The sequence below is a fragment of the Vulpes vulpes genome, chromosome 4, assembly GCF_048418805.1.
Source record: "Vulpes vulpes isolate BD-2025 chromosome 4, VulVul3, whole genome shotgun sequence".
Classification (NCBI taxonomy): domain Eukaryota; kingdom Metazoa; phylum Chordata; class Mammalia; order Carnivora; family Canidae; genus Vulpes; species Vulpes vulpes.
The window spans coordinates 97557209-97845566 of NC_132783.1; the positions used below are offsets into that span (position 1 = coordinate 97557209).

General features: G+C 45.8%; 1 protein-coding gene and 2 long non-coding RNA genes across 6 annotated transcripts; 1 reads left to right on the top strand and 2 right to left on the bottom strand.

Moving 5' to 3' along the window:
• Window positions 1-408: 408 nt before the first annotated feature.
• On the bottom strand, window positions 409-132778 carry LOC112926062 (uncharacterized). 3 transcript variants are annotated; one of them, XR_012001173.1, is made up of 5 exons: window positions 132610-132778; window positions 131678-131822; window positions 6776-6859; window positions 5343-5434; window positions 409-2656 (listed from the first exon to the last, which is right to left on the bottom strand). It is a non-coding gene; the product is annotated as an uncharacterized lncRNA (long non-coding RNA). The 3 variants fall into 3 exon arrangements; XR_003236246.2 differs by lacking the exons at window positions 131678-131822; window positions 132610-132778 and adding an exon at window positions 15563-16744; XR_003236247.2 differs by lacking the exons at window positions 409-2656; window positions 5343-5434; window positions 6776-6859 and adding an exon at window positions 111049-113816.
• A 188-nt stretch (window positions 132779-132966) lies between these two features.
• On the top strand, window positions 132967-140214 carry BOD1 (biorientation of chromosomes in cell division 1). Of its 2 annotated transcripts, none has more exons than XR_012001172.1 (4): window positions 132967-133406; window positions 137081-137205; window positions 138295-138563; window positions 139450-140214. XR_012001172.1 is itself a non-coding variant. In XM_026006941.2 (4 exons), the coding sequence occupies exons 1-3, from the start codon at window positions 133170-133172 to the stop codon at window positions 138488-138490; spliced, it is 558 nt and encodes a 185-aa protein (XP_025862726.2). In that variant the 5' UTR covers window positions 132967-133169; the 3' UTR covers window position 138491; window positions 139450-140214. The 2 variants fall into 2 exon arrangements, 1 of the variants encoding a protein (XP_025862726.2); XM_026006941.2 differs by having other exon boundaries at window positions 138295-138491.
• A 38401-nt stretch (window positions 140215-178615) lies between these two features.
• On the bottom strand, window positions 178616-261554 carry LOC140598643 (uncharacterized). The gene is made up of 4 exons (XR_012001174.1): window positions 261486-261554; window positions 215151-215705; window positions 214571-214609; window positions 178616-181774 (listed from the first exon to the last, which is right to left on the bottom strand). It is a non-coding gene; the product is annotated as an uncharacterized lncRNA (long non-coding RNA).
• Between the last annotated feature and the right edge of the window lie 26804 nt (window positions 261555-288358).

A 288358-nucleotide genomic window follows, 5' to 3' on the forward strand; every position in this document is an offset into this window, starting at 1 on the left:
CAGATCTTTGAGGATCTCGGGCAGAATGTGGACCAAATAACCTAGCCCTTGGGCCCTAGTCACTGGGCACTTGATTTGGTCATTGACTGGGGGAAATTCTGTGGAGAGGTGGTAACACTGTTCAAAAAACTTGAGGGCATGACTATCATCTCCTTAACAAGGATGGGAGGTTGACTGCCTTCAGAAAATTTCCTTTCTAATAGATTATGAATGTATTTATATATCTTTAATATAGCCAGCTAAACTGATTTTAGGTAATCAAATAGTCTACCTTTCCTGGACGAGGCACTAAGTATTAGCAGGGAACAAAACAGACAAAAATCCATTCCCTCACAGAACTCTGAGAGGAGAAGACACTCAAAACCCCAAATAAACAAGTAGTCTATAGAGAATAAACTAGTTGTGTCCTTTTTTTTTTTTTTAAGATTTTTTATTTATTTATTCATGAGAATACATAGAGAAGAGAGAGAGAGAGGCAGAGACACAGGCAGAGGGAGAAAGAAGCAGGCCCCATGCTGGGAGCCCGACGTGGGACTTGATCCCGGGTCACTAAACCGCTGAGCCACCCGGGCTGCCCTAGTTGTGTCCTTTTATTTCTCTATGTTGAGCAGCGCTCTGCAAACATCTTGGAGCTAAATACATCCTTCATTACATAAGTCACTTATAAGCCATGCTGTTTTCTTCTTCAACTATGTAGTCAAGACATGGGTCAGTCAATCAGCAATAGGCAAAGTTCTGGGTACCTATTGCTTCCGTGTCTTTCATTCTAGCATTTGGGAGAATTAAAGCTGGAAGCATTGAAGTCCCAGAGGTACAATGTGCAAAGATCAATCAGTTGACAAACAAGACCCAGGTATCCTTCACAGGCCGAGATGGTACACATTTTCCGTCACCTGACCAGAAGACTGTTCTCTGCCCCAGGCCACGCTGGTGGCCCATGAGTAGATATGCATATGTGTCATGGAAAGATATTATTAAGTGTACAGCTCTGGATACGTGATAAAGCATCTTCACATTTTTTATCTCTCTCTCTCTAGTCTACATAGAGCTGTAGATTTAGCAAGTGAAGTTACAGGATATCCAGTTAAATTTGAATGCAGTATTTGGGGCACAATTATATTAAGAAAAAAAATCATTTATCTGAAATTCAAATTTAACTGGGTGTTAAATTTAGTTTAGTTGGGTGCATTTGGGCTGCTACAGCGAATTACCGTAGACTAGATGGCTTAAAAACAAAGTTTATTTCTCATCGTTCTGGAGGCTGGGAAGTCCCAGATCAAGGCGCTGGCAGATTTAGTGCCTGGTGAGAACCCTCTCTCTGTTCACAGATGGCTGTCTTTTATCTGTGTCCTCACTTGGTGGAAGGGATGAGAGGGCTCCCTGGAGTCACGACCTAAGGCCTCCCAAAGGCCCCACCTTCTATTGCCATCACATTGGGGCATTAGGATTGAACACATGAATTTTGGTTGGACACAGTCCTTAGCACTGGACATTCTGTACCTCATCTGGCAACCCTAACAATAACCCTCAGAAGCAGGCATAACCTTCCATTTGATCACAGAGGCTCAGAAAGTAAAGGGCTTAAGGTCAGCAGACCAAAAGGATGTCAGAACTGGGCCCTTCCCCTTTGCTGGTCCCTGCCTCACCCCTGGGTGGCATCTTCAAGGCATCAAAGACATACTGGGGTGAAGCATGAAGACGTCGGGGCTCGAAAGGAGGGACTGTGTCAAGGGGAGGCCGTGGAGGGAGCCACCGCCATGAGGAGCAGACCCCAGTCTTCAATGGTCAGAGGAGGGAGGGTTTCCACTCTTAGTCGCAACATGTTTTTGGTTTTAGTTTACTGTACCCGGGCCCCCAGCACCCCAGCCAACAAGACTGGAAAGGCAGGAAGCCATCTGGAGCTGCATGCTGAGTCATAGGGCCTGGAGAAAAACAAGAACATCATGCCAGCAGAGCAGGGGGTGGGAAACAAACAACCCTCTTCAAGATGGAGATTGAGGTGGGCCCCGGAAATAGAAACTGCTCCCTCTGAAGCATCTGTTAAAAGCCCCAAGATCACCATGCGTTCGCAATTCCGTTCCTAGTAAGCACCTACTGAATGCAGAGGTCTGTGAAAATGTCAATAAATCAGGTGGGTGGTGTAACGGAAGTCTCTGGGGTTTGTTGTTGTTTTTCAAATCCTGGCCTCTCCTCTTCTCTGACTACCCATCAGCCCTTGGGCAGTTTACTTAAACTTTCTGACCTTGTATCCTCTTCAGTAATAATCATCCTTATCTCATTGAAATAGTGTGAGGTTTTCAATGAAATCACATTTTTAAAAAGTGTCTTGCAAAGGGCTGACACACACCAGGTGGTCAGCAAATGGTAGGTGTTATTATCAGAGACACATAAAAATATCTTCCTGTCAGGGTGGTGTGGGGATTAAATCAGATAACACGTCTTCACTCTTAGAGGGCTCTGGATGTACATCTGAGTAGTGTTTCAGTTACTGGTAGAGATTCTCTTCTCCAGCCCCTAGATCCTGAGATGACCGGCTCTGGCTGCCCTGAGTGCTCGTGAGTAAAGCTAAATACACACACGATGAATGCCCACATGATGTCCGTTCATTCCATTCCACAAATACTTCCTTTATCATTGTGTGTGTTGCTGGCTCAGCCTGTGCAGAGGTACAGAAGAACAAAATGAAGATAAATACTATTTTTCTATTGTGTTGAGCAATTGTTCTGTGCCAGGCCTGAAGCTAAGGGCTTTATAGGAATTCCCAGAACGACTCGTTCAGGTCAGTACTATTACAATCTCCGTTTTACGGATGGGGAAGGTGAGGTTCGGAAGGTTTAAATACACTCTCTGAATGCACAGTGCAAATAGGTACCAAAGACCAAGTTCCCTCCTGGGCTTGATTCACCCAAGGTTCTGACTCTCGTACTGTGGACCAGCTCCCAGAGAGAGAAAAACCCTCACTTGGGGACTGAAATTTATTCAGGCACAAGGGTGGAGAAACAGTATCAGGCAGTGAGCCGATTAAATGCCAAAGGGGAGGTTAGTGGTCAGAGCTGTAGCAGTTCTTGGCTGGAGGGGGTGATCCCTCAGGGGCTTCCTTGAAGGTCGGTAGTGGAGTGGGGAGTAGCACTAGATGCTGGGACAGGAGATGGAGCATGGTATGGGAATGGCAGACGAGTAAAGGCACAGAGGACTTGGCCAGGTATGGGCAAGTTTCAGCGAGAGGCCAGCTGGCCAATCCCAGGTGTGTTCTGGAGAGCAAAAGATGGCATATCCAGTTCGCAAAGTCTGCTGGGCCAGGCTATTTACTAATTTCCAGAACGAGAAATGCCTCGGCCTGTCTAAAGTGACTTCTAGCCTTGATGCCTCACCACCTTAGAGAATCCCTATGCATCATGTGTCAGGCCTGGTCAGTAGGACTCAAAGGTGTCGCTGTTGTCAGGAAGGAAGCAGGTTTCTGCAGATTAAGTGAGCATGACCTGTCTTGCCCAATGGCCTCAACCTTAGGTCTCCTGGGTAAGGAGATAATGACATTCCCTTTGCCTTCAGAGGATTCTACTAAGAAGAGCACACACAATGGATCATTAAAGCAAATTTGGAGACAATACGGCTTTTCCTCAAGTCAGTGTGGCAAGACATATCAAAAGGATTAAAACTATGCCCCCTTTGATCCCAGGGTTTCACCAGCAGGAATTAATCCTAGGGAAAAGAGCAGGGAGGTGTGCAAAGCCTCCCTGTGCGTGTATAAGGATGGTTGCTATAATATTACTTACAGACACACCAATGAGAAATGCCCCAACTAATCAATAACAGGGGCTTGGTTAAAACTGATGATATGTCCATAGAATCGCGTACCACGTCGCCATTAAAGTCATTGTGGTCACATCATATTAAGTGAAAAACTCAAGTTGCAAAGTATCGACCTAGTACAATCCCAGCCTGGAAATGCATTAATCCCATCCATTCACTTATTGAAGAGTTAATGTGCTGTGTGCCACAATATTCTGGGCACGGAGATGCAGAAGGGAACAAGTTCAGTGAACCATGTGGGGGAGGGGGAGGTGAGGGAACAAAAAGGACGATTTCCAGGAGTAGTGTGATGCCATGAAGAGGACATAAAATGGGCTGGTTTAATCTAGATTTTATTTATTTATTCATGAGAGACACACGGAGAGAGCAAGAGGCAGAGACACAGGCAGAGGCAAAAGCAGGCTCCCCGGGGAGAGCTCAATGTGGGACTCAATCCCACAACCTTAGCCAAAGGCTCAACCACTGAGCCACCTAGGTGCCCCAAGATGGGCTGGTTTAGACTGAGTGACGAGGAGGGAACTATCTGAGGAGGTAACATTCCGATCTTGACCTGCATGTTGAAAAACACCATTCATGAGGATCAGGGAAGAGCATTTCAGGCAAAGGGGCAAAGGCCTTGAGGGATGATGCAATCTTAGCCTTAGGAAAAAATAAATAAATAAAGGCAGAGACCTTGTGTGCAAGTGGGGAGAGAAGAGGTGGGAGAGAGAGGCGGATATAGGCCACACGACACAGGGATGAACGCCAAGGTGAGGTGTTTATAAGGAGTCTGGATTTTACTGCAGCTGTAGTGAGTGGGAAGCTACTGGATCTTAAGTCTGGCAATGATCATATTTATGTTTATTTTATATTTATGAACCAGAGGGAAATACACCAATGGAAATACACCAATAGAGATCACTGATGGGGGGGGGGGATCATGAACAATTTTTGTTTCTTTCTGTGTGCTTATCTGTGATTCCCAAACTTTTGTAATTAGAAAAAAACCAAACAATCATTTTTATATTAAAATAACTGTCCAGAGAGCATCAAGAACTGATGGAGACCGCTCACTAACATGGAGCTCCAGAGTGAAAAGTCTTTTCACCTACAACACTCACATTGGGTTTTCCCAATAACCCTGTGAGTTGAGTCAGATCATTTTAATAAGCTCCATTTTGTAGGTGAGGGAGCTGGGTCTGGGAGGGGGAGAGGCTGGGTCTGAGAAGGTGAAAGGCTGAGCCTGGGAAGGGGAGAGGCTGCGGCCGAGAACCGCACAGCTGAAGCCAAGATAGAGGTTCCAGAGGCCTTTGGCCGGACTTCCTGATTTTGCCACAGAGCCGGGCCTGTGGGCTGGTCCGGCTTAGATTTAGCTAGAAATCCAGAGGCCCCAGGAAGAAGTCCACGGGATGACTACCTGCTTGGCGGAGGGCAGGGATGGACCTACAGCCCCCCCAGATCACAGGTGTGCAGGAAGTAGGGCCTACCCCACGTGACAGGTGCTCAGTAAACATTTGTTGAATTAACGAAAGAACTTGCTTTGTGGAAAATACCTTTTTGGGAGGTGGTTTAGCGGACTTCCCAATTCGGTAGCTGTGTGATCCAGGGTTTATTATTCTCTCTGGCGAGCCCGAACAGTCCTCCTCTGTAAAATGGCAATAAAGTTAGGGTCGCCCACCTCCACGGAGTGTAACAGGGGCACGCTCGGAGCCAGACGGCCTGGGCTGGAATCTGTCTCCACCTCGTTCTGGCTGTGACCCTGCAGAGCTCCTTAGGCTCTTACACCTCAGTTTTCTCATCGATAAAGTGGGGGGTGATAATACTTGCCTCCGAAGGATGTTGTTAGGACTACACGGAGGGATACGGCACTCTGAAGAGGTCTTGGCACATGCAAGGTTCGCCAGTGGCGTGAGCATCACAGGGCCGGCGAAGGGACGGAGGGGTTTGGGGAAGCCCATGGAGAGCGTAGCTGCTCCCCCTGCCCTGCTGCCACTGCCTGCCTTTATTACTCCTTCAATAGTTCTTCATAGGAAACAGGTACAAATTCTGTCTTTTCCTTTACGGGGGAGACACCTGACCCACAAGGACCCACACCTGATCCTCTGCCAAGTTAAACGTTAGACTTGCTCTCTCTCATCTCAGGTTTCTGTCTGTTCAAGGTCAAATGAAGAATCATCAATGTCTCTCTAATTGAGTTACATCTCAGGCTTGACATTCACTCCGGTGAGCGCTCCTGGAGTCTCTGTACCTCTGATCTCTACCCCAGTTTCCAAACTTCAGTCGAGGTGCGAGGACCACCGATACTTGTGCAACAGCTGCCTGTCACTTGGCCCAGTCTTTCCCTCATTATTTTTCTTTAACTTGTCTCACATTGAAAACTTAAATACGTTTGTTCAAAAGGGAAATGTATTCATTACCATAAATGGAAAGCTAATACCACCTGCCACAAAATGGAGCTATCCATAAAAAGAAATACCATGAAAATAGAGCAATATTATTGAATTCTGGGGGGATAAGGCTACCCATTGAAGACTCTGGGCTTGAGGCCTGTTTGATTTCCATTTAAAAGGGAGATCTGGAGAGGTGTTAAAGTTTCAGAGAAGTGCTAAAGACCTGTTAGTACCGAAGTGAGATTGCCTTCTTTATGTGATAAGGACAGAAAGAGAATTCAGAGAGGAAAAATTCTCTAACCTTGTGATTTAATGTTTTTATTTCCTTGCCTGTTCACCTTCTAGAACTTTCTCCTGCCTGCCAGGAGCAAGGGGCTCCCATTTACATGATTCAGTTCTTTATTGAGAAAAGCTAAGGAGGGAGCTGCCTACCCTCTGCTTCTCACTTACTAGGTCATTTTTAGGAACATTCTTTCCCCTCTCTGAATTGAGGGAGGTGAATTGGAAAAATGTTCTTCTCAGAGGATTTCCAGGTCCTAAAAGTCTGGGAGGCCTCATCCAAAAGTGCGCCCGGCTGTGCATGGATGTTTTCTTACCTGCTGGTGGGGCAGGAGTGACATCCACCCAGAGGACAGCCTTGTGGCATGGTTCAGGTTACTGGATCTCCACAAGAAGCAAAGCTGTGGGATTCATCACATATCCACAAATAAATTCACGTTTCCTGGGGGTGGATTTTCTGCTTGTTGAGTCGAGCAGATGGCTGTGCCTGAGTTGAGAAAGGAGGTAGCCAAAACCCCTCTGTGCCTAGCCTAGACCCTAGGAAGCAAACGAGCAAACAATTCACTGACTTCAGGCTACATCCCCCTGCTCTGCAGCCCCTGCAGATGCTTCCTTTATCAGAGAGCCTGGTGGGGAGCCGCTGAGGCGTCACCTCAAAATGATTCTTGTTTTTGTGTCTCCTCCCTGCTTCTCAGTCAGCAGGGTTCTGCTGCACCTGCGCAGCATCCAGATTTCTGAGCCCAGCATTCCAGACCCCCTCTACAGTCTAATTCCAATTTACATTTCCAGTCCTGGCTGCTGGGACACCCTTCCCTGAATCCCCCACTTCTGACAAGCTGGTTACCCGGCACACAGTTGGTGTGAAGAAATGCGGAATGAAAGAACATGCCTTCTGCTGGGCTGCCTCTACGGTTCCCTTGAACATGTATTTCTTGAATGTCAGGGACAAATGGTGCTTGAAGGCGTCTTCCATGTCAAGCCCCAGTAGGGTGGCCACTGTCTTGATTTGCTGGGGATTTTCCTGGTGTTAGCACTGGAAGTCCCATGTCCCAGGAAACCCCCGGGACAAAGGCAAATCAGGAAGGTTGGCCACCTTACCGGGGTAGGCTCCATATGCTCTGTCTTCATGGGGCTTTGGCATGGTGGGGGAGGATGGCACTAAGCAAATGATCCCACAAAGAAATGAGTAGTTATAAACCATGGCGAGTGCAAAGCCAGAAGCCAGCTCTGAGCTGAGCGCCGCAAGGAAAAGCCTTCTCCCGGTCCTGGAGAAGCTCCTGGTTGCTAGGAGAGAGAGGGACATACAGCTTATTTAATATAAAGTGGTGAGTGCAGTGAATCAGAAATCGACAGTCTTTTTCCCTGTCCACATTGCACTGTTTCTATTTTAATTGGGGTTTCAAGCACCGGAAATCCACTGTGGTGAACTAAATGGATATAGATTGAAAGGGCATTAGAAGGAAAAGCTAAGAAACCAGGCTCTGGAAGAGAGAGAGAAACAATTGCTTCTTAGGTTGTTGAGAGTAGAAAATAATGCCAGAACAAAAGAACTTGCCTTCTTCCGTTTTCATTAGAAAAATGGACTCTAGCCATTCTCTGCCCTTGGGTTTCTCTGCCCAGTATTCTAATTCCTGGAAGAAAGAATCTGATAGCCAGGCTTGGGTCTCGTGCCAGCCCCTTGGCTAGGCTGGGGCAGGGGGTTACCATGATTGGAAATTCCACGAAAATGGTGTGCTGTGCAACTGGGGAGCGGGATGGTTGCTGATGCAAGATGGAAGGGCTGAGATGCTGGCAAGGTGAAGGTTTCACTTGTCCCAATCTCCTCTTTAAGAGGGGGCCCGGGCCTCCTGTGCTGAGGTCACTGCCTTTAGGGCCCCTCTCTGCTTGCTGTCTGGACTGGAATTTTCTGTTACCATGGATAGGCCTGTGCTGACAGCTGTCTGCCTGGACACAAGGGTCTCATCCAGCCACCCCAACTGTGATCACCTTGGGGCACGCACCGTGTCCTTGGACACAGCTGGATCAATGCCTGGCACAGACGAGAAACTCTGGAAGTGTGCTGAGTGCTTTCTAGACAGTTTTCAAGAGCTGCAACGATCCTGCCACCTGTGTCTTGGCCCCTTGCCCTCCAGACAAACCAGTCTTCTTCCTGCTTCTTAAACTTTCAGCCTGCCTTGCTGTCCCTTCCACCCACACCTCTTGCTTTGCTGATCTCATGACTCAGGGATTCTCAACTGGGGGTGATTTTACCCTGCAGGGACATTTGGCAATGTCACACTAGAGAGAGGCTATTGCTGGCATCTCGTGGGTGGAGGCCAGAGATGCTACTAACAGCCTATGGTGTACGGGACAGGCCGCGTAACAATCACCGGCCCACGATGTCCGTGGTGCTGAGGCTGAGATACCCCATGGCACGGCTGAATGCCCACATCTCTGCTCAGAGGCCCTCTGCTCCAGGAGGCCTGCCCTGACCATCACCCATTTCTTCCTCTCGTGCCCCCTATTGTATTTTCTTTGTGGTATTTTATCACCGCCTACCATGATCACGTCTGTTGGTGCCCGTACTAGACTTCAGTCCTATGAGATAGGACCGCCGTGGGCCTGGTTCTCTGTGGCTGCCCAGCATGGACAGCAGTGCTCAGTAAAATGTGTCAAATGAATGTTTAATAAAGTAGAAGTGCCCTCAACACCTCAAACATCAGAGGTCAGAAAGCTCAGCTGGGAAGCCTGGCTCCTCTCAGTCTGGCCATCTTAGCGTATTGGTGACTATTTCCCTAGCCAGTTCCATTCAGCCTCTGCTCTTGGTGGGCTGCATGGTCTTTGGCAAATTTCTTAAGCTTCCTGGGCCTCCGTTTCTGCATCTGCAAAGTGGGGCTATTTGCCACAAAAACAAAAAACTTAAGTGCCTGACTCAGAAGAGCCTCGGGAAATGTCATCTGCCATCATTATCTTCACCATGATTTGGCTGGGGTAGGCGGTGAGGACAACAGAGTGGGCTCTGGGGCCCTACCAGAAGATTAGAGGATTAATACAGCTTGCAAGGCCGAAGCGATCCCCATTTGGTTGTGCCAGCTCTTGCTCCATCCGTGAAATAAACCGGATGAAGCCTTTATCCATCTCTTGTTTTGAGGAGGAGGCTAGCGGGGAACGTGGATTTAACGTGGCAGATGGTGCTGTCCTTGGATTATGAAACCAAAGGAGGAAATTAAAGTGCTCCATTGCAACAGCTACAGGCCAGCGAGGGTAGAGGGCAGGGGGTGGGGCACAGAGGAGGACAGAGGAGGTGTTTTATCAGTCGGGCAACAGCTCTTCTTCAGGGCAGCTGGAGTCCTAGAATAATATAATCTTACGGCCTAAAATAATTCCAGGCCACCCCCTTCATTGTACATAGGCAAACAAGGCCCAGAGAGTGAAAGTAGCCCCCAAGATCCCAAAGCGAATGGCAGAGCAACGCACACTTCGAATCCTTGAACATTCAGGGCTATTTTACTGCTCCAGGCCAAAGCCAGTGGCAAACTCTGTCCCAGGCATCCTGACTTTGGGCACCTCTGCTCCATATCAGTGTCTCTTCTCAGTTCTCAGGCTGAGTATGAGCCAGAGCCCCGGAGCCATTCTGTCTGGGTCTGAATTCTCACAAACAGGCACAAGTTTCTTACCTCCTGGAACTTCAGTCTCCTTGTCTGTCAAATGGGAATAATAACAAGCCCCACCTCACAGGGACACCATGAAAATCTGATGGATTACCATCACATAAAATATTTAGCCTGGGGTTTGGTGCAAAGTAAATGCTCAATAAAATGTTAGTCCCTGTGGTGGGGCCAGAAAGGACTTCAGGTTTCACCTGTTGCCCTAGGCAATGAGCCCCTCGAAGGCAGTGCCTATCTATGGGACATCTTTTGTTCATGACGCCTTCCAGAGCAACTGACACCTGCTAGGGGTGCTACGTAAATGGTAGTGGCCAGCAACTGGTCCCCTTGGGGACACCCATGGCTCAGTCCACACCATGAAGCAGCAGGGAATGCCGCCAGCAGTGCAAGCGACTCTTTGTCTCTCGTTTAGACTTTAATCCTAAATGGATAAAGCAGCCTTCTCGTCCAACGGTGAACAGGCCTCGTGATGAGGGCTATGTTTGTTTTCCCAGCCTTTTTCTGCAGCACAACGCCTTTCCCCAACTATGCTTTGGGCTATTTGCATTTAAATTGGTTTTCTCTCATTATAGAAATCTCTTAGGTCAGCTGGAGTTTCCATTTTCCTCTGAATCAGTTTGGAAGCTCCATTTCTTGCTCGAGGGTCCCTTATGCCCACCTCCCTCTCACTGATAGTTGAGATGTGGTCACGTATTCTCATCTCATCTTGGAGAACAGATAGCCTGAGAAAGTCGCTCAAATCCCAAACAAACTTGGCATGTTTCTCACAGGAGAAGGTGGGGATTGAGGAGATGGGGAGTGAGGGGCAGGAGGATTCTGGCCCCTGTAATTATAGGAAGAAGACCCCAGGGTGGTTCAGCTTCGAGATCTAGACCTCCTTTTCTCATTTATTTAAAAAAAAAAAAATCAACTAAGCACAATGCTGGGTGCTTGAAATGCAGATAATAAGACATACTTGCTGCCCTCCAGAAGCTCCCTGTCTAGTAAAGGAGAGAGAAAAGCAAAATCATGTTTTAAAATCATAATATAGTCAAATAATTGCTTTAATAAGGATCAGAATAGATTCCAGCCTGAGAAGTGGCTTTCGGCAAGTGCTCATCAAAACCTCAGTCACACACACACACACATGGGCGAGCACACATACGTCCTCAAGCACACATGCCCCCAAGCACACATCCACCAGGTAAAAAATGTTGACAGCACTTGCCATGTTGCCAGGTAGCTTTCTAAGCTACGTATACAATTTATACATATATATTAATATATTTATTTAATCTTCATGACAAGCCATGAAAAAAAGTGCTGTCATTATCGTTGTTTTCCAGGTGAGGAAACTGAGGCACAGTGATTAAGTCACTTGCCCAAGGTCATCTCTAATAAAATGTAGAGCCAGCCTTGACCCAGGGACATGTGGTTATTCGTCCTATGCTATGACAGCACCTGACCAAGGGCAGTGCACTCTTATATTTTTCTAGTGTGTCTTTCAAACTGGTCAAGATCCACTACCCTGATTTTCTGACCTGTGCATACACCATGAACCATGGTATGTGAAGATGTTTGAGATGCTTGCGGTGGGCCTGAAGGAAGATGGGGAATTTTTCAGATGGCTAAAAGGAAGAATGAAGTATTTCATGAAGGACAAGACTGTGCCAGTTGCCAGAGTCTGAATAGCATGGAGGTCCAGGTCAAGGGTACTCCAAGTTGTATGACAGGGCTCAGGTGTGAGATAGGCTGAGCAGGTGGTGAGGCATGAGGCTGGGAGACTGGGAAAGACCAGATCACAACAGGCCTTGAATATCATGCACATGGGCTCTGTCAGGAGGATGGGAGGAGCTATGGAGGGGCTGAGCAGGAGAGGGACATAGCCTGTTAGATTACTCTAGCTCTAGTGTGAAGAGCTACCTGGTAGGGAGGTGGGGACAATACACAATCAATAGATATAACTAGTCGGCATAAAAGCTATAACTGATTAGGTATAATCCATAGGGTTAGGTAGCTTCCCACCGCCTCTCCTGCACAGAGGCACTCCTGCTCTTCGCCATGTGTGTCATGGAGGTGTAGCTACCCAGAGAAGACATCTTTATCTAATTCACCCAGACATCTTACAGGCTAGTGGTGGCCCTGGTGTGTGATAGTCAAGAAGGGTGGAGACACAGCTAAGCTAAGACAGTAGAATTTGAGAAAGAGATGAGGGGAAAACATATGAGATATAGTGGAGCAAAGTAATCTGGTCTTGGTGATCAACCTGATGTCAGGGCTGAGGGAAAGTGAGGAGATGAGATGATGCTCAAGGTACTAGTTTAGCTCAACCAGATTGTTCTTTAAACCCTGTTTCAATTGACAACAGGTGTTGCTGAATTTTTCCCATAAAGGTCCAGATAGAAAATATTTTAGATTTTGAAAGCCTTATGGTCTCTGTTATAATTACTCAGTTCTGCCATTATAGTTCAAAAGCAGCCACAGACAAGATGTAAAGGAATGGGCATGGCTGTTGTCCAATAAAACTTTATTTACAAAAACAAGTTGTGGGCCAGATTTGGCTTGAGGGATGTTATTTGTTGATCCCTACTCTACACCATGAGGTGGCCCAAATGCCAAGTAGACTGCCAACTAGGTGGGCCAGGTGGCTGTTAAGTGAAAGGCTCACACTGACAGGCTCATGCTTCATCAGGCAGATAGACTGTATCTCTCCTTGAATGATGCCTACCTGACCAAAAAAACACTCATCGGAAATTGCAGAGTAATTCCAACACCTAGTCCTGGGAGTCCAACTCTAGAAGAATGGAGGCAGATGTTTGACTCCAAATGCTCAGTTTCTGTTCCAGGCACAGTGGAGGTCCTGGTCTGATACTTCCATTGGTTATAAGTGCAACACAACAAGCACACTAGCTTACCTTCATTGGACACTCACTCTATACCAGGCCCTGGGCTAAGGGCTTCACCTGAGTGATCTCATTTCATGCTGACAAAACTCTTGTGTGGCACCTATGTATTATTATGTATCTCCATTTTACAGATGAAGAGACTGAGGTATAAAGAGGTTCAATACCTCTGGGGCTTGGACTCAGGCAATCCAGTCTCAGACCCTGGGCCTCCAACCAATCCTCAATCAAAATGGATGCTGCAGACCGAGGTGGACACCCATGATCACTGCATCCACATGTTAGCCCGAAAACACAGGCTGAAACAGGTCAAACACTTGGGAATCTTTTGTCCTCTGGCCTGAGTAGCACTGTTATTGGAGACAAGCAGTCCAGAGGAGATAAGCCCATCTGTTTCAAAAGCAAACCAAAACAAAATCAACAGGCACATCTTTCCCGATCTCTGTTATTGAACAAAACCCAGAAGTGGGTCCAGATGAAATGAATATATTGCTATCTGAAGGTACTGCATCTGAGGAAGGTGGGGACAGAAAATGAGAGGAGACAGCTAATCTCTATGTGTTCACTCTGTAAACATCCACTTAGGGCACTGTGGACCCTGTCCCTGACCTCCTGAAGGGCACTGGTTGGGAGGAAGCCAGGTACAGAGAAAGCTTTCGAATGCCCTGGACATCATGCACGCTCAGGTGAATGCATGGTGCGCTGGGGTCACAGAACAGGGACTGAGCCGGGGCAGAGGCACCTGGAGCCCAGCTCAGGTGATCTGGGGTTAAAGTGGTGGTGAGGAATATTCCAGGGGAGGGAAGAACATCTTCCAAGGCAAAGGGGATAGAGGCTAGAGTGAGGAGATGGTATAGGAGGGATGCAGTTGGAGACACAGGGGACAGGTCCTGGGGAAGTCAGCTCCCAGCAGTCAGCCCAGACCACTCCGGGCTGGAGGCTGTCCTGTTCTCAGCCTTCTGTGCAACCAGAACGATCTCTGAGTTCTAGATGAAATGCAAAGCACTTGCCAAGAATATGGTGATGCCAAGAACACTCTGCTGATGCTGCATCTTGAAATAGTAAAAATAAATAAGAGTAAATCACTTCTATCATGCTGCCCATTTCACCCTGCATTTCTAATGGCTTTATCTTGCTTATGCTCACTGAAAGTTTGAAAGTGGGCAAATATTAATACTGCTATCACCCTTGTTGTATTATTAAAGATATTAACAGCTCTCATCTTGGGGGCCCATGGTGGCCAGCAGTGACCTAAGTACTTTATATATAATATCTTATCTAACAGAGAAGTGATCTGAGGCTCAGTGAGGTATAATGATTTGCTCTAGGTCAAATATTGGGAAAAGAATGGAGCCAGAACCCAAACCCAGAGTTTGCCTGATGTCTGCATCCAGAGTCCTCCTGCTGGGCCTTTCTGCCTTGACATCATGCCATCTAAGGACTTTGTGGATTTCTGAGAACATTTTCATCTGTTATATTTGTCCCTCCAATGAACTTTGTGAATTTAGCATAAAAAGAACTAGGGCTCAGAGAGGTAAAGTATCCTCTCCAAGGTCACACACACAGATTTTGAAAGGGCCAACTGAAGACTTGAGCCAAGGTCTTACCATTTCAAAGCCAAAGTTCTATCTCTTTACCGTGGCTCCCACGGCCACAGCAAAGAAACGGAAAGCTAACGTCCCACCCCTTGAAATGATTCTTTAAACAACAACAACAACAACAACAAAAAACCCCAAAACTCATGTTCTCTTAATCTCTGCATTGGCGGGTGTTCATCAGGCAATCAAAAGACAAATACTTAGGAGAGCAGGACATGCAGATCACAGCCAAAATGACATCATAAGGAGCAGGCTGTGCCAAGCAAATCTAATTTCCTCTGACAGAGTGGCAGGCTGCGAGATAAGGCGAAAGTCACTGCCGCCGTTGTCGTGTCCCCAATTCTGAAGGACAAGTTAGATCGGCTCCAGAGAAACTACTGGGGAGAGAGAGGGAGGACAGGTCACACTGCACCCCCCCACAGAGGCACGCACACACACAGACACTCATGAATGCTGACGCACACATACGCAGGCACACAGAGACACAAAGACAGATACGCACACACCCAGAAAAATTGGCACCCAAAAACACACACACACAGGCGTGTGCAAATACACCCACATGCCTCCAAAGACACACATGCCGGTCAAGAGATACAGAGAAATAAATACACATACATACATACACAAGTCTACCCACACACCCCCAACTCAGACACATACACATACACGTAGACATATGGAGACACACATATAAATACAGAGATACACAGACACACAGAGCAACACACACATACGCAGATGCACATACAGACGCAGGCAGAAGACACACAAACTGATAGGGACAGAGATAACGTACACATTCACACATTCACAGAAGTATGCAGAGACACACGCATCCGCTCACAGACACACATACAGACACCAAGACACACCCAGCACCCCTCGGTGGCAGGAGGTGCTGACTCTTCTCAAATCCTCTCCCTCGTATCCCTGAAATTACACCTTTCCCAAATTGGAGACTGAAAAATGAATACCTCTGTGTCTGTGCATTTTCTCAACTCTGCCTGGCCTGATGTCTTCATCCAGAACCTTGGAACACACCTGCCAACTGGTGTTGTTGAGAAAGGACAGGGACTTTGGAGTCAGGCTGGTCTGGGTTCCAAGTGAGGCTCTCCCACTCACTAGGTGCAGGGACCTGGGCAAGTATCACATCTCAGTTTTCCCACCTGCAGAGGGGCTGATAATCCTTGTGATGAGCCTGCTGGACTGGAATCCCTTGGAATTCTGGCATTCGGCAAGAATCTATCCATGCTAAGTACTTGAGTTATTTGAACGTCTGTCTCCCTCACCAGGCTAGAAGGCGCCTTGTGGGCAGGGGTCTTGTCTGTGTCCCCCTCAGTCCCTCCTCCAGGACTCAGCAGGTGCCTGCCAGACACATAGTAGGCGCTCAGAGAATATTTGAAAAAAAGAATCAAATGAAGTCTACATCCTTAGCGTCCAGCACGGTCCTGGCACAAAGTAAATGCTCCCTCACAGCTAGAGTGTGTTGAAAAAGGTAATACATGAAAGCATAACCCTCTTCCATTCTCTCCACGAAACAGACATTCACTTGCAGATGAGGAAACGGAGATCCAGAGAAGTTAAAGAATTCGCCCAAGGTTACTTCCTGGGGTGGAGATTGAAAACCAGGAGGAAGATTGCTAAATGCACGCTCAGAGCCTAACCACAGTAGATTTCGTGCATAAATACTTTCCACTAGTGACACAGCTCCATGGATGACTTCTACAGCCAACTCCACCTTATCTACGAATGGAGTAATTCTTTAGATTGAATCGACATTTTATCTTCAATCCTGGGTTGCCTTGTCTGCCTCCAGCATCTGTCTAGAACACCTTCCATATGCCCACGGTGTTGCATTTTACACATGCATAATCCGAAAGCTCCTGATGTCTGTGTTTCCCCTTGCTCCCTCTAGAGTAACATCTTCCCATCTCTCTATCTGTCTTATCGCCTGACCATTTGAGGCCATTCTGTCCCCAGATGTTTTTCTTCTGTGTTTGTGTAGACCACACAGCCCCATCCTGAATTTGTCAAATCTGTTTTTCCCCTCTCTTGCATTGGTACAATCCCCGTGTTTAAAAACCAACCTGGGGCACTTGGGTGGCTCGGTCGGTTAAGCGAGTCCGACTCTTGATATCAGCTCGGGTCTTGATCTCAAGTTCAAAGCCCAGTGTGGAGCTTACTTAAAAAAAAAAAAAAAGCCCAACCCAACTCAACCGACCTGTATGCCAGTTAAGCTACTTTACATAACAACTGCATTTGGCAGTAACTGATGGTGCACAGTTCAGCATTTTGCAAATCCTGAAAGGTTCTTACACTTATACCACCCGTGCTGCTGCACACCTCCAACATGTTCAAACCCCCTCCCCCGCCACTGCCAGTTTCCCTAAAAAAGAGGATTTTGTGAAAGATCTCTGCCTCTGTCTGGGCAGGCAGAATGGTTACAGCCACAGGGCATGGAGGCCATAATTATCCTTCCCCACAAAGGAAAATAAAAATGTCCAAAGATAGTGGCCACCTGGCAGGCAGGGGACCAGGGCAGGCGGCAGTGACTCATCGAGCACGCCAGGCAGCCACTCTTCCCCTGCAAGCAGGCTCCGAGCTTACTCACAGCTTTGCCAGGCTAACGAGCAGGAGAACGGAGGCATCTGAGGGCGAGGGAGGCTCTATTTCTGCTAGCTTGAACTCTAACATGACACAGGTGGCTTTCAAGACTTTTTTTTTTTTTAATCACCCTCTTGCTTCCCAGCTATGATTCTATTCACGGGGATAGCCCCATGTGAACAGAGTGAATCTAAGCTGTGTATATATTAACTAAACAACCCAGATTTTCCCTACCCTTGTCATCTCAAACCCCTGTCCCCCTCAGCACCTGTGTGAAATTATACCACTAGCTGTTCATTTCATGGGTTTGGACTGGGTCTTCTCCTGGGGTTGTTCTTTAAAACAGTGATGTCCCCTCATGTGGAGTAAGGTGAGTGGGGAGGGAGAGGTGCTAAAGTAGTTAAGGAGAGGCTACTGTGTGCCAGGAATTGTGTCAGGCACTTTACAAGAGTCATCTCCCTGAACATTCATAGGCCTGGGCTGCCTCCATTTCAGAGACACTAAAAGGAACATTCAGAGAGGGGAAGTGACCCACGAGACATTCACAGAAAGGCCAGGATTCAAGTCTGTTAGGCTCCAAGGGCTCCACTCTTCCCTCAGATCCCTTTTACTTTCCAGACATTTTACAGTCCTACTAAAATGCTGCTAGACACACCACTGGGATGACGAATAAATGTCATCTCAAGTGCCAATGCCAACACACTGGCTGAACTGGGGAAAATGGCCTGTTTCCTGGAAAACTGGTCTATTTCTTTGAAACACTGAAATTTAGGATACAGCATGCATCTGCTAGTGACAGGAATCAGCATGAAGACCAAAAGTCCAGAGCACGGTGGGGCAGAAAGCAAGTGACATTAGAGTCCCTGATGGGATAGCTGAGCCCTTGAAAGCAGCCGCTGACTTCTCGTCCTCAATGAGCCCTAATGTCTGTATGTATCTGGGTCACAGTCATCTGTATTTTATGGTCATCTGCTATTGAAACCTCCTAGTTGACCACAGTCCTTAGTAACTATTAGAAAGTCCTGAGTCCTGAGGCTGCCTCTTTCATACACTTCTGATGTGGGCTTTTCTGCTCCAAAGTCTTCTGCTGAGGTTCAGAACCAGACACCAAAATGTTACTTATCCACAGAATCCTGGACTTTAGACCAAACTAACCCTTTCTCCTCTCCAACCTTTTTCTCTTGGGGTTGCCATTTTTCTAGTTCAGTAAATAGCAACCATCAGAGGCCATGGGGTCATCCTAGACTCTTAGCTCTCTATGCCTCTACATCACCTAGGATACCAAGCCCGGATGGCCCTGCCCTCTGGTCTCTTGGGAGACCATCTCCATCTTCCTACTGCAGCCCTATCTTTCCATGTCCAGGTGGCTGCAACAGGCTCCCTACTAGCGCGCTGAATCCAGCCTGCCCTCCACCTTAGCCCAGAGAGAACATTCTAATGTACAAAGCCACATCACTGCAAGCTTAAAAATACTCCCATGGATCTACATTTCCTAAAGATAAAATCCAAATACCTGGGCCTGACATCAAAGAACTTTTGTTATCGGATCCCTGCTTATTTCTCCTACCTTATCTGTAGCTACACCGGAGACGTAACCTGCCTTCCCTTCACAGACACACAGCAGCCACTCGGAGGCCCGCCTCCAGACTTCCCACCTTTGAGCAGGCTCTTCTCTCAACTGTGCTGCCCTTTCCTTGCTTATGTAACTCCACTCATGCCTCAGCTCAGCTCTGGCCTCCCAGGCCCACCCCTCCTGGACGGTCAGCTCAGATGGGGTGCTTCCTCTGGGCTTCCACTCCCTCCAATGTCCTGTATCACACTGGCTCAGGAGTCTTCTTTGGCTTTTGAGCTTCCAAGACCAGATTCTCAGAAGAATAGAAAGAACTCATGGCTTAACCAAAAACATGTGGAGGAAGGCAATCACAAGCAAAGCAAGGTGTTCCCCTCTCCCCAGCAGACGAGAGAATGTTCCCAGCAGTGATACAGAAAGAGATGGGAAAGGGGCATGAGCATGCCCACACTCCTGTGGGAGGCCCTCATGCTTGATTCTCAGGGCTAAGTGTGGGGCAGAGGCAACGTCCCAGAGTCTGTGGGGGTCTGTGGGGTCTCCAAGCAGAAGGGAAGAGGCAGTCCCAGGGAGGCAGAAAGGCCTAGAAGAGCAGAAGAGGCCACGTGGCATCTGGGAGATGGGGGCTCAGATATTTCTTAGTTTCCTACAATCCTGTGAGGCACCAAAAATAATACAATGTTCCTGTGAACCCCAGAATGTCACAGAGGTAACAGTCACCTGACCTGAGACAGGCTGCAGACAGGAAATGGAGACAGCTCCATGGAGACCTGCATTGACCAGTGACTCAGAGTGATAAATGCCACTGACAGATGACATCAAAGAGCAGGTGGCCCTCCTTCCATCACGTTTGCACACACCAAGCATAGATACGGTCTCTAGGGAAAGGAAGGGGGTGGATGGACTGCAATCGAGTTGCTACCTATCCCAACCAAATGGAGGCTCAAAATATAAATTGAATTCAGTTAGGTATAACAGAGAAATTTGTATTTGCCCCACACCTGAGTTCATGGACTCATGATCATACCTATTCCAAGTGAATAAATGAACACAGATGGTAAAAGCAACTTGACCAGAAAAACAAATGTATTCAGAGATGATATAGGGTCTACCTCTTTCTTCTGTTTTGACTGCTAAGGCAGCCCAGCATGATCCACCAAGAATCCATGAACCAGATCCAAAGTCTGTCTGTTTGAGGATTAGAGCTACCACTGGAGAGTCCCAACACAGTACGCCATACAAGAATGAGAGTTGGACAATCAGTGACCAGGCTTGAAGGTATTGGGGTTACACAATGCTGAGTCATGTTTCGAGCACCTCTCCTTCCTGTGTCTCAAGACAAGGGTGGTCAGGAAAGGCTTCTCTGCCAAAATGAGGCCAGAGATGAAATCTGAAAATAAGTAGAAGGAGGCAGCGGGGGGGGGGGGGGAGGGTTACCAGGCAGACAGAACTGCTTTGCCAATGTCCTGTGGTAGGAAAGTATGGACATGTTCATAGAAGAAAATAGGCCCCTATGTCTAGAACAGAGAGTGAAAGGTGGATAAAGCAGGGCATTGATTGGTGCTTCCCTCCTTTCCCTTGAGGTTGGGTTGCACCTAGTGACTTGCTTCTAGAATAGACTCAAATAGCACTAGTATGCCTCTTCTGAGAGTACGTTATAAAAGACTTCCTTCTTGCTCACACATCTCTTGCTTCTCACTTGTCTCTTCTGATGAAGTGAGCTGCCATGTTGTGAGCTACCCTACAGAGAAGCCCATGTGGCAAGAAACTGAGGGAGCCTCCAGCCAACAGCCAGTGAGGAGCTGAATCCTGCCAATAACTGGATGATTAAGCTCAGAAGCCAAGTCACCCTGAGAGGAACCTCGAGATGACTGCACCCCAGATGACTGCAGTCTCGTGAGAGACACCGGGCCAGGGGATGCAGCCACGCCACACCCAGATTCCCAACCCACAGAAACTGTGACATAATAAACTTGTGCTGTTTTCTAAGCCATTAAGTTTTGGGGCGATTTGTCACTAGCTGCACTAGTTATCTGCAGCTGATAAGGTAGGCAGGTATGAGATAATGCAGAATATTTTAGATTTTGGTGGTTATCCTTAGGGTAACCACAGGCTGCTCCCTGTAAGGGTTAACCTGGGATCTACATGTCATTCAGCTAAGTTTCTGATTCTGAACCTTTCTGACTAATACAACCTATGTACCACTTGAAGTTGGGTGTAAGAGGATGTCTGATTTATTGACATCGGCATGGTAGGTGGGCAATGGGAGGCTGAAAGGGACAGGAATTAATCTTCGCTGACAACCTGTTGAGCACCAGGCCCTTGCTGGATGCTCTGCCTCAAGTATCTCATTTGATCCTTATGGGAATCAGCGCACCTTGAGGAGTGCAGTTAAGTAACTCGCCCGAAGACAGCTGGCCAGTAAGAGGTGTGGCCAGGAATCTCTGCTTTTGAGGTCAGCTGCCTACCACAGCCCACTGACATCTCCTGCCAGTGAGTGGCCTTTCCAGAAATAGCTGGTCTGCTGGGTGAGAACCAGTAGTACAGGCAGAGAACCGAGATGCTTTCTTGTTCCCAGGGAAAATACTCCCGACGCTGGTCCAGGCAGACCCGTCCGGTGAAATCAAAGAAGCTGCGGTATTGGCTATGGATGGCAGAGACAACATTCTCCTATTTCTCCTTGCCAGTAGAACTCCTCTATTACTGGGGGTGTCTACTCGCCCAATACATTTCCCAGCCTCCCTTGCTTTAGGGGGTGACCAATAAGCTAAAAGTCACCAATTGGACCTTCTGATTGTGTTTTTAGAGTGCTGACTCATCTGAGAGGTGCATGCTCTTGCACTTCTCCTTTCCTTTTCATGTCTGGAATGGAGGCATAATGGCTGGAGCTGCAGCAGCATTCTATGGCCACGCAATGACCTCGATGATGAAAACTACATTCTAAGATAGTGGAATACAGATAGAAGGAGCCTTGGCTCCTTGGAGGCCATGACCAGGGAGCCAGCCCTTGGCTATTTGCATCAGAATTGCTTTCACACAAGAGAAAAGTAAATCCTTATCTTCTTTAAGCCAATATAATCCGGGTTTTCTGTTACAGGTAGCTGATACTCATGTGATACACTCACATTCTCAGTCAGATATTTAATAAGCAGGATCTGGGGATTTCACTTTTAAATTGCCAAGACTCCAGGCTCTCAGATTTTCCCTTACATCCTTCTTATTAAGCAGTTATTAGTATGCTCTCCAGAGGAGGAGGGGGACTAAGATTCCATGAGCACCTCCTTTCCCTCACGCATTACACTCAACCCATATTACCTGGACTCACCTGACAATGCATCTGTGCAATGGGATTTGCATCCCATTTTATAGATGCAGAAATGGAAGTCCAGACAGATTACATCACTGTCTGGGGAACACGGCTAGGCTTTGAACCTAGACCTATCTGGCCTCATAGCCCATACTTCTGTTGCTTCCCCATTGCCTCCCGGGTCTAGAACTCTGAGGAGGTGAGGCCAATTGGACCATTTGGAGGGCCCTGGATCAGGGTGCCCGGCTGTCACCAAATCTCCCAACTGCAGCCACTTCCCGAAGTCTTCTCCACTGCAAGGTGACTAAAGCAGACGGCCCAGCTGGTCATCTCCCTAACTCACTGTCATCCTGTTTACTGGCCATCTGGCCTTCATCTCTGTGATTCTCTGACTGTCTGCCTTTAAGGACTCTCTTAAAGGGACAGAGGCCCTCCTTGATTTCAGTAAAGGACCCTCATTCCTAAACTAATATGTTCCCAACCTGTCCAGCAAGACTGACAAAGGACAGGGCAGAACAGAAGGGACTTCTGGTTGCAACACAAGTCTGTTTCTAACCTGAGATTACAGTGCCCAAAAGGATTATGTGTTTCGAGCAAACACAGTCCCACAGTCCCACCCTGCTGGCACAAATGCCATCAGAGCAGCCAGACTCCTCAGCAAGCTCCAAATATTCTCCACCAAAACTTGCTTTACCCTGTTTGAAACTCCTCTGATTGTCCCAGGAGAGATTGGAAATGTACTCTTTCTAGGAGCTGGTGGAAAATTAACCCACATTAGGAGAGAGCTAGGTGATGCTGAATTGGGGACAGGAAGGTCCATTTAAAAGAAAAAAAATGTTCTTTGTAACCAGGACAAGGCTAAGCATGCCTTCTCTCTATTGGTCCAAATCTATGCCAGCCTCCCACTGGCATCCGTAGGTGTGCTCAGAACAAGCTATGGATTTCTATAGAGACTGTCACCATGGCACTAGGGGCCTTATTCTGCTATTTCAAGAGGGAAAATAAGCAAAAGGTCAAAGGAAGAAAATCTACCATAGGGGTTTTCAAACTACAAATATTTATTCATGCTTTCGTGTGTGCCTGGAACTACACAGCAAGACGGGCTGGGAGAATGAACCTGTGTTGCAACCCGCATGGGTTGAGTGCAAGGCGAGGCAGTGACAGTCCATGATCGGATTTCTCTCTCACAACAGTATAATCCCTGTTCTGTCAATTGGGGAAAAAAGAACGTCTAAGTAATTTGCCCAAGAGCATCTAGGAGCATGGCACTGGATCAGGCCAAATCCCAGCTGGAAGCAGAGGGTAGGCGCAGGGGGGATTCTGAGTATAAAGGACTGTAAGTTCTGTTTGCAGGGGTGTGGAGTGAGCCTGGGAGCTGACAGAGGCACTGAGTACCGGTACTGGCATGGGGTAGAGTCTCTAACCTCCTGTTGGCCCGGGGAGCAAGGAAAGGAAATAGTGTTACCAGGCCAGCAGGGACCACAAATGAGGAAGGGGGGGCCTGGGCTTGGAGCACACAGGAGTTGGGCTGAGAGTGGATGGTGGGGGAGTTGGCAAATTCAGAGTCACCAGGTTCGCCTACTGACCGCACCTGGGTCTTGGTCTCCTCCTGGGGTGGTGCCAAGCCCCATCAAACAACTAAGAGTAGAAGGGGGATGCTTCTGTGTAGAAATTGGCAATTACTGCACTAATTCTGTGTAACAACCACCCAACCCAGTGGCTTACACTAACAAGCATTTTTTTTTTCTTGTTCATGAATCTGTGGATAAATCGTGCTCCTGCTGGGGCTGCCTGGGCTTGGCTCCAGGCTGCGGGTCGAGTTGGGTCTCTGCCATGTGCTCCTCATCCCTTGTGGACCAGGAGATGTGCTTTCCTCATCTCAGATAACAGGAGTACACGAGGCTGAACCACACAAGCACATTTAGAGCCTCTGCTCACTTCTTGCCCACCCACATCCCACTGGTCAGTGCAAGTCTCTCTTGACCAGGTTCAACAATAGCGCCATAGGGAGACAGTCTCCAGCCACTCTACTGAGAAGCACTGCAAACCCAAGAGGTAATGGTTATGATATATAACCCTGTTATGTGGGAATGAAGAAGCAGAAGCAGTTTTCCAATCTACTATATTCCTCAAGGGAAAATAAATATACTAATATCAAAAGGGAAACAGATATAACAAGTTAAAACAACCAACGTCCACCCTAGCGATCTCAAACAATTTCGTTTGGACAAGCTGTGGAAGTTTGAGGGGGACAAGGGCATGTTTGCTGAATTCCTTACTGTCCTTGGGTTAAGACTCAAAGAATGCTGGTCCAAATTCTGGGGAATTACAGAGGTAGGGCTCATAGCCCAACTCTGGGTCCTGAAAAATTTGGAACACCAAAATATTGTGAATGGCATGTATGAGAGACTGAATACAATCACATGACATTCACAGGAATAGTCATAGGTCTTACTCACTGGGGGCTTAAAACTTGACTGCATGGGCACAAGATCAGGGGATCTTACTTAGTTCTCTGCTTCTAGGTAAAGACCCTCTCTGAGCCTCAGCTGCAAAATGGGGCTAATAAAGCCTGCCTTGGAGCAGTGTGGTGAAGGTTCAAAGCACAATCATATGTGAACTGAGCCTGGAATCTAGGAGGTGCTCAGTGCACATTGGTGTCTGCGCATCCTTGGCTGAGTAGCAGCACATGATCCTGTCACCTAGGGATTCCAGTTGACCCCAAGATCATGCTGTGTTGAGTGTGCCCAACAGAAAGGCAGACAGAGCAAGCACTCAGTATGGAAGGCAAGAAGGCTGCTCCTCCCTGCTCTACAGTGGCCCAACCGACTGCAGGCATCCTGCTTAAAAGAGGACTTTTAAGTCCAGGCATCCCATGAGCTACTTTGATAAAGGGTAGCACATCCAGTAAGAGCCACAGGAAAGGGAAGAGAACTCAACATTCTTTCTAATGAGAAGGTTGAAGGAATAGGGGATCTTGAAGGAAGAGAGAGTCATGATGCCAAACATTTCCCAGAGTGGTGAGGAAAAGAGTGACTGCTATTTTGGGAATGCCGTACACAATGCTGGATCCAACATTGGAGACTGTTGGATGCAAATGGCAGGCTGGAGATTTGGGCTTAGAGTAGGGACTTTGAACCCATCACAACTGCCTGAGTTTGGAATGCGCTGTCTTACTGTGGAGTTTGGGTCAGACACACCTTATTCAAATCCTGGCTTAGCTACTTGTTCCTTGTGTGACCTTGGGCAAATATTTCTACTTCTCTGGGCCCCTGCCTGGGTCAGAGTTTTGAGCACATAGAATGCTAAGGAAGGGGAGACTCTCTGATTCTGCCTGCCAGTAAGAATCACTGCTCCCTCCAGAAGCAGGGTGGAGGCAGAAGCCATATGAGAGGAAATAATAACCCTCCCCTGGCACCCAAGGAGAATGAGACAATCCTAGGGTCATTGTTTTTGCCCATCTCCCTATAAAATGGCAGACTTCAGGGAGAGAGAAAGGGTGAGGACATTCTTTGCCTGTTCAAGCTGTCCCTCCAAGACCTATCACTAGACTCGACACAATGGCAGCCTTTGATTCATATTAAAAAGAAAGAAGGAGGGAGGGAGGGAGGGACAGCAGTGAATATTCTATGTGCTAAGTACTCCTCCCTTACAGAATCTAATCTTCCCAAGTACTGATAAATCGAGAATTATCATCCTTTATTTTGGAGATGATAATTAAGGGGAACTGAGCTTAGCAAATGGCCTTTTGCAATTATGAGATTTTGGGCAAGTTACTTAAGTTCTCTGTGCCTCAGTTTTCTTATCTGAAAAATGGAAGTGGCAGTAATAGCATCTAGCTCAAAGATTTGTCATGAGTCCTTTGTCTGGCATGTGATAAACCCTGACTAATTTTAAGCTATTATAATCATACTGCTGCAAAGGGGAGCTTTGGGACTCAAAGCCAGGTCTCTTATTTTAGTGGTTCCATTCCATCCCTATTATCAGTGCCTGATATATCAATTAATTTTCAGCTATCTTCCTCCTCCCAAGTGAGGCCTCAGCACAGTTTTCATAAGCCACAGATGTGTAAGTTGCTGTAAGCTGGATTATCTTGGAGGGTGTTGAAAAATGCAACACAGAGCAGAGGGGGGAAATAACTCTCATAAAATAGTGCCAAAGCAATAAATGCAGATTGTGGGATTCATGCTGATGACAATCCATCGGTGTCCATGAATATTTGATCAGAGCAGCTCCTGGGAGTATGGCCTGGAATTTTCAAGCAGCCTGTGGTTTAGGCTTGCAAGTAATATACATGCAGGAATGAAACAAACTCTGCACCTGGGCATTCCTCCTACCTGAAATTTCTGCTATCCCAACCTGAAGTGGGTAGTGGGTTAACCAAAGGGACCAGGGGTGAAGATGAGGAGGAGTGAGGGAAGCTGCTCACCCTCCCACCACCACCCCACTAGAGTGCCCCAGATGACCAGTGGTTTCCCTGGCACTGATGGGAGATGATGCCATCAACACAGGCCAAAAGCCACTTCGCCTACTAGGGAAGAGCTGGAATAGTGTGAACCAATCCCCAAGCCCCAAGGTATCCTCGAGCAACCTCAGGGCAGGTCTGGGAGCAGCTCAGGTTTTCTGGTTGAGTGGCCAGCACTACCTGGGGCCTCTCTAAGCAGATCAGGCTACACTCCAGCAATGCCTGCTTAAGCCAGGGACACTCAGTTGAGGGAGGTCAGGCTTTGGCTTTCTGGAGACCCCAGGGTGAGGGACTATTGTTGCTACTTGAAACTTCACTTAAAAGGAAGTGCCTGGTTTGATCTAGGCCTGCCACTTGCTGGCTCTGGGGTGTAAGCAAATCACTTAGCCTCTCTGAGCCACACTCTCCTCATCTTTAGTGTGAGGATACAAAGAAGTACCCAGTTCTCTCATTTGTTATGAGACACAGGTGGAGACAAGTTGTGCAAAATATTTTGCACAGTGCTTGGCCCACACCAAGTGCTTAACAAGCATGAACTACTTTTTTTTTTTTTTTAAAGATTTTATTTATTTATTCATGAGAGACACAGAGAGAGGCAGAGACACAGGCAGAGGGAGAAGCAGGCTCCCTGCAGGGAGCCTGACGTGGGACTTGATCCCAGGACCCTGTGATCATGACCTAAGCCAAAGGCAGACGCTCAACCACTGAGCCACCCAGGCATCCCATGAGCTACTTTGGTCATTATTATCACTGCTGCTGTTCAAGGTGCATTCCTAGGAAACAGAATGATGTGTTGCATTGGCCACATCTTTGCTAGATTCCAATGGAACAACAAGGGAGTCTAGTGTTCAACCATTTCTTTGTGACTGAGACTTTGGGACCCAGGTAAGCAACTTCCTCCAGGTCACAAAGGTAGCTGGCAGTGGAACTGAGCCTGAATCCAGGCCTTCTGGTCTCCTCCTCACTGCACAACCTAGTATACAAAGTGTTCTCGCATGTATCTGTTCCCATCATGCCAGGCTGCCACAACCCCCAATTTGAAGCCACATGCAGAACAAAGATAATTGGGTCCAGGCCACCTTGTGTATGTGGCTTCTGCCCTTCTCTCTTGCAGTGCATTCTGGGAAGCTCCTCTGAGCTCTGGGAAGCATGAATGTTAGCATCTTTCTGACTGGTTTTTTAATGTGTTGAGGAAATCAGCTCAGGTAACCTCTCCAAGTTTTCTGTTTGCCCTTACATTTCAGACCCCAGCCTCAATAATATCTCTGTTCCTCGCGCCCCCCCCCCCCCCCGGCCCCCCGCATTTCAAAGGACAGCTGGAGAAATGTAGCTGCCTCCAGGCTCTTCTTGTGGAAATTAAAGCAAATGCTCATGGCACAGGAGCTTTCCCCGCATAAGGAAGAGGAAAGGAAGAGTAGGGTTGGTAAAACTCATGCCCCAGGCACTGAGTTTGATGCTAAAACATGAAGGTCACCTGTGTTGTTATGAATGTTATTTTTTCCATAAACCTGAATTGCATTGTAGGACAGACAAAACAACATTTTGCCTAAAAATAAAACAAAACACCTAATACACAAGCCATGAGGTGCATGACTAGGGGCAAGGGAGGGGTGCCAGAGGTATAGGCTTTGAACCCACATAGACCTGAGTTCAAGTTCCAGCTCTGGGGGCACCGGGGTGGCTCAGTAGGTTAAGCATCTGCCTTCAGCTCAAGTCTTGATCTCAGGGTCCTGGGATTGAGCCCCGTGTCGTCATGCTTCCTGCTCAACAGGGAGTCTGCTTCTCTGTCTCTCTCCCTCTGCCTCACCACACTGCTTATTCTCAATCTCTCTCTCTCTCTCTCTCTCTCAAGTAAATAAATAAAAGCTTTAAAAACAAACAAATCAAATTCCAGCTGTGCCATGCACGGGCCCAGAGACCCTCAACTTGTCATGGTACATCCCTAGACCTCAGTCCTCTCTTCTGTAAAATAGGGACAATAGTGCCCACCAAAAAGTTGGCTGTAAAAGGAGACAACATTTGAAAAGTACCCAACACAGGAGATGCACAATACCAGCTTCCGCCAAGTGTGACCGCCACTATGGGATAACATCCTCCAGTGGCATTTAAAGGCAGAATCCCAGGATGGTGCTGCTGCTGGAGAGAAGCTGTGGAAAATCAGTGAATCTCTAAACTTCATTTTCCAGAGGAATGGACCAAGGTAACTTAAAATGGAAGTAGAAAAAAAGCTGGAAATGCCATAGAAAATCTGTTTTTGAGCTTTTCCAGGGCTAGTACTCTGACTCAAGGGGCTAGTCATGGATAGGCAGTATGATTGGATTTTTAAGACTTATTTACAATACCAGGATCTGCAACCTCAACCCCAGTGATGTCAGTGCCACAGCCAACTGTGCCAGTTGTCTCACTGAAGGATTTTTGGCCAGACCAACAAGGAGCTGATTGGTCCTGTCTTCAAGGCTGTGGATGGACCAGCTGATCAGCATTGGGTGTCCTCAGGACAGTTTACTTGTCACGAAATGAGAATAATTCCTCTGTCTGGGGCTTGCTGTACGATGACTACGACATGGAACAAAAAAGCTGTGAGCCTCATCCATGTGGCAGGCACTGCACCAAGTGCTTCACAAACATTTGTTCATCTGAACCCCAATAGCCACAGGAGGCAGGAACCATCATTTCCCCACATTCAATGTCCACGGACACTGAAGCTTGTGGAGATCAAATCACCCACTCAAGGGCATGCAGCTGCAAAGTGGAAGAAAGAGTGGGGGGTTGACCCCCATGTATCTGTCAGACTCCAGATCTCTGGGCTCTTAATCACAGTGCTGTTCTGGGCATGCCTGGTGCCCGCTGGGTCCTCACTAAGTGGCCACCACAACCAGCAGCAACGAGTTGACTAGAACAGAGAGGACAGCCCTGCTACCCTCAGAAGGATAGGGAGGTCCCTGCAACACCGACTTTTGTACCCAAGTTATTTAGGTCATGGGAGACCGCTCATTACCACCTCTGAGTTCTGAGCCAGATGGGAGAGCCTGTGAGTGGAAGGGCAGGTTTCCCTGCCTCCTGCCTTAGTTACCAGGGCTACGGTGACAAAGGAACACAGACTGGGTGGTCTGAACAACAGACACTTAGTTCCTCACAGCTCTGGAGACTACAGGTCCAAGACCAAGGTGCTGGCAGGGTGGGTTGCCTCTGAGAGCCCTCTCCTTGGCCTGTGGATGGCCGTCTTCCTCCTGTGTCCTGTGTGTGTGCCTGTGTATTTCGTTCCTCTCTTTGTGAGGACGTCTGTCATGTGGGATGAGGAATACCCAATATGACCTCATTTTAACTGAGCTGCCTCTTTCTCCAAATACAGTCCCGTCCTGAAGTACCAGGGGTTAGGACTTCCACATACAAATTGAGGGGGATTATTATTCAGCTCATAGCCCTCGAACGACTGTGAGGGGTCAGGGTGCCTTTCTGGGTCTCATACTCTGGCCTGCCTCTCGGTGACAGAGGCCTCTGGGCTCAGGGCTCCCAGTAGCATCTGTGGCTGTTCACATACAGGCAGGGCCTGATCCAGCACTGTCTCCTCAAAGAGCCTTTTTCTGGCCACTCTATGTAAAGAAGAAGCCCGGGATGCCTGGGTGGCTCTGCGGTTGAGCATCTGCCTTCGGCTCAGGGTGTTATTCTCAGGTCCCAGGATTGAGTCCCGCCTGTGTATCTGCTTCTCTCTCTGTGTCTCTCATGAATAAATAAATAAAATCTTTTTTTTAAAAAAATAAAAAATAAAAAAGAATAAAGAAGCCCTATTCCACCCCCTTCCCCCTAAACATGCTCTTATCACCTGAATGTATGTGTTATTTGCTTGTTTACTGTCCATCTCTCCCACTAGAATGTCAGGTCCACGAAGGCAGAAACTTCAGTTTGTCCCAGCTGGATTCCTAGCACTTAAAAAGCCCCCAGGCCAGGAGATGGGGGAGGGGGAACACAGGGATTTTTAGGGCAGTGAAACTGTTCTGTGTGACACTACAAGTGGAGACATTCATTATGCACCTATTCGAATGCACAGAACGTACAACACAAAAAGTGGATAAACCATGAAGTTTAGTTAATAATAATATACTAATGTTAGCTCGTCAATTGTAGCAAATGTGCCTCACTATGCAGGATGTTAATAATAGGAGAAACAGTGGGCGGCGGGAATTGGGGATATATGAGAATTCTCTGGTACCTTCCACTCCTTTTTTTGGCAAACCTAAAACTGCTCAAGAAATAAAGTCTATTAATTAAAACAAAACAAAACACGTAGCACATAGTAGGTGCCCAGTACCTCTCTGCTGATGACTGAAGGAATCAATTGGTGAGCTTCAATTTATGGAGGCTTTCTCCATACAGAGCATGGTGATATAAAAAGCCTAGATGAGGTAACAAGCCAGAGATCTACAGAAAGGGTTACAGAAAGGATGCTTGGGTGGCTCAGTGGTTGAGCATCTGCCTTTGGCTCAGGGCATGATCCCGGGGTCCTGGAATTGAGTCCTGCATCGGCCTCCCTGTAGGGAGTCTGCTTCTCCTCCCTCTGCCTGTGTCTCTGCTTCTCTGTGTGTCTCTAATGAATAAAAAAAAATTAAAAAAAAAAAAAAGAAGAAGAAAGAAAGGGTGACAGAGCAAGCAGGAAGAAACACAAGGTAAGTGGTAATTAAATGTTCATTCTAAAGCTCCTGCCAATTGCCTGCAGGGAGGCTGTGCTGCCAGTCACCTGCAGACAGTTCCTTGGCCCACCTGAGGCTGCAGGGATGCCTTGCGGTCAATAAAGCAGAGCAACTTCCAACCGGTGAGGGACAGGAATAGTGGGTTCCCTCAAGAGTGAGAGCCACATGATTTCTCAGAGGTCCCCAGCGGGTCAGAGCCCAGCTGCCCACGGCAGGAGGCTGTTCATCATACACCATCCAATGGTTTCCCTCCCTTCCCCACTCCCTCACCAAGCCTCCTGGGGCTGCCTCTCCAGTAAATACTTGCCCCAACTCCTTGTCTCAGCGTTTGCTTCTCGGGGACCCAAACTAAGACACTGTCCACTGCGATATGCAGTACAGAGAAGGTATGCTGTAAGTGGTAACTGCTGTTACTGCAAGTATTTTTCATGACAGCAATAACAAGAGTCATGATGATGAATAAGTAACGCCCCAAGTGGGGAAATCTCTTGTCCAAGTTCACTCGCAGTGGGTAGAGCACAGGGAGGAGATGCTAATCTCAGTCTGTGTGACACCGATGCCAGTGGGGCCACACAACCGGTACACCTCCGCACTCCGTAGTAAAGTGCCTGCCGCAGGTTTCCAGGGCTCCCAAGGCGCTGCTGTTGGAGGTCAGATGATAAGAACATGAGGGTAATCCCAGGGAGCTTCCTGGAAAAGCTACCACTGGCCTCCAGTGGAAGAGCACAGATTCTGGAGTCAAGGTCAGATTTGCGATTGGATTCTGTGGCTCCAGGCAAGTGACTTTAATGACTGGGTCTCAGTAGTCTCATTAGAAAATGGGAATAATAAGGCCCCTCTCACAAGATTGTTACAAAGATTTAGAGAACAGGTGTTAGTGTGGAGACAGCTCTGGCTTGGGGTTCCAGTACTGTCAGATGCAAAGCTAAGAATGCCCTTACCTCTGACTCAGCAATTCTACTTCAGGATCTATCAAGATTTATCCCATAGATCTATCCTATGGATTTATCCCATTTATCCCATGGGTCTATCGAGATTTATGTGAGAAGATGCTGATTGAAGCATCACTTCTAACACCAAAACACTGGGAAGTACTCAAATGCCCAATGTTGGGGAACTGGTCCTATCGATTGTGGCAGGACCCACAAAGAAACAGCATGCCGCTGTTGGAAGGCGACATGCAAGTCTGTGTGCATACAGAAAGCTTTCCACAATATATTAAGTAAAAAAGCAAGTGGTAGAAGAGTTGTATACATTCATCCATCTTTGTTAAAAAATAAATAAATAAGGGTCTCCTGGGTGGCTCAGCAGCCTTCGGTCAGGGCGTGATCCCAGGATTCCAGGATCGAGTGCCACATTGGGCTCCCTCTGGGGAGCGTGCTTCTCCCTCTGCCTGTGTCTCTGCCTCTTTCTCTGTGTCTCTCATGAATAAATAAATAAATCTTTGGAAAAAAAATAAGGCACACACACGTGTTTAGAAATATTCTAAAAAGGTTTACAAGAAACTATTAACAGTGATTACTCTATAGGGATGGTTCTCAGCAGGGGTGATTTTGTCCCCCACTCCAGGGACATCTGCTAAAACCTGGAGACATTTTTGGTTGTCACAGCTGGGAAGGTGGGGGCTGGCACCAGCATCTCGTGGTCAGTGGCCAAAGATGCTGCCCAACATCCTACAATGCACAGGAGAGCTCCGCACCAGAACACCATCTGGTCCCAAATGGCCATGGTGCTGACGCGGAGAAAAACCCACTGTAGAGAGAGAGGGTGGCTCTACAACATGAGGGAGGAGACTTATTTTTCATACTATGGTACTTCTCTAAGGTTTGAACGTATTACATTAATGGCATAAAACAACGCCTGTCTGCTCTAATTTGGGAGATGATGTCAGCATGGGGTAGCTGTTCTCTACCCAAGTTGCACCTTCCACGTCCACAGAAATGGATGTGCTGATGCCTGAGCAGGTGGCTGCTGGGCTCCCTGGAGACATCCTGCACCATGTCAAGGCGACCCACGTTTCAGTAAGCTGTGGTCACTTGCGCAGGGGCAAGTGGAAGCAGCCTCTGGAACGCGCCTGCTGTGTCTGAGGGCAGGGCTGGCCAGCACAGGCAGGGGATGGGCATCAGCAGCTTACGCAGTGAGGCTACGGACCCCGCAGCTGTCAGAGGCCAGGCCAGGGTGGGGCACCACAGCTCCCTGGGAAAACAGCCCGGAAGGCCACCTGCCAGCACCCTACCAGAGCAACGAAGATGATAGGAATGCTCAGCACAGAACAGAGGTTTCCACGTGGAGGGGTGCTCAGCTGGTGACCAGGGATGTGCACCTGAGATCCTCTGGCTGCCAGTTTCAGCAGCACAGGTCCAACAGTTTGGGGAAATGTTTTTTTTTGTTTTTTTGTTTTTTTTCCTAAATGGCTGACAGTAAAAACCTAAGATAGGGATAGTCACCACTGACTTCTTTGCATACGTTTTCTACCTATGTGTTCATATTTAATGCTCACACCACCCAAGGACATGGGAACTATCATTTTACAGGTGGAGAAAGAGTGTCAGAGAAGGAGAGAAGAGAGTCTCACAATTATTCACGGCCCTGGGGTCTGACTCCAAATCACTGACTGCTTGGGGGGCAGCTGCCCCACGTTCCTTCTGTCACAGGGTACTCTTCAGCCACTTCTCAAATCAAGGACACATCTGAAAAACACACCCTCAGTTTGAATAGTCACATCTTTGCCTTGGAAAGGAGAGTCAGGAGTTCCACAGCTAAAATCAATTTAGTTTCCCGTGGCAGTGAACCTGACTTTGCCAAGTCCCTATCAGACAGGGTTGCCAGGGGGAATACGGGACACCTGAGTAAATGTCCCAAGCAAAATGTTCCATACTTATACTAACCAATTATGTGTTGTTTATCTGAAATTTAAATTTAATTAGGCATCCAATATTTTTATTTGCTAAATCTGACAGCCCTCCCGTCAGAGCAAGTAGATTAACTGTTCTCTCCATCCTAAGGAGCTGATCTCATCTGAGAGAGATTTGGCGCTTGTGCTATCCATCTTGCTCCCTTACCAAGGGAGCCTGGATATTGCTAAAGGCTGAGGCAGTCACTGCCCTTGACAGTTACCCAAGCTGGGTGTGAGGTGCTTTTCGGGAAGCTGTTTGGTACAGGCATCATGGAGGAGAAAGGATTGAGAGCAGAGAACCATGCAGTGTGTAGCCTTTTCAGGCTGGCTTCTTTCACTTAAGAGTATGCATTTAGGTCCCTCCATGGTTCTTCATGGCTTCAGAGCTCATTTATTTTTAGGGCTGAATCATATTCCATTGTCTGCATATACTACAGTTTATGTGTTCGTTTACCTGCTGCAGGACATCTGGATTGCTTCCAAGTTTGGGCAGTGATGAATAAAGCTGCAGTAAATATCTCCGTGTAGGTTTTCGTGTAGACACAAGTTTTCAACTCTTCTGCGTAAATATCAAGGAGCTCAATTGCTGGATCCTCTGGTAAGAACATGTTTAGTTTTCTAAGAAGCCACCAAACTGTTTACCAAAATGGCAGTACCATTTTGCGTTCCCACCAGCAATGAATGAGAGTTCCTGCTGTTCTCCACATCCTTGTCAGCATTTGGTGTTGTCAGTGTTCTGGATTTTGGCCATTCTAATAGATGTGTAGTGATATCTCATTCTTGCTGGGTTTTTTTTCGTGGGGGAGTTGCAGAGGGAGAGAGAGAATCTTAAGCAGACTTCTTGCTGAGCACAGAGCCCGACTTGGGGCTGGATCTTACAACTCTGGGATCACAACCTGAGCTGAAATCAAGGGCCAGATGCTTAACTGACTGAGCCCCTCATTCTTGTTTTAACTTTCATTTCCTCGATGACATTTGATATTGGAGTATCTTTTTAAATGCTTATTTGCAATATGTATATTTTCTTTGGTAAGTGTCTGTTAAAGTCCTTGTCCCACTGTTTAACTGGGCCATTTCCTTATTGTTGAATTTTAAGAGTGCTTTGTAGATTTTGAATAACAACCTTTTATCAGATGTGCCTTTTGCAAATATTTTCTCCCTGTCTATAACTTGTCTTCTCATTTTCTTGATAACTGTCTTCTGCAGAGCTGAAGTTTTTAATTTTCATGAAGCCCAGCTTAGCAATTATTTTCTTTCATGTCCTGTGTTTGGCGTTGTATCTGAAAAGGCATCACCATATCCAAGGTCGTACAGATTTTCTTCTTTGTTGTCTTCTTGGAGTTTTATAGCTTTGAGTTTTATATTTAGGTCTGTGATTCATTCTGAGTTAATTTTTGTGAAAGGTATAAGGTCTGTGCCTAAGTTATTATTATTTTTTTGCATGTGGATGTCCAGTTTTTAGCACCATTTTTTGAAAACTATCTTTTCTCCACTGTATTGTCTTTGGTCCTTTGTCAAAGATCAGTTGAGTATATTTATGGGGGTCTATTTCTGGCCTCTCTATTCTGTTTCATTGATCTATTTGTCTGTTCTTTTGCCAACACAACACTGCCTTGATGACTGTAGCTCTTTTTAGCTTTCCAGTAAGTCTTGAGGTCAGGTAGTGTCAATCCTCCAACTTTTTTTCCCTTCACTATTATGTTGGTTATTCTGGATCTTTCACCTCTTCATATAAACCTTAAAATCATTTTGTCAACACCCACAAAATAAGTTTCTAGGATTTTGACTGGGGTTGCATTGAATCTATAGTTCTAACATTTTGACAATATCAAGTCTTCCTACCCTTGAACATATATTTAGTTCTTTGATTTCATTCATCAGAATTTTGTAGTTATCCTCATGTGAATCTTACACATATTTTGTTAGATTTATACCCAAGTATTTCATTTTGATGAGTGTCAATGTAAATGGTATTGTGTTTAACTTCAAAATCCATGTTTATTTTTAGTATATAGGAAAGCAATTGACTTTTATATGTTAACCTTGTGTCCTGCAACCTGCTAAGTGCCTATGAATTCCAAGGTGGATGCTCTTTTGTAAAGAGACGGCCCCTATTGTGTATGGGCTCCAGGATCCACTGAGTCTGGTTTTGGTCCTGGCTGAAAAGGAAGCACCACTTCTGTTTGGAACATCTGTGGTTGAGCATCATCTACATGCTCAGCCACGAACACACTTAACCCTCACACCAACATCCTGGGCCTGGCTTCATTGTGAGCATTCCACAAATGAGTAAACTGAGCCTCAGCCTGGTAAAGTAACTCCACCAACATCACCCAGCTGGGAAATCACAGTGAAAGGATGCAAACCCAGGTTGAGTTTCCTTTTGGCAGTAAGCACAGTGCTTGGGCCCTTGTTTGCTCCCAGGGATTGTGGGAAGGACAGAGTGGGCTCCCTGAGGGGCCTGCAGGTCTAAGCACTGCCAGAAGGGCTGGCCCCTCAGGGAGAGCTGGGACCCTTACCTGAGCCAGAGGAGGAGGGGATTCTAGGAGCACAAGTCAAAGTTTCAGAATTATCTCCAACAACTAAAAATATCATCAAGCACCAGTTTTGTGCCAGGCATGGTTGCTAAGAGACGTCACAAGTGTCATTTCACTGAACTCTCACAGCCAGCCTGGGAGGCCAGTTTGATAATGAGCTACATTTTGAAGACGACAGAACCAAGGCTCAAAGAAATGATGTGGGTGCCCAGGAACACCCCATGGGACTTAAAGCCAGGTCTGAGAGCAAGGAGGAGGCTGGAGACTCAGAGGGGCAGTACCTGGCCAGTGCGTGGGTAGGTCAGGGACTAGGTTGTGTTAGTGTCCAATGGTGGATGTAATGAATTACCATGGATATAGTGGTTTAAATCAAGCCAAATGTATTATCCTACATTTCTGGAGGTCAAAAGTCCAAACTGGGTCTCACTGGGCTAAAATCAAGGTAAGTGGCTAGGTTGTGTTCCTTCTGGAGGCTTTGGAGAATATGTTCCCTCACCCTATCTAGTTTTTAGAAGTCTCCTCTATCCCTTGGCTCATGGCCCTTTCCTTCATTTCCAAATCCAGCAGCATAGCATCTACTGATCTCTCTCTGACTCTCACTTTCTGGCCCTTCTTCAGCCTTTAAAAGGACTCTTGTAGTTAATTGGGCCCACCTGGATAATGTTGGATTACCTCCCCACCTCAAGATCCCTAACTCTGTCACATCTGTAAAGTTCCATTTATCATGTAAAAATTACATATTTACAAATTTCATGAATGAGGAACATGGACATCTTTGGAGAGGGCATTGTCTGGCTACCACAACTTCCCCAGCCTGCTGTGGACTTTGCCTCTGTTCTGGGGGCCAGGGGTAAAGTCACTGGGCTGGAGTTAGGGGTAAGAGAGAGATTGGGCTGATGGGCAAAGAGAGGCCATGAGGACAAGTGTCCCTGAGGTGGGACCACAGAAGAGTCTTTCCTGAGAGGTGTCTGGCCAAGAGTCTGAGGAGGGCACTCTGGGTGCTCCCATCCTCTGAGGAAGGGGTGGTTTCTTCCCATGGAGCCATGCTAGGGGCCACATGTCTGGGCAAAGCCAATCACAAGAGTGTCATCTAGGTCTGCATCATTGGGCAGGAGAAGGGAGGAGTTCAGACAGGACAGGTGGTGTGGCCTGAGGGTTCATTTCTGGTCATGTTAGAATAGTATGACTTTTTGATCTAGCAGTTTCATTCATATGAATTTATGTTGTCAATAGGGCCACTCAGATTTGAAATGATGTGTTCAAACTAAATTATTGCAAGATTATTTGTAAATTGTAAACAGCCTGTATGTCCATCAGCTGGGGACTATCTCTGTGGTACAGCCATACAATATAGAATACGATGCTGTCATGAAAAAGATGAAGATACTTTACATACTGTCATGAAAAATCTCTCTCTGACAAAAGTAAGGTTGTTGTATGCAACAATTAGTGGGAAAGGGAAAAATATATATGTTACTTATATATGTATAAAATATTGCTGGAAGAATACACAAGAAACTGATAGCATTTGGTTGCTATCAGGAAGAAGTGGATACTGCCTACAGGGAGAAATAGAGACAATATGGGAGATTTTATGATTTACTCTTTTATACTTTAACAATTTTGAGCTATATGAGGGTGCTACATGATTTTAAAAGTCATATGAAATATGCTCACAGAAATACTCAACTGAGCTAGAAGGAACTTCAGTCATTTCATTCAGCTTACATCAAGCTAAGCCTGATTGATAATCTTGAGCAGGAACTTCTGTCCATGGCCCACCTTTAAAGTCCAGAGTGAGTTTGATGACCAACCTGTTACTTCTCTGTCACCATTTTCTCCTACATTCGTGACAGGCTAACCATGTGACAGTTTCCCAGTGTGCTTTGCTAGCTTTCTTCCAGACCTTTGCATATAATAGTCTTTGTCTAGAGTACCCTTCCTCTCCCTTCTTGCATACAATATCCATGTTCTTCTTCCTGAGCACACGGCTGGACTACATTTCCCAGAATTCCCTGTAGTCAGGTGTGGCCAAAAGACTGAGTTCAGGCCAATGGGATGTGAGGGAGGTGATGTTGCTATATCCTGATTCAGCCCATTAACGACCTCCCTTGCACAGCCCTGCTCTTCTATGATGAGGAGACTCCAAAGACCTAGCAGAAGGTCCAGACAGAAGGACCTGGAGACTCTGAATGACTGCATGAAGCAGCCCCACCTAACTTGGGTGGACTGTGACATGAGCCAGAAACAGACCTGTATTAGTCTAAGTCACTAAGATTTTGGGTTGTTAAATGGCCTATCTTGAATAATACTCTGAATAACTCCAATTCATACTTCAGGCATCGGCTTAAATGTCACTTTGTCTTTTGGACTGAATTCCTGGTTGTCCTATATGCCTGGAGGTGGTCCAGAAAGGTAGCTGGAAACAACCACAGGAGGTGTCGGGGGCTTGGCCTGGATTAAAACCAGATAAGGGCAGACAGGCATTCACACTGAATATTGCATTTGGCTATCATAGCTTGGAGTCTAGCGCCAAGTTCCTTGAACAGTTTAGTAGTTGTAGCAGGAGAGATTTAGTGTTGCCCAAAGAAAGCCCATGAGTTCAATAACAGTCCAATAAAATGGCTGAGCCACTTTACCAGATTCTTTTCTTAAGAGAGAGGCAACGTCCTTTCTGGTGTGATGATAAAGGCCACGGCTATCCTGCAAAAACTGGCTTTTTTGAGGCTTGTTTTATGTTGACTGCTAGAATTAATCAATCATTAATTTATTTGTCCACCTAACTTTTACTGAGCTCCTTCTCTGCCAAAGACCCTGGGCTGGGCACTGAGAATAAGAGTCATACCCAGCTTCTGCCCTCATGTAGCTTATAGTCTAAATGGGGAATCAGGTACAATTATAATCCAGTGTGCTGAATGCTAGGGTGGGAAGGGTGGGTTCTTTTTACATGGGGCTGTGGAGCTCAGAGGAGGGACCCTGAAGCTTACCTGGGGGGTATGATCTACAATCGTCATATGAGTTCGGCCCACTCATTCATTCATCCATTCGTTCATTCATTCACCTAACCCCTATGCCCTATGCTGTGCCAGGTCCTGTACTAAGACCTGGGCATACAACCTTGAGCAGGAGAAACCCAGTTATGGCCTCATGGGGCTGAGGTCTATAAGGAGAGGTAGACAATAAACACAGAAGTGGATGATATGCTTCAGTGGGAATGAGTGCTGTGTAGACAGTACAATAAGTGGCTGAAGGGGGGGGGCTGGAATTTTTAGATAGGGTAGCAGGGAAGATCTCTGAGGAGACAAATTTACAACGTAGTCAGAGAAACAAGGAAGGGCAAAGTCTGAAGAGCTGGAAAGAACAGAATTGTGTGGCAGTTATATGGGGGGCCATGTGGACTAGGACATGAGGGGCTCCTATCTGGCTGGGGGCACAGTCAAGCCTAATGAAGGGATCAGAGGTCACTCCAGCCCAGCTAGTGTCATCTCCCTACCCAGAAGGCTCTTGGAAACATTCCAGCTCACAGGTGTGACTCCTTGCTCTGTGTAGGGATAGGCACATGTCACCAGTTCCCGCTGTCATTCATCAAGGAGCATGGCCTTCCCCAGAGAACAGCAGCCATGACCTGCTCCCCACACTCTGTCCTCTGCCTGGGGAATGGCGTCCTTAGTAGGGCCTCCAACACATCTTTAGATGATGTGTTTCTTCTCCCAGACCCAGGGCTGGGGCCTTATGAAACCTTCGGTGCTATAGCAGAGAAAGGCTAAGAGATTGGCGTGACATCACTCAGCAGGTCCTCACGGCAGATGGCTCCCGAATTCAGGCTTCTTCCATTTCTGGCTATGGTCCATCCTTGGTTGTCTTTCTCCAGGCAGAGTATTCCTGAGCTCTTAGCTCAGCTTGGGCATAAGTAAGGCAAAATGTGGCTAAATAAATAAATAAATAAATAAATAAATAAATAAATAAATATTTTTTTTTAAAAGAAAAGTCAAGGTTTTCTTTGCCCTCTCTGTATTTCTTCTTTTATTAATGTCTAATGTTTCCTTTTTTGCAATCATCCATCCATCATTTCTTTGTTCCATACAGTTATTCAGTCTCTTGACCAAAGAATTACAAAGTACCCACTCGTGATTACCAGGAAGAACACATCGAGACCTTGTCTTCTGTGAGCTCACAGCCTAGCCAAGGGGTCAGGGCATAGCTGGGGCAGGGAAGGGGCGGTAAGGACAGTTACTGTACAATGTGATGGGATTGAATCAAAAGCATAACACATTACCCTGGGAGTACAATGAGGAAAGTGACTAGCTGCTTGGAATCAGGGAGGGCTTCACAGAGGAAGTAACATTTGAGTTGAGCTCAGAAAGTTAATTAGTTTGCTAAGTAAGTCATGTGGGGGATCAGTGTTGTGAGTACAGGCAAGGCCTATTTAGGGAGGAAACAGGATGAAAGCAAGCTCAAAAATACAATAATAGGGGATCCCTGGGTGGCGCAGCGGTTTGGCACCTGCCTTTGGCCCAGGGCGTGATCCTGGAGGCCGGGGATCAAATACCACATCGGGCTCCTGGTGCATGGAGCCTGCTTCTCCCTCTGCCTATGTCTCTGCCTCTCTCTCTCTCTCTCTGTGTGACTATCATAAATAAATAAAAATTTAAAAAAATACAATAATAGCTATGATTTACTGTTCAGAGTGATGTAAATCCATATAGTTACATCCATTTGATCTTCACGATGAACTACAAGAGTATCATTTTCCCCCTTTTATGGATGGAGAATGTGAGACTCAGAACAGTGAAGTCACTTGCCATAGGTCCCATAGCTGGTTACAGGCAGAGTCAGTGTTGAGATCAGGTCTGCCTGACTCCTGTACACTCCTCTGCTCCTCTGTCTGAGGCTGAGATGTCAGGATAAGGACAGTCACATCAACGAACCCCAAGGAACCCTAATTTGTTCCAGCATCTGCAAGGAGGTGGCCTGGCAGCTTGATGGAGGACCTTTTAGAGTTTTCTTCGACTACCTATTTCCTTGTCCTCCCTGTCAGGACTGGTGTCTTGGGTCCTGGCATACAGGAGCCTCCTCCACGATCCCCTCTTCCTCCACCCATGTCACACAGGACATGTGTCAGCTGCCCTCGTGTTCAGAAGGGCCATGGGAAGTACTGCCATTGCCTCACCTCCAAGGATGTCCCCGTGCACATCCATGAATTATCGTCAACAAGCAAAGGAGCCTCACAGAGGCACAGGAGCCAGGGTGCTGACAGGCACATTCTCCGAAGCCGGGCATTCTCCGAAGCCGGGCAGCAACCTAATTACAGGCTGACTCGGTAATGAGAAGTGTGCTGGCTGGGACAAGGAGAGGCCCTAGGGTGGAGAGGGGGCTGCAGAAGGGCTCTGGAGGGGCCACCAGCTCAGCGTCTAGCTGGCTTCAGACCACACACATTGGCCCTCGAGTGGGGGAAGGGAAGATGGAAAAGAGAACTGTGCCAAATACTGGCCCTGGGCCAGGTGAAGCTGGGACCTTTTCCTCCATTCTTGCCTGTAATCCCCCCAACTGCCTAGAGAAACAGGTATAATTCACTCTGTTTTACAGAGGAGAAAATGAGAGCTTCCAGAAGCGAAGCAGACTGCTCTAAGTTCATACACCTAAGGATAGTGGAATGGGGATTCAAACTTAGGTCGAGGTGAATCCAAAAGCCTATTTCGTCCCAGTGGGAAATGAAGGAAGGAAGGGATGGGTCATCGTTCTGGAGCTAGAAGAAACTGAGAGGAACAGGAGGGAGACAGTGAAGAATGGAGACGAGGCTTGGCCCCAAGTGATGTATCTGGACAGGGGCCCGGGGTATCATTTCAGATGTGACAGCACCAGGTGACAGCAGAAGGCCAACTGTCTTGAGGACATCAGGCTGATAAATTTGGAACTCTTCTATCTTGCTTCTTTCTTTGTTTTCTTCCTTGCTTCTATTTGGGGGTACTAATCCTTAGGAAAGCAAACCACCTCCCTGAACCAGGTTGTCTGAGGCCACCTCTTTCTGACAGTCCTCAGAAAAGCTCTCCTGAGGGACTATCCTCCTTTGAAGGTCCTGGTTGTTCCTAAGGAAGAGAGACAGGCTGTTTCCCCAGGGGGATTTGGGTCTGTGAAGGAGAGATTTCATAGTCAGGACTTGGCTGCATCTGTGTGGGCTGAGGAGCTATAGCTAACCTCTGGGAGGAAGTGCTGGGCCCCTGTGGCACACAGAAGTGGCCACTGTGGCAAGCCCAGCATTCTCAGCCCTTCTCGGCAGCATCACCTGCTCCTGATTCAGCACAGGCCCCTAGCTGCAGCTGCTCGCCCGTGCTCCCACTGTGGGCCCCAGGTCTGGGCCTCCAACCCGGCAAGACTCTTCACAGTATGCTCTGGGCCTGTCCGAAGGCTCACAAGGGATCTTTCTGCTTGAGAAGTGCCCCCTCATGGCCCGACGGCAACATCCTTATGTCTGAGATGCTCTTCTGCATATTTTTGTGACCCAGGAGGGTGGGCAAAGTTTGGAACCAATAGACTAAGTTTCAAATACCTGGCTTTGCAACTTAGCTGTGTGACCTTGGGCATATGATCTCCAGGAAGCTTCAGTTTCCTTGCACGTAAATTGAGGGTGATAACTGCCACCCCCCAATTTGTCCATAATAGTGCTGTAAAGTTGTGCAAAGCCTGGGCTCTGGAAGATGATGTCCTGATTGAAGTCCTAGCCCTGCCAGCAATGTCACCTTGGGTGTCTCACTTGCCCCACTGGGCCTGAGTCTTCTATAAAATGGGAATGATGGTAATATCTGCTTCACAAGGTTGTGGTGAATGTCAGGTAAGGTGAGCCAAGTGCCTCCAACTGAAGCACTCTGTTGACCATTAGTAGCTCCTCAATGAGCATGCTCTCAGGGCCCTTCCAGATGCAAGGGCCCTGAACATACCCGAGCAGGTGACCTTTCACTCTTTTAGGAACACCAAGTCAGTCAAGTAATTTTCTTTCATCATCCATAAATCAGAAAAGATGTCATGATGCTAGCTGCAAAAGAGCTCTCTTCCCCAAACGGGACACAGTCTATGACAGTAGCTAGGGAAACAGGCCGACGGGGTGGGGCTCTGTGTCAGTATCACAAATGTTGGCCCAGAAGCTGAACTCACTTGACTCTATCCATGTTGTCTAAGTAGGTCTTCACCCCCCCTCTGCGGTGGCTGGCAAGGCAATGGCAAGCCTCCACTTCCACCCAGAGGGGCTTGTCTCATTGTACCAGAAGATTAGCTGTAGGATGGCCCCCGGCCCCCAGAAAAACAGGAGGTGGCTTTGGAGGGCCTGGGAGAAGTTTGGTGTTAGAAGAGGCTGGAAGGGTCTTGTGTGTTTTGTTCCCAGAGGCTCAAATCATATCTTGCCAGCCCTGTGGCCGATTTGCCTTGCTGCAAAGGCAGAGCAGCTGGCATTGCCATGACAACCAGGCAGCATCAACATCCAAATCACCCCTGATTTTTCTATAACAATGGCAGAGCCGCTGAAAACATGTTTGGGAAATGAGAGCCACAATCAGAAAATTATACCCAGGAACTGCAGGGAGCTGAAAAGGAAGACAGTTATGTTTCCCACCATTTTGGTTAACCAAGAAGGCAGCAAAAAGACAAGGGATCAACCCAAATTCAGGCCAAGGGAAAGCAATATTACTAAGGGTTACCTGAGTTGGGATATGAAGACCAGGGATTACTATCCTGTTGAAATCACATGCACTGTTAACTGTCATGCTCTGGGACAGATGCTGGAAATGAGAAGCTAAGGAGATGAGAAGAAAGATGGGGCCTAGTTATCAGTGGGATGGAAGCACCTGGAACCCAGATTAGAGAAGACTTCATGGAAGGGAGATCTTAGATTTTTCAAGATCCTCAGAAGGTTCATCAGCTCTAGGTACCTAGCATTAGGAAGATGGCTCCATGTCTGTCATCTTATCCACCTCATAAAGGTCCTAGTCTCCTCCTTGCCATTTTATACTCAGCCACATGATTATTTTTAATGTTTCTAGTAGCCACATTAATAAACATAAAAAGAAACAGGTGAAATTAATTTTAATCATAGAGTCTATTGACTCCAATACCAACAGGTGTAAAATGTTATCAGTTCAACATGTAATCAATATACATACTGATTATAATGGCATATTTTATATTCTTTTTTCTTACTAGGTCTTGGAAATTCAGTATCTTTTATCCTTACAGCACATCTCAGTTTGGATGAGCATATTCCAAGCACTTGGTAGGTACATGGCTAACATGCTGGACGTCTCAGTTCTAATACTGGAAGTGGAGGCTTGGCTATGTGATGTGTTTTCCCTCAGGTCAATCAGCTCACGCATTTCAGAGCTTGGAATCTAATCCAAGAATATGATCATGGGAAGTGGTCTGAATGGTAAGGATGGTCTTGGTAGGGAGGTCTGCACCAGCAGGGTTTCCTGATGTCTCTGACCTGTTGGTCAGGATGATTGTTGTGGGAGACTATCCTATGTATTGTAGGATGCTTACAACATCCCTGGTCTCTGCCCACTAGATGCCATTAATGTCCCATGAATGTGACATTCAAAAACATCTCCAGACATTGCCAAGATGTCCCTTGGGGGGCAAATTCATCCCCATTTGAGAACCACTGTGCTAGCATAAAACAGAGATGGGTGGGTGAAGGTGTAGTATCAGCTTATGTAACCAAAATATGGCAATAGTAGGGGTAAGGCTGAGTCTCAGGAAAAAGTAGAATCAGCTACTGAAGTATCACCAGAACATTCTGCCCTTACCTCTCACTGTTGCTTCTCTAGCTTCACCAACTCTATGAGATAGCAGCCAGGGCAGCTATCAGCCCCCAAGCTCCCATGTCTTAAGGCTTTACCACAGAGGACCCTTGCCCCTTACTGTAGAATTTATTTCTAAACTCCCAGGGCAGGTCTCTGATGGGCCCAACCTGGGTCACATGGTCACTCCTGGTCTGGAGGAGGGCAGGATTCCTAGATCAGGGAGTAGGAGCAGAGGAGCAGTAGTAGAATGCTGGGAAGATAGAAATGGTTGTCCCCTTCAGGATAGCATGATGTTCAGGAGCCAGGACTGACAGGATTGTGTGGGGAGCCACTAGGATCACCTTCCTCCTCAGAAAACACAAGTGCGGTGGGTGACATGGAGCAGGCCTGAAGCCTAGGATGAGAGTGGTAACAGAATCTGGATCTTCTCTTCACTAAACTTTGAACTGTTGGATGTCAGGAATCCTTTTTTTTTTTTTTTTTTTTTTTAATATTCTCCTTAGCCTAGAGCAGAGCACTGGGCAGATAATAGATGTCATTGCTAATTTTATGTGTCAACTTTTAGGGTGTTTTTGGATGAGAATAACATTTAAGTCAGTGAACTCTGGGTAAAGCAGATGGCCCTTTATAATGCAGGTGATCCTCACTGAATCAGTCAAAGGCTGCCCTCCATGCAAGAGGGAATTCTCCAGAAGACAGCCTTTGGAATTTATCTGCACCACTGGTCTTCCTAGGTCTTTAGTCTAATAGCCCACACTGCAGAGTTTGGATTTGTCAGCCAATTCCTTATAATAAATTTCTCTCTCTCTCTCTCTCTCTCTCTCTCTCTCCACACACACGCACACACACACACAGAGAGAGAGAGAGAGAGAGAGAGAGAGAGATACATACACATCCTATTGGTTTTGTTTCTCTGGAGAACCCTGACTAATACAATAGGTTTTCATTTTCATTAGCTGTCTCTTGAATAAAGAGGAGAAAAATGGATTTGTTTTCTGCAAGAGTCAGGAATAAATGCAGGGTTTAAAGAAGGAAGGTGGCATCTGATGAGGGTCTTTCTTGCCATTGATATCGGAGACACTGGAATGCTGAACAGAGAAGGAGATGGCTTTAAATAAGACCTCAGCTGAGTCTGGGTTGGGCCAGGCTAGGTCCCAGCTGGGCTGGTAACAGGGGAGTTCTCGGAGAAGTGCTGACTCTTACAGTGATAATAGATAGGACCAATTGCACTTGGCTGCAAATGGTACGGAGAACAGGAGATGGAAGCCAAGTTGGTCAGCTAAACTGCTAGGCTGAGGCCCTGGGGAACATGAATGGAAGTGTCCGTGGATGGTGACAGGAAAAACAAGAATGTTCTGGTTCACAATGATGAGTTCTTAACAGGACCCTGCTCGACTCTACTTAGATATTTGGCATCTAGGGGGAAATGGGCTGGATATCCTGAGGAACATGGAACCCAAAATAAGAGGGGTCCCCTCGGGAGCTCTGAGAGTAGACAAGCTCCCCAATGAGATGAGCAGAGCCTGCAAAGGATCCCTGGGGACTAGGCCTACGGCGTGAGAGACAAGCAGCCAACAAGGGAAAGAAAAGAGGCTTGGCTGGCAACACCTCACAAGTCCAGGCAAAGAGCAAAGGCTCATTCCCAGAGCAGCCCTTCTTCTGAGGGGACACGGGTGCAGCAAGATGAGCCTGAGCTCCCTCACATCTCTCTGTGATCTTGGGTAAGAATTCACTTCTCTAAGCCAGGCTTCCTTAGGTGTCAATTGTAGATAAGTGCGACTGCACAGAGTTACTGTGAAGATCAGATGGGATTATAATTGTTAAGTACGGGGCATTTAATAGGTGTTTAATAAACCTCCTGGCCTGTCTGTTTGCAGGGGCCTACTCTTTGAGCACAGGCGCCATTCTGCCCTGTGTCCAGAGAAGAGCAGACTGGCCTTTTGCTATACTCCCTGTGGACCAAGTGCTTTTCTAAGTGTTTTCCACATAGTTGCTCACTCTTCAAACAACCCTCTGGGTAGCACTTTTTGCAGATATGGAAACTGAAGCTCAGAGACTTACCCAAAGGCACACAGCTCTGAGGTGCCAGAGCCAAGTATCAGAGTCTGCTCGGCTCTGCTCAGCCACCCTGGGATGTTCTGCCCCCAGACCATGAGCTCCTTGAGGGCAAGGAGGGCCTCCTGGAGAATCTAGCACCATGCCCTACACGGTACCAGTCACGACACCCTGCAGAGCATTCAAACAGCATACTGGGCTACAGCAGTCTGATAGGTCCTCAAAGCAGCTTCTCAGAGTGCATGGGTGCCATGCCCAGAACAACCACGATCAGACTGATGTGATGTACAAGAGGCAGAGAGGACTGTGGGGATCAGTGGACAGATATGCCTGGAGCCAGGGGCTGGGCTCTGAATGTTGAACCCATCACTTACTAACTAGGCAAGTTATATAGCACCTTTGGGCTCAGTTACCTCAAGCATAAGGCAGATAATGAAAATACAAACCATAAGGGGTCTGATAATATAGGTAAAGCCTACTAATGGCAAGCTCTGGATAAATGTTCCTCATTTTAAGATGAAGCGCTGAGGCCTGGAAATGAAAGACAGCATCTGCCACTTGTCAGGCATCTGAGATGTTCCAGGCCCTGTCTCTGTATTATATTCACTTACCACACCACCTGCCTGGGAGGCGGGACTTATTATCCTTCATGACTGGCCAATGAGGAAGTTACGGGACATAGAGGATGAGGGAGTGCCCCAGTTCACACAGCTGAATGACAAAGCCAACACAGACTTTGTTTTCTGACTCAAAACGCCACACCCTCTCCTGTCCTCAATATATCATGGAATGTTGAAGGGGAACACAGACCTGTTTGCCAGACGGTAGAGAGCACAAACTAGGGCAGGGGAGGAGGTGGGAGGGAGGATGAAGGGGGGGCAGAGACTCTCACTGGCTGGACCCCAGGGAGAGGAGCTTTAGAGATGCTCTATCACGCTGTGCCATCACTGTCCCTATGCCCAGGTGAGGAATGTGAGGCGTGGCTAAGTAAAGGGCCCTGCCTGAGGTCGTGCGGCCAGTAGGCACAGAGCCAGATTAGAACCGGCCTAACTCTAAACTCACGGAATGCCCAGGGCTCCCTGGAGGAGGAGAACTGGCAGGTGAATGGGAGGTAGGAGAGGGAAACGATGACCCACAGGTGTCCCAAGAACCGCCTAGTGTATTCAGGGGACCACAAGGCTGCTAAGTGGATCTCTGAAGCCCACACAGATCATGAGAAGGGTTAGCTCCCTCCCAAGAGAAAAGGGGTGCTGGGGACAGAGCCAGGGTTCACCAAGCACACAGGTCTGTAGTGAACATCACTCTGCCAGTCCAAACACACCGTTGGCCTTCTATCTGTCTCACCACGGCGATACCAGGTCCTAGAAGGAAGGCACTGAGTGTCGGTCCTCGTTCTCCTGGCAATTCAATCAGCTGGCACATAGTATTTGAACTCCTGTCACATCCTCTGCTCCACCCACCCCATTGCTTGCTATCCTCATACCCTTTGTTTCTCCTCAAAGAACATATCTGTTCTTTGTCCCTTACCTGACATCAGATATTTACATATGCATTGATTTACTGTCTATCTCCATCCCACATGCCAGACGGTGATGATGAGAGACAGTCTGTTATGTACATGACTACGAGCACTTGGTGGAATTCCCGGCACGTGGGAGGCCATTCATAAACACCTGCCAGATAACTGAACGAATAGTAGGTGCTCAATATAGTTTTGTAAAAGCAGTGACTGGGTGGTGGCACTGGCACCGTACGCTGGGCAGGTACACGTGTTAATGTGTTGGGTCCTCACACAGGGCTACGGAAGGAAGAATTCCACATCAGACGAGAGAGGAGTGACCTGCCCATGGTCAGGTGTCTAGTTGATGGCAGGGGTGGGCTTTAGGCCCACTTATGTTTGTCTGCACAGCCTGGGCCTGTCCTGCTTCTCCTTGCTGTCCCCAACCTAATGGGGGAATCAGGAAACAAGGTACTTGCTTCCCCCAGGAAAAGTGGCCTCATTTTATGGTTAGCCCACAAGATTTTTAATCTAGTCATTAGAGGATAACGACCAACCAGGCTGACTTAAAGAACTCATCCCCACTGCACCTGTTTCGTGAGCATCTATAAAGCAGTGGATGAGGTAACTGACCTCATCCGGAAGCTTCCTAACAGCTCCGTTGCTTTAATTTCCTGATTTTCCAGGGGCACAGAGAGGTGAGATAAGTTGCCCTTGGCCACAGAACCAGCTCTTGGGAGAGCTGGGCAGAGATTTGACCTCAGCTCTGCTGGACTCCAAAGCCTGCATTTTTCCCAAGTCGTTTTTCTTTATCTTGTAAGCATGCATTGGTTCTGGAGCCAAACTGTGCAAAGCCATCCCAGTCAGGCATCAGGTCTTATCCTATTCCCATAGGATTTCAGACCCTTGGTAGCAGATTTCACCTTCAGTGTGAGTTTAGTAGTTTTAACAGGAGCCTCTGGAGACTGAAACACTTCATAAGAGTCCAACGAAAACAAATCTCTGAAGGAAATGCAAGCATTTGGGCTGAAGATTGGGTGTAATTGATAACCATCATCCTACTACCCAGCGCCATGCCCATTTTCTGGGAACTACTCTGTCCCCACTCCAGCCATGGACCTCTAGCTGGAGAGGCCAGCAACTTATAGAGGCCCACTCCCCAACCTCTGTTGATTGGCCCAAATTGAGCCAACCATGGTCCATGCCTACCTCCAGCCCAAGTTTTGACTGGCCCAATGCAGAGCAATCAGAGACCTTCGCTAGGATTTTCTGAATGGGAACTGAGGGAGGATGTTAGTTAGTCCCTCTCTGCTGATAGGATGTGCAAGAACTCAAGAATCAAGAGACAGCAAATTCTCAGAAAGATACTTGGAGGTTGAGACAACCTGCTGTTGTCCCTGAGGACACATGAGGCTGAGATGGGGGCCTCCTCTGTGGATGCACTTGTTCAGCACCATAGCCTGCCTCTCCAGGGGATTTCTCCATGGAAATGCCACCCACATAAGGGCCACCCTCACTCTGGTCCCACAACCTCTCATTAGCTTTACTTTCTGCCCCTTCCCTAGCCCGAATTTCACCCAGCTGGGGCTGGAATGGCAAAACCCAGAATTTGTGGCTGCCCCCAGAGCCCTTCCCTTTTCATCTGAAATCCACCCACAGAAAAGCACCCCCACCCCACCTATGTCTGCTCCCTTGGCTTCAGGAGGCTGGGTATAGTGTGTGAGAGGCACACACCCACGCTATGCACACAGGCACACACGCAGATCCATGCCTACTCTCCCTTTCAAATAGCTCCCCATTTATAGACGATCCAGCCATCACAGAGTATATTTGTGTCCTTGAATCCAGACCTCACACTTCCATTCACATGCACACATACTCTTCCACGCTGGCCACATAGGCACAGTAGCATCTACAGATGCCCGCAATGTCACACACACACACACTCACATTTCACACATGCCTCTTCTATGGGACAGCTAACTTCCCCTGGGAAGGACTTGTACCCCAGAATGTGCAAAGTCAAGAGAACGAGAGGAAGTTAGAAATGGACAGGGGGCTAGAGTAGAGGAGGAGCACGTGGCAGAAACAGAAATGTGCTTTATACCCATAATGATGCAAAGAGGAGGTGGATCTGCTTCTTTAGTGACACTAATAGCTCCCTTTGCTGAACACTCTCTGTGCCAGCCCTGTGCTAAAAGAGCTTTACTCCAAAGACCTTCTCCAGAAGGCCTTCTCCAGCCTGACCTCGCAAACCCCACCCTTTTTATATGTGCACGTGTGCACATGCACATGTGCATACATGCGTGCATGCAGATGTGTGCACACCTGCTCCCTAGCTTGAGTAGACATCTCCACACACCTGTGTATGTGACAGTCATTTTACATTTCACAACAGTGTATGTTTTTATATTTTTAACTCTTTATCCTTGGATGTACAGAGTGAACTTTTTGGCATCTGTAAGGATGCTCATGCACCTCTCCTGTTTTATCATGTATTTATATCTTGTACACAATACTGGCCAATTTTGTAAATGGATGTGTCATACAGAGAAAAAGTATCACTGAATACTCAAGATTTTAATTTTTAAAAACATCTTACCATTGTTTATTCTTATACTCTAGAATATATGCCTCCTGCAGGCAGAGCTTTTTTTCTGTTCTGTTGACTGTTAAATTTCCAGTACTACAGTGCCTGGCACATCGTAGGCGATCAATAAAAATGTGGTCTTGTGAATATCTCATCTCATACTCCAGACCACACCATGAGGTCTCTAATCTTACAAGCCAGAGAGTGGGGGGCTTAGGAGGTAAGTGACTGCTTCGGGCACACAGCGTGAGTTACAAGCCGTGTTCTGGCCTGGGCTGTTTGGTTCCAGAACTTGGGCTATCAGTGCTCTGCAAGACTGAGGGAAAGCAAGTTCACTGTCCTCCTCTGGACTGAGCTTGCTCATCTGCAAAATGAAGATAAAGGAAATATTCTCTCATGTTTCATTTAGCTCAGGGACTGTGTGATTTCACAGTGAACACTTGGCACGTGTGGAAAACTCGATGCTTATCAAAGCATTTCCAAATAGCTTACCTGATTTGATTCGCATGACCCAGACATCGGCCCAGGCAGGTGAATCTGTGGCCTCAGTTCCAACCCCTGTTAGTGGTGAGGCCAGCTGTGAGCGCCTGAGTGTCACCAGGGTGGGGGGTTGCTAGAGTGGCACAGATTTCCAGCCTGAATCTTTAAAAGCAGGCTTGATGTGCTGTGCTAGAAAAGTGACAACCCTATTACCTCCAGTTTCCCTATCTTTGTTTCATTCAACTAATGTCCAGGAACACCTACTATGTGCCAAGTACCGCACCAGCCACAGGGGAAGAAGAGCAGACAAATCACTCCTGGGTATGGTCAGTGGGCTGAAGGCGACCCTTAGGAACACATGGGTGGGGCTCCTCGGGGTCCAGGAAGACTTCCCTAAAGAGGAATCAGTGCTTTTGCTGAGACCAGTGGATGTGTAGGAATAAATGGAGCATGGAGAGGGTGTTGCGGTGCTGAGACTCAGAGGTCAGAAAGCCAGACCACTGGGAGAGCCCACTCTGCCCATGATCGCCGCTGGGGACATAATGCTGCACAGCCAGCGCCTCCGACGCCACTGGCTTGCCAGGAAGGAGTTCCTCCCAACTCCTTCACCCGAAGGCTGGCTGCTGCCAGGCTCAAAGGTCCCTCCCAGACTTCCTCTCCCTGGCCTGCCTCCCCCCATCTCCAGGGAAGCAGGATTCATCCTAGGCCTGATTTATTAGCCTCATCCTGGAATCATCCCAGATGCTGTCACTGGTCTCATTTACTGACCTGCCTGAGGGCCGGAGAAGGAAATTCATTAGGCCGGGCAGAGCTGGCGGCCAGGCCCATCTGTCTGGGCATCTGTCCCCCATTTCCCCCACTTCTCCTCCCTTTCTATCCTCTCCACCTGCAAAGGGAATTTTGTGCCTGCAACCCTGCTCAGGATCACCAAGGCAATGACACCGCTGAGCTGCTGTCCCCTGGGGAGGATCCAGACCGAGGAGGAGGGGAGGCAGAGCGCCCCCCCAGAAGCTCCTTTGCAGCCAGCCTCCTGCACCACCCAGCATCCCCAGGCTGCCCTGACTCAGGAAACAAAGCATTTTCCATTGAGGATATGGAAACCTCCCTCTCCCAGTAACTGCTGGCAGGTACACCAGACCTGTCTGTTTGTATGCAAATGGTGTCTTCCCTGAGCAAGTTGTATGGAAATGAGAACCTCCAACACAGCCTGCTACCTTTAAAGCAGAAGACAAGGGGGCACTTCAGAAGCATCCTCATCCCAACATGGGGCAAGCAAGATGATGTTAGGTAGGGAGCAGAAGAATCAAAGCTTATTATTTTAGTATGTACTAAATAAATTTTTAATTCAAATTTATAATTAGCATATCTAACCCTTTGATTACATTAGTTGTAGCTGCTTTGACTAAAGCTTAAATAGGTATTTACATTTTTAAAAGCAGGTCAAATTTTTAATGTTAAGTAAATTAACAGTTATAGGAGAGCTACAGATTTTGCAAAAATACTAGAGCTTAGGATACAATGTTTTAAAAGAACTGGGTAGTGAATGCATTGCCAAGGTTACATTCTTCTTGAGGTGGAGCAAACCTTGATTAAGCCAGCCTATTTCATGGAGGGAAATAGCAACCCCAGGTAACTTGCTAAGCTAGCACCTGCTCTCCACAGCCTGCAGAGGGGAAAGCACTTGAACCAGAAATTGCATGTGTGCAGTGACCCTAGAGTTTAAGTAAACACGGCTTCAGGCCTCACTAAATGTTTAGCCTCAGTGACTGGCTGTCAGGGGGGCAAGGCCTGAGGACCTCTGTCCCCAACAGCTGGCACCTTGGGAGCCAGCTGGGGCAATGCGGGAGGGGAGGGAAAGCCTGGGTCCCCTCTCCTCCCCCTGGTGACCTCTTCTAATATATGGAGAGAGGTAAGGTGCTGAGACCCTTGGAGGCTGCAAGGAACAAATGCAGGGCAGTGTTTACAGCTTCTTCTGTGTTGGTAATATCCTGGAGTCAAGGGCGCGCACACACACAGAGCAATCACTGAGTACAGTCACCTCCATCTCTATGCATAGACACGTGGCCTACATTGTTGCAAGTGTACATTTACACGCAGTCACACTGACTCACACGCAGAGCTGTAGATATAGGCACACACACACCCCACAAAGAATGTACACACAAAAACAGCAACACACCTTCATGTCATTTTATACACGAGTTCACATTTCATGTGACTCATTTCCTACACAGAGACAATAACCATGCCCACAGTCACCTACATAGACGTGTACACATGTTCACGCAGCATCAACACAGAGCTAAACATGCATGCAGACATGCTGGCCTAGATATTCAAACACAGGCAGATACGTAGAGAAAGAAAGACACCACATATACAAAGAAAGACACTTAGGCACAAAGATGCACGGCCACTTCCACACTTATATGCACATCCACAGATCCATTACGACACACACAGATAAGTACCCACATAGGTGATCTCAAACACACACACACACATACACACACACACACACGATGCAAATATATATTCCTGGCTGTAGTACAGAACAGCCCACTTTTGGCTTGGAAATGTCACATGAGACATAACAGGATCCACCTCTCACGTGTCCCTTCTGTTGCCAGCATCTCAGCTCATCCAAGCACAGAAGCTGAGCCTGAGCCAGGTGTCTGGGTGCAGAGAGGAAGACACTCTCGCCTCCTTGTCATTCCCCTTCCCCAGCCTCACCAATGAGGTCACGGGCTGAGGGCATCAAAAGGAGACCTCCCCTCCACTGTCCCAAAGGTTTCTGGGGGGACCACAGTCACACACCCACCCCACACAAGTCTTTGGCACATGGTTTGTATTAGACACCCCATCTGCTGCTATAGCATGAAGCCAGTCGACCCACTGGCACTCAGTCACAGAGATGGGGAGAGAAGGGGGAACCAGAGACCATTTAGGGTAGCAGAATCAAGAGGACCAGAGTTCAAATGCTCTAAGATTCCACAGCTGTGGATCTTGAGCAGGTCACTTCACCCCTCTAAGCCTCAGAGTCCTCATCTGTAAAGTGAGTGTGATAATAATACCTAGCTCAAAGAATCGCACTGAGAACTAAATTAGATAATGCTCATAGAACTCCTAGCCCAGCTCTCATCACACAGTAGGCACACTACACACCAGGATTTCTCAACTTTGATGCTGTGGACATTTGGGGCCAGAGAATTCTCAGCTGTGTGTGTGTACGGTTGGCGGCTGCCCTGGGCAGTGTAGGATATTTAGCGGCATCCCCTAGCCTCTGCCAGCTAGACGCCAACAGCACCCCTATCCGAGTTGTGACAACAAAAAAATGTCTCCAGACATTGCCAAAGGTCTCCTGGGGGGGGGGGGGGGCAAAATCTCCCCATGTTGAGAATCGCTGCTTTAAAAGTTGACTCTTATTTTGTTGTTGTTGTTGCTATGACTGCTACCATCATTAGTACCACATTAGCTATGAGGCTATCAGAACAGAAAGGGGACCTGGAGGGGACCGAGAAGGCACTTTCGTTGCAATAGTCACTTCCTTCCTCTCTCTACCTTCCCTTGCCCTTTCTCTGCTTTTGCTCCTGAGGCCACCTCCTGGGACCAGACCTGGCCTGGCCAAGCAGCAGGAGGAAGGCAGTGAGGTACGTGCAGGGGAGTGGGGAGTGAAGTTGGAATTGCTTCCTGAGAATAAGCAGACTGCCCAGGAGCAGCTACACACCCGGGAACGGGGCTTCCTGGGAAAATTGCAGGATGTATCTTACTTCTGGGTGAACTTGGGTGGGGCAGAGGTGGGGGGCAGTGAGCTGACAGGATTGGGGAAGTCAGGAGCAAAGAAAGCCACATGGAAAAGCATAGGGGCACCACCATAAGTGACTTCTTGAAAAATAACCTCATTGTATCTATTAAAACACAACATATTTATCTCTGTTGAGCAAGTAATTAATACAATTAAAGGTAATGTGGCACAGACTTTGTAATTAAAAACAAAGGTGAGGGGCACCTGGGTGGCTCAGTTGGTTAAGCATTTGCCTTTGGCTCAGGTCATGATCCCAGGGTCCCAGGATCGAGTCCCACATCAGGCTCCCTGCTCAGTGGGGAGCCTGTTTCTCCCTCTCCCTTTGCCTGCTGCTCCCACTGCTTGTGCTCTCTCTGTATCTGTCAAATAAATAAAATCTTTTAAAAAATTAAAACTTAAAAAAAATAAAAACAAGGTGAAAGTAGCTGATATTTGATTGTATAACCCACTTAAAAAGAAGCCAAAATTTATGAATGTCTCCGAGTTATTTTATTGTTAAAGCAGAGAATTCAAGGAAAATTGTCAGCAGGCTACATTAATCCCTTTCTCCTCCCCTTTCCGAGGGAAACCTATAGGTTTCAAGCAAAAGAAGGTCCCACGTATATGGTATTGTTTAAGTCCTGACATACGCTGCACAAGTATACCCATTTCAGAGATAAGAAGAATGGGACTCTGAGAGGTGCAGCCACTTGCCCAAGGTTACCTGGGACTCAAATCCAGGTCTGTGTGACTCCAGAGCCAGAGAGAACTCCAAGTATTTGAAGAACTGAAAATAGGCCAGAGTGGCTGGAACATAGCGTGTGAGGGCCAGATAACAGAGGGATTTGTAGGTCACAGATAGAAGCCTGGGTTTTATTAACGGTGCCCTAGGGACCCACAAGCAGGTTTTTGAGCAAAGGAGTGACAAGGCCAGATCTGCATTTTATCAAAATTCCTCCGGCCACCGTCATCATGGGAAAGGAGCCAGGGTGAACAGGAGAGCTGAGGGGACTGCAGGAGGGCCCGTGCAGAGTGGGAACTGCATATATTCCGGACACGTGTAGGACAGCCACAAAGGTTGGCAGCAGATCGAATGCAGAGCTTGAGGGAAAGGAAGAGAAGGAGGATCCCACGTTTCTGACTTCAACAACCTAGGAGAAACAGGTGACATTTGAAATCACTGAAGAAATAGCAATTTGGGGGGAAGCATTTTAATTAAATAGGACTTCTGGCTTCCATCCCTGGTGCCCACCTTCGAATAAAGGAACAAGCAAAAGCTGCATTAAGAGTCACCCCCTCGGGCATCTGGGTGGCTCAGTGGTTGAGCTTCTGCCTTCGGCTCAGGGCGTGATGCTGGAGTCCTGGGATCAAGTCCCACACCAGGTTCCCCGTGGGGAGCCTGCTTCTCCCTCTGTCTGTGTCTCTGCCTCTCTCTCTGTGCCTCTCATGAATAAATAAATAAAATCTTTTAAAAAACAGAGTCACCCCCTCGCGCAGACTGACACCCCATGGGCCTGCCCAGGCCTGTGTGAGCCCCGTGAGGCTGCCAAGCTGAGTCCCCTCGTGCACCTGGTATTTCTTGTTCATTGCTCTTGCCTCTGTTTAAGGCCCTCCAGTCCCCTGCCTTTTGGAAGGCTGGAAAGAATCCTCAAAAATCTATACTGGCCCATGAGGTACCAAAAATAGCAGTTTCAGTCTGCTAAAAATTGGGTAGCAGCCTTAAAAGCAACTGAATATGTTTCCCTGTCCCCTGAGCATGACCTAAATTATTTAATGATTTGCTTTCACTGCAAAGAGTAGACTAGAGTGCTTCAGCCCACGGCCTTTGGAGTCAGACAGATCTGGTTTAGCAGCCAGCCTCTGCCACATTAATAGCCATGTGATCTTGGGAGAGGAAGCAGAGGGCCTGGCACATAGTAGGGTCTCACTTGATGGAACATAGTCATGATTGGGGGAAACTAAGAAAAGAGAAGAGAATTTCAGCCGAATGGGGCCCTTAGAGATCTTCCTGCCATTATATCAGTGGGGTAAACTGAGGCTGGGAGGGATTGAAGGATCCCCATTAGAGGTAAATGCCCCACCCGGACCCCCACCCAATTCTCCCTTCAGACCTCCTCTAGGAAAAGGCATGGACACTGTTGGAGGTGGCAGGCCCCATACAACGTGCAGTTGCAGTTGATTGCACACTTGGCCGACAGCAGAGGGGCACACAGGTACACCACAGGTTGGATGGGTTTTGCTCATTTGTACAGAGTAGATAGCACAATGTTCTGAAAAACATCTAAACTTATTGCTAAAAAATAAATAAATAAATAAATAAATAAATAAATAAATAAACAAACTCATTGCTGTAACTTGCAAATTAGGTAGTTTCACATAAAAATCCCAATTTCTAAATTTAAGGGTGGGGGGGGGGAATCAGAAAATGTGGCCACCCTGGACCTGTGTTCTTACATGGCAACAAGCAGCTGGGGCTGACCTGGTGCTGCTCCCTGGGCTGGCCCTGCAGTCTTAAGTTTGCCACAGTCCCTACTCCTCTCTGTTGTCTCCTGAACATGACAGTCTGGTGTCACCTGCTGTCACCTGCAGTTTCCCCTCAGGCTGGAGCTACCATGTTCTGAACACACGGCCCATGGCCCTCGATTATATATGACCTGCTCTGTCCTGGAGGCACATGTTTATGATCCTGGCCCTAGAATGTCTCCTTTTAAAACAAAAATGTTTTAGGAGATAAAGCTGTATACATGCTCCAACCCCTCAGTACCAGGTTACCTGTTGTTATGTAATCCTGAGTCATCTCTCTCCAACTCTCCTGGCAACTGTGTTCCCTCTGAAATCTTCCTCCCCACAACCATTTGGAAATAGAAAATCCTGCCTGTCATCCTAGCTAGGCCTTTTCTCTGCATCCCCCCTACCCCGCCCTCCCCTCTTCTTTTTCTTTTGGATCTTGCCAAGTGTTATGGTCCTCATTCTTCCCCATTCTTTCCCTTCCCCACCCCTAGCCCCACCCCTGCCTCGCCTCCCCTCCTGCTGAAGAAGCCCTGGCCCCAGTGCTCTGCCAGCCCCCTCCACAGTTCTGTGTGGCACGCCCCTGCTTTCTGTATCTGGGGGGCCAGGGGATCCAGGGACACACTCAGCATTGTTAAGTGCCATATTCACTGGAGGGCAAACTGATGGGATTTTCTGAGTTCTTTGGAGCAAGAAAGCTGATCACCAACCACACACTCCCATGGGCTGGTCTGGATAGTGGATAAAAGATCTTTACCTGCCTCCCCTCCACTTTTAGAGATGAATAAATGAGGATGTCCTGTCTGAGATATTTTAGGCATCCCGCTTTGATCCCCTCTTTGACAGGCTATATTTAGATTTTCACTACTTTCAAACTTGCCACGTCTTCCCAACCAGACTCCCCACCTTCATTTCATTTACTTCTGCCCCTTTTCCACCCTGCCTTATGCTTGACCAGGTCTCCTGTCTGCCTAAACATTTTCAAGAGTTCCCTAACACCTTCAGAATAAAGCTTAAGGCCCTGGCCAACCAGGTGGGGCCCACCAGACTCCCCAGCCTCATCTCTCACCTTCTCCATGAGCAGTGGGCAATCAGGCCAAGAAGCCACAAGCTCTCACCTGGTCCTTCCACTTTGCCTGTGCTTCTTCCTCCACCAAGAGAACCTCCACTGATCCTCTGGGAATCAGCCTCATCCCTGATCCTTTCCCACCAAAGTGGCTCAATTGTTTTGCACCCTGTCTGTGCTCACATCCCTCTTCTGTGGCCTGCCTGGCTGTACTGTATTTGTCTGTGTCCTCAGAACCTGGCACAGGGCCTGGCATGAGAAAGAGCTAATAAAGACTGGAATAATTGAAAATGATATAGCACTGAGTTTCAACAGAGGCACAGGCCATTCACAATTGGAAGTGTCTCCTGTTTCACACATATGAGGGCAGTCCTTCAATAGATGGATGATCACTGGCCTTCTTTTACCCTAGCCAGCCACAGGCCCTTACCCTGCCCATTCTTCTCACAGGACTAAGTCCTCCCACCACTGGGTACAAGACACCTGACTACAAGTGCCTTGACTCACTACTGACCATTTTCTGGGTCTAGATGTTGTGACTCTAAATGTACAGTAAGTTCTTCAAGGGCAAGTCTGTGGTACCCTTCCATCCATCCTTCCACCCATCCAATTAAGCATCTCTACCATACCCTTCCACCTGGGTACTGGGTGTAAAAGCAAAATCAGATGGCACCCCTGACCTCTCTTCAACTAACAGGAAGAGACACATAAATAGACAATTACAAATAACTGTAAAATACCAACCATGACAGGTGCCTTGAAGGAGAAATCAGTAGTGCTATGAAGGCCAATCCCGGGGAGATTGGTCCTGATGTGAGGGACAGGGAAAGCCCAGTGTGGCAGCAGCAGCAAGAACACCGGAGAGTGTGGTGCAGATGAGCAGGCACCTCGGAGCTGAGAGGCCATGACCAGGAACCCTTTCTTTGGGTATTAGCAACAGGAATACACTGGCCTATGTTTAGGCGGCATTGTGCCACAGAGCTGGCATCCTAAATGTTTCTTTGTTCACTCCTTTAATACAAATACGCTGGATAAAATATGTGTATTTTTCCTGTGATGTCACTTTTTCTTATATAGTACAAAGTGTGTATTTATATACCATACATGTCTGTCGAGATATAAATACTCAGACACACTCCCACATGCACAAGCACTCGTGCACAGAGCTCTTTTTTCTCCTTGACACTCTCAGTTCTACATAAGTTAGTTGGTCCACTGAAATGCAGCCATCAACATCGTCACCTTCATGATTATATAACTATCACATCTTGTATTTTTATATTATGTCATACACTTGATATTTATATAACTCTTTAGGGAGTACAACCACACCAGGAAACTTCTATGCATCGTCCCTACTCCTGTCAACAGCCCCACTGGTTATTTCTGCCTCCCCATTTTGCAGATGTGGAGACTAAGACTCAGAGATGTGAAGCCGTTTGCCCAGGGTCACACAGCCAGAAGTGGGGGCAGGCAGCACAGGATCCCAGCTCTGCATGATTCCACATCCATGCTTTCTCCTTCCTAGCATTTCAGGACCCAAAGGGACCTGAGAGAATGGCTAGACAGCTGGCTGAGTTAGGAGCCGCCTGTGGCTGTGCTAGTTTGCCTCTATTTTAAGAAAAAGCCATTCATGGAATGGGGACCATGACCGTGGCTGCACAGACCAGCTGGGCTCTGAGGACTCGACTGAGCTGCCCAGCCACTGACAGCCCCAGCACAATAGATCTGCTGACCCAGCAGTCAGAGGTGAGCCCCAGAGGTCACTGGCCCTTGGCCGAGGAGAAGCGGCACAGATCTGTGATCCCTTTTCCCGTGGACCACACAGGGAGGTGAGAGGAGACTCTGAACTCAGATGGCCAACCTCAAAGCCCACTGGGCATTTGTCCCAGACCTTTGGGGTCAGACTTGAATTCATATGCAACCAGCTTGGGTTGTGTGTCTGACATTTGCTAGGCTCTTTGACATGTGTCTTTCTACCAATCTCCACAGTGACCCCTCGAGAATAGTACTATTAATATTCCCATTTAAAGAGGAAGAAGGGGAGGCTCAGAGAAGTTCAGTGTCTGCCCCACATTCAAATAGCTACTAGGTGGTGGAATTCCACTCAGTAGACTTCAACATCCATTCACTCAATAAACATTTATACATGTCTACATGTTCCAGGTACTGTTCTAGGCCTTTGGGATACACAGCCAAACAGAACAGACAAAATCCCTGCCCTTGGGGAGCTCACATCCCATGACACTGTGCCAGAGTCCGTGCAGTCACTGCTGAAACAAAAAATGAAACTAAGACCCAGTTCTTGTCTTGAGGGAGCTTGAGGTAGTAGAGGAGACACACATACAGAGCATTTCAAAGCACTGTGGCAAGTTCAGGGTACCCTGACGGCTGTTAGCAGAGGGACTATGAGAACAGAGGGTAGGCATCAGGGCAGGATTCCTGCAGGAAGAAGCACCTGAGAAAAAGGCCCCAGTCCAGATCAGCCAGCCTGGACAAGAACATCAATCCAGGTTGAATTCCCAGCTGGGGAAGTGGCCCAAACCTGGTCTCTCTGGGCTGCTGTGCTCTGAGATTCAACAGAGGGGCCCAGACCTGACTTCTCCAAATACAGCTTGAGCAAAGGCCCAGAAGCAAGAGGCACATCTTTGGTTCAGAGAACTCTACGTCTGGCTACAGTCAGAGACTGACATGGTTGAAGAAGAGAACAGGGGCCCAGAGGACCTCAAGCTTACAGGAAGCACATGTTTGATGGTTTCAAAGGTGGCTCTGGGGCTGAGGAGAGGCCAAAGTGGAGAGGACAGGGATGGAGACAATGGGGAGGCCTGTGGGTGTCAGGCCATGATGGGACTGGGAGGGACTACTCCAAACCCAGTGCTCTGAAACTGTTTATTTTTTCAGAAGCAAAATTACCCTCGTTTACTAAAAACAACAACAAAAAAAATAAAAAAATAAAGAAGAAAAGAAGGAAGAGGAGGAGAAAAGGAGGGAGGGAAGGAAGGAAGGAAGGAAGGAAGGAAGGAAGGAAGGAAGGAAGGAAAGAAGGAAGGAAAGAAGGAAGGAGCAAAGAATGAAGGTAGGTGGGGAGAAACATCTCCAATAGCAAAGTCAAGACCAATGTTCTCTTTTTAAAACGTTTTATTATGAAATACTCCATACCAAGGAATATATGCAGTTAATATTAGGTTATAAAAGCATGATCATAAAACCCCTGTGACCCCACCATTCAATGATGTAAGACCCAGAACCTATTGAGGTGGATCCATGCTGATTGTTCCCTCCAGGCCCCCAACCCACCTCCCTACCCACCAAGACTGAACTGTTTCCTAAATTTTATTTTGGTCTCTTTATCTTCCTTTGTCTTTTCTGTTTACAACTTATAAATATGTCCCTAAACAATATAATGCTTGATTTGCTTGTTTTCAAGCTTTATTAAAAATGCACCTTAGGCCTTTCTACCACTGGCAGGGTTTTTTTTTTTTTTTTTTTTTTAATTTACAAGATTTTATTTATTTATTTGAGAGAGAAAGATAAAGAGACGAAGCACAAGTGGAGGGTGAGGTGGGAGGAGAGGGAGAAGCAGGCTCTCCACTGTGCAAGGAGACGGATGTGGGACTCCGGGGCTTGATCTCAGGACCCCAGGATCCTGACCCAAACCAAAGGCAGAAGTTCAACCAACTGAGCCACCAGGTGCCCCTGCCACTTGCAGTTTTAAATCCCATGTTACATGTCTCCAATCCACCATGTTGATGCACAAAGCTATGACTTATTCACTCTCACAAGTATATGGTATGTTCAACTGTGTGCATACACACCACCTGATTTATCTCTTCTCTGGCTGGTGAGCCTCCGGGTGTTGCCAGCTGTGAGCCATCACCAACAGCGCACACTCTTATGTGTGCCTTCCAGAGCAAATGTGCACAGGTTTCCCTAGGAAATCCTGGAGCATGGACTTGCTGGGCAGTAGGGCCCAGTGCTCTTTCCACTTATCTGCCCCCAGCAGGGCCCAGCACCCCCAGATCAGCCTCAGTGTACCAGCATGCTGGAGCTCAGAGTGGGGCAGCCCCGTGCAGGAATGCCCAGGCCGGCCCCTCCGCCATTTCCCAGGGCTCAGCAGGCACACGGGGATGGCCCTCTTCTGCCAACAAGACCAGCACTCCTCCAGCTGGCTCCTAATTAGGTCACGAGAGAGTGTCATTCTCTCACTCTGGGTCTGCTCCACTTCCTCCAGCGCTTGAGCTGAGGCAGGGTCTGTTCACAAGCTGCTGGGTTCCAGGTAGACAGAATCCGACCAGCTATTGAGCTAGCTCATCTCCTACAAGAGGGAGAGAACTGCATCCTTGCACATTCCTGAATCCCAAAGCATTCTTTTACATTCAGAAAAGAAACAGAACCTGAATGAATGTAAGCAAAAAGGGAGACTTACTGGCTGACAGGCCTAAACCAGAAGCCACATAGGAAGCTGACCTCAGGGCCCACTGGGTCCTGGAGAAGGGTGGGGGCAAATGCTATCAGAAACTTCTCCATCCTCACCTTGATGTCCCTGTAGGTGTGGCCTTCTTTCTCTTAGCTCAAGAGGGGCAGGAACGTGTCCGCCTGGGGCTCTCACTTCACCTTTCAACAGATCCACCAATTCCCATTAAAAGACAAAACACAAACAGACAAACAAAATAACCAGCAGGGAAGGATCCTGATAGACCCAGGCAAGGATGCTGATCAGCTCAGTCCAGGCCACCTATCTTTTCCTGAGCAATACCAGTGGCCAGGGGAGGTTGGCACAGGGAAGGCTCAGGGGCCCAGCCTGTAGCTACTAAGGCTGCATCTTCTCCCAGGAGGGGAACCAGGGACCACAGAGACACCTCTTGCCCATTACAGCCAGAGTGGGGAACTATGAGCAGGCCAACCCACCTGCAATGAAACTATCATTTTCATTTCTAGTTTCATGTGCTACCAGGGTCCTGTCTGTGCCAGGGAATGGAATAAACCTTGGGGGTCTGCCCCTCTCTGGAAATTCATCATGGCATGGGCAGCTCTTCCTTTTTGAGCAAGGCCAGGGCCATTACTCAGGATCCAACTAGGCTGCAAAGAATCCTTCTCTTAATAGCTCTCTATTTGGTATTCAGGGAAAAGAGGTTTCCACTTGGTATTTTTAATCAACAAGACCTTCTGTACACCTAACCCATAGAGAGCCCTGGGACCAGCTGAAGGAGTGTGGACATTATGCCCGGACTACTCAGGGGAGCCACAGACCCTTGGGAGAGGGGCAACTAGGCCAACAAAAAAGTCCAAGGAAGGGCATTTCCTTACCCTTCAAGGGGAATGGGACTCGGGGGATAGAAAAGGGAAGCAGAAAGCAGGGCAGGGGACACATGGCTTGACATAAGAAAATGCTGCATGGTTTGGCCTGGGTCTTCCCTGCCTTCCCTTCCCCTAAGGTCTACCCAACCCTCACCTACCCCTGGGTTCTCATCACCCCTGTGCACCCTGGCAAAGGCCTGATGTGTCCTCAGTGAAACCAGGTCAGAGAGCATTCGAGAAACAACTCAGGGAGTCAAGTAGACGCAAATCTGGACAGCAAAACAAAGCCAACCTGTCGGCCACGGAAACTCAATCCGATTATGCCCTGGAGCGCCTGCGGCTGGAGCAGCCTCGTGACAGAGAAGAAAGGGCGCTTTCATGGACCTGGCCCTGCCTGTTGGCAAAACGGGCCCTGCAAGTGTCCTGCCCTCCCTCTACACGGCCCCATGGGACCCACTGGCCCCTTACCCAGCCTGGGGGGAGGGTGTTGGGAAGAGACCCTCATCGAGCCTCAGAGGAGATGGGTGGTGGGAAAAGGATCTCAGGAAAAGCCACGGGCAATGAATGGCTTCAAGGTTAAGGCTTGGGAGATAAAAAAAGACAGTGTGTGTTTGTCCTGGAAATTGGCTCATGGACAGATTAAATTTAGGAGTAACTGGGGCAGATACACAGGGAAGCATGTTTCCTTAATGAGCCTGTCTTTATTTAACTGCTTAATCATTTACTGGGCCAAAAAATCTGGAGGTGACTCCAAAAGTCACGATGATGAAGACAGTGACAGATTGAGCCCTGTCCAGCCATTTCGAAGGCTGGGCTCCTATGACATCAGGTCCTTGCACCCATTGTCCTTGTCATCCAATGGAACAGGGATGGGCTGCACTGATGGCCCTGGTAGCCCCCATGTGGCACAGCTGCTCTGCTCCAGAGCAGTGTTTCTTTGTCATCTCATTGTCCTAATGGGGAGATGCCTGGGATGGGCAGTTAGTTTGGGCACGGGGTCCTCCTCCTGCCCTGATACTACCTCCCTCCAGCTTGTTTCAGGAGCCCTCCAGCATCCTGTGCTCCCTGCACTTCACCTCTCCTCCATCTATGCATTCATTCATTCAACAAAGTTTTCAAGCACCCAACATACAGTGTTCATGGTGCTAAAATGTGGTGTAGAAAAATTCCAGTGAAGTGGCTGCTGCCATCCCAGTGAGGGCAGGTGGAGGCAGACTGCAATCCATTAACCCTACAATTTTATCATTATAAATTGCAACAGGGGCATTGAAGAAAAAGGGAAGAAACTAGATTCGGGGTGGGGGGAAAGGAATGACTGGGTGGAACACAGGGCATTTTTAGGGTAGGGAAGCTATTCTATACACTACTGTATTGGTGGATATAGACACCATGCATTTGTCAAAACCTATAGAATATACAACACAAAGAGTAAGCCCTTGTGTAACCAGGGATCTTAGTTAATAATTATGTATTGGTATCGGCTCAGCAATTACAACAAATACGCCACCCTAATGGAAGATGTTCATGACAGAAATCTGGGAGAGTGGGGAGAGGGGGACAAGGGAACTCTATACTTTCTATGCAATTTTTCCACAAACCTGAGGCTGCTCTGAAAAATAGTCTGTTAAAAAAAAATGAAGACAACTATAAAAGACTCTGATAGAGAGCCTGATCTACTACACTTGGGCATCTGCTGGGATGCTGCTTGAAACCACACTGGTTGACTGTTACTTCTCCTGGGTCACATTTCCCCTGTGGGTGGGGGAGGCAGGGAACTACTGCTTAGTGAGTTCCCGTAATGTGCAGCTCATCGCCATGTACCGCTCAACTATTATGCTTGTTATCGATGTGGGGGAAGGGGTCCTGATCTTCTAGGGGATGTACCAGAAACAAGATGGGGAGAGGAGAGGAGGGGAGACATGTATAGATTAAAACAACAGAGCTGGCATAATAATTTGTATTTTTGGGGAAAATCTTTCATGTCAGAATATAAAATGTGGGAAAGCTGAACCAAGTATTCTTGGTTGGATGTGCATAAAATATTTATCAGTGGGCCATGGAGAGGTGGAGCCTTTGATAGGGGACATTTTTGTGTTTAGCAGAAGAGGACATAGACCTAGAAAAGGCTATACTATCACATGTAAACTCACCATCACACGTGAGCAAGATGACATGACTCCCACTTTCCAGAAGCAGCACTGAGGTTTTATAAGGGTAAGTCACATGCCCATGTCACACTGCTATGAAGTCACAGAGGTAGAATTTGAACCCCAACTAGACCAACAAATGCAGTCGCTATCGCTGCTAATAGAGTGGTGCTGGGAGCTCTACTGGACACCAGTGGTGCTCCTGGAGAGACTGGAAGTCATGCACTGTGAGTCAGAAGGTCAGCGGGTCATCCTCTGCCTGCAAGGTGTGCATGGGATGTTGGCAGTGGGGCCTGCATGGGGCTGTGCTCCAGGAGAGAGAGGGACCTACAATTTTGATGCTGTCCAGAAGCCAGAGGTGTCAGCTCAGGATACAGAGTAAATGCTTCATTCATCTGGATGTCGCTAATGTGGGCACTGTTTACCTGGCTTGGACTGCACCTGGTTCAGGCCATCTGAGGTGTCAAATAGGTTTGCAGAGCTAAGATGGGGGGAGGGGCGAGGGGATACTTTACTTCATTCAGCTGACTCTTCATGTGTTTCCATTATCTGGTACTTTTTAAAAAGTGGGAGCTAGTTAAGTCATGTAGTTGGTGATTTCAAATGCATGTTTCCCTCTTCCTGCTAAAAGCAGGTCCCAGAGGACTTCCAAAAGGCTGTGTCACATTAGGATGGGAAAAACAACAGGCATCTTTGAGATCTTCGAGATGCAGCATGACCACCTGAGTGCCGTCCAGTTGGACCCTCCACCATGGCAGACATGTCTCCCACCTCTGCTGCCCACCATGGCAGCTACTGATCACATATGACTATCACACACTCTAAAGGCAGCTGCTGCACTGGAGGGACTGCATGCTGAATTGAGTTTCCTTTAAACTAGATGATGCCTATTGACGGGATTTCATGTCTGTCTAGACTCCCCATATATATGAAATTAAATTTTATTTTCCATTAAAAAATGAATAAAAATTAATTAATTGACCAGCTTACATTGAAGAGCCACACATGATAAGAGGCTGCCCCTTCGGATGGTGCCCACTTCTCCCTCCTTTAGTCCAAATCTTACTCCCACCAATGCAGTGTGGCCACAACTCAACTCCCTAGCATGATCCACTGCCACACAAGCCTTTCACTTCGTACCTGCTGAACTGGCAGACAGCCTGGGAGGAAGGCTTGGCAGGAGAATACCTGTGGCTCAGAGAGGAGAGGTGACTTTCCCAAGGTCTCTCAGCACTGAGGGGCAGAACTGAGAGGCCCCCAAGGCTAGAGTCCCATATGGTTTCCAAGGAGGTCTTGCTTCCCACTTCTGCTTTTGTGCCCCAAGCCTGTGGTAGGAGAGGCATTTATTTCCCCAGGTCAGCCAGTGCAATGAGGCTGGCTGGCAGACGGAGGCCCTGCTGAGTACTTTGAGCTGTAAGATATAAATATTTGTACCAACAAACAAGCATATATATCAAGCACCAGCCATGTGCCAGATGCATGCTGGCCTTGGGGATACAGCCTTAGACGTGGCAGACAGGACCCCTCCTGACTCCTTCTGCAGCTCTAAGCCAGGCAAGCACATCACAGGTACTAGCTGTCTAAGCAGGAAGGGTGGTGCTTTGGAGTCAAGGGGATGAGTCAAGAAACCTCAATTCCCTAGTATCTGATTTTCACAAGGTGCTCTGCACTTAAAAGGAAAAAAAAAAGGAACACAAGAAAAAAGTTTCAACCAACAAATATGCTTGGGAATCACTGAAAGCAATACTTGTCCTACAGGAGACTGACAAATGTTCACCAGTGTTTTAAGGAAAGGGACAGGAAGGAAGGCAATAGTCAGGGAAGTGGACAGAGATCTGGGTTTGGGGTTGGCATGCCTCACTTCTAAATCCTTGCTCTGTCCTACTGACTGGCTGGGTGGCTTTTGGTGAGAGCCTCTCCGAGATTCAGTGTGTGCATCTGTAAAATGGTAATGGTTGGGAACACTGCATCTTACATATGACAGTGTGTGGGTCTGTGCCTGACCTGGGGTGATACTCCATGGTCAGTTTCCTTTTCCTTCATTTGGTGGGAATATGGAGGGCAGGGAGTAGAGGAGAAGGAGGGGAGATTGATTAGGGATCATCTGGCTGGACAGCCTGGGCAGACCTTGATCACCAGGTCAGAAAGGAAGAGCTTTTAATTTACTGCCGAGCACGCAACACCATGGACAGTGCAACTGAGCAATGCACACACTCTCTGCCCTGAGCCTCCCAGCTCCTTGTCTGTCCGTCCCAGTCTGGGGTCCCTAGTGCAAGCACAGGTTGGTTTCAAGGGGAGACCCAAGCAGCCCTCAGAAAGGACAGGCTGGCTTGTACACACATCCTCTCATCAGGGGCCCACTGGGGCCCAGGCCAAGCCTGCAAGGGAACACGACCAGGCTCCTGGGGCCCTGCCAGACACAAGGTGTTAGGAGCAAGCATAGATACCATTTTCTGTGCTCCTTCTGGTACAGGCAAAAGCAAAGTGTGACATCTGCCTCCCTGAGGCCATATCTTCGGAAGGCAAGTCGGAGACCAGGGCTGAGTCCCAGCTCTGTGAGCTTCCTGCTGTGGACAAGTCACCTCCTTCAAATCCCACACACTAGTTAAGAGACTTTCAGAAAGCAAACCCAGCTATCCAAGTCTATTTCCCTTTCAGAAAAATGGGAATGGGAACACCCCCTGTACTTGGATGGTAGAAAGTGCACAGTACATATTCCCTTGGTCAGGGGTTTCTCCAACTTGGGGGCTCTGGGCCAGCAGCCTCAGCATCACCTGGGAACATTAGAAATGCCAATTCTTGGGTTCTGCCCCGGGTCTACTGCATTATAACTCTGGGGTGGGGCTTGGCAAACTGTTAGTTTTAACAAGACCTTCAGGGGTTCCTGACACTTGCTCAATTTTGCAAAGCACTACATTAAGTATAGCTGTATGGGAGTCACTGATATTCTCAAAACACCTTCCAGCTTCCAGTCTGACTCCTGGCAGAGGGCAGAGCTGGGGGTTAGACCTGGGAGAAGTCTCTGTGCCTCCACTTCCAGCCAGTGGACTTGGGCAAGCTGGCTGCTGTCTGGGCCTCAGCTTCTCGTCTGTGAAATGGGAATGATGTCTGACTTCGCAGTAAGTGATGATTTCAATGTCTGGAAGGCTGGAAGAGCTTGGTAACTGCTGTTGGTTTTATTAAACAATCAGGTACCAGGGATTTGTGTTCTTAAAAAAAGGGTCAAGTTTCTCTGGCATGAATCCCCACATCATCCCCCCAAATAATGTTCCCATAAGGACTGGTGAGTAAATTGCTAAAGGGCCCTCTGCTACCCATCAGATGGGAAGCTTTCCGCGTTTGAATGAGGCCGAATATTTCAATTACCCAGGATTACAAAGGAAGGCCTCGGATGCACCATATGGCCTGGGCCTGGTCGCCCTGTCTTTCTGTGTGATCAGAGGCCCTCGTGTGAGATATTAACATAATATCCCTTCCAAAAGCGATTACAGGGTTGCAGGCAGCAGAATGTCATTTGGTGGCCACAGCCCGCTCTCATCAGCAACGATGACTAAACAAGCTAATCAAATAAGCACAAATTTGCACATGGGCCTGGCAGCTGGCCTTCGAAATCGCCATGGCAAAGGCATAATCCTGCTGTAGGATGACTTGACTAATGTTCTCTTGGTGGGCAGCAGGGACCTGGTGGGCTGCCTGGCAAGTCTTTGTGGCAAGGGTGGCTGCACCCACAGGTCACCACAGCACTGGCCAGGGAAGGGACAGAGGCCACCTCAGCAAAGTAACCCCAGGGGAGCAGGAAGGGGCAGGCACGTGTGCACCAGTCTCCAGCCCTGCAGTATCACCGTGTGTGTGTGTGTGTGTGTGTGTGTGTGTGTGTGTGTGTAAGAGAGAGAGAGACTGGCTGTCACATGCACTTTCCTATCACTGCCTGAGAATATGGACTCTGGGTGCTGCCTTGGTTCAAGTTCCAGTTCTGACATTTGCTGTGTGTCCCTGAGCAAGATACTTAACGTCTCTGAGTTCAGGGTTCTTACTCAGAAAATGGGCACAGTGAAGGCTCCAATTTCTTGAGGTTGTTGTGAGGATTAAATGAAATATTGTAAAGTTCATCACACAATGTTACATACAATGTGCACCATAGTGTTCAATATAAACAGCAGTTTATTATTATTTTCATCATCATCATTGTCATCATCATCATATTGTGCAACAAACTTCATCGGGGGCCTTCAAGGTGCCAGGCCCCCAGGCTCTGAGAATGCCAAGTGAAGGATGATGCTATCCATGCCCTCAAGGGGCATATAACACAAGGGGGGTGCAAATGGGTAACTAAGAATGGCAATATCCCAGGATGATTGCTTGGGTGGTAGAAAGTGCACAGTACGTATTCCCTTGGTCAGGGAATGACCCTTTTCCATGAGGAAAGAGAGGAAAGAGGGGTGAGGGCTGGGAGGGCAGGTGCTGAGTGCACAGAGCCGGTCACCCTGGTCATGGGGACTCGGGAGGTCGTCCAAGAGGAGATAACACTACAGCTGATATGGGAGTGCGAGATGGAAGGATGTAGCCGAGTAACAGCAGAGCAGAGCCGAGCCCGGAAGTCAGAAACAGGCACCTGGCTGGGCTTCAGGAGGCACCCGAGAGGCAGCGGGCACCTGCTGCCTAGACAGTGGACAATCTGCACAAAGGCTGCGCTTCTCAAGTCTGAGACAAGATCAGAAGGTACAGCCATGTCTAAGGAAGCTGGGATAAAGGAACACTCTGCTGGGGAGCTGCATCCACCAAATCTTGACTCACAGGTGGAGAGAAAGGGGTGTGGAAGGTGCCTGGCTGCATGCCTCATGCCTCTGGGCTGAGGCCCTTCCCAGCTGCTGCTCCCTCCACAGAAGAATAGGGCACCAGTCAGTGCCCCCACTTCAGTCACCCCCTTTCTACTTTGCAGGCTGTCAAAGCCGCAGAAGGCTACACAATTCCTGACTTAATCGCTATCTCTAAAACTGACCTCTTTTCAAAACTGAATTCACTAATTCAAACAAAAACTTTACAACACTACCATAACCGAAGAGCCAGTACCATTTGCCCCCGATGGAACACAGCGCTACAAATAAAATAAAAACAAAACAAGGTTATACGTCTCTAGTTAGATGCTGTTGGTTCCTGAAGACTGGGTCTGGGCCTAGGGGTGAGGGTGTCAGGAGGAGACTAGCGAATGTTCCAAGAGGTGATAAAGATATCCCAGCACCCAGGTGGGTCTCTCCCAGTGTAATCACAAGGATGGAAGGAAAGTTGAAAAGGGAATAAATCCTCACTGGTGAATTCAATGTTATCTAGCATCAGGTGCAGACCACAGGCACTCATCCCAGCTACTAGCCCTGCACCATGGGAAATGCTGGCCCAAATAATCTCAAAAGCTGCTTCCAGCTATAAAACTCTCAAATGCCCTAAATTTATTAACTCTTTAGCATAGGTACACATGACCAGACATGACCCACAGGCTTCTCCACCTGTCCTATCTGAGCTACTCCTGCCCAGTGGTGTAGACCAGGAGGACACTGCTGAGAGGGCCATGGTCCCTGGTGTGGCTCGGTGGGCAGGAAGGCCCTCCCGCCAGAATTGGGTGTGCCCAGAGTGCTTTCCTCTGACTCTTGGCCAGACATCTCTCAGGAAGGACCATCCTCTGATCCTTCCCTTGGCCCTACCTTAGGGACACCTGTTTCCATGGCCCCCCTTAGCCCACCAGCCCAGCCCCACCCACACCTCCAACCCCAGCCCAGTGACTTCACCCCTGACTCCCAGGACAGAGGCAAAGCCCATAGAGGGGCAAGGCAGCCCCTGGTCTACCCCTGCTACAGCCCCAAGCTTGCCTCCTTTCTGACTCCCCAGCTACTTACCTTTCTCAGAAGACCTGGCTTCAAATCCTAGCTCTTCCACTTGTCTGCTGGGGCCCTGGCCAGCTCACTTCACCTCTCTTGAACTCAGTGTCCTCATCTGTAGTAAGGATTATCATATAACTGACCTCACATGGTTGTTTTGAGAATAAAATGAAATAATATCGGCAAATGAATTTGCAAATGCAGCAAAATGCTGCTCACCCACCTGGACAAATGAATCTGTGATTCACTGAAAGAATAAATGAATGAACCTGGTAGGCTTGAAGTGGACAGAGAACCAGACGTAAAACCTAGGGACTGGAGTTCCAGTCCCAGCCCAGAGCTGACTGGCTGCATTACCTCATGGGCCTCAGTTCCCCAATGGTCAAGCAAGTCATCTGCTGATTAGGGCAGAGGCTGTTTCTGACTTTCCAAGGTAAGCTATGACTTGGGGTAGGAACCCAGCAAGTGTGCTTCTGTAAGCCCTTGGTTTACCTGCAGCACAGTCGACACCCATAAATTCTCCAGCACTGGGCAGCATAACCAGGTGGGCAGTTAGCAGGACGGAAAAGAAAAAGCAATGTCTTGTTTGCAGCAGAGGAGGCATAGCATTGGATGGTGTGGGTAAAAAGACCGACCTGGCCATTTCCTAAATGTGTAGCAATCTGAAGAAAGTAATGTGAGTTATGAGCCTCCACTTTCCTCATCAGTAAAATGGGGTTAACTTTACCATTCTCTCTGGAACAGTAGAAGTCAATCAGAGCTGATTCTTACTGTTTCTGGTTCTTGCTGCATACAGGTATCAAACTTTCAACAAAGACAATATCCTTACTTTTTTACATTTTCAGTTGTTACTCTCCTGTCACACAGTCTTCCCATTGAAGGGGAGGGGTCCAAAGGTAGAAAGAACTTCAAGTGAAGCCACAGGGTATGAGGGTGCTCTGTTCTTCAGCCCCTTCTCCCACCACACCTGGGGCGGCCAAATCTGATGGGCGCAGAGGGAGAACAGAGGTGAGAGAGGAGGCCAGGCCTCCAGGTGGTGATGGCCCTGGGCATCTCCCGCTCTTTCTCAGCCCTGCCCTGGAGGCCAGTGTGGAGTCCCTCACCCCCTACCCAGGATTCCTGACTCCTCTGAGGCCCACACCACAATCTTAATGAGCAGAAACAGAGACTGTAGGCAGACAAGTGTGTCTGTGAGCACACAGCACAGCAGTCACCAGTGCTGGATGGGAAAGGGGACCCTGAGTCTGAATCCCAGTCCTGCCGCCCTCCAACTCTGTGACCTATGCAAACGACCCTACCTTTCTGTGCCACCTTGGTTTCCCCCTCTGTAAAATGAGGACAGTGTCATGAAGATGACATTACATCACGCAGGGATCCTGATTAGCAGTGTCTGATTCTGGTTCATGGTCCATGCTCCCTCCATCAATCCCAGCTGTTGTGTTGTGTTTTTAAAAGGTTGAAGTATATTTCCCTTTCCGCCGCTCTCGTTGGGTAGCAATTTGGGATTACTAGCAGCACAATCAAGAAGGGAATGTTTGCCCTTGAAGTAGGTCTGCTTGGCTTTCTGAAGTGGGAGAAAGTACCACAACGTGTGAAAGGGGTTCAAACCAGGGTTCTCCACCCTGGCCGCACATTCGAATCTTCTGGAGAGGTCTGAAAAATCCAGTGCAGGGCCATATCCCAGACCAACTGGTTCAGACTGACTGGGGCATAGCAACCTGGGGGGAGGGAGGGAGGATTATTTAAAGCCCCCCAGGGGCTTCCAGTGTGCAGCCAGGGTTGAGAACCAGAGGCTTAAATCAAAAGCACAAGCTCTGGGATCAGACAGGTTTGGGCTGAAGTCCCAGTGCAGCCCTGTGCAAGGTACAAGACTTTCCACTTGCAAAAGTGGGCAGTAATACCATATCCTCACGAGGTCGATACACAATACAGAGACTACCTAAGAAGGCAGGTGAATGCACAGGGCCCAGGGCTTACTAATAAGTCCTCCCCCATAAATGAGAGCTGGTTACCGTAGAAGTCCTTCCTTCTGATACATTTATATTCACAATACATTAGATGAAGGCAACGTCAACTACAAACATTCAGGACCAGAACATCTACTTATGTGTTGCTGTCTTTTTATTTGCTTATTGGGTGTTTGTTAAACCCCACCTTGTTTTAGGAAAAATGAGGATGGGCCAGGTCTATCTGCATTACAAATATTGTTAAGTTATTCAAAGTAGCACCTTTCACCAGCAAACAGGAGTGGTTTACTGGCTTGATTCTTCAGTGCTATGTTTCTAGAAGGGTATCTCTCTCTGTGAGCTCCTCTGTGGGGCTCCCTGTGATTGAGGTCACACAGGGCAGACACCCTTTGACAGCTAGCTGCTCCTTCCCACATTCTTCGAAGGGCCCTCAGCCTCACAGGCTGTATCCCTGGTCTTTGGACCAGGTGCTTTTGGACCTCTGACAATTTGCCCCAGGTTAGAGTGAACTACAGTTCAGAATCCATGGTGGAAGGAAGGAAGAGAGGAAGGAAGGAAAGAAGGAAGGAAGGAAGGAAGGAAGGAAGGAAGGAAGGAAGGAAGGAAGGAAGGAAGGAAAGAAGGAAGGAGGGAGGGAGGGAAGGAGGGAGGGAGGGAAGGAGGGAAGGAAGGAAGGGACAGATGGACAATGGACAAGGGAGGGAGGGGGAATGTTCCAGAAAGGCCAGTGGGTGGTGGAGGACTCAGGAGAACTGGATTCCAGGCTTACCACTCATGAAACTCACTGGTTGTGTGGCTATAAGCAGCTCCTTCTGCCCCTGCCCCCAGCCTTAGTATCCCACCCTATAGAATGGGGGTGGCCTGTGTTGCCTGCTTACTTCACCTACTTCTCATGTGGTTTCAAGGTGAGAAGCTGGGCAAGTGGCACTGTATGCGTTTCCTGTGGCAGCTGTAACAAATAATCACAAGCTGGATGGCTGGAAACAACTATTTTTATTCTTTCAGTTTGGAATCAAGGTGTTTGCAGTGCCATGCTTTCTTGGAAAGGATCTAGGTGAGAACACATCTTTCCTCTTCAAGCTGCTGGTGGCTGTGGCATCCCTTGGCTCATGTCTGCACCACTCCAACCTCTACCTATAGTTATTGCCTCCTCTGGTCTTCTCTGGGTATCTCTTATAGGGATACCTGTCATTGAATGAAGGGGTCACACAAGTAATCCAGGATGATCTCCTCATCTCAAAACCCTTCACTGAATTACAACTGCAAAGATCTTTTTTCCATATAAGGTCATATTCACAGGTTCTAGGGATTAGGATGTGAGCCTATCATTGGGGATGGGCCACCATCTAGCCTGTTGCACATACCCCATTAGGCATTTTAGAGTATTGTGAATTATGATCTATTGCTGGGAGAGTAATAGATTTCATAGTGCATGTCAACCTGGCAGGTCAGTGATAGTGGACTAGAGGATAAGAGCATGACAGCACTAAGCACCTACTCTGTGTCAGGCAACGCACTGCTTGCTTTCCACAATCTCTCTCATTTTATCCCCACAGCAACTGAGCCAAGCACTCTGACCCCCTCCCCCAGATGAGAAAGCTGAGGCTCAGAAGGTTAATACATTTGGCCCAGGTCTCTCACAGCATAAGGGGTGGAGCTGAGATTTCAACTCAGGCATATTCTGAGTCTACCAATGATGACAATCTGTGTCCACCAAGCATGTAGGCCAGAAACACCAGCTCCTTTCTCTATGGTTCTCATCAAGTTAGCATTGTTCTGCTGATTTTAATCCTGCAGAGTCCTCAAGTCTGTGCCCACCTCTCTACCCCAGCACAATGCCCCAGTTCAGGACTTTACCACTTCACTCCTGGACCACAGCCAGAGTACCCCTGATGGCTCTTTGGAGTTCTAGTATTTTCCCGGCTCCCAGCTCATTAAACCTGTCCACCCCTCAACAGCTAATGTGAATTTAGGAAAACTGAAATCCAGCCATGTCATTTCCCTATACTTATGACCCTTCAGGACCCATGGGTCCAAGTTCAATCTCCTTCATTGTATTTACAGTACAGATCCCTGTCATGTGGCACCTTCTTTTCTGGCCTCACCTTATACCCCTCCCTCAATCATACACCAAGTTCCCCTAGCACTGATCTGAGTGTAGCTCCCCACCTACAACATGTTGTTTGCACCTAGGGCCTTTGCAGATGCAAATCTCCCTGCCTGGAACACCATCCCCATCTTCTAGCTTCCCTGTCTTACTTTCCAACCTGCATACTCTTGGAGGGCAGGGACTGTGTCTGTCTAGTTCACTGTTTTCTCCCTAGTCTCAGCATAAAGCCTGGCTCATAATAAGCAATCATTAAACACTTCTGAATAATAAAAAGACAATTTGAGGTAGCTCTTAGGTTGAACTCAGTACCCCTTTTCTGGGCTCCAGTAGCATCTGTTCCCTTGTAGTATTATATTGAAATTCTCCATCTCCCCCACTAGCCTGTGAGCTCATCCAGGATGCAGAGGCTCAATCTAAGATTACAGACCCAGGACCCCACCATGCTCCATGACATGCTTGGTTAGGTTTACACCACATTTTCTTTTTTCTTTCTTTCTTTTTTTTTTTAAGTTTTAATTCATCGCTAATATTTCAATATCAGGTGACTTCAAAAAAATTCAAATTCAGGCTTCTCTTGAAAAAATATCATGATCTGGCCATACTGGACTAGGTGCCTACATGACAAAGACGGGCCAGGGTTGAGCAGCTGCACCTTCAGGTAGGACCCAGGCTATCCAGTCCCCATAGGCCCACCCAGCCTGCATCTTTGTCACCTGCCTAGCCCCTCTGGCATTTGAATTTTCTGGTCTTGGGACACATCAAATTCATCTAAGAAACTCTCCTCTCACATATGTACTTAGGTCTCTGATATGTGGCATGCATTATACACAAGGCCAAATAAGCCAATACTTCAGTTAAATTAAAAATGCTTTTCTTAGCAAAGAGAGAAACAAGACCAATCACACAAGAGTCAAAGTGCCCATAAGATTTTTAAAAGCACGGGTTGTCCAAAGTCAGCACTGGCCTCCTCATAACAAGGCCACAGGGCTGGATCCTCTAGGGCAGTGTTTGTCTAGTTTTAATGTGTACAGGAATCCTCTGGGATGGTTGGGGGAAGGGGCCTGTTAAAATGCAGATTCAGATCAGAGGGTCCAGGCAGGGCCCAAAATCTGCATTCTAACAGGCCCCCAGGGGAAGACAACGCTGCTCATACCCTGTACACTCTTCCTATAGTAGCCTCTGACATCCCCACAGCAGGCAAGAGAGACCCTACAGCTCATGTACCACCACCCCCGCTGCCTGGCTACCTGGAAAGAATGTCTTCAGGCCATTCAGGTGTTTCTTGGGAGAACCACTTGCCAGTATCACCACGATAAAGGTAGGCAATCCTTCCAGAATGCCTATTTCCCTTTAGTCCAGGAAAGAAAAGCATGGCAAGCAAGGGACACACAGGGGTGGGGGTGGGGGTGGGGTGTTGGCAGCTGCCTCTGTGCCTGCCTTCCCCCCACCCCCAAGGCTGAACCTCTTAAGCCCCCAAGTGGGTTAACTCCTAGGATCTCAGATGGTGAGCCCATGTAGTACCAGGATGCTCCCAGGGAGATCAAAACACGGAAGCCAAGTCAACCTTAGGCCCAAACCCCAACTTGCAAGTCTGTTGTTACTTTGTTTTGTTTTGTTTTTTGAACAGCCTTCACATTCAAGCGCCTGTTCCCAGCATATTATTTTTCCTGTCAGCAGAAGGCAAGGCCTTTGCCCTAGCACATCAGGGATCTCAGAGGAAACAGAAAGACAAGTGACACATGCAGAGCCGGTCCCAGGGGCTTCTCACACTGAGCTTGTAAACAGGAAGTTGCAGGTACACTGCAGGACACCCTGGAGTTGGCTGGTTTGTTTTGCAGCCATTCGGCCCATTTAGATAAACTGCAGAGAGGATTATCAGAAAGCCACTGAGCCCATTCACAGCACCCCCTCCCCACACATATACACCAGCAATGCTGGGCGATAGCAAAGCTGTTGGGCAAAGATTTGCACCCAGGGAGAGGGCAGGCAGCTGGGCGGTGCCACAGGCTGCAGGGATGTGCCCCCTCTGATTACCTCCTTTTCTCAAAAATCCCCTCATGTCACCCCCACCTCCTAAAAAGAAGCATTTCTAGAAGCCAACCCCTGGATGGTGGCTGCAGCTGGCGTAGCTTTCAGCAGCGGGCCAGAGGAGGAAGGGGAGATTCTGGGGTGTCCGCTCTTGGCTTTCATTATTGTCCCGTGTTTTCAAAGTGCCAGCTCCGGAGGGGGCTGGGGAGAGAAGGGTTTGGGGATTTGTTCCGCCTAGGTATACATAAATAGCAGCAGACAAACTGTCCTTTATCAGCTATTTCCCAGGAAACTGGGAGAAAATTCTTCTCATGGCCAGATTATAAAAGAAGAGCCTCACCGTTCTGGGAGACAGCCCCCTCTTCTCCCCTCTCCCCTATACTGAACACTAAGTCACTGTTCCTGACACCCACCGGGAGGGACCCAGTTGGAGAGCGGGGTGGGGAGGGCTGGGTGAGCTGGGCAGCTGCTAAGAAGCCAGGTTCCCTGCCAGCCAGAGCACAGAAATTCTTTCCCAGGAAAGGGGAGGTTACATAGCCTGCTGGGTAAACTGGAAATTATTAACCACAGAGTAAGTAGAATCAAAAAGAGTAGAAAACTGGTTGTTGGCTTTACCGGGAGTTGTAAGTATGTTAGGGTGAAAAAAATGACAAATGTACTTGAAATATTTTTTTCCCTGAACCAGGAAGAGGCATTTCCAATAATTCTGTCAAGTAAAGCACTCCAGTGTTCTCTCCTGCTGGTATTTCAAGGCTGGTTTTGTTATTTCTTCACACAGATGGCCTAGGAAACACACTCAATATATTTTTCTTTTCTTTCTCCCCTCACCCTGCCTTTTTTTTTTTTTTTTTTTTTTTTGCTTCAAAGAATTTTCATCTCTCTCATTTGCTCATTTCTTATTTTTTTTTTCTTACTTTTGATTTAGATAACACAGTGACTTTAAAGGGCCTTGAAGACTATTTACATCACAGGAGAATTTGAGATTCTTTCTTCATAAGAGTAATAGGTTCAACCTCCAGCAATAATTAACTAATGTTTCATCGAGCACTTGCAGTGTGCCTGGATCTGTGCCAGTGACTTACACTAGGGCTGCTCCGAGACTGACGTGTGGTAGTCCTGTTGGTAATCCTATTTTTAATCAATTTTTTTTTGTCTGTTATTGGGCTGTATGAGTTCTTTATATATTCTGGATAATAAACCCTTATCAAATAGATGGTTTGCATTATTTTCTCTCATTCTGCCTTTTCATTTTGTTGACTGCTTCTTCTGCTGTGCAGAAGCTTTTTAGTTTCATGTAGTTCTACTTGTTGATTTTTGTTGTCTAGCTATCTAGTCTCTGGGTATTTATCCAAAAAGTAAAAACAGGATCTCTAACAGATATTGGCACCCCCAGGTCCATTGCAGCATTATTCATAATGGCCAAGATACAGGAACAGCCCGAGTGTCCATCAACAGATGAGTGGATAAAGGTGTGAGATCTCTCTCTCTCTCTCTCTCTCTCTCACACACACACACACACACACACACTGGAATACTATTCAGCCATGAGAAAGAAGGAAATCCTGCCATTTGTGACATGAATGGACCTTGAGGGTATTAGTAATGCTAAGTGAGATCAGTTAGAAAGAAAGACAAATACTGTATGATATCCCTTACATGTGGTATATAGACAAGTTAAATTCATAGAAAGAGATTGAGAATAGTGGTAACCAGGGACTGGGGACGGGGGAACCAGGAAATGCTGGTCGAATGGCACAAACTTGTAGTCAGAAGATGAGTAAGTTCTGGAGATCTAATGTACCATATTGTGATTAGAGTCAATGCTACTCTATTGTATAAAGTGGCTAAGAAGCTAGATCATAAGTGTTCTTGCTACAAAAAAGAAATGATAATTATGTGATGAGATGGACGAGTTAGCTAATACACTGTGGTGGTAATCAGATTGTAATCAATATAATAAATGTATCAAATCAACAGGTAGTACACTTTAAACTTACACAATGTTAAGTGACAATTATATCAAAATTAAAAAAAAAAAAAAAGACTTATATGCAAACAAACCACCTGGAGAAACTGTCGAAACAGCCTGACTCAGTAGCTCTGAAGCCCTGGGAATCTTCATTCCTAAACTCTCTGGACCACACATTGAGTAGCACAGCTTTTACCCCCAATCCCATCTAATTCTCATGTCAGGTTGGCAGAACTTGTAGTAAAAGAAGCTAAGGGTTTTTCCGTACGAAAGGGAGGAAGATGGTCTTTAAGCAATCCTTAGTTTTGGAGCAGGAAGTACTAATATGGAAAGGTGAGCAGACGCAGGTAAGACACCATGGGCAGGGATCTGGCCAGGTTTGAGACACAACAGCTGAGCTGTGAAACATGGGGGTAGAGGCTTCAGACTTTGGAGACAGAAAGACAGTGCATGACAAGTACACTTTTAAACCACTGATATATCGTGGTTTTAAAAAGTTTATCCTGCCACAGAGGTTCGGAGGAATGTCTTGTGTCCTCAAGCTTGGACTTGGATCAGGTCAGATATGGTATGGCTCCATTAAAGGTAGGCTGAGTCTTCCCTGACCTTCACATCTGTTAGCATTTTGAAGCTTGGCTTAGTGATAATACTGTAACTTTTAGATTTTTTTCCCCCAAATACGCATTACTGAATCCACCCTGGTTGGTGCTGAGAGAAGCTATGCCCTGGCTTGCTGAGCCCAGTTACCTGGAGACGGAATGCTCTCTGACTGACTAATGTTGCCAAATCCATGGTGAAATCTAACTCTTCATGAGAATTTAGATCTACTTTATCACAAAGTGCTTTTCATGATTCATCTACTTAGCAAGTACCTTGCTATCAGCTATTCACCTCTTGCTCGAAGGATATCAGATGCCATTCAATATAAAAACCCATGACAAAAAAGAAAAAGACACATGTCACATGGTTGGAACAAAATGATGAAATTCACCAGAATTGCATTCAGGGAAATATAGAGGCGTCGGAACAAATGTTTGAGGGACAGTGGGTGATGGGTGTAGATGATCAGAGCTGCTATTACAGAATTCCAGAGGCCATTTCCTGGAGCACAACTCCAGAATACACCATGAGTACTGCTCCCTGGAGTCATGCTCAATAGAGGTGCTGAGAAGCCCCTCCAAATGGGGAACATTCTGATAATAAATATGGTTTTTAAACTACCTCCTGGCAAAGGTGAGTTTCCTGGAGACACTTTGTTTATGGAACCCCAAGAATTTACTCATTCTGATACAGTGAAGGGTACAACATTCTTTTGCATGTCAGAAGGGAGACAGGGCAGAAAGGAGAAAACTAGTAGTCAAAATCTTCAAGGTTTTGCTGTGAACTATATGGGATGAGACTCTGCCCCCCATCACACAAATCATCAGTAAAATCTATTCAAATGGATTTTTAGGTGTGTGAGTAGCAGCAAGAGGGCTGGATTCTAAGTCCAGGCTGAGCCTGAATCAGCACATAGGAAAAAGGAATCATCATCAGACATGTAGTTTACATCAGTGACAGCACTTATTCATTCACTGAACACCTACCGCATACACGCAGTGAGGCAGAACAGGGAACATGCATATTCTAAACAGATATGTTTGAATTTTTTGTGTGTAGTAACATATGCATAAAAATATCTGCCATCTCCCCTGTTCTTAAGTGTATAGTTCAGTGCATTAAGCACATTTCTACTGCTGTGCAACCATCATTACCATCCATCTCTAATCTCTAGAGCTCTTTCATCTTGTAAAACTGAAATTCTGTCCCCATTAAACAGGAACTCCCTAGCCCCTTCCCCCAGCCCCTGGAAACCACATTCTACTTCCTGCCTCTATGAATTTGTCTATTCCACAAACATCACATGGCTGACTGAATGAATTGGTATGCATTAGGTATGCTTTCAAGACATACAAGGATGTGTATGTGTATATGTTAAATGTAGGTGTATTTACACACACACTTTTCATACCTCTGTCTGTATCCATATCTATATTTATATTTATCTCTAAAACACAAAGCAAGACATACTAATTTGTAAAGGGACACAGACCAAGATTTTCTTTCTGGCTCTGTATCTATAGAGGAACCCTAGTGGCAAAGCAATATTGGGTCTGAGGAAACATAGGCCTAAGCTCACACAGCTACCCAGGTCCATCAGAGGCCAATTTCCTAACTGTACTAGATTACTTTTTGAAAATCTCAGCATAAATTAATGAGGAAGGAGAAAATAAGAGCCAGAGAACATTAGAGCTAGAAGGCTCTTCAAGATCTTCTAGCCCAGAGTCAACAGAAAGTATCCTACTACTACCCCCTTGGCAGATACTACTCCCTTGGCAGATATCACTGAATCCCAGTTGTCCAAGCCAAACATGCAGTCCCACTCTGACAATGATGAACACAAAATTGCATGTGACAGACACAGTTCCAATCTCAGTCTTGCTGCAGGACTCTGGGGAAAGTCTGATCACTCTTAAAATGAGAAACTTAGATAAAGCCAGTCTCTTTCTGCCTTTTGCAAAAAGTTGTATCTAGTATGACGACTGAGCAGTGGCAGCCACCTTGGCACCATGAGGGAAGACGCCTGGGGCAGGACTGACAGGCTAGGATGCCAGAGTGGTGGAATAGAAGGAAACCAGATGTGTGGTAACATGGAGAACCATGGAGATGCCCAGCCCTGGAGATATCCTCCCTAGATCATAGATCTTCCTTACTGTTTAGGCCATTTTGAGTTGGGGTTTCTGTTACCTGTTACCCAAAGCATCCTAACTGGTATACGAGATCAGTTCCCATTTGCTCCTAGAGATTAAAACAGATATAGTCAAAGTTCTAGGCCTTTCCCAACCCCTAGACATGGCACATCCACTCTCCCAGCTGTGTAAAGACAGAGCAAACTCTTATATGCAAGGGCAGCTGGGAGGGCTCCACCAATACTACAAGGTATTCCTGGTGCCTGAAATACTCCTCTTAGGGAGGCATTGTTCTCTTAAGATATGCAAATGGTCCTGGGATGGAATAAATCCCCTAAGTGTGAAGGAACTAATCATATCTCTTTCTGCTTCCAAGAAATGTAGGCAGTGTATTATTACCAGAGAAGCAGATGCCAAGACAAAAACGAACATACAGGGGTTTTAAGGGAAATGTCATGGTTCAAAGAGCAGTCAGACCATGATGCAATGGAATTTTGAGAGAAGATTGGGTGGGAAGGTCCTGGGCTGCTGTGCCACCTCAGAGGTTTAGTAGTGCCATCCGTGAACCAAAGTCTACTGCCAGAGGAGTTCTATGGGTGCAGGTCTGCCTTAGTATCCCTGCCTCGTGCAGTCACAGAGTAGGGGGCATCGCCTCCACATAGATGCAGCTGGGTCCCTTGGTCCCTTAGGCACCCTGAAAGCAGAGGACTGTAGAGGCATTGGGTGGCTTTCACAGAGAAACTGGAAAAACTGGGCTCCTGGGGTGGGGGGAGAATTAGATATGGGGGTTCAGCAGGGGGGTCAAAGTGTGTGTGATGGTCCTGTGCCCTGCTCCACCCAGGCACTCAGTCACCTCTTTCAGGTAAACCAACTCAGCCCACTCAAGCTTCCCAGAGGTACCTGGCTGTTGCACTGATGTGGGAACTCCAGGGAACAATGTGGCGCAGGACAGGGTGGCACAAACTAGACTCATGACTTCCAGGAGTCACAGGTGACTGGGTATTAACATCCCTCCAGAGGTTTTTTTTTTTTTTTTTTTTTTTTAAAGATTTTACTTATTTATTTGATACACAGAGAGAGAAAGCATGAGCAGGGAACGGGTGAGGGGGAGGGGGGAGGGAGAAGCAAGCTCCCATCTGAGCAGGGAGCCCAATGCAGGGCTTGATCCTGGGACCCTGGGATCATCACCTGAGCCAAAGGCAGACACTTAACTGCCTGAGCCACCCAGGTGCCCCTGTACCTCCAGATTTGAGGTAATTTCACCCAGTTCTCACAGGCCAGAAGAACCCCAGCTGATCTCTGAGTTACTTACCATATTTGAAGGATATAAGTTTGGCTGCTGCATCAGAGGCACTGGACACGGTGGCATAAATGAGAGAGCAGTCAACTTGTCTTTGTGTATTAGTGCAGGTGGAGGGCTGGGGCTCCCAACTCTCTCTTGGTTCTGCCCTGCCTTGAGCACCGCACAATCATATAGTCAGCAGAACCATATTGATGGAATAGCGCCCTGGCAGCACATGTACACGCCAGGCACTGTTCTAAATACTTTGTAGATGGTAATCCTTCAACCTATCTCCCTGTGGGGTAGACAATATTATCTAAATTTTACAGAAACCAAAGCCAAAGAGGTTTAATCACAAGCTCCACGATCTGTGCTCTTGATGGCCATGGCTGTCAGCAAGATGGAAGCAGGGAGGGGGGGAGGAGTGCAGGCTGCCCCCTAACCCCCTCCATGCTTTAAGGTCATGAGACAGACACCGTTTGTCAGATGGTCACCCCTCATTGCAAGGAAGGCTAAGAAATAGCCCTTAGCTGGCCAGTGCACGGTATCCAGCGCAATTTATGCTCCTCTGCCTGGGATGGCTCCCTCAAACTTTGTGCCATGATTTATGCCATCATTACCACCATACAGGACTCCGTTCCCTTTCATTGGGACAACCCACCCACCCCCACCCTGGATGGGTCAAATGCCCCACTTCATAAGTTTGTGGGATTCCTTCTATTTCAACTCTTATCATTTGTTATTATAAGATCTTGCCTGGGCCCAACAAGCCTGCAGATGTGATTTCTCTGGCCCACACAATATTTTTTAAAACCAGGGAAAAAAATCACACAAAATTCCAAATACATGTCTTCCCTTGAAAAATTATAAGGCATAGCAATACTGGGCAGGTATCCCTGCAAAATAACAATTTTGGGGGCTGAGTAGCTCCCCAGTGCCTGTACAGAAGACACAGCTGTGCCTTTCACACAGGCCCCACCAGTCCCTATTGCTTTACACCCTGTCTGTCTCATTCACCTGTGCTGTTTGCCTGACCGCCCTGTAGGAAATAGGAATTGCCACCTGCTGGGCCATGCGGGCCAGGTGTGCTTCCTCTGAGTGTACCTTGCGCTTGGCACACCGCACATGCTCAAATGTGTCTGTGGAGCGTGTGAATGGATCCACTGAAATAGGCAGGATTAAATTGCAGTGCAGCACAGGCTCACATTCCACCCACACCCTTCCCAACCCTCACCCCAAAGAATCTATATTTAATTGTCTTTGCAGAATTGGAGCCTGCAAGCCACTTCACACTGGAGATTTAAACATCAGAAATGCGGCAGCTTGGCCCCCCGCGTGCCGCAGCCTATTAATAGCCGGGCTGCCTCTGTGCTTCCTGGGCAGCTGCATTGTTCTTAGCAGCAGAGACAGCGAGACAGGGGAAGGCGACCTTCTCAGGGAGACCTCCCCCTCTGCCTGGCCCCCACCGTCCTGGTGCCCTTCCTCGCCTGGCTCGCTCTGCCCAGCGCGCCTGCTGTCTGTTCCGCAGGACGGTTATTTATTTATTTTTTTGTCAGCACTAAACGGGAGTGGTGGCGGTGGGAAAGAAGAGCCCCGACCCGTGTGAAAGCGCTTAACCAGGGACTCCAGGGAGAATCCTGTGCGGCTGGCAGCGCCAGAGGTCACCGTCACCTTGGCCTTGAGGTGGCCTGTTTACCGAAGTGAAATGAAGAGATCAGTCAGATGTCAGGGAGATGCTAGTGGCGGGCGCCTGGGCAGAGAGCCGGGTGCACGATTGGCCGGGCTGGGCCATTCCTTCCTTCCCAATGCCTCAGCACAAAGGCCCCAATGACTTAGCAACTCCGATAAGAGGGCAGGAGGCAAATGTCAGGTCCCTGATTGAATGCTCCTCTTGGCCTGGTTGCAGGGCCTTCGAGGCGGCCTCTCCCTCTTTCCACATCCCTCCCCACATCCATTCAGCTGGAAGAACGGTATTTGTTTGAAACACTGGCCCGTCCTTTCCCTATCTCTGGCAGGAAAGAAAGCCTTGTCCCTCGGGTCCCAAGGTCTAGAAGCACAATGAGAACCGACATCATTATCCTCAAGCCGTAAATGGGAAAAACGGGGTGTTGACCACGGCTCGTCACTTAGGACGATGGATGGCACTGGATTCTGTAGCAGAAAAAGACAGGAAACAGAGGAGCCCTGTTTCTCCCTGAGTGATAGATAGCTCAGCCATACAGCCTCTCCACGCTGGGCCTCATTAAGGAGTCACTACCTGTAACAGGACCCCAGCCTCATAAGGCCTGAGGTGAAATGGGCCTATTAGGTCTGTCTCCCAGGAGAGAAGCCACTGTTCGAATTCCTTCTATTGCTTTTTCAATGTGGGAGCTAACATCGGAGATGAGGCTCCCGTCCCTCCCAGAGTCAGGCTGATAGAGGTGGCTCTGTTTCTGCCCCATAGTCTTCAGGCAGCCTCCCGTCTACACTCCATTCTGCTGGTCCTCTTTTGAGCTCTTCTGTGAGAAGCTAAAGAGTTGCTTTGGCTTTATTTGTCTTCCAGGTTTTTCTGCAAACTCTCCCACTCCTCTATCAGTCCACCTGCTTGGAATACTTCAGGCTTTTTCCTGCAGCCTGCATTGGTCTGGATAAACCTACCCCAGCCCTGCCAGGAGCCAGGCAACTCTCTCATCTGCTGACATCATTACAGAGTAAAACAACAAGAACATAATGATCTCTTACACATTTCCAGAATGAAGTTTAAATTAGCACCACCTCACAGACTGACTGGGAAAGGGCAGTGTTGAAAATGGGGTTTCATTTTTCCTGCTGCCAGGATGCACACTGAAAGAAAGGCTTTCCTGGTTCCACCAGAACCCCAGAGCAGAACTTTGGTGTCCATCAACGACGCCGAGATCCCTTTGTTCCCGCAGGTCACTGATCTTGTGATCCTTTGGCGACCCCACCAGTGGGACTGTGCAGAGTGCAGAGTCCTGGAGGCTTTGGGAGAGTGGTGTGCACTGGTAACGGAGACCCAGGAGTTCTTTCAAACTTTGAAGGATGACTGCAGAGCTCTCCCGCGAGAAACGTGGTCAGGGAGGCAAGGGTGATAGATGACATCCCTGGTTGGGCTGGAGAACACTGTATTCTCATTTCTCATATTTCAGGAGCAATGGGTGGGGGTGGGGGGTGGGGGCAGGGTCATCCAGCTGTGGTCCACATAGCATGGATCGTGGAGAATATCACCTATGTAAAGCTCGAGAAAAACATTAACAGAGTGGTCTCAAATTGTTTTCCCTTCTTCAAGAAATCCAGTAATGTCTGGAAAAATGAGTCCTGTGTATGTTTGGGTTTTCTGAGGATTGAGGGTTCCACAGGACCACAGGAGCTGTGGACTCATAAGAAAGAAGTGTGAGGACTCAACGTTCATCCCTCAATGCTGGCTACTTTCCATGTGTGACTTCTACCCATCCCCAGATGGATTCCCAGCCCTGGAAGGTTGATCCCTTGGGATTGCATCAGCCGTCTCTCTCAACCTCGGGTTTCTGGTTGAGTTTGCCCAATGGGAGGCTTTGAAAAGAAACAGGGAGGGAGGAGGAGAGAGGCTGGGGTGTTTCTCCCCTGCTCTCACCTTCCTAAAGCACATATGTCCAGCAATTGTGCATCCCTTCGGATCTGGGGATGGTAATGCTTTCTGCTACTGTTAGTTGTATCAGTTATCTATTGCTGTGTAACAACCACCCCAAACTTAGTGATTTAAACAGTCCTCATTTACTTGCAGATAATTCTATAGTTTGAGTTCAACTGGTCTGGAAAGTTCTTCTGCTGGTCAGATCACGGCTGCTACGTGAATGACTCCCTAAGTTACAAATAATTAAAGAAGTCTGAATGGTATACAACATCACACACAATAAAATGGGCCTGACTTGTTTCTTTTTGTGTGATATAATCAATAACCACTTTGGAATGCTATGAATAGGTAGGGCATAAGTACATAGAATGTGTTATACATATCCCTGTTTGTGCTGATTGCCATAGACAGCTAGGCATCGGGCCTGGGGCCTGGAATGCATCCCTGAAAATCAGACATAGAGTATATTATGCTGCCTTGCTCACATTATAGAACACATACCAACTCAAGTGCCCCGTGTGATGTGTGAATGCCTTTTTTGGCATTCCAATGGGGGTTGGCTTTGACTGTATACTGTGCTGAAGTCCTTCTCAATTGCAGGGCTGATGGTGTTCATGAAAGCAGACCTGTGGGCACAGGGGAGTTTCTGGGGCCCGGTTAGTAAAACATCCTCCAGAGAGTACTCATAACCTCTCTACTGATTGAGGCTCTCAACATCCAGAATAAGGAAAACTCGAAAAACATTTTGATGAAGAGTAGCCTATTTGTTTTGTGGAAGGTGCCTTCTGTTGCTGGAAGACAAACCTGTTCCACTCTCACACGTGGAGCACTACAGTAGCTTTTGGACCTGCAGCCCTGCTTCCTGCCTTGTGCCCTTCCAATCCATTCTCCATCCAGAAAGCAGACTGATGCTCTTAAAACACAAATCAGATCATGTCTCTCCCCTGCCTCCAAAACTACCACAAAATATTCAGAATCTCTCCCAAACTCCTTCCTATCATTGTGCCTACCTCTCTGATTTCATCTCCAGCCATCTCATTGTCACTCACCAGTCTCTGGACACACCTGCTTCTCATTGCTTCATAGACGTACCAAAATCACTCCCTGCTCAGGTGCTTTGTACTTGCCATTCCTGTACTGCTGTTCCCCCAGATGTCTGTACAGCTGGCTCCTTCTCATCAGGTCTCCCCTTGAATGTCACCTCCAAAGAGAAGCCCTCCAGTCTTGTTCTTTCACATCGCTTATTTTCACTTTAATCACAGCACTTAACTACTAGCCAGTAATATCTTTCTGGTTATTTAGTTGTGTACTTTCCTTCCCCCATGAAAAGATAAGCTCCATGAGAGCAGCAGCACTATCTGGGGTCACAGACATGACCCACCAATTCTGAGTCTGTCTCCAGGTGGCTTCTGATCCAGAGTTCCAGCCACAGCACCAGTCTGCTTCTTGAACAAGTGTTGGCATTTTCTCAGCAAGCTTTAGAAATCGGATCTCATTCCTAAACCCCGTGACTCAACCAACAGCAAGAGAGAGAGCTGGGTTGGGGACACAAGGGCACCCTCAGTCTTCAGGGATATAGCAACCCTCCAAGTAATGGAACCATGAAGGAAGGCTGAAGATCAAACCCAGGGGCTGACCTGCTCACTGGAAGCTGACCTTCTCCCAGACCGTGCCAACTCTCAGCATTTCACAAACTAGACAATCTCCCAGCCTTTTGAGCGCCAGTGTCGCCTAGCTACGGAATTACCACGCAGATAGGGCTCTGGGGATGAAATTAGATTTCCCATTGCAGAACAAAGACAAACACACTCCTCTAGCCCATCCTGGGAGCACTGCGTCAGGACAGCCTGCTTCCGGGCCAGGCATTCAAAACCCATGGGCTGTCTTGCTTGCTTCAGCAGTTCCTGGCAAAGGGCAACAGAGTTTTCTAGCTTTGAAATCTAATTGCCTACCATGGCTGTGAATCCCATCTCCAAAGGCAAAAAAAAAAAAAAAAAAAAATTAGATGGTAGTGGGGGGTAGGAGGGGGTACAGTTCTCATGGAAGTGGCCGAGATGAGCCCTTTAATTTAAGCTTTGGCATTATACCTTTTGGGGAGGCCAATTTTTTAAAAAGATTAGTCTGAGAAGCTCCTGTTTCAAAGAGAAAGATCCATAAGTGCAGCTTCTGTCAATAATGAGAAAATGGAAATCACAAGCAAGACCAGAAAACTCATTCTACCAGAATCTTAATGATTTCCAGAATAATTGTGCTGGTCTCTCAAATCAAGGAGTGGACAGTGACAGCTCCAGATTTTCAAATGAGGGTCAGATGGGTTCATGTTTTTTTAATTGGGCTCATTTCTAAACCATGTGCTTGTCATGATGCCTTAATCCCTTCCCTGTCCCACAGCAAAACTGCTCTCTCTCCCCTTGTCTCCCTCAAACAAATGCAGCTTCTCAAAGGGGGAAATGAGCTTCCCTCTCTCACAAACAGATTTCTTATCATATGACTGCTCTGCTGTGGGTGAACTTGCATTTCTCTTGCATAAGAGAACAATTTCCTGAAGGAAAAAAAAGGCGGAAAAAATCAAACTGCTTGCTGCTCCTTGTTTTCCATATAAACATCTTTAGCCTCAGCTCCTGAAGAGAATGGGAAAGAAACAGCTTTATTTCAGAAGGATGAGTACCAATCTTTCAGATGGCAGAGGGATATTTTCCTGCATTTGCTTTATTCAGTGGGACTCGGGAGAAGGAACAAATTTGTAGACAATTTTAAGGGCTCTCCAAGCAACAGGACTCCTTCTGGTAACATCTCACAACAGGTGAAAGTTTAACAATGATTAACAAATTAGAAAATTCACCATATGGCTGAATATAAATCACGGTCTGCACTTAGGATGCTTAAAACAGGGAATGAGGGCAGCCCGGGTGGCTCAGCGGTTTGGCGCCGCCTTTGGTCCAGGGTGGGATCCTGGAGACCCAGGATCGAGTCCTGAGTCAGGCTCCCTGCATGGAGCCTGCTTCTCCCTCTGCCTGTGTCTCTGCCTCTCTCTCTCTCTGTATCTCTAATAAATAAATAAAATTAAAAAAAAAAAACAGGGAATGAGATCTTTAAAAGTAATAAAAATAATAACAAGCCTTGGGATTAAAAAAAAAAAAAAAGAAAGTATAATCTCTCAAGTGTGCTCAGAGGCGTGAAAGGTGACAGCAGCCAGCAGTTAAATAAAGATGTGTCAGCTCTTGGATAGACATTCACCACACCATGCAGTGTCAGATCTGTTTTGGCCATTTCACTTCCCTTCTAGGTTCTGGCTACCAGCTTTTTGCCACCCAGAGAGGGCCTGAGGCTCGGCTCTATCTGTAGGGGTGGGGGTGGGGCTCAAAGAAACAGGAAAGAGGGAGGGAAGAAGAGAGGGAAGAAGGAGACTACCATTCTACATTCATCCATTGATTTGATAAATGCTTGCTGCACTCCATGATGTTCTAGCTCACCCTAGGTACCAGGGAGACAATGGCAAGGAGGCAAGACACCACTCTCTATCTCCTGGAGCTCATAGAGAACCACATAAACACACAAATAAATGCAAGGCTGTCGCTTTGTTGAGTGCCACCAGGAGTGCATGAGTACATGCTCCTGTGTGCAGGAATACCAGGAGGTAAGACCTGTGTGGTGGGTCAAGGCATCATCCTTGGGGCAAGGGGAAGGTTGGGGTGAACATTCATCATGTTTGAGTGCCTTTCATATTCCAGGTCCCAGCTAAGTATTTTTACAGGCATCATTTTATTCATTCCTCACACCAGCCCAGTGGGGCAGATACTGTTAGAATCCTAGTATAGATGAGTATTCTTAGGCTGAGAGTAGTGTTTGCCCAAGGCCACAGAGCTTATTATATGGAAGAGGCCAGACTCAAATCCAGCTGGATGTGGCTCCAGAGCCCAAGATGCCGAGCACCAGAGCACCACAGTACATCCAGTCTTCTCAGATGTGGGGGAGACAGGTGAGGCTGGCCTTCCCCTCCGCCTCCCTCAGGCCAGTGTGCACAGAGCACACAGTCTCTCTCCCATGCACACATGCTGTCCATATGCACTCTCACACACACTCCCTCCTTTGTCTAGATATTCACACACACACACACACACACACACACACACACACACACACACCCTGCCCTCCTATTCCCAGAAGCTGAGGTGGTCAGCTTCACCACGTCCCTCCTACCCAGCCAAAATGTTCCTTCAGGTCCTGTGTGTGAGGTGAGGTGTGAGCTCCCACAAGGGCAGCAGCTGAGTGGCACAGAGAAGGGGGCAGTTGACCCAGACCATTGAGCACAAACAGGTGTTTGGCCCAGAAAACAGAAAGAAATAACTTTCCAGGCAGAGAAAGCTGCATGTGGAAAAGCATGGTGCTGTGAGAAGCAGGGCACGTTTGGGAAAAGCCAGTGACATCCCTGGGCTGGCTCAGATGTCCTCTGCTCTTCACAGTGCCCCTCCCCACAGCCTGATCTCCTCTAGGGTTCCCCATCCCAGCCGAGGCACTGCCAGCCCCCCCAGGTGCACAAGCCACAAATACAGGCAGCACCCTGGCACCTGCCCACTCACTCGTCCAAACTGTCACCAAATCCTCCTAAATATAGCCCGGATCTGCCCACTTCTCCGCCCCATCTCTGCCGCCGCCACCCTCCTTCCAGCACCCACCATCTCCTCCTGGACTACTGTCACAGCCTCCTGACAGTATCCCCGCACCCACGAGGGTGCACCCACCACCCACCATCCTGTTCTCAAGGAGCAGCCTGAGTGACCTTCATTTCTGCACATTGGACTCCCTGCTTAAAACTGCTCTTTGGGACTCAGCTCAAACACTCTCCCCTGACAAAGATGCCCACCCCCAGCCTAAGTCAGATGCCCCGTCTAATGCTTCATGACACACTGTTCTTTCCCTCCCTGACACTCAGCAAAGTCTGCGCTGCCACATGGATGTCTAAGACTACGTGATCTGACACCTGGAGCTATAGGAGGGTAGGTACTGTCACCACCCCAGCGCCCGCATGAAGCAGGATTGCAGTGAATCTTTGCAGAATGGACGGGGAAATGCTAAAGTACTCGGAGGTGTGGCAGAGATGGGTTACATGAGGGGGTAGGAGGGACAGATCCTGGAAGGGTCCCGGTCACCATGCTGAGACATGCAGGGGGTGGCATCTCCCTAGGATGGATGCAGGGTGCCATGGCTCGCTTCTTCCCTGGTGTGGAAAATGCTCACTGCTGGGTCCCTCTCTCTACTACCACATTTGAGCTGCTGATGGAGTAAGCAGGCTGAGGGACAGTTGCTTTGTTTGGGGGTTGCTGACACCTGCCACCAAAAGCCTGCTACCCATCAGGTGGCACCTCCGTCTCTCACATGTCTTTGCTGCCCAAAGCTGTCCAGGGCTCAGTTAGGGCCCCAGAATATGGCATCGTGGGCCTGCACCTTTCTTGGGTTGCAGAAATCCCAGCAAGGCAGCTAGGGAAGACATGGGGGGACGGTGCTCCTTCTTGATGGAGGAAGTCAGGGGAGAGTAAGCAGAGCTGTGCGATGCTCATAGCACTTCTGCTGCTGCCTGAGAGGCAAAGGGATAGATGTTCTTACTCATGATGGCTCCAGGCCACTAGGCGAACCAGAGACTCCTGGCAGTTTTGGCAGTGCAGCCAAGAAAGGAGGATCCTTTGGATCCTCACACACAGAAACATACCAAGAAAAACACCTGTCCACTCCTTCATTCATTCAGCAAATACTCATACCATTCCTTCCATATCCAGGCCTAGTGTTGGTCCTGTCTTTACGGCACTCAGAGCTGGTGCAGGGCATATAGGCAGAGTGCTAGCAGCACCTGGTCCCTAGGTGTGTTTTATTTTATCTTAAAATAAAATGGCTTCCAACATTTATAGTCAGGCAATTTTATATCCAAGTGTAGGTTTCTGGCTTCTTCTTTAAAAAGAGAAGATTTCATTACTTGGCATCATTGTCTAGCACAGGCGCTGCTGCCCTCTTTGGATGGGAATGAACTCCACAGCCCATCACAGTGTCCATCATTCTGTATGGACTAATACCCATTTCATTAAGCTCCTGGTCCCTGAAGTTCCCCTGAAGCATCTGAGAGGGACAGAAAGTCATCAGATAATCCTCCAGCTGGGTGATCACGCCTGTGATGGGGAGTGCAGAAGAAAAGCACAGAGAGCTCTGGAACCAGAAGAGGGTTCCAGACCTCCTGGCCTGATGGGATTGGGCTCCTTCCCTCTACAGAATGCAGGGGAGCCTCCTGATGGCCCTGGTTTATCTGGATCACCCAACCCTGTCCTCTGAGGCAGAGAACCTTTAGACTCTGTGATGTTCTGGAACCTGAGCCAGTCAGGGGAGGAATGAGTCATGAGGGCTGCTTTCCCATGGTTCCAGGAAAAGTCCTTCAATGGCTGAGCTGGGCCACATTCTCAACCCAGAACCACTCACTGTGGCCAAGAGGGGTCAGCCCAGACCAGACCACATGTGATGAGACTAGAGAAGACATCTTTCCCCAAAGGAACAAGTTTCAAGTAGAACAAGACTTGAGTGCTGGCCATGCACATGTCAGTCTGTGTGGATGTGTTTATGTGCACATCTATAATCACTTAGCCCACTCAGCCAGCATCCATGCCCACCACCTTTGCAGGCCCTCCAGACCATGGCATTCTGTCTTACACAAAAGCTTATAGAACTAAACAATAGTGATTGACATGACCTCTGCTAGGAAAGACCCTAACATGTCTGTTCATATTTTGTGTCTAAAAGCTCCCTGAGAGCAAGTTTGGCTTTTTGTGTGTGTGTGTGTCATCCATGGTCTACTATAGTACTAGGCACTTGGGTGCCCAGTAACTATTTCTCAGCATCTTAGAGGATGTCATGGAAAGAATTACAGACTTCCCAGATGGAGGTGGGTCTAAATTGAGGTTCCTTCCAACTCTTAGTAGCTGTGCCTTTGTCAAGGTATTAATCAAGGTTCAAGTGGAGAGAAGACTACTAAGGGGCATGGAATAAGAGCTTTATTATTGGAGTTTGGTCTTATACACCATGGGTGAAGGAAGGTCTGGATGGGGCAGTGGGAGGATTGGAGGGCTCACTGGCCACTTGATCTGAAGCTGAGTGGGGCTGGCAATGGGAGCTGTTGCCTCCGGGGGTCTGCTGCAAGGGTCTTGGGGAGGAGTTGAACATGGAGCCCCAAAGAGTAAAGGCCCATGGGCACCTCTGCATCTCATTCACTGCCACCACATCCAAAGAGGTCACACACCTCCACCTCTGGATTTGTATGCATGTGCCAGCTCATGGCCAGCTCACACCCAGAATCATGCAGGGAAGGGGATTCTGGACAACACAGTTCCAGCCTGACCACGTCAACACAGTACAAACCACCACAGTCAGGTACTGGACTCCTCTGAGCAATGGTTTCTTCATCAGTGAAATGGGGACCCAACAGGCACACAATTATTTATTATAATTCTCATTATATAACAATTATTATTGTTATTTATTAACCTTTGCCAGAATCTTTGTAACTTATGGAAACTTTGGCCCTTCCCTCTTCCCATGGCAATGCCTTTAAGGATTTCCATCCCTAGTAAAGTCAAATAAAAGAAAGACACTGCATGATCTCACTTATATGTGGAATCTAAAAACACTGAACTCACAGAAACAGAGGGTAGACTGATGTTTATCAGGGTCTAGGAGGTTGAGGAAATGGGGAGATGCTGGTCTAAGGGCACAAACTGCCAGTTAGAAGTTGAATAAGTTTCAGGGAATCTAATGTACCGCATGGTAACTATAGTTAGTAATACTGTACCGTATACTTGAAAGTTGTTATGAGAGTAAATCTTCACTGTGCTCACCATAACAACAACATGCTAATTATGTGAGGTGAGGAATGTATTAATGTCCTAACTAATGTTATTACAGCCAACATTTTGCAATATATGTACATATCAAACCATCACATTGTACATTTTAAACTTACACAGTGCTACATGTCAATTATATCTCAGTGAAGCTGGGGGAAAAGAAAGAATTTTCATTTTCTAAGCAATGGCAGTGGGCTCTGCGGGCAACCATGACGAAATTTCAGTCTCACATTTTAAACATTAATTACTGTCCCACGAGTGGCTTAATGTCTGCAGTGCTCTGGCCTGTGGCTGAACCAGGTTCTTCCGTTCCATGAGCCTGACTGGAGATCACTCCCATTTCTGCCTCAGTGTGTTTCTGGGCTGTACCAGGATGAGAATCAGGTGGGCAGCATGAGGTTCTCACCTTTCAGACCCAGTCACCACTTGCAGTCTGGGGAGAGCCTCCCCTTCCTTGGGGAGCCTTGACTCTACAGCTCCTAGCTACAATTTGCCTCCCCAAAGGATTGAATCAAATGAATGCCCTGCCAGGAAGAACAATTTCCTGTGACTTCAGAAAGCATCTTTCTCTGGGGACTGCAGAGCTGGCCCTTTAAGGCCCTTGGGATGTCTGCTGGGGTGGGGTGGGGTGGGGTGGGAGGGGCAGGGAAGAGGATGGGAGAGAGGAAAAGCGAGAGAGAGAGAGAGAGAGAGAGAGAGAGAGAGAGAGAGAGAGAGAGAGAGAGAGAGAGAGAGAACAGTTGTGATACCATGGCAATGCTGAATACTCCAAAATGGATTTAATTTGAAAATTAATGTTCAGGGAAACAGAAGGACAACTTTCCTGGGCTGCTCACAGGCTGCTGAAGGCTGGTTCAGATGAGAAGTGGACAGGGTGGGTGGAGACCTGGAGGAAGGGACCCACCTCCTCACAGATGAGGAAACTGAGGCTAGGAGATAGGAAGGGACCAATCTAAAGTCACCTGGTTTGTCAGCAGCAGCTCTGGCAAACGGGTCAAGGGTTTGTTTGTTCATTTAGGCCATAAATGTCTATTAAATGCCTCTGATGTACCAGACGCCATTCCAGGTGCTGGGGGTCCAGTGTGGAATGAGTGAAAGGTCTACAAGCAGTGCAGTAAATTGGTAAAACTTATTGACACCACACTTGGTGCAAGTACGTGCCTCTCTTTTTTTTTTTTTTTTTTTTTTAAGATTTTATTTATTTATTTGTGAGAGACACAGAGAGAGGCAGAGACACAGGCAGAGGGAGAAGCAGGTTCCTTGCAGGGGAACCCAGGACCCTGGAATCACCCCTGAGCTGAAGGCAGATGCTCAACCCCTGAGCCACCCATGTGCCCTGAGTACATGCCTCTTTGTAGACAAGACCCAAGCAGTTATGTTCCTGCAGCACAGGTGGGGAAACTGAAGCTTGATGGAACTCAGGCACTTGTCAGGGTCACACACCCAGTCTGCCTGAACTTAGGGACCATGAGATGCCTTTACCTCTTTGCCACATCTCTGCCCATGCATTTGGCTGGAGTGACTCTGAGCTCAAGGCTAAGAAAACCCAGCCTCCTGAGAGCTGAGATTGCTGGCTCTAAGGCCCAGGACAAGCGTTGGATCCTCTGCAGCACCCCGGAATTGAGCCTTGTGTTGCCACAGCTGCCCCCTGAATGCACGCCAGGCTCTCACCAAGAGGTAATGATCAGCAGTCAAGCGGCCACAGAGCTTGGCTGATCCCAACCTATCCCAACTTAATATAATTTTATTACTTTCAATACCTACAAAAAGGTGATTAAGAGCAGCTGTCTGTGAAGACTGGGAGTGTGAGAATCAGGGAAAGAAAGGGGACTTTTCAATTATTACCATAGGAATTATTTTTAAAATCTGCTGAGTGAAAAATGGAAACAACCATAAAAGTATACATAACCACAGAACATCCAGGCCTACTATGTCCACCAGCCATGTGATCTTAAACAAGTCCCGGCTTCTCTGAGCCCTGGTCAGGCACCATTACAAGACTGAGGGCTTGCAGTAATTGGTAAATGAGTTCATGGATGTGAAACCCTTGATGTAGCTGTGAAAAGCTACCCAAGCAGCATCACAAGTCATCCTGACACAGAGAGAGGCAGGGAAGGTTTTCACCATTCTGATAAAGGGCAAAAGAAAAAGGAGAGGCAAAGGCTGTGAGCTTGTAAGACAGAGTCAGGGATGAGGCAACATGCCTAGCTGGCCTCTCTCAGGGCCTTTGCGGCCACCATAGGCCTGGCTCAGCCTCCCTGGGGAAGGCTCACCTTCAGGTCCTGGACCCAGGGAGTGAGGTCACTCAGTGCAATGCTTTCTGCCTGATGGCACCACGGGGCCACAGAGGCAGAGAGTGTGACATCTTGCCAGACCTCTGGGGACCCTGCACCTGCAAGGGGCCAAGCTCCATATGGACCCATGGCTGATCATGACTAAGAAATCAGGAGCTGCCTTCCTTTCAGCATGGAATTTCCCTGGCTGGCCTCCCCTAAGAAGCAGCAGCATTTCACAGGATGACAACAGCTCGGAGAAGCAAAAGCCAGTTGGGAGGTGGAAGATGGGCCAGGAGTCCCCAGTGAATTCTTAACTATGAAAAAAAAAAACCTGCAACATTTTGAAACCCTTTATGGAGCTTATAATGGAAAAGAAGGGGCTTTTTTTTTTTTTCCCTGCTGGAACAGAGACAGTGGGTATCTTTCCCTTTCTAGAGCTTAAACTGGGATGATTCTTTTGAAAAAAAAAAAAAAAAGTCAAAATCTGGAGTTCTACAGGTCAGATCTGTCCAGCACTCAAATGTCTTCTCCATCCCCCTTCCTCCCAACTCAACAAAACTAAGGTATCTGAATATTTGGTGCTTTTGATGTACTGAAGGATCCGGTGGTCCTGGGCCAAGCTACACACCTAGCAGCAATAGGCGGCACTGTCTTTTTTGTTGGGCATGTGCCCTTCTGGCCACCACAGCCCACACCACTCCCTCCCTGTAAATCACAGCAGCCTACATCCCTGGCCCTGTGGCCATGTGTCCTCACACCTAGCTCCTATGCCAAAGCCCTCAAAGGGAGTCTAACCAAATCCACTGCCTGGCTCTGAAATGCATTTCTGTGATTTTGCCAAATAGTTTGCCTTCCTATTACTGGTTTCCATATTCTGTGCTGGCTCAGTTTCCCTGAGCACATCCTGGCTGCAGGTCTGATGCTCTACTGTCTAAGGACCAGGTGACTTTAGGGAAGCTATTTATTTAAGGGCTCTGAGCCTTTAAGCCTCTATTTCCATGAGAATGATGTGAGGATTAAAATTTTATTTTTATTATTATTGTTGTTGTTGTTATTATTACTGTTAATGTTTCCCAATTAGGTTGACAAGGTGGTTCTTTTGCTTAACATGGTACCACCCGAGGCCCAGAGATGGCTCGAAGGTCCAAAGTGGCCCTGCTTGCAATGACTGGCAATTAGCTCTGACCACCAGCTAGGAACTCTGTGGGGTTGCTGGGTGGGAATTCTGGTTCCTCCTCCATGTGCCTCTCCCCAGGGCTGCCTGTGCTTCCTCATAGCATGGCAGCGAGGGGTGTTCCAAAAGCCGAAGACAGAAGCTACAGCTCTCTAAAGGTCCAGAAGTTAAACAGTGTCACCTCCCTCTCATCCTAGTGACCATAACAGGTGCCAGCCCGAAGGATTGAAGGGGAAGGCAAAGACACTATCTCTTGATGTGGACATTGAAGGCCTCCTCACAAAAAAAGGATGGGAGGCAGGGAATATTTTTGAATGTCTAACAGATGGATTTCCACAGAGCCTAATACACTGAAGCCCTTTAACAATGTCAGTTTCATTCATTCACTCATTTATTCATCCTAAACACATTCAGGAAGCACTTATTGTGAGCCAGGCCTTACACTAGGCACAGGAAAGGTGAAGTTGGTTCCACCTACCAAGGAATTCATAGTTCTGGACGGCAATCAAATAAAGCACAAATGACATCACAACACAGTAACCGCTTTGCTAGAAGAATGCCCTGGGATTGGCAAGTAGACCCACAGTGCACCAGTGGGAATTGGCCTGGGAGACTGGCTGGTTCTCCTGGGAAAGAAAGGCTGTTTGCCATGGGGCTGTTGAGTTGGCAGCAAGATGTCTGGAGCTGCCGGATGCAGGCTTGCCATCGCATAGAATCTGCCAGTGGACTTCCTGCCACATATGGAAAGGACTTGTGACAGGTGTGTCAACCAAATTTCCTTTTTTGCTAAAGCAATTTGGGTTCAGGTTTTACCTCACCTCCTATCAAAGGGAATCCCTACAAACACTGTTCTTGAGGTGCTCATGATCTAGTAGAAGGGACCCACATGCAGCAAACTATGTTTCAGTGGTATAAGGGATAAAACAGAGATGAGCACAGGGTATTAAGTAGGGAGGGACTGGGGTCATTTTCTTGGAACCTGGAAAAGAGGTTCTGGAATGTTTCCTGGAGCAGGCCCCCACCCACATACCAACAGCAGGGCTGGTCAAATTAGCAGATGCTCTGTATGGACCAGTGTGGAAGAAATGACAGGGTCTTAAGACAAAACTAAGAGAGACTTGGTTATCCCGTTTAAAATCTGCCCCCTTCCTAACTTCCAAAACTCAGGGGTTTGTCAAATTGGCTACCTTGGCATCTGTGTGACAGAAACAGAATCTCCTTAGCGAAATCAGTCTTTTAATAGACCTCCAGAGGTTAATGGGCCTGACAGATCTTTGACATTTATTGGATTTTACGAGCTAGTGGATCTGACTCAGAAAGCTGATCAGATGTTCCAAAACGATGTCCCCTTTGGGGTGATGTCTTCACACAGGGCCATAATGAGGTGACCTTGTATGCCTGAGTCCAGGAAGAACAGAGAATGTCAGAATCGCAGGAATTCTCAACTGATCAAGGCCTACACGGTGCCCCCAGGGTCCCTCTGGCCCCAGGATGCTTTGCCCACTGATTCTGTAATTGCACATTCCTTCTAGCTCACCCTGCCTGGAAAGCTACAAGCACCAGTCTCCTTTCACCAACTCTTTGCCTTATTGTACAAACATTTGTGGAAAAGCTTTGTTATAATGGCATTTAATAAATGAACATTCCCTGGGCTACTGCTCTGGACCAGGCACAGTTCTGGCAGAGGGGCCCCAGAGAAGATTGTGACATGTTCCTCCCCTTCTAGCAGCATACAGTCCTATGGTAAAGACTTCCAGAGACCCAAATCCTGTTTGTGCCTCGTGATGGGGCTGGCAGGGGGACTACAGAGAGAGAGACAGAGACAGAGACAGAGAGAGAGAGAGAGAGAGCACGCGGTAGGGAGGAAGGCAAGCTTACTCTGGAGGATTAGGGAAACCTCCAAGTACAGGACCTTGTGGCTGGGTTCTGAAAGCCAAGTAGGAGCTCACCAGGCTGGAAAGAAGAAAAAGGACATTCAGGTGGGGAATTGAGGTATATAACAAATACAAAAGTGCAGAGACACAGATGCTGTCACTGGAATGAATATGCAGAATACAGCAAGCATACATCACTTTTCTCAGCTTGGCAAAAAGAAAACCTTAAGGGCTGGGAAGAACAGGAAAAAGACACTCTCATGCATTACTGGAAGGGATGAGAAGCTATGAAGCTTTCTGGAAATATTGGCAATGTCTGTTCAAATTTAAAATACACATGATCTCTGACCTAGAAATTCCACTTTGGGGACTTACTTAGGTTTCTATATATTAAAATAAAATTAAGTGTAAATTAATTAGATAAAATCCTCTGCAATTCCCAGCTGTGGTGAGCATGAGTTGTTTTTCCCACCTAGAATCCCCTTTTTTGGAAGAAGTGTCCTGATTGCCTTTGGGGAATAGCTCTTCCTACTTGGGTCCATGTGGGTTTATGGTCATCTTGGAGCAGGCTTCTTTATTCTGTGGCTCATCTTAGTTATAGAAATGCCAGGCAAGCAGACACCCATTGTCTTGGGGGAAAGGGGAGGAAGGATTCATTTGGGGGCCAATGGCTGTCCCTCTCTAAATCCCATGGTACAGAGGTACAGGGTAGAGATGGGAAAATTTGCCTAGAATCCACTGGTAACTCGTTATTTGTTTGGGTTGCTCGTTTTGGGGAGAATTCTCCATTTCATGAGTCTACGTGGTGGGCAGAGCCCACCTCCCACTATAGAATTCAAAATTCACTTTCCAGCCTCTTTTGTAGTTAGACAGCATGTAAGCTTCTCCTATCACCATGCCCTTTCAGGTTGGGAACGGGGCCACTATTGGGAAGCAGGGATTGTGTGGAATCCATTCCAGCCAGGATGGTGGCCATGAGCTGAATCAGGTTTCCAGATGTAGCATCAGCTCCCATTTCCAGGGTCCAGCCTCACTAGTGTGGGTGGTGCTGGAGGCAGTGTCTATGCCCAGCAGAAGAACAGTTGTATAGTTTGGGAAGTTGTTCTAGCTGACTGATATCCAAGCCCGAGTGTCTGGCCTGCCAAACAACTCTCAAAGCTACCCAACAAACAACCTTTAAGAAATATATTTCTGTCGGGTGCCTGGATGGCTCAGGTGGTCAAGTGTCTGCCTTTGGCTCAGGTCATGATCCCGGGGTCCTGAGGTAGGGACCCTGCTCAGCAGGGAGCTTGCTTCTTCTTCCTCTCGCTCTGCCGGCTGCTTCCCCTGCTTGTGCACATGTTCTCTCTCTGTCAAATAAATAAATAAAATCTTAAAAAAAATAAGAAGGAAATATTCTTCTGCTCCAACTGGCCAAGTTTGGTTCCTATCTCTGAGTGTGGACAGATGCAGAGCTGGCCATGAGCAAGAGAATGCAAGAACTAATGAGGTTCTCCAGAGCATACTTTACCTATCTAGGACTGTGGCCTGACCTCTAGAGACTGATGAAAAATGGGAGTTCTGAGGGAGGGATGGGGCCAGGAGAGAGATTCTGAACACTCTGCTAAACTGGGTGACTGAGGCTTTGATGGGGGTGGTGAAAAGACAAGTGACCTCTTTTGTGTACCAGGTTGGGGTAAAAGTTATAACCATTCCCCTTCAGTACTTTCATAACTACATCTGCAGAGGTGAAATTCAGGCACTCGTGGTTAGCTAAAGGGCTGGTGTGAGAAGGATGTGAAAATGTGGGATAATGGAACCCTTCCCACTGGGAAAAGGATAAATGGATCACCTACTCCACTCACTGGTTCTGGGGCTAAGTGAACTGGATATATAGGCTAAACTGAACACTATGGGCTCCTCAGGAAGGACAGGGCAGAGAGCGGTCCCAGGGTTCAGAGTCCCCAGTTCCCCCTGGCTGAAGCCCCTTCTATGCCAGCACATGCCACAAAGTCAGGCTTCCAGAAAGTCTTGGGCTTTAAAAACTCAGGGCCTGGTGAATTCCAGACATTCTGAGTGGCTGCATGGACCACATGCCCCGTGTTTCAGCTAGGAAAGCCCTCCGGAGGCCCTTCTGGAATTCGACTTATTTGTCTGTAGGTTGTTTTGAGATTTCCAGTGGAGAATCGGGGTCTTAATTCAGAGAGGCCGAGCGTATACATTGAAAATGCCAATAAGCAAAAACTCATTATTGATATGCCAAGAGAAAGGCAGCCAGCCCACACAGAACTCCTCAGCTCGAAATTGTTAACGGCGGCCAACTTCTGAACTTCTACGAGGCTGAGGTTCCGGGCCTTGCCTGGAGGAGTTCAGTTGTGTTCTGGGCTAATGTTCTAACCTCAGCTGTTCTGATGTTTGCACAACTCTGTGAATAAACTAAAAACCATTAACTGGTATGCTTTCAAAAGGCAGATTGTATGGCATGTGAATTACAGCTCCGTAAAGTTTACCATGTTGCACAAAAGGAGCATGCGGTGGCAGACCAGCTTTGTTTTTTTTTTTTTTTTTTTAATTTTTATTTATTTATGATAGTCACAGAGAGAGAGAGAGGCAGAGACACAGGCAGAGGGAGAAGCAGGCTCCATACACCGGGAGCCTGACGTGGGATTCGATCCCGGGTCTCCAGGATCGCGCCCTGGGCCAAAGGCAGGCGCCAAACCGCTGCGCCACCCAGGGATCCCGGCAGACCAGCTTTGAATCTCAGCCCTACTATGCCCTAGCTGGTGGCCGTGAAGCTGATTACTAAACCTGGCTGAGCTCGGTTCCTGAATCTCTACAGTGATTAAATGTGATCAAATCGCACTCATGTCATGGAATCAATATAAAGGGGACGCGAGAGCTCTCTGTGACATTGTCCAACCCATGGTCACATACTCCATACTCAGTAACTGTGTGTGCCTTATCAAGTCCCTGCTATGTACCAGACACTGGGGACACAGAGACAAACGAGACTTTGCTCCTGCCTTCAAGGAAAAGGCACTTTTGCAAGTGGGAGACAGGCAGGGACACTGTATCAGTGCTGTGATTCAGGGGCCAGATTAGGCAGGTGAGGAGAACCAGAGGGTTCAGGGAGGACAAATACTAATCCCTATTCATCTTCCCTGGCTTCCAATCCCCATAAGCCAGTACCATCCGACTGCCTCATCACCCTTCCTTGCTCTCTCCCTAGCACCATCTGAACATCACCAAATGAACATCTTGTTCATTTACTTGCATGCTTCCTGCATGCCTGTGTCTCTCTACCTAGACTGGCAGCAGGGCCTTTGCCTGCCTCACTCCTCAGTGGCCAGAACAGTGTCCTGTACTTAGCAGACACTCAATAAATATTTGTAGAACAAAAGAAAGCATCAATATGAGGCCTGGAGGGTAAGTAGGAATTTGCCAAGTGAGGAAGCCAGAATGGGTGTTCCAGGTGGAGAAAACAGCAACCTGAGCCACCGCAACTATAGACTTCATGGCAGAAGGAGAGGAGATGAGAGAGAAGTGGCAAGAGAGGAAGATGGAGACACAGGTGAGGCAGCCCCAAGACAAGACTTGGCCCTTGCTCTGCAGTGTGTGTAGGGAGGTCTCTAACCACCTCCCAGATGCCCCTCTCCGCTGGCGTCAGTCTATGAAAACCCTTCACAGATCCCTGTAGTCCTGCTGAGTGCAGCCTTTGTGTTTCTATAGTAACTGTTACTATGGCACCAGAGGCCTGGATCCAACTTCCGGCACCAGTGAGGCCTTGAGCTTCTGTCCCCCTTCCCCAGCAGCCTCCATCCCACTACACAGAAAGGAGACGTGGCTGGGTACCACACTGGGGATGTGCAAGGAGGCCTGTGGCCAGATGCAGAGCACCGGGTGACAGGATTAAACACCAGGTATGTCACAACAGGCATGCCTGCCAAGGGCAGACACAGATGGAACATTTACTCGCAATTTCAGTTTCATTGCTTTGCTCAGACGGGATGGGGAGTTGGATTTCAACACACAGCAAGCGCTAGAGCAGCCAGGCCTCTGTGTGGGTTGGCGGGGTGCCGCCTGGGAAACCCCAGCTCCGTGGGGCTCCTAGACCCGTGGTCTCTGCGAGCCTCTCTCTCCCATTTGCAAAATGGGAAAGCTAAACAGTGATCCTATCGGCTCACTGCAGGTATCAGAGAAACAAGCACAGTGCCCTGCACCTGGTAGGTACTTGACAGATAACTGAAGAGTGAGTCTGCACGTAATATAAAAAATGAATGTCACCTCTGTCAGTCAACAAAACTATGACTCCCTTTTCTCTCCCCTTCCTGATCCATATTCTGTTCAGACCCAATTCTGTCGCATGAGCTTCAGATCATCTGTTCTCTGCCATCCCCCAGGCTCTCAGAGGGGTAATCACAGGTTTCTGAGTCACAGATCTGTGTTCTAATCCAGATGCTCACTGGCTGGCTGGCCTTGTGACCCTGGGCAAGTTGAGTCACTTCTCAACTGACTGCTCTCATTGAGGTTCCTTTAGTTGCAACCCTCAGAAATCCAACCAGGCTGGCTTAAGGCCAAAGGATGGCTGAGGTTAGGGTTGCAGGTTTAGTCAATAAAAATAAAGGATGCCTGGTTAAATGTAAGTTTTAGATAAACAACCACTAATTTTCTGTGCAGGTAGTTCTCAAATACTGCATGGGACATACTTAGCTAAAAAAAAAAAAAAAAAAACCAAAATATTCAGTGCATCAGAAACTCAAATGTGTCCTCTCTGGCAGCCCTAGGTGGGGTGGGTATTTACTAACTTGTGAAACAAGCTGGATCTGGGAGCTCAAGTAACACCATAAGGATTCTCTCTGTGTCCTCCTGCTCCATCTCTGGGCTTTGCTTTCTGCGGCCTCAGGGAGGATTGGTTATGCTCCCCTTTCTTCCTTCCTCTCTCCTTCCCTCCCATCCTATGCTCACGCTGACCCCGTACTTCTCATCTACCACACTGTAGTTAGCTCTTCCCTGATCTAGACTGACCTAGACCCATCAGGGCTCAGCAGCTTCATATCTGCTCCCCACGTCTCACGGCCCCCCTCAGCCTCTTGGGGCCCCACCAACAGGCTGGGCCCTCGGTCCTGGAGGTCTTCACACATGCTTTTCCCCTCTCAGGAGCACCCTACCTTGACTTTACTCTCTCTTATGTGCTGCTTCTGTTTACCTACTCTGATCACAGTGGACACAGCTCTTCCCAGGTCACCTCTGACCTGGGCATCCAAAGCTGGCTCTCCTCATACAAGCCATTTTGGCTCTGGGCTTCAGTTTCCCAATCAGTTGGGTGAGGGGACTGGCCCAGCCAGTGGCCACAAACTCCAATGAGAGTTTGAGCCAGGATTTAAATAAAGGCTATTGCCTTGTTTGAAGGCAGCAAGAGCAACTGAGCTCTACCTTGTCAGGCAGAAAAGCAGACCCAGTATTGCCAATGCTTCTTTGAAAAAGAAATCGCGATATGAATGGAAAACTCTCAATTTGAATAGTGGGCCCTGTTTGTGACCTCCCAACTAGACTGCCCAGGCCTGCAATCGAGGAACAACCCAGATTCTGGGCACCACATGCATGAGATACCCGAGGTTATTTAAAATGCATTTTCTGGCCACATCCAGAATCTCTGGAGCCAGCACCCAGGAATCTGCATCTCTTAGCAAGATCCTTAGGTGCTTATTATGCTTACTAAAATTTGAGAACTACAAATCCTGAGTTTTCCATTTTAATGGGATCTCATCTTTCATCTACATCCATTACAATGGAGGCAGGGCAGGAGCACCTTCCCGTTCACATTTTCTCTCCAGACATGTCAACCCCTCACCCCACGGCAACCCTGGAACAGAGCAGGTGGCTGTGCCAGAGCTTTAGAGCAGGAGCTCCTGCCACCTGCCCATCACTGTGCCAGCTCCACTGGAGGCAGGGATCACAATGAGAAACCTGAGGCTCTCAGAGGGGTGGTCACTTGCCCGAGGTCACAAAGCCATCAGTGAAGGACCTAGGGGTTCAAATCGCAGTCTATACATCAAAGCACCCTGGAGAGCCTTCCACCAGGCCAAACTCTCTCCCCCGCCAGGTGGAAACGGACATAAGGTCATCTTCTTGTTGAAAGGAGACTGTTGGTTCAGAGTCCCTCTTTCTTCCTGATCAGCGGCTAACTCAACAAGCATAAAGGGCTGATCACCTTATGATGCGGAGAAGGATACAACAGGGTCATAAGGAGGGGAGGAGGAGAGTGTGTGGCTTTGATGCAAGTGGATGGCTCCTGGGGACAAAACAAGAGCCACCACAGATATCAGCTGTGATGGACTCCTCACAGAAACGGGGATGGTGGCTGCCCGCTTCTCCCCTTCACCGCCCAGCCCTCACACCCTCCTCACGTCAGAATGAGCTTGAGCTAAGTATGATCAGGGCAAAGTCCTAAATCACAGGCCCATGCAACTGGCAGCTAAGGGGCCCTTGGCTGCAGTTTCCTTCTCTGGGTACACGGGTCTGGATCAGCGTATGTGCTTCTCATTTGGCCCCTGCTTCGGGGACGTGCAGGCTCACGGTGAGCATTTGAGTCCCCGCCACATGCTTGCTCTGTGCTGTGCTAGGCACACACACCTGCAATTTGGTCTGTACTGCTCTAACGGAACGGAACGTCTTATTGTCCCCTGAAGTGCTCTGGGAACAGGGCAGAGAGAGAGGCGACTATCTGGGGGGTATGTCTCTGAAGGAAGTGGCCCTGAAATGAGGCTGAAGGGGTGTCAGATCAGAGCCATACAGAGAGAAGGCAAGGGCATTCTCTGTGTGCAGAGGAATGCAGGTGGGTTCCAATCCAGCCCTGCTGATTCTGCCTCCCTAACACTTCCTGCCTGTTTCCTTAAATCCAGTGCACCTCGAACTAGTCATTCATATAGCCCCTTCTGTAAATAAAATAAATTTAAAAAATATTTATTTCACATTTTTCTTTAAGTCAGCATAACTCATTTTTATAAAACTTACATTAGGAACAATCTTTCACAACAGTAATTTAAAAATAGATTTCACTTGTAAATAGATGGTCGCTAGAAAAATAAGACTGAAAGCAAGATAATACTACTGAAATCCAGCCAAGGTTCTGCTGCCAGGGAAGGTGCAGAGTCTGCAGCCTGCGCTTTTGTCATTAAAAACAGAGAACAGGCAAGTGTGAGAGATGCATTGGGGACACCCCAGCACCAGCCTGAGACTTTCCCCTGGAGATAATCAGGATTGAGACAGGACAGACACAAGAAAGATACTTGCTTTAATGCTTTATATGTTTCCCGTTAAGGAAACCCTAGATACCGGGGTCCCCACGCTTTGAGAAACTCTGTCTGGGCCAAATCCTGAGCCAGCCCCAAGCCACAGGTGTGCCTCCATGGTTTCCTGCACATTGCTAAATTTGCAACTGTGCTCTTGGGAGATGGTGGACTCCAAGGCGGTACCCAGGGGCTATCCCAGTGGGAGAGCACCCTGCATGACAGTAACCGCCACAACCCCCACAAGAGCAATGATCACCTTCATAGCAAACATTTACATAGTTCTTATTGTATACAAGGCCCTTTTCTAAGAATTTAAACATATTAAATGACTTCATCCTCCCAAAGACATCAAGGATGATGGGACCATTATTATTCCCATTTTATGGATGAGAAAACTGAGACACAGAAAGCTTAAACACCTGCCCAAGAGCAGATTTATCCTCTTTATATATTAGATTCCCATACACAATCTCATTATTTTCATCGGGTCATTCAGCAGACATGCACTGAGTATCTTTTATGTTTCTTTCCTTTTCACTTGAAGCAGTACTTATTTGTATTGAAGCACTATGTTTCCGGCTCTGCCCACCCTTTGACTTATATCTTTTGCTCCCAGCATCCTCAAATGGCTTTCTGTTGCCTCTGAGGGCTGTGCCACGATGCACAGCCCAGAACACCCATGAGGACCCAGGCACCTGTTCTTCTGGCTTCCAGGCTGGTGGTCGCTCTCACTGAGCCCTTCTCTGAGAACCACATAGCCTGAGGGGAACCATGTGTCCTTAAGGTCCATTCCCTTCACTCTGGTTGGGGCGAGGCACAGCTGGCAACTAGGGACAGACCATGGTGGGGGAATGAAATGAAGACTTCTTGATTCACTTCAGGACCACTGTTGGGGTTGCCCCCACTCTGAGTTCCACACAGGGTGGCTGAGGCCTCTGTTGTGGCTGCACCACAGACCATCTTCCCCTGCCAGGCCTGCTTCTCACGTTCTCTCACAGGTGAGGTTCCTGAGCCTTATCCCCAAAATGCCACCTTTCTGAGTCTATCGCCTGAGAAACTCCACCTAAGATACTGTACAGAGGTATCTGCCCCCATCCAAAGCTGCAAACAGCCCGTCTTCCCAGCGGTCTCTCCTCAACTGAGACCCAAGCAAAAGGAATCCCAGTGCATCGGATCTTTCTGAAGGCTCTTGGTGGCACTAAGTCCCCAGGGTCACCTCCACCTCCACAAGCCCTGAAAGCCTTGGAGGTGGTTGAGTTTCATTACTTATGTTTTCGTACATTAGATAATTATCTTTGTTCCCAGGCTCCATTACTGTTTTCTCAAGTGTATCATGGCCTCGGCTCTAATGACAGGCAGCCATACAAGGCTGGCCTAGGAAGATGCTCTTTCAGGCCCACAGGGATCATCTGAGGCAGGAGAGAGGAAGGCGAAGGGGGTATTGGATTATGGGGTATCAGGGAAGGGTCACTGCTCCCTTACCTGTGTCTGCCTTTGAGCAAGGGGAGAGCAATCAGCATTTCCCCTCCTTATGGAGGCACCTTTCTGAGCCAGGCAGAGGAGGGCCTGAGTGGTTAAATGACCCACCCCTGTCTTTAAAAATAGCCTATATATCTGCCCTAGGTTTGATCCCTAACATTTCTTAAATTTAATTCCAAATTACTGTCTCAGCAATTCCATAGGCTCCCTACTGTAGCCTAAACCCAGCAATAAAGACAGAAAAGAAATGGAATTAGAACCTGTCTTCTACAGAGGTGCTTTTAGAATGTGGATGTGAGGGCTTACAAGTAATCCTACTTAGCATAAACCAGGCAGTGGGACTCAGTCTGAAGGCGCTCCAAGGTCAACACATCCAGCCCTGCTTTGAGTCACAGGAGTAAGGGCCAGGTAGTCCAGATACTGTCCTTCGAAGAAAAGAGCAGAGAAATATCAGAACCAGGTAGCCTGCCCTCTCATCACCTCCAAAGGCCTGGATGTCACACCTACTCAGTGAGTACCTACTAAGTGCCAGGCCATGAGTCAGTGGCTCTCAACGTCTATGGTCTTCAGATGCCTCTACATGCTTAAAAATTTTTGAGGAAAGGCCCTAAAGTGCTTTGGCTGCTATTTATCATATAAGGAGCTAAAACTGAAGAACTATATGAATATTCAGTCATTTATTCATTTAAAAACAATAACAAACCCATTACATGTTAATATGTCACATATTTTCATATTTTACAAAAACTATTTTACAGAACGAAGATGTTTAGTGAGAAGAGTGACACTGTTTTACATATCTTCAAATCTCGTTAAGGTCCAGCTTAAAAAGACAGCTGGATTCTCAGATCTACTTCTGTACTCAGTCTGGTACCATAGCTTGTTCTGGTTAAAATGCAGAGAGAAAACCTAGCATCACACAGATACATAGTTGGAAAAGGGAGCAGTATTTTAATAGCCTTTTCAGATAATGATGGATATTCTTTGGTACTACAGCCACACTTGACAAGTTTTGTTGTTGTTTTTCAAAGACCCTATTTATTCATTCATGAGAGACAGAGAGAGAGGCAGAGACACAGGCAGAGGGAGAAGCAGGCTCCATGCAGGGAGCGTGATGTGGGGCTCGATCCCAGGACCCTGGGGTCACAACCTAAGTCAAAGGCAGATGCTCAACCACTGAGCCATCCTGGTGCCCCTGCACTTGACAAGTTTTGGTTAAGGGTTGTTGTGAGGTAAAATCTGAAACCGTGTAGCTGAACTTTTCTACTCTGCAACATTAAAATCCACTGGTCTGTCTTGTACTTTTTTTTTTTTAAAGATTTATTTATTTGAGAGAGAGAAAGAGTGCACACATGCATGCATGGGGGGCAGGGAGCAGAAGGAGAGGGAGAGAGAGTCTTAAGCAGATTCTGTGCTGAGCACGGAGCCTGAGCTGGGGCCGGATCTCATGACCCGGAGACCACAACCTGAGCCAACATCAAGAGTTGGACATTCAAATGACTGTGCCACCCAGGTGCCCATCTTGCACTCTCGATAGGTCTTTTACCCATGTGTGATTTTAAAACATCTTGATTGTTTATTTGAAACAACTGCTTCACTGACTCATACAGATCTTCCAAACATGTGCACATTTCATTATATAGCATCAAAAATTCCAATTCTCCAGTTATCACTTCAATTCTCTTCCAGGACATTCAATGAGAAGATGTCAAGTTCAGAATGGCAGATAAAGTTTTCCAAACTTCTGATTTTCACTTAGCTTGAACCTTCTCATTGGTAACAGATACCGCCAGTTGCTTTCCTTAAAGTGACAGACTCACTTAACTCATTTTTGAGAGAATATCTGCCAAATACCCAAATCAGAATAACCAGTGTTTGTCATTTGTTCTTTCAAGTAAAAAGCACCTGTCATGAAAAAGCAATGACTAATTCTGCTCACAATTCAATCACATACATGCTTTTTCTCGACATTACCTTGAACCATGGTGCTTTTGTACGCAGCTGATGTGCTTTAAATGTACTTCCCACTTTTCTTTATATAGATTATTAAAAAGACAAGGGTCGACATTTCATTAAGTTAATCATTTTACTGCCTCATTAAGGACAGTCTTAAGTGAAGAAATTGGCATGTGTTTTAATGCAACTGTGTGATGGTGATGAATACAACGATTCCTTATACATTTTGATGCCATATCCTTGATTCAAAGCAATGCCAGCAGTTTTACCCACCACTGCTACAAATGTCAATAGAATGAAAAATGCAAATAATATCTGAGAGTTATGAAAACAGTTTTGACCTCAAGGACCCCCTGAAAGTGTTTTGCAGATGCCCAGGAGTCTGTATACTACACCTGGAGAACTGCTAAACTAGGAGAGTGCAGTAGATATTGCATCTCTGGAAAGTTCCAAGCTGTCCAAGAAGATAGACTATAAACAGGCCCAATTACCATATGATGTAAGGAGGGCCAGGATGGAGGCATGGCAGAGAGAGCAATTTGTTTTGCACTGTGGAAACTGGTTTTGCAAAGGTTTACCAGTGTAGAAAACTTTTGAAATGGGTCTTGAGGGTTAAATAGGAGTTTGTCCAGAAAGAGAAGGTGGATCTCTATATTCCCAGTTTCAGAAGAACAGGTCGTAGAAAGGCAAGACCTTTGGAAACAGGTATAAAAAAGAAAATAAACAGGAGAGTTCACATTATTAATAAAAATAATATTAGTCACCATCACGGAGCAACTTACTATATACCTCACACTTCATCGTATTTAATTCTCTCCCCAAACCTATGTAATTATCTCTTTGTTTGGAGAAGGTGGGTAACTTCCTCAAGGACACAGAGGAAAAAAATTCATAAGGAAAGTCCAGATTAAAACCAGAACTGCCTGCATTCACATATGTCAAGTGCTCTGAAAACTGCCTGGCACTCAATAGTAAGTGATAGTAAGCACTCAATCTGTGTGAGCTGCTTTTGTCTTCACTATCATCATCATAATTACTATTGTTAAATATCGTGAAGGGTAAAGGAGTAAGCAAGCATATTCCTGCCTGGTATCAGTTGCACGGCCCACTTTCCAATAGTAAGGGCAGGCTCCGTTAGCAGCATCCATTTTAAGCAGGTCTAGAAGCACGGAAATAGGTTCAGATATTACTTTGGTTTTTCCGCAAGCAGTTCTATTCCTGAGGGTTAATTCAGTTGGGTCCCTCTGTTCTGTGCCTCCTGCATGCCAAACCTGTGTGGACCTGAGCAGTCTGAAGGTAATGGAAGCAGGCCTGACAGCCAAGTCCTGGGGAGGGCCCCGGGCACTCAGAGCCCTGATTAAAAATGTGGTAGGGTTGGCCATGTCTCAGCTGAGTCTCCTTCCTTTTTTGGTTCTGCCCAGCCACCCTCCACGGGCTCCTTGGATGAGGCAGCCCGTTCAATCCTGCTGGGCACCTGAAAACAGAAAGATAACAGTGCATTACACTTTGATCTCAGTTGCTGTCACTCTAATAAGCAGGCAAGGAGAGCTTCCTGTCCCTGGGCTCTGTGCTGCCTGCAGCAGGCCGGCGGGTTGTTGTCTGTGCGTGGTTTGTTTGTCAGGTCAGCAAACAGAGTGCCACAGAATGCCGGCTGCCCTGGGTTTGGTTACTCTGTTATTGATACGTGATGAGCTCTCGGCATCGTTGTGAGTTCTGAGGATGGAATGTTGTGTGGGAGCTCCAGAGGGCAACTCAAGAAAATCAGTCACATTGGGGCTCCCAGGTCCAATTTCCAAATGGTTCTGGCATGTGGGGACCTCTACTAGAGATGGGGAACAGTTCTGTATGAAGACTTCATGGAGATGATCCATCCTTTCCAACATGCTTCATCATCTTTCTAAGATTGGTATAAATGTTCTGATACTTCCAAGGGGTTCAGTTTCTGTGGCCTGGGCTCAGCCACGATGGTGATGCTAATACTTTCTACATGTCAGCCCCTGGGTGCAACATTTCACATACATTATCCAGTTTCATGCTGAGCACAGCAATTGGGAAGACTCCAGATAAGTCACTTGCCCAAAAGCCACCTCTCCTAGAATCGGGAACCAGGACCAAGGCCAGAGTGAATAGCTGCCTCAGAGTGAGTGCTTTCACTCCTGTCTCCCCTACCAGTCCTCTTTGCCATCAAGCTTGGCTGAAATAAACTGGGGCAAAGCTGGAACCAGTATTTTGAGGGTGTCTCTACTTGCACCAGAACTTTTACCCATGCATTATCCCACTTCATCCAGAAAATAGCCCTGACATAGGGATCATCACCCCCACGTACAAGAGATGATGCAGAGGCCCAACCTGTGGATCATTTTGCCCAGGTCCACAAGTCTCAAACAGAAGAGGATCCAGACTCAGATCACTATGAACTCTAAGTCCATGCCAGATCTGTCACCCACACTGCTTCCACTGGGAGCACCAAAGGAAACATCTGTGCTATAAGCATGAGTGACAGGGCTGGTTGCTTCGAGAGGGAAGTGGGAAGGAAAGGTCCAATTCAAGAAAGGTCCCATGGTAGGGGGCTGCCATGAGGAGGAAAAGGTTAAAATACTGGTCAAGAAGGCAGGTCTACACAGTACAGGAATTGGAATCTGGGGAGGGACAGGTGCCCACCTCTCCAATTTCAGATCATTCCTAACTCCAAAGCTCAGTTTAAGCACCACACTATTTACAGAGCCTTCCTCCAGCCCACTCTGACCCTGCTGTCTACTAGCATTTGCAGCCTGAGCCATTCTCTCTGCCTGAGAACTGCATGCAGACAATTGCATCCTGGGTCTGTCTCCAGTGTATCTAGATAAAAAGTTCCCATCACACAGGAGGTTCCCACTGAGATAGGAAGTTGCTAAAGGGGAGGATGCTGTCCTCTTTATTCCTCTTTTCTTCTTCACAGAACCCAGAAGACTAGCAAAAACAAACATATGCTCAAATCAATACATGGGGTGTTGAACTGTTCCTATGTTATAAAGAAAACAGAGGAACTTCTATAAATTAGGTCAGCAGTGCCAGGGTTATCTGATTTCTCTCTAACAGTAAGTCTCCTCATCACTACTGTTCCTCAAATCAAAGGCAAATAAATGTGGACTGAAATACAAAGGAAAGGAAGGAGAAGTGGGGAGAAAGGAAGAAAGGGGCAAGAAAGAGGAGGCGGGAAGAAGAGGAGAAAGATGAGGGGGAGGAGAGAGGAGAGATGAGGAGGGGAGGAGGGGAGGAAGGGAGAAGAGGAGCAGGGGAGGAAAGAGGAGAAGATAATGAGAGGGAGGAGGGGAAAGGAAATGAGGAGGGGGAGGAAGAAGAAGGAAGAAGGGGAGAAGGAGGATGGGAAAGATGGAATCAGGGAAGGAGGAGGTGGGGGGAGGAGGAGAAGTAAGGGGGAGGAGGATTTTGCTCTGGAATGGGACATAGAGCTTAAAACTGAAATGGGTACAAAATCAGATTGGTGACAGAAATAGCACTCTTTTCTCAAGCATGAATTCTATTTTGCTTAATCTAAAAAGAGCTTTTTCTGCGATACAAACCTCCCCTTCTGTGCCTGCTTCACCAAGATGTAGGTATAATTGACTTCATCGAGTATGAAAACCTAACCCACCATGGAAGGAACTATATTCGGGGCTTTGTCAGGTTAATCTCCACAGAAATCTGGTGACAAAGCCAAATGTTGAAGGAAAACAGAACAGACAACCAGAATTTGCAGCCCAGCCTTCTCTGGAGTGGCCCAGCCCAGGCCTGGGAGGGTGCTCCAAACAGTTGGGTGGGCAGGCTCCCAGTCGACAGTTAACACCTTGGGGATTTCCGGTGCCCACTGCAATGTTCGACTTGGGAGATGCTACACATATGTGTCACCTGTTCACATCTCTTGAGTTTACAAATGCAGTCGATGACCATCAAACTTAACCACTTTCATTAACATCAGGATTCACCAGCTGATCTCAAAACTGGAAAGATTTCAGACTTTCCCTATAACATAGTTTTCATTTTCATTTTTTCTGGCATGTATTATGAATAATGTTGAAACTCACAGATGCTTCGAGCATTCTGAATATTTTTGTGTGGCTTGAACCTTATCTGAGCATTCATACCTGTACTGTGAGGTCAGGTTTGAGCACACAGGTTTGAGTCTGTGACATATGTGGCAGGTCTTGTTCTTGTCTTTTTTTCTCACTTATCATGGCTCAGAATTACATATCTTTGGCTTGCCTATATTGTGTCTGTTCATCCTCCTAAAAATACTGATATCCATAAAGACCAGAACCATTTCTATTTTGTTCACCACATAGTTCCCCATGTATAGCATACGACCTGACATTTATATAATACACAGCACATGACAGGTGCTGCACAATTATTTTCTAAGTGAATGAATGAATGAATGAGTGAATGGGACTGGATTAAATGTCTCTTAGCTTCTTAGCTCCTTGAAACACAAAGAGTCTCAGGCTCCATATCACCAAAGGGCCCTTGGCTGCTTGAGCTCAAGTGGGCAGCCCTTTGTGTGTTGGCTAGTCATGTCAGTACGGTGTTGGGACCCCGGATCTGACCTCCAGGGTGGCTGCAGGTCCTTGTTTGGCACAGATCAGACCAGGGGAGGCTTGGTCATAAGGGTGAGCTCAGGCTGGGACCCCGGAGGACAGGCCCACCATGGAGTTTACTTGACCACTGTCCCAATCAGGACACAGCTTGGAAAGAGCATCTCTGACTTTAGCAGCCTCGATCCTTGGCAGCCAGCACCAGTATGTGCTCCACACAGGGTGGGTAGCAGGAGAGCCTGGTGGCAGACAGGAAAGTACATCCTCCAGAGCCAGGCATGACCTCAAGGTCAGGGAGACATGTGCTTTTGAAAAGGTGGGCCATACATAATAATGTGGTGTCTGGTGGTGCCACATCTCTATTTTGTAAGACCTGTCACAGCAGGTGTAGGACACATAGGGGTCTGGAACAAGCCTCAGGGAAGACCCTAGAGACAGTATTCCACCTGCAGCACATGTCCTGGACTGCAGGCCCAGCACAAACCCTCCAGGTAGGCCTCCTGTGAAATGATCTCTCCAATGAACCTATCCGCTACCCCTGTCCCTCCACCCCACCACTCCATCAACCATGGACACACTACGCCTCTCACTTCTAAGTCTTGATTTGCTCCCTCCCTGGCTTCTGTCCTCAGGTCTGAACACGGCCAGCTCCTTCTTATTATTGGGTCTCAGTTCAAACAACGCCTCTCAAAAAGAAGCCTTCCCTGACCCCCTCCCGACCTAAACCCAAAATGGTTTTGATTTTGATTTAGCTTGTTTATTTCTTGCTTGCTTGTCAGCTCCAAGCCCATGCCACCTTTCACTTACTCCCTTAGCGCAAACCCCAGCACAGGGCAGTACACAGAAGGCATCTGATAAACATGGTACAGATAAATGAAGCAGCAACTGAGTGACTGAGTGAATGCATGTGGTCAGTTCAACAGTGAGGACCAACACAGCTTCCCAGGGGCCATTCGATGCCAGGCCTGTCCAGTAACAACACTAATAATCTCAAGTCCCCCAGGGATAGTGAAAACAAAGCTCTCAAGAAGAATCTCCTGGTCAGGATGGGCTCTGGTTCCAGGTCCTGGGAAGTTTTTATTATGATTCAATAATGACTATACAGCCAGCTTTTGGACCTGTAAGCCTTTAATTCACAGCTTCCCTCTGAGTGGCCACCATGGTGACTCCCATTTCACAGACAAGGAGCCATATTTGGGGAGATTGAGCAACTTGTTCAAGGTCTCTCGGCTATGAAGTCAAAGACCTTATTCAGCCTCCCTGGTGACCCAGAGCTCAAACACCTCTTTCCCCCTTCCCTGTATATCCATGTGTCAGGCTGTAAGCCTGGGGCCTAGAGGGGGCAATACAGGAAAGAGAGCTATTCTGACTCCTCTGCCCACGGAGTATCTACCAGGCCCTTGTTCTGTGTGGGCATCAAGGCCAAGAGACTGAGCCCCACCCACCTGCAGCTCAGTGACACCCACGCTGCAGTGAGCCACTCCACAGTGGTCTTCTAAAATATTTTTCTTAATTAGAGGTAATTAAAATTCTTCAGGTTTTGATAGTTCTTAAAATTCCTTGGGAGTGGGGGTTGGTGGTGACAGTATGTGGAGTGAGCACTAGTGTCTACATTCAGGGGAAAGACTTGAGGTGGTGATGGGTGGGGCCTTGGCCACAGGCAGGCTGGCTAGGTGGAGCTGGCCTCCCAGGGTTCGTCCCAGTTTGGAGCCATTTCCTCCCCAAATTCTGACTTCCCAGCTCTCTAGCTATGAGCTCTGGGCCCTGGCGGAGGACCAGAGGGCACTGGTGTGGGGAAATGTGCCTTGCTCAGCATCTTGTAGCAGGTCCTAGAGTAAAGGCCCATCAAGACCTCTGCTGAGACACTGGAATCTTTCAATCGGAAGCCCAAAGTTCCTCTTTCTTTCATGCATTCATTCCTGGCAAACTGTGCATTCTCTCCCCCTCCCCTGGTGAAGCCCATTGTCATTCCAGTGGCATTTCAGCCTACTGCAGGCATAGTGGAGGCTCCCTCTTCCAGATTTCTCTGTGGAATCACTGGCAAGGACAAAGCTGTTAGGAGCAAGATTCGGTAACTAGCTTTTTAATTTCATGGCCCGAGGTTGTCAGGACAGTGCAGAGAAAATTGCCAACGATTCGGAGAGCTGCCCATGAATCTGGGACAGAGCAGGCAAGAACAAGGGACACTTCGGCTGGGGGATTGGGGGTGGGGCTGGGTGCTGGCAGCCACTTGGATGAGAAAGTTCTCTTCTTCCAAATTTCTTTCATTTGGATCCCATGTTAATTTAAAAAGATCAATTCAGCAATTTTTCACCCTTCCGCAATAAAGTGTTTTAGATGGCTGAGAAAGCAAAAAAGATGTGGATCCTTCTCCAGGGGGCATAATGATCGGGTGATCATAGGTTGCTATGAAATGAGGCTTGTAAATTTGAGGAAGAGTTGCTATATTTTCAGATCATTTTTGCAAATGTGTATGACAGCACAAGTATACCTCCGGATTACGATGCACTGTCAGAGTGAAATGATCTGCAACCCAACCCCCAGCTCAACCACAAGAGTTGCCGTGTGGTTGTGGGTCAGGAGGCCTTCCTCTCTGAGCTCTAGAAATTGCAAGGATTGAAGAAAATAATCCCTAATATCCTTTCCCACCTTTACATTCCTCTGCTTTTTTGCCAAGTTCATCAGGAATCTTCTCATTACCTTAAATATGAGGTCTCTGGGCACTTGGGCAGAACCTCAGACGGGTCAAAATTAAGAGGACTGAGCTGTGACCACCCAGGAGGTGAGTGACAGAACTGCATCATGAGGGGCAGTCCCCATTTTACAGTCATGCCACCTAAGAGTCCCCAGCTGGATATACTCAGGCAAGTTAATGCTTAAAAGGATAAAGTGGTAAACTTGCAGCAGGGTTTTGACTTAGGGTTCCCAGAACTCTCCCAAATGTATTCTCTTTCAAATACATTCCTCGCAAACACCTCCTACTATTTACCCCATTTTACAGATAAGGAATGTATGATTCACATGCCTAAAGGTGCCCCAAGTCTGACTAGAACCCCCTAGCCCAGTACCTCTTGCCTGGCTCTAGGCTAAGATAGACAAGGATTGCTCCTACGGAAGCAGCTCATGAAGGGGAAGAGAAGCTAGCAGTATCCTGCCAATTCCTTCCCTCCTGCCTCCCTGCAGCCTCATAACTGCCCCCTAATTGGCTGTATTGGTCCAAGGCTCCTGGTCTCCAATAGCATGAATGCACACCGGGTGATTTAAGCTGAAAGGCAATTTATAGAAAGGATACTGGGTGCTCACAGAACAGATGGGAAGGCTGGAAAACGAGGCTAGGAAGCAGGCAAGAAAAAAGGGAGGTCACACAGCCAGAAGCATAACCCAAACTCTAGCTACAGAACCAGCCCAGGACTGTCATCACTGCAGCTGCTACAAACACACAGTCCCTGGCACCTCAGCTTAGCACAATCTCTGCTGGCGTTGGCCACGTGCCTCCACCTGAGCTGCAAGGGAGGCTGGGAAGGTGGGTGGGTAGCTGGCATTTTCACCTTCCACAGGAAGGCTCTGCCTCTCAATATTACTCAGCCATCACAAAGGGCAAATACCCACCATTTGCTTCGATGTGAATGGAACTGGAGGGTATTATGCTGAGTGAAGTAAGTCAATTAGAGAAGGACAAACATTATATGGTCTCATTCATTTGGGGAATATAAAAAATAGTGAAAAGGAATAAAGGGGAAAGGAGAGAAAATGAGTGGGAAAAATCAGAGAGGGTGACAGAAACTGAGAGACTCCAACTCTGGGAAATGAAAAAGGGGTGGTGGAAAGGGAGGTGGGCGGGGGGTTGGGGTGACTGGGTGATGGGCACTGAGGGGGGCACTGGATGGGATGAGCACTGGGTGTTATACTATATGTTGGCAAATAGAACTCCAATAAAAAATATACTAAAATAAAAATAAAAATAAAAATCCTTCACATGGGAAAAAAAAGAAAAAACAAGTCTCAGAGGATATAGCAAAGTTCCAAACAGGAAGGGCACTGGGATGCCAGACAACCACATAAATGGTAAATGGGCACCATTGGTCAGGTAGGCTAGGTAATCCTGTGATAACAAAAAAGTTCCAAATCTGAATGACTTCAAACACTAAAGATTTATTTATTACTCATCCTATATAGCCATCAGGGGCCAGTTGGGGGCTCTGCTCCAGGTCATCCTTAACCTAGATCTCAAGCTGACAGAGCATCCACCATTTCAAACACTGCCCACTGTCACCCTGACAGAATGGAAGATTTGAAGCAGCAATTTTTAAAGGCTCAAGTCGAGAAGTGATACATGTCTTTTCTACTCATGGCTCGTTGGCTGGACTACTCACATGGCCCTGCTTTGGGGCCAGCAGGCACAATCCTGTCTTGGGTGGATCCTGTCTTTGAATATCTGGTGAATAGCATTAATGATGCCCACAGTTCCACTACAAAAAGCCTGCCAACCACAACCCACTGAGGGCAAGAACAGAAGAAAAGGCACTGAAATGGACCAGAGTTTCATTCCAAGTGGAGCTACCAAGATCTGTGTATTCCTCTAGCATCCTCAGAGGCTCGAGGAATCCCCCACTTTCAGGTGTGGTCACAGCAGGCAATCCACTCAAACTGCAAGGGCAGTGGCAAACGTACAGGGCACAGTCTACCATGAAGCACCAGAAGGGCCAGGAGTAATCAGAGCAGAAAGCCAAGAGCAGACTCTTGGAGCTCACTCAGGTGGGCAGGCAGCCTCATCCTTGCTCAGAGGCCCTTTAGCCATGGCACCATCTCCCTAGAAAGATGGGCACTTCTCCATAGCTCTATGTTCTCACTGGAAACAAACGCTCTGCTTGCAACTGGCTGACAGGCAGCAGGGGCTGGGACATCTATAGGCTGCTGGGCCCTAACCCACTTCAGCCACAGAGAGACAATAGGCAAGCAGAGCCTCAGAGAAATGCAGAGAAGCCAGGCACTTGGAGCAATGAGTCCGCCTGCACCTCTGAAGGGCCTCACACACCCAGGTCCGACTGGACCAACAGCCCTTCCTAAAGCTATAATGTTGACACTTCTAAAAAAGGAGTGAGAACAATTATTGGTACCATCTTGGCCAATGATGAATAGAGTAAACACCAAAGCTCCGGTCAATACCCAGTCCAGGGAAGAGTGTAGTTGTAGCTTCTGAGGTAAGTGGGGGATACACAGATACAGCACAGACCACTGGTTTCCTCCCAATGTACATGTGCCACTTCTTCCTTAATAATATGGACCCCAATTTTTAACTGGAGGCCATACGAGAAAGCTCCAAGCCTATGGCTAGAAGACTGGGGCAGCCATTTTGTATCATGAGGCAGCACTTTCAAGATGGTGGAGCTTAGGAGTCGGAAGGTCATGGAGCCTCCCTATCTGCCAGGACTGCCTTCCTCCAGACTCTTACATGAGACACACAAGCTCTTGTCTTGCATAAGCCACTGTTACTTTGTGGTTTACAGTTATTAACAGCAAAACACAACTGTGAACAGCTACAGCAGAAACAGAAAAGTCATGTTAACTGCTCTTGTCTTCAAAGGAGTGTGGAGCTTGTTAAAAGGATCACCATCCTGTTTGGATGACCTCCGTGATGGGCCAGGAGATGCAAAAGTGGGCCTGGGGCTCAGTTTGGATAGAGGAGCTGAAGAGAGCTGACTTGTAGTGCATCCCATCATGAGAAGTTGGCATTCCACTGGCAACCCATGAGGGTGGGAGTGAAGAGGAGATGGGGCACGGGGAGAGGACCAGGAAATAATAAGTTGGCCAGAGGCTAGTGCACTCATTAGAAAAAAAGCTGACCACGAATCCCTCAGGATATGGAAAGTCCTCTAAGAACAAGAAGGTTGAAAGCACAATTTGCACTTGTTTTTAATGTTGCTGAAATGTCAGTGCCTCCTCGGATATCTCTGGAATTTCAGTCAGTACTAAAGGATCAAGATGCGGAGTTTCACACAAAAACCACAAGCTACAATGAATATGGTAGAGGCAAGAGCTCCAAGGCAGAGGTGACTGTGGAGAATCTAGAAGGGGTCAAGCTTGGCTTTCTGCAGGGCCAGGATGGCCATGGCAGGGGCAGCAGGGATGAGCAAAGCTGAGCTAGATCTCAAGGGGCAGGGGCCCTAGGTGACATCTTCCATGTGAGAGGAGTTTTGCAGCCTCCTCACTGGTCTCCCTGCCTCCAGCTTCACCCAGTCCAATCACATTCTGTGCTGTCCTAGAGAAATATTTGCAAACTGCACATCTGATGCTGGTCCTGCCCTATTTAAAACTCACTGTCCCCAACCCAAGGTCAAATTCAACCTCTAAAATGGCAGCATTTGAGGCTCCACCCAACTCCACCAACCTCATCTATCACTGGTCCCCACCAGAGCCCACATGGAATACACTCTCTGCAGTCCCACAGAACTTTCGGGCTTCCAACTCCTTTCAGAATATATCCATGCTCTTCTGAGCAAAAGCCCAGAAAGCCTCTGGGCCTTTGCTCAAGCTGTACCTTCTGCCTGGGACTCCAAGCCTCTCCCTTCTCTAAGTACTTATCTGGGAAATATTCTTAATTCCAACAAAAATGAATTCTGGCTGATTAATGGAGTAAAGGTATATAGTAAATGACACAGTGTGGCTCCCAGAATCTCTGAGAGGGCCAGAGATCCAGACTGGAAGATGACATAGACAGGAGCCACACGTGAAATCACACTACTGGATGTTCCATGGTGACATTATTACCCCAGTGCTGGGATAGACAAGGGAGCAGGTGCCTCTGATGCAGCCTGCACTGGTACTGGATCCATGCGGGAACTCCACCATGGCCCCCCCAAAAGGGACACCACTTCCCTGTTGCCTCCTCACATGCTCCCCTGCTGCATCAGAGTGCCACGGTGGCCTCTGACAGCTGGGGTTGAGGCCACATGTTTGGGAAGCTAAGAAATCAAGTATCTGGGCTCTACATTTCCTGCCAAGATTTACAAACTGGAGGTCTTCAAGAGAACTTCTTCTAAAAGGAAGGGCAAAAAGCCCACTGCAGGGATCCCTGGGTGGCGCAGTGGTTTGGCGCCTGCCTTTGGCCCAGGGTGCGATCCTGGAGACCCGGGATCGAATCCCACGTCAGGCTCCCGGTGCATGGAGCTTGCTTCTCCCTCTGCCTATGTCTCTGCCTCTCTCTCTGACTATCATAAATAAATAAATAAATAAATAAATAAATAAATAAATAAATAAATAAATAAATAAATAAATTAAAAAAAAAAAAAAAAGCCCACTGCAGTCAGTAGGAACTTGCTCGAATAGCGCCTCCTCTGTGATGTTCCCCCAAGGCTACCTCAAACCATTACCTGCAGCCTCTGTTCCCGCTGTACCCACTTCCCTCTTCAGGCACTCTATTAATCATCTCCCTCCAGGTTTTGAACTCCTCTGGGATGAGGACCAAGGCCGAGTTCACGTGTGTATCTCCCCTCTCTCCCCTCCACCTCTCTGTACCTGGAACAGAATGCAGATACCATGACTTCTGAGTGAACAAAGAAGTGGTTCAGCTCCACTATCAAGGATATGTACTGCAAGGACAAGGGGTTAAGAAGAACCATGAGGTATTGAGCACCTGCTGTACACCAATTTCCATGCTACATACTTCATGTACCATATTTTATTAATTCACAAAAATGATGGCAAGTAGGGATGATTTTCACCCTGTTTTGCAGGTAGAGAAAGTGAGGCCTGTTAGGGAAGGTAAGTTAACTTGCCAAAGACACTCAGCCTGCTGCCAACTTGGGCCCGAAACCAGATGGCTACCTCATAGGATTGGCTAGAGAAGGCAATGGAAGGAAGTCAGTGGGCTCAGAGCACTCACTTCCTCTGTAAGCCCACAGGCACCTTCTAGAGCCTTCTTGGCTATGTTGTCTTGGGAGGAAGGTAAGGACATAGGGTGTTGGAGCTCCCAGGGGCTCCCAATGCACTTCTGTCCTTGAGCTCAGAAGGATATGAATGTCCAAGTGTAGCCTGGAATGCCCAGCAGAGCGGCCACCAGGGCAGGGGTCGGGGGGAACAGCAGACAGCGGATAGAGGCATGGGGAGGGGTGAATGCAGCATGTTTGTCATCACCAGGGCAGCTCAAGCACCCAAAGGCCACATTAAACAACAGCCCCCCTGCCCTGAGAAAGCTTCCTGAGTTCAGGAACAATAAAATCTACATGCATATACCTCTTCACCCATGCGCAGGCCCTTCCCTATTCAACAAACTGCCACCGGTCTTCTCTTTGGAACGATCACAGGTAGCATGGATCTAGAGCTTAGCACCTGTCAGGAGCTCTCGCATAATTCTCATAACATCCCTATGAAATAGTTCTGTCACTACCATCATGTCACACGTGAGAAAACTGAGCTCCAACAAGAGACATGACCCATAATCTATAGCTACAATGTGGTGGGCCAGAATTCCTTCTCAGGCTTGCCTCCAGAAGTCACAGTCCCCCTAAAAGGGGGACCATTATAGAAGGTGGAATGCTAGCTTTAGAATTAGGCAGACCTTGTCTGAACTTTGATTCCGACTTCTCCTCTCTGTACCTCAATGTCCTCATCTGTAAAACGAGAAGAACGTCTGTCTGCCTTGTGAGGCCATTGGCGCAACTACAGGGAGTAGGGGTAAGGGGCTTCCACCAGGGCCAGGTGTAGAGTAGGCGCTCAACAAATATTACTTCCCTTCCTCTGGCTGGGGCAACCTGCTATATGGCCTCTCCCCATCATATATCTTTGGGATCTCAGTGTGTTTCCATGAAGATCTAGCACACTCTAAAGCCAGCTCTGCTCTCAGAAATGGAAGGGACTCCTCTCAGTTCAGAGACCTCTGCTGGCCTGACAGAGCCTGGCTGCAGAAAGTGGCTCAGGACACCCAACACCAGGCCTCTTTCTGCCTCTCCTAGACCCATGATGGTATTGTGGGATGAGGGGATGTCAGGAGGGCCATTACCCTGGGCCTTGGGATCCAATCTTCAAATTTATATATTCTCTTCAAATAAGGCTAAATATATAGTCACAGAGAAACACCAAAGGAATAAAGAAGACAACTGTCACACAGCTTTAAACTTTGTCTGATGGTTACACCACAGGGCATACGGCTCACTTAGGAATTTATACCTATAACATATGTGTTAAGCCTGCATTATCTTAGAAGCAGCACAATCACGCTATGTGATGTGTGTGTGAAAGATGTGAGACTGTTAAGTGCTGACACCTCTCACAGAAGGCTCTTCTGGCCACCCAGGTTCAACTCCCTCCTTCTGACAGATTAGAGATACAAGGGTCAGGGAGGAGATGTCATTGACATATTCAAGGGAACCTGCACCAAAGGTAACTGCTTTTAGGTCAAAGTGGCCACCTGGGAACAGGGATGGGGGGTTGGGAGCAGGAGCTGGGAAGGGAATGACTGCGAGAAGCTGAAAACTCACATGCCGAAGATAATCACCCTTTCTGGCCTGTTGGTAGAGTTGGAAATTTCTACCCAGAGAGATGACAGTCCCCAGCCCTGCCTGGCCCACTGTCAGAACCAAAGAAACTTGTTTAAAAATGCAGCTGGCCTTGACTCACCTCTAGGGACTGCTTCTGTAGGTTTGGGTGGATCTATTATAATTTTTTTAATTTTCAATTTTAATAATTTTAATAAGCATCTATATTTTTAATAAGGTCCTCAGGGAATTTGAATGGCCACCAAAGTTGAAGAAGGACTTGACTAAAGCTGTCTCAAAGAAGGTACATATCAAACCAGGCCAATGTACAATCATTTCTAGACATGAGCAGAAGGGATGGGGCCTGGCAATCAGTCAGCCATTCACTCAGGTGTTTTTAGCATTCAGTTACTTCACAGACGATGGATTTAGTGGAGGAATGTGGTCAGGGTTGTATCACTCAGAATAGACTAGGGTATGCCACATTAACAAACAACTCCAAAAAAAAAAAAAAAACAAACAACTCCAAAAGCTCAATGGTTTAAAACAATCAAAGCTTATTTCTCACTCTTGCAACATGTTCGTCAGGGGCCAATGGGGCCTCTGCTCCACATCTGACTTTGGGGCCCAGGATGACAGATCAGCCACTGTCTGAAATCATGCTGCTGATCACACTAGATGGAAAGAGGGTTCTTGGAAGGTCTCATGTTGGTATGTAAATGGTCTGGCCCAGAAATGACACAAGTCACTGCTGCTCAAAATCACTGACTGGAACTAATTACATGGCCCCAACTGACCCTCAGGGCATTTATTGGTTCATGACTGCTGTGCCTTCTTGCTATATAGCAGGAGGGGGTGGTGCTTCTATCAGCAAGGCAAGGGTTTTCCAGGAACCTCAGATGATATCTCTTTGGTCAGAAGCAGGACCTATGGTCACCCCTAGCAACAAAGGAACCTAGGGTAGTACATTTTAAAGGGGCATCTGCAGCTTCAAACAAAATTGGGTTCTGTTGATAAAGAAGGAGAATGGATACCTCATAAGCAACTAGAAACAAATAGGTAGATAGAAGTGTCACTGGAGAATGAGAGATGGTGTTAGAAGTAATATGACAAACATAGATGATGGGTCCAGACTCCGGTGCAATAGCAGAGGGCTGGACTATGAACTTGGTTTTACTGAGCTCACTAATTTAAAGGATGGCTGAGTGGTTCCCTATGTTATCAAATGCTTAAAACTCCTAAAGTAACATACATGGTAATTCTGGATACATATTAATCAAGATTTCTGTCCCACTAATAGAATACAACCGAGTATCAAGACCATATTATTAGCTATTAAGGGCCTACTATGTACCAGGTTCTGCATATACATAACTGCTAATTTTCAGGGCAACAAAAGGTGGGTATTAATATCATCTCCATTTTACAGATGACCAAACCAAGGCTCTTACTGGTTAATGGATGACCCTAAGTCACACAGACAATAAGCAGAGGTGCTGTGTCCAAACCCAACCCAGATCCCAAACTTCTCACTCTCTTCTCATTATTATCTCAGGTTACCTCTTTCACTAGAAATCCTTTAGTAATAATTCCAAATGACAATGCATTAAAAACAGCAAAGCCTGAAATGTTATCTAAGATACATATTTGGTTGGTAGGAAAGGCAGTGATAGTACGGATTGGTGCTGAGAACTCCTGCTTATTAAAGACCTGTTTTTTAGTGTGTATTTGGATCCATTTTGTCATTCAGAAACATCAGAGAGAAACAAAATGAAGCAGCCGAGATCACATGGCATAGATGTAGCCAACACACTACAGACAGGCAATCTTGAGAAACTCTGGATGCTGTTAATTAGGAAATGAACAGCTGTCCAGCCTAAGAATTGGCAGAGCTCTCTGGTTGACGACACAGAAACAAGAAGAAAAAGGGCCACACCATTGAAGTGAATAAGAATCAACAACGTGTCTACCCCAAGTGGCTGTGGTGTCTAAATGCAGCCTGGATCCAGTTCTTAGGGCTCCGGAATATTTGCTTAGGGACCAGGATCTTGGATGATATGGACGGTTACCAAGGCAACCAGAGATTGACTCCTAACCTTGGGGCTGGCTCCCTGGCCCAGTCTCCTAGTCCATGTAGTCATATATTATAGGACATTTAGACCTATATTATGGACAGCTTTCTAGGTTGTACCTAACTCCTCTGAATATTGGCTGTATTCTAACATTTGATTGAAGGCAGTATCAAAAATCTTTTAAGATTTTTTGATTTATTAATTCATGAGAGACACACAGAGGCAGAGACATCGGCAGAGGGAGAGCAGGCCCCCTGCAAGGAGCCTGATGTGGGACTCGATCCCAGAACCCCGGGATCACAGCCTGAGCCAAAGGCAGACACTCAACCACTGAGCCACCCAGGCATTCCCAGTATCAAAAATCTTAAACAGCCTTATTCTATATGTAGAAGAGCAAATTTCCCACTCATTCGTTATTTTTTTCATGTATAGATCACATATTTTCCAAGAGCCTGTCTAGGTGAAACAGACAATCCATTCATGGACTTTAGAGGTCAGTGGGGGAGACAGAATTAAATTAAATAACCCACCAACCCAAAGATAAATCTGCAACTGAAATATGTTATTAAACATTTGCTAAGAACCAGGAATTATACTAAATGTATTGCCAAAATGGCACTTAATCTTCTCCAAGGTCTGGAGGAGTGGAGGCTTGAAGAGGTGATTCAGCTTTCCCAAAGTCGCACTGCCCCAAAGTGACAGCTGGAATTCCAATCCTGCACTACCTGATGCAAAAAACCCATGCATGCACTTGGCTGCTTTCTCATATCTCTCCTGGCAACCTATAGATCTTAATTCTTTCCAGCTCCTGCCCTTTCTCCTTTGAGACCTGGGTTTGGGCTTAATGGAGTTTCCACTCTTTTATGCAGTCTTTGATATAAAATATTCCAGAAGCTGGTATGTGCAATTCACTGGGATTGGGAATCTTGTTAAAGAAAGATTTTAAAACTTATTTTCAACACTTATTAAGATTCCACACAGAGCCCCCATATAACGACACAATACATTACAGGGAAACATTCAGGTGTTCAAACTCGATTCTCCAGATCCAAATGTGATGAGAGACTCTGATGAGAGTATGATCATCATTGCTGTAGAGCATTATACAACCAAATGTCACATATGGCTCCTGTTTCACAGGGACATGGGACAATTTACACACTCCACCTCTGCCCTGGTCATATTCACCTCTCTCCTGTCACTGCCTGGGATCAGCACCCGCTCAGAATATGGCTTCTAATGTTACATATCCACTAAAACCAGAGGGCTTCTGTCTCTGACCTGCTTAAGTTTTCAAGGTCAATGGAAACATCTTCCTTTGGAGTATTGGTCTCCCAAGGCAAAAATAGTCACTTTGTTTCCAGAAACAAAATTACCCTCACATGTACTGGGTTGGAATGACAAGAAGGGCAATAGTGCAGGATGCATCCATCACAAGGCAGAACCAGTGGCCCTCTGCCTAGCCCTCTACATGTGCCCAGGTGCCATTCTCGGCTTTATTGAGAAATCCCTGACCTCTGAAATCTTAGAAATATGTACCTTCTCTTCTTCTCCTGAGATCAGAGCTTTGCTCAACTCCTGAATATCCAGAGTCTGGGAGGTGAACAGATATGAACAATCACTTACCAAGGATGGTATATTAGGTCATTGTGATAGAAATTAAAACAATGACGGACCACCAGATTTCTATTAACGTGCATAAAATTTGATATGATGACAGCATCAGATGCTGCTATGGATGTGGGTCAGCAGGACACTCCATTACTGGTGGTAACGCCAAATGTCTCTGCCAATTTGGAAGATGCCTTGGCAGTTTCTTACAAAGATAAGATTGTGCATGATACAATAAAGAAAACACATCCCCATGTATTTCCCGAAATGAGTTACTTTCATCCACACAAGAATATACACATATGTTTATTGCTCATTTATTTGATGGTCGAGACTTGAAAGCAACCATCAGGTCCTTCCATAGGGGAATGGATCAACAAGCTCTAGTACAAAAAAAAAAAAAAAAAAAAAAGCTCTAGTATATCCATACTCTGAATATGATTCAGTGATGAAAAGTCTTGTGTTATCAGAAAAAAAAAAAAAAGATTTGTGTTATCGGGATGCCTGGATGGCTCAGCGGTTGACGGTCTGCCTTTGGCCCAGGCCATGATCCCAGAATCTTGGGATCGCATCCTACATAATGCTCTCTGCATGGAGCCTGCTTCTCCCTCTGCCTGTGTGTCTGCCTTTCTCTCTCTGTGTCTCTCTGGAATAAATAAATAAAATCTTTAAAAAATATATTCAACACTTATTTTTTCCTAAAGAATATCTGAAAATGAGACTACCTGGGTCAAAGTTAAAGCAATAACCTGCATAGAATGTCTAAAGGTCTTGGATTATTAACAGAGCAATGGTGCCCTCTAGTGTATCATGTATTACACATTCCTTGGTTGGGGATGAGAGCAGTCTGGATTTAAGTAGGTGGCTTCCTACCGAAAATCTGGATGAACAATAAGCCTCCCCTAGGCTTAATCACCTTAGCTCCTCAAACCCCCACCCATTGATACCAATTCCAGAGGCAAGGTCACAGATACATGGTGCAGCAACTTATCACAGTTTGGAGTGCCACTGACCAAGACACAAGGTCCCAATAACCCACAGTGAGATTGCCAAGATTGAACCACCTACTGCCAATCTCCAGGATCACTTTCTTATTAGATCAATAGGCGAATCCATCATTTCCTGCTATAACACCTCTCTCTTTTCTGGAGGTTGCTTAAATGATACCCACCCTTTCCACACACGCACATGCACTGGGTCATCTCAAGGATGGTAAGGTATTAAGAAAATGTCATTAACATTAATGTTTGTCATTAATTGAGAAAGACTGAGCTGATGTTCAAGGATAAGTATAAACTAACACCTGAATATTTATTTTGAGGATTAATTCAAACTCTCTTGGGTAGGAAATGTCAACCAAGAGGGCATCCCAGATCGGTCCATTCTGCCTCTTCCCAGTAACCAAGGATATGGCAGAGATTATTATTTACATCCACCCCCATCCCACTGCCTGTGCAAGATGAGGAAATAAGAGCCAATCTAATTGCCCCAAGTGGGCAGGAGTTGAGCTAATAAAAGTCAAGGGCTAAAAGGAGAGGACAGTGGTGGCAGCCCTGAAGTTCCCATGGTGAATTGCGGCTAAAAACAAATCAGGATAAAACGCCTTACCTGGTGTGTGATGCCCACAAGATCTCAGGAGTGACATAGCTTGGGTTAAATGCTGCAAAATTTGGATTCAGAAAACCTGGGTTCAAAGCCTCCTCTTCAGCCTCTAGCTATGTGATCAGGCGACATACGGTCTCCATTTCTGCATCTGTAAAACAGCAGTGACATTACCTGCTTTTTAGTTTCTTGCCAAGTGTAAAGTGTTTAGTATCGTGCCTGACATATCCCATTTACTTGATATTAATTTATTATCATCACCACTATTATTGGCAGTGTCTATTATCTGGGAGGAAACCCACACACGCAGGAAAAGAATTCACGGAAACTTTTGTCTTCTTTTCACAATGTTGTCATTTTCCAATTTCCTAAAAGTGTGCACTGATATTAAAATCTGAAGGGAGGGGATCCCGGGGCGGCTCAGCGGTTTAGCGCCGCTGTCTGCCCAGGGCGTGATCCTGGAGACCCCAGATCAAGTCCCACGTCGGGCTCCCTGCATGGAGCCTGCTGTGTCTCTCATGAATAAATTTTAAAAATCTTTTTTTTTTTTTTTTAAATATGAAGGGAGAGGGACGCCTGGGTGCCTCAGCGGTTGAGCGTCTGCCTTCGGCCCAGGGCGTGATCCTGGGGTCTCGGGATCGAGTCCCTCCTCGGGCTCCCTGCATGGAGCCTGCTCCTCCCTCTGCCTGTATCTCTGCCTCTCTCTGTGTGTCTTTCAGGATTAACAAATAAAATCTTAAAAAAAAAAAAAAAGAATAAAATCTGAAGGGAGAGAAAGTACCTTTCTCTTTTTGGCATAATATAAATTTGACTAGTCTACTGTTGCCCAAATTGCCCGGGCTCCTATTGCTCAAGGAGGGCGTTGGGTGTCGTGTTAAAAGCACAGACTCCTAGAGCCCGACCGAAAAATACTGAATCCGAACACGTCACGAACAAACCTGTTTATACTTTTAACGAGTCCCACAGATGATTCTTATCATTAGGCAGTTGGGTGGGACCTGCTGGTTTAAAACCAGCGGGGCAGTGACTGCGCGAGAAACGCCAGCGCAGGTTGCGGCAATCACGAGGGCCCGGGCCTCCAATTCGCGTTCTGTCCCGCACACTGGCGCCGAGCGAGCAGGAGCCTGGGGGTTGTAGTTTCCATCAGCCAGACCTCTGCCTATAAGAAAGGCGAGGATGACTGCCGAAAACTTCCCGCCCCACAATGCAAAGGCCAGCGGTGACGTCATCCGCGGAGCGCCGGAGATGGAGCGGGCAGTTGCTACCGCTCCTACCACTACCCCCGTTGCCTCGGAGCCGGCTTCCTCTGCCACCGCCGCCGCCGCCCCCCCCGCCCCCGCCCTCGCCCCCTCCCTGCCCTCCCCTCCCCCCTCCGCCTCCCCTTTCTCCACCTCCCCCGCCGCCTCCTTCTTGGGCGCTTCTGCCATCTCTGCACGACTCAGTCTCTCTGTCCCTGAGCAGCCGTGTTCGGTCTCCTTTGTGGTCCCGGGGCGCAGCCATGGCGGACGGCGGCGGCGGCGGGGGCCCCGGCTCGGTGGGCGGCGGCGGAGCGGGCCAGGCCTCAGCGGGGTCGGCCACGGGCGCGACGGGGGCTGGTGGGAGCGGCGGCCCCATCAACCCGGCCTCGCTGCCTCCCGGCGACCCGCAGCTCATCGCTCTCATCGTGGAGCAGCTCAAGAGCAGGGGCCTGTTTGACAGCTTCCGCCGGGACTGCCTGGCCGACGTGGACACCAAGGTAGCCGGGGCCGGGCGTGAGGACGGCAGGGTTGCAGCTTGGCTTTTCTAAAGCAGAGAGAAAACCAGAAGATACTTTAAACCGCTTGAGGCAGTGCAGAAAGCTTCCTGAGTCGTGTACACGTGGGTTGGGCTCCCAGCCCCATCACTGCTGGCTGGGCGGCAGTCCAGTCCTTCCTGTGATCGTAGGGGAGAGAGCCTACATCCTCTTTCCCAAGCTGAGACGTCTTTGAGCCCCTCAGTAACAAACCTCTGTGTGTTAAGAACGTTGGAGAAGACCAGTAAGGAAGCGAGAATGGCGTGAGTGCGCCGTCATCACAGTGTGGTAGCTAGCTATTCCTTCTTTCCGCTAGCTTAGTGATTTGCACTTTGGGTATCCAGTCGAATTAAGGTACACCCTTAATTGCCCTTTTACTCCAGAACCGACACCCTTTTACTCCACCGTGGCTTAAAGGGGATTTGGTGCCAATTTTAGATCCGAATGCCTCCTAGTAAAATGCTATTTCATGTTACTTGCCACAGTGCTGGGAATTCCATGAAGCCACGTGTTATCAGACATAACAGTAGTTGCTGGAATGTTCCATTTTCTCCCTTTTCAGAAGCTTTTCTAAGAAGATTAGGTTTGTCGGTTTGGGAGGCCCTGCTAACTCCTCTAGGGAAGTGATTTCTCCTCTCTGAGAAAATCTGCCTATCTAACAGGAGGACTGTGAACTTAAAATTGCAACTCAGAGATAGGAAAAGACATCCTCCATTTAGTCATTGAAATTTACTGGCCTATAGCATGTGGGCTGTGTGGATACAGGAACAAGTAAGTCATTACCTGTCCTCAAAGCTTGTACTGTAGGGTAGAAAACTGACATGTGGACCTGATAGTATAAACAGTAAGTGGTGCTAGAAGTGGTTAATGCTTAATTTTCCTTATGTGAGGCGTCTCAGATACATCACAACTGAGTTTCCACCATTCCCGGGACTCTGGGTATTCTTAACTTCCCATCACAAGTTCTCCACTCATATCTCTTATGTTCAGTTTTATGCGGCTAAATCAATGTAGTATGCATGTTATTTTAAAAAGAAAACAGGGATGCCTGGGTGGCTCAGTGGTTGAGCGTCTGCCTTTGGCTCAGGACCTGATCCTGGGGTCCTGGGATCAAGTCCCACGTCGGGCTCCCTGCATGGAGCCTGCTTCTCCCTCTGCCTGTGTCTCTGCCTCTCTGTGTATGTGTCTCATGAATAGATAAATAACATCTTTAAAAAAAGGAAATCAGTATTGTAAAGCTGTCGGGCAAAGGAGAGTTGGAGCCTCCCCCCACATAACACCTTATATGTTCCTTCCATTAGCTACTGGGTGGTTTTAATTCTGGAAGACAGTGTGTTTTCAGACACTGTTGCTTTAGCTCCATGGTCTCAGTGTGACTCTTGGATCAGCAACACCAACCTCACCTGAGAATTTGTTAGAAATGTATATTCTTAGGCTTAGGCACTTTCCCAGACTGCCAAAATATTTAGGGGAAAATGTACTGATGATGTTTGTAATTTACTTTGCAATGCACCCAAAATACAAATAGAACAAACTGATAAGTGAATCAAGTGAGGGATAGATAGTGCAATAAAATGTTAATGGCAGATACATACTGTCCTTTCACTTGAAGAACTGAAGGGATTGTTCTATATTGTCAAGATCTTTTCAGGTTTGGGGATGATATTTGCTGTCCTTTGTCCTTTTTCAGTAAGCAGTAACTTATTTCAAACAGGGTAACGTATTTTCAATAGCAGAAAGTATAATATCAGGACGCATAGTTCCCAGTTACAAATTAATTCTAGTTCCTTTAAACAAAGGAGTGAATCTGTTGACTTGAGGAATGCAAGAAAGGACTAAATGAGCAAACTGGGGGAATCCCTGGGTGGCTCAGCGGTTTAGTGCCTGCCTTTGGCCCAGGGCGTGATCCTGGAGTCCCGGGATCAATTCCCACGTCAGGCTCCCTGCATGAAGCCTGCTTCTCCCTCTGCCTGCGTCTCTGCTTCTCTCTGTGTGTGTCTCTCATGAATAAATAAGTTAAATCTTTAAAAAAAAAAAAAAAAAATGAGCAAACTGCCAGAAGAGGGATGCGTTTGGAACCAAGGATGCTCCACAGGGTCTGTCTTTCATCTCTGCTCTATAACTCTTTCATTGTCACTGCAGAGTCATCCATTTGGTTACTAGTATTTTGACTACATCTTACATCTTCTTCCTATAGAAAAGGACTCTCAACTCCTATTCAGAAAATCTCAGGGAACATCAGCATTGTCTTAGCATGGGTCAGGCACCAGCCTTGCCGTCAGGAGAACATGGCACCCTCTGCCGGACCTTTGTGAGGAGAAGAAGGAGGAGTTGCTAGGTAGATAGTACATGGGTGTTTGTGTGTCAATTCTCTTGGCCGTTGGCAGAATCTGCATATAGAGTTGAAGCCTGCTGATTGGTCTATTTCATTTACCTGTTAGCAAACTTTTGCCTCGGTGACACTGCATAATAAACCAAATCACAATGGCTTAGGATAAGCATTCATTCTCATGCTGATAGGGTTACAGGTCAGCTAGAGTTCAGCTAACCTAAGTAGGCTTCAGCTGGGTGACTCAGGTGGCCTGGGTTTGCGTTTAGCTCGGCTATGTATAAACTCATCTTAGGTCCCAGGACATGCCCTTATAGACGGTCACTAGAGCACAAGAACCAAGCTAGACAGAACACAACCACATCGAAGGTCTGGTGTCACTAGCACTCCATTGACAAGACCATATCGTGTTGCTAAAACTCCCAACTTCATTGGGGTAGGGAAGCAGTCCCTGCGCAGCAGAACAGGGGTGATGCTTAACAGCAATGCTTACTGTTATTCTTGATTTGAAGAAGAGCAGCTGATTGTACCAGAAGGTCTTGGAGGCTGAGAACATATATTCCATGTGTTTACCAAGTTCCTTCTAATTTTGTTCTGATCATAGTTGGATACAAAACATTTGAGGCTGATAAATAGCTCAAGCTCCATTTTTGGACTTAAGCTGTGCTTCGCCTCAGCCTTTCCCAGTGTTCCATAGGCTTTGACTTTAGTCTCCCATTTTCACAGCGCACTGAAGTTTGGGTGGCCCTACATTTTATACAGTATACTTTCCTGAGTCCTTGTTTGTTGCTGAGATACCCTGTGAGGTAAGTGGGGCGTAGCATTTCAGGTTTACAAATGGAAATAACTGAGACTGAAAGGTTGGTGACTTGTTGAAAGTCAGACGGCCAGTTAGTGGTGGCTCTGGGCTAGAACCCAGTTCCTCTGATTTAGAAACAGACTAGGTCTGACCTTGGATTTGCCACATTTTGGCCATGTGGGCAAGTTGTTTCTTTTTTCTAAGTGTAAATTTCTTATCTCTAATATGGGGGCAGGAGAGAGTTCTAGAACCTCCCTGTACCATTACTTGGAAAGTAAGTAGGATGATAAAGCATCTGGCCTTGTGCCTGCCCACCATAAAGTAAGCACTTGCATTGCTTGTTAATGTGTGCTCTGCTGTGCTGTGTGGGGTGATCTTCATAGGCATGGTGGAAGTGTCTCTAAGGTTTTAAAATCTACATTTCTCTGAAAAGCAGTATTCTTGAATGACTGATTTCTAAAACTTTGGTGCATATAACTTCTTTCCTTGCCTCTTCTTCTTAATGTTTAGCCAGCTTACCAAAACCTGAGGCAGAAGGTGGATAATTTTGTGTCAACACATCTGGACAAGCAGGAATGGAATCCTACAATGAACAAAAACCAGTTGCGAAATGGTCTGAGGCAGAGTGTGGTTCAGTAAGTAGAATTAAGAGTGAAAAGGTGGTAATCATGTAGGATGCTCAAGAAAGCTGATATGCATCATTATTTGGTCAGGGTGAATGGCACTTTACAGCAAATCCCACATACAAGTCCTAGCAGTCCACCCTTTATTAAAGTTAAGGTTCATGTAAGCAAAGGACTCAGCTGACATTCCTGCTAGTTTATCCAACCTCCTTAGACTCCTGTGTAAACTCTGCCGGGTGCATCGAAAGATACTTCAAGTTGTGAAACACAGTTCCCTCTTGCTTGAAGTTTTCAGCATAGTCGGCACATGCATAGGAGTTTTAGACCCAGATAGCAGTGTCTGGATCTTGGGCAAGAGGAGTTGGATCTTTAGTATCATAAGGAAATGGGAGTTGTACAAAATCTTTGAGTCCATATGGCCCTCTCACGTGTAATGGCAGCTTTTAGGAAGGCATGGAGTCTTATTAAAGCATGGCCTTCACAGTAACAAACGGAACCTTAGTTAATAAGGTGCTGCTGATAGCTCATCCAAGTGACTTCTTAATGTTGCTGGGCATAAAAGTGGAGGCAGTCATGGAATATGGTGTCCTAAGATAAGTTTTTTTAATCTACTTGAGATCTTTTTTGCTCTTACTACTGGCACTCATGTTCAAGTCTTGATCCACTGAACTCTACTGGAATATCTAAAAGCTTGTGAAGCCTACCTCCTTAGGTATAGAAATATGAGGGAATTATGCTGAGTGAAAAAAAACCAATATCAAAAGGAAGTGTGGTGACTCCATATATGTAACATTGGTGAACAAAGTTATAGCAATAGAGACAAGAATAGTGGTTGCCTAGGGCTTTAGGGATAGGAGGAGGAGGGGAGTGAGTGTGACTTGAAGGGGGTAGCACAAGGGGATACTCTGGTGGTATGGGTAAGATCTTCATTACCTGAAGTTATGTGGTGAAATGGCACAGAGCTACGCATACAACAGAGTGTGGTTACATGTGTGAAAACTAAGGTTGGATTGTACTGGTATCATTTTTCCAGTTTGATATTGTACTGTCGGTATGCAGGGTACACAGACCTTCAAAGAATGATCTTTTTGTTTCCACAAGGTCAGGGATGTTGGAAGCTGGAGTGGACAGAATCATTTCTCAAGTGGTGGATCCCAAACTAAACCACATCTTTAGACCACAGATAGAAAGAGCAATTCATGAGTTCCTGGCGGCCAAGAAAAAAGAAGCTGTGCCAGCGCCCCCTCCAGAGCCTGAGAGCCAGGACCCCCCAGCTCCATCCCAGGATGCTTCCTAAGGTCCGGTATCCCATCTTTTGTCCAGGAGCATTCATCTCTGACTTATAGATATATAAAATGGATAGAAAAGGGGTAAGCCACTATTGGGGATCATATTCTTTATGTATTCAGAAAAGCATTTACTGCAGATAGACTTCACCTACTATTTAAAAGTCATTTTTTACTAAGAACTAATGAATAGCATTCTCCTGTCTTGGTATGAGCTTCTGTGCCACCAGAGCTAAACATTTAAGCTGTGAATAGATGCTTCATTAGAAACCGCCTGGGATGATTGTTGTGCACAAGAGAAATTCAAAGGAAAGTTCTGTTTTTCTGAAATTGATAAAACAAGTCTCACGCCTGGACATGAATTAAACTTGGGCTTGCAATTTGAATATAAAGTCGAACAATGTATTATAAAACGCCGTCCTAAATAAGACTCAGTTTGCTTTAAGCCCTGCTGTATTTCCCTGTATTTAGGGATTATAGTTTACCAGTGACAGTTACCATGGGATTCTTGTGTTATGTGCATACCCCTTCTAATTACATTTGGGATTTAATTTAATCTTAAAAGCCAGCTATAGATGCACAAAGCAATACTTTTTGCAGGCTTTGAGACATTAGTAAATATGAGCAGTGATCAGCAAGTAAGCAGTGGATTCTTACCTAGCCATTGTTAGTAATCTGTCCTCTCAGTCCATTTTGGTGTTGTTTGTAAGATTCATTAAGATGTTTATAATTTTTGATAAGAAAGCATCAATGAGTGAACAGAACAAGAGCATAAAGCTCATGTGGGGCACTGCCTTAAGGGGAGGGGGGTTGTCTTTTTGTGCCTGTATTGGGGGAAAACCTCAGTTCCATTATGGAGTGTAAAACATTACCAGTCTTTAAGTTTAATTGTAAATTTCTTTAGAAACATTAAAATCAAATGTAGTCTCTTATCAAAAAGCATTTTAATCTGATTCTCTTATCTTTTCAGAGTATGTCTGACACCTTTTGGAAGCTCCATTGAATTAACCGTGAAGAAATGGATTCGGTTACTTAAGAGTACAACTTCAGAATGAAGACAGGCCGAGGTCATCACTGATTTCAGCATGCAGCCCTGACTGTGGGCAGTGTCCAGATTGAACAGGCAGTAGCAGAGTTGACCATGTGTGCTCCCTCATTGTGCTGTCATCTGGTCAGCCTGTCAAAGGGGATGACACCCAGTAGACACTACAGAGGTATAAAGAAACACTACATCAGTCTGGGTTGTCCTGAATCAAACCTTTATACTTGAACTTGAAGACTGTGTGGATTTTAGGGTTTTTGTGTTTGGGTATCCCTAGAGGGGCTGTAGCTATAGTGAAGGAACGTAATCAGTTCCAAAGATGCAATTTCAAAGAATGACAGTGAAGGATAGCATGGAGTAGGTATTAGTGCTTATTTGTCAACTAGAATGTTTAAGCCATTAGCACCAAATAGCTCTAAAGTTGACGTGACCCTCTTGTACATGAATCTTGTAGCTTCGGCTTCTTTTCCTCTGTAAGAGGTGACAACACATGGGACCCTAGAATGTGAGGAAGTGCAGACACCAGGTATAAGGAAAAACATGTGCAGGCTCTCTGTCCAGGGCTGCTTCCTATCCTGCAAGGGCTTATGAATCTTGGGTGTGTTTATTTTATTTTCATGTTTGTGTTTTTTAGAAAAGTTGAATGATCAATAAATGGCTTAAGTTTTGTAATAAAATCATTTGATACTCTTACTCTGAAGCCTCAGCCAAATGGTAGCCTCCAGGCCTGTGAGCCTGTAAAAAGTAACCTTTGTCCTCTGCCTGCTATTCCTCTGGCTGCACAGGATTAGCGGGCCTCGGCAGGGTTGGGGGCGGGGGCAGGGGGGTGGATTGCTGCACGTAACCTGGAGCTGCCCACCCCCTGAAGCTAGTAGGTAGCACTGGAGGTGGGCAGGCAGTCCCTCTCCTCCCCCGGCCCACTACTGATGCCCATCACTAGTTGAGGGCAGAATGATCTATCCCTGTTTCTCAAACTTGAGTGTATGGCAGCATCACCCCGGTATCTTGGAAGGATGCATGTTCTGCCCCAGAGGTTCAGTAGTGGGGATCTGAGCGTGTTGCTCATGCTCCAGGTGGTGCTCATGCTGCTGGCCCTTAGTAAACATTCTGTACTGCAAGCCTTGAATAATGGCAAAGCTTACTTCAAAGAGTTTTGGTTCTTAGTTGAATCTGTCACGGGATGTTGTTCATCTAACAAATTGTAACCTAGTGAGCTGGTTCCCGGTTAAAACGAACCACCTCCACCTTTACCATTTCTTGGCTTATATCAGATGTTAAGGCATTAGGTTACCCTATTTCTGCCATTTACTCATGGAGGGGAAATAGGTTCCCAAGCATTCTGGGAAGCCTCACTGGCACTGGGAACTAAAGTAAGTTCTAACAGAACCATTACAGCAGTGCTGCCGAGAGCAGAATCCCCCAGCAGCAGTGGCATCGCCCTGGAACTTGTTAGAAATGCACCCCCCCACCACCCCAGACCTGATTCACAGACTCCTGGAGGAGGAGGTCCAACAAGCCCCTCTGGTGATCTAATGCACACCAAAAATCATTTTCTCTTTAAGAAATGTTTTGGGAAAGCTGGTGATGTTGTCAGGCAATGACAGTTTGATTGTAATTAGTGTGTAAATGCATCTCTTCTAATAGCTCTTGAGGGGTGTTTTGTTTTTTGTTTAATTCCTGGCAGTTCCTTGCCTGCATGTAACAAAGCTTTCAAACTAAGTGTCTTCTGAAGATGAGTTTGCTTTGCAGCTCAGAACATTGGTGAGAACTCTGCAGAGACTCACTGGCTATTAAACATAGAGGAGAGATGTCTGTGGGGGGCCCAGCAAAGGTCAAGGCCTGGCATGGGCCTGAGGCTGGCCCTGAGGCCCGGGTTTGAAAACTGCATCTGGGTCAGCACTGGCCAGGCCCTGCCTCTCTTGGCTGCCCTAAGGATGCTGAGGACAGGGTGGGAAGCAGACAGGACAGCTGGCACAGCCAAGCTTTTATTGGCACTGTATTGCACCCTGTCGGTCACCTTACTCGTGAGGAGCCAGGAGGTCAACTTTTATGGTCTTGTCACTGGGAATGGGCCTGGCTCCAAGGCCACATGGTAGTAATTACTCGTCTTCTCAAATTGGTCACACTGCCTATAACCTAGCCAGTCTTTCTGTCTCCAGTGTCCAAACTGCCATTTAGCCGTCCGTCCAGAAACACTGCTTTTATCAGATCTCTCCCTCACTCTTGAACCTTTGAAAGAAAGTAGACGAACAAGGTACCGACCAGGTGGCAGATGTTTTCTTACGCATAAATTTCATTCTCATGACCCGGTTAGGATTTATTCTCCATTCTGTGGATGAGGCAACCTAGACTGAGGTGAAGCAATCTCAGTTGTATAATATACTCATTATATACTATTACGTAGGGGAGCAGGGCTTGAACCCAAGCCTCTGAATTCAAAGCTCATGTTACCTTCCCTACCCCACCGCCTTGCTACTCTGCCTCCTTATTATTTAACAGAACAAGTCAAACTTGTCAGTCCTTTGGGGTCCACCTTTCATTCCAAAGGTAGGCCAAGATTAAGTCAGCTTGACCTCTTGCTCCATCTCAGTGCCTGCCCTTAGCTCTAGCCAGTCTGCTTCCCTCAAATGTCAATCACAGGGCAGAGTTTGCAAATCAGCTCTGCCCTCTAGGCATGTTCTGTCGACCATGGACCTGTGACTATTGTCTGTTGTTTTGTTTTTAATTAATTACCAATATTTCAAAATGGGGAGAATTCCATATAGAGCTCTATTTTTGGCACCTAACGAAAAATGTCAAGGTTTGGCAACATACTTGTGTTCCTGATGGATAACAATCCGCCAGAACTCTATAGCAACTCTCTAGACAACATGTGGGACATGCAGATGCCACTGGCTGGCTTCTTTCATTTCCATCTGGCCCCTGAGGACGTTGGAGATACTTGCCCTCCAACAAGTGTCATCGTCCTGTGATTAAGATTATTCAAAACATCTCCAGCTAGAGGGCCAGATCTTCTAGACTGATTTTCATGGAGACTAGATTTTCATCTACCTGATTTGGGCTCCAGAATTTTCAAGCTTGGAATGGAATCTGAAGTTCCCTCTCTGACATCTCCTTTGAGTGTCCAGATCAAGCCTATCCATGGATGAGTGAAGGTCACAGAACGTTGTACATAGAAGTGGGCTCAGGGTACAACCAGGATGCAGACAAAACCAGCACACAGTATTCTCGGAAGCCCCTTAGACTCTGCCTGAGCAGCAGTCTCACCAGGACTGAAGCCAGAAGAGGGTTTGTCTATGTAGCCCAATCAATGTATAAAGCTTCAAGTTTTAAATGAGAGAGCGAAGGGTAGTAAAGTATGCCACCTCAAAATATGACCGCAGGAATTCAAGATAGGCTACCCCCAAATTTGCCTTTTTGATACATGGATTACTTAGAGCTGCAGGCACTTGAGAAACAGCAAATAAAGAGAGGCTTTCACTGAATTCCTTTTACTTGCTTAAAGGCAGATACCCTAAAAGGAACACAGTCGTCACAGATCCTCTCCCAGGAGGTTCATCAACCAGGGAGGACTGACTCTCACCACAAGAGAAGAGACTAGAAGTCAACCCCACACCCTGACAAACTTCATCACAAACTATTTCACCTCCCATCTATTCTTCTATAAAGGCCCGCTCATCTTTCCTAAAAATCACTGACTCTCCCTTAAGGGACCTACCTACCTACCCCTCCTCTTTCCCTATTGAGCCGGTATTTAATCTTGAATTCTAAGCCACCTCAGGGAGTTCCTTATTTTTCCCTGGGTGTCTCCATGGCTAATGAGGTATACATGTTAAGACGCTTCCGGTTTTCTCTTGTTAATCTGTCTTTTATTACAGAGGTCTCAGCTGGGTACTCAAAGGGTAAAGAGAAAATCATTTTGATCCCCCTACAAGAACATTAGATTGGCTATGGTAGGGGTTAAACAATGGTCAGGGTGGGCATTTGAATGTGACAAAGCTTATGGAGCTCTCTTATGGGAGCAGCATTAGGTCTCCATAGAGGGGATTTTGTAGGCAGGCGGGAGAAGTTTGTCAGACTCAGCCTGACCCGGAATCGTAATGATGGCGAACCTCACAACAATCCTATGAGCTCACACAGTGTGCTGGTTCAAGGCTCAAAGTTCACATCCCAACTCTGCCACTTGGTCTCTGGAGCAGCATTAGTGATGGATTGTTTCTGCTACAGTACGTGAACAAAGAAACACCAAAACCTTATCAGCCTCACACAAGTTTCTCACTGACACAAAATGGCTGTGATCCAGGCAACACTCCAGGGCAAGTCTTCTTCAAGGCGACATTGAGCATTCTGGCCGCTTTAATCTTTTAGTCCTTCATCTGAACCCACGACCTCTTCCATAAGAGCACAGCAGAGGAAGAGAACCACGGAAGGTCTCACGTGAGGTATGAATGACACGGCCTGCAGGCCTGTGGCTTTCACTCGAAGCCCATTGGCCACAAGTAGGCACGGGGCCTACCTAACTGCAAGGGCACAGAGAGGTACATACACTCATATGCCCAGAAGGAGAAGAGAACCAAATGTGGGTGAGGTCCAGAAGGCTACCTCAGCGTGCCCTCCCAACCACTGAATATATGGTGTCTTCCTGTAGAGATCCTAATCCTGCTTCATGGAAAGTGATCTCAAAGTACCATCTAGTGGCCTCCTCTAGCTCAAGGCCTAGGAGGTCTCTGCATTAGCGGTTAGGGACCTCCTCCTCTATTAGACCTCAGAGCTAAAGAGAGAAAAGTCATCCGCCTAATATCCCACCTAATCCCTAACAGGGGAGTAACTAGAAAGGGGAAGAACCCTGCAGCTCTGCTGTGAAGCCACTTAACCTAGGAATGGCAGGTGTCCCCTGTAGGCCGGCTCAGCCTGATGTGTTCTCTGTGGCCTCTAGCACCACCCTCTATTGACGTTCTTCCACTGCCACTGTGTTTCTTTTCCCAACACACTGGCTACACCACACTCTTGGAGAATCTGAATTGAGAGGCTGTTCAGCTTTCTCAATCCTCATCCTGCTGTAGGAGACTAGAGCCCCTAGGGTCATTTTAAGTTTGGAGCTAAGACTTTTGGAGCCTGAGGATCATGGGGGTTTGGATCAGAATGGCTATCTTCTAAATGTAGTAGGAGTTTTACCTGACAGATTCCAGCCAGCAACATGGGCTAGAAGCCACGCTCACAATTTTTTTTGAGACCCAACTCATAAATCTGCTGTATTCTTTTGCTTCCTTGCTCGCATACCTCTCTCTTGACTGAAACTTTGAGTCTGGGGCGTCTGGGTGGCTCAGTCAGTCAAGCATCTGCCTTCAGCTCAGGTCATGATCTCGGGGTCCTGGGATCAAGCCCCACATCAGGCTCCTTGCTTAGCAGGGGGTCTGCTTCTCTCTCTCCCTCTGCCCCTCCCCAGCCCCTCTCTTTCTCAAATAAAAGTCTTAAAAAAAAATGAAAGAAACTTTGAGTCTATGGGGCTTCTGTATAAAAGCTAAGCCTTACATTTTTTTTCCCTGAGCCATTTGTCCAGCCGAAGTTTTTGTGAGCACCACATGTTTAATCTGATCATTGCATGGAGGCCTTTGTCATATAAGGGTTCTCTGATCTCATCTCTTCTTGTAAGACTTTGCCAAATGCAGGCAACATCAACCATATGATGCTATTAAAAATCTATTTTCCTGCCTCTTATAGCTACAAGTTCATTAGGTACATGATGCACCCCTGAGCTACAGCTGCCCAGTACATACTACTTTTATGTATATTGATTTATTTGCATATTTGCAGCATGGAACTAAAAAATGCCCTGACCAATCTTCTAATGAAATCTGATTGACTTGTCCATTAATGATCCCCCAATTAATAGATTTGTCTTCATCTGACAGATTGGGTTTGTACTTCCCAAGTTACCTAAATTAAGCTCTTTATTTTGGAATAATTTTATCCACATATAGTTGTAAGAAATAATACTGAGAGCACCTGTGTAAACTTTCATATTTACCTGGTTTCTCCACTGGTAACATTTTACAACACAATAATATAATCCCCCATCCAGGACTGCTTTATTTAAAAACTGATGGCCGGGCAGCCCGGGTGGCTCAGTGGTTTAGCGCCGCCTACAGCCCAGGGCATGATCCTGGAGTCTCAGGATCGAGTTCTGCATCAGGCTCCCTGCATGGAGCTTGCTTCTGCCTCTGCCTGTGTCTCTGTCTCTTATGAATAAATTTAAAAAATATTTTTAAAAAATAAAAAAATAAAAATAAAAACTGATGGCCTTTGCCTTTATTATTTTTTGCATCAAGGCTAGTCATTATATACTTCTTTATTTTGTTTGTTTAATGATTTGTTAATTCAAAAAAATAGTTTTGAAAACTTACAAGGATGCCAGGCAGTGCACTTCACTGTAGGATTATAACAGTGGCCATGAAAGACAAGTTCCCCAGATCACGAATATATTTCCCTGGTTTCTCTGAAGCAGGATGGGGATGGGCAGTGGTGTTTCAAAATGCCACAGAGCTGACAGGAAGAGGGAGAAAAATGGAGAAATCCATTGAAATCATCAACAAGGGCCACAGCAGTTTTGGCTGGAAAGCCAGGGACTAAGGCCAGATGACAGTGCATTAAGGAGAGAGGGGCCCCTCTTTGGTAATGACTGAGCTGTTTGTGTATTTATTTTTTTACATAGACAATACTTGTATGTGGAAAGATAGTCCAAGGGTATGAATGGGTTTCACAGGGAGAACGCCTCACTGGTGTCCCTCCAAGCTCCCAGATGCCCTCTCAGCAGCAACTGCCAGTACCAGGTCCATACTTGGCCCTCCAGAGATGGTGTGAGTGCACAGGTATGTAAGGTCCTACATTTATCTTCAGCTGGGATGCACTCCACCTCTCTATCAGTCCTCAGAAGTTCCTGGAGCAAAGATGAGAACGGGCTTAGGAGCTCTGAATGGCCAGCAGGTCATGGGGGGCGGGGGGTGGAGGCATTGGGCAAAATGACAGCCACCTTGCAGTTACAGAAAGATGCGCAGTGATCAGATAAGAGGAGGTAGCCTGTTCTGAGTGCTTGCCACATGCAGGCCACTACAGCCACTCCACTAAAGGGCTTCCCTGTGGGAAGACAGTGTTGTTGTCTCCACTCACAATGAAAGAAACGAGCACTCACCTGAGGTCATCCAATGACATGTGCCTTGCTGAGAGTTCAACACTGCTCTGTTCATCTCCAAAACTAAGCTATTTTTCCCCTGATTTTTATTGCAATAAAATATAAATAATTATATATAACTACATAAAATATATAAAAATATTAAATATATATATAAATACATAAATATATAAAATTTACTATCTTAACCATTTTTAGGTGTCCAGTAGCATTAATTACATTCACCTTGTTATTCAACCATCACCACCATCCATCTCCAGAACTTTCACATCTTCCGCAGCTGAAGCTCTGTCCGCATTACCACCAACTGGTCCTTCCGCCTGTCCCCCAGCCCCGTCCAGTAATCACCATTCCACTTCCTGTCTCTGTGAGGCTGAGTACTCCAGGAACCGCAGATAAGTGCAGCCATTCCGTGCCAGTCCTCTGCCACTGGCTTATTGTGCACCTAGCACTACCACCCCATCTTCAGACCTCATTTAAGTTTGGCCTGTTGGTGCCAAATGCAATTCTGTGTAGTGAAAGTGAAAGAATCACAGGGCGCACTGAGTTGCTGCATCTCTTTTGTCTCCTTTAATCTGGAACAGCCCCTCTCTAAGATTCCAGGCCAGAACTTCTGTAGAACAGCTCTTACCCTGGGTTTGTCTGATGATTTCTTCATGATGAGATTCTAATCCTGCAGCTTTGTAGGAACATCTCAGAAGGGAAGATGCATTCTTGTCATAGCCTCCTGTTAGATGCTTGACTTAGATGGGTCCCTTTGTGGCTGACATTAACTTCGATCACCTGGTTAATGTGGTGTCGCCAGATTGCCAGATCACTCTTTTGTTCATTTGTGATAAATTAGTACTTTTGTGGGGAGGCATTTTGAGATTTTCTAAGTATTCTGCTCTTCATCAGACATTCGTGCCCGTTGACATAGCTCTGTTGAATCACATGTCACTCTTGACCTTGGCCAAATGGGGGTTTTGCAATTCCATCACTCCTTCTCCACTCATTAGTTGGCATCCTACTATAATCAAAAGTTTTCTCTTGTCCCTGTTTATTGATTCACTTGTTTACTTCTGTCTGTAGAGACCCGTGGATTCCTATTTCACTCGATGTGTTATACAGTCTCGTTCTATCATTACCTCTTTCGACGTCAGATTGTCCCAGGTTTGGCTGGCTTTTGTATCCTGTGACATTCCTCCGTCTGGCCTTGAGCACCTCCTTACTTCCTGACACAAGGAGGTGGACTAGGCTTATCTAGGACTTTTCCTGCTCCTGCCCTGGAATCTGTCATTTCTCCAAGAAGTTTTGATTCCTTTATCTGGTATTTAAAAGTCAAACTGAGTTCCGGATGTGCCACTGCTCCCAGACCCACCTGTGGTCCGTCCGAGTTTCTTTCCTTCCTTTAACTGCCATTCTTTCTCTAGTCCCTCCCACTATCCTCAATACATTTACACTGCATCGGTCACCTCAACACAGACCAACCTCCTGTCACTGCCAGCACCCCGATCCCTGACAGATGGCTCCTCGCTAGTTCTGGTTCTAACAAACCATGCTGGTCTACTGCCCCCTGCTCCTATCTCCATGATGCTTACCGCGTTGCTCAGTAACTGTCTGCAAACTTCTGACCTGAGCTCTACTTAAGGGTCAGATGGTATGAACAGACAAGTTCTTCCTGAGAGGGAACTGGCCAGGGGTGGTGACAGTGAAGAGACACAATGGCTGACACAGTGGGTCATCACCATGTGACAGCCCCTGCCAGGCAGGGCAGGTGGCTCAGCTGTCCTTGGGCTTGATTACAAGAGGAAACAGGATGGTTACCTCCCAGACAGTGTGGCATAGCAGAGAGACAGCAAGTTTTGGAGGCAAGCTAGTCCTTCATATTCTCTTTGTTCACATTATCTAATTGTCTCCACCCTACCCCCACCCCCAACCTGCCTCCTGTGTCTCTTGCTGTGGCTCCATGTCAACTACTCTGGTAGCAGGCCACCTGTCTTTCTCATGCCTCCCCAGAATTTATTCTTCATACACCCAGCAAGACCCCTTCAAACATACCCACCAGGTTGGATGAAAGGCCATGCTGTCATTTGCATGAGCTGTGGAAACTGACAAAAACTTATTTATAGTCTGTATGTTATTAATAGGCTGGGATATTATTAGTCCCATCCCAAGCACAAACCTCCCCATAAATGCTTGGGCAGGGGTGGATGGAAACACAGTGAATATTATTGGATGAAACCCTCATTAAAGAAGTATCATAATACATCATTCTATTTCCCCTCATTAAGTCTGTGCTGAGAACATCCTGTGGTTTACAGTTGTAAACCAGTCCCATCCGACCTGGGAACTCAGGACCACTTCTATCCTTCCTTGGCCCAGCCTCCCGCCTCCCTGAAAGAACATGTTTGCACAGTTGGCATCAGTAAAATGGTCCTTTACTATCAGCAAAGCCTGTAGCCACAACTCACACAGAACTCCAGGGAGACAAGCCAGACTACAGAGGGGGCTGTTTGCCCAAGCCAGTTCTGGGATGATGTGGTTCTGAACAAAAATCAAATTTAAGAAGGCCAGCTCTGCCTGTTTCCCTACCTAAACCCTACTCCTGCAAGGCACTCACTCTCCTGCCTGCAGCAGAAAGGAGAGAGGATGGACACCAAGGGAGACATATGGGCCCCCAGTCCCAGAGTGCAGCCTATCTGAACCCAGGACAAGTCAGGCCAGAGAACAGTCCCATGCTGGGTAGTCACATGGAAGGAGGTACAACATGAGAAATGGAGAGGACTCTTCCAGAGCCAGTAGAACCAGGCCTTGCTCTCCTTGCTAGGCTCCTAAGCAGAAAAGAAAGAGGAAGAAGATGCCCTCTGAGGGAGCAGAGCCAGCTCTGTACCACTCGAATCTCATAAGATGGGCAGAGAAAGGTGATGACCAAGGGCACTGGGCCTGTGAGTGGACACTTAGTGACTTCACACTAGCCCCGTGGCCCAACTAGGGCCCTGGAATTTGACCAGTTCCTACAGTTCTTGTTCCCCTGGTGAGTGCGGGTGTCCTTCGTGGGATCAGCCCCAGGGTAGAGTGAAGGGAGGTGCAGGGGCCCAGGGAGGCAGGAGCAGACCTTCTGCAAATATGTCTGGAATTGTTGTAAGAATCAGAAACAGGAGGTGTGTGGGGCACCTGGGTGGCTCAGTCAGTTAAGTGTCTGACTCTTGATTTCAGCTAATGTCATCATCTCGGGATTATGAGATCAAGCCCTGTGATGGGCTCTGTGCTGGAATGAAGCCTGCTTAAGATTTTCTCTCTCTCTTTCCCTCTGCCTCTTTCCTATACTTGCTCACTCTCTCTCTCTCTCAAAAGAAAAAAAAAAGAGGAAGAAATAGGAATTAGCTTGGAGATGGTTTTCAAGTGCCCTGATGTGGCACTGGCCATGGACTTGTGGCCCATCCATTTGTGAGGAGTGATAACAACCATTATACTCAAGGAACAGGGTTGCCTCAACCTCTCCCTCTGTTATCTGGCAGCTTTTCTTGTTCCAGGGGCTCTGAGGTATGACACTCCTCTCAAGGCCATGCCAGGCCCTGTGGGAACAGAAGAGGGACAGGAGAGGAAAAGCAAGTAGAAGAAGGAGAGGAAAGACCAGACAACAGAAAGCTCAGAAACACCCATGCCACTCAGCCTGCCTCTTTCCATCTTTCATGGAATAAGATTGTGCCTGAGAGCACTGGCTGCGTGGGGCACATAGTAAGTGCTCATCAAATATTGTTATTGCCCCTGGAAATGGCTGCAGGAGTACCAGAAGTTGTGGATGATTCATTCAACCATAAAACACCCCTGGATGCAGAGCAGCCATTATTCCCTCCATTTCTAGATGGAGATACTGAGGCTTAGGCTGTGAAGTGACCTAGTCGGAGTCACCACCCCACTGGCCTGAGGGCAACAGAGCCGGAGCAAGGGCTTGTCTCCCGCAGGAGGTGCCAGGAGCCCAGCTCAAGGTACAGACTTTATCTTACAAGGAGGCTCCAAAAGACCTGGGAACATGACAGAGAGAGATGGAAAAGGTGGGGCACGGACACGGCAGGGTGTACAAGAGAGGAGGCAGGAGATCTGAGGAGAAAGGGGTCAGAAGCCAGAGAATCTGCTGGAGAGGGTACGATGGGTGTAGGGAAGGAAATGGAGAGGCCCTTGGAATTTGAGGGTCTTCAAGAGGCAAGGGGTAGCAGCCACTGTCTGAGCTCAGGAGTGAAAGCCACCTGGGTTAGTCTACCACATGGGCTCCTCAGTAGCTGGGTGACTCCTCCTTAGTAGCTGGGCAAATCCTCTTAGCCCTCTGAGCCTCCCTGTCCTCCTCAGTAAAATGAGAGAGATGGCTGTCCCTCCTCCAGAGAGATGGCTGAGCCGAGGGCAGAAAGGAAGTCCAGACCTCTGTCCTCCTCAGACGTGCCTCATGCAGCATGCCGAAGAGGAAGCCAGGGAGGCCACCTGCAAGACAGGTCGGGAGGGGGACACCATGGTTCTCCTAGAGGAAACGTGTCTGTCCTGGTGGGAAAGCCAGGCTCCTTCCCTCACAATTTGGAGGAGCTGGGTGATGTGCCCCAGCTCTGTCACTTCCTTCTTGTGTGACCATGGGCAAAAGTCACTGGTCCCCTCTGAATCTTAGTCTCCTTATCTATAATAACACTGCTTTGAGGACTATAGAGTCTTTAAAAAGGAACTGCCGGGGGAAAAAAAAAAAAAAAAAGGAACTACCGGTCTTAATTTTACCGGGGACGCAGAGTAACAAAGGGGAAGAGAGCACAGCCCTGCAGAGAGACCAGGGTCCAATCCTGGCTCTCCAGAAAAGTAGCTAAGCAGCCAGAGGCAGGTTTCTCAGCCTCTCTGGGGAGTAAATAGCGGGATAATGCACGGGAAGGCCTCAGTACAGCCTAGCACGCAGCAAGGACTTAAGACATTGCAACAGCTGCCTGCCTCACCCAGCTTTTGTCCCCAGATTCCCAGCCGGGTGGGGCCTGAAAGCTGTCTTGGTGGGGACAGCCCCCCCAGCCCAACCACAGGCTAGTCTCATCAGCGCCTCTGCTCTAAACAGACAGAGGCTGCGTAAGTAAACACCGGCTCCCTGGCGGCCCTGGAGGCCGTGGGCCTCGCAAGACATCAGCTGGAGGATGGCAGCCTGGTTTGATGCAAATAACAACCAAAGCCAAGGGCAGTGCAGGTCATGAAAGACCCTGGCCAGGTGGAGCAGCTAGGGAGGTGCAGAAAGCCGGGGGGCATCCGGGCGCGTCCCTGACTGCTGCCCCGGCCCTGGGGTCTTTCTTCGGACTGAGCCATATGCCCTCCCCACAGTGAGCACCTGCCCCCCAGCACAGCCTGCTCGCCGCAGCCCCGGGCGTCACCACACAGCCGTGCGGCCCGCAGTGAGCACCAGGCACCTCAGCCACGCCGTCTCCCGTAAGCCCCCCACCATCCCGGGGTGATCAGTGCCATCACCCCAGTAAAACAGCTAGCCCCACATCAGAGCGCAGGTGAGCCACCACCGGCATCGGGATTCCGCCTCGGCTTTCCCGCCTGCTGCACCCTGGAAAATGGCCTCGGCCTGCCCTGGAGTCAACCCTCCAAGCTTGTGGGGCTCACCCTCCCCTTCTCTCACCAGCGCCGAGCAAGCGCTCCAACGCCCCGCAAGACACAAGGCACGTTTGTTGAACGACTCTACAAATGGACACGGAGACAAGAACCCGAATGGGCAGTGCTTCTCTGAAGGAGGAGGGCCGGGTTGAGCGCTTCGCAAGCACCCACTCATCCCCCCTCAGAACCACCTGCGGGGCCCTTACAGCTGAAGAAAGAGACAGAGCTGAAGGGGGGCCGGAGACTCATACCCTTAAGAGGCGGGGCTGGGGCCCTGATGCCGCACTCAGCCCCTCTGCCTGGTGAGAGCCACAGGTGGTGGTCCTTTGAGGGTGACCCCAGATGCTGTCCCTCCTGTGTGGCCAGTGCCCCATGTCGACCTGGCACAGCCCTGGTGACCGTCATGAGTCTGCCCAATGAATGGACGCGCAGGTAAACGAGTAGATGACTTCCTAGGCTCCTTGAAGTTCCTGAAGCATAGTGTAGGTGCTAAAGGCACGGACCCTGAAGCACACTGCCTGGATGTCTGGCCGCCCCTTGCCAGCTATGCATTTTGAGTGAGTTATTTCATTCTTCTATACCTCAGTAATCTCATCTGTAAAATGGGGATTCTAATAGTGCCTCCCTCACAAGGTTGACAGGAGCCCATAAGTCAGCATTTGTAGCCTCCTGGGAACATTTCCTGGCACAGAATGGGTTCCAAATAAGTGTTCTTTGTTGTTTGTTTGTTTTGTTTTTGGGGTGGGGGGGAGAGGCAGAAGGAGAGGAGAGAGGGAATCTCAAGCCGACTCCCCAGTGAACACGGAGCCCAACACAGGCCTGGATCTCATGACCCTGAGCCATACAGGTGCCCCCGAGATACGTGTTTGTTAAGATATACATTTATATATATGAATTTATAACTCTACTTTACAGCTGTCTCTATTTTTGGAACAAGTCACAGTTGCGTGTACCTTTAAGGTATGCATTTCCTAACTAGTATCTGACCAAGCTGATACAAGCATTACCCCTTGGTTGCTTGTGCGTGGATACATGTACATAAACTCTTAACTTCTATTTGGTTTTATATAAGAGATTGACGTCAGGCCTTGGTCCGTAACATGGGTGGTAGGGGAGGGTGTCCCCCCTTAGTCTCAGCACTTGAGTCTCTTTGCTTTCTTTCTGTTTAAGGTAAAACACCCTGAAGGGGGTAATTTTAAAAGCCAAAGCTGTGCATGTTCTGTGCTCCTAGGGAAAAAGCTCAGAGCAAGCTTCTCAGAAGCCCTAAGGTGAAGATAAAAGTGGAAATGACTAGTGAGTTCTAGAAAAGCACCATTCCCAGGAGGGAGCTTGGAGCTCAGAGCATGTCAGGGTGTGCAGAACCTTCCCCTCATGAGAGCAGAGGAAGGGCCTTGCCCAGGGACGGGGCAGAGACCACAGGCAGCACTCTTTCACCCCATCCACACATCATCTGTGCCGCTGGGGCCAGGCCCTGGTGTCACTAATAGAACATCACTCCTGTCATTGAGAAACTCATTTTTCAGCTAGGGCTACAGATGTAGAAATGAAGTAACACAACAGGACCCCAAATGCATGCCAAGGCCCTGCTTTCAGTTCCACACAAGGAAGGACCCACCAGGCAGGATATCTTATCTCTTTGAAAGAAATATTTTGATGGGGGCACCTGGGTGGCTCAATGGTTGAGCATCTGCCTTTGGCTCAAGTCGTGATCCTGGGGTCCTGGGATCGAGTCCTACATCTGGCTCCCTGAGTGGAGCCTGCTTCTCTCTCTGCCTGTGTCTCTGCCTCTCTGTGTGTGTCTTTCATGAATAAATAAATAAAATCTTTAAAAAAAGAAATATTTGGATAGAATGATTAGGATGGAAGGTGAGACCCTTAGCTTATGTACAAATGAGAAAGGATATGTCTCATTAGCACAGGGACAAGGACACAGGGAGAGGAATGCATCTTCTCCCAAAGGGAAGGAGAATCAAGACTAAAGAGACTGGAGAAGGCTGGGGACTACCAGGGCAAAAGGCCAGAGAGAGACAGCCGGTGGCAGGATGACCACAAAGAACATGAGAGAAGGAGATCTTTAGAGTTTTGTTGTTGTTGTTGTGGAGAGTACGATGTAACCCCAGGCCTCTGGCCCATGTGCCAAATCTTGAATAAAATCTGCAGTGACCACTGCTTCTTGTGTGTGAGTGGATGATTCCGAGAACTCTTGGAGGAGTGGCTACCAAATACCAGGCATTATTCCACGCACTTCATACAACTTACATATTTAATCTCCATGACAATTTTGTGAGGTTAGTCCTATTCTCATCCCCGTTTCTAAGTGAGGAAAATGAGGCACAAAGAGAATAAGGAACCCATCCCCAGGCTCACACTTAGTGGGTGGCAGACAGAGGATCCAGCCCAGGCAACCTAGCTTTAGACCCAGGGAGAAAGGACCTCTGCCCCCAGGCCACACATTCTAGAGATTTCTGCTCTGCTCCTTCTCTGACCATGCCTGTCCCCAGGGCGAGGGCCAAGGACATACCCCTCTGGGCCCCCTGTTCTTCCCTCCCCACTCCTGCTAGACCTTGCCTGGGAGTTCCCTTCCTAAATGGCTCCAGCAGGCAAGACAGGGGTGACCCCAAAAGATACTGAAAGGAATGGACTGAGGGGATCCCTGGGTGGCTCAGCGGTTTAGCGCCTGCCTTTGGCCCAGGGTGTGGTCCTGGAGTCCCAGGATCAGGTCCTGCGTTGGGCTTCCGGCATGCAGCCTGCTTCTCCCTCTGCCTGTGTCTCTGCCTCTCTCTCTCTATGTCTATCATGAATAAATAAGTAAATAAATAAATAAATAAATAAATAAATAAATAAATAAATAAATAAATAAATAAAATATTTAAAAAAAAAAAAAGCAGGACTGAGTAAGGCCCTGGGATTTTTGGAAAAAATCAAAAGCAAGTATTAAACTTTTTAACAACAAAGTTTGGGGGATGGGGGAATATTCAAGTGATTAATTAGAAAAAACAAAATGCGACCAAATTCATACCCTAAGCTGTTGGTATAGGTCCTATCAGCTGCAGAGGAAATGAATGCATCTGCATAGCTGTTAAGTAACTTCATATTAAAGTGTTTTTTAGGCTTTCAGACTGGCTGCTCTTTCAGTATAGCCCTAGCACATAAGGGCATAGGCACACCTAAATAGCCACAGAACATAGGGTGAGACTTTAGTGGTTCTCTCATAAAACGCCTTTTAAAAGTGAAAACCCAAGGCAGAGCCATTGTTTAGGGTCTAACTGGGGTAAACTGCCATGTTTAGATTTGTGGGAAGATTGGGATCTTTAAAAATCATATCAATATCTATTGAAATGTATGCTTTAAAAAAAGTAATGTCTAAAATAAAAAATAAATTAAAAAAGTAATGTCTGGGGCACCTGGGTGGCTCAATGATTAAGCATCTGCCTTCGGCTCAGGGTGTGATCCTGGGGTCCTGGGATCGAGTCCCACATACAGCTCCCCGCAGAGAGCCTGCCTCTCCCTCTGCTTATATCTCTGCCTCTCTGTCTGAAATCTATTAAAAAATACAAATAAATAAAAATTTAAAAAGTAATGGCTTATAACAAAAAGATACCACTACACACCTATTAGAATGACCCAAATCCAAAACACTGACACCAAATCCTGGCAAGGATGTAGAGTGGCAGGAGCTCTTAATCGTTGCTGGCGGGAATGCAAAATGATACTGATGCTCTGGAAGGCAGTTTGGCTGCTTCTTACAAAACTAAATATAATCCTACCATACAATCCAGCAACAGCACTCCTTAGGTATTCACCCAAAGGAGTTGAAAACTTATGTTCACACAAAAACCTACATGCAGATGTTTTTTTTAATTTTTATTTATTTATGATAGTCAGAGAGAGAGAGAGAGAGAGAGAGAGAGAGAGGGAGGGAGGCAGAGACACAGGCAGAGGGAGAAGCAGGCTCCATGAACCGGGAGCCCGACGTGGGATGCGATCCCGGGTCTCCAGGATCACGCCCTGGGCCAAAGGCAGGCGCTAAACCACTGGGCCACCCAGGGATCCCCCATGCAGATGTTAATAGCAGCTTTATTCATAATTGCCAAAAGTTGGATGCAACTGAGATGTCCTTCAATGGGTGCATGGATGAAAAAACAAAGCATGTGCATCTGGACACTGGAATATTATTTAGGGCTAAAAGAAGTGAGCTATCAAGCCAGGAAAAGGCATGGAGGGAACTTAAATGCAGATTGCTTACATGAAAGAAGACACATGCTCTATGATTCTGACTCTATGACATTCTGGGAAAGGCAAAACTATGCAGACAGTAGAAAGATCAGTGGTCACCAGGTTTGGGGGCGGGGAGATGAACAGCAGAGCACAGAGGATTTTTAGGGCAAGGAAAAGACTCTGTGTGACATGACAGTGGTGGATATATGTCATTATACTTTCGTTCAAACTCATAGAATGCACAACACCAAGGGATAACCCTGAGGTAAACCATAGACTTGGGGTGATGATGATGTGTAGGTCCATCCTTGGTCATAAATGTCCCATTCTGATGAGTGACATTGATAGTGGGGAGACTGTGCGTGTGTGGGGACAGGGGACATGTGGGCAACCTCTATATGTACCTCTCAATTTTGTTGTGGACCTAAAACCGCTGTAAAAAAAAAAAAGTAAGGTCTTTTTTTTTTTTTTTTAAAAAGTGGTTGAAAGGTGAAATCATTGAGTTTTTAAAGAATCAAGAGCTGGGGCTGTATCAGAAGAGGAAATGTACTCTTTACCAGGAAATGTACTCTTGCTTTATTTTTTGCAATTCTCTGGTTTTCAGACATGGTACAGACATCGTGTCCTGTCATCCCCTCTCACAATTATAGAAACTGAGGAGCAGAGAGATGCTAGTGAATCACCCAAGGTCAAATAGTAAGTAAGAATAGATGTAGGATTCCAACCCAGTTTTGCCACTACTCTGCTGGTCTCTCTGAAAAAGGATGTGAAGTGTGCAGCAAGCATTGGGGGAAGTCTGAACGTGGATTTCAAATACCTGCTAGGAAGGCAATGGCTTATCTGACATCTCAAGTCAGGATTCAGGAATGCAGACACTGTGCTCACCCCTAAAACCTGTCTACAGACAACCATCAGAGATTATTTTCTGTCCAGTTGCAAAGGATTTGTACCCAAGATGCATGAACTCCGCATGAAACTGCATCTCACACCTCAGAGTCCGCAGGCAGCCCAGAACAGAACAACCAAGAATTTGTACAATGTCTCCTGCAGCCGCCCCCTCCTCAAGCTGACATGTGGGCGGAGCTCACGGCCTGACTAGGACAGCACTAAGGAAACATTATGTGACTATAACAAATGGAAGCCTCAATATTTCCTTCTGAAAATAAACCTCAGCCCTTAGGTGACACCAAATCCACTGGCAGGGACTCCATGACCTTGGCCAGGCTCTCACTGAACTCCTTGAGACGTTCACAGCATAATCAAAAGGACAGACACTTAAATACCCATAAAGTTTTCTGGGGTGGGGGAAAGACAAACTTTGGCAATGGTGGCATTTTATTAGATGGCTGGCCCTCTACAGTGAAAATAACCTTTGTATTTAGTAGCCAGATGTTGTTTTTTCCAAATTACTTTTGCCTTTCGTTAAACAGTCCAATCCAGAAGAGTCTTTCCTTTCATCACACAGTGGAAAAATTCTTGGTGGCATGCTCCCAGACCCAGGACCCACCCACTCACAAGTCCCAAGAGCCCCATATGCCCTGATCAGGTGATTCTGGAGCCTTCGCTGGAAAGCATGTCATTTCAGGAGGTCTAGGCACACAGCTCAGTGCTGGCCACTCACTCAAAGAGGGGAGGAAGGAGGAGAAAGACTCATGGGACAGATTAGTTTGTTGTGGTTTTATAACTGACCTTTTTTCCTTTTTAAACAATCTGCTCAGAGCAAAAGAAAGAAAACTTTTCCATTATGCTTGGGAAACTAATGAATGTATTATGTCAAGATTCCCAGGCATGCCATCAGCAGAAGTGGTACAGTTGAGACAGCCTGGGGCACCAGAGTCAGGAACATACCACCCCTCTTTGACTGTGTGTGTGAGGAAGGGAGAGGCCAGGCAAGCTCTCCTTCCCCCTGAGTGGCACCAGCTCCTCTTTTTCCCTAAAGGACAGAAGACCAACTCCAGACCTGGAGACATGTCTTCCCTACCCCATCTCCCCCTTTGGTTGAGAACAGATTTTAAATGAATGATTCCAGTCTCCTGTTCAGAATTCCAAATAATTGATGTAGACACCCAACCCTCAAGGAGGGAAGCCATAACTCCCTGCTCTTTTAAGTGTGGGTTGCACCCGGTGACTTTCTCCAAAAGGGGAGATATGGAGACAGGGGGAAGGGTAACCGACAGAGGAGAAACCTGACAAAGCTTACCCTGGCCACGTGGTCAAGGTCAAAAAGAACAGTGAAAAGTCATGCTGACAGTATGTTCCCCTGACAGGATGTGATGTGAGTGGCACTTTACCTTTGTGGTCTTCCTCCCAAAACCATCACTTCATTTTACTTATGAGAAAAGTAACAGACAAATTTCAGGGTGGGAGGGGACATCCTACAAAGTCCTTGACCACTACTCTTTCAAATGTCAAGGTCATCAAAAGCCCAATGGAAAAGGATAATGTTGAGAAACTGTCACGGCCAAGAGGAGCCTAAAAAGACACGGTCACTGATTGCTAAGCAGAGTCCTGGATGGGATTCTGGAACAGGAAAAGGGCATTAGATAAAAACGAAAGAAATCTGAGTTAATATTAATTAATAATATTGTATTGATATTTGTTCATTCGTTGTGACAACTGTACCATGCTAACAGAAGATGTTTATAACAGAGGTAACCAGGTGCAGAAATACATGAAAACTCCCTGTATTGCCCTTACAATTTTTCTGTCAATCTAAAACCGAAAGTTTAAAGCTTATTTTAAAAAATGAATAGCTTTAGTTTTACTTTTTGTTTTCCTTGTTTGCCTTCTGCCATCACCTTCTTTTTTTTTTTTTTTTTTTTTAGATTTTATTTTTTTATTCATGAGAGACACACAGAGAGAGAGGCAGAGACACAGGCAGAGGGAGAAGCAGGCTCCACGCAGAGAGCCTGATGTGGGACTTGATGTGGGACTCGATCCTGGGACTCGATCCTGGGACTCCAGGACCACGCCCTGAACCAAAGGCAGGCACTAAACCACTGAGCCATCAAGGGATCCCCCTGCCATCACCTTCTTATACCTTTTTACAGTCTTAACTGGCCTTACAGTCTATTTTATATACTTCTGTGCTTATCTGTTTGGCTTTCCCCCTTTGGAGATACCGATACAAGTTTACTCTATCAAGCCAGTCATTGATCCAAAGGTGGACACACAAGAATGGCTCAGTCTTCCTCAGGCATTCTATTTCTTTTCTTTTCTCTTCTTTTTACAGATTTATTTATTTGTTTGTTTATTTACCTATTTATTTATTTATTGAGAGAGAGAGAGAAAGAGTGTGCACACTCCACTGAGCGCAGAGCCCATTGTGGGGCTCCATCTTACAACCCTAAGATCATGACCTGAGCTGAAATCAGTTAAGAGTCAAGTACCCCTTCATCAGGCATTCTTAAGGGAGCTCCCAAGGTTTTGGAGCCAACAGCCTGTTCAATGCTTACTGCAGAGCTACTACTGGGTTAAGGCAGATACTTCACAGGGAGCTGAGATTCTCCTCCACTGGTTCCTCTTGGCATCTGTGAGTGGTAAATTAATAATGACATAACAATAATATCATAACAATAATAATGACATAACAATAATGTTTATGACTTTTTTTTATGTTTATGACTTTTATATGTGTACTGCTATGGACTGTTTTGAAAGGAGGATGATACAGCAGCCCCCAGCCCTACCTACTATAAATTTGCCTAATTTTCATATTAACATATACATAGAATCACATAATATGTGGCCCTTTGGAACTATCATGTTTTCAAAGTTCATCCATGTTGTGTAACATTTATCAGTATTTTCTTTCTATTGCCAAATAGTATTCCATTGGATGTGGTGTATACCACATGTTACTTGTCCATTCATCAGTGGATGGACTCTTGGGTTATTCTCACTCTTTCCTATTATGAATAATTCTTCCTTTAACATTTGTGTACTGTCCTAGTTTTTGTGGGGATATATGTTCCTATTTCTCTAGGAGTACAATTGCTGGATCATACAGAAACTCTCGGTTTAACCATTTCAGAAACTGCCAGGCTGATTTCCAAAGTGCTGCACCATTTCTATTCCCACCATTCCTATCAGGGCTCTGATTTCTCCACCTTCTTCCCAAGACTTGTTCTGACTGATCTTCGACTATAGCCATCCTAGTGGGTGTAGAGTCACTGGGGCTTTGATTTGCATTTTTCTGATGACTGATAACATTGAACATCTTTTCATGCGCTTATTGGCCACTTGTACATCTTCTCTGGAGAACTGTCTATTAAAACACTTTGCCCATTTTTTAATTAGTTTGTCATTTTATTATTGAGTTGTAATAGTTCATGAGGTGCGTATTTATGTAAGCCATCCCAAATCATTCTGCAATAATATGGGATCTAAATTAACACATTTAGAAATAAGACTCATACTTTATTTATTTTTTATTTATTTTTATTTTTTTAATAATAAATTTTTTTTATTGGTGTTCAATTTACCAACATACAGAATAACACCCAGTGCTCATCCCGTCAAGTGCCCGTCACCCATTCACCCCCACCCCCCGCCCTCCTCCCCTTCCATCACCCCTAGTTCGTTTCCCAGAGTTAGGAGTCTTTATGTTCTGTCTCCCTTTCTGATATTTCCCTCACATTTCTTCTCCCTTCCCTTATATTCCCTTTCACTACTATTTATATTCCCCAAATGAAAAACTCATACTTTATTACTACGGTCTTTTTTCCAATTCACTCAGAAGCCCTGAATTTTGACAATGAAATTTTAGAGGCCAAAATATATATATATATCCCAGATTTCTGAGGATCGAGCAATTTAATTATCTATCAAATTATCAGTAGCAACCATCATCCTTCAAAACAATAATTTGAAAGAAGGGTAATGTGTAAATAGATTTCATCCTAGAAAAACCCTCTAATTTTTTTGAAAAAATCTTATAATAGCAGCAGATTATCACATCATTAAGAAAACCCTAGGAACTTCAAGTTCATGAAGGGGCCTCTGACAGGTCGTGAGTGCAAGTTCATTGTTAAACGTTATTTTTTGTGTTCCCTCAGGGCAGATGTGTGTCTTACTTCATTTCTAGCTCCAGAACTGGTCCTGTGCCTGATACACAATAAGGATTTACTGAATATTGATAAGTTCTAATTCAGGTGAGCTGATTTGCTATCTCTTGCTTTAAGAACTACATTTCAATGTATTTCTAATCTCAAATGATTTTAACTCTGAAAACTTATTAATATATACTATAATATTAATATAATATATAATAATATATTGCACATATGTAATTATATAGTAAATATATTAATATATAATATATTATATTAATATTGTATATTAATTATTTATATTAATATATTGCATATATTAATATAATATATAATATAATATATATAACCTTTTTAATGGTGGTGAAGTTGGCCAGGTCTGTGCTACTCATAGGCTGTGGAACTAATGAATGAGAAAGTAAATTTCCTCCTTGTCAGCTGCACAGGATATGTGCTAGTATTCTCTCCAAGGATTGACTGGCCTCCCTCAACCCACCCATGGCATTGGTGTCGCATGGACAGATTCAGGAATTTTCCTCCTTGCCTGGAAAGTGGCAGAAGGGTTCAGTTCATGAGACTCTGTACTCTTCTATGCCTCCAAGTCTCATCATTGCTCAGTGCAAGGGCTTTCAGGATTTATTGCCCTTTTATCTTTTTCCAAGTATTTATTGCTGGACATCAAAATGCCCAAAACTTAGTGATGTTATCATCCTATCACATTTCGTGAATCCGGAATTTAGCAGGACACATGTGGTTGATTCTTCTGCCCCACGTGGCATCCACTAAGGTCAATGGTAACCAGCTTAGGTGGGCTCATCTAGAGGATCCTAAATGGCTTTAGAGTCATACATCTGGTGACTTTGAAGGGTGGGAGCTGGCTGGTTGGCTGGCTGGGCTCAGTTACGATCATAAGCCAGAGTGCCTAAATATGGCCTCTCCAGTTAAAGGTGATCATGCTAGTTGATTTAATGCATGGCAGTCAAGAGCTCCCAGAGACAAACTTCCATGAGAGGGGGGGTGGAAACTACCAATCTCTTAAGGCCCAGGCCAAGAAACTGACAGCACATCACTTCTGCTGTACTCTGTGGGCCAGTCAGAGGCCCACCCAGAGGTGTCGGCCCAGCTCTGGATAGAAGCAATGTCCAAAAATTTGGACATTTAACCTACTACAACCCCAGAGCCCACTTGCAATCCCTTTCCTCGTAGGCAGACTTCCTATGTGTTTCATGTATATCCTTGAATTTAAGTGTAGTCTGTTCTATAGATTATGTCATTTGGTGTGTGTGTCACTTTCTTTGCTCTGCCTGATGGAACTGTGTGTGCTGATGGGAGCCTCCAGGGACGGCCTCCCCAGTGGCCTGCTACTCCCCTCTCACAAACAGTGTTGAATGAGCATCTTCTGGCATGTGCCTCTAGGATAGAGTGTCTCTGGCCCATATACCAAGGGGTGGCAGGCTGGCCTGGTTAGCAGCAGGGAATTCACACTGTTAATGTGAACCAACGCTGGCAGGCTACTCTGTAGAATGGCCGCACCTGCCCTCATTCCTTTGTAGAGAAGCAGGGTTCCCCTTCCACCCACACTATGGCCAACAGTTGGTATTATCTGACCTTCTAATCTTAACTCATCTGATGGGTATATGCAGTGAAGTTTCACATTGAAGTTTTAAATCAAAGCCTTCTCCCCTCTTGGGAAAATATAAGGGAAGGAAAGGAAGAGGCAGCTGGCTTCCCAGGCAGCTTGGCTAAAAGGTGTCCATCCCATACAGCCAAGGCTGGCTGCAGATCCTGGGATTTTAGGGAGTGTGGACCACTGGGCCTTGGAGTCACTGAGACTCCTCCTCCCCATTTCTCTCTCAGCCCTTCTGGGACCACAGACTTTAACTTTAGGGGGACCTATACCATTCTGTTTTAATCTTTAGCCTTCTTTGCACTCTCTTCTGTTCCAACCTTCCTCCCTTTCTCCTACTCCCCCCACAGAACAGATGTGGCCCAAGCCCAAATCTTTAGGAACACCTGTTGAGACACCGGCTGCCTTTCTCCAGAACCAGGGAACCCTTGAGCGCTCTGACTATTGGGTTTCATCTATGGACCAGGGATCTTTGGCCAGCATACTTGCACTGAAATCAGCAGGGTCCTCCAACTATTAAAATACCTTGCTAGAATCTCTGAAGATTTGCACAAATAGAAGAAAGAGGGAGATGCTTTTTTTTTTTTTTTTTTTTTTTAACATTGGCTGCCATTGGAACCAGCTCACTTAGGATGAGGACAGAGTCATTCAGTTCCTCACAGACAGAATACATCTCTTTTGGAACTATCTGGATGCAGGGGAGATGCATAGAAAAAGAGAGTTGAACTGTTGTGATTGTGAAAGAAACAGCAGTTTGGAATCTGGGAAACTGCTGCATGCTGATTGCTGGAGGAAGCAGGGTTTGCAGGCGTCAACCCAAGGTCTTTAGGACAGAGCACTTTAACTATGGGAACAACACCCTTCATTCACTGCAGATCCTCAGGAAACATCTGCTAAACTTGACAGTTGTGTGCTGGTGATCAGTGAAAACCAGCACTAAATTGACATGGACAGAAAGAAGGAAACAGTCCCAGGGGAGAGACAGTAATGGGATTGAGTGCTCAGTATGAACAGGAAACCAGAGGTAGGAAGTGACCAATAAAGCATAAGCCCCTGTGGCGGTTGGGGAGGTGGAGCATGGGAGGAGGCAGCAGGGTGAGGGGAGAGCTGACTGGGGTTAGCAGTGGGATTGGGGAACATCTGGGAAAGTTCCCCAGGCTCTTCATAATACATGGAATGGAGGTCTCAGGAAGGAGGACCTAAGAATTGTGAGCTTGGGAACATGCAAACTTGAAGGCATCTGGGACACACGCACACACACACACACACACACACACACACACACACACACACCTCTGCAGGACCAGCTATCCTAGAGCAGCAGTCTTCAACCTTGGCAGCATATTGGAATTATCTGGGGACTTTAAGAACCTGATGAACCTGCGCTTTCATCAAACCAATCATAACAGAATCTCTGGGGGTAGGACCTGGGCCTCAGGTTTTTAAAGCTCCCAGGAATACAATGTTGCCATTTTAAGAAGATGTGCCAGAGCATATTTTGTGACTATACTGTTAAATGAAAACATAGAGGTCATGAACGATTTTGTCTAGTATTACTCAATTTTTGTAAAATTTTTAAAGCTCAGATTGATAAGATATACCCTAAAATGTTGACAGTATTTCTCAGAGTGGAGCTATTATGGGGTAGGTTTTCCAACTTTTATGCTAATCTGAATTTTCTTAAATTTCTATAAACATGTTACTTGTATAATGAAAAACACACACACACACATATATATAACATAAATATATATACAACATAAATAAATAAAACATATTCTTTCTCTTTAACTGTTTGTGCTCCAAGATGGCCCTCAATGAGCCCATATCCTGGCATCCATGCTCCTGTGTATTCTCTCACATTGAGCCAGAGCTGGTCAGTGTGATTAACAGAACACTGCAGAAGGGATGGTGTACAACATCCAAGGCTAAGTCACAGGACACTATGACTTCCGCCTGTTCTCTTGGATCACTTGCTCTGGGGGAAGCCAGCTGCCATGCTGTTGGGTTGCTCAGGCAGTCCAGCGAAGAGAGCCATGTGGAGAGGAAACGAGGTCTTCACCACAGCCAGCACCAACAACCATCTAACTGAGCCACCTTGGAAGTGGGTCCTCCAGCCCCAATCCAGCCTTCAGATGATGGCCACTCCAGCTGACATTTTGACTGCAGCCTCATGAGAGCACCAGAGCCAGCTCTCAGCTAAGCTGTTCCCAAACTTCTGACTCACAGAAACTGTGAAAGATAATGTTTGCTGTTGTTTTAAGCTTCTACGTTTTGAGGTACTCTGTTACACAGCAGTAGATAACCAGGATAAAGTTTGGTACCAGAGCTGGGGTGCCCATGGGAACATAAACCTAACCCGGCAGAAGCTGAGAGGCCTCGGAAGAAGTGTCCAAGAGTCTAAATGGGATCAGATTGGCAGAAGGGGGATGTTACTGAGGATTTAAAGGAAAATATACTGGAAACTGAAAAAATGGGATTTTGGTTGTGGAGAGGCAGAAATTTAGCAACACTACAGCAACATGGAAAGTAGAGACTGTACCTACTAAATGGTGTGATCTGGCTAGGGAGGTTTCCAGACAAGTCCAGGTATTGGGATACTCCACTAAAGGTACCTTACTCATCACACATACAGAAGAATCAGGACATGTGGGCCTGGCCTTGGCCTCTGGGCAGATCTCATCCAGGAACTGGCCTCCGTGGAGTTGATGGTGTGTAGAAGGTTGTGACTCTTGCTGATGACTAGGTTGGGTCTTCGAGAGCTTAGGAGCAAGACAACATCGTGTTCACATCCCCTCAGAGTCTAGAGAAGATTAAGCCCTCAATATGTGTCTGAAGAAGAGGAGGGAAGTGAAGGGAAGTACCCAAGGGAAGCACCGAATAGATGCTCCACCTTGCCCAGTGGCCTGCATGGACCATGAGAAGCCTGTAAAGTTAATGACAAAGCAACATGGACCAAGCTACGGTGTACTGTGGGGTGCCTGCACCCTTCAGGGGGAGGGCCCTGGATAGGATTGCATACTGGAGGAATAATATGGAGATACTACTCTCCCTAATGATGGAAGTCACTAACACACATGCTGTCCAGATGATGAGGTATATGATGGCCTGAACTTTAAAATAACTTACCTTTGGGCAGTCCCGGTGGCCCAGCGGTTTAGCGCCACCTTCGGTCCAGGACATGATCCTGGAGACCCCGGATCGAGTCCCACATCGGGCTCCCTGCATGGAGCCTGCTTCTCCCTCTGCCTGTGTCTCTGCCTCTCTCTCTCTCTCTGTCTCTCTCATGAATAAATAAATAAAATCTTTAAAATAAAATAAATAAAATAAAATAACTTACCTTTATTTACTTCTAATGCATATGTGTCCTTCTGCTTATCCAGCACCCTTAAACACCCTTCTTAGCTTTGGAGAATTCCCCCCTTCTGGGTCTCTGACTCCCCAGAGAAGCCAGAAACTCTGTTTCCCAGAACTAGGGTGCAGGCACGTGACGAGGCTCACCAGTTAGATGCACCAGCAGCCAGACTTTAAGAGCCAGCAGCAAGAAGATAAGGCAGGGTCCCATGGAGGCAGGGAGGCAGCAGAGGATCCAGGAGAGTGCCCCAGGCCCACTCAGGGGCTCCCAGGGTCGCTCCCAGGAGCTGCCCTGCAGTGGCATATTTAGGCTATGCCCCCACTGCAGGGCTTCCCAGCGTGGTTCCTGGGCTAATCAAGAGATGCTGGGAGCCCCCCAGTATCCTGGAATAAATTCGGTTTCTGCTTAAACTCTCTGCAGATGGTTTCTGTGGTTTGCAGCCAAGCCTGCCCAAGACCTCCCCAAGGGTGCAGCATCTTTGCAAAGGAGGCATTTAATACACTCTAAGACGGCAGCAAGGGGTGAATTTTACCTCATTAGACACAGCTGACTCCAAAACTCTCCCAGACACCCCAGAGAGTAAACAGACCCCCAGTTGGGTTGCATTTATCTTTTAAAAGTACTATTTTGATCATCTGGAATGAGGTGGTCCTCCCATTGCTTCCGCCCTCTCTCCACTCAGATCCAGCCTCCTACTTGTGGCCAGAGAGATCTTTCTTGAAAATGACCCAGCAGTGCCACTGCCCCATGACATCTGTGCTGGGTGTTCCCCCACGCCATCCCACCCCACCCTTCTCCTCTCTGCTCTACCTGCAGGGGGGCATCAGCAGGCCATGGGAGGGCAAGAGGAGAGTGGGCTTGGGAATCCATAACCCAGGTCACTGGGAGTCAGCTGCTTCCCTTTCCTGCAGGCTCGTTGCCATGGGGCTGCCTTCTCTGGGTTCTGAGCATCCCTCCTTGCCTGCCTCCTTGGGGTGGTTACACCTTCCCAAAGAGGTGGTCACATATCACCGCTCAGTCCCAGGTAGGCTCCATCCCTGTTGGTCTTCCTGAATCCCATCCACCCCTTTGTAAGCAGCCCCTCTGAGGGTGACACCTGTGTCCTGAGAGGCCCCAGTCCAGACAATGACCTTTTGTCCATGTTTCACAGAGACCCACCTCCCCCAGGACGAAGCCAGACTTCCTAACTTGGTGCCCCAGGCCCTTCGAGACCTGGCCTCTGCCCTCACCAGACCTCTGTCAGCCTTTTATGTGCCTCCTGGCCTTTGCTGGTGCCCATCCCCTGTGCAGGAGCCCTGCCTCATTGTTGTCTGCTCCGGGAAGCTATGCTGGGCCCCCAGATGTCCATGACATCTCCAGACTCCATGACATGTCCATGACTCCCCAGACACACTGCCCCATAAGGCAGTCTCTGCACAGGTGTGAGTTATGGATCTCCAGTCTGGTAGAGCGTCACACATCACCCAAGTGGGCCCCAAATACCATCACAAGCATCCTTAAAGAGGGAGGCAGGGAGACATTTGAGCACATGGAAGCAGGCTGAGTCGTGACAGAGAAGAGATTGGGGTGATAGGCTTTGAAGACGGAGGAAGGGCCTATGAGTATGGTCAGCCTCTAGAAGCTAATAAAAAAGGCAAGGAACATTTTCCACCCTCAGTAGTTCCAGAAGGGGCCAGCCCAGCCAACACCTTGACCTGAGCCAGTGACATGGATTTCAGGATGCTGGTCTCCAGAATGAAAAGGGAATAAATTTATGCTGCCTTAAGCCATTGAGCTTGTGGCAATTTATCGCAGCAGGCCTAGGAAACCATCAGCCTTCCCTCGCCCCCCCCGCCCCCCGCCCCCCCCCCCCCCCCCCGGAGGCTGGCGTGGCGGCCCCATGGGAGCCACCCTCCCACCCGGTGCTAGCTCAGGCCCTGCTCCCGCCCACTGCACCTGCCCCTCCCCAGCAGCCTCTGGGCAGAGGTGTGCCTTTCCGTTTCTGTTTCCCTTGTACCCGCCGAGGGTCCAGCGTGAGGTGTGGCGTGAACACAAGGCTGAAGGACAAACTGCAGGCCTGGCATTGGCAATTACCAGCAGAGATCGGAGGCAGGGACGCTCACTTCAGGTTGTTGGGAACCTTCCTCCCCCCGCCCCCCGGTGACCCACTGGCCATCCACGCTGGCTCCCGGGACATCAGCTGTGGCTTTTCTACAACAGCTCCCGCAGGACCACATGAGGACTGAGACCCGGGTCCCCCAGGGACTAAACTCCTCTGAGAGCAGAGTGTCACGGCTCCCGTTCCTGGAGTCCCGGGGAGCAGGAGATCACTGGGGGACAGTGTCTCATAAAGCATGGAAGACAAAGCAAAGGACAAGGGAGCTGTGCACACCGGGCCTTTCTCTTCTGCCCCCATCCCCAGCTCCCCTCTGGGACCTGGGGACTGGAGGGGGCAGCTCAGCCCCTCCGGGGTGCTGGGAGGAGGGCGGGCAGCCTCCCCTGGGTGCTTAGCTCTGTGTGCCTGGGCATGGGGGAACCGCAGCGGCTGCAACGCTCTCGGTTAGACTCACAGCAGGGATCGGGAGTCCTCTCCCCCCTCCTTCTCTGAACAAGAAAGAGCCCACTTGTACTACCACGCTCAGCTCCACAGCCCCCGGCCAACCAACACTGCCACTGGGGATGGGCTGCAGCCCGCTGGGATCCCTGACGAAGCCCTCTGGCCTGGCCACCACAACCACGGGTCCGGACAGCCAGGTGCCTTGGAGCATGTCACACCTTTATAAAGCTACTGTGCATTCATCCTTCCCCTGTCCCTTCTGCTAGCCTGAGGAGTCTTTGAGGGCAGCCACTGGCAACATCCTCTTGTGTCCCCAGAACCTAGGAAAGGGCCTGGCATGTAATTTTGCTGAGTGATGAAAACAGCAAGGCAGGGAGTGTGGGCACTGAACAGAAGGAAGGTGTTTGCCATGGTGGCCCCTCTAGTGGCCACTGCTTTACTCAGAATAAAGATCTGGACACCATCCTCTTCTACCTCGTAAACTTCCTTCCTCCTTTGCCCTTCTGTCTCCTACTCTTTCTCCTTGTTCGTCCACTCCAACCACGCTGGAGTTCTTTGAAACTGCAAAAATGCTCCCTGCCTCAGGGCCTTTGCACTGCCTGTTCTCTCTGGCTAGAATGCTCTTCCCTCAGGTATCCTCATGACTCAAGCCCCCACCTCTTCAAAATTGTGTTCAAATGGAATTTTATTGTTGGCCAATTGAATTTAAATAAAATATTAGGGATCCCTGGGTGGCTCAGTGGTTTAGTGCCTGCCTTTGGCCCAGGGTATTATCCTGGAGTCCCGGAATCAGGTCCCACATCGGGCTCCCTGCATGGAGCCTGCTTCTCCCTCTGCCTGTGTCTCTGCCTCTCTCTCTCTCTCTCTCTCTCTCAGTGTCTCTCATGAATAAATAAAATCTTTTTTTAAAAAAAATAAATAAAATATTAAAAAATACAAAAACAATGGCATTTTATGAATTGCCCTGATTACCCTTTTTTTTTTTTTTAAGATTTTATTTATTTATTCATGACAGACACAGAAAGAGAGAGGCAGAGACATAGGCAGAGGGAGAAGCAGGCTTCATGCAGGGAGCCCGATGTGGGACTCAATCCCAGGACCCTGGGATCACGCTCTAAGCGGAAGGCAGGCGCTCAACCACTGAGCCACCCAGGCGTCCCGTGATTATGCAATTTTAAATTGCAACTCCTCCAGCACACCCAATTTCTCTTGCCTGCTCACCCGCTTCCTTTTAAATAGTTATCATCAACCTATTATCTTATTGTTTAGAGTCTTTCTCCATGTGGGTAAGAAACTTGTTCAAAGATGTTTCCTCTGTACCTAGAGTGGGACCTGTCACAAAGTGAACCTTCGACAAGTATTTGTGGAAGAAATGAATAAATGTGTTGAATGAATGAACAATTAAGGGAAGCTTCACTGAAAAATGACGGTTAACCAAGTCCTATAGGAAGAGGTAGAGCAACGCAAGTATCAGAGAGAACATTCCAGGCAGAGGGAACAGCCAGCACAAAGCCCCTCAGGTTGAAGCATGCTTGTGCATTCAAGAAACAGCAAAGAACGCAGTGAGGCTGGAAGAGGACAAGGACAGGAAGGGTGGGAGAGAAAGGAGAGAGGTAGGGGAGACATTTACTCTGAGATGGGAAACCACTGGGGAGTTTACAGCAGGGATGGAACATGATCTAATTTATGTTTTACAAACAGTGTTGTGTCTTCCGTGTAGGACATAGACCCTAAAGCAGGCAGAGAAGAAGCAGGGAGACTAGTTGGACAATCTCTGTGATCATCTAGGTAGGGAGCTTGGGGAACGACCGTGCAGGTGGTGAGATGGGGCTGGAACTTGAATTGTAGGAAAAACTGATCAGATTTTCTCTTGGACTGGGTGTAGAGTATGAGAGAGAAGAGAGGCATCAGAGACAACTCCTGGTTTCACCATGAGCAACCAGAAAGACAGAGCCTCCACCTATGGAGGTGAAGACAAATGGGATCTGGCTGGGACTGGGGAATCAGGAGTTCCATCTGGCCATTTTAAGCATGAGACACCCATTGGATATCTAAGAGGAAATGTCAAATTACGCAGTTGGGTGTGTGGGCCTAGAATTCCCAGGAGATGCCAGGCTAGCTGTACAGACTTGGGAGTCTGCAGCCTCTGGGCACTCTCTCACCTTCGGGGTTAAGCATTCACCCACACAGGAGTGCAGGTAAGAGGAGAGGGGTCCAGGACTGAACCCCGGGCCCAGTACTGAGAGTGGAGGACCTATGGAGAGATCCAAAAAGAGCAGTGGGGGGGGGGGGGGGAGAAGAATCAGGAGGGAGAGTTGTCTGGGAGGCTAGATGGAGGCCATCTCCTGGAGGAGGGTGTAGGGGCTGTTGCAAATGATGCCAAAGGCCCCGGGAAGATGGGGCAGCCCTCGGAATAACCCCAAAACACAAGCAAGCCTTTCCCTTCACCTTCTGCTTTCTTAGCAAGCCCAGGAGACCTGAGATCATGGAACAGGACTCAAGTTCCAGCCTTGGCACCAGAGGAACTTTCCCCATCAGGTTGAGACTGTTCCGTTTTGGTGTAAAATAAAACTAGAGAGTTCTACCTTGGCAGGCAGGGGAAGAGAATGAAAAGAGCTCTCAAGGCATACGAATAAATGGGAAATAGGATTTATTGAGGAAAATGAACGACAGACACCTAAGGGGTAGGCACCCAATAGCTGGGAGAGGTGCCCCTAGCCAAGGGAGAGATGAGGAAAACATTCGTACTTTCCTATTTTGTAATAGGGATGTCATAAGGGACATCACTGCAACAACAGGTGAAATGAGAAGAAGGTCCGTAGAAGACCTAGCATTCCCTCCATGCTAATGTTCCCAACTCTGATAACCTGACTAGGCCATGGCAAAGAACGACCCTGTTCTTAGGAAATATCCACTGAACTATGAATGGGTGAAGGAGTCTCACGACCACCTTCTGTCAAATGGCTCAGAACTTAAAAATAATAATATGTATTTAGAGAGGGACACCTGGGCGGTTCAGTGGTTGAGTGTCTGCCTTCGGTTCAGGTCGTGATCCCAGGGCCCTGAAATCAAGTCCCCCATTGAACTCCCTGAGGAGAGCCTGCTTCTCCCTCTGCCTGTGTCTCTGCCTCTCTCTGTGTCTCTCAGGAATAAATAAATAAATATTTAAAAAATACATGTATTTAGAGAGAGGACATGCTAAGCAAATGTGGCCAAATATGAACACTTGATGAAGCAGATAAGAGGTATATGAAAGTCCGCGCTATTCCTGCAACTTTTCAGTAAGTTCAGAATTATTTCAAAATGACAATTTTCTGGGGCACCTGGGTGGCTCAGTGGATTAAGTGTCAGACTTGCATCAGACTCTTGATTCTGGCTCGGGTCATACCTCAGGGTGGTGAGGTCGAGCCCCAGGTTGGCTCTGCCCTGGGTGGAGCCTGCTTTAGAGTCTCTCCCTCCCTTTGACCCTCCTGCCTCTCTCTCTCCCTCTCTAAGAAAAAAAAAAAAAAAAAGAGAGAGAGAGAGAGAGAAAGTTTTCTAAAGGACCTTAAAGATCCTTGTAGCATGTTCTTCCAAACCACTTGAATCTTGTTCAGTGAGAACACATTTATGCGTTACTAGAGTGTAGTGTTGTTAAGGGTAAAGTAGACACAGTAAGCAAAACGGCTTCTGAACTGTAGAGCTTCAGCTGTTAGACGTCAGTTACTACAGCATATGGTTACCACAGTTCTTATAGTATTATTATTGATACCATTAACATCTCGGGTGGTCTGGAACTGCCAGGAGCCGGCTGCCCCGTGCCCGCCCCCCATCATTTTCCAGCTCTCCCCACCTGGACCAGGCCCCGGAGGTTCTTGCACGTAGCCCTCTGGCTTTCGGCCTCTGACCACGAGGGGGCGCTCGCCACACCTCCTTGTCGGCCGGCAGGCGCTAGGCTGCCTGAAAGCAGGCTCGGGAGGGACCGCGGGAGCGCGGGACCTCCGCCAAGGCGGGCGGAGGAGCCCCTGCCAACCCCAGTGCCCAGGTTCTGGGATCTCTGACATCCAACTCAACTCCCTGCTCCCTTCTTTTCCCCCCTGCAGAGCTGGCTGGCTGTTGGCCCCAGGGTGACTTTGAAAAGGCATAAACTTCAGTAATTAACTCGGGAGACTGATCTGGAGACCTACAGGGAAACCCACCAATGCAGACTCCCTTCTGCACATTGGAGAGGGCTACGCAGAGGTGCTCACCACCACAGTCCTCACCAAGTCCTAGTGCCTCACCTTGGGAACACCTCACTGCCCGTCACCTGTCATGCCTGCTATGTCACCTGCCGGACTCCATGGACATCTGGATTTGCCACCCAGACCGAAGGAAAGCCTGGATTAGTCAGATACTCTGAGAACAGGCCAGTTCCCATCAGTCACATTTTCTGGTCAACCACCATTTAAGAAAAACCCTTGAGGTTGCCAGGATTTCAGGGAATAGATCTTTAAAAAATTATATAATATGTTGCCATGCCTCTGTGTCATCATTACAACCACCATGAAAACACAGAAGCAGATACTGGAGCTCAAACCTGGGTGACCTCGAGCAGTCAATCTTTCCATGCCTTAGTTTCCTTGTCTATAAAATGGGGTTATTAATAGCCTGGTAGAATATTTGGGAATGAGGGAGACAACCCATGTCAAAGTATTTAGCCAGTGCCTGGCACATACTAATAGTCAAATGTGTTAGCAATGATTATTCTTAATCATTACACAGGGCAGCTGAACCCATGGGAAGGTGAGGCCAAGGGTTCTCAAATTAGAATGCATGTCAAGGTCACCCGGAGGTCATGCTGCACACAGAAGGCGGGGCCCCACCCCCATAGTTTCTGATCCAGTGGGTCTGGGCTGGGGCCTGAGAATGTGCATGCTTTAGCAAGTGCGCATGGGATCGCTGATCTGCCAACCCCTGGGACACTGCTCCTGTACATACTGCAAGACTAACTTACTAAAGGTGAAGTTTAAAACATGTGCCTACACATTTGCCTACTCCGTTTTAAAAGGGTCATGGTAGTATTTAAATGTGTTAACATATATAAAATGCTCTAAAACGTGCCTATTAAATAATGCTTAATATATTACAATTATTAATAATTAAATAGAGAATTACCAGGAAAATCTAAAAGATTTGGGCATTTGAGCTAGGGGCTTTGCAAGGGCAAAGTATTTTTAATTCCCTTAAAGCCTATGAAGGAACATGTAAGGAAAACAGTTCTTGGAAATGAAGGGCTGTGCACCAGGCCGCCCGATATGAGGTTGAGACCACCGCCAAACCCAGGTTCGTGTTTCCATGGGACCTGGGATCTTCCCACTCCCTGGCGCCCCTCTGAACTGTAGCCAATCCAAACTTCACTCCTGATCTGCAGGTGGCTCTGTCCTGATCCTCTACAAAAGGCCTACACACCCTGGGGTCCAAGGTTAGAATTCACAGTACAGGATACAGAGCACGAAGGTCAGGCACATGGGTGCCAGGAGGAGGAAAAGGACGTGTACAGAAGGAATGCAATTGGGTAGGGGAGCCATGCAACTGCACTTGGCCCTGGTTTGGGGGAGGCCACCCAAGGGAGGCATGCCTATCCATATCTAGCCTTGCCTTTCATCTCCCAGATTAGTGAAGGGCACAGGCTCAATGGGCAAATAGCCCCAAATTATCTCCAAATCCTACTGGACCCAGAGTTTTGGATGGGGCTGATCCCAGACCCCCAAAAGGCTCAAACCCATTTCCAAGATTGTAGAGCTGAGAAGTGCCCCGGTTTGGGGAGCTCTTAGGCTGAGGCATGGCCAAGGATGGCTGCTCGCAGGAGGCAAGGACAGCACGCAGGTGGCACACATCGTGCGTGGAGTCCCTTGCAGTGTGTGCAATGTAGCACGGGTGAAAAGAGAAGGTGGCCACCATTATGGAGAGCTGACTCTCCATGGGGTCCACACTCCAGCTGGAGCTTCGAGATATCCAAAGACTCTGAATTTGAAGCTGACCTTCCAGATAGTGATGAAAGCACATTTTCCAAGAGAAGTACTTAGCGCATATTGTATTAAGTAGCTTTTTCATTTGATGAGAACTCTTAACTCTAGAAACCGATGACATGGGAACCTCCCTTCATGCTTCTGCCTGGGTCTTGCATTTTCAGAGACATACCTGCCCACCAGCACCTAGAACACTGCTGGTGCACACAATAGATAGATGCTCAAGAGGAATTAGTTGAAATAATGAGCTGTGAGGCTGGGGTGGGGGCAATGGTAGGGTTAGGGGCCAATGGCTACCAAGGGTGAGATTTCTTACACCCGCCCACTAGTAGGGCTACATTCCTACTCAAGTGCCTCCAGCACAGGAATGGTACAGTTGTCCTCATGCTCAGCCACCAGAGGAAGCCAGCTGATAGACTCTCCAAGTCTCCAGAATGCCCGGCATCATAGAGGAAAAGTTATGTTTCACATCCCACCACTGAGGGAGCATAGGTTTGCATCGGTTAAACTTAGAGACTTAATTGTGTGCTGGAGCTACTGCCCTGGGTCTGAGGGTCCAGGATGTCTTGGGAAAAGGCCTCAGGGAGGGCTCCAGGGAGGCAGATACCTGGGGCACCTGTGTGGGATGATCTGGACACAGGCACACGTGTCACATGGTGGTGAACTGGCATTGACACCAGACCCACATTGCCAAGGAGCAGGAAGCCGCTGCACAGGTGCATCCAAGGCCATGTGCTGCTCTTATCTGACTGAATCCTCTTTCTCTCCCAGCATCTAGACTCACCTGAGCCCAACCTTCTTCCCTCTGCCCTCTGCCCTTTTCCAGGTGCTTTGAGGGCCTAGACCACTTGTTGCTAATTGCATCCCCCTGCCCTAATTTTAAATCACTAGGTACAAAACTACTCATTTCTAAGAGTTTGAACTCATGTGTCTTGAGCATTTTGCCCTGACACCATTTCTTCCCTGTGGGCTCTATTAGGAAATCTGCCCCTAACAATGTGTGTTCTACAGAGTGATGGACCCAAATGTCCTACCTGACTGTGGTCTCCTAACTCAAGAGGCCAACTCAACTTCCAAAGTGGTCAACATATTTGCAGAGGAAGCTTGCAGAGTAAGTAATCTCTAAGAAGCACTCAAAAGAATGGGGATTATTTCACATGGAGAAGCCTGATTATATAATAGGTCTTCAGGTTTATGAAAGATTTTGAGAGACAGTGGCCACCAGCTGTTCTGCATCTCCACTCTGGACCAGAGAGGAGGAAATTGGCTTAAGCAGCAGCCCGAGGATGTCAATATGGGAGAATTTCCTGACCCTGGAATGGGTCAGTTCAGATTCTTTTTTTAAAGCAGGCCCTTTTTCTGAGGATACCAAATGGAGACAAGCATCACCATGGTGTGTGTGGGCTTTTTAGAAACCAACATCTTTGTGCCTACTAATCAGACTCACTAGGTCTGCCTCAAGATTCTGTCTCTAAGAAGCACTCAGGGTTGGAGGGGAGTGTTGTGGGATCCTTTAAGCATCTTCTCTGACAGCTCCAATGGAGCTATGCTCCTGTTAGAGCCCAGTACCTCTTAATAATGATGGATCTTGCCAAGCACTAGGGTATTTGCATAAGGAAGTGCCAAGGCTCTATGCCACTGCTCTTCCCCTGGCAGTTTTCTGGCCCCTAAAATGGGCTAAGGGTATCTCATGGGATTCTGGGGAGGGGGCAATGAAATAATTTATATGTAGGTCTAGAAGAATGCTTGGCATGTAGTAGCACTCAGTAAATGATAGGCTTCTGCTCCCACAACCCAAATCTCTAGAATTTCTGTGAAGTCTAAATAAACTCCATTTTTGGACAGTAAAACTAGCTGATTTTGAGTTGAGTTTTACAAGATCATTAGGCAAAGCTTCAAGGTGCACGACTTGTGCAGTATGGGGTAAAGTGCAAATTAAAATCCTACAGCCCTGTTGTAGGGACGGAATCAGAATTTACAAAGCACCTGACACAACGTTTTGTGCACAACTGCCAAGTGAATGTTGAGACTAAGACGTGTCGTGGGATTTTTTTTCTCAACTCTTGGCCATACCCAAACCTCCTGGGAGCCCCTCCTGGGTCTATCAGACTCTGCAGATCTATGGACAACGTGAACTGGTCTATAGAGGGGAGGAACATCCTCCCTTTTAGCAGAGGTGCTAGGGAGGGAGCTTCTGCAATCTCCTCCTTTGCTTAGTTTCCCCGGAGTGGCTACTCTGATTGGACAGCGCTCGCAGGAAGCGGGGTCCCTGATGATGTACAGTGCTGGTCTGTGGCTCCCATTCTGGCTGGCTGTTTTCTGGAAGAAATCTCTGCCGCAGAAGGTGGGTTTAGACTTTAACACCTCCTGACATGCAGTCTTCCAGGAGGCCAGCCTTTGAGAAGGAGAGGGGCGATTAAATGCTTCCTTAGCCATTAATTAAGCCAGGGTTTCTCACCTTCAGACTTATTGGACATTTTAGTAGGAAAATTCTTCCTTGCATACATTATAGGATGTTTAGCGACATCCCTGGCCTCTCTACCCCGTTAGATGCCAGTAGCATTCCTCCCTTAGCTGTGACAGCCAAAAATGTCTCCAAGATGTTGCCAGATGTCCCCTGGCAGGTAAAATTGCCCCTGGTTGAGAGCCAGCCTCTCTCAAAGGCTTGGGTCATGAGTCCGGTATTGGACCTAAAAGAGGGAGCAGGGACTTTTATTCCCACCAACCCTTGAACTCTTCAGCTTTGCTACAGGGTGGCTAAAAGATAGGCTTTCTTTAGCTTCCTTCATAGCAAGAGAAGAACAGCAAGAAATAGCGAACAGGAGAGAGGTGTAAAGGGAAACTGAGGCACGAGCCAGCAGTGAGTGACTTCCATGACTTCTCAAAGGTGCCGCCTATGTGGGAGCAGGGGAGCCTCAGGTCCTGGTGGTGAGGGCCGCCTTGTGCCTGGCAAGTACACTGTCTGGGGTGGAAGGGCCGGCCGGTCAATTTTAGTGACCATCTCTGCTGCGGCTACTGGAGGACTAACGTGTGAGCAAAGACACACACTCCCTTGTGCAGAAACCACAGTTCTCACCCTCTGGCTCCTTCCCCCAGCAAGCGGTGCAAACTGCCCCGGCCGGTCGTCGTCTGCCCAGACCTCTGCCCGGGCTCGTCTGCGCCAGCTGCCCTGGTCCGTTCCGGTGCTGGTGCTGGAACCCGGGCTCGGGGAGACGGGGCAAAGGAAACGAAACTCCCCAGCACTGGGCCACTGAAAATAATCACTGCCTTTTCAAAGGCCGACTTTGCCCGGTGCCAAGGCAAGAACTGTCTGTCTCGCCACCTTTCAGTTCTTGTTAAAAAGCAGAAGGCATGTCAGGGCCGGGCCGGGCCACAGGACAGAAGGGGCTTTCTTCGCGGTGCTGGATGAAGCTCAGGGCTTTAATGAAGGCTCTTATGAGCCCCAGCTGGCGTCCCATTTTCCTGAACTGGAATAAAAAATCGCCTTGGTCATCCTTTCCCAGGCTAATTTCAAAAGCATAATTACCATCGTTGTAATTGGTTACTATTTATTTTGGTCATTAATAGTCATGCACTCCCCCAACCCTTTGTTACATGTGGATTAAATGATCCAAGAGTATTTATGGCACGTGGCAGCCGTGTTTGTCTTCCGGGGTTCCTCAAGCCCCCCAGTCCCCATCAGGATACCATAACCTCTTGATTCCATGACACCCAGAGAGTCCTCTGGCTTGAGTGTTTAAACCACTGAGCTGTGGAGACTGGTGAGAGTTGGAGTGAAACGTCGGGGGTTCCAGAAAGATGCAGAGAGAGTGCTGGGGGGAATTGTAATATCAGGGGGCACAGGGGTGTGCCCTCCACACTGGTGTTGAGGATGGGAGGAAGGCGAGGGGCCACAAGGGTGATAAAATGGACAGTTATGAGATTGTTGTTTTTTCTCTCTGGCCCCCTGAAGGAGGCAGTTAGCAATCATCCATGTACAGTTAATTTGGGAAGAGAATCCATATTTTCTGCCTTCAAAACAGAGAGCTTGGAAGCTGCCAGAGTGTGACTGCAGAAAGGTCATAATGTCCCCCGAATAGTCAAAATATAAATATAGCCCCCCAGTTTGCCAAAATTCTTAAGACCTCATCAAATGAAAATCCCAGAGGAGGTTAATTTAATTCACACCCCTCTTGAACTGGAGCAATTTTACATCCATACCATCCCACCTACTGTTCTACTGTTAGGTATTTAGTGCTCCCAAAAGGCTCTGGAAGTTACAAAAAGAAAAAAAAAAAGGCAAATAAGTAAGGGTAAAAGCCTTCAATTCCCCCAAGACTATGCTCTTACATCTTTTACCTCCTATGGGGCAGACATACGCTGTTCAGGTGGGAATCTGATTCAGGCTAAGGCAAAGGTAGTGGCTGCCTCTGAGCCATTTAAGTTCTGGATTGGTGGAAGGTTGAGCACCGAGCTCAAATACACCAATCAGAGCTCTTCTCTGAAGTTTTGAAGCTGGAACCAATAAAAGCACTGGTCAGTCCCTCTTTGGCTGGAAATATGGAACCATTCAGAGACATGAATGGAACAAGCCCACCAGTGGGAAGGATTTGGCCAATATTCAGAGAGAAGCCTATTTCAGAGATGGAGAGAGAGTCCTGGTGACACTCGAGACCCTGGTTTCAGTTATTCCTGAAACCTGGAGAAGAGACACTGAAATGAGCTAGAACACTGTGCTCTGCACAGCACCAGGAGGTGCCATTCATATGGCCACCGTGTAATATAGTGGCCCCTGGGGTTGTGCAGTGTGCAGCTTGCACAGCGGTACAGGGTGATCCCATCTGGAAGTGTCCCTGCCCTTTCTTCAGCTTGCTTGGAGATACTCCAATGCCCTGTTATTAAACTCTTCTTTTTGCCAAATCCATTTGGAATTGGATTTATGTCACTTAAACCAAATAAGATCTAAGTAATATGATAATAGTCATCTATAACCACAAAGAAAATAAGCTGTTAACTCCCCCAGCTTATTCTAGATGGCAAGATAGGAGTACCTGTCTTTCTTACCTATTAATTTTCAATTTCCTAGTCATTCAGGGAAGCAGGGAAGAGGAAAAGAAAGTGTGCATCCGTACCCCAGCCACAGTCCTCGGGTGCCAGGCCTTGTAGAGCTGCCAGGCTGTACAGAAGGCGCATGAATGCAAACAATTTCCGGAAGGTCTTTGGGCTGGCTGTGTGGGAACAGCTGCACAGCTCCTTAATGGGTGTCAATGTCAATGCAGACTCGACATTTTCCAGGGGAATGGGGCTGAGAGAATGCTGTGCTCCAGCCAGACGGTGTCCTGGAGGGGTGGGGGAGCGTGGAGAGACAAGGAAGGTTGCCAGGCGGAATAGCTGCACGTCCAGACCCAGGGACAGAGGATGAGGAAGGGTCGTGGAGAAGCTTTGAATTCACAGTTCCTGCATTCCAAACCTGTAAGGGCTTTCTGAGTATCCCTAGTAAAATATGTAGACATTTAATTTCAGGAATGAACAATAATTAAAGGATTTTTTTAAGGGTGGTGGTGGGGGAGAGGAACACTGGCAGAGTTCTTTATAAGAAGGCAGAGGGAAGAGAATTCAAACAATCCCAAGGAATGTAAATAAGTGTTCTATAAAGAGACGTGGACGGTGCAGTGGGATTAGTGTGGATTTTGAATTTAGCCTGATGTGGGTTCATGTCCTGGCTTCGTGGGACTGTAGAGAGAAGCCACATCAATTCTGGGAGGCTCCATCTCCTCGTCAGAAATAGGGATAAGAATATCTAATTGAGTGTGAGTGTAAGCACCAGACATAATAATAAATGTTAATTAGGCCTACAGAGCTAGAGTTGCTCAGGAAAACACTACTGCGGTGCCAGAATGTGAGCTGTTAGGTTTGCTTTTGTTATTATTTTTCCCCCTTACTATGTTGTGGATGCTGTGCTAGATTCTTATGTGCATCTTTTCTAATACCACTCACCTCTCAGCTTTTATCCTCAGGCCAAATGTTTTTGGAAATATGTAACATAGTTTGCTTGATAAAATAGGAACCCAGACTCAGCAGCCGTTGTTTGAATTTATTACCTTGGCCCTGCCCTCCCTCCCACCATCTGGCCTCTTGTGTATTCTTTTGGTTTTGCTTTGCCATTACTGTTCTCATCTTTTTCTTACTGCCCACCTGTATTAGTTATCCATTGCTGTGTAACAAATTATACCAAAACTTAGTGACTTGACACAAGAACTGCGCATTATCTCACAGTTTCTGCATCAGGGATTCTGGAGCATCTGGGTGGTTCTAAATCAGTGTGTCATTTGAGAACTCAGGCATGCGATGGGCCCGGGTTTCAGGCACCTGAAGGCTTGCCTGGGGCTGTGGGGTCCTCTTCCAGGTCAGCTCAGGCATGTGGCTGTTGGCAGAAGGACTCAGTTCTTCCCTACATGGACCTCGCCACAGGTTGCTTGAGTGTCCTCACAACATGGCAGTGGGAAAAGCCCCTTGTCTCCACTATCACCACTTGTATCTGGTTTCAGTTCTGTGCCATCTACCTTAGAAGTCTCTTAATTCAGCCTCTTGTGATTTTTTACCCAGAGGATCTCAACAGCTTCTGGTGATATGGTGCTTTTAATGAGAAATAGATATTTGGTCTTCCTCACTGTTCCTGGCACAGAGCTCCCCAAAATCCTCAGAATTTCCTAAGTGAAGAGGGAGAGAAAGATGAAGAGAGTGTCATTTGTTATTCACAACAAGCCTCTTTCAACCACATCTGAGTTTACGGTAATGTGGTGGCTTTTGGAAAGCCCCTAAAGATGGGGGAGACCAACCATAAGTTGGAACTTTCAGCACCATCCTCCTGACCTCCTGGGAGGGGACAGGGACTAGAGGTTGGGCGAATCACCAACAGCTAGTGATTTAATCAGCCATGCCTACATAATGAAGCCTCTATAGAAACCTAAAATGACAGGGTTCAGAGCACTTCTAGGATGGTGAACATGTAGAGATGCCAGGAGGGCGGTTTACCTGGAGAGGTTATGGAAACTCCACGTACCCTACCCCCATCCTTGCCCTATGCATCGCTTTCTTTGGCTGTTGTATTCTTTATAATAAACTGATAAGTGGCACCTGGGTGGCTCAGTCAGTTAAGCGCCTGCCTTCAGCTCAGGTCATGATCCCGGGATCCTGGGATTGAGCCCTGCATCAGGCTCCCTGCTCCATTCTGCTTCTCCCTCTCCCTCTGCCCCTGCTCATGCTCTCTTTCTCAAATAAATAAATACATACATAAATACATAAATAAATTCTTTTAAAAAACATAAAGTACCTTCTTGAGTTCTGTGAGCCATTTTAGTAAATTACTGAACCTGAGGAGGGATCATGGGAGCCCCTGATTTATAGTCAGTTAATCAGAAGTACAGGAAGCCTGAGATTTGCAATTGACATCTGAAGTAGGGAGGCAGTCTTTGTGGGACCCTAACCTGTGGGGTCTTTTTTTTTAAAGAGATTTTTATTTATTTATTCATGAAAGAGGCAGAGAGATAGGCAGAGGGAGAAGCAGGCTCCCCGCAGGGAGCCCGATGTGGGACTTGATCCCAGAACCCTGGGATCATGACCTGAGTCAAAGGCAGCCACTCAATCACTGAGTTACCCAGGTTCCCCCTAACCTGTGGGATCTGACACTAATTGCAGGTAGATAGTGTCAGAATTGAATTGAATTGTAGGACATTCAGTTGGTGTCTATATAGAATTGAAGAATGGGTTGGTTTGGGAAAAACCCCACACACCTGGTGTCAGAAGTGTTGTATGACTTCAGGTTTTCCTAGGCTTACAGGGCTTTCTCTTTCTGATCATCGGTTGAGCAAGGGTTTCTCAGCCCTGGCACTAGTGACATTTTGGGCCACATAGTTCTCGTTAAGTTGTTGAAGAAATCCTTTGTTGTTGTCATTCTGTGCTCTATACATCACAGGAAATTTAGCAGCATCCCTAATCTTTATCTACCAGATGCCAGTAGCAGCCCCTCCCCTGCGTTGTGACCGTCAAAGATACATCCAGACATTGTCAGATGGCCCCTGGGATGGGGGCGGAGGGACACAAAACTGCCCTTGGTTGAGAAGCACTATGTTTAGCTGACTCTAAAGTTTCATAATAAAATATGCTAACTATAAAATATACTTATGGTGTTGTGTGCAATGCACCAGGCTATTGATGATTGGGCCACTTTCTCTCTTGTTGTGATTTTCCTTTTCTAGTTGAGGTTATACATATACACAGTTCAACTAGTTCTACAAGGTTGTTAAGACAAACAACATTCCTTAGTTCTCCACACCTGCCATTTCCCCTTCTCCAAGGATACTGTTTTCAATTCTTTTAATATTTACTCCATATCTCTGCATATACTTGAACTGCTAACTTTTTTTTTTTTTTTTTTTAGTTTTTGGCCTTATCCATTAATTTATCCATTAACTGTGGAAGATTAGGACTTATCACTCTTGCCTCCTTTCACTTCCACCACTTCCCACCCCTCCACCCTTCCCACATATTTATATTGTAATTTTGGCTTGATAAGCATTCATTGTTTCTTACATATGTTTATATATGCCTTACAGAGCTGTGGCTATGAACTAATCTTTTATTTTTCCTGGAATTAACTATTGCCATTTTATTGTCACACTTGTTTGCTCAATTTTCTATGTATTTATCATTAATTCAACCCCTAAATCTCAATTTCACTTCCTGAAAAAAAATCTATGATTATCTAACTCGTCCAGTGTAGGCTGGTGGCCATCTACTCTAGTATAGAGCTGTCAGCCTGGGCTAGTCTTTTGCCATCATCCACATTATCACATCCTGTTTCTGTATGTTGTACTGGGTTAAATATTGTCATCCCTCCCCACATTCATGTCTTTCCCAGAACCTTAGAATGTTAACATTATTTGGAAATAGGCTGATTGTAGATGTAATTAGTTAAGATGAGGTCATACTAGAGTAGGGTGGGCCCTTAACCTCATATGACTGATGTCCTTATAGAAAGAGAAGAGATACAGAGACAGACATGCACAGAGGGAAGACAGCCCTATGCAGATAGAGGCAGAGTTTGGAATTCTGCTACCAGAAGTCAAAGAAAGCGTGAGCCCACCAGAAGCTAGGAAAGGTAAGGAAGGGTCTTGCCCTCCAGGTTTTGGAGAAAGCATGGCTCTGCTGATGCCAAGATTTTGGATTCCTAGCCTCTAGGATGTAAGACAATACATTTCTGTGACCACCCTATTTGTGGCACATTGCTATGGCAGCCTTAGGGAACTAATACATATGGCATGTCTTTTTTCATAGATTATTCTTTCATTTGGTAGAATATACCAGTGGATTCCAGGAGAAAAGCATGCAGAAATTAAATTTTTTTGATATTTTGCATATCTGAATTATTTTTATTCTATTCTTACATGAGTGATAATTGGGCTAGATATAGAATTCTAGGTTGGAAATAATTTTCTTTTGGAATTTCGAAGTCACTGCCCCATTATCTTTTGTTTGTTTTTTTCCCTGTATGCTGTTGAGAATTATTAATTTATTCTAATTTCTGATCTGTTACATGTGGCATGTTTTTTCTACCCTTCAGAAGCTTGGTAGGATGTTTTCTTTATTCTTAGTGTTCTGGAAATTTCATAACAACGTACCTTAGTGTGAGTATATTTTTTTCCATTATACTGAGAACTTGAAGTCCCCTTTCATTCTGGAGATTTTTTTGTTGTTCTTCAGGTTTGGAAAATACATTTTTATTATTTTGTAGCTGAATATCTCCTCAGTTTTCACCGTTGTTTCTTTGTGGTACTCTTCTTTGCATGTAAGATTACTTGGACAGGTCTTCTAATTATTTTCTCTATTTTTCCCTGTTTTCTATCTCTGTCTTTCTGGTTTCCTTTCTGAAACATTTTCTCAATTTTATTTTACAATCTTTTACAAAACTTTTTACTACTGATTTCATATTTTCAATTTTCAAGAAATATTTTTGTTCTTTTTTTATAGCATTCTGTTCTTGTTTCTTTGATGCAATGTCTTCTCTTGCAAGGTAATCAATGATAGTTTTGGGAAGTTTTTTTTTCTTCTTGCATAATTTCTCTTTCTTCCAAGTTGTTTTTATTTGTTTTGTTTTCTGACTTGTCTCCTAGATGCTTTTTCATCTTTGGTTGTCTGAATGAGTGGAGTTTCTTGACTGTGAACTTTATTGTGGAGTGCTACTGTGCCAATTGTTTGGAAACCGCTCTGTCAATATCTTCAAATCTTTCCACCTGAGTTTGTTAGACCTAGTAGAGAGGTTTCTTCCAACCTTCTGTCCAGAGGGTGAAGGACTGGATTCCAGCATTCTGGAAGCTCAGTAAGGGGAGCAGGGTGAAAGAGGGTCATGTGTGTAGTTACTGAATCACTCTGCTTATAATATGATACCCCAGGTGTCAGATCCATCAGCTGGGTCTGATGTCACATATTCCAGAGTCCCTATATTTCATTCTTCTTGGAAAGCCAACAGTCATTGTTCTGCCAGAGTGGGGAAGGGGCCCAGATGCGTGGGGTGAGGGAAGATGTCTAGGCATCTAACTACTATTAAACAGATTCCATCTAGTATTTATTATTTTATAGCCTCCCTCCCACAGCTTTGCTCTCAGTTCCAGAAGTACCATTTGTCATAGGTTCCTGAGTTTTTCTGAGCTTTCTCTTGTATAATCCACTTGGCTCATGGATTTTCTTACTATGAGCTTAAAATTTAGCTCTGTCAGGGCTGCTTAGTCAAAAAATTCTTACCCACAAACTTTCTGGGACCCAAAGTTTTGTTATTTTTACCTCCCTCATTTTCCTTTGTACTTTTATGTCTTAAAAAAAAATCCCATCATGATAGTTTTAGTGCAATCAGATGCCACATTCAATCTGAACTCTTTACTCAGAAGGCCTCATTTGCACTTGCCACCTTATTTTGGGTGCTATTTGGGAAGGGAAGTGGTGTCTGTCTCAAATGTGTTCTGAAATGCCTTACTCAACATTACTTGGTCCATTACTTCCTCAACATTTTGGACCAATCATGAGCTATCCAGCAAAAAGCATGAAACATGTTTATTTATGTAATAGTATCTTCCTATGAACCAAAGGATTCATATTTCCATCAGATGCTTTCACTGAGCACTTTGCCATTTCTTTCTACCTCTCCTACACCTGATCTGAGGGCAGCTTATTCTAGAGCGGTACTGAGAGGAAATAAGGAAAGTGGGGTTGAGGTGAGGGAGGTTTGATGATTTATTAGTTCATGACACATGCAGTCAAAAGGTGACTTGGGGACTTGTTTTATTTGGGGTGGCCAGGAAAACCTGCTGTGAAGTGGTGTGTGAGCAGAGACCATAGGAGTCAAGGAATAAGGCATGCAAGTATCTGGGGGGAGAGTTTTCAGGAAAGAGAACAACAGGGCCAAGGGAACTATGAGGTAAGGTGGGGGACCAGTGAGGCTGGAGAGGAAGACTAGGGGCAGTGTGGTAGAGGACTGGCTTGGTGGGCCTGTAATTAGGTGTTGATCTTTTCTCTGGGTGAGGTGAGAGTCTGGATTAGAGTTACCTGTTGCATTGTGAGTTTTTCTGGCTACAGTAGGAGAAGATAATCATGGGCAAGAGCAGAAGCAGAGAGCCCAATGAGGGGACCTCTGGATGGACATAGGGGAAGGGAGGTGTTGACCTGGAGCAGGTAGCGGGAGAGGTGATGGTGTAGGACTACCTGCTGGGTAGGTAAAGCTCAGAGGATTTACAGACGAGTTAAATGTGAGGCACACAGAGAAGAGAGGAGCCCAGAATGACTCCAAAAATTTTGACTTCAGCTTCTATAAGGACAAAGTTTCCAGATGTTTGGGTGGGCAATTGGGGGGAGAGCAATCCTAGGAGGGAAGGTCAGGAGTTCAGCTTCGGCTGTGCCAAATTTGAGTCACTTCTTAGATGTCGAGGTGGAGATGCTGAGGCCATTGAGAGGTAGTGGAACTGACAAAAACACCGAGGGTTTATGCAGCCTCTCATGCCAAGTGCCCTCTGTGTGCTTAGCCATATCGTTCATCCCATCTCAGCTGCCACCCGCTAAGGGATTATTCTTCTTGTGTGTGGATGGGAGAAGAAAGGTGCAGAAAGGTTAAGTAACTTGCCCATGGCCACAGTGTGGCCATCTGGCCCCGGAGCTCCCTGTGTACCCCCTCCTCTGGAGGGGGCATTTAGATCTTCGGGTTTTGGTGTGGGCAACAGGAGCCTGATGGGGCCTGCATGGAGTAGTGATGTATTGAACTCAGGCTCAAAGGAAGGCAGGCAACAGATTCGTGCAGTTGTTAAAAGCAAGGCCTGTAGCGCCAGTCAGAGCTGTGTTTGAATCTCTGCTACTTATTAACCTCGAGGAACTTATTTGGCTATTTGTCCTCAATCCTCTCTTTGGTAAAATGGAGGTAGTAGTGGTACCTGCTTCATAGGGTACCTGCTTCACAGAGGTTGAAATGAAGCAACGCATAGTAAGTGTTCAATCAATGTCATCTATTGTTGTCACCACTGATATTAAAAGGCAAAAGACCCCCATCCCACTCTCAGTCCACTGTAATAAGATGCTGTGTTGGGAGGGAGGTGGGATTGGTAGAAGGGAGCTAGGTAGTCCACTGTGATATAGTAGAGTTTATAGGACCTTCAGGAATAGCTTCCTTGTCTTTCAGAAGCCAGGAATGGTTCAGAGCATTACCCAAATCCCATGATGTTAAGGAGATTTTGTGGCCAGTAAAACCATCTATGATTCTTCTAGCCCGATACTATTTACTTTCCACTCCTCTGAGACCCCATGGATCAGGGCTACAGGAGGGAAGGGTCCTCCTTCCAGAGATCAGACTCATAAGGAAGCTTCTTGCTTCCCAAGGCCATTTGAACTCCCACCTGGAGGATGCTGGGATCTAGTTTTAAGTGGCCCATGCCTGCAGCCCTGGAATGTTTCCTCAGACGAGACAGTCTCCGACTTACAGGAATGAAGAGTCACCTTTAATTCTTGGGTCCAGAAGGATCCCAAATGAATTTAGAACAACTAAAGACTCTCAGTTCAGAGGGACACTTTAAAAAGCAACCAATAATTATAGTTTGGGAGCCATGAAGTAGCCCAAGGAGACCAAGGCCTATCCATACTAGACCAAAGAAAGAATTTTATTTACCAACTTTTCATTTATGCTCCACCCACTTCCAAGAATTTGGGGTGGCTGGCTGGAGAAGGTGAACAAGAAGCCCATCTCTGAACCTTTACCTGCTGGTGAAACTCCTGAGGTGAATCTACTAAAGTGGGTTATTTTGCCAAGAGGAAATGGTGCTAGATCATAGAATTCCAATATGTCACATGGAGGGGCCTGCTACTCATATGCATAATCTACACGGAAAAGTAAAACCATTCCAGATGCTTCTTTTCCTAGCATCATCAAGGAATGAAGTTTTTCATCAAATGTTTCCATAATTAAAGTACCAATTCCTCTATGTTCTAAGCACTGGAATTCTAACATTAGAATTCTTAATGCAGATGTTTCAGGAAGGTGGCTGGAATAAGTGTATCAATTTATTAGGTGGTTTCTATGGTGATGGTTGGTCTAGGAGTAGAGGCAGATGATTGGAGAGTCTAAACTCCCGGGGAAAGACAGGAGGGCTGGATGGGGCATGGGCAAGTGGACTGACCAGAGAGAGAGGTCTGGTGGCTTGAGCAGGAAGCATGGGAGTAAGAGAAAGTGGGCACATGTGTGAGAGCAAGAAACTCACATTTGTCGAGCATCTATTTTATGTTTAGGCTTTAAAAATGTTCTCTGTAACAACCCAGTGAGATCAATATTATTTATTCTCAATTTTACTTGAGGAAAATGAGGCTCAGAGAGGTACCATGATGGGCCTGTCACATAGCTAGAAAGGAAATGAGTCCTGACACTCATTCACCACATGATCCAGTAGCACCAGATCCAAAATCGTGGCAAGTGTTGAATTCTCAGCTCTAAGCCTGGGGGAGCTTTAGGGATTCTTCTGGTCAAACCTCCTCCTTTGATGGGCGAGGAAGCAAAAGCCCAGAGAGACTCACCCAGAAACTCGGCTCTAAAACCCCAGGTCCTGCTTTTTGCTAATGATGTACAACTTCACAGGGCTGGTCTGCTGCCGTGACAGGCCTTACAGGAAAGCTCCCTAAAATTCTCCAAGCTCACAAAACCATTTTCAGAAATGGAAGAGTTCAGCAGCCACACCTGACGGGAAGTGGATTCTGTTTTGTGCTGGAAGCCACTTTATTTACCATACCTGATCTGGGTCTGTGTCAGAGCGCATTCTAAAGGATCTAGAGGCACACAGGTCAAAGCCTGTGTGCTGTTACAACCAGCACCCAGGGGGGAGTTGTGCCTCCTTGTGTCAAGTATTTCCAGGTAGAAGTAGCTTGAGGCTTGGAAATGTTTTTGACATAGTGTGCTTTTTGTTCCTTATGGGATTGGATTTTTTAGGTAAATAGCAGCATGAATTCTAGTGTAAACACACAGACTTCCTTATATCATTTGCAGATAGATTAACATCACTTTTCCTAGTGTTCTATTGACAAACTCTGCCAAACTGAGGCAGCTGGTCTATTAGAAATCAATTTATTTAAAAAGCCACTAATATATGTATTAAATGGAGTTAAACCAAAAGCAGGTAGGCAGTTCTTTTGGGAGTGAGAAGAAAGAAGGTACTGATGAGTTCAAGTGAAGAACTATAAGACCAGTGGGCCAAGAGCTGGCATTTTTTGAGCATGATCTTTGGACGCTTTTCTTTCTACAAGTCAGCATTTAGTGAGAACCAGTCATACTGCCTGGGTTTGACTCTCAGCTTTGCCATTTTCCAACTGTGTGACCTAAGGTAATTTCCTTACCCTCTCTGGGCCTTCTTTCCTCATCCTTGTGGCAGGATTGTAGGGGTAGAAGGTTATCCTGATGAGATGTTTAGCACAGAAGTGGGTTCACAGGAAGCACTCAGTAACCCTTAGCGGTTCTTACCTTTTGTCTTCATAAATATGCCAAGTACGTTTTCTCTTACTTATTTTGTGAACATCTGCTATGGGCTCGCATGGAGTTAACACAAAGCTAGTTTGGGGCAGAACTGAGGCTTGAATTCAGACCTCTCTACCTGTGAAATAAACCCAGTGAGGAATCAGAGTGGGCCAGTGTGTGGTCTCAGGCAGGTGGAAGGAGTTGAGGTGGCTTTGAACAATAGGGCCACTCTCATGTTGTTTCTTCTGGGGTTGGTGTAGAAGCTTCTGTTTCACAAATGTGAGAAGAAAAACATTATTGTAACCTGAAGATTCTTTTGCCCAAGAGGAATTCTGTTTTAGGGGAAAACTACCCCTGTGATTAGAAAAACACTGAAGTGTGCCCCTTTGATTTGAAATGTGAGGCCCACTGGGCCAAGCCCATCACACTGGCTCTTAACCTATCAGATCCAGTGGCTCCTTCTTATAGGAGTCACTTTGTAAATCCCCTTTACCATCCTGAAATGAAATGAAATGTATCTGGACACATAATTCCTTCCCCCAAATTAATATAATGCCCTAATTATAATAGAAAAGAAGGGAAAAAAGTAATTCATCATAAAATAATATGTGCATCAGTGCCTAGACACATAGGCATGGCCACACTGGGAGAAGTATTTGAAGTGGCCAAATATGTGCTCCAAACTATAATGCATAAGTTTAGATTTAAAAGAAGTAAAATACATGAACAGAAATTTCACAGAGGAAGACATAGACGTGGCCAATAAGCACATGAGAAAATCTTTCGCATCACTGGCCATCAGGGAAATACAAATCAAAACCACAACAAGATACCACTTCGCACCAGTGAGAATGGGGAAAATTAGCAAGACAGGAAATAACAAATGCTGGAGAGGATGTGGAGAAAGGGGAACCCTCTTTCCCTGTTGGTGGGAATGTGAACTGGTGCAGCCACTCTGGAAAACTGTGTGGAGGTTCCTCAAAGAGTTAAAAATACATCTGCCCTATGACCCAGCAATTGCTTTGACCCAAAGATACAGATGCAGTGAAACGCCAGGACACCTGCACCCCGATATTTATAACAGCAATGTCCACAATAGCCAAACTGTGGAGAGGGGCCTCAGCGTCCATCGAAAGATGAATGGATAAAGATGTGGTCTATATATACACTGGAATATTCCTCAGCCATTAGAAATGACAAATACCCACCATTTGCTTCAGCGTGGATGGAACTGGAGGGTATTATGCTGAGTGAAGTAAGTCAACTGAAGAAGGACAAACATTATATGGTCTCATTCATTCGGGGAATATAAAAAACAGTGAAAGGGAATAAAGGGGAAAGGAGAGAAAATGAGTGGGAAATATCAGAGAGGGTGATAACATGAGAGACTTCTAACTCTGGGAAACGAACAAGGGGTAGTGGAAAGGGAGGTGGGCGGGGGGAATGGGGTGACTGGGTGACAGGCACTGAGGGTGGCACTTGACGGGACGAGCACTGGGTGTTATGCTATATGTTGGCAAATCGAACTCCAATAAAAATAAATAAATAAATAAAGTAAACAGGGCAGCCCAGGTGGCTCAGCGGTTTAGCGCCACCTTCAGCCCAGGGTGTGATCTTGGAGACCCTGAATCGAGTCCCACATCGGGCTCCCTGCGTGGAGCCTGCTTCTCCCTCTGCCTGTGTCTCTGCCTCTCTCTTTCTCTCTCTCTCTGTCTCTCATGAATAAATAAAGAAAATATTTTAAAAAACAAAAAATAAATAAAAAGATAAACAACAATCAAATAAAGATTTTTGAAATTCCTTCATAGGTTGAATTAGGAGTCAACTTAGTATATATGTCCGCTTAAAACATAGAATCATCTAGTAATGCAGACAGACACAGGTGGGTTATATGGGTTACTCATGTACTTTGAGCAGCTTTGCTGTCAGTGACATATTTTTTCTGAAATGATGATTCAAATCTTGGTAAAGTTCCAAATAAAACAAAATAAAATCTTCTCTAAATTTACACAGGAGTCACATTCTGGGAAACTCAGTGTATATTAAACTGTGCAAAAAGCCCCCACACATTTTGTGTTTATGTGTAAAGCTGAGCTAGGTTCCCAGTCAGATCATTATAAACAGGTTTTGCAGCTACACGGATGTCTGAAGGATAGCTCAAAAGGCGTGTAGGATTATACATCAAAATACGAAAGGCGAAACTAGAAAACTTCTAGAAGGAAACAAAGGGGTAGGCAAAGATTACTTGGGACCATAAATTATTAACTCTAAAGGAAAAATCGATGAATTTTACCATCTTGAGATTCTGTTTCATCAAATGACACTTGTAGGAACATGGAAAGACAAAGTGCAGAATGAGAGAAGATACTAGTAATCCACCTATTCATGGGACAAGTCACATACAGAATGTGTATAAGGAGCTGCAGATCAGTAAAAGCAAAGGCAAACAACGCAACAGCAAACGAGGCAGATATGAGCCGACCCTTCACAGAAGAGGCTATCCAAATGGCCAGTGACCAGTGTGGTAGCACGTACACCCTCCAGAATGGTGACTGTGAGACAGACAGACCATATAAATGTTGGCAAGGAAGTGGGGCAACAGGGAACTCTCCTGTGTGGTGGGAATGTCATTTGCCACAACAATTTTGGGCCACCCTTCGGCAATAGGTACTAAGGCCGCGATATGCCTCTCCTGTGACCCAGCTATTTACTCTTAGGCGTCTGCCCAGCAGAAACGGGTACATCAGTGAATCAAGAACTATGTGTAGGAATGTCCAAGGCAGCACTAGTCCTAAGGGCTCCAAACTGGAAACAAGCCCAGTGCCCAGCAAGAGCCATATGCAGCAGCATGGAGGGATCTCACAAACATGGTGGTGAGTGGAAGAAACTAGACACAAGAATACACATGGCATGAAGCCATTTCCAGGAGGTTCAAAACAAAACAAAACAAAACAAAACAAAAAAAGGTAGGGGGTGGGCAGATTCTTAGAGTGAAAAGTCAGGATGATAGTTATCCATGGTGTGGCTGCAAGGAAATCCGAGGCAGCTTTGAGGGTTCTGATAATCTGATCTTGGTCGGCCGCTGGTTACGTGGCTGTGTTCATCTTGTGCATATGCACTGAGTGTACACTTAGATATGTGTAATCTTTTACATGCATGCCATGGTTCAATCTGTTTACCGTAAATATTGAAAAAATTAAACCCCACTAAATGCCACTGGCTTCCCACCAATCATTGGAACAGCTAAAAATGCTACACTGATTTCCAAAATGTTTCCAAAGAACCACTGGCCCACACTGCTAGGGTAACACAAAGAAATGGGGAATCCTGTTGGTGGGCAGGTCACAGGGATCGAGGCACCTATTGGCTCACACCCAGGAAGAGTTGGGAGGAAACTATAGAAGAACCCCAGAAGCAAGGACGAGGCCTGGAGCTTGGAGGGAGTTGCACTAAAGTGACCTGGGATGCAGTCCCATATATTGGGCTGTGCAGTCTGGAGTAGCAGAGGTGCCAGCTGGTGGCGCTCTCTTGGCCATGCTCTGTGCCTGCATGGCATGGATGCTGAGAGCCAACCCCTGGAGGTGGTGGTTCGCCAGGCTAATGAGCACAATGGGGTACAAAGTGAGAGTCTCTGGGGTCTGCATCCCCTGAGTGTCTAGGGGGTGGGCCAATACTTCCTGGGACATTTCTGAGCCCCAAGAACAAGCCATAAGTTCACTGGTCACAAGTGCGAGTATCAGAGTCAGCAGATCACCAGTGACGGGATGGGAAGGAACATGGCTCTGGGTCCTAGCATGTCCCAGCCAGTACCCAGGCTAGGGCCCCTTCCTTCCCATGCCAGGATGGTGTATAGAGGATGTGTGCGGCCTCTCCTACACACACTTGGTTGCAGAGGTGCCTCCTGGGCATCACTCAGTCTGAACAAACACTAAGCAGATGATTAGAGCAAAGTCTTAGGCCCTCACCTCCCTGGGTGGTAAGCTTTTAGATGCTGCTGGGTTATGTGGTTACAGGGAGCAAGCAGGGATAGACTAGAGTGCACTAATGGGACTTGGAGCAACTGTTTACAACCTGCGTGGTGATGTTTGACATTTATCAGCCAGTACAAGTGTGCATTTACATGTTGGCCAAAGGTCAGCCCAACCTGAGTACTGTCCAGAAGACAAGGGGGAGGTCATCTGAAAGACATTTTAGCCAAGAGACACCCAGGCAGCGTATGCTTCTTAGAAATGATTGTATAAACCACCTGAAGTTGAACAAGAACTCAAGAAACAGAACATTCTGGCCTACAAAGCAGGCTGAGGCAGTTCACTGGGTGTCGGTTCTACATGGAGTGAGAAAGGAAGAGGCATCTCAGCCAGAAGTCAGTCCAGGAGAGATGGTCTCTCAGCTAAGATTAAGTTCAGCTGCTAGGAAAGCACTATGCCCAGAAGAGCAGTGGTTTCTACAAAATAATGCTGACTTTTCTCTAATTTAAAATGGCTCTACAAGTAGTTAGTCCAGGGCTGGTGTGGTTGTTTCGCGGTCACTGTTGCCAGGTTCCATCACTATTTCTGCTTCCTCAGCCTTAGCCTTTGCTTTCATGCTTAGTTTGCCTCATGGCCCAAGGAGGCTTTTGGAGCCCCAGCTATCTCTTACAGATTCCAGAAAGGAGGATGGAAGGAAGGGCAAAGGGATACTCCATCTCACTGTTCCCCTTTTAAGGAGTGTCCTTGACCTTGCCTAATGAAGACTTGGAGTAATTTCCAGGATATCACAGGAAGAGTGGGAGCAGCAAGACCACACAAAAACAGAGACACCTTACAGGTATTCATGTCCGGAGCAAGCATTTTGCAGAGCCTATTGGAGGAAAATCCCTATGATACGATTTTCTCCATCCTCTTGCATACAGTTTAATGATTTCTGTCTCCAGTTCCAAGAGCTTGTATGGCCCTCTTGTAAAACAAACTACTCCAACAAACATTTATAACTACATTTTTAAAACTCCTTTGCACGTTTTATCTACTGACTTTATGGTGCTTTTTGTCTGGAAATGGCATCTAATAGAGCTAGGCTGCAGCACATAACTTGCCCATAGGTGGCATCAGCTCACACATCTTCACATGTCTGCACGAAATGCATCTTGAGACTGAGGTTTCAGGTTATGTAAAATGAATTAGCTGCACACTTCTCTGCTTTGGGAAATTTGATACTTACTATCCTTCCAGTAAAAGGCAATAGCTGAACTGGGCTCCCTCTTGCCAAGGCTCTGATTGGTGGCGCTTCCCAGTTGACTTGCCATGTCCATGTCTCACAGAGAGATCTTTTCCCCATTACAGTTTAGCCTCTGAATTACTGCTGCCATGTCACACTCAACAGGTGTTCCCAACAGCTCTTAGGTCACATGTCAGGGAAACCTCCAAGGGCCGCAACACCCCAAGATGCAATGATTTTGCTCTTAAGACATAGGCATGATCCTCTGTTGAAAGGAGCTGGCCTCCTGCTCGGGAATGCAGTATGATTCCTTCTCAGCCAGGAGACAACTGCCTAAGCTGGATATTGCCCACCAGTGTTGTCCAAGTAGGCAAACTCCTGGCTCCTTATAAATCCTCCCTCAGAGTTATAATTTTTAACAGCAATTGCGAAACAGCTTTGGGCCAACCAAAGGAAACACATTGGACAGCACTTGAAAAACAATCTAGGCCAACATGCTGCCTTCATCCAGGACTGGGACTTAAATGAAGGTGGACTTCACCAGGAGCAATTTCTTCCTCAACCACTGCAGCTGGGCAGAGAAATGGGGCTGTAATGAGTTAGAGAGGAAGTTAACTGATAGCCTTGTTAGTGCATTTCAGAAAGCCCAAGCCTCCCCAATGTTTCCACGATCTCCCCTTCTCCCTTGCTGAGTCAGAGCTGGGCTTTGCAAAACTCCTGTCAGAAATGTGTTCTCCATGGTCCTTTCCAACTGTGCTCCCCCCCACCTCATCCCCACCCACACATGCACATACACGGCCTGGGATTCCTTTTCTCCTGGCTCACGGCCTAGCATCCATGGCTCCTTCTTCCCATTCCCCAAGCCCCACACCTAGGGATTTTCACATTCCTACCCTCTGTCTGCAGAGTTATTAGCACTCTGCTTAGTCTCCTAGACGTGCTCACAGAAGCTTCTCAACAGGCTGAGCAGAGCAAAGGCCTTCCCAAGACTGTAGACCATCCACCTAAGTGAGTGTAGAATCACACCAAGTCCTGCCCACTGATCACTCATTCCACAATTAGCAGTGGGGGCTCTTCTGCGTGCCAGGCAGCGGATGGCATGGAGAACATGGATTACATTCTCTGTCCCTCTGAATCATATTGTGTGACAGCTGCTTTCATTTTGTTGTTTGAAGAATGCCTGGAAATATTATTGTTAATATTGTGTTTGTTGTTGTGATAACACCTTTTGCCTTGACGCACTTCTGCAACAATTTTGCCACATGCTATGAGCTCTACTCTCCAACTTTAGTTATTTGTAAACCACCTTTACGAGTTTTGTCGTACCACCTATGTTTTACTGGCTTTATAGAAGTCTTTTAAATGACTCACTTTCTTAATCATTTTTAAAATTTTTATATCACTACCATAAATGGAAAACTTGCTGTAAATAGAAGGCAACCCTAAAATCAAATGCAATTTTAAAACTATGCTATGAAATTTTAGCTAAATACAGAAATTTGAGCCTGTGCCCACTCTCTGTTAAAAGGGAGAGCACAGGATACAGGTGTTAAAGGCAGTCTAACACCATACTGACACTCCTTAGCATCATCCAGATAGGTAAATGCTCTCACTGAAGAATGTAGTACAATTTCATGACATCTCTCTATACCATCTACAATCATGTTAGTTGCCACCAGTAACTTCCACCTAAATCAGTCAGCATAATCATGTTCTGCAGCAGTAATAGACAACCTTCAAATCTCAGCAGCCTAAAACACAAAGGTTACTTCTTGCCCATATTCACTGTGAGTTGGCAGGGCCCACACTCATTCTTGTTGCTCAGAGCTCCAGGATGATGAAGCAGCCATATTTTGCATGCTGAGGGTCACTGTGCTAGAGGGAAAAAAGAGAGGAGTATGAAGAATGCACTGGTTTTTAACACTTACACACAACAGTGAAATCTCACCACTTCTGTTCACTACTCAAAGGCTAACTCAAGCCACATGGCCAGCCCCGACTTCACCTGAGCTGGAAGTATAATCCTACAATATCTTGGAAGGACAAAGACCTGGAACATTTGTGATCAGCCACACAGACTTCCATTTCACCCCATGCACTGATAACATTGCCCCAAATAATTGGTCCCCAGCCTCTCTGGCATGGATTTCTATACCACCCACAACAAGCAGGCAAACCAGGCCACTTACCATGCTGTGACCATGACTGTGCTCTGCACTCTTCCTCCCCTGCCTCTGCTCATGGCTCCCACTCAATAGAACACCTCTCCCTCTCTCTCATCCTACCCACCCTTCAAGATTCTACCCATTCCTGAGGCATTATCCACCCCCCAAAACTGGAAGTTGTGTGTTGTGTGTGTGTATGTGCCATAGGTGTGTGTTTTCCTAGGGTAACATTTTAGATTTTCAGAGCTAAAAGGGATGGATTCCTCCATTTATAATAGGGTTTCTCAGCCCAACACTGTTGACATTTGGGCAGGATAATCCTTTCATGTGGAGGACTGTCCTGTCCATTGTAGTATGTTTAGCAGCATCCCTGGCCTTTGCTTAGATGCCAATGGCAACTTCTCCCTCCAACTGTGACAACAAAATATGCCACAAAACATTGGCTATCCCTTTGGAGGAAGGGTAAAATTTCCCCTAGTTGAAAACCACTGTTTTATAGGGCAACCAGGGCGAATTAAACATTGTGCTCAAAGTGACACAGAGAGTTAATGGTCGAAGGGGCTGGAGGAATCCAGGCTCTTGATCCCCTGCCCCCAAATCACCTATAATCTAGGGTTCTTGGCACTGGTACGTGGGGCTCAGGCTGGGAGCATAAATGAAAGAAATAGACTGAGCTCATATTCTTTTGACATATTCGATGTGCCCATCGAACAGTTCCATGAGAAATATGCTCTCTCTCATCTAAAACACACCACACACACACACACACACACACACACACACACACACGCACACAGACTTTTTGATCTGTCCTACAGTCTTTGACTTTTGATGTAGATAACAGCACAGAAGTATTTCATTTTCCTTTCCTTCTACCATAAGAAAAAGAGTGGTGTTAATCCAGTAACAACATGGCAACAATGTTACAAGAGAGACACTGGGGTGTTCTGGGGGGTTCCATAAAACTGGAGCATGTATGCTCCATCCAAAAGGCCAAGTATCATAGCAAGTTGTTAGGATTTTTCAAAGAGATGAAATCCAAAATATAATGAGATATCTTCTATTAGAGGCTGGAAACTATTTTTTTTAATACGTGCAAGCCCAAACTAAAGGCCACACAAAATACCAGGTTTGGCCATGAAGGTCTGCCACCCATACATTACACAAGTGCCCACATCATGTACTGGTGTGAACATGTTACAGCCATAGCTCACAACACACCCTGAATGTCAGTCATCTGGAGGGTTTTTAATACCACAGAGTCCCAGTCCCCACTTCAGATGTGCTAAACAAGAAAGTCCCCCACAGTGGACCTCTGGGACCCAAGTTTTTGAAAAGTTCCTACATAATTCTGATGCACCAGGTCCCCTGACAGCTGTAGAAAATGTTGTATTAACTCCTACCCTCCCCAGACTGACCACAGCTTATCCATTCCTGTTTTCCTAGTACCAGCATAGAACTAGCACAGACTAGGTGCTCTTTAAACATTTACTCAAACAATTACCAGAAAGGTTGAAATAGTAATTGCTTCCAGGCTTTTCTCTTGGATCTCATTTTTTAAAAAAATCTCTGTGGTATTTGCTTGCAACATTCTTCTATCAACTCCAAGGTTCCTTGGAAGAAAGATAGCTGTGGAGGGCAGGGAAAGGGACAGCAGGCAAGTCGCGCTATTGCCACTTTGAATAAAAGGAGAAAGTCTGTGATGAGGCTTTAGTTCCAGGAAGGACAGAGACACTTGGCTCTCACCAAGCTCTATCCTGGACAAGACTTCCTCTGGCACCCTAGAGGGCAAAGAAGTTATGGCTTCATCTTGCGTGGGCTGCTCTGGGAAGAGGTGCTCTTCAGCATCATTTATTGAGTCTAGCACACTTTAAATCCACCCACACCTAAATTCCTTTCCAGATATGCTGGGACAAAGGCACAAAGATACAGGAATAAGAATGTTTGCTGCCACGTTGCTGGAAGGAGTGAAATTGTGGACAGACCCTAAATATCCACCAGTGGACACGGCTGAAATTGACGATGGTCTATCAGTAGGACAGGAGACCAGCCCTATTCGTCTCCATCAGGGCAACTCACTCAAACCCTCTACAGTCCTCTCTACCATTTGCATTTACCTGGTCACTATTTATTTTTGGTCTCAAACTCCAGATTATAATTTTCCCAGAAAGAAGCACTGTGCACACTGTAAGGAAAAAAAAAACTAAGATGAAAATAGAGAGGGAGGTAAACCATAAGAGATGCTTAATCCTAGGAAACAAACTGAGGGTTGCTGAAGGGGGATGGGGTCACTGGGTGATGGGCATTAAGGAGGGCACATGATACCATGAGCACTGGGTGTTACATGCAACTGACGGATCACTAAATCCTACTCCTGAAACTAATAACACACAGTATGTTAACTAAACTGAATTTATTTTTTAAGGTTTTATTTAAAAGATTTTGTTTATTTATTCATGAGAAACACAAACACACACACACACACACAGAGGGAGAGAGAGAGAGAGAGAGAGAGAGAGAGAGAGAGGCAGAGACACAGGCAGAGGGAGAAGCAGGCTCTATGCAAGGAACCTGATATGGGACTTGATCCCCGGACTCTAGGATCATGCCCTGGGCCGAAGGCAGGCACTAAACTGCTGAGCCACCCAGCGATCTCCTAAACTGAATTTAAATAAATATTTTTTTTAAAGAATAGATACACAGCTACAAATATTGAAAGAAAAAAAAAGAAGCCCACAGTGCAGTGCTAAGGAGCAGAGAAGCTCCAGAATGATATGTGTGTCACAGAGTTCCAGCAGCAAGCAGAAGGCAAACTGAAGAGCATGCAAGGGTGTGAAAAGGGTTGTCATGAGAAAACTGGTATGGTGCTAGGGCAAGGGTAAGCGAACCAACAGGGGTTGTGAAGCACTTGGCCTCAGGATACAAGGGAATGCTGAAGGTTACTGGACTCCAGAGATAGCTGCACTGTGGAAGAAAAGTCCAACATCACCTGTGGGCTCAGGGAGTCTGGCCACTTCGAGAACCACAGGGAAGTTAAGGCAGAAGCAGAAGGGGAAGAGGGAGTAAATACCTCAGCCTCTCCTCCCCTGACCCTTCTATGTCTAGGCCACCCCACTCAGAAACCAGAGCCTGTGGGGACCAAGGTGCTGTTGTCTGTAGGGATTGGCCTCCCAGACACAGAGCAGGGCAGAGAAAAATGAAGAATAGTTGCAGGGCCAGGGGAGGAGAGGCAAATGGAGAAAAGCCTCCAGAAATGTGGTTTGATTCCATTTGTGTATATGTATATGACATCTTTTCACATGCATAAAAACATCTGAGCACACACGGCAAACCACCCATCAGTGGCTTTCTCTGGGAGTGGAATTGGGGGTGGTGAAGATACTAGAAAGGAGAGGTTGACTTCCTGCCCTTTTGCATTCTAGGAATCTTTGACAAGGAACAGGAGACATCCTTAGAATTAAAAATGTCATCACTGACTCTGTGGTGCTGGACCCCAGATGAGAAAAAGAGAGTCTTTCCTGACCCTGTAGAGCAGGTGGGGTCCCTCTGAGGCACTTGCCAGAGCTGGGTGGGGGCACTGTAGGGACAAAGGTACGGAATCTGGAAATCAGAGAGAGCACCAGGAACAGCCGGCAGGACACTGAGGCTGTGCTCTGGGTATGAGGGCAAGGTAGGGTCTGAAGCCAGGTAGGCCAATCAGGACACAATCTGAAGGGCCTTGAGTGCTTTTTCCTGTTTGGAGGGTCCCGTGCTTCCAGGGCCTAATTCCAGCTCTGCCATTTGACTGTGGATCCTTGGACAATTTACATGACTTCTCTGAGTCTCGGTTTCCCCATCAGGAAGAATAGACTAATGACCTGTCCTGATCTCACGGGGTTGCAGGATTCAATGAGATATCTGTATGATACCTGATACCTAAATACCCCTTGATTAATCATGGTATTATTGTTTCTATTGTTAACACAGGTCTTGCTCACAGTGGATGCTAACTCGTGGCCCATCCCTCAGCTGTGACCACAGGGCAAGCAAGGTAAAGGCCCCAGGGTCCTCCCATCGGAGGAGTCAACCTTATACATTCTGTGGTCACACAGCGTTCCCCCCCACCATGGCCAGCTGTCTGACTGCCTGTAAACAGATGAGCAGGTGGGGTGGCCAGTGAGACAGTGCAGATGGCACTGAGCAAATCCAGCTGCACTTTTGGGAAAACAAGTCAGAAGTGATGGGGGCCCCAGTGGACATCTATGTGACAGACAGCATATGCAGGGAGGCCTCCGAAGGAAATTATGAGATGTACCAGACCATGATGTGCCTCGCCAAGAACTATCTCCACCCATCGACCTCCATGACCCATATCCAAAGAGAATTGCAGACTGTCAGAGGTCACCCTGGCAGGGCTCACCGCAGAGACTATGTACGCCCTCAGAGGTCCAGTATCTCAAAGAGCACTGTCTTCTCAGCCCCCTTCCTTGAGTCCCTGTCTGGCTTCTGGCTCCTTCCCACTCCATTCACTTATGCACCTCCCTTCCGAGCCCTGTGGTCACAGCTGAGGGATGGGCCACGAGTTAGCATCCACTGTGAGCGAGGTCCCTGGAACAGACACATGCCCAGGAATATGGGATTGCCTGAACACAGCTGCCCACATTAGACCAACCATGGCCGAGTGTCCTGGGGCACCTTTGGGCAGAAAGTCCGACTCTGGCTTGGGCAGGAGTCGGGAGAGGACCCACCTTCACAGCCATGTGCCATGGTCCCTCCTCCAAGCTCCCTGCCTCTGCTGCCTCTGAACTTGTTTCTTGAACCAGGCAAGCTCTGTGAAGATGGCCATGTATTCCCCTCTCCTTTTTACCCAGCTGACTTCTTCCCATCTGCCAAGGGCTCATGCAGACATTGCATGCTCTGAAAGCCTGTCTACTCCTTGACAGCGTTAATAAGTTCCTCCTTTGTGCCCTCACAGCACTTGGAACATACTGTGCCTGGTCTATAGTACCATCATCTTCTTCTGCCATGTTTGAAACTATCCATAGCTCCACCATATACACATGGGTGCACGCGTGTGCAGGCAGATGTACGTGTGTGCACACGCACACGAACACACACAAAGTTTCTTCACTTTCTATTCTAAGGGTGATTCCAGAACTTTATCCAAAGAGGTGGGTGCTCTTGGTTTTCACTATGAATTGGCAAAGCTATTCAAAGGAGACGAGGGTTTTTATACTAATACTGCACCAATAGAGACACTCATATTAATACCATTCATTTTACCACTATTACTAGTAATAAGAACAAAGATTTACATCAGGGAAGGGGCACTGTGCTTCTCATGTTGTGAGGATTATCTCTAATCCTAGGGATAATCACACTGGGTAGCTATCCTTAGGTTAGAGGTAAGAAACCACCAGCCCAGAGGTGAAAGGGAACTTTCTCAGGCCCCAGCTAGAAAGTGGCTGACCCAGCTCTCAAATCCAGGTGTGGCTCCAGGGAGGGCATCGCCTTCCAAGCCCTCTGCTCTCAAGCTTCCTTTCTAAGTGGCAGGTGGCCTTCTCACTCCCTGTCATGCCCACACCGTAGCTGCGCAGCCTGCATGATATCAGTACTCCTCACCTTGTGTGATAGAGCCGTGCCGTCTCTGGGGATGCTGTGTCCCGCTGCCAGAAGCTTTCACCGTGAATATGCCTGGCAATGTCACAGTGTGTTCTGAGTCTTTCTCAGCAACCAGTCGGGCCCACACTGATCACTTCTCCCCTTCCTCCTGCACCCAGTAGGTGTGACTGCTGAAAGCCATCACTGGAACCTGAAATCTGGAACAGTAACTCAGAAGTCCAACTGCCTGAGTCAAAGGCTAGCTCTACCACTTGCTCCCCTTGTCGCCTTGGCAAGTGTGTTCTTCCTCAGAGCCTCAGAGCCTCATGTCTTTCCTCTATCAATACAATGACCTACCTTCTAGGGCTGCTATAATGAAAAAAGGAGATGGTCAGTACAAAGAGCTTAGCGCAGGCCTTCCTCCAAGGGAAGTACTCATTCAGTGCTAACTTAAAGTACTAAAAAAGTGTTTATGTGCCAGGCAGTTTCTACAGTAGGCTGGAGGTGGGAGGTCCTGATCACAAATAGATCCCTTTGACATGGCATGTTGGTGTTGGCATGGAGAGCATTGTAGAATGGCACTCACCCATTGCCGCTTAAATTGAGGCTCTCCAGAAGAGATGCACCAACTGACTGGAAGGGACTGTACACACCACTTCACGTTTGTTATGCCCTGTCATAGGTTTCCCTGAAATTGATTCTCACGTCAATTTATTTTGTCTCTCCCAACTGGACGTTTTGAAGTCTTCTCAACTGTAAGGTGTTCACGTGTTATCCATGTGCTTTCTCACATCCCACTTTCAGGTCTCACACTGCATCACTGATTGCTGGACTCCCCTAAAATCTGGGTTTTTCCTTAATATTTAGAAGAGGAAGAAAGAAGAAGAGAAGAAGCCTTTAAGAAACAATTGTCTCAATGCCAATGTCTCCCTGCATTTGATTGGCACTGTAGCTCCTTGAGGTAACCATGCTATCACTTCCATTCCACAGAGAAGAAAACTCAGGATCAGAGAGGAAATTTACCCAAGTTGACATATTTAGAGATAACATGACAGAAATCTGTTCCCAGGGTCATCTTAGGCCTAGGCCTCCTCTGAATGCCAAAAGCACCATTTTCAAGCCATTAATGAAATTTAAAAAGAACCTCAGGTCATGTTACAGAAGGGAACCAGGTCAGGTCGAAGTGGCTTCTGCAGCCATTTTCATCTAAGCCAGTCCCTTGTCATCTCTGTGATCATCCTCAGTGCCAATAATCAATCAACACATTAAAGTGGAGCCCTTTTCCATGAGCTTAATGGCCATTGTGTCTGCCTTCCTAAAGATCCATGGCCTCCCTTTATTTCTCCCCCGTCAACTGCCTTCTGGCCTGGATGGAGTGCCTTAGTGCTGGAAATCATACTACGTTTCTTGGCAGCATTTCCACATCAGCCTTCCCAAGGCCCTTCTCACCCACCACCTGCCAAATCAGGGACATGCATCCAAAGGGATAGACGACTGGTCAGCCCCACCAGACCCGAGTCAATATTACTTACCACCCGAGACCTAATTTAGAACCCCCCTTCCCACTGCCATGTATCTTGGCACTGACATTTGTGGCTATCTTTCTGGCATGGGGACTTCTGCCAAGATTATTTTAATGCTGACACTTCTGTCTATTCTGGGAGGATATCTCTGGAGAGAGGCAGCCAGTGCCCATGTCTCAAGACCTCTGGAATGTAATATTGAATCGTCCATGGTACCCTGGCTTTCCTGGTGGGAATCTATATTATGTACTCTACAGAGACCTGGAAAGATTTTTTTTCCTCCTCTCACATGTTAGAGGAACCTAAATGTTCCCAGCCTCCGATGACCCACATTTGTAACCAATCTATCAAAACAAACCACAAAAAGGAATGGAGTGTCCATACATGCTGCATTGTGAATGAACCTCAAAACACTATGCACAGTGGAAGAAGCCAGACTCAAATGGCCACATATGGTATGATTCCATTTGACTGAAACAGAATGGGCAAATCAATAGAGACAGGAAAGCAGACTGGAGTTTACCAGGGGCTGAGGGGCAGGGGAATGCGAGTGACTGCTTAAAGGGCAAGGGGTTTTCTTTGGAAGTGATGACAATGTTTTGAAATTAGATAGAGGTACTAGTTGCACAACACAGCAAATGTACCAAAGGCTGCTGAACTGTGTATCTTAAAATGTTTAATTTTATGGGGATGCCTAGGTGGCTCAGTGGTTGAGCCTCTGCTTCTGCTCAGGTTGTGATTCCAGGGTCCTGGGATTGAGTCTCGCATGGGGCTCCCCTCAGGGAGCCTGCTTCTCCCTCTACCTTTGTCTCTGCCTCTCTCTGTGTGTCTTTCATGGAAAAATAAAATCTTTCTTAAAATAGTTAATATTATGTATATGAATTTCACTTCAATTTTTAAAAATATCCAAATCATTGCAAAAAGTTTGATGTGGCTGGCAGTGCCTCATACATGCATTGGGATACAAAATGAATACAGTAAGAAATCAGGACAAAAGAAAAATGGGAGTAGAAAAGAAAATGAATCCCGGGTGTGGCTGGCATACAAACTGCAAGCCTTGAGCTGTCATTTGATTATACGAAGTGGCTGTGAATTCAACTGGAGCTTCCCAGCAGCTGAAGCAAAACGGAAGGCACCCGAGTTCTTCCAAAATTTGCAGAGTAAAGAATGGAATGTGTCAGAGGTATGCAGAAAATGCTCTACTGAAGGCTGGAAGAATTTTCTCCCACGAATCCCTAAAGGAGACAATGTTAGAGACGGGCTCTCACTGACAGGGTTTCCCAAGGTGCCCCTCTGCCTGGCCATGCAAGGCTCAAACACCAGCTGTTTACTGTAAGAAGCAGGTTTGGCAAACCTCCCAGTCTGTCCCTCCCAGGCCCACAAAGAAAACGACTCCATTCAGAAAACTATGGGACCCATGGACCCCTAAAATAAACCAGAAGAAATGTGTTGTCTAAGTTCACCTAATATTTGCTGGGCATCTACTGCTGTGCCCAAACAGGCTTAGGCCCCGGTCACACAACGGTCAGCAAAGCAAACCTCACGAAGCTTGTCCTCTAGAATGGGAGACAGACATTATTTTTTTAAAATCACATAAATGTATCTTTACTAACAGTGTTTAGGATGAAGAAAAAACAGAGGAAAGATATAAACAGGTAACAGTGGAGGAACTGGTCATGGCATTTAGGGGAAGTTTTCTCTTGAGGTGGTGACGTTCGAGATAAGCTCTGGAGAAGAGTTCAACCAGAAAAGAGAAGGGAAGGCTTCCTAACCCTAACCCTAACCCTAACCCTAACCCTAACCCTAACCCTAACCCAGACAGAGGAAAGAAGATTGCAAAGGCCCTGAGATGAGAGGGAGGAGCCCAGAGGGTACTGGGAAGTGAGGGAGAATCAGTGTCACTGAGACAGGGTGTGACAGAGAAAGGAAAGGGAGAAGGTGAAGAGAGATGGACAGAGGCCAGATCACTGCAGTCTGAAGAGGAAGACAGGAATGTGCAGGTCTGGTTGCACTGCTGCCCATGCTGGGGTGTGGAGGGCCATGGAAAGATGGCCATTAGGGTGGGGAAGGAAGCTGGTTTTGAGGACTGAGGGATATCAGGGTATTGTTGCACCCAGTGGTCCCTAGATGCAGGAAGCAAGAGTCCAGAATGAACAGGCCCTTGTCCTACTGATAATATTGGGCTAGAGAGTTCTTCCTCTCATTTGGAAAGCCTTTCCTGGCTATATCTCTATATATCACTAGTATGTGTACCCAAAATGCTGTTAATTCTTTTTTAATGTTTACCTCTTGTATCTGCAAGATCTTTCCTCACATCCCTGGAAGTCTGGAGAATCTGTTGGCTTCCACAGTAACCATTCATTGAGTTTGTTACATGGTAGACGCTTAGGACATTACAACCCCACATGAGATAGGCATGATTAGCTACATTTTACAGATGAGAAATTGGAGACAGAGAAGTTGGAGTGTTTGCTTGTGGTGACTCAGGTAGAAAGTGGAAAATCCAGATCTGACCCAGGTCTTCCTGATGCTTCAAACTGCTGCCTTTTGAACCACAGTTCACTGACTGTCTAGTGACCCCTGAGGTCACCCATGGTATGCCTTCAAAGGCCCTCAGTCTTAAAGCTCATCTACACCTCCAACCAGCTGGTAGACCTTAAGAAAGGCACCAGCTTACGCTTTCCTTTTAAGATAAAGGAGTTGTCTGACTTAGGGTTTCTAAAATGCATTCCTCAACAATTTAGTCCTTCAAGGTTCTCCATAACAAAGAGTTCCCATGATCAAATCCACCGAAAAAGCTTTGCATACTCAATCTCCCTCTTGGTGATTCACTATATAGGTAGGGCTTTGAAAAATCTCCTACAGTCTACCTATGTCCACACCTATTGGAGCATGGAATCCTTTTGGTGTATAATTCCTAAGATCACCCTAGGAAACTGGTGATCCAAAGCACACAATGTCCGAAGAACAAACTTGAACACTCAAGCACTGATTGTACATATCATTCTGGGCTCTGGAAAAAATGTAAATGGTCAAGATAGCTCCTGCCCTCAAAGAAATCCTACTCTGGTGGGTGGCATAAGCATATCTACAATGGACTATAATATTATATGTGAAATGTCTAGCCTGGTGTCAAGGAATAGGCACTTATTGGATAAGGGAGGGCTAGAAAATATGTCAGAGGAGGAAAGTAAGATAGCCTAGCAAGAGGAGCAATGCATCATGTGTGGGTGGGGAGGAATGGCAGTGGTCACAAGGACCAGAAAGAAGAGGTCACCAAGTGGGGCCTTAAAAGGTAAGCCAGAAGAGAGGGTGGAAGAGAAGATGATAGGAACTTCAGAGTCAAGGAAATGGATCAGCCAAGGCACAGAATGTTCAGGAAAGGGTAATTAATTTGATGACAGTGGATGAAAATCCAGGGGGTACACAAGAATACGGACCCAGATGTTCTCTGAGAAAACATTCTTCCCTGGCTATGTGTTTGTGACCCAGGGACCTTCATCAACCTCTCTTGTCTTGTCTGTGACACAGCCAGAATTCCTGATCTAGATTTTCTGATCATGCCTGCTGCATTCCAACCGTTCACTCAGTCAAGCTCTAACCCCCAAAGAGTGGAGATACCACGATCAGAGAGTAAAACTTCAGCCCTGAATTTCCCTCTCAGTTTTCCTTAACTAGGTTCCCAAAGGTCACATGGAGTTCTACTTAACAGTTAGGAATACTTTAGGCTGTAACAAAAAATTCAACTAAAGTAACTTAAACCAATTTTCCTCCTGTGGGAAAGGAAGGGTGAGAGTGAGATGGAAATGCTGGTATCTCGGGGGTTGCCCCCTAACCCACAATACCCTCATTTCAGGGATCTGCCCCAGAGAAGTCATATGGTCATCCCAACTCCTACCACAGCCATCTCCTTCACCAAGGAGGTATTTTGTTTTTCCCACATGATATACCTGCAGACAGAATGTGCTGATTATAATTCAGCAGCTCAGTCATGTCAGGACCACTGTCTCTGCAATTCTTTTCTCTTTTTCATCTTGTTTACATGGTCAGTTATGGCTACACCCATCACATCTGTGCTCAAGGTAGAAATAAGTGAAAAGACAGAAAGCACATACTTCCACAGAGCTCCCAAACTCTCCCATGTGCACATGTCCAGAATGTTATGTGACTGCCTCTAGTTACACGCATGTGTGAGGAAGTGGGTGTCTCATTGGGGACTGAGTTCACTGCTGCTCTGAACAAAACCAAAGTACTGTCAGCAAGGAAGAGGGACATGGATACAGTGTCAGTCATGAACAATGCCTGCCATCTGTGGGCAACAGAATTCTGCTATGCCATCAGGTAGAATGTGGACCCAATGACAGAGCTCAGCCCCCACAGAATGACTGTTTCTCAGACATTTCTACAAACCACTCAGTTCTCTTAAGGTTAATGCAAAAAATAATTTTACTGTTTAGAAGAGTTAAGTGGATGGACTCTGTGGGATTTAAGGATTTCTTTAAAAGGGGAAAAGGCACAACTAATTATGTGCCTTAAACCTAACACACAGCAAACTCTGACTAGGGTACTTAGAAGTACAGGACAGCCTGTGCTCTCAGGGATGCAGTGCTCCACCTTTCTCAGCAGAAGCTGAACCTCAGCAGCATCTTTAGAATCTGCCATATTTCCCTTGAGGTGGCCTGGGGATGGGACTTCATGCTTCATTGAAAAGGAAGGTTCAAAATAGATACACCGAGAATGACAGCAAGACTGGGGAGGTCTGCTGGGTGTAAAATTATAGTTGTGTCTTTCTTTGATTTTTGACTTTCTGTTTCCTAAAATATTTTCATAATGAAGGCTCAGTTCCCTGCTCTCATTCTGCCCTTCATCTGGTGTCTTCAAGGTGGGATAATGATAGCTCCCCTCAACTAAGTGCTCATTATAAGTCAGATACAATGCTATGTGCTATGCTCTGCCTTACTGGGCCTCATAACTGCCCTGAAGAATAACTGTCCTCATCCCATCCTGTACATGAGGAAACTGGGGTCCCACAGGAGCAAATGAATATGCCCAAGACTATTGCATATCAGGTGCCAGACACCTAACCATCATGCCACTCGGCTCTCCAAGGCTACTGCTCAAGCCTAAGAACATAGAAGCTGTTCAGCTTTACATAAGTCCTCATAGGAAACTGAATCCCACTGGGGCCCCTGCTAGCTCTGACCCACAGTGTCTGTCTTCTTCATTTAGGAACTGGGCAGCCAGTATTAGAACTAATATAAGTGCAGCTGCACCTCAAGCCAGGCCTTGAGTGACATTTAATTGGAGTGACATTTGACCCTCACAACAGTTCAACAGAAAATCTAAGAGACTGGTTATTGTGATGATCAGCCCTGTGTTCTGGCAGATTTGAATCCTGCTAGCTGTGTGACCTCAGGCAAGTGTCCTAATCTCTCTGAGCCTCATTTCTTCTTCTGTTAAATGGTGCCTATCACGGGAACTTTGTGAATAACAAGTTAAATAATCCATAAGAATTGTATAGCACCTTGGGTGGCATCCCTTAAGCTCTCAGTCAATATCAGCTACTGATTACTATTCTAGAGGGGAAGTTCTATTACCCTTATTTTAAGGATGAAGAAACCAAGGTGGCTTGCCCAGGTCACATAGCTAGAAAGTGGCAGAGTTGGGATTGGAAATCAGGTCTGAGCTGGCTTCATTCACAAGTCACGATGCATCTTTCCATCAGGAGTGACCAATGAAGCATGTCTAACAGAACATGAGCACCATCAGAGGGAAACAGCGTGTGCTGCCAAGGGAAGATTTTCCCATTTGATGGCCAAAACCTCGAAGAATGGGGTCTAGGCATGGCCAGACTCTGGGCAGAAGTGACGCATAGCAGATTCCCCTTTTTTGCTGTTAGCAGCAAGCACGTGCATGGGGAGCCTGCCTTCTGGGGCTCCAAACAGGAAAGTCATGAATTTGCATCCTCCAGAGATGGTACCCAGTGCTCCCTGTAATATCTTCTGGAGGTGTCAGCACATCACAAAGCATTCCTACTTGGCCCAGAGCAGCTGCTCCCAATTATACCCAAGGTTCAGAAACAACAAGACATGTGGGCCTGCCACTAACTATTCCTGTTCAAGTCTATGGAATTTCGGCCTTTGAGGCCTCCATCGGCAAACACTCAGAGATATTTTCCCAGGCCAGTGCAAACATGCTTCCAGAAGGCTTCTCCAAGTGCTCCTGCCTTCTTCAAATAGGCCAAGAGGGTTGGGTTTTTTTTCCTCTTTGGGCATGAGAAAAGTACAGCATGTATTGCACATAAACGTAAACAGTAGGTACAAGGTAGCCAGAATGGTTTGGTTTTGATTTTTTCATTAGAGCATTGAAATAGATGACCAGGGCACTGCCTCTAGGGCAAGCTGCCAGAGTCCACTGGGCAAGAGGCATGGGGCTGGACATGGCCGGCATAGCTCTTTGGTGCTCTTTGCACTGACATGCTGCAGAGAGACAGTGCATGTTTAGCTAGGCTTTGTGGTGAGTTTTATAAATCCCCATCTGTGTGCACAAAGCAGAGAATTCTCTGCCCTTGGGCCTGCCCACCTGGATGCACACCATCAGTGTGAGGTGTCCTCTTCCTGGAAATCAGATATCAGAAGGGCCAGTAAGAGACCAAAGGGGCAGCTTCATCCCACCCAGGGTGTGGAGAAAAAGCAATAGGCTGTGGCAGAAAGAGCGGTAGGCTTCAAAAAGATGACCTGGGTCCTGTCTCACCTCTTTCATCCTCATCAAGTCCTCTGTTCTCATCTGGAGAACATGGTTCATCATGCCCTTTTTGCCATCTTATAAGGTTCATCCAATAAGGAGATGTGTTTGCAGGCTCTTATCTGCAAAGAGCCCAACCTCGAGGAGGTGCCTACTTAGTGTTTTTGAATGAATGAGGGAATTAACAACTTGGTACATTTGCAGGGAAAACAAGGGCACTTGTTCTGAAAGCAGCATTTAGAATGTTTGTGGTTAAAGGCTGGGCCCATTTAAAGCACCGGGTAGACATCCTCTATAATTTCCTGAGTGAGCGGACAAAGCCAGGATACATCATCTTAAAGCCAACCCTGGCCCCTTGTGCCCTGCTGTTTAAAACCCTCTAACCACCTCACTAAGAAAGGCACCCAAATTTTGGCCATGGACTTTAAAATATGGCTGCAAATTGACCCTCCCCCAGAACTACTGAATCAGAACCTCTGAGATAAGACCCAACAATTTGTTTTTAACAAGCCCTCTGGGGGATCCTGATGCACTGCTGAAAATCACTTCTGCAGGTCCCAGTGATGGCCCCCAAAGGCCAGTGTCACAAATATCTATACGGACCTTTAAGGCTATAGTGGCCATCACTGTGACTCCCTTAGCTGCAGGCTCCAAATGACAGTTTCTATTTGAGCAAGACCTGCCAAGGAGTTGCAGCTCAAACTGGTAAGTCATCAGAAACTCCTAGCAAATCTGGATAAGGGAAGTGACCTGACTAAGGCCTTGTTGCAGAAGAATTTTGCTAGCAAGTATAGGATGGAGTTTCAAGGGGTGGAGGCAGATCAATGGCATACTCGTCCAGGTACCCTGTGTATTAGCTAGAATGCTTTCAGCTGCAGCTGCAAGTAATGGATTATCAAATGAAGGGTGTCCGAAACAGTATAGATCCTTACTATGTCACTTTGCAAGAAGCCCAGAGAAGAAGGCAGCATCACTTCCGAAGGTCTCAGGTCTTCCCATCTGATGGCAGGTCAACCCTCATGGTCACAAGATGGCTCTCGAACACTGTATGTTCACTTAACACTTCAACGCAAAGGACTCTATCTTCTCCTTGGGGGAGAGAAATGTTCCCAGAAGTCTCCTAGAGGACCTTCCCTTATATCCCCTGCTCAAACTTTGGGGATCATGCTCACTCCTAGGCCAATCACTGACTCAGGACAATGGGATTGTCACAATTGGCTTTGATCCATCATGAACAAAACTGGGGCTCTGGATGGAGGAGAAGAGGAGAAAAGACAAAGGGCAGTGAATATGCTAACAACTCTGAGGGTATTTCTTCAGAAAGGGTTGAGCTCAGAGCCTGAGTGTCAAGTAACAGATGCCAGTGGGAGATGTCCTTGTAGCATATGGAAGATCCTCCGTAGCGAAGTAGGAAAAGATATTAGGAGGAGGAGAAGATATTAGGGTGAGCATAAACCCACCTTAGAAAATTAACTCTGTGGAGAAGCAGAGGCAGAGGGAGAAGAGCCAAAGCCACAGATTTAGATGTGAGAAAACTTCTAGATTTTTCTTGGAGCCATTTCATGAACAAAGGAAGACAGCATGACACTATAGCCATGGCACTGTGGACACCCCCACACGGTGAGGGGTCTCTTCTCTACCTGAAATCTTTTGGGGATCTGAGCTAGGGGGATGGCAGTTACCAGAGGCAGCTCAGCTTCTCAGGAGCTCTCAAATGCCTAGCGGGGCACATGGCAACCTGAGAGCAACCCTACATTGCGGATCTCAGGTCCTGATCTAACACTTTGTCTTTAGAAGCTAAACAACAAAACACCCCACCTGAGCATGCAGGGAGTTGGCATGGGGTCCATAGGGAAACCCAGGTGCCTGGGCTCATCAAGAACTTCCTCTCCGGAATACAAGGCTGTGACTATGAGGCAGAGTGGTCTGCCACACACACACCAAGGCCGGGGGGTCTGCCCCGGGGGCGAGTGGTAAGCTCTCAGGGCCCAGGAAGACAGAGAGCCCTGGCAGAAGGTGGGCATGAGTCACAGATGCCCCCCAGCCCCACCACACCTGGCCCCAGACTCCATCCATGAGGACACATTGCAGGGAGGGGTTGGGGACAAAGGGCTTCAAGGGGCTCTGCACAGAGAAGACCAAGAGGCTCCACAAACGGGAAGGCTGCCTTTCGCAGTGCTCCAAGGGAAGTGGTCCCAGGAAAAGCCCATGTCCCTGACCCGTGAGCCAGCTGGGAACAGGGTAAATAGGGTGCAGGCGCTCCCACTAAGGCACCTGCCCAGGGAGTCGGAGTCAGCAGGTTTGGATGAGGTAAGGACTGCGTGTGAGAGGCTAAGATAGATTGTCCCAGAAGGCAGGTGCTGCTCCCACCTCATACTGGAGCTACAGAGGGGTCTGCCAGGGTGAGAAGAGTTTTAGCAGGCTGAAAACAGAGTTCTGCACGACCCTCTCCGAACCAGAGTGCAATGTCCCTGGAAGCCTTTCTCCCGAAGCCCCCGCGCCTGGAGGATTTACTGTTCTAGGGGGTCTGTGTCTGTACTGCCACCTGCTGCAGTCCCAAGGCCCTGGGGTCAGCAGCTGCCTGCAGGCTCCCCCCCTTCCCCTGCCACCTTCCTGCAGCAGCCCCAGGGATGGGCAGTTTGCCCAGCCTCACAGCCTCTGAGTACTCCCAGGGGCACCTCTCTCTTCCTGCCACCTGAGGGGGCACGGGTGTACCTGTGCCTTCCCCAGCAGGTTGCTGGCTCCTGCCTGTCATCCTCACTTACAGAGAAGGCCTCCACGAACAAGGGGTGGTAGAAAGAGGGGGGGAGTGGGGGTGACTGGGTGACAGGCACTGAGGGGGGCACTTGATGGGATGAGCACTAGGTGTTATTCTATATATTGGCAAATTGAACACCAATAAAAAATAAAAAAATTAAAAAAAAAACCAGAGGGCATGACTGATGATTAAATTATGAGCCGCTGGCAATTGATTCACCCTCCACCCATCTCCCCTCCCCAGAAACCAGGGTGATGAAACTGAAAGTTTCCACTCTCTAATCACATGGTTAGTTCTGCTGGCAACCAGCACCCATCCTGAGGTGGGGTCTGGAAGTCACTTCATTAACATAACAAGAGACACCTCTTAGGAACTTCCAAGGTTTTAGGAGCTCTGTGCCAGAGCTGGGACCAAATACATATTTCTGATTATAAATCACAATATCACCATCTGTATCTCCAGAGAGTAGCTCCATCAAGCTACATAGTGCAAGATGATAACATTACACTCACCTTTGTTACCTGTTAAGTGCCGGAACCCAGGAGGTATGTCTGTAATAGAAATGAGTACATGAAACAACCCTGTGGGAGTTCCCAGGGCCTCTAAATCATTGCCGGTGTGATGGTCAAGAAGCTGGGTTTTAGAACCAGGTAAAACTGGGATTTACATCCTTGGCTTAATAATCTAGAAGCTGGGTGTGCATGAATGAGCTCTTTTCACATTAGAGCCTTAGCTTCCTTCTTTGTAAAACGGGGAAGGCAATACCCACTTCGTGGGGTTCCTATACTGCAGTGCTACATAGCAACATGACAGTAATAATAACAACAAAATCTAACTAAACTAAAAATTAATCCAAACTCAGAGATAGTTTCAGAATGAGAAAGAAAACTATACTGTAATGCTTTTTAAGTGGTCCGTGCAATGGAAGATAAGGTCAGGAGGAAGTGAAGTGGGGCCTGGGAAACAGGTGACAAATGACCAGAGGGCCTGGACACCTTAGAAGCAGTATTTCCCGAGCTTGAATGACCTTAATCATCAGCAAGCATTCAATACAAAGATTCTGAAGCCCTCCTTTTGGAGATGTGGACTCACTAGGTCTGGCGTGAGGCTGAGACATCTGTGTTATAAAAATCACCCCAAGTTCAAAAAGGGTGTTGCCTGTGTTCTCCTCTAGGATTTTGTTGGATTCCTGTCTCACATTTAAATCTTTCATCCATTTTGAGTTTATCTTTGTGTATGGTGTAAGAGAATGGTCTACTTTCATTCTTATGCACGTGACTGTCCAATTTTCCCAGCACCATTTATTGAAGAGACTGTCCTTTTTCCAGTGGATAGTCTTTCCTGCTTTGTCGAATATTAGTTGACCATAGAGTTGAGGGGCCATTTCTGGATTCTTTATTCTGTTTCATTGATCTATGTGTCTGTTTTTGTGCCAGTACCACACTGTCTTGATGATCAGAGCTTTGTAGTACAACTTGAAATCTGGCATTGTGATTGCCCCCAGCTCTGGTTTTCTTTTTCAATATTCCCCTGGCTATTCAGGGTCTTTTCTGATTCCACACAAATCTTAAGATCATTTGTTCCAACTCTCTGAAGAAAGCCCATGGTTTTTTGAACTTGGCCACAGCAACTTCTTGCAAGACACATCTATGAAGGCAAGGGAAACAAAAACAAAAATGAATTATTGGGACTTAAGATAAAAAGTTTCTGCACAGAAAAAAAACAACCAACAAAACTAAAAGACAACCTACAGAATGGGAGAAGATATTTGCAAATGATGTATCAGATAAAGGGTTAGTATCCAAGATCTATAAAAAGAACTTATTAAACTCAACAGCAAAGAAACAAACAATCCAATCATGAAATGGGCAAAAGACATGAAGAGAAATCTCACAGAGGAAGACAGAGACATGGCCAACAGCATGTGAGAAAATGCTCTGCATCACTGGCCCTCAGGGAAATACAAATCAAAACCACAATGAGATAACACCTCACTCCAGTGAGAATGGGGAAAATTAACAAGGCAGGAAACAACAAATGTTGGAGAGGATGCGGAGAAAAGGGAACCCTCTTACACTGTTGGTGGGAATGTGAACTGGTGCAGCCACTCTGGAAAACTGTGTGGAGGTTCCTCAAAGAGTTAAAAATAGACCTGCCCTACGACCCAGCAATTGTACTGTTGGGGATTTACCCCAAAGATACAGATGCAGTGAAATGCCGGGACACCTGCACCCCGATGTTTCTAGCAACAATGTCCACAATAGCCAAACTGTGGCCTCAGTGTCCATCGAAAGATGAATGGATAAAGAAGGTGTGATCTATATATACCCTGGAATATTCCTCAGCCATTAGAAAGGATGAATACCCACCATTTGCTTCAACTTGGATGGAACTGGAGGGTATTATGCTGAGTGAAGTAAGTCAACTGGAGAAGGACAAACATATGATCTCATTCATTTGGGAAATATAAAAAACAATGAAAGGGAATAAAAGGGAAAGGAGAGAAAATGAGTGGGAAATATTAGTGAGGGTGACAGAACATGAGAGACTCCTGACTCTGGGAAATGAACAAGAGGTGGTGGAAAGGGAGGTGGGCGGAGGGGGGATGAGGTGACTGAGTGACGGGCACTGAGGGGGGCACTTGACGGGATGAGCACTGGGTGATATGCTATATGTTGGCAAATCGAACTCCAATAAAAATATACAAAAATAATAATAATAATCACCCCAGGGGCTCCTGGTGCACAGCCAGGTCTGGGTAGTGTGCATGGAAATGGGTGATCCCAGCTGAGCTCCAGACTCCTGTGTTCTCCTCACAATGTTTCATAGTTTTCAGCTTTATATTTACATATATAATCTATGTTTACTTAACTTTTGTATATGAGGTGTGAATCAAAGGTTATGAGTGTGTGTATATGTAATTGCTCCAGAACCACTCATTGAAAAGACAGACCAATTCAGTTTCCTTTGCATCTTTGTTAAAAATCAATTGGCCAGGAGGGAGGGGCAAGATGGCAGAAGAGTAGGGTCCCCAAGTCACCTGTCCCCACCAAATTACCTAGATAACCCTCAAATCACTCTGAAAATCTACAAATTCGGCCTGAGATTTAAAGAGAGAACAGCTGGAATGCTACAGTGAGAAGAGTTCATGCTTCCATCAAAGTAGGAAGACGGGGAAAAAAGAAATAAAGAAACAAAAGGCATCCAAGTGGGAGGGGCCCCGCGAGGAGCCGGGCTAAGGCTGGGGCGAGTGTCCCCAGGACAGGAGAGCCCAGTCCTGGAGAAGCAGGAGCTGCACCAACCTTCCCGGGCGGAAAGGCGCCCGCAGGGAGTTAGAGCAGGACCCAGGAGGGCGGGGATGCCCTCGGGCTCCCTGGGACACTAACAGGCACCTGCGCCCCGGGGAGAGTGCGCCCAGCTCCCTAAGGGCTGCAGCGCTCGGCGGGACCCGGAGCAGCTCGGAGAGGCTCGGGCGGCTCTGCGGAGGGGGCTGCGGGGCGGGAGCGCTAATCCAACAGCGCAGGCCCCGGAGCAGAGGGCGCTGGGGACACAGCCCAGGATCCGGCCTCCCCCCGGGACAGGCAGAGGCCAGGAGGGCCCAGGACCACAAGGACGCTCCTGCCCTGAGCTGAACAGGTCAGCGGCCCCGCTCCCGAGCCTCCAGGCCCTGCAGACCGAGAGAGCCCCGGAGTTGCTGCGGGGGCTGACTCCAGGGCTCCAGAGCTGGCCGCCGCCACTGCGGTTGTTCCTCCTGGGGCCTCACGGGGTAAACAACCCCCACTGAGCCCTGCACCAGGCAGGGGGCAGAGCAGCTCCCCCAAAGTGCTAACACCTGAAAATCAGCACAACAGGCCTCTCCCCCAGAAGACCAGCGAGGAGGACAAGTTCCAGGGGAAGTCAAGGGACTTAAAGTATACAGAATCAGAAGACACTCCCCCGTGGTTTTGTGGGTTTTTTTTTTTTTTGCTTTTTTATTTCTGTTTGCTTCCCCTACCCTTTTTTTCCTTTATTCTTTCTTCTTCCTCTCTCTTTTTTTGTTTTTTTCTTCCTTTTTTTCTTTTTTCTTTTTCTCTTTTCTTTCCTTCTTTCTCTCCTCTCTTTTTCTCCTTTTCCCAATACAACTTGTTTTTGGCCACTCTGCACTGAGCAAAATGACTAGAAGGAAAACCTCACCTCAAAAGAAAGAATCAGAAACAGTCCTCTCTCCCACAGAGTTACAAAATTTGGATTACAATTCAATGTCAGAAAGCCAATTCAGAAGCATTATTATACAGCTACTGGAGGCTCTAGAAAAAAGCATAAAGGACTCAAGAGACTTCACGATTGCAGAATTTAGATCTAATCAGGCAGAAATTAAAAATCAATTGAATGAGATGCAATCCAAACTAGAAGTCCTAATGACAAGGGTTAACGAGATGGAAGAACGAGTGAGTGACATAGAAGACAAGTTGATGGCAAAGAGGGAAACTGAGGAAAAAAAGAGACAAACAAAAGACCATGAGGATAGATTAAGGGAAATAAATGACAGCCTGAGGAAGAAAAACCTACGTTTAATTGGGGTTCCCGAGGGCGCCGAAAGGGACAGAAGGCCAGAATATGTGTTTGAACAAATCCTAGCTGAAAACTTTCCTAATCTGGGAAGGGAAACAGGCATTCAGATCCAGGAAATAGAGAGATCTCCCCCTAAAATCAATAAAAACCGTTCAACACCTCGACATTTTTTTTTTAATTTATTTATTTATTTATTTACGATAGTCACAGAGACATAGAGAGAGGCAGAGACACAGGCAGAGGGAGAAGCAGGCTCCATGCACCGGGAGCCCGACGTGGGACTCGATCCCGGATCTCCAGGATCGCGCCCTGGGCCAAAGGCAGGCGCCAAACCGCTGCGCCACCCAGGGATCCCAACACCTCGACATTTAATAGTTAAGCTTGCAAATTCCAAAGATAAAGAGAAGATCCTTAAAGCAGCAAGAGACAAGAAATCCCTGACTTTTATGGGGAGGAGTATTAGGGTAACAGCAGACCTCTCCACAGAGACCTGGCAGGCCAGAAAGGGCTGGCAGGATATATTCAGGGTCCTAAATGAGAAAAACATGCAACCAAGAATACTTTATACAGCAAGGCTCTCACTCAGAATGGAAGGAGAGATAAAGAGCTTCCAAGACAGGCAGGAACTGAAAGAATATGTGACCTCCAAACCAGCTCTGCAAGAAATTTTAAGGGGGGACTCTTAAAATTCCCCTTTAAGAAGAAGTCCAGTGGAACAATCCACAAAAACAAGGACTGAATAGATATCACGATGACACTTAACTCATATCTTTCAATAGTAACTCTGAACGTGAACGGGCTTAATGACCCCATCAGAAGGCGCAGGGTGTCAGACTGGATAAAAAAGCAGGACCCATCTATTTGCTGTCTACAAGAGACTCATTTTAGACAGAAGGACACCTACAGCCTGAAAATAAAAGGTTGGAGAACCATTTACCATTCAAATGGTCCTCAAAAGAAAGCAGGGGTAGCCATCCTTATATCAGATAAACTAAAATTTACCCCGAAGACTGTAGTGAGAGATGAAGAGGGACACTATATCATACTTAAAGGATCTATCCAACAAGAGGACTTAACAATCCTCAATATATATGCCCCGAATGTGGGAGCTGCCAAATATATCAATTAACAACCAAAGTTAACATACTAATACATAATATACACTTATAATTATACACTTATACTTGGTGACTTCAATCTAGCGCTTTCTACACTCGATAGGTCATCTAAACACAACATCTCCAAAGAAATGAGAGCTTTAAATGATACACTGGACCAGATGGATTTCACAGATATCTACAGAACTTTACATCCAAACTCAACTGAATACACATTCTTCTCAAGTGCACATGGAACTTTCTCCATAATAGACCACATACTGGGTCACAAATTAGGTCTGAACCGATACCAAAAGATTTGGATCGTCCCCTGCATATTCTCAGACCATAATGCCTTGAAATTAGAACTAAATCACAACAAGAAGTTTGGAAGGACCTCAAACACGTGGAGGTTAAGGACCATCCTGCTAAAAGATGAAAGGGTCAACCAGGAAATTAAGGAAGAATTAAAAAGATTCATGGAAACTAATGAGAATGAAGATACAACCGTTCAAAATCTTTGGGATGCAGCAAAAGCAGTCCTGAGGGGGAAATACATCACAATACAAGCATCCATTCAAAAACTGGAAAGAACTCAAATACAAAAGCTAACCTTACACATAAAGGACCTAGAGAAAAACCAGCAAATAGATCCTACACCCAGCAGAAGAAGAGAGTTAATAAAGATTCAAGCAGAACTCAACGAAATCGAGACTAGAAGAACTGTGGAACAGATCAACAAAACCAGGAGTTGCTTCTTTGAAAGAATGAATAAAATAGATAAACCATTAGCCAGCCTTATTAAAAAGAAGAGAGAGAAGACTCAAATTAATAAAATCATGAATGAGAAAGGTGAGATCACTACCAACACCAAGGAAATACAAACGATTTTAAAAATATATTATGAACAGCTATATGCCAATAAATTAGGCAATCTAGAAGAAATGGACGTATTTCTGGAAAGCCAAAAACTACCAAAACTGGAACTGGAAGGATTAGAAAACCTGAACAGGCCAATAACCAGGGAGGAAATTGAAGCAGTCATCAAAAACTTCCCAAGACACAAAAGTCCAGGGCCAGATGGCTTCCCTGGGGAATTCTATCAAACGTTTAAAGAAGAAGCCATACCTATTCTACTAAAGCTGTTTGGAAAGATAGAAAAAGATGGAGTACTTCCAAATTCGTTCTATGAGGCCAGCATCATCTTAATTCCAAAACCAGACAAAGACCCCACCAAAAAGGAGAATTACAGAAAATATCCCTGATGAACATGGATGCAAAAATTCTCAACAAGATACTAGCCATATTCCCGAGACACAAGGCTGGTTCAACACTCATAAAACAATCAATGTGATACATCATATCAGCAAGAGAGAAACCAAGAACCATATGATCCTCTCATTAGATTCAGAGAAAGCATTTGACAAAATACAGCATCCATTCCTGATCAAAACTCTTCAGAGCGTAGGGATAGAGGGAACATTCCTCAACATCTTAAAAGCCATCTACGAAAAGCCCACAGCAAATATCATTCTCAATGGGGAAGCACTGGGAGCCTTTCCCCTAAGGTCAGGAACAAGACAGGGATGTCCACTCTCACCACTGCTATTCAACATAGTACTGGAAGTCCTCGCCTCAGCAATCAGACAACAAAAAGACATTAATGTCATTCAAATTGGCAAAGAAGAAGTCAAACTCTCCCTCTTCGCCGATGACATGATACTGTACATAGAAAACCCAAAAGCCTCCACCCCAAGACTGCTAGAACTTATACGGCAATTTGGCAGCGTGGCAGGATACAAAATCAATGCCCAGAAATCAGTGGCATTTCTATACACTAACAATGAGACTGAAGAAAGAGAAATTAAGGAGTCAATCCCATTTACAATTGCACCCAAAAGCATAAGATACCTAGGAATAAACCTAACCAAAGAGGTAAAGGATCTACACCCTAAAAACTACAGAACACTTCTGAAAGAAATTGAGGAAGACACAAAGAGATGGAAAAATATTCCATGCTCATGGATTGGCAGAATTAATATTGTGAAAATGTCAATGTTACCCAGGGCAATTTACACGTTTAATGCAATCCCTATCAAAATACCATGGACTTTCTTCAGAGAGTTAGAACGAATTATTTTAAGATTTGTGTGGAATCAGAAAAGACCCCGAATAGCCAGGGGAATTTTAAAAAAGAAAACCATAGCTGAGGGTATTCACAATGCCAGATTTCAGGTTGTACTACAAAGCTGTGGTCATCAAGACAGTGTGGTACTGGCACAAAAACAGACACATAGATCAATGGAACAGAATAGAGAATCCAGTAGTGGACCCTCAACTTTATGGTCAACTAATATTCGATAAAGGAGGAAAGACTATCCACTGGAAAACAGTCTCTTCAATAAATGGTGCTGGGAAAATTGGTCATCCACATGCAGAAGAATGAAACTAGACCACTCTCTTTCACCATACACAAAGATACACTCAAAATGGATGAAAGATCTAAATGTGAGACAAGATTCCATCAAAATCCTAGAGAACACAGGCAACACCCTTTTTGAACTCGGCCACAGTAACTTTTTGCAAGATACATCCACGAAGGCAAAAGAAACAAAAGCAAAAATGAACTATTGGGACTTCATCAAGATAAGAAGCTTTTGCACAGCAAAGGATACAGTCAACAAAACTCAAAGACAACCTACAGAATGGGAGAAGATATTTGCAAATGACCTATCGGATAAAGGGCTAGTTTCCAAGATCTATAAAGAACTTATTAAACTCAACAGCAAAGAAACAAACAATCCAATCACGAAATGGACAAAAGACATGAACAGAAAACTCACAGAGGAAGACATGGGCATGGCCAACATGCACATGAGAAAATGCTCCGCATCACTTGCCATCAGGGAAATACAAATCAAAACCACCATGAAATCCCACCTCACACCAGTGAGAATGGGGAAAATTAACAAGGCAGGAAACCACAAATGTTGGAGAGGATGTGGAGAAAAGGGAACCCCCTCTTACACTGTTGGTGGGAATTTGAACTGGTGCAGCCACTCTGGAAAACTGTGTGGAGGTTCCTCAAAGAGTTAAAAATAGACCTGCCCTACGACCCAGCAATTGCACTGTTGGGGATTCACCCCAAAGATACAGATGCAGTGAAACGCCGGACACCTGCACCCCGATGTTTCTAGCAGCAATGGCCACAATAGCCAAACTGTGGAAGGAGCCTTGGTGTCCATCAAAAGATGAGTGGATAAAGAAGATGTGGTTTATGTATACAATGGAATATTACTCAGCCATTAGAAATGACAAATACCCACCATTTGCTTCAACGTGGATGGAACTGGAGGGTATTATGCTGAGTGAAATAAGTCAATCAGAGAAGGACAAGCATCATATGTTCTCATTAATTTGGGGAATATAAATAATAGTGAAAGGGAATAGAAGGGAAGGGAGAAGAAATGGGTAGGAAATATCAGAAAGGGAGACAGAACATAAAGACTCCTAACTCTGGGAAACGAACTAGGGGTGATGGAAGGGGAGGAGGGCGGGGGGTGAGGGGAATGGGTGACGGGCACTGAGGGGGGCACTTGACGGGATGAACACTGGGTGTTATTCTGTATGTTGGCAAATTGAACACCAATAAAAAATAAATTTATTATTTAAAAAATCAATTGGCGGGATCCCTGGGTGGCGCAGCGGTTTGGTGCCTGCCTTTGGCCCAGGGCGCGATCCTGGAGACCTGGGATCGAATCCCACGTCGGGCTCCCGGTGCATGGAGCCTGCTTCTCCCTCTGCCTGTGTCTCTGCCTCTCTCTCTCTCTCTCTCTCTCTCTCTCTGTGTGTGTGTGTGTGTGTGTGTGACTATCATAAATAAATAAAAATTTAAAAAAAATCAATTGGCCATATATGTGTGCACCTACTCATGGATTCGATCCTATTCCATTGATCTGTTTGCTTGCTGTGATGCTAATACCACACTGTCTTGATTACTATAGCTTTATAACAAGTCTTGAAATCAGATAATATAAATCTTTCAACTTTGTTCATCTTTTTTCAAACATGTTATTTAGGTCACTTGCGTTTCCATATGAATTTTAAAATCAGTTTGTCAATTTCTTCCAAAAGGCCTGCAAGACTTTGATTTAAATTTTGTTGAATCAGTGGACCAGCTGGGGAAGAATAAAATAGATCCATAAACACAGCATCTCTCTCCATAATTTAGCAATCCAGCAATACTCTGAGTATAAGGTTCCTTTGTAGGAAAATTGTTAAAGAAATTAAGTTTCTTTAATATACATAAAGCTATTCAGGTTATCTCTTTTGCTGTAGATTTGAACCATGATATGGCATTTTGGATACACCTATGTCCCTCCAACTCAGAATTGTGACACCCCTCTATTTGCAAAAACAAGTCGCCAATAGTAAACACCAAATAATTTATACATCAAGAAGCTCGGCTGCTATTTGCTGAATTTGATGGATAAATATTTAAATGGTAATGCCAATAAGACCTAATTATTATCAGATCTTTTTGGCCATGGCCCAAAACATAAAGGTCAAGGGGAATCACTCTCCCTTCTAACATAAAGATGTCTACATTTGAAAGAAAAGTTCAAGATAACTCATCCTTTTAAAGGACTTTTCCTTATTACTTTGACAAGTGTAACTTTGTTCTAGTTGCCTGTGATCACATCCTGGGTAAAGCAGCACACCCAGTGAGACCAATGAGGCACTGCTTAATTGAGACCCCTAAGGAGCCGTTGGTAATAGAATCAGCATGCAGAGGTGAGGTTGAGCTGCTGGAATTCTGATAGAATGATTAGTTCTGCAGATTACTGTGGTGAGAAAGACTTCAGATCTTTTGGCATATATCTCACTTCCAAAGAACTTTCCAAACTTTCCAGGTCAGCTCTCAGCCTATCTGCAAGCAAAATAAGATAAACTGAGGCATAGAATGCCAGTGCATTGATCTAGTACTCCATCTACAAAATCCTTGGTCCCCTTTGTGATGTAGTGCTCAAAATGAGAAATGAACATTCCAGAGGTTCTTTCTTCCCTGGATGAAGAAACTGGTGTGTGAGCAATCACTGTTTAGAAGAACAGAAGTTTCACTCGACGAAGTGGACAGCAAGGCAGTGAAAGGAACAGAAGACAATTCCCCTCTTATATGCAAAGTTGACTGAATAGTCATTGACCTTAAGAAATAGAACGAACCTGTATCACTTCTAAAACTCAACAACAGCAAAAGGTTTCATCATAATGTCACCATAATGACTTTTGGGCAGTAAAATTGGGGCTATCAGAAGGGGAAAGAGCTTTTACTTTTAATTTTATATACTTCTACTTAAATGTTTAAACAATGATTCTGTATTCATTTAGCTATTTAAAAACTTTGTAAATTAGTTTAGCTTTTATTATTAAAGCAAGATCTAAGATAATAAATATCTCTTTTTTATAATAAAACTACATTGGAACATTCACTGGCCTGGAACTGTGTCTTTCTCAGGTCCCTGCACAATCATTATACTTTGGAAATGTTTTCAAACTGGCAAAATGAGGTGACCTAGTGTGTCCTCTTTGCTCTTTGAAGTATTTATGAGCATCATAAACCCTAATTCTGACCATTGAGGGTGTTGTAAATCAATATGACTCCAGAGTTGAACAATAATGAGATAGCCCCAAAAATCAAAACTATCCAAGTGGAGAATTCCAGTTCTGGCCATGATGGAATAATGGGGACCAGATTTACCCTCATGCCTGAAATAACTATGAAACTAGACAAAATATATGAAACAATGGTTTTGAAGACATTGGACACCATGCAAAAAACACAATGACCCCAGCAAGGCTGGAAAAAATGAGGTAAGCCCTATGATTATCCCGAGTTACTGTCGTGAGGGCATTTCCAGGCTATGGTAGGGGGAACCAAGCAGAGCCAAGTACTCTCTGAGTTTAGAAGTTAAAGCTAACAAGGAGACCACAGCAGCTAGTGTTTGCAGGGCACAATAGTGGACAGAGAATCCCCAGAGATCTGTAGAGGGTGTCCCTGAGTATTCAGCAGAATAGTGATCAATGTATGTTTCTGAAAAAAAAAAACTGCATAAGGTTGGGAAAAGAACCAACCAAAAGGATGAGAGGGAACAGTACCTGGTATAGCCAGCCAGGCCAGAAATCCTCATACTTCATGGAGGTTTGGGTACTGCACTTAGAACTGTCTTACCTAAGTAGCAGAGAATGACTAGCCCTAGACAAAATGCTGCTCTGGTCCAGCCAAAAAGAAATTTAAAATCAAGATCTGAAGGGCTCAAACTATGTCCAAACAACTTAACCTCATTCTAGAATAAAGTTTAAAGATATGTATAGGAGTATAAAAATACCTAGCAACCAAGAAGGTAAAATTTATAATGTCTGTCACCCAATCAATTACCAGGCTCAGAAAAATATGAAAATATGACCCACAGGGAGTAATTAATTGAAAATGACCCAGAGAAGTCACAGGTGTTAAAATTAGCAGAAGAGAACATGCCAACAGTTATTATAACTGCATTCCATATATTCAAAAGCTAAAGGCAACATGAAGATGTTGAGTAGAAACATGGAAAATACATGAAAAGAAAACAAATCAAACATCTAGAGAGGGAAACTACAATGTCTGAGATGAAAAATACACTGTATGGGATTAATGACAGATTAGACCCTGAAGAAAAGATTCATGAACTTGAAAACATAGCAACAGAAAATATTCAAAGTAAAACACAGAAAAAAATACGTTAAAAATGGACAGTACTTTTGAGTTATGTGATAACTTCAAACAGTCTAATATACATATAATTTGAACTCCAGAGAAGAATTAAGACAGAAAAAAAGATTTGGGCAAATAATAGTAAAACATTGTCCAAATTTGATGAAAAATAAAAATCACAACTAACTAAAAAGCTCAAAAAACTCCCAAAACAAGAAACATGAAGAAAACCACTTCAAAATATATCATAAGCCAATTGCCCAAAACCAACAATAAAGATAACATCTTAAAAGCAGCCAAAGAAAAGCAGATCATTATATAAGGAGGAACAAAGGTAGGAGTGACTGCACATTTCTCATCAAACTCATGCAAGCTAGAAGGTAGGGGAGCAACATCTTTAAAGCACTGAGAGAAAAAAAAAACTGTCAGCCTAAAATTCTGTATCTAGTGAAAAAATAAAGACTTTATACAAAAACTGAAAAAAAAAATTATCACCAGAAGATCTACACTACAAGAAAAATTAAAGGAACTATTTCAGATAGAAGGAAACCAGTAACAGATGGGAATCAAGATTTACACAAGGAAATAAAAAAACATTGGAAATGCTAACTGTGTGGATAAATAGGTTTTTCCTTAAAACTTAAATGTCTTTTAATTGATTGTTTAAACTGAAATAATAGCAAGGTATTGGCAGGTTTATAATATATGTACAAATGACAACAACAGCATGAAAGTTGGAAAGGAGAAATGGAAATATACTCTGGTTAGATTCCTATACTATACATGAAGCAATATAATATTGCTTGAAGATAGACTGTAATAAGATACAAACAAACACTATTGATGGGACTGAAGGGTATTATGCTAAGTGAAATAAGTCAATTGGAGAAAGACTATTATATTTTTTCACTCATATGTGGAATATAAGAAATAGTGAAAGGGACTATAAGAGAAAGGAGGGAAACTGAGTGGGAAAAAATGAGAGAGGAAGACAAACCAGGAGAGACTCCTACCTCTGGGAAACAAAGCGTTGCAGAAGGGGTGGAGGGTAGGAGGATGGAGGTCACCGGGTGATGGGCACTAAGGAGGGTACTTGATGGGATAAGCACTGGTTGTTATACTATATGTAAGCAAATTGAATTTATAAATATTTTTTTAAAAATAAAATAAAATTTAGAAAATATACAGACAAATACCATTAAGCCTAAAGCAACCACAACAATAAGAACAAAAAAAAATTATAGTTAATAGTAAACAAAGGAGATAAAATGGGTAATAAAAATAATCCAAAGGAAATCAGAAAAGGAGGAAATGAACAAAGAGTACATAGGAAACCAGAAAACAAACAGCAAGATGGTAGATTTACCCCTAACCATATAAATAATCATATTAAATGGAAACAATAAAAAATATTCCGCATTAAAAAGCAGAAGTTGTCATGATAAAAAAACCAAAAAGCAATACAAATATATGTTGTCCACAAAAAATTCACTTACACTATAAAAATGCAAATAGATTAAAAGTGAATGACTAGAAAACATATCATGCTAAAATTAACATTTTTAAAAAACTGCAGTGGCTATGTTAATATGGGACAAAGTAGATTTCAGAGCAAAGAATAATACCAGGGAAAATAAAGTTTGTTTCAAAATGATAATGTAGTCAATTCATTTTAAAATAACATAATCTTAAACACACAGAAGATTTACCAAGATAGACCATACTCTTGACCATGAACCAAGTCTTAATAAATTTTTAAAAATTCAAGCCATGTAAAGTATGTTCTCTGACAGCAATGGAGTTGATTAAATTAGAAATCTATATCCAAACACTTGGACACCAAATGATACACTTCTAATTAGCCCATGAGTTAAATAAATCAAGGAAAACTATATAGCATTTGAACTGAGAGACAAAAGAATATATAACAATTTGTAAGACTGACTAAGAATAAGATGCCTAAGAAGAAATATCTCAAATCAATAACGATAGTTTCCATTTTAAGAAGCTAACAAATAAAAAAAAGAGCAAATGAAATCCAAAGTAAGCAAAATAAATAAAATAATGAAGTAGCTAAGTAAATGAAATAGAAAATGGGAAAAAACAGAATAAAATCAATGAAACTAGCAGATTTCTCTGTTCTTTGAGAAGACAAAAATAAAAATGCAAATCAAGGCAGACTCATCAGAAAAAAAGAGAGAAAATACAAATTGCCAGTATTAGGAATGAGAGGAGGTAGTATTAGTACAGATTCTACAGATAGTAAAAAGATTAATAAAAGAATGTTTTGAACAATATCATGTCAATACTTTCCACAATTCAGAAGAAATGAGCAAATTCATTGAAGTATATAAACTACTAAACTTATCTAAGAATAGATAGATATCCCATATCTAATAAGAAAAATTGAATTTGTATTTTAAAACTTTCATGCCAGCAAGTTCTAGGCCCAGATAGTTTCATAGTGAGTTCTATCTACATTTCAGGAAGAATTCATATCAGTTCTACATAATCTCTTCTAAAAAATTAAACATGAGGGAAAAAAATTAAACATGAGGAAATACTTCCCAACTCAAATATGAGGCCACACAGATACCAAATCCAGACAGAGACATTGAAAGAAAAGAAAACTAAGAGACCAGTATCTTTCATGAGTATAAACAAACTAACCCTCAACAAAATATTAAAAAGAATCTGGTGATGAATTATTGAAAACTACATCTGAAATGAATGACCTATTATATGTTGGGTAATTGAATTAAAATTTTTAAAAGAATCCATGTAATTCACCATATTAGCAAAATAAAAATAAAATCCATATAATCACCTCAATAGATACAGAAATAGCATTTAAAAAAAAGAACCCAACCAATATCCAATCTCAGAAAAGCAAAAAGACAAAACAAAAAACAAAAATGAGATTTTTCTCAAACTCTATAGCTAATATCAAACTGGTGAAAGACTGAATGCATTCCTCTTAAGATCAGGAATAAATCAAAGAATGCTCATTCTCATGATTGCTATATAATTTTGTACTAGGGGTTCTATCCAGTGCAATAAGGCAAGAAAAAGAAAAAGAAGGTGTCCGTGTCAGGAAGGAAAAAACTAAACTCTTTATTTGCAAACATGATCATCTATCCAGAGAATACAATGAGATACTAGAACTTATAATTACGTTTAGCAAGGGTGCAGGATTATAAAACCAATATCCCAAAATTAATTGTATTTGATATACCAGCCATAAACCATCAGAAATTAAAATTTTAATAATACATTTACAATTGCATATATTATTAAATCTTTTGAGCTGAATCTGACAAGGCATATGTATATAGAAAGTTTAAGATCACTAGTGAGAGAGATACATGTTCATGAATCAGAAGATTCAACATTGTTAAGGTGCCAAATTGTTTTATAGATTCACTGAAATACTAAGTAAAATCCCAGCAATCCTAATAGATATTAACAAGCTAATTCTAATATTTTCTTGTTAATATCTATTAGGATTCCTGAGATTTTACTTAGTATTTCAGTGAATCTATGATATCAGTGAGGGTGACAGAACATGAGAGACTCCTAATTCTGGGAAACGAACAAGGGGTAGTGGAAAGGGAGGTGGGTGGGGGGTTGGGGTGACTGGGTGACGGGCACTTGATGGGATGAGCACTGGGTGATATGCTATATGTTGGCAAATTGAACTCCAATAAAATAAATAAATAAAATAAAGGACATTTGAAGAACCCTTAAAAAAAACAAGCTAATTCTAAATCAATATTTCAATGTGAATGATCTAGAATAGCCAAAATGACTTTCAAAAAGAATGTATTTGGAGAACTAATACTGCTTGATTTTAAGTGTAAGACAGTGTAGTATAGCCACAAAAATTGACAGCTTCCTAAAAAACTGAGTGGATACTATTTGTTGGCTATTGATCCATTTCTTCTTTGTAGTAAAAGCGTCCTCCCACAATTTACTTGAGGAAACCACCATTTCCACATGCAGTTTGGTTAGTCAATCTCACCCTCATTTCCAGCAAATCAGTGAGGCCATAATAGGCTATAGTCATTAGCTAAGGAATGGGAACATGACCCAGCCTAGACAAAGACATAAAACACTCTCTGCTGGGATTCCTGGGGGAAAAATGTTTTCTCACTACAAAGAAGGATGCTTCTCACAACTTGGATATAACAAGAAAGCACGTAGGCCTCAGAAATCAACTTCCAACCGACAGACAGTTTTAGTTATAGGTTAATGATTGAGGGATGAACAGAGAAATAAATAAACTGGAACACTGGTTTGAAATGCTGGATCAAAGAGTACCCGAAGTAAGACCCACCTCTGGACTGATAAGTAATGTGAACCAATATTGTTAGGCCATTTTGAGTTAAAGATTCTATCAATTGTTACTGAAATATTCACAACAAACACACACCCAAGAAAGACATTTTTCTGCTAACAACTTTATAAGTAATCCTATAAGCAATCTTTAATAGTAAGGAACAATAAAGGCAATCAGAGTCAGGAGATTCAGTGTGGCCACTAATCCTGAGCTCAACAATGATAACAGTAACAGCCACAGCTACAGTTGACTCCTCGTTAGCCATGAACCTGTTCTAGTTGCTGTACATACAGCATCGTAATCTTTACAAAGATGATTACATATCTTATTTTACTGATGAGGAAAACTAAGGCTCATGGAGATAAAAATAACCTGCTCAAGGTCACAGTTAGTAAGCCAGTTACTTTTTCTTCACAGCACAGATGTGATAGAGTTCATTATTATCACTCTTCCCCACTGAACTGAAAGTGCCATGAGGCGTTCTAGAACTTTTGTCTTTTTCACTGCTGGATCCCCAGTACCCAGAATAGTGGCAGCTGTTATAAGCCCTCAGGAAAGAGTGGCTGAGTATAAAATGAATAAGATTCAAACCCAGGTCTAGCCCAGAGCCAACTCTTTTCCACAGCTCCAGACTGCCTCTCATTATCTCATTTTATGAGTGATCCTCTCACATGCTTAAGAACACCCCTGCCTCCTCTGATCTAGTGGAATGTCTTAAGTAACTGGTCTTGCTTCATTTGCCGTCATGGAATCCCTTGACCACGCTGGATTTCCTCTGAGATCTAAGACTCCTATGATACCTGCTGTTGGTACCATGTGCAAACAAAAGACACCTGCTTGGTGGTAGACACAGAGCCGGACTCTCTATGGACATTACCTCATTCAGTCCCACCCAGCAAGGTGGGGAGCTAAACCCGTCTGGCAAATTGGGGCACTGAAGCCCAAAGAGTTTATATGCTTTTAAGGTCACAAAAAGATGGAGAACTGTCTGACTCCAAAGTCTTTTACATATTTTTTTTAAAACCACACTATAAACAATTTAATTGTCTCATGAATATCATGTAACCTGGAGCTAGATTTGGGGGTTTAGTCAGAATATGTCAAAAACATTACAAAACAGATATATTTGGTCACTCATCATCATTTCAATATACACTTTTGAGAGCCTACTATGGGCCAGGTACCATGCTATGCAGTGGGGACAGAATGTTAAAAAAAAATCCCTGTCCCTTCTTTCAGTCTAGTATCAGCTGAGTCTCTCCTATCTTGGGGCTGGGCCTATTGCACACTTGGTGCATTAGATATAGTAGACTACAGTATAGCAACGGACAGAATTTGCATTGCCAGGTTAGGCTAACTGCATTAGAAAAAACCTCAAACAGCAGGGACTAAAAATAATAAAAACAGATTAATCTCTTATTCAAAGTCTGATGGTCATATTATTGGGTGTGTGGCTCTTCTCCAAATGTTCATTGAGGAATCCAGTGGCTCTGCCATACTTTAATACTGTGGCTCTGACATCTTGTGGCTTCAAAGTTGCCCTGGTATCAGCTAGCTAGAAAATGGATGGTTCTACATGGGAGATTTTTTATGGTCTAAGCTTGGAGGTAGCATATATCCTTTTCCCCCATAGTCTACTGGACAGAACTGAGCCACAAGACCACAGTAACCGCAAGAAAGCCTGGGAAATGGAGAACAACTCATGTAACTTAATGCCCACTAAGAATCTCTTTCAAAGACTCCAAAAAGTCTGTGGGATCTTTAAAGAATTCCAAAACTCCAAACATTCCAAATTTCTAACCTGGAATATGAAGTATAATCCTTTCTGTGTAGCAATTCAAGGCAGTGAGCACTGGGTGTTATACTATATGTTGGCAAATTGAAATCCAATACAAAAAATATACTAAATAAATTAATTAATCAACTAATTAATATTTTAAAAACAAGGTGGGGATTCCAGTCAGCAACACTTGTATTCCATACAGTCATTCAGGGACTCAAGCTGGTGGCAGTTCTGCCGTACTGAAAAGGCTTCAGAAGAGATTTCAAGGGCCAGACCTGCAAATTGTACCCAATACTTCCACCCATATGACATTGGTTAGAACTCAGTCATATGACCATATATGAAGGGAAGGAAAGGAATGTAGTCTATATGCCAGGCAAAGGGACAAATAGATTTTTCTAGATTGCTAGAGAATTCTGTTCCACTCAGATGTTTTCATTGAACCTGCCAAATACTACTTACTTCTCATGTCTTCCACTGATACTCCTCCCTGATCTGCTCCTTTGTAGCTTGACATGTGTCCATCTAGCTATGTCTCCAATGTGACATCTCACAGTTTCCTAATTCTGGCCTCTAAGTATAAGTCCTTCTTTTCAACAAGGAGGTGATTTGAAAAACTATTGAATGTGCTCTCAATAGGAAACCCCATGTTCTGCAATTCATTCATCTGGTGATCATGCACTTAGACTTAATGGTTTCTCCACTAGAGGACAAGGATATGTCAATGTCATTCAGTACTCTACTGCCAGTGCCTAGAATAGCATGCTCGGTACACTGTAGGTTACCCCAAGAATATTTGTTGAATGAATTATGAATTTTACTTCAGTCTTAGAATCTAAATGGGGAATTCATATTTGATGTTGAAAAAAATCTTCCCTTCCTCATTATATATGATCCTACCTCCACAATCCCTGGGAGGGCATTCCTGACCACAAGCCACATCTTTTCACTAACTCACTCACTCAGTACTCACTTCTTTTCCACCCATAACAAACTTTGAAGAAGTCATATACATGATAAGCCCTTTTTTCCTTCTTTTTTGTGCTGCTATGGAATAAACTCTAAGCTGAGCAGAAAAAGATGTGTCTGAATTCCTGCTAAGTCACTTAAGGGCTATGTGGTTTCTATAAATCACCTCAAGGCTCTGAGCTTCAGTTTCCTCTTTGTAAGCAGATAACAATATTCACCCTCTCAACTTCACAGGATTCTTGTAAAAACTTATTTCATTTTCATTCAAAAACTATTTATTAGTAGCCTACTAAATGCCAGAACTTGATTTAAATTCTGGAGATACATCAGTGAATAAAACAAACTTCTTATGTCTCCATTTATGGTTGGAGGAGGCGGACTGTAAATAAATCAAAAGATGAATACATAATACAACAGGTGGTGGTGCAAGCAATGCAGAAAAATAATCCAGCATAAAAAAGATGAGGGCTCCTTTAATATCTTATATAAGACGGTCCAGAAAGGGATACTTGAAGAGTCAAAAATGACCCTAAGTTTTTGACCTAAGAAGTGATAAAATAGGGCTGCTATTTGCTGAGAAGAGGAAAACTGAAGAAAACACAACATGGAAGCCCTCACTATGTTAAGTCCTCAATCTTGGAAACATTTTTGTGATGTCTATTAGACATCCAAATGGTGATGTATGACATTGGATATATGTATTTGGAGTTCCAGGATGAGGTCCAGGGTAGAGCTATAAATGTGGAAGTTGGAAGTCTATATAAAGCCTTGAGAATGGATAAGATCATGTAAGGAATTGGTAGAGAAGAACTGATTTCTGAGGACTGAGCAAGAGGAACTCCAATATTTAAAAGTTTAGGAAAAGAGAAAGGCATGGTAAAGAAAAACAAAACTAAGAAGCAGTAAATGAATGAGGTAGAAAGAGGAATGAGAGAGAAAAGTAAAGAAAGAAGTTCAGGAAGGAGGGGCTAAGATAAATTTCCATTTATGATACAGTAAGTAGAATATATCAATAATTAAATATAAATGGATTAAGTAGTTCAATTAAAAGTCTATAATTATTAAACTAAATTAAAAATAAAATCCAAAATAAGCTGTTTACTAGAGATATACCTTAAACATAAGACATAGAGTAATTAAAAATTAGAGATGATAAAAAATAAACCATGTAAACAATATCCAAAAGACAGCTAGAATAGCTACACTGAGAGCAAAGCAGACTCAAGGCAAAAAGCATAATTGGGATATAGATACAAATTTCATAATGATGAAAGGGTTAATTCTCCAAGAATGTATTAAATTCTCAATTTATATGTACATAAATATTATAGCTTCAAAATATATAAAGAAAAATTGACAGAATGATAAATATAGCAAATTCATCCTCATAATGGAAAACTTTAACACACTTCTCTCAATAAAAAGGACAGAAAGGAGAAAAAATCAGCAAGGATATATAAGATATAAACAACACAATTAACAAACTGGATATATTGGCATGCACAGAACATTGTGCAGAAAAGAATGAATATTTTTTCAAGTGTACATGGAACATTTAATGCTGGCCATAAAAGAAGTTTTGACAAGTTTCAAAGGATTGAAATCACTCAGAATATGTTCTCTGACCACAAAAGAATTAAGTTGGAAATAAATTTTTGAAATAAGTAAAAATTCCTCAAATTCTTGGGAATTTAACAATATATTTTTAAATAGGTCAAAGAAAGAAATTTCAATGGAAATTGGAAATCATGAAAATACAACATATCAAAACAGGGATTGTGGCTAAACCTCTCTAAGAGAAAACTTAGAGTCTTAAATGCATATATTTAAAAAGAAGAATAGAAATCAAAAATATGGTTATTTACCTCAAAAATAAGAAAAATAGCAGGGATGCCTGGGTAGCTCAGCAGTTGATTGTCTGGCTTTGGCTCAGGGCATAATCCCAGGGTCTGGGGAGTGAGTCCTGCATCAGACTCCCTATGTGGAGCCTGATTCTCCCTCTGCCTATGTCTCTGCCTCTCTCTCTCTCTCTCTCTGTCTCTCATGAATAAATAAATCTTTTTTAAAAAAAATAGCAAATTGAAAAAAAAATAGCAAATTGAACCTAAAGAAACTAGAAGGGAAGAAATAAGAAAAACTACGAGCAGAAATTAATGAAATATAAAACAAACATTCCAGAGAGAAAATCAGCATGCCTAAAAGTTGACATTTGTAAAAGGATAATAAAAATGTTAGGTTTCTAAGAAGTCTGATAGGAAAATAATAAAGAAGGTACAAGTTGCCAGTTGAATTAAAATCAGGACATCAGTTAATATTCTACAGATACTTAAAATATAATTACAATATATTATTAATAATTTAATATTAATAAATTTTAGCTAAAATGGAAAATTCCTAGAAAAATAAAACAAAAACTGACATAAAAGGAAATAAAAAATTTAAAATAGTCCTATACCTTTTAGTGTTGAAGCTATAGTTAAAAATATCTATGCAAAGAAATCTCCAGGCATAAATGGTTTTTCTCTAAGTAAATTCCTCCAAATATTTATGGAAGAAACGACACCAATCATATATAAACAGTTGAATAGACTAGAAAAAAAGAAAATGCTTCTTATTTGCTTAATGAGGCCATTATACCTTGATACCAAAAACTGACCAGAACATGGAAAAAATTTTATCAATGACATATATATGTGTACATGTGCATATGTATACATACACAATGGAACATTATTCAGCGATTAAAGAAGAAAATCATGCCATTTGTGCGAACACAGATGGACCTAGAGGGTATTATGCTAAGTGAAATAAGTCAGACAAAGACAAATACTGCATGATCTCACTTGTACATGGGACCTAAAAATTAAAAAAAAGAAAAGAATTCATAGAATGATAAAGAAAACAACTTGGTGGTTGCCAGAGATTGGGAGTGGTGATGGACAAAATGGGTGAAAGTGGTCAAAAGGTAGAAACTTCCAGTTATAAATAAGTCCTGGGAATGTAATATAAAGAAAGCATGGAGATTATAGTTAGTAATATTCTATATTTGAAAATTGCTAAAAGAGTAAATCTTAAACGTTCTCATTATAAGAAAAAATACAGTATGATATTAGATCAAGGATATAAAAATAAACTCATGAAATACAAGAGGCCAGAAATAGACCCACATTATACAGTCACATAACTTATGATGAAGGTGACACTGGAACACAGTGTACTAATAAATGGTACTTATGGTACTTGGTCAATTAGAAAAATGAATTTTGATCACTACTGTACACTACACAATTCCATACAAAGTAAAATGATAAATCTTCTAAAAGAAAATATAGAAGATCTTCACAAACTTGGAGTGCTCAAAGATTACTCAAATGAAAAAAAAAGAAAATCAACAAAAAGTATTTGCCACACATGAAATTATTAATAAATTTTATCTTTTAAAATTAATAGACCTATTAATTTGATCAAAAATACCATTCAGCGACGCCTGAGTAGCTCACTGGTTGAGTGTCTGCCTTCAGTTCAGGGTGTGATCTGGGGTTCCGAGATCAAGTCCCACATCGGGCTCCCTGCAGGGAGCCTGCTTCTCCCTCTGCCTGTGTCTCTGCTTCTCTTTCTATATCTCTCATGAATAAATAAATAAAATCTTAGAAAAAAAATACCATTCAGAGACTGAAAATTCAAACCACGGACTAAGAAAAGATATTTGTAATACATATTAGCTGAAGGACTCACATATAGAATATTTAATAATTACCCATAGGTGAATAAGAAAAATCCCAATGAACCAACAGAAAAATTAACAAAAGACTTGAATAAGTACTTATTAAAAGAGAATATCCAAATGGCCAACATGAAAAGGTGCTCTATCTCATTAGTTATCACAGGAATGCAAATTAAAACCACAGCAAAAATACCAGCACCAATACACACTCATCAGAGTGGCTATAATAAAAAAATCATGAAAATACCTAGTAATGGGGATATGGTGTAACTGGAACTGCGGTGGGCATATTACTGACACAACCACTGTTGACAACCAATAAAGCTAAACATATACATAGATATATATAAAGAGAGAGAGAGAGATACATAGATACATAGATATATGTTGTGATATACTCAAATTTTTCAATAATATAAAGGAATAAGAATGTACACATCACAGCTTCACACATCATCATCAGTGGATTTCACTAATGTTGAGACAAAAATATCAGACACAGAAGTGCACATATTATATGTCCTATTTATATAAAGTTCAAAAACAGAACTAATTTTTGGTGGTAAAATTCAGGGGAGTGCTAGCTCTTATGAGGGTAGTGACTGGGAATCCAGAGCATAAGGGGTGTTAGGGGTATCCTAATGTTCTTTGATCTGAGTTTCAGTTATGGGGTGAACTTAAGTGTGTGAAAATTCACTGAAGCATACCTGGAAGCATAGCATGCATATATATACTTCCATAAAAAGTTTACTAAAAACCAAAAGAGAGACAGATTAACTATGTCTTGTGCTGATGCTCATGACCTTAGTATCCTAAGGCCTTTGGTTTTGGACCTAAGTAACTGCTCATTCATTCATTTGGTCAACCTGCAGGGGTAAACCAGTCAGCAACACCCTTGACCTTGTAGAGCTTCTATTATAGTGGAAGGAGGTTGACAGTGGACCACGACAGACAATGTCAACAGGCTCCCTTGTCCTTCAGAAGCTGGAGGACTTGGACAATGGAAGAACTAGCAGAAAAGCCAGAATTAGGGAAAAAGGGATGTCAGCATATTCACTCCCAGCTCCTTCCCTATGAGGGTGCCACAGGCAGACTGTACCCTGAACAAAGGCCCTGGGCTCCTGCCAGGCCGCCCTCGCTGTGTACTGTTGACTGCCCCTCCACTGGGTGGTGTCAGCTCCCAGCTGAGGCCAGCACCGGGATCCTACAGCATCCCTACTGTTTCCCAAAATTCTGCCCCCACCTTTAAAAATTGCCCCTTATTAAAATTCCTCAGGTGACCCATTTTGATTGCTTCCTATGTCCTGTCAGGACCCAGATGGATGCACAAGATGAGTTTCAGCCAAGCAGAAGGGAGATGAAGGAAAATAAAGCAAAGTGATATGATGGGAAGCAGCTGGTGGGAGGGAGTTACTTCAGATAGGGTGGTCAGGGAAGGCTTTGCTGGGAATACAGTCATTTCTGTGGGGAGTGGAAGGATAAAGAGGAGCGAGTCACAAGAAGAGCCAATTAAATATCTTTATCTGTCCTTTGATGTCTTGATCATACCCCAGAGTCAAGCAGTTTCCTTCTCAGAGGCTTGAATGTACATGCCCTATAATCCTTCAGGAAGGGATAATTAAGTAGCAATTCCTAAACTACTTTGACCCAGAACCTTTTTCTCTAGAGCAGTGCTGTCCAATCGAAACCTGATGCCAGCCACACGTGTAATTGTAAAACTTTAAGACACATTAAAAAAAAATAAAAACAAGTGAAATTAATTTTGAAAATACATCTTATTTAATACAGTACACCTAAGTATTATCAATTCAACACATAATCCATATAAAATTATCAATGAGATAGTTTTCCATTCTTTTTTTGAAGACTAATACTAAGGCTTTAAAATCTGGTGAGTTTTGTCTGCCACATGTCAGGTGCTCGATAGCCACATATAACTACCATATTGGACAGTGTAGCCCTAGTGACTTGTGTGGGTCTTCTGTTCTGAAGGGCACTCTTCAGGAAACCCTGCCCTAGAAAGAGACCCATGGCTAAAATCTTACCACCAGGGTCAAGCGATAAAATATAGTGAGAGTCTCTATAACAAATTATAAAAGCTAACACCCCAGAAAATTGGTGAGGTACTTTAGAAAACATCTGAACCTATGGAAGAATTATTAAAAAGTAAAGGGACATGGGGTCAAATCTTTCTTTTTGTACAGTGCTGTTAGGGTTATCTTTTGCTATGTAACAAATCATCCACAATTTTGGTTGCTTAAGACACTAACATTTCTTTGCTTGGGCAGGGTTTGGTGGGGACAGTTCACCTCAGCTACGTGTGGCTGGGGCCAAAAGATGCAACTTCCAGGTGATTCACCCAAATGGCTGGCAAGACAGAGCTGGATGTTGGCCAGGAGCTCAGTGAGGCTACAAACAAGTAGAGAAGGAGTGTGGGCCTAGCATGGTGGCAGGGTACCAGCAGGGAGAAAGCAGAAACCACCCAGCTTGTCAAGGCTAGGATTTGCACTGGCACAGCATCATTTCTGCCCTCATTTGAGGAGATGAAGAAATAGATCCCACCCTTGGGTGTGGGGAGAGACAAAGCACTCGTGACTATCTGATCCACCATAGATGCTGTAGTACTTTCAAATCCGTATTTGCTCTTCCCAGTAACGTTTTTTTTTTTTTTCAGTTTTAATCATTTGTTTTTTAAATAAGCTTGAAATAGGGGCACCTGGGTGGCACAGGTCAGTCTGGTAAGCATCTGCCTTGGGATCAGGTCGTGATCTCAGAGTCCTAGGATGGAGCCCCGCATCCAGTCAGGCTTCCTATTCAGCTTCCTGATCTGCTTCTCCTTCACCCTCTGCCACTCTCTCTGCTTGTGCTCACTTTCTCTCTCTCTCTCTCAAATAAATAAATGTGATAAAATCTTAACAATTTACATGTGTGAAACACAAATGCTTGCAATAATCATCTCTGTATGTTTTCTATTTTAATTTTTTAAAATTAATAGGCTTCAGTTTTTAGAATGGTTTTAGATTTACTGAAAAATTACAAAGATATTATAGAGTTCCCATATAGTCCTCCTCCCCACACACAGTTCTCCCATTATTAGCATCTTGCATTGATATGGTATCTTGTCAAATTAATTTATTTTTATTTTGAGAGGGAGAGAGAGCCCACACCAGCAGAGGAGAGGGACAGAGGGAGAAGCAAACACCCCCCCCCTCCCTACTGAGCAGAGCCCAAGGCAGGGCTCAACCTGAGCTGAAGGCAAATGTTTAACTGACTGAGCTACCCAGGTGCCCCTATTTGTCACAATTAATGAACCAATATTGATACTTAATTACTTAATTTAATAATTTATTCAGATTTCCTTGGGTTTTTTGTTTTTTAGAGAGAGGTAGGGGGGCAGAAGGAGACAGAGAGGATCTTAAACACCCCCCCAATATAGGGCTCCATCTCAAGACTCTGAGATCGTGACCTGAGCCAAAAATCAAGAATCTGATGCTTAACCAACTGAGCCACCCAGGTGCCCCAGTTTCCTTGGTTTTAAACTAAAGCCCCTTCCACTCCAGGATCCCATCTGGAATGGCACATTAGCAGTCACATTTCCTCAGGGCCCTCTTGGCTGTGACAGCTTCTCAGACTTTCCTTGTTCTTTATGACCTTGACAGTTTTGAAGAGCACCAATCAGGTACCGTGCGGGATGTCCAACTATTGGTATCTGTCTAGTGTTGTTCTCATGATTACATTGAGGTTACAGGTCTGGGAGAGAAAGATCACAGAGGTGAAGTGCTATTTTCATTTCAACATATCAAGGGTACATGCTATCAAAATGATTTATGATTGTTGATGTTGAACTTGCTCTCTTGGCAAAGGAGATGTTTTCCAGGTCTCTTCACTGGGAAGTTCCTCTTTTTTCTCCTTTGGTTCAGTGTCTTCTTTGGAAGGAAATGCTACACAGAGCCCATACTTGAGGAGTGGGGAGTTATGCTCGCCTCCTTTAAGGTGAAGGATATATATGTTATCTGGAATTTATCTGCACAGGTGAGTTGTTTCTTCTACCTCATTTATCAGCTTATCAATCATTTATTTATATTGGTATAGACTCATGAATATACTTATTTTATACTTTGGGTAATAAAGCAACACCTTTTCTTGCTCAATTTGTTCCAGCTTTGGCCACTAGGGATGCTTTTATTTACTTAGCAACATTTTGCTTGGATACTATCACTGCCGTGAGAAAGATAAGAAAAAGGCAGTCCATTCAAATGATCAGACAAGCCCAGGATGTGACAGCCCACCTCTGACTTCCGAACCTCCACTGCACACACTAACCCCACCTTGGGCCCTTTGCTGCTGCCCAAGACAGGCTGAGATCACAAGGCAGCTCCTTCAAGAAAGTCAAAGATGTCACCGCTGGTGGTAGGAGGTCCTTATATGTGTGGCTGCTCCATATTCTGAAAGTTCATAGCCAAGGAAAGAAAGGGTAATTATATATCTCAGTGGAGAAACAAGAAATATGTGACCAGCACTGGGTCATCATGAAGTGGTTTCAAGTCTATAAATAGTGCTACCCTAGTCCTCAACCATCTCAGAAGCAAATTAAAGCTTGTCTCGGTGCTGGGCATGAACTCACTGCCCTCACTCACCCCACCCCTGGTGTTCCATGGGGCCTCAGTGAGACTTCCATTGATGACCGACAGATCAAGATCAAGGCACACACACCCTCTCACATGTACAGGAGGTGAGTGTGCAGTTTTCCTCTCATGACACACAGTTGTTCTGGAATCTCACAAACAACCTTCACAATGGCTACAGACTCCAAAGAACCTGTGTCCTGGCCATGGGCTGCCCAGATACTTCTCTTTTAATTCAGCAGGTAACAATCTTGAGAAATACACTGGCTCTACAGTACAAAAAGTAAGTACAAAAAAATATCACTCCATAGAAGGTTCTCTTTTTTTTATATTTATAAATTCACTTTTTATTGGTGTTCAACTTGCCAACATATAGAATAACACCCAGTGCTACCCATCAAGTGCCCCCATCAGTGCCCATCACCCAGTCACCCCCCACCCACCACCCACCTTCCTTTCTACCCCCCCTAGTTCGTTTCCCAGAGTTATAAGTCTCTCATGTTCGGTCTCCCTTTCTGATATTTCCCACTCATTGTTTCTCCTTTCCCCTTTATTCCCTTTCACAATTTTTTATATTCCCCAAATGAATGAGACCACATAATGTTTGTCAAGAAGGTTCTCTTTTAAGAAACTTTTATACATGAGCAAATCCTTCAATATTGTGTCCATGAGTTGGACATGTGGCTTTGTTTGGTGGGGCAGGGTGGGTATGGGGGGGGGTGCTACTTTGCCCTTGATCTCAAAACATGCTCAGGAAGTCATTACAACATGAGGCTCATTTCAATACTCCAGTTCCCACTGACAGAGGGCAAATTCTGTGTGAACTCTATCAACTGAAGCCTCGCTTAACACACCAAATTCTTTCATTTTCTTTTTAAGTCCAAAAACTCTCTTTGCAAGTATTTTTAAAACAAAGTTTCATGATAAGGTATTTCAAACATTTAAGCAAGTCTTAAAGATATTAGCGCATATTGTAACCTCTAATTTTGTCAAGTCTTAACATGATGCCATATTTGCCACACATCTTCAAAAAAAAAAAAAAAAGAGAAAAAAATATTGTAGAAGCCCTGGTAGCCTCTGTGCATGTGCTCACCCCTTGTCCCACTGCCCCATCACCTGTCCCTAGCTAACAGGTTTTCTTGGCTCATACCTCTGCCCTACCTTCCACTCAGCTGTGCTGGAGGGCAGCAGGTGACTGTATCAGGAAGAGTGTTTCCTCTAGGAGACCCACCTCTCAGAGCTGCCCGTCCAGAGAACGGGCCTGCTGAGCACAGCTGTTAGGAAGAGGAGTGGGGTGTGGAGGAGAGAAAGGATGAAAAAATATGGTGTAGGGCTTGAAATGCATTTCAACCTTTCAAAGACAAAATATGCTGCAACAGATAACATCAACTGTTTTGTCCAAACTCTCTTTTGTTGTTGTTAAGTCCCTGTGCTCAGGATGAAACCTCCAACATTAAAGAAATCCCATGTTGTTCGTTCTTTTAAGGAACTGGGGGGGACAGGAAGCAGGAGGCCTCAGGGCTGGAGCAACAGATGGGCACAGCACTGGGAAAAAGTGGGTGAGGCCAATACTGATTTGGCTGCAGGGCATGGTTAAGGTCCAATGATATAGTAAGTGTTATCGGACTTGTAAAAAATATTTGATAAGCTAGGGAATATTTTGGCAGGCTAGTGAGTTCTAAAAATCTATTTCTACAAGATTTCTGCTGATTGAATTATGCTATTCGGACGGGTTCTTTCAGGGACATCACCGAATCAAGCCATAAACAAACAAACATAAAGACAGTGGAAAGGATCCAAAAGCACATTCATTTGCTAAATTTCCAAACTAAATTTTTTTATTAAACCCAACCAGGGGATCCCTGGGTGGCTCAGCGGTTTGGCGCCTGCCTTTGGCCCAGGGCGCCATTCTGGAGTCCCAGGATCAAGTCCGCGTCGGGCTCCCTACATGGAGCCTGCTTCTCCCTCCTCCTGTGTCTCTGTCTCTGTCTCTGTCTCTCTGTCTCTCTGTCTCTCTCTCTCTCTGTCTATCATAAATAAATGTCTTTAAAAATAAATAAATAAATAAATAAATAAATAAATAAATAAATAAATAAATAAATCCAATCAAAGCATTTTCAAAATATCACTTGCCAGACTGGTTCAAACTGGAAGCACATATCTGTTTCCAACTCTACAGGTCCAGACTCAAGTCCAGTCTCAGGTGCAGTCACTTAAACGGGAAGGAAACTCTCAAGGGCATGCTTTAGGCTACAGGCATTATCATGGATCTTTCCCTTTCTATGACTTATTTCATCCTCACAAAACCCTCTGAAGGATGACATTAATCCCATCTGATACAAGAGGACGTCGGAACTCAGAGAGGTTAAGGAACCTGCACAGGGTAATACAGCTATCAAGCAATTTATATGGACAAGCCTTGGATTAAACATAACCACATGTGAGCTCCTGTTTTTCCATGGTGGTCTCACTTTTATAAGTGTGTCAGTTGGGCTGTTTCAGATTGCAGAGGGCAGAGAAATGCTCACGTTCTCTCTGGACTTGGGAAAGAATTGTAAGAATCCAGAGGAAGTGAAGACGTCCAGAAAGCAAATACAACACAGTAACCAGACTCCAGCTTCTTGTGGAGTGTAACAATGACCTGTCCTTTCAGAGGAGGCAGTGTGGCTCCTGACTCTAGTGATACTGCCCCTCTCAACACAGCCTTCCTCTTTCTCTCTTTCTCTCTCCCTCTGTCTTCTGCTCTACTTGCCTCTGCTTTCCACCTCATGGTTCCATCTCTCTGTTGCCACCATGGCCCTACATGGTTGGTATACGTGTTTCATTTTTTCAAAGGACAGGTTGGTAGAAGGCCTTCCAATCTAATCTAGGGTAGCCAGGCACCACATGAGAGGCCACTGTCATGTGTCCGGCCAATCCTTGGTCCAATCATGTGTGACCAGGGTAGTGAAGTCACATGACACAGACATGGTTAATTACACAGATGATACCATTTTCTTCAGAAAGGAGGAGTGGCTGTGGCAGGCCTTTTGTGTCTCCAAGGCTTCCATATTAGCATCCTGTGGCTGCCATTGCAAAGGATCACAAATTGGATGGCTTCAATACAACAGACATTTATTCTCCCACACAATACAGGGGAGGCTGGGAGTCTGAGATAAAGGTGTCATCAGGACTGTGCTTCCCACAAAGACATCAGAGGAGATTCCTTTCTTGCCTTTTCCAGCTTCTGGTGGCCCCAGGCATCCCTCCCACCTCTTCCTCTGTCTTCACATGGTCTTCTTCTCCCCATGTTTCTCTATGTCCTTTCCTCTTATTATAAGGACACCAGTCATTGGATTCAAGGCCCACCCTAAATCCGGGATAATTTCATCTCAAGATCCTCAACTAATTACATCTGCAAAGACCTAATTTCCTGATAAAGTCACCTTCTGGATTTCCAGGCATATATAATTTTGGGGGGTACACTATTTAAACCATTACAGCTTCTCTTCAGTACATTGTAGTATCACACAACACCCCTAAAGTGTACCATGGGCTCTGAGATAGCAGGTCATGCCTTTGTTACTTCTTTTGGATGTGCCCTAACATGTGCCATGTACTAACGGACTGCCTACTGACTTACTGGTTCAAGAATATACTTGAAAAAAATTCTGAAAAAAATTCTGAAAAATCAACATTTTATTCAAGTCCCTCCCTGTTGCATGTTGCTGTGCACATCTGTGGCATCCTGCATTCATCGTGGCTGCCTGGTGGCACATTTCTGAGCCACCTATACCACAGGGCACCATTCACAGCAATGTGGATCTGCAACTTTGCCTGTCTTCTGAGTAGAGGTCTGACACCCTAGCTTCTCCACCCTGGAATAGACCTAGTCCAATCTCTGCCATCTAGCCCTGCCTTCTAGTGTGTTCTGGCCCAAGAGCCAACAGGGTCCAAAGTCCATGCCGAGGCTCTCTTCATGTTCCTTCTCAGTTGCATGAGGATGAAGATGAGTCCTGTTCCAGTTTGGCCTTGTTCACTAAATGTCCTCTGGTGGGAAAACAAACCAAACCAAACCCCAGAACTCTGGTTTGGTTCTTAGTGATATAAAAACTATTTGGATTTGGTTCGAGGTTGAGCAAACTGGTGCAGTTTGTTCTGGTTTTTGGTTCATAGTTCAAGCCAAGTCGCTGATCCAGACAAAAAGAATGTCCCTGGAATGCCTCTTTCAACTAGAGCTCAACAGCTGAAAGGGCTGGGTGTCCAGACAGAGGCCGCCTGCTCAGCAGACACTCAGGGACTTCCCTGCTCCAAACACGGGCCTCTGAGGTCCTGGGGATGGGGCCTGACAGCACATCTGACCCAGGTCTCCAGGGGCCAGCCTGGAAGGTCACACTACCTTCCACAGGCTGGGAGCAGAATGCCATCGCCCCAAGGCCCAGGCAGCTGAGCGTGCCTTCAACCCGAAGGACTGGGGACAAAGCGGGGGCAGCCTGGTGGTGGGTGTCGCTCTGTAAATCTGTTATGGTTTCCACATAAGCACAGCTCTGGTGATCTCAGTCAAGGAGGGGAGGGGAGCATCAGAGAACCCAAATATGGCTCTGGGAGGGGGGGAAGAGGGAGTGGTAGGTACTGGAGGAGCCAACCAGAGGCACTCAAATTTGAGCTGTTTTTAGCCTGGTAGTCCTTATCTGAGGCCTGCAGGTCTGAGAGGCTCACAAAGGAATAGGGCTGCCTGCCTTTGGCAGGCGGAATTCAGAGCACAGTTTCAAGGGGGCTACACTGCAGTTTCCATCCCCAGCCAGGAAGCTGGGCAGAGCCAAGGGCAAGGCATGAGGAGTGCTCATCCTCGGGGAGCAACTGCATGGGACAGAGCAGCTGGGGGCACTGGGGACACCTGGCAGTGAATCATCGATCAAGAATTTTGAAAGGAAAGCACATATTTCCAACTCTAGTCTCCCTCCCACGCTGACCACACATCAAAGGGGTCCTCGGATGCAAGGAACTAGTCAGCTGGGTTGATCGGCCCTGCATGCTGGAAGCCCAAGGGCTGGGACCAAGAGGCACATCCCTGAGGGACTGCCCCAATTCTGCAATGTGGGAAGAGACACACCTCTGGCCACCGCGCAGGGAGTTGACAGACACTGTCAAGGGAAACAGAGGAAAGTTCTGAGAAGATCTCTAATTCCAAACGCCTCAGTTTCTCAGGATTATTTTTCCTATCCTTACCCTTTAAACAATCAACCAAAGGGCAACCTTATCAAAAGCCCGTCGGGTGTTCCCCGACTTAGCTCGAAGCCATTTTCACTCTTTCCTGGCTACATGGACAGCAAACGCCGCCTGAGACACAATCCAGAAATATTTCCTAGTGCTGGCTGCCCTGACAGGATTAGACCACTAGCACATGTGATTTCAGCTGGGTGTGCTTTGTGTTAAACTATGCTTGCTGCATGCTGGATTCAATTATAGGTTTCCCTACACTTACATCTTCATTAGTTCTACATTGTCGAGTAGATGGAATGTGCTGTCAGCTTTAAAAAAAAAAAAAAAGTGTTATTTTTTTTTTTCAGGGATTCAACACTGTCCGGTCCTATTAAAAAAAGAAAGGAAAAGAAAATCTTGGCTCAAGCATACATTGCTAATGGGCATGGAATTGATTCACGAGTCTCCAACTATAGTTGTATAAAAGTAATTACTGCAACCTCGAGTAATTGCTTCCATATTCAATATCCACAGAAGGCTGCACATGTTTTACATATATATATATATATATATATACACATATATGTGTGTATATATATATATATTGAATTGGGAAAGAATAAAATATAAATTAAAAAAAAAAAGATCAGAGAACATTTAAACCACTCACATACGTGCCCCTAAAAAAAATCTTTAGCTGCGATAAAATTCCTGACAGAAACAAACAAAGCAGAGCCAGCAGAGCAGAGCCCTGAAGACCCCAGCCCCCCAAAGCTGGAGAGCAGGTAGTCTGGGCATGGGGAGTCATGAGGAGCAAGGTCTATGGAAGCCTTGAAGGCCCATTCCACAGCCAGCAACCATCAGCATGCAGCGGCTGCCTCCTGCTTAGCCACACAGCCTACCCCAAAGCCCTGGTGAGGCCTTTGCCTGCCCCCACCCCGCATCCTAGTCTATGGAGCTTTATGTCCTACGTGTGGCTCTGGGAACCACAGTCCCCACTATGGCCCCCAAGTGGGTCTCACAGAGCTGGATTGGTATTGGCATAACAGGGCACCACCTGGGGTAGGACAGAGCATTCCTATACAGCTCCAGAAACCACTTCAGGGAGGAAAGGGATCCATGAGCAAAGTCTGCAGACCTGAAGGAACCTTTCTGAGCAAAGAGAGAAACATTCACAGATGGAACCTCAGGAAGGGAGTTAAAGGCAGGCCTTCCTGGTGATGTGGGGATGATGCAATTGATTTCGTGGATCTAAACATAAGACTTGACATTGCTCTCCGTTACATTTCATGCTTGGTTGGAGCTTGAGATTTCTTAGAGCTTTCTTTCTGTCATCTATAGAATTGCCTTTCTATCCTGGCTTTGTTTCAGCTGCAAATGTGATAAACCAACCTCACTCACATATCTCTGTTGAGACCACTAAGGACAATGCTGGACACAGAAAGACCTCTTGCCCACTTATCAAGAAGGGTTGTTCAACCAGGTGCATGCAAATCTATCTGCTCTGCCTTCTATTACACAGTTCCCTATCTTATGTATAAGGATAATACCCAATTTGGGGGTTGAGAGGAAGTAACACCTTGGCAATCAGTTGCTAATGGTGTCTTCTTGTCTGGGTTCATAAAGAGCTAGGAACGGTGGTGTGGTGAAGTGACCTGGTGGAGCATGCATGCAATGCTGTGGGTCCTGGCCCAGGCTACTGTTGTAGATCCCACATCACAGCTGGAGAGACTCCTGGCTTCCCTTCAGTGTTATCTCTGGCCAGCCTCTGTGGATCCTCAGCCTGGCAAGAGAGGCCCATTTAAAAAATCCTGGCAACTAAGTGGGACCTGTCACACACCGCCTTTGATTTTGGGGTCTTGATTGAAGTTCAGACCACGAAATTTTTTGTTGGGCTCTCTTTGTCCTCCTTCTCACCTTGGACTTGGTTCATCAAAGTCTGTCTTCCAGAAGGGTGTCAGGGCCCAACAGTCCTCAGAGGCATTTTGTTGATATACAAATCGATAAGGAGTAGCAGGAGAAGCAGGAGAATCTCCTCCATCAGGAGGTTCAGCCCAAGGACAGGAGACATTTTTAAATAAGAGAGTGAAAAAATTAACTGTTTGAAACAAATAGCTGGAAATCCAGTTAACACACAAACAAGGTGCATTTGGTCACTTGAAAAAAAAAAAACAAACAAAAGCAAAAAACAGTGTAAGCTTTGGGATGCTCCGGAGGCAAAAAAAAAGGCTTAAAATCAGAAAAGTAGAATCCCCGTGGAGTGATCAAGCTACCCCATGTTCCCATTTTACAAACTAACTGCAGTTATGATCAGAAAAGGGTTTTGCTGCCAATTTGAAAATATATAGACCAGCAGAACTATAAGAATGAATTTCAGCTCCTTATGCTGCTGGCTGAGGGCCAGCTGCCCATTTGGAATATAAACAGAAGGTATGACAAGAGAAATATCCACCATCAATGCTCTATAGGAGGGTGAAAGGACTGTCCAAAGATAAATTCTTCCAGAGTTCTGGCCTTGGTTTCTGTAAAATGCTAGAGGCCTTGGGCCGTTTTGTGGATTTGGCTAAATAATAATGCAGGTGGGAGCACTGTCAGCAGAGGGAAGAGGAAAGAAAGAAGAGATAGAAGATGTTGCCTCTTCACCCACATACCAACCCATGGAAAAAGGCAGAGTCAGAATAATTTTCTTCATTCAAAAAATATTTACTGTTCTGAACAGTGTTCTAAGTGCCTAGGTTATTACATCAGTGAATAAAGCAGGTGAAAAATGTCTGATCAAACTATGTCCACAGCTTTATAATCCCTAGACAGTTGAGCTACCCAAGCCAATAAATTCCTGTAGCATTTCAGCCGGTTTGAGCTGAGATTTTTGTTGCTTTCAAAGCAAAGTTTCCTAATTGCTACTGTCATCCTCTAGACGTGGTGACACCTGACCAAACCCTGAGTCTGGTCACATTTCACTCCACGTTCAAATTAAAGAAGGACACTAAAACAAAATGCTCATGTCTCTGTCTGAAAAATCAGCCACCTCTGGGTGGCACACAGCTCTTATAAATAACCAGGAAGCAGATTCAGGCTGGAAAAGGAATTTTAACAATTTCAAAAAATATATATATAAAAGGGAAGAATTCCACAGGAAATTGAAGGGGAATTTGGGAGATAGAATGTAGCAAGCTTTATTGTACTATGGCCAGAACAAGCTTCTCCTTATTAAAGGGGAAAGCCTGAGTGTCCCGGAGTATTAAGACCTTCCCAGAGTCTCTCGCTGGTGGTACATTTAAAGAGTGGCATTTCTGGGTACAGTTTATATATGTCAATAAGCATTTTTTGTTCACTTTGTGTCCCCTGAATTAGCTCACTTGGTAAAGACAACGCTCCCAACTTCCAGGATCTCCAAGTGTGTCTTTGTTTTGTTTTGTTTTTTGCTTTTTTACAAAGCCAGCATTTTGTTCTCTACTTTGTAAACTTCATGAAATAAACCCCAGTGGTCTTGAAGTCTAATGGGATATGCCCCCCTAACTGAGGATCAGGGCTAAGGATGGTGACACAAATGTTCTCTGAAAGATTTGTAAAAGCAACACACATACTCCTTTCCTTTTCCTAGAAAGTAATCGAGCAGCCTTTCAATAAGCCCTTCCCGGGCTGTAAATTGCCATGGACCTTCTGCTATTTCTGTCTCACCAGCACCTGCTCTTCCATCTTCTGTTAACACCAACCAATCTTCCTTGGGGATCCAACTTTCCTTCACTCTCAAGCCTGGTGGTTCAGTTAGGTCTAATCCCTGTCATGGCTGTGGGGCAGGAGAATGGGTGACCCAGACCCACAATCAGAGCATCACACCCTCCTGGTCATTTGTTAATTGACTTAAGAATGGTCATATGGCTCAAACCAGGCCAATGGGAATCAGCCCAACTACTTATGTCAAATTTTTGGGGAAAAACACTGTTCCTTCCCACTGAAGCTGCTTGGCTGACAGATTGCAAGTCCAGAAGGCCTCAGTGCTAATGGGAAGATAGCAGAACTGAGAGATAGGGAAAGATGGAGTCTTGATGACACATTTGAAACCCTGGATCCAACTATGCCTGAAGGTAGCATCTATCTATGGGATCTTTAAGAAATTTGAGTCAAAATTTTTCCTTTTTTTTTCCCTTTTGTTTAAACCAATTATATTTCTGTCATATTCAACCAATCCTGGCTAATTTGTAAGTAAAGGCTGCCTATATTCCCTACCTAATCTATCTCTGGACATAGCACATTCAACCATGACAGTTTAGGGAAAAAAAGCTTAGGCCCTACCGTCGACTCTTTCCAAATGTCACTTATCTTTAAAAGGATGCAATGTTCACAATGCTGACCCCCCCCTTCCATTCTCTCCACTCACTATGAACTCCATCTGTTCTCAGAGCTGTGACTACAGATCCCATCCACCTCCATTAACCCCATGGAGCTTTAAATCTGGTGTAATCACTGTGGCCCAAGATTTTTTTTTAGAGGAACCCAAACTCCAGTTGCTATACATAATGTTCTTGTGATGGCAGATGAGAAAGCAAGAACTGAGTCCTGATAACATTACCTGAGGCTTTAGATTAATGTTCAGCTTGGCTTCAGATTACTTACGAAGTGCTCAGAAAAAGAAACAGCTCTAGCCCCATGGAAAGACAAGCAATGGGCGTCTGTCACAAGTGTTTTCGAACTCTTCCCAGACAGCTCCCTGGATCCTGCTGTACTTCCTGAATGCTTTTCACAAAACCTCATGATCACACTTCTATATTCTTTTCTGGAAAGGCCATTGAAGACCACATTACCCAACACCAGGTAAGTGCATGACAAAGGTCAAGTGGTGGGTGGCTACATGAGGCCCTCAAACCACGTGGTGCTCACAAGCACACAGAAAAAGGCTAGCCTCAACTCTGAAACTATCCATCACCTTCCAGAGAGAGAGCTGTGAGCCAGGCTTCTACTGAAGCTCAAAGTGGATCAGCAACCTTCTGCTCTGAGAGGGTGAGCAGTAGGTTGAAAATGGCCCTAAGTATCTAGGCCCAAAGATGTCCCTGTCCTAATTCCTAGAACCTGCAATTATGACCTTAGAACAAGGGGCCCTGCATATGTGATGAAGTTCAAGACCTTGAGATAGGGAGGTGACCCTGTATTATCCCAGTGGGCCCAGTATAGTCACAAGGCTCCTTACAAGACAGGTAAAAAGGGAGTCAGAGTCTAAGAAGTAGGCCATGTGATGACAGACCAGAGGCTGGGGTGATGTGCTTTGAAGTTGGAGCAAGTGCCCAGCAGCCAAGGAATGTAGGTGGCTTCTAAGGACTCCAGAAGGCCCATAACTTGACTGATTTCTGACTTCCAATCTCCAGAACTATAAAAATCAATGAATCAATCAATCAATCTGTGCTGTTCTAAGCCACTACCTGTGTGGTACCAGGAACCTAATTCAGGTTAACTGTGTCCACATGCCAGCAGCAGCTCCCTGCACTTAGCCCAAGCTGGGCTCTGGTTCTAATGGCTGGGAAGTTGCTGCAAGTACATGACAGTGCTTCCATCTCACAGCTCCCAAGACATCCTGACCCTTCCCCTCTTCCAGATGGGACCCCTGAGCTCAGGCTCAGAGTTCTGGTGATCAGAGAAAGACGACTGGAGCCTCTGAGGAGCAGGGGGGTTAATATTCCTCCACCAGTCACCAACTCAGCTCTAACTGGATGGGATGTGGCATCTCCAACTGGCACTTCCTCCACAGAAGCACTGTATAGAGAAAAGGTGGCTGATACTTCACAGACGTACAGCAAAGATGTGTTGACCGAATGAAGGAAAGCTATGTATACTACTTTCCTGGGGCCAATGGAACAAATTACCACAAACTTAGTATCTTAAAAAAAAAAAAAAAAAAAAAAAAACGAAAGAAAGAAATTCATTCTCTTACAATTCCAAAAGGCCAAGAGCCTAACTATCTCACTGGCTAAAGTCAAGATGTCGGCAGGGCTGGGTCCTTTTGGAACTACTGAGGGGAGCATAAAATACAAAAACTATGGGATCCCTGGGTGGCGCAGTGGTTTGGCACCTGCCTTTGGCCCAGGGCGCGATCCTGGAGACCCGGGATTGAGTCCCACGTCAGGCTCCAGGTGCATAGAGGTGCATAGCATAGGTCCTGCTTCTCCCTCTGCCTATGTCTCTGCCTCTCTCTCTCTCTCTCTCTCTCTCTCTGTGTGTGTGTGTGTGTGACTATCATAAATAAATTAAAAAATTAAAAATTAAAAAAAATAAAAAAATAAAATACAAAAACTAGAGTATGTGGTTATTGCAAAATCAATGACAGTAACTGCAAGTTGCATAAAATCCAACAAAGAGAAGAATTTGTTTTCAATGGGGAGTTCTCGCTGGGAGAAGTCAAGCTAGTTTCTTGGGGCCTGTCTGTCCAGTTTTAATACTGCATTGGTCAGAACTCCAGTAATCTCCATTCAAGGTAATACACTCATGTGTCCCCTTTCCTCTACTGGATCCTTAGCTGGGACTTACTAAGTTCTAACTGTGCATTCCTGCATGGGAGCCAGGTAGGAGCACTGTAGGCAGTCCTCACTGGCTTTTACCCAACCTAGAAAGTAGCCAAATGCCCAGAGCTGCCCTCTCCTCCCACTGTCTGGCCTTATGACCAAAAGAAAAGAATGTTCCCTGTCCCCACAGACCAAACAAAGGCACAGGAAAATGGTGGCCCTGGGGCATGGCCGGTAATATGCCAGCAGACTGCTCTCTGTCAAGACGGTCTCATGGGCATAAACTCCAACATAAAACCTCAAGATACAATTCCTCTTTCTCTCTAAATTAACATCAGCACTAGAAGAAAGATCCTGGTTTGTCATCATCCTCATAGAGCCAACCATTTATGGAACACTTATACGTGCCACTCTGTAGTGAGGCGAAGAAATTTAGCCAAGTTCATTTACTCAATTCAATCCTTACATTCTTTCCAACAACTGTTGTTCATACATATAGTTGCCACCTCCACTGATGATGGGATATTTCCTCAAAACTACTAACTGGTAAGGGATTTTTTTTGGCTGGTTTTGTTTTTTCCCTGCTATTTCACATTACCCCAGGATAATTACCCCATTCATGCAGCAGCCAGGGTGTTCTGTATCCTGTATCCCAAGGAAGAGAAGGAAGATATGATACACAACGGGAAATCTTTTCCTGCCTTGAGTTTCAAAAGTATAGTGCTTTCACAGACTGTAAAATGCCTATTTGCAAAGGCAACATGATATATTTAGCAGAAGTTGTGATTAGGAACCATCATACCCAGGTCAAGTTTCCCCAGACTCGGGGGAGCAATGGAGGTGAAGCAAGGGATGAGAGGGGATCCTGTCTCCTGCCCCTGAATGTGGCCCAAAGACAGGGAAAGAATGACAGAGGCCCCACAAAGTTTGTCCCAAACCTCAGGCATTGATGTGTCAAACACCATGTGTTTTTGCTGTCACCTTTCACCTATAGCAGCAGTTACTTGCTTTTTCTCCATAAAGCAACTTTTAAAATAATGCTTCAGTTAAGCATTGGACTCCTGATCTCATGTCAGGTCTTGATCTCAGGGTTGTGAGTTCAAATAGGGTCCACGTTGCATGGAGCCTACTTAAAAAAAAATAATAATAATAAAGTAACTTTTTAAAACCTAGCTTCCTCCTAAGCAATAATATTCTTAAAATCAGAGACTTGTGCTAGTTACATTTTTCTAGTACTCATGAAAAAAAATACATAACCATTAACATTTAAAGAAAATGCTTGTGTAAAACTTAAATGCTTGCCCCACTTAGGGAAATGCTGTATTACTGTCATTGCTCCCAGGCTGAAGTCCTAGGGAATAGGACACATAATCAAGAGGGAGCAGGCTTGCAATGCCCTGGGCAGTGACCCGGAAATTACAGGCCAGGGTGGGATAAGTGCTGAAAATGCCAGGAAGACCAAAACTGACAACCTTAGATACAGCCACAGCATTCACCCAAAGCTTTATAAGACTACCAGTGTGTGACTAGCTGGGAAGTAAATGCCTTCTGAATATTCCTTGGTATCTACATGTGTTTACTGCCATGAGAACACCCTGACCTTTGATTCTCATAGATAGCAAATGACCTGAATTGCAGCTCCCTTCTGGAAAATAATAAGGACGTGCCCCATGAGCTATTTAGTCTTTGCTCTGTCTACAAACCCACATGCCCACAGGGGCCAGGCAGACAGTGACTCAAGTGGGCCTGTGTCAGCAAAACCACAATGCAAGCAGGATGAGAAATGGCCACTGCTGCTTGGGCTCAGGAAGTTGGAGACAAGAGGGAATGGTGGGGACTGTGGAGGATTAGGAAGCAAGCATCAGAGGCCTCAGAGCCCGCCAGCTGCTTCATGTCTACCCAGAGACCTGCTCCAACCAGATGTTCAGATTGTGTAAGGTAAGCTAGAAAAACATGTTGTTATGTACATTCACTCGATTTTAAATGTTGAAAATCCAAGTTAAAAGAATGAAACTCTTAGCAAATATCATGTGGACCAAATTTGGCCCAGGAGAATCCAGTTGTAGCCTCCGTGTTTGAATTACATGATCAGCAAATTATGTCATTATGTCCGTAACCCCCGCACAAGTTTAACACTGTACCCAAATCAAACTTTCCAGCAAGTTACGATGACACATATTTAGCAATACACATGGCCACTATTTCACAGCCTGGAAATTCAGGCTAGCGTGGTAACTGATGTCTACAATTATTTATCTATCTCGGGGCTACAGAGTCAGCATCCCTGGGTTTGGCTGGACAAGGCCAGGCTGCAGCAGAGGGGCCCAGGACATGGCTCCAGGCGTCCTTGACCCAGGATGGCAGGGGAGAGGGAGGAGGATAGAGGAGGGGTCTGCATCCTTTGCTGGATGTCAAGAGATCACACTGGATGGGAATCGGATGGGACAATGATTATTTCTCCTTTCTGAAGAGGAAAGGAGCCTAGGCCTCCAGCTTCCAAATGGGGAAAACAGAATAGTCATTCGGCCACTGTTAATTAATTAACTGTTCAGTGAAGAAGTGTGGGAATACACAACTAAAATAGAAATGACATTTTCAGAGATTAATGTCTACAAACAGTACACTTAAGATGTGTGCATTTTAGGGATCCCTGGGTGGCGCAGCGGTTTGGCGCCTGCCTTTGGCCCAGGGCGCGATCTTGGAGACCCGGGATCGAATCCCACATCAGGCTCCCGGTGCATGGAGCCTGCTTTTCCCTCTGCCTGTGTCTCTGCCTCTCTCTCTCTCTTTCTGTGACTATCATAAATAAATTTAAAAAAATTTTTTTAAAAAAAGATGTGTGCATTTTATTGTGTGTTCAGAAAAAAAACTATAAGCAAAGAGTGAACTCTAATAATACATACATGCTGAAGTATACTGTGGGTGTGTATTAATGGCTGCAACTTACTTTGAAATGCACCCCCAAATTTACAGACAGATAGATGTAGAGGGGAAGGGCTGGATGGAGAGAAACATGATAAAGCCATGCACAGCAAAATACTAATGCATGTAATTTTTTTAACTTTAAAAAATTAAAATAAAAAATTATTAATTTAATAAATACAAATTAATTTTAAAAAATATTAATGCATGTAGACTCTGAGTGGCAGGTAGGTGAGCACTCCCTTTAAAATTTCTTCAATTTTTCTGCATTGTTTGAAAGCTTTTTATAAGAAAATGTTAGAAAAGTAGATGCCTTTAAAACAATTTTAATGACAATATAGTTATGATATTAAGCAAAAAGAAAAACAACCAAACTCTATGATTTCAATTCTATAAAGGCTCCTTTGCTACCATGATGAGATGGAAGGCATTTTAGAAAAGACTCCCTTTTGAAAAAAAAAAAAAGAAAAAGAAAAAACCCAAATCTCTGCTGAAATATCGTCATTGGAGACTTTTTCGTCTGCACCTTGAAGGCTTCTAGCTTTCCAGAATCCTCTTTTATGTGCAGATGTCTTGAAAGAAAATAACCCTCAAGTTATTATCAACATGCATCTGAGAGGGAGAGAAACTGGCAACCAGCTGAGAGTAAAATAGAATTGAGAAGTAACAAGAGATGAAAAGCGACCACTAAGGAGATGGGAGGAAACGGGGTTGGGTGAGGACAGAGCCCTGTGCAGAGCATGATCTCCTATTGGCTGCACCAGAACATTTGCCGTATTATGCCATATGAGAAGGGAAACTGAGGCAGAAAGGTGGAAAGAGACCTGCCTCAGGCCACAGAATGCTCCACAAAAGTTAGGAGCAGTATTTTCGCCATCTCTACCCAGGTTCTGCTTTACCCAATGCACCCACACTGGGGAACAGGCGGTCAGAAGCCAGGAGCAGGTGTGCACAGCTGGATGAGCAAACACCCCAAGAACTCCAGGTGTGGGCTTCCTCAAGGGCATTCATTTTACCCCCACTGCTTCCAGGTGGGCACACAGCTCTGTCCATGCTCTCGAGGGAAGGCATTTCTGCCCCCAGGTGTGAGGGAAGGAAAGACCAAAGTGATGCATATCTCATCGGTGTCCCCGCACCACCAGTCCTAAGGCAAATCACATTCACCTGTCATGCTCCTGATGTAGAAACCCCATGGGTGGGGCGGACAACCATTTTCTGATCAGGTGCAACCATTCAGTGAGACAACTAGGGCCCCTCCATGTGACCCAGTGAAGCCGCTCTGACAACAAGGCATCCTAGAGGCTGCAATTCCTGAAAATATTCATCAAATGGTTTCTTAACTTGGACTGTCACCCAAGCGTAGAATTACTCAGAATCTCTTTGCCCATTAAACTGTCCTTTTTTTCTTTATAAAATCTGACTGTTCTTCCCAAAATGTTTTGACTGGAAATTTTTGAAATGTCTTGAATATATTTATGTGCAGTTCTTTGAAACAAGGGGGATTTGCCCTGTTCAACACTGCAAGGTGTAGCGCAGGTCCAGAGTCCAATAGCCAGAAGCCATCAAGCTAGAATTACAGTAACAGCTATCCTGAGGCCAGAGACACAAAGCAAGTGTGTCACTCACCTCTGACCAATGCAAGTGGCTTCCCGAGACTGGGTCCAACCCAAGAAAAGAAAACACTGAGGAGAAGTGAAATGAACTGCATCTTAGGACAACAAAGAGATACCAGATGAACGTTCAGTTATTCCATTGATAAATGCTTCCTGAGCATCTACTAAGGACAGAGGTGCAACCAGAGAGCCACAGAAGGTGTGTGGAGCCACAGCCATGCTGTGTGGTAGAGACCATGACCAAATGGGGGCTGGGAAGCTCAGGCATGTGGCAGAAGGTCAACTCGGGCTGCCATTATCGACCAGAACAGACACCCTTTGCAGTCCAGTTCATAAGCCTTCTTTCCCAGGTTTTGGGACTCCACAGTGGCTACATGGCAGTTCCTGGAAAAGGCGGAATTCAGGACACTGATGACACAAGAAGCTGGGTGGGGAGTGGGGGAACAGCAGATACAGGGTTCTTGGGCCTTCCCTATTGCTCACCGGAGGTTATCACCTGCCCTGAGAAACTCTCTGCTGTATAACCACTCCAAGACACTGAGCAAACACCACTTTTGGTTCTTCCCAAGAACCCTGCCATTTTGCAAGCTGCATGGATGCTCTTATAAAACATGTCCCCAAATTTCTTGATTATGAAATCAAAAAAGATTGGCCCCTCTTCTCCACAGAGCAGGGAGGAAGTCAGTTTGCAAGAGGTGGTTCCACTCAGCCCTGCCTGTCTTCTACCTAAGACATAAGCTGTGATTCTCCAGAGTCCAGAAAGGATGTATCTGGACTTCTCGGAACAGAGCAAGTTCCCTGGCTTCTTGAACTTAATGAGGAGTGAGACACTTAGCTTTGATCTCTGCCCCAAGCCATGGACGATCAAAATACTCTGGATTTGTACTTACGTAGGTAGCTCCATTTTTAGGCAAAATTGCACACAGCAACTAAACCAGTGTTGGCACCTCCCAGGTGTAGCATCGTCAGCTGCCCACACCCAGCCTCCTAAGTCTGTGCCTTGGCTCGTCAGCCCCAAAGCAGGACATTAAAGACTTACTGAGCTACATCTTTAATAATATTTAAAAAAATGTTTAAGAACCACCATAAAAATCCATTGGATGGCATTTTTTTCCACTTTGGCAAAACTAGAGTCATAGTCTATGTTATTACAAACTCAACCACAGGAGAAGAAAGTCAGCCAGTCACAATTTAGAAAATCACATTCCAATAGCACTAGAAGGGTATATTAGCTGAGCAGAGATGTGTCCAGTCACATCTGTCTTTTTCCACAGACGCTGCTCCCCCAGGCCACTATTGAGCAACCTGTCCCCTTTCCAAGTAGCCTCTGTATGCTGAATACTGACCTGAAGTGATTCTGTTGTCTCAAACCTACAGGCAGAGAGGCCTTGGATTTGAGAAGCTCCAGAGACAGACCCCTTGATCTTCCACCCCTCTGCCAATTCAGAGATTCATAGGAGGTAATATTAACTCTAAAGGTCTTTCATAAATGTAAGCTGCTCCTGGGAGAGGTAATGCATTAAACCACACAGCCATTCACATTTTAGTATGAAGTAGACTGATAAGAGCTGCCATTTATTAAGCATCTACTCTGGGCCTCACACTGAAGCATGCAGAGTCACTGAATCAGACTTTGAAGGAATTAAACATTACAAAATTTTGATGTGGGGAAAGTTTAGACAGGTCTGATTAGCAAGGGATTAGGATGAAGATGGAGGGTATATGAACAAGACTGATACTACAAAGAGAGAAGGAAGGCCAAGAGGGGCAGTAATAAACCCTCATGAGGAACTCAAGATAGTCTTCACAGATATGACATTTCCATGAATTTTTGAAGGACGTGGAGTAGTTCAACAAACAGCCAAGGTGACAAGGGAATTCTTAGAAGAGGAAACAACATGGGAAAGATCCCAGTGTATAAAATGACACCATGTATATATCAGTCTAAGTGCCAGAAGGAATACTCAACATGAAGGGTTTAGTAAACAGATTACTGACAAAGGTGTGGCAAGATATAGGGAATCCACAAGAGATAGTACAGGACTCCAAGGACTGTAGTACCCCAGGACTCAAAAGGATGAAGGCAGGCAGCAGTTACCTGAACACAGAAAGAGAAAAGTATATACAGCAGGCCACCTTGAGAGGATCTAAGACTTCTAAGGCACATAGCCAGCCTGAGATGACCCCACAGAACAGGAGTCAAGGAAATCAATACCTCTACTTCTCTCCCTTCCTCTTCAGATCTCCTATGCGGCGCCCCATCCACCAAGGCCAACGGGAAGCCAGAGGGCAAGGCAGGGGAGCCTAGGTGATGTATCCCAAGGAGTCCAATTACAGGGGCTTAGAACTGGGCAGAGCAGAGTAGAGAAAGGATCTGAGGTAGGGACAACTGGAAAGTATCCAAGAGTGTGTGAAATGTGGCTGGAACAGGGAGTATGGGTGGAGGTGAGGAGGGACAAGGGATAGGGAGCAGGGATGTGACACAAAGGAGCCCATTGGTTAGGCTAAGGGTGAGTGGAAACCATTGCTCTGCAGTGGTCATACAGACACTGGCCTAAGCTGGCCTTCGCAGAGGGCCCTGGGAACAGGCGTCCATCAAATGACACCTGACAGCCAATAACTCGTGAGCTATGCCTTCCCAAGCCTCCCAAGCTGTGCTCTGGAAGCCCACCCCAAGCTGTGCTCTGGAAACTGGTGCTGTTTCCTGGAGCTCCTACTGCTGCAGACAAGAGCCTGGGAAAGCAGAGGGGTGATGTCTGCCAGTGGCTACTGAAGGGCACACAACCTGGAACATCTTGAACCAATTAAAACCTGTCTATCTCTTTTATTTATATTCCAGTCCACCTTTCCCCCCTTCCTCACGTGGAAAGAGAGTCCTGTGATGAAGAGCTCTGCAGGAACAGGTTTCCCAGCAAAACGAAAAGTGTCTGTCTGTCTACCCCCAGGGACAGCTCCAGGCGGCCAGCCAGGAAGCCAAGTCAGTCCTGCCCTGTAAGGCCTCAGAAAAAAAAAAAAGACAAGCGCCAGTCCCCTCTCATCTGGGAAACATTAAAAGCAATCTCTGAAGTGATTCATTAAAAGTCCTTCAGTGGCAGAAGACCATCACCCAGATGTGAAAATAAACACAGAGGGACTTTCCAGCATCAGAACCATTTCAAGTCTTTAAACAAATGCACAGCTATTTCAGAGAAAGGAAGAGTCTTTTGACTGTCTTTCCAAGCCCACAAAATCCAAGTCAGCCTCTCTCCATCCAGCAGGCCAGGCAAATTCCCATGATGCCAAACTCTAAAAACTGAAAGCACTCACTTGACTCTCTGGGGCCCTTCCCACTTGAACTTCTCAGCAGCTTCCAAGCCAAGGCCAGTCACCCACACTTACCAAGCTTCTGATGACGCAGCCTTCAACTCAGCCTTAGGAAAGGACCAGAAATTGAAGTAGAAGCAACTCTGGAGGGAAAAAAAAAACAGAAAATAAATGGAGTGAGAATCAATATTAAGCAAAACACAATATACGCTGACAAAAACAGAGTAAAAATGGAAGAAGATGTGAGCAGATTTGGGTACAGATCACATATGCTCATGTCCAGTGTCTGGCAGAGTGGATGGCACATGGTAGGCATTTGATAAACATGTCAGGAAGGAAGGAAGGAAGGAAGGAAGGAAGGAAGGAAGGAAAGGAAAGGAAAGGAAAGGAAAGGAAAGGAAAGGAAAGGAAAGGAAAGGAAAGGAAAGGAAAGGAAAGGAAAGGAAAGGAAAGGAAAGGAAAGGAAAGGAAAGGAAAGGAAAGGAAAGGAAAGGAAAGGAAAGGAAAGGAAAGGAAAGGAAAGGAAAGGAAAGGAAAGGAAAGGAAAGGAAAGGAAAGGAAAAGAGAGGGAGGTTTTCTATCCATGAGAAACTTGTCCAGGAATCCAGGAGTTACTGAAGCACCTGCTTTACTTGGAGAAACCCAACAGAAACACACCTTACCCTTACTTCCTACCCATTCTGTAAGGACAGAAAGAGGTAAGTTCCTTGAAGTGAAATTCAAATCCTTCCCATCAGACAATATCAAACTGCAGCAACACACCTAGGATTTCTCTTTTTGTTATTATTGTGGTAAAATACACATAACACAAATTTACCATCATAATTATTTTTAAGTGTATGTGTGGTTCAGTGGCATTAAGCACACTGTTGTGCCACCATCACCACCATCTGTCTCTGTAACTCTTTTCATCTTGAAAAACTGAAACTCTATACTTATTAATCAATAGTTCCCCCATTTCCTCCCCATTGGGCCCTGGAAACCATCATTCCACTTTCTATCTCTGTGAATTTGACATGTAAGTAGAATCACACAGTATTTGTCCTTTTGTGTCTGGCTTATTTCACTCAGCATCATGTCCTCTGGATCTACCCATGCTGTAGCAGGTGTCAGAATGTCCTTTCTTGCTAAGGATGAGTAACATTCCACTGTATGTATGTACTAAATTTTCCTTATGCATTCATGATGTTACAGTCATAATAAGCACAATAAAGACATACAGACATGTCATGATGGACACTTGCATTGCTTCCACCTTTTGGCTATTGTGAAAAATGTTGCTATGAACATAGGTTTCCAAATAGCTCTTGGGAGTCCATGCTTTCTATTCTTTTGGGTATATACCACTGGGATTTCTTTCAAGCAATAAAATTTCCCCTGAAAGGTGGAGGTGGGTAGAGGAAAACCCAGCATTCTCTGAGATTGAGCAAATGATAGAACTGTCAAATGATTAGAAAATATGGCAATTATGAACTCACATACATTTAGCCTTCTAACAAGACACTCTGTACAGATAGTTTTGAACCTTGGGGAGCCCTCTCTCCAACACAACCAACTGCACTTTCCCAGTATAAAGGGCAGGGTTTGGAAACCTAAGAGATCCAGGTTCAAATTTCAGGAGAAGCCCTTATTAGTGAAGACTATTGAGAAAATACACAAGGTGCTGGCATATTGTAAGCACTCAAAACACTGTGTTTCCTCCTTTCTAAGATCCCAACCCCTTTTTCTCAATTTCACATTTCTATGATCACATTTCTAAATTCAGGGTGTACATTATCAGACACCAGCTTCATCATTACCTGTGAATTGAACGAACTCAGGCAAACTGCCCTGAAGAGATCATAGAATTTTTTCAAGAAGAGGGTGGGGTAAAGAATCCCAACTTGAGAATGCCTAGCACTCAGAGCTGGCATATTCACCTGCCAAAGATCCCCATTTACCTCAGATGAAAGAAGGATTTCCAAAGAGTAAGTCCTTAGCTCAGCACTATGTACCAAAACTGTTAATAATATGGCTGAGGAACAGACCCAACAGTGAAGCAAAAGGTTGAGGGTGAAGGTTCTGGAATTAGTAGTCCTGGGTGTGGCTTTCAGAAAGTCAGTTCACTTCAAGCCTCAGCTTCCTCACCTGTAAGATGGAAGCTGTACTACTCCTGCCCCCCAGGATGGCTGTGAGGAGATGAGATGGATAGTGCTGTGCTGTGCTGGGCAAAGAGCCCACACCCAGTCAGCTGCAGGACCAGCTGAGGTGAGCCAGGTCTCCTCTCACCTCCATCCTCAGGCATGTCTTCAGGAAAGGGGATTCAATGGAAAGCTTGCACCTTGCTCTGCCTCTTCTCCACACTATACCATCAGGACCCTCCACATTTTCCTTCATCTCCTTCACAGCCTTGATCATAAAGTTTAGGAGAAATAAAATGAAGCTCATCCATCCACTTATCCATCTATCCATCCAGCCGCACACTCATCCAACATTTATTGAAGGCCTGCCCTCTGCTGAGCCTGACATAGGTGTTGGGAACCAAAGGATGAAAGGAACAGACCTCTTCCCCACAGGAAGTCACAGTGGCATTGAGGAGCAAGAGAAGTAATGGGCAGAATAGCAGACACTTACATAGGGCAATGTGGTAGCCATGGCTGCAGGTCCCCTGGCATAATCCATTCCATTCTCCTCACACCCCAGGAAATAGTACTGCTCTGATCCTGTTTTACAGGTATGGAAATAGCACAGGACAGTAATGTGCCCAAGGTCACAAAGCTGTTAAGTTTACCTCTAAACTGTTGGAACCTAACCCTTATGGGAGTCCTGGGGCAGAGGTCAGGGGTCAGACTCAAGGGCATGAAGGAGAGTGTCCAAAAGCTCCCCCAAATCAGTAGGCCACCAACTGCTGGAGAGCTTCCACACCCTAAAGGTTGACAAGTATAGATCATACTCTAGGGTGCAGTCCCTCACAGTTACCAGGTGCTGTTCTCACATGTCAGTTCCCTTAACCTTCAAGAGAGCCCTGTAGGGGCACCTGGGTGGCTCGGTGGCTGAGTGTCTGCCTTTGGCTCAGTTCGTGATCCCAGGGTCCTGAGATTGACTCCCACATCAGGCTCCCTGCAGGGAGTCGGCTTCTCCCTCTGCCTGTGTCTCTGCCTCTCTCTCTCTCTCTCTCTCTCTCTGTCTCTCATGAATAAATATATAAAATCTTTAAAAAGAGAGAGAGAGAGAGCCCTGTGAAAGGGATCAAAGATGTCCTCACTTAGCAAAGGAGCAACCTGAGGCTTGGTGGGAATGCTGTAGCCAACTCAAAGCCAACGACATCCAGCACACCCAGCTGTCAAAGTTTCACTCAGATGAAAGAATTATTTCCAAAGGGAACATATTTCTCTCAATCCTACATGCTTGCCATGAGCAAGGGAGCCAGACTTGCATCCAATCTCTTTGTCACCCACCAATGACCATCCCCACATAGCAGGGTCCCTTCCTTTATTCTCTGCCCTGTTGTCCACGCCACAATGTAGCCACACTGACCACCCTATCTAAAACAGCATCCCATGGCTCACCACTGGCCTTCCCTGCTCCTTTCTCTTCAAGACACTCATGGTTATCTGGTATCATAATAGATTTATTTGTTTAGTATCTGTTTCTCCCCAACTAGACCATAAGCTCCATGACGACAGGAAACTTGTCCATTTCGTTTTTCTTTTTTTTTTAAGATTTTATTTATTTATTCATGAGAGATGGACAAAGAGAAAGGCAGAGGCAGAGACACAGGCAGAGGGAGAAGCAGGCTCCATGCAGGGAGCCCGACATGGGACTCGATCCCATGTCTCCAGAATTATTTCGTTTTTCACCATACCCAGACAACTGGGTTCTGGTGCATTATAAGGGGTCAGTTTGGTTTAAGTCAATGAATGAATGAACAAATGAATGGAAATGGGTTAGTGGTTTAGGTCAATGAATGAATTAACAGATGAATGGAAGTAGGTTAGGGAATTACTTCCTCTAAGAAGCCAGAAACAAAGAGCAGGTCTATTTTTTAACTCTTTGAGGAACCTCCACACAGTTTTCCAGAGTGGCTGCACCAGTTCACATTCCCACCAACAGTGCAAGAGGGTTCCCTTTTCTCCGCATCCTCTCCAACATTTGTTGTATCCTGCCTTGTTAATTTTCCCCATTCTCACTGGTGTGAGGTGGTATCTCATTGTGGTTTTGATTTGTATTTCCCTGATGGCCTGTGATGCAGAGCATTTTCTCATGTGCGTGTTGGCCATGTCTATGTCTTCCTCTGTGAGATTTCTCTTCATGTCTTTTGCCCATTTCATGATTGGATTGTTTGTTTCTTTGCTGTTGAGTTTAATAAGTTCTTTATAGATCTTGGAAACTAGCCCTTTATCTGATACATCATTTGCAAATATCTTCTCCCATTCTGTAGGTTGTCTTTGAGTTTTGTTGACTGTATCCTTTGCTGTGCAAAAGCTTCTTATCTTGATGAAGTCCCAATAGTTCATTTTTGCTTTTGTTTCTTTTGCCTTCGTGGATGTATCTTGCAAGAAGTTACTGTGGCCGAGTTCAAAAAGGGTGTTGCCTGTGTTCTCCTCTAGGATTTTGATGGAATCTTGTCTCACATTTAGATCTTTCATCCATTTTGAGTTTATCTTTGTGTATGGTGAAAGAGAGTGGTCTAGTTTCATTCTTCTGCATGTGGATGTCCAATTTTCCCAGCACCATTTATTGAAGAGACTTTCTTCCAGTGGATAGTCTTTCCTCCTTTATCGAATATTAGTTGACCATAAAGTTGAGGGTCCACTTCTGGATTCTCTATTCTGTTCCATTGATCTATGTGTCTGTTTTTGTGCCAGTAATAGACCTGCCCTGCGACCCAGCAATTGCACTGCTGGGGATTTACCCCAAAGATACAGATGCAATGAAACGCCGGGACACCTGCACCCCGATGTTTCTAGCAGCAATGTCCACAATAGTCAAACTGTGGGAGGAGCCTCGGTGTCCATCGAAAGATGAATGGATAAAGAAGATGTGGTTTATGTATACAATGGAATATTACTCAGCCATTAGAAATGACAAATACCCACCATTTGCTTCAACATGGATGGAACTGGAGGGTATTATGCTGAGTGAAATAAGTCAATCGGAGAAGGACAAACATTATATGTTCTCATTCATTTAGGGAATATAAATAATAGTGAAAGGGAATAGAAGGGAAGGGAGAAGAAATGGGTAGGAAATATCAGAAAGGGAGACAGAACATAAAGACTCCTAACTCTGGGAAATGAACTAGGGGTGATGGAAGGGGAGGAGGGCGGGGGGTGGGGGTGACTGCATGACAGGCACTGAGGGGGGCACTTGATGGGATGAGCACTGGGTGTTATTCTGTATGTTGGCAAATTGAACACCAATAAAAAATAAATTTATTAAAAAAAAAAAAACAAAGACCAGGAACTCACCTGGGACACCTCCCCCACACCCCTCCCCAGGTGTAATGTCCCCCAGGCTTGGCTTCTGGCTAATAGGAATATTTGACCTCTTACCCTCTCCTTCCCAGCCCTCTTCTCTAACAAGGACACTGTTCTGGGTGTCATGCCCATAAGGAGCCCCTCAGTTCAGAGACCTGCTTAGATAGTAGCCCACAGCCTCATTCCAGATCATTCTTACTCACCTCTTGCCTCACAGTTATACTTCCCCCTTCCACTCCAAAATTGTACCCAGACCAGTCCATTTCCTCAGATACCTTGTAATGCTGCAAACTCGCTCATGCTAAGGTACTGAGGAATAAGAACAGATCACTGATGGGACTTTTAAAGGGCTCCTTCTACTGACAATAGAATAACACCTTAGAATGCTTAACTGCAGGAGTTTCAGATCTCCTGGAAACTGAATATGTCTCACCAGACACAGAGTATTACCTGTGGATGTTGTTCATTCGTGTCTTCATTTGGCACTTGAGCACTTACTGAGTGCCTTCTGCCTACCAGGAAGTGTCCTTTGTGCTGAGGATATGAGAGTGAGCAAGACAGCCAAGGTCCCTGCTCTCAGAAAGCCCACTGTCTAGTTAAAGAGATAGAGCAATCAGCAAAGACATTGCTAAGGAACTTTAACTCTCAGTCTTAGTACTACCAGAGAAAGTATAAACCCATGAGGGGACCAGAGGCAGTTACCCAAAATGGCAGGTGAAGAAAGCCTGCTGGAAAAACTACAGTCGCCACTGGCTGCTGGCAGTTGGCCAGGCCAGGAGTTCACGGGGGAACCAAGGGGATGTGGGCATTCCAGTACCTGCAATGGTGCAGAGGTCTGAAATGGTACAAGCAAGGCTGGCCCTCAGCCCCTTATAAGTGGCTGATGCTCAGCACAGCCAAGGCATGTGTGCCATGCAGTGGGAAAAAGCAACAGGGCAGGTATCCTTGGAACTGAGTAGATGCCAGCCATTCTTTCCTCCCTTTGGAATGTTAGAAATCAAGTCTGTGTTCCTGGGGTTGTCTGTTGTCTATGAAATTGTCCAGGTTCACCATCATAACAACACAAGATGCAAATCAGCTGTCTCTGCACACAGTCTGTGGTGCCTCCTTGACCCTGGCATGTCCAAGGAGCTGTTTCAATATTCTGCTGTCCCTTCCTCTGCCTGTCAAGGGAAAGCAAGCCCTCAGTATTAACCACAACAATTACAGGTCACCTGAAAGTTTTCTTCAACCTGTTAACTAAAGTAAGTGCCTTTCTGAAGATACCCAACACTTCACTTTTAATTCATATTGAACCCAACTTTCCTTCCTGGGCCCTACCCCCAACATGTTTAGTTGCCCGATGTAAAGCATCATAGCACTTTCCTTTTCTGGCTTTCTGTGATACAACAAGCTTCCAGCAACCATCAGAAAAGAAGGCAAGTAACTATCCATGGTGGAGACAAGCCTATGAAATTAGTTCAAACATACAGCAAGGCACTGTACACACTACAGAGAGACACATGCTGTTCCATGGACAAGGGCCCATTTGTGATTCATCAAACATAATGAGACATTGTTGAAAGTGTTGGGAACATGAGAATTTCCTCACTGCCCAATTTGGGTAATGTTGGAACTACGTTTGCCTCCAGAAATGAAGTCAGACAGACTCAACCCAACCTCCAATTGCCTGGCTCAAAGACCATGGGACCACCATGTTTTTATGCTGACTTTTGTTAATGGGAGTCACTTCCCAAGTTGTGTTTAACGGTGGCCTTTTCATCTGCATGTGCAAGAGAGATGAGTGCTTTGACAAAGGACATGCCCAGAACTCTGACTGGAAGCCCCTACATCACATGAGAGGCTTTTTTAAAGACCCTCACACCAGGTGTGCACTATCAAACAGATTGGTGGGAAGAGGAAAAAGCTGCCCGTGATGTGGTGTGAGGAAGGGATATGGCAGGCATATGTAACAACTATCTGTCTAGAATAATACATAAGAGCTTTCATTTCTTGAGTATGTACAGGAGGCTAGACAATGTTAAGTGCTTTACATGCATGATTTCATTTCCTTTCCACATCTATAAAATAACAGGCAGGTGGGCAGCCCTGGTGGTTCAGCGGTTTAGTCCCACCTTCAGCCCAGGACCTGATCCTGAAGACCCGGGATCCAGACCCATGTCGGGCTCCCTGCGTGGAGCCTGCTTCTCCCTCTGTCTCTGCCTCTCTCTCTCTCTCTCTCTCTCTCTCATTAATAAATAAATAAATAAATAATAACAGGCAGGTCATGTAAACCTCATCTTACAGAAGGAAGCTAGTGTCTGAGAGGAGACAGCATGCCTGTATCAGAGAGCTAGTGATGTGCACACCCAATTTGAACTTACATCGGAGGGACCCCAGAGGTAGTGCTCTCTCTTAGCTGACATACTATGCCACGTGACAGGACTGTGGGGCAAGAAATGGGGTGGCTGAGTGTTATTTATTGCGAGGAGAGTGGTATTGCCTTAGCCCTGGATAAGAGCAGCACAAGAACCTAGATGGACAATCCTAAACCCTGAGCTCCTCTCTCCCATGATCTTTTTTTCCTGTCTGTACCACAGCTCTTGTCACATAACTCAGCACTGAGATGGCTTGTCGGAACACTGTCTCCCCCACCAAACCCTGAGTCTACCAGAACAGGCCCTCCATTGTATTCTTTGCATCTGCCACAACACCTGGAGCTGTGCTTGCACTCCAAACATTTTCGTGGGACCACATGAATCAGACGGATAGATGGCTGCCAAGATGCATAAATAACTCAGACGATTTGGTTCAAGTCCAGGCTCAGCCACTGGCTAGCTGTGTGACCTTGAGCAAATAACTTCATACCACTGGTCCTCCGTTTCCTCACTTGCACCATTAAGAGGTTCACTCAACAACTGTATCTGCCAATGGTGAGACAGATTCCACAGGTGGAATGCAAATGAACACTTTAATTTTATTTCATTCAAATTGATAGATTTCTTTTTCTATAAAAATGTAACTAGCTCATCAAGCCCTTGAAGTTTTCCTTTAAAATGAGATTAAATTTTCTTAAAAGTTCATTTTAAGAATCTATTTGAGAGAGGGGGATGGGTGAAATAGGTGAAGGGAATTAAAAGCACACTTATGATGAGCACTGAGTAATGGACAGAATTGTTGAATCACTCTTTGCAACACTTGAAACTAATATAACACTGCATGTTAACTATACTGGAATTAAAATTTAAAACAAAAAAAAGGAATTCACTCTTTCCAAAACTGAAAAAAAATCTATTTGATATTGTCTATTAGTACTTAAATATTACAAAAAACTGGTAAAGTGACACATGGGCGAGTGAGGTTCAGATATCAGGTTAGCTCATTTTTTAACACTGATGCCTCTGATGGGAGGGCCACGGAGGAGCTACAAAACACAAAGGCTCATAAGAAGAAAGGAAGTAATGCCCCCAGCTATGGTTTTCTTTTTTAAAATTCCCCTGGCTATTCGGGGTCTTTTCTGATTCTACACAAATCTTAAAATAATTTGTTCTCTCTGAAGAAAGTCCATGGTATTTTGATAGGGATTGCATTAAACCTGTAAATTGCCCTGGGTAACATTGACATTTTCACAATATGAATTCTGCCAATCCATGAGCATGGAATATTTTTCCATCTCTTTGTGTCTTCCTCAATTTCTTTCAGAAGTATTCTATAGTTTTTAGGGTATAGATCCTTTACCTCTTTGGTTAGGTTTATTCCTAGGTATCTTATGCTTTTGGGTGCAATTGTCAATGGGATTGACTCCTTAATTTCTCTTTCTTCAGTCTCATTGTTAGTGTATAGAAATGCCATTGATTTCTGGGCATTGATTTTGTATCCTGCCACGCTACCAAATTGCTGTATGAGTTCTAGCAATCTTGGGGTGGAGGCTTTTGGGTTTTCTATGTAGAGAATCATGTCATCGGCGAAGAGGGAGAGTTTGACTTCTTCTTTGCCAATTTGAATGTCTTTAATGTCTTTTTGTTGTCTGATTGCTGAGGCTAGGACTTCCAGTACTATGTTGAATAGCAGTGGTGAGAGTGGACATCCCTGTCTTGTTCCTGATCTTAGGGGAAAGGCTCCCAGTGCTTTCCCATTGAGAATGATATTTGCTGTGGGCTTTTCATAGATGGCTTTTAAGATGTTGAGGAAATGCCAGATTTCAGGTTGTACTACAAAGCTGTGGTCATCAAGACAGTGTGGTACTGGCACAAAAACAGACACATAGATCAATGGAACAGAATAGAGAATCCAGAAGTGGACCCTCAACTTTATGGTCAACTAATATTCGATAAAGGAGGAAAGACTATCCACTGGAAGAAAGTCTCTTCAATAAATGGTGCTGGGAAAATTGGTCATCCACATGCAGAAGAATGAAACTAGACCACTCTCTTTCACCATACACAAAGATAAACTCAAAATGGATGAGAGATCTAAATGTGAGACAAGATTCCATCAAAATCCTAGAGGAGAACACAGGCAACACCCTTTTTGAACTCGGCCACAGTAACTTCTTGCAAGATACATCCACGAAGGCAAAAGAAACCTAAGCAAAAATGAACTATTGGGACTTCATCAAGATAAGAAGCTTTTGCACAGCAAAGGATACAGTCAACAAAACTCAAAGACAACCTACAGAATGGGAGAAGATATTTGCAAATGACCTATCGGATAAAGGGCTAGTTTCCAAGATCTATAAAGAACTTATTAAACTCAACAGCAAAGAAACAAACAATCCAATCATGAAATGGGCAAAAGACATGAAGAGAAATCTCACAGAGGAAGACAGAGACATGGCCAACATGCACATGAGAAAATGCTCCGCATCACTTGCCATCAGGGAAATACAAATCAAAACCACAATGAGATACCACCTCACACCAGTGAGAATGGGGAAAATTAACAAGGCAGGAAACAACAAATGTTGGAGAGGATGCGGAGAAAAGGGAACCCTCTTGCACTGTTGGTGGGAATGTGAACTGGTGCAGCCACTCTGGAAAACTGTGTGGAGGTTCCTCAAAGAGTTAAAAATAGACCTGCCATACGACCCAGCAATTGCACTGTTGGGGATTTACCTCAAAGATTCAGATGCAATGAAATGCCGGGACACCTGCACCCCGATGTTTCTAGCAGCAATGGCCACAATAGCCAAACTGTGGAAGGAGCCTCAGTGTCCATCGAAAGATGAGTGGATAAAGAAGCTGTGGTCTATGTATACAATGGAATATTACTCAGCCATTAGAAACGACAAATACCCACCATTTGCTTCAACGTGGTTGGAACTGGAGGGTATTATGCTGAGTGCAGTAAGTCAATCGGAGAAGGACAAACAGTGTATGTTCTCATTCATTTGGGGAATATAAATAATAGTGAAAGGGAATATAAAGGAAGGGAGAAGAAATGTGTGGGAAATATCAAGAAGAGAGACAAAACATAAAGACTCCTAACTCTGAGAAACGTACTAGGGGTGATGGAAGGGGAGGAGGGCGGGGGCGGTGGAGGGGGGAATGGGTGACGGGCACTGAGGGGGACACTTGACGGGATGGGCACTGGGTGTTATTCTGTATGTTGGTAAATTGAACACCAATAAAAATTAATTTATTAAAAAAAGAAGAAGAAGAAAGGAAGTAAAGATAAAGGAGACGTTCGAGATGACCTTTGGCCTCCACATTCCGCACTCAGCACCTACCAGATGCCTACTACCTGCATGGCATTGGGCTACGTGCCCAGGAGACATTCATTAGGTGTGAACACAGCCACAAAATGATGATGGATGGAGCAGGGGAGTGGGGCAGGAAAACCAGAAGTTGGCTTTTTCTCTTTATTCTTTTAAGATTTTATTTATTTACTCCTGAGAGACACACAGAGGGAGAGAGAGGCAGAGAGAGAAGCAGGCTCCCTGTGGGGAGCCCGATACGGGACTCATTTCCAGGATGGCCAGCTCCTCAGGAGGGCCAGGGGTGGTGCGGTAATCACTGAGAAGGGCTGAGGGCAGAGATGCAGCAACACAGCTCCATCAGCTTCCATTTCCCAGAAATGGGCTCAGCAAAGGGCAGTGGGATGGATGAGGGCAAATCCCACCCCCATCACAAGACAAACAGCTCTCCTGAACCCTGGTTTATCCACAGACAGAAGCCAGATGCAACCCTGTTGTGCACAAAGGAACCAAACATATGTTTCCAATATTTGCCAGGAAAACTACTCAAAAGAATACAGCTTCCCATGAAAGGCAAACCAAAAGCAAATTAAGATGGAGAAATGGCATCCCAACATTTCCTTTATGCCTACTGTATAATTTTTCTCTAGATGAACATCCACTAAGATTTTCCCACTTTCTTTCAGATGTGGAGACTAGAATGTGTTTTCACTGCTATTGGGGACATTGCATGAAAACATATAAAATAAAGCAGCAGTGGGTGAAGATTTCCCAGTGGAACAAGAATAATAAATACCATTTGTTAAGTCTTACCTATGTGGCTAGGCACTGTCTATTGATGATCACCAAGTCCTGCTTGGGGCTTCCTCAGGTAGGCGTTAACAGCTTTCATTTTACAAATGAAGAAATGAGGCTTGGGTGAGGGTAGGACATGTGACTCACCAGAAATCCCATAACTAATAAGTAGCAGAGCTAGGATTCAAGCCTCGGTCTGTCTGATTCCCCATCTGAACTTCTTCCTGACCTCATCACACCCCCCATCCCAAATGATACACGACCTGCCATCTACCTTAACCCAGCTTCTGGAGGGTTCTCTCAGTCTGTATCCTTGGATGCCAAGCCACTCCCCTCCCTCAGCTCTTGTCCTCAGCCTGGCGTGTGCTCCTTTCTCACTCCTCCTCCAGGTGAATTTGTCTCAATCATTCTAGAACCAGGCTCTTTCTCTTCTTTCTCTAAGAAGTCTTCCCAGCCTTCATCCACATGACCATCCCTTTCTGATCTCATAAGACCTGAATGGTAATGATGTTCAATTTGTCCCTTGATTATTAGAAGAGACAATGGGTTTCAATGCTGTTCCTACCCAAGTTCTAGAGCACAGCCACCATCTCTCTGTGTATCAAGACCCCCTGGCCTCAATATCCAGGGGCTACAGCTGCGATGGACCTTGAAAAAAATGGGGGTGTCCACACAGGGCTGTTTGGATGGGACTTGGCAAAGTCTCCAGGCTCAGGAGAGTGTTGTTCTGATGAATGATCCACAGGTGTTCAGAAGGCCAGAGGCTGGAGTGACTAGATAAAGAACTTTCAGGACTCCCCTGTGGGCATCGGATCAGCTCCCAGGCTGCCCCTGACTGTCTCTCACTGACCTTCCCCTCTCTGCCTGGACCTCAGTCAGGTCCCCCTGTCTTGTGTTCAGCCCCACACCCACTCTTTCCCAGGACTCCCTCCAACCTGGGGATACCCCTGTGGTCCGGAATGGGGAGAGGCCCATGAGACTGTTCCTTGATCCTCATTCTAATTGTAAGGTTATAGAAGGAATAAATCCACTTGAGCTCGAATCACACCACGTTCTAGCTGTGTAACTTGGTCAAGTTTATTAACCTCTCTGTGCTGAAGTCCCTTCCTCCATAACACAGCTGTTGTGTGAGCTGTTGTGTTCCTCCACACACAGCTCCGAGAACAGGGTTTGGCACATGGTAAGCACTCCATAAGTGTTTGCTTCTGGAGGGCAGGATATTACTTCTTGTGCTTTTCATTCCCACAGTTAAAACCAGCTTCTCTTTATGTGTGGCAGCCTGTGTCTGCCCCAAGGAGATTCAATCACACAGGGAGAAGTAGGAAGAAAGTAAACCAGAGAGGTGGCATCTGAAAGTTGCAATCTCCTGACAGCTGGCATCCAGCTGGACATCCAAGCAGCATGCCAGGCTGTGCAGAGCCTGGAGCAGGAAGAGGGAGAAGTCCAGTGGCTTGACCGAGGTCTCCCCGACTCTCACAGCCATGGAAGCCAGTCAGGGAAGTTCAGTGAGATCTCCATGTCACACGGACCCCAGATGACATGTCATGACCACCTTGAATATCATTTCCACGTGTGTAAGATCATGGTTCTGACGAGAGCCCCCTCCAGGAGCAGCTGTGCAAGTGAGCTGGCTGAGCACACGTGAAGGGCTCTGAAGAGTGCCCACACACGGCACCTCCTAGGGCTAGAGCCCATCATGATCTCGCGAATTCTCATTTCCTTCTTGGTGTATTTCTGCATTTTCCACTTCCTGTGATAGATAGGTGCTGATTTTACAACTAGGGAAATACGGAGAAGTGGCATGTTTTAAAGAAAAAATGATAAAGATAGGCCATCAGTGCTAAGGACACGAAGAAGGGCAAGGATGTACCTGGTTGGGGATAATCAGGGCTCACCTCATGGAGGCGGCAGTATCTGACATAAGCTTTCAAGCATGGGTAAAACCTTGCTACATGGCAAGAGGATTCCTTGGTTCACCATCGTGAGTCAAGGAACAGCGGAATCGCTACTGATGAAAAAGACGTGAGGAGACAAAACCGAGCAAAGCCAGAAGGAGAGGCAGGAAGGAGGTTTTCTAGGAGGGGCGTGTTTTCCAGAATGCCCATTTTCTGGCCAAAAAGAGGCCAGAGATAGAAAGCAAATACAGCCTTTCAGAGAGACCTCTCTTTGTTACTGATGTAGGCTTAGAATTGGTGCCAGAAAACACAAACCGATCACTTACAAGAGAAGAAATGAAAATGGCCATTACAGTAATGGGGGAAATGGCGATCAAGTAAGACAGGCCAATATATGCAAGGGTAGCGGGGGGAGGGGGGGAGGGTGGAGAAGACAGAAAAGGAAGCCCATCAGAGTTTTATTCTCACACCCAGAGAAGCAACAGAATTAAATTCACCCCTCCCCAAGACCATGTAGAGAGCCCTAGACTCCTCAGTCTCAGCCCCAGGGTTCTTGAGTAAATGAGGGTCAATAACCCTCTGGGTAATGTGCCACCTTCCTGGGCCCTGGAAACCCACTGCTCCCTGCCCTGCCAATGGAGCCTTTATGGGGCAGAGAACAAAGCACGTGTCTTGCCTTTACAAAAGCCTCATAACCTGCAGAAATGAAAAGCCTAGTCAGCTGTGAAAGGCAAGGAACTTAGAACAAACACATTCCTACTTCTAATCATTTTTCAAGTGCCCCTCAAATTTTGTATAAGCAAATCAGCAGACAAGGACAATTTAGCATTGGAAATCCTACTTCTGGTACCCTGAAGCAGCGTAATGCCAGGCGAGGTGCCTCCCTCCCTGGAGCAGGAGCTTCTTCATCCATCCAGTGGAGGAATGACACAAACCCTGTAAGCTGGTTGGGAGCTTTAGAGAGAGTGAATACATAATCAAAGTCAGCCCGTGATAAGGACTAGCAATCTGTGCTATCAAAAAGCCAGAGAGAAAGACAAGTGTGCACAAAAATGCACACAGAGTAGCTCCTCTTGGCTGGAGAGCAAAAGTTGGAACTGAGGTATGCTGCTGAAGTCCTTAATTCCTCTAGATCTCTGCTAGCAAGTGCCCTTGGCCAGCGATGGGCTTCCGGGTTACAAACAGTCTCATTTTCCTACGTTGTATAATAGGAACGGGAGGTTCAATGTGGAGCTGGGCACGCAGAGCATTGGGGCTGATGGGCCACACACTGGGTCCAGCCCCTTGGGCAACCCTTAAGCAGTTTGTGTGGTCTCTCTCTGGCACTGGGCAAAAGAGAAAATCTCAGACAAACATCTGCAGCTTTGGACTAAGAAAAGGGTGCAACATGCCTGCTTATGCTTCAGGGCAGCCAGCAAGAGATTCAGGGGACTTGGAGCTCAAAAAATTAATTCTATATGAAGCAGAGATAATTTAAGAAAATGATGTCTATTGTTCCAGGTATTTGAGAACCTGTCTGATTCTTCCTGCCCTGTGCCCATCTTGCAGGTCACAAAATAAGCACAAGAGCCTGACAATTAAGGAACAGCCATTCTACCTGGGAACTAAAAAGCTGCTTTTGTGAATTCAAATAAGAATCCCCACTGTCTACCCTGAGTCCTTCTTCACTCAGTACCGAGACAGAACATACTGCTTGCTACAGGGCCCTCCTTTCACCCATCCTCCTGCATAAAGCCACATGCTGGGCAAGGCAGTCAGGAGCCAAGTTCTCCCTCATTTCACCATGTAAAAGGCTGCCAAAGTAGCACCAATACATTCTGTGGCCTCTGCTTAAGTTTGTCTTCATTTAGTAGAATCCACTTATACTGTTAATTTGCTTTGCAACCCAGTAGAGGAGAGTAAATAAGCCACTTATATAAAACAAAGTTAAGGTGGCATTAGGTGAGAATGACAAAGGCCACTGCTACTTGTCATGTCCTAATTGAGTAATCCAAAGTGGGGAATGCTAAAGATACTGGCATCTCAGGACACACAAGTTTAGGATAAATAAAAGAAATCAAGGCTTTTCATAGCAAGTGGGTGGTACACACTGGAAACAGTCAATGCTTTTTAAATGTTCAAATAAATTCATAGATGACAGGCCCAGAAGGGATTGTGAAAGGAACCTAGAACAGGCAATGTGTTTATAAATCAGCACAATGACTAAAATGGATGGGCCTTCCTTTTCCCCACGAAAACAACATTGCTGTAGCAAGGTTACAAAGTGTTCCTAACTCTGGACTTCACAATAACTAAATCATAAATATGACTCAGTATGTCAGGACAGCAAAGATACCACAACCAATAAACCTTTACAATAGTTTGCCATGATAGGAATTTACATGGCATGCCTAATATAATGAACATTGCTTGATTAGTCACATTAATTGTACAAAAAATCCCATTTTACTTTAAAGCATACAACAAACTAAGATATACAATGCGACTGCACCACCAACTTGACCTACAGCCAACATATTAGCTATAATACACTTCACATGAGCACCACTTTGAGTCACGTTCTTAATATGTGGGGGTCTGGGGAAAATAATTTTTAAAATTCTGGTCTCTTTTGGAGATGATGCAGGAAAAACTACATGGGTGCCCTCAGTTCTCCTTGAGAAGTTGTCCTGCAGCAGGGAGAGGCATTCAGCATCCACCCTCTGCCTCAGAGTCCTGCTCCCACTCTTAAGTGGTACAAGAGTCCCCACCTTGATGGTGGTGAACATACCAGCAGCCATGTCTCTCCTCCCTCTTAGAAATCTCTTGAAGATTCCCCAGCCTGAGTTTGGATGCTTCAAATGCTACACCACTCACTAGAAGGCAGCTCCTTGTGTGGAGACAGATACCTAGCTCCCCAGACTAGAGAATTAGTTAGAACTCCCAGAGTTCTAATCTGCTTTCCTGGGAACAAAGACATCAGGCTGATTTATCTTCCTTTTGTAGCCCAGGATAGGTCAGTTAAAATGCTGCAGCATCAAGAAGTAAACGCTGCTCATTGAGGATAAAACAATAAGGAGACTTATAGACTTGCCTGAGAGGCAGCCCTGAGTTGGTAGGAGCTTGTGCAGGGGAGGGGGATTGATCTAGTGGCTCTGCCATCTCCCAGGACTGGATACCCTTGTGGTTACAGGGTGGTTGCCAACAGCCAGCAAAGCTACCTGCTTTCTTGCCTGCTGTTGAGGGTGGGGGTAGACAGAGAGATGGCCCTTTCGTGAACCTCCCTCATCAAAGCACAGACTTACTTTCCTAGAAGCCCCTACCAAACCCCAGCTTGCATCTCATTGGCCTGAAATGTCTTTGTCTGCCATCTCTGAGCCAGTCACAGAGGCAAGGCAGATGGGACTTCCCTGGTTGGCTTAGCTATAGACCAAATCAGGGTCCATCCAAGCTGTGGGTCAATCTACCGAACCCCCTCTCCCTCCCACCACTACTGGTGCTACACAATGGGAGAAGGGTGTGGTGAATGTCAGAGAAACAACAACCATGTCCATTATGGTTCTTCTCCGTTTTTGGTTAAAAACTCCAGTCCCTCCTCCTATTTGGACATCTTGTGATCTGACTGCCCTCTCTAACACTCAGCCCCTGGGGAGCCACTCTGCCTGTGTCAGTACTCTGGGCATCTAGAAACACTGGCTAAGCCTGAATTGTGACATTTACAATCATGCCATGCTGGAGGATGAATCACTATGAGCTTCAGTGGGGTCTGGGTTTGGATTCCTGCTCTACCACTTACTAGATATACAACCCTGAGCAGGTTATTTCCCCATGTTTATCCTTGGTTTTCTCAAATTGTAAAATGGGAATCATAATAGTACCTACTCTATTGGTTTATCTTCAAGAGACAAAGCATGTATAGTCTAAACCCACTCTGTGCTGGACAATAAGTTCCTCACAGATCTTGGTATTGTTATTAATAATAATAAATTACTTCCCTCCCATCTGGTACCAGTATCAACCTCCAAATGCACACAAAAGTAGAGGCCTTCTGCTCCTCCTTTGCTCACACCAGATCCGGAAATGTGATCCTTGCCATCTGTGGATGCCCAGCTGTGCAGAAGGCCCCACATTCTCTGCAGGAGAATCTCAGTCTGCCCTCCAAGAGCCCTCTCCTCCCTCTCTCCACCTGCTCTGCCTCTGCTCCCTGCCCCCCAGACTCCCGATATGTAACAGAACTAAGTAGAACTGCTCCATCACAACAGAAATACCCATTTACAGTGACTGTGCCTTTTTTCTGCAATTGCAGCTGCTACTCTGTGCCTCCATTATTCAAATGTAACAGACCAACTTCAGCAACACTAAAGTTAATTATAAGGAAAAAATACTCAGAGTTCTGGAAAGATAATTTCAATAGTAACCATTCAGTTTGTAAAACATTCAGCCTTCTCTAGGAGCTAAAAAAAAGAAAAATAACTACCACACTATTTCTTTGCAAATGTTTCTATGGTATATGAGCTCCTTACAATGATGGATTTTGATATTTTTAAGCAGTTTAAAGAAATTGGCCAAGGCAGGAATCAGAAGAGAAATCAACTGCCCAGTGATTGTTTCCTCCTTGGGATGAAAAAGTGGGTCATGTCTCAAGTCTTAAAACTTCCTTCCCTTCCAAGCTGAGAACTCCTGTTGTTTGGCAACTTTCTTGAGCCCCACCCCCAATCTATCCAGAACCCTCTTGCTTTGACCTGTCCCCTAGGCTCCATGCAATTGCCCTGAAACAATCTCATTCTGCCTACCCCCCCAGACAGGCATCTTAGCCAGATTGGCCTCCTGGCTGTTGATTTGGCTCTCCCAGCTCACCTTTGGCCTCATGCTCTGCAGCTCTCTGGTCAGACCCTTCACAGCCCTGCATTCAGCTGACCCTTACCCTGATCACCTACCTATCCAGCAGGGGGCTCTGAACAGGTAAGAGTGAAGACCATCCCGTTACACACTAAGTGAAGCAATACCTGAGAAGACTTAGGGTACCCATCTCAACTCTGATTTTGGCCTCAAGGAGGAAACTCAAACTCTTGCAAAACCACTCTTTATCTCCATCACTCAGGGACAGAAAGGACTAGATGGGCCATGAAGCTAATTCTGGGCAGGATGCCTGACACAGATGAATTCTCACGAAAGAAACATGTGAAAGGTTGAACAATTATTCCTATTTCTTCTCCCCTCCCTCTGCCACATGGCCTTGCCAAGCAGGGGGACAAGCACATCCCCACCACATTGACACTGAGCTTGTCTATATGCTTTGCTTTGGCCAAAGGATTATCAGTAGATGTGACACAAGAGGAACTCTCCCAGGATTTGCAGTTTGGTTTGCCCCTTTACGCTTTCATGATCTGCCACAAGAAAGGCATGCCCCAAATAGCCACTAGTCCAAAGAGACTTGCCCTCAACAGCAGCCTGGAACCAAGCTGTCAAACCCAACCAAGACTCAGTCATCCCCAGACTCGTAAGCAAGAAAATAAATGTTTGCAGTTGTCTGTATGCTGCAAAACCCAAAAGAGAACAGCCATCACCCAAAAACATCATTACTGGCACCCTTAACCACAAGGTTCCTTATTGCCCCAAAACAAAAGGTGACTACAACTGAAAGGCAACATACGGAATTGGAGAAAATATTTGCAAACCATGTATCTGATAAGGAGTTAATATCATAGAAAAGAAATCATAGAATTCAACAGTTATTAATAACCCAATTTAAAAATGGTCAAAGGGGGCATCTGGAGTGGCTTGGTAGATTAAGAATCTGCCTTTGGCTCAGGTCATGATCTCAGGGTCCTGGGATCCAGCCCCAAGTCAGGCTTCCTGCTCAGTGGGGAGCCTGCTTCTCCCTCTCCCTCTGCTCCTCCCCACACACGTGTTCCCCCTCTCTTTCACTCTCTCTTTCTCATATAAATAAATAAAATCTTTTTTTAAAATGATAAAAGAACCTGAATAGAAATTTTTCCAAAGAAGATATTCAAATGGCCAACTGGTACATGGAAAGGTACTTAACAGCACTGATCATCAGGGAAATCCAAATCAAAACCACAATGAGTTATCACCTGACACCTGTTAGGATCACCATTATAAAAACAAACAAAAATAAAACAAGAGATAACAAGGGTTTTCAAGGATGCGGAGAAAAGGGACCCCTCATACACTGTTGGTGGGAATGCAAACTGGTGCAGCCACTATAGAAAAGTTATGAAGATTCCTCAAAAATGTAAAAACACAATTATCATATGACCCAGAAATCCCACTTCTGGGTATATATATATAAATATATATATATATATACAAAGGAAGCGAAATCAATATCTTGAAGATCTCTGTATCCCCATGTTCACTGCAGCATTATTCCCAGTAGCCAAAATCTGGAAACAACCTAAGTCCCACTGACAGATGAATAGATAAAGAAAATGTAGTGTGTGTGGGGGTGGGTGGGTGTGTCTGTAATGACATATTCAGCCAAAAAAAAAAGAAGGAAATCTTGTCATTTGAGACAACATGAATGAATCTGGAAGGCATTATGCTAAGTGAAATAAGTCAGACCGAGAAAGACAAGTACTATATGATCTCGCTTGTATGTGGAATCTAAAAGAACAAACCTCAAAGAAACAGGAAAAAAAGAGAAAAAGAAAAAGAAACAGAAAACAGACTGGTGGTAATTGGAGGTGGTAGATGGGAGTGGGGGAAATGGGCAAGGTGGTCAAAGGACACAGACTTCCAGTTATAAGATGAATAAGTTCTGGGGAATGTGATATAGAGCATGGGGACTATAGTTAACAATACTGTACCATATACTTGAAAGTTGCTAAGAGAGTAGATTTTTAAACTTCTTACCACATGCACACAAAAAGGTAACTATGTGAGGTGATGGATGTGTTAACTAACCTGATGGCGGTCATCATTTCACAATGTATCAGTAGAGCAAATCATTACACTATACACCTAAAACTTACACAATGTTGTATGTCAATTATATCTCAATAAAGCTGGGAGGAAAAGAATGATAAATATCTTATTTTTTAAAAAAATAGACTGCCATGCTGGCAGGATAGAAGAGAGAAGAGCAGCCACTCCATCAATAACCTCATAGCACTTGGCAATGACGATGCACCAGGGAAATAACTCCGAATCCTGGATGGGCCTGGCTTTTGCCTCACATGTCCCACATGGTGAACAACTGTGCTTGCCTGCACTAGCCATCTTCCCTGTAGGGAGCCACTGTACCCTCCCTCCCCATCAGCCCTGTGGCTTAAGGGGGGGTCCCCCTGCTCTCTGGCTCTAGGCATGGGCTCATACTATCCAGCATATTCTATCACCCCAGCCACAGTGGGTCAGGGATGGACATATGACCCAAGCCAGACCCAAAAGAGCCAACCAGGGGACTCCTGTAGGAACCACTTGGGAGGAGGAGCTCCCTCTGGTAAGATGTGGGCTCGGAGATGCTGAAGCCACCACAAATAGACTGCCCTCAAATGAAGCAAACACAAAAGAAAGCTAGGGCTAAAAGATGGAAATAAACAGATGCCTAAAGCTGTTGTGTGAACACCTGGATCCAGCTGTGCCTTAAGTTAATAGTATCCTGAACACCTCAGATGTATGAACCCATATATTTCTTTTTATTTAGCCAGTGAAGTTGGGTTCTTTCCCTCCCCCCACTGAAGACACCCTCTTTGTCAGCCACCCCGTGCAACAGCTCCTCTCCATCCTTGCATCTTTGAAGTCCATTTAATGTTAAGAAAGGGCATGGAATTTTCATGCTCCTCCACTGGAATTTCTGTTGCCGGCCTGTGCCATTTTGTTGGGCTGGTGGGTCCAAATCCTTGAGAATGCAAAGTCCATCGTCGTTGGTCAGGAATATTCCATAGCATCTGTTTATTTATGCATGCAATTACCATTTTCTCCATAAGAGGTTAACCTTTCATTTTTCTTGGGAGAAAAACAGGCTGAGCATGTCATCACCTCATTCCCCTGCCTCCCTCAGCATTCAGTAATATGACAAAGTTGAATTGGTATTCCTGAACTTTAGAGAGTTTAAAGCAAATCAACCAGCCCCCTTCAAAACGAAAGAAAACTATCTGTTCACAGAGGGTCCTCTCCCCTGAAATGCATTCCAAAGCAATGCCACAAATGCATGCAGCAGGCCAAATGCCATCGGCTGCTGATTGAGGACCATCTGAAGAACGTCCTCCCCTTCCGGCCATCCCCCCACCCAGCTGTCAGGGCTCTCCACTTGGAGTCCTCAAGTTTCTGAAATGATACGGGCAGTGCAGATGTCACAGGGCTCACAGAAGGCATGAGAGCAGCCTCGGCCCTTGAGGGCTCCTCTGCTCAGCTGTCACAGGTGATTGGGCCACCAGCCCAACCAAGGGCTAGGTCAGAGAGCCCCCAAGACACGACTCACCTCCCCACCCCCACCCAGAGTCAAGCTCCTGATGCTCCAGTGACGCCCTTGTGGCTCTCTGTACTGACAGCATCCACCCCTCTGAGGTCAGAGTCATTATCGTCATTCTTTTTTTAAAACAGTAATAAAATACACATAACATAGTTTACCATCTTAACTGTTTTTAAGTGTACAGTTTATTAGTGTTAATACTGAATCTCCAAACATTTTCCTCTTGCAAAACTGGAATTCTGCACCTATTTTAACTAACTTCTCTCCCCCAGGCTCTGGCAATCACCACCATTTTACTTCCTGTCTCTTAAATTTGACTACTCCAGGTACTTCACATAAGTGGAATCATGCAGCATTTATTTGTCTTTAGTTTCTGGCTTATTTCATTTAAGCATAATGTCCACAAGGCTCATCAATGTTGTAGCAGGTGTCAGAAAGTCCATCTTTTTAAAGGTGGAACAATATTCCATTTATGTATGTCCCACATTTTCTTTATCTAGCCATCTACTGAAGGACATTTAGGTTGTTTCCACATCTTGGCTATCTGAATAGTGCTGCCATGAACATGAGAGTGCTGGTATCTGTTCATCAGTTCTGTTGGCTACATACTCAGAGGTGTAATTGCCAGACCATACAGTAGTTCTATGTTTAATTTTTTTGAGAAACTGCTGTACTGTTTTTCATAGTGGCTACACTATTTTACACTCCCACCAGTAGTGTGCAAGAGTTCCACTCTCCATGTCCTCGTCCACACTTTTTTCCTGGTGGTGGTGGTGGTAGTTTATAGTAGCCATCCTAATGCACGTGTGAGATGGTCTCTCATTGTGGTTTTGATTTTAACTGCTATTCTTGTTGTAGTGGTCAATGCTGTAATTTTCTCCGGCCTGGTTATTTTATTTTATTTTATTTTATTTTATTTTATTTTATTTTATTTTTTATTTTATGTTATTTATTCATGAGAGACACAGAGAGAGAGAGAGAGAGAGAGGCAGAGACACAGGCAGAGGGAGAAGCAGGCTCCATGCAGGGAGCCTGACGCGGGACTTGATCCCAGGACTCCAGGATCACGCCCTGGGCTGAAGGCAGGCGCCAAACCACTGAGCCACCCAGGGATCCTCCCGGTCTGGTTCTTAATGTTTCAAAGGTGGGCATATTTTACTTTGAAGATACATGATCCTTGGTGTCTAACCAAGGCTACAAATGGTCCAACCTCTTCTAAGAGAAATCTCGTTTCAAAACAAAACCATATGGCCCCAAAACCAAATGACTGGTACCATCTTCTCCATTTCAGAGAAGACAGAGGTCCCCAAAGGGGTTCAGAAACCCCTTCAGTGGTTCAGAAACGTGAGATGGGCAAATCTGAGGTGAAAACCTGACTCTTTATAAGCCATCAGAAAGGATGAATACCCATCATTTACATTGACGAGGATGGAACTGGAGGGTATTATGCTGAGTGAAATAAGTCAGTTGGAGAAAGACAATTATCATATGGTTTCACTCATATGTGGAAAATAAGAACTAGTGAAAGGTACCATAAGGTAAGGGGGGAACTGAGTGGGAAAAAATTAGAGAGGGAGACAAACCATGGGAGACTCCTAACTCTGAGAAACAAAGGGTTGCAGAAGGGGAGGTGGGTGGGAGGATAGGGTAACTGGGTGATGGACATTAAGGAGGGCACATGATGAGATGAGCACTGGATATTATATGTCGGCAAATTGAATTTAAAATTTTTAGAAAATAAATAAATAAATAAATAAATACCAACACCACCACCACACACACACACACACAAGAAAAGAAAACCTGACTCTGCCACTCATCAGCTGTATGACTGTGGGGGTGTCTCTTGGCCTCTCTGAGCCTTGTCCTTGTTTTTATTTTTTTTGTTTGTTTGTTTCTCTGCAAAACAGAGGTAGGAACACTGTCTGTCTCAGGGCTACTGTGAGAGTTCAGCTGGATAATACATACCAAATGCAATGCCTGGCACACAGTAAGTGCTCAATAAATGTTATCAGCTACTGTGGTAGTTTTCTTATTCTTACCAAACACCTTGCCCAAGTCCCATGATTAGTGACCACGTTTCCTGATTCCCAGTTTATGTTCTTGCTGTGATAACTTTTTTTTTTAAGATTTTATTTCTTTTAGAGAGAAAGACAGTATGCTCAAGCAGGGGGAGGAGTGTGGGGATGGGGGAGACGGAGAGAATCTCCAGCAGACTCTGTGCTGAGCACAGAGCATGACACAGGGCTTGGTCTCATGACCCTGAAATCATGACCTGAGCCAAAATCAAGAGTCAGATGCTTAACCGACTGAGCTACCAAGGTGCCCCCTGCCTTGGTAAGTCTTGACCTCACCTTCCTCAGTGGATGTGCTGCTCACTTAGCCTTCTAGATGTCTCTAGGTCCAAAAAGTTTAACCAACTGCCTTGCTTCTAAAATGTACACTGAATTCAAACTTTCAATGGTACATCCAATCAGTGCCGTGCAGGAGGACAGGAGATAGCTGTGGGAAGCCGCTGCTGGTTGCTACTGCAAATTCCAAACAGTCCAAGGTAGAAAAAGGCAAGGGTCAAAGGAAAGACAGAGTACCAGGAGGGTGCTCACTGGACTGGGGCCTTGCAAGACCTTGACCTCAAGGAAATTCACATGATCTGATCTGATGCTTCTCCTAGGTCATTGGGGAACTGCTTTACTTTTGCATTGATTCTATCCTGCATTTGTCTGGTAACCACACTTGACAAAGATTCTTTCACTTAAGTGTGGTTTCTCCACACTGCAAAATACGATGCAGCTGCTAAAAGGAATTAAATGCAGTCACACGTGTCTACCTAAAATGATTACCACAATAAACTGGAAAGTGAAGAGATCCATATACAGACAAGTGTTACTAAATGATCCATTTGTGTAAGAATAAAATAACATACACAGGTATATGCATATTATTTTTTGGAAGGACACACAAAAAATTACTTGTGTTAGTTTTCTAGGGATGTCATACCAAAAGTACCACAAATTGAATGGCTTCAACAACATAAATATATTGTTTCATGGTGCGAAGGCCAGAAGTCTGAGAATAAGGTATTAGCAGGGTTGGCTCCCCATGAGGACCATGAGGGAAGGATCCATTTCAAGCTTCTCTCCTTAGCTTGTCCATGGCTCTCTTCTCTCTCTGTCTCTTCACATAGGCTTCCCTCTCTGTGTCGCTGTGTCCTAATTTTCCCTTGTTATAAGGATACCAGTCATATCAGATTAGCACCCACCCCAATGACCTCACTTTAACTTCATTACCTCTATAAACACCCCATCTCCAAATATGATCATATTCTGAGCTATCAGGGTTTAGGACTTCAAGATACAGATTGGGGAGGGAGGCAAATCTAAACCCATAGCACCGTTGGAAGAGAAACAGAGACTTATCTCTCATTCCATACTTTCTCTATAGACTTTGCAATTTTATCATGTGTATGAATTTCTACAACAAAAATATTTTGGTAGAAAAGTCAATTGGAAATTTAACACCCCCCCCCAATAAACTGCTAAACGAAAGCATGGGGATTGTATTTTGTAAGTCAAAATCATTTCTCTCCATCTCTGAAATGTCCTAGATCACAGGTCTCCAAGATAGAGAGTACACATCCAAGGGAGAAAGGAACTTAATCATTACTGGTCTGGCACATGTCTAGTTATTTTCATTTTAATTTCTGTTTTGTTTTATGGTGTGTGTGTGTGTGTGTGTGTAGTGGTACATACTTAGTCTTATAGCAGACTAAGACAATGGTTTTGGAAGTAGTTCTCAGCACATGCTAGAAGCCTCCTTCACAGGGAAGCTTCCTAACCCATGCAAGGATTGATAAAGAGGCCTCCTGGAAAGATAGGCACCTTCCTACTGGTCAGACAGAACAAGAGTGTCTCCCTGAACCTGACTTCTATAATAAAGGGTTAATATTACTTCACCATGGATCCAGTCATCAAAATGTACTCAAAAACAAGAACTATAGCCAACGCCCTAAGAATGATGTATTGCAAAGAAAGTCTGGGTTCCCTGATGACCCTGGTTAGCCCTTGGACTAGCTTTGGACTCCTCAGCTCCAAATTTCTTGCTATGTAAAGTAATTAAAAGTCTTTCTTGCTTGATCCCTTGTAAATCAGATTTGCTGTCACTTGCAGCCGAAAGCATCCCTAACTGACACAACTATCATTTTTACCCATGTTACTTTTTGCATGAGATAGTTAAGAAAACAGATACCGGGAGAAGCAAACTGATGTATCCAAAGTCACATAGCCAGTAGGGCTGGAAATGGAACTCGGGGCTTCTCAGAATCCACATACACTTGAGTAAAAGACAGTACAGTGAACACAAGCCGTTTCTCCCCACGGAGTCTTTACCACATGTTGTCACCTCACAGAGCTGTTTTTAGCCTCCAAATGCTGTGAGGCACTGGCTCACCAGCTGCTGCCTCCTCGCTCAGTGCCACTGACATGATGTGTCAGCACAGTGGCCTTTGCTGTCTTCATTGGTGTGCAGAGGTCCCTCAGGCATTCTGCATCTGTGCCTTGACAGTTTGTCCTGCTCGCTCCCTTCTTTGGATATTCTTGTCTACCAGCTCCTCTAGAGCTTTGATTATGTCACTGCATATACAGTCTTGCAATATTTAAAATAGTGGTTATGAGAATTATGTAATAACATCAGGACATTGTATGTTAAGTGGAAAA

Excerpts from the sequence above, each read along its gene's own strand:
- BOD1 (XM_026006941.2), top strand. The coding sequence starts at position 133,170 with ATGGCGGACGGCGGCGGCGGCGGGGGCCCCGGCTCGGTGGGCGGCGGC. Across the intron at positions 133,407-137,080 it reads TGGCCGACGTGGACACCAAG|CCAGCTTACCAAAACCTGAG; the intron begins GTAGCCGGGGCC and ends CTTAATGTTTAG. Across the intron at positions 137,206-138,294 it reads CTGAGGCAGAGTGTGGTTCA|GTCAGGGATGTTGGAAGCTG; the intron begins GTAAGTAGAATT and ends TGTTTCCACAAG.